Source organism: Panthera tigris, chromosome A1 (assembly GCF_018350195.1).
Source record: "Panthera tigris isolate Pti1 chromosome A1, P.tigris_Pti1_mat1.1, whole genome shotgun sequence".
In the NCBI taxonomy this organism is placed as follows: domain Eukaryota; kingdom Metazoa; phylum Chordata; class Mammalia; order Carnivora; family Felidae; genus Panthera; species Panthera tigris.
In genome coordinates, this window is record NC_056660.1 from 45437636 (window position 1) to 45725993 (window position 288358).

Consider the following 288358-nt stretch of genomic DNA (forward strand, 5'->3'; position numbering starts at 1 on the left):
AGAAGAGAGAAACGTTTATTTTCCTTTTGTCTTTTATATTTGAGAGCACTGGTCCACCTTTAATTCCGTGTGACTAGCTATCTATATTTTTTTAAGCTAAGATTGCAGTCCTTTGAGAACAATGTTGACAGCTTTGAGCTGACAAAGAATCATTATAATCAGTGCTGAAGATATGAAATCACAATGAGAAAGAATTCATGTTTACAGTAGCAGGGACCACACACTGTGATAGTTTGCATTAGAAACTCAGCAGGTGTAGTATGCAAAACTGAATCACAGTAGAGGATTTGAAGACCTTATGATATGAAAAGGTCATTTTTGTTCAACTACCTGTCTACTGTGTTAAAATAAAAATAAAATATTTCCATCAAATTCTGCAGAAGATAACAAATTGTGTACACATGAACTCAAAGCTTCCATGGCGTTTATGCAAAATTATATTAATTATCTGCCTTAATGTCAACATCATTTGAGTGCCAGATACAAAAGAAGTTGAATAAAAGCATTACAGATGACATTATACATGTGCAGGAAAGAAAAAAAAAGCAAATTAGAAATGGTAGATCTTAAAAATATCTAAGAAAACAGTAACAAGTGTTCAATTGTTAAGGGGTGGACTGAGCTGTAGAGATGAAGTTTTGACAAAGTAATAAAGACAGGGTGACACTGTATGTTTAAGGGATGACATTCACTGTAACCGCTGAACATAATGACATCATTTCAACTCTACTCTTCATATAGACCATGGGAAAGGTGGTTATATAAGGAAAGTTAGATTAGTTGTACCCAAAGAATTGTCAAGTAATGAATTTTCATTCTTATAACCTACTTGTTCATCTCTGTTTTGAATGTTTGACATCTCAGTAATATTTCCCTTCCTATCTTTCACTTAGTCATTCTTTGTTAGTGATTTATAAAACACCTGTTATATCAAGGCACTAGAGAATCACAGAGGTATAGAATATGCTTCCCTTTTTGAGGAACTGATGGAAGAGATGAACATATAAACATAACTACAATAATGTCATTAGACATATGGGAACCACAAAGAAGAAATCACTTAACCCTGCGTAAGCTGACAAGAATTCACAGAGGAGCTAGCATATGAGCTCAGAGTTTTTTTCTATGGGTACTTGCTTGCTGGGTAAATAAATGGGTCATTTCCTGCAGAGAAAACATTACATAAAATGCATAGAGAAATCAGTAAGCAGTTTTCTGAAACTGGCCTCCATAGTGTGAAAAATGGCTAAATGGAAACAGATGAATGGTGGCCATAATCCAGATGACTATATTCTGAGAAGTATAGGTTTTATCCTATTTAATGAAGAGTCATAGAAGGGTATTAAGCAGGGAAAAAATATTAACTGGTTTACATCTTTTAAAAGAATTTGAAGATTTTTCAGAGGAAACTAAAAACTGCAGTTAAGTCGCTAAAAACCTAATACTCTCATTTTCTCCACCATGAACATTTTCAGTCTTGAAAGTACTTTAAAGATACTCCTTTTAGGGTGCCTGGGTGGCTCAATCAGGATTGAGCATCTGACTCTTGATTTTGGCTCAGGTCATGATCCCAGGGTCGTGGAATCCAGCCCCACATAGGAGTCTATGCTGAGTGGAGAGGCTGCTTAAGATTCTCTCTCCCTCTGCTCCTCTCCCTACTCCTGTATGCTCTATGTCTCAAAAGAAAAGGTACTCTTTTTAAAGTTCAACTGCCTAACAATAACTTAAAAGTATTATTATGCTCTCAGTAATATATCTTGCATAAGAATTATCCAAGCCACGATAAAACCAATAGTGAAATTTCTAGTACTAGCCTTTTGGGAACAGTGGTAATATTCAGGTAATCAACATCCAGAAACCACCACCAGTGGGTAGCTTAGATGATCTGTAAGATACTTATCTCTTTAGTCATGTAGAAAAATGAAGAGGTGAAGTGGGATGATGGCCTTGAATTACTCCCGGGCCATTCTAATTCTCCACAGCACTGTCCCTAAAAGGTTACATTCCATCCTATAGTATTAGGCACTCAGAGATCTTTCACTGTCTTCCTTCTAGGACCTGTTGCTTTAAATCTTTAAGTTAAACTCCAAGCTTTGTTAACCATAATTATCAGGTAGATTCCCAAGTCCGTTTAAAGAGTCTCCACTGGCTAAATTATGTCTATACATGTTTGGAAGATTATTTTAGTACTGCTTTTGTATCATATATAATACAGTGATTTACCCTCTTCATTCATTAATGAGTCTGGATTCTCATTCTGACTACATTTCAGTAACTTACAATATTACTTAGATATCCAACACCACACTCTCTTCAACCTTGTCCATTGGATATCAGGTTATTTAGTCTCCTGGGCCAGGGCTGAATGTCCCTATTCAAGAATTTGGCATATATTACTTTTTTTCCAGATTAAAAAAATCTAATGAAAAATGGAAAATCTGAAAAATTTCACAACTTGGTTGGGAAATATTTAAGAACAAGAAAAAAATACAAACATGTCTAAGTAATAACATAATTATTAAGATTTTAGAGTTTTAATATTTTAGATGAAATTCATTAAAATATCAATGAAAATCACAAATTCATTCTTCAAGCTTCTCCTTTCTGATAGCTTTCAATTTGAAACAATTCCTCAATCTGTTTCCAAACTGTGACTTAGAGTCTTAATACATTTTGGTTTTTGAATGGTATTAATTTCAATCATCTCTTTTTATTTATGATAAATAAAAGTGAATTCAGTTTCATTTAATGAGAAATTAATATCTTAGTATATTCAAAACTCATATGAAGTTTTCATAAAGTGAAGTGCATTTTCTTATATTCAAACAGATTTTTAAAAACACAAGTATTCTGTGGTTTCATTCATACATGTTTTTATTCCTTCATTTAACATGCATAGATACTTATTCAGGAGTCAAAATCTCTATGGGTACTACCTGAGAAAAGTTCACTCTTTAGTGAAAGGAGATACAGATGAACACAAATAACTATAAAAAGACTTTACACATGAACACTAGAGTATTGTGGGAGCACAAAAATGGTTCCTTTATTCTTTACATTTCAGTAGAAAATAAAGACCTAAAAAGTAACTAGAAAATAAATCATCACACTTGTGGTAATGCCAAAAGGGAGAAACACAAAGTGTCAGGAAATCATTAAAAATGAGGGCCAATTAAATCACAACATAGCTTTTCATATAATCTCTCTCTTATTCAACTGTTGATGCTACTATGTGTCAAATACTACAATAGTGTAATACCTAACAGCCACTGGTCTAGGTGTTAATACACAATATCCCATTTATATCCCATTTCATTCCTACGTCAGATCTGAGGTAGCCATTACTGTCTCCATGTCACTCATGGTCAAATGGAAGATCAGAAAAATTAAACAATTTGTCAAAAGTCATATAACTATTGATATAAAAACAGAAATCTAAATCCAAAATTATCTGACTCCATAGCTCATTCTCCTCCCCCTGATTTTAAAGTGAGCAAAGCATACATCATTCTTCTATTTACAAATAGGGAAACAGATTTAGAGTAATTAATTTGTCCAACATAAATTAGAAGATAGATATTTGAAGCCAGGCTTTCTGACTTATCATTTAAAATACTTTCATTTCAAGTCATTGAGTCTACTGTTTTTGTGTATGTGCTGTTTGTTAGCATTTTAAGTAAATTAATGAGGTGAATACAAATTCATAGAACATTTTCTTAATGAATTTTTCTGAATGCAAAAATATGAAATTTCTTGGCATTTAATGTTTCTATCACAGAACTCTTTAAATTTTCTGCTCTAGACCTGTAGAATAAATGAATAAATCTAAGAGCAACTTCCCTTACTAACAAAACTGAATAATTAATAACCCACTGAATATCTATGACACTTCACAACTGAGACCATGATATCATGAAACCATGTTACAATAACTGATAAATTCTCAAACTCAGATTACTGGCTTTCATGAAGAACGAATGAAATTTTAACCTAGATTTAAAAACTGCGAATATGAGAAGTCATAGCCCAATAGAGTGAGAGTGAGGTGGGTATCCATATTAAGGATCAGCCTGGTGAGAAGCACCAAAGCCCAACAAGAGTGAAAGGGGTGTCCACAAGGGGGCATGGCCTGGGGTGTTGGTGCCTAAGTGTATCCTCAGAGCTAGATGACCCAAGTCAGAATCCAAGAACAGCGACAAGAATACGCATTGAAGAGATATGGTAGAATCTAAATAAATAATAACAGTAATTATTTTATTTTTTTTTATATTTTTTTTCAACGTTTTTTATTTATTTTTGGGACAGAGAGAGACATAGCATGAACGGGGAAGGGGCAGAGAGAGAGGGAGACACAGAATCGGAAACAGGCTCCAGGCTCCGAGCCATCAGCCCAGAGCCTGACGCGGGGCTCGAACTCACGGACCGCGAGATCGTGACCTGGCTGAAGTCGGACGCTTAACCGACTGCGCCACCCAGGCGCCCCAACAGTAATTATTTTAACCTTTGAATTAAAAAGGAACCAAGAATCCCCACTTAAATAAGTAGCTAAATAAATAAATAGAACATTTGCTGACAGATGTGATAATTACATAATTCAAAGTACTCCCTATACAACTCTTAGGAATTGCCAAAGGAAAAATAGTAACTTCACAGTGCGAGAAGCCTGGGAGACAGTACATTATTTGTGTGGGCAGAGTAAATATTACCAGTAATGGAAAAAAATAAAATCCTCCATCTGATAAAACGCAATGAGAAGAACCATTATATCACTTCTATGGTATTCTGCCAAACGCACATAACCAAGATCAAGCCACGCAGACACTAAAGACAGACCCACATTCGAAGGGCTTTCTAATCTGCCTGCAATCTTCAAAAGTGTTGAGGATATGAAAGTCAGTCGAAGACTGAACAACTTGCAAAATGAAGTAGACTAAAGAGATATGGCAATTAAGTGGGGCATGTGATTCTGGATTATATTAGGTTTCATTAGCTGTTAATAAATTACCACCAATTTAGTGGCCTAGAGCAACTGAATTTATTATCTTCTATAGGTCAGAATTCCAACACAGCCTCACCCCAGTTAAAATCAAGGTATTGGCACTGCTGCATCCCTTTCCGAAGGCTCTAAAGGAGGATCCGTTTCCACGCCCATTTAGCTTGTTGGCAGAATTCAGTTCCTTGTACACGGCCCCCTGCATCTTGGGACCTGCAACTGGACATGATCAAAGCCAAATCCTTCTCTTGCTGCCATCGATTAGTCTTTGACCACAGCTGGAAAAGGTTCTCTACTTGTAAGAATTTGTGTGATTAGTTTGGGCTCACCTGGATAATTCAGGTTAATCTTCTCAGCTTGTGGTCCCTAACCTTAATCACATTTTGCCATGTAAGGAAACCTATTCGCAGGTTTTGGCCATTAGGATTGAAAATCTTTGAAGATGTGCATGGTGGTGGGGCGGAGGGGAAGATTTCTGCCCACCACATGTGACTTCTTGTTCTAAAAGACATTAGTGGGTAACTTGGAAAATTAGAAACAGTTTTAATTTTTGAGCAAGTACCACTGATACTGTGTGACTTTGGGCAAATGTACAGCCATCTGAGGGACATACGCAGATAACCTGATCTTTGAAAAGGATAGGAGAGTACAGAAACCAGTTTTGCCTTAGGGCCATATTTCTGTAGTATGTGTTTAAGCAGCATGAGTTAGCTAAGCTGTTTGTCGACGCTAACTGCTTGCTTATATTTGTAGAACTTTTCGGATTCATTTTATTCAACTGTTGTGCAGTGATTTTATTGTTGAAAGGTAAGAATAACTAGAACCACTCATTCTTATCCCCTAACCTTACATTTCAGTTAAAATTCTATGTCTCAATCAGTGCAGTTTATATGATAAAATTGCATACAAAACTCCTGCATAAAGATATATTAAATCAGGAAAAAAGTTTTGGTTGCTTTCTTCTAGTTAATATTTTATTTAGTGTATCTACATGAGAGTATAGTAACTCCTTTAGTGTAGTCAGTCTTTGTTTTTGTTTTTGAAATTTGCTTTAGTTATTTACTTTGGAAATTCATTTACAGGCAAGAGCAGTTTAATCCCAATTTTCACTGTATTTTGCCTACCAAATTAGAAATCAGGTCAAAAACCCCAGAAGAATAAAGTAATTAACCTGAATACCACATTGAATCGGTTTTCCTAATATAGGTGCCCTGTAAATAATGCATGCTTTCTTTAAAATGATCAAACCAATAATGAATAAAGGAGAATATTTCCATTTATAGACCCATAAGTTGGCAGCTGTGGCTGTGACTGTTTCATGTATGAGGTGTGTGTGTGTACAGCAAAACTCACGGAAATACAATTATATGCTGATAAATACTATAAATGTTTAATTCCCGAACCTGGAGAGGCTTACTTACTGTTCATTGCTTCAAATCATTAACAAAGAGAAATTGAATAAAACATCTATTGTTATAAAAATGACTTGCTATTCACCAGGAAAAGATAAATGATTAGAACAATTTGCCTTCCATACTCTAATTTCAATCTAAATGTCTGCTTAAGTACAATGTAATATACAAATCATTCATTAATATTTTACATTTTGCCTATTTTAGCTTTTAAATATTTTACAAGATGTTTCTTTCTGAAAATAATAATTTCAAAAGCCATATTAAAATCACAGTAAAACAGAGTAAAAAGTAAACTTCAAGACATTAAATGATTTACTTGATGTTATATAGTCAATAAACAACTGAATTAATACAAGTTTTGAAGTTTTCAGAATTCCAACCCAGTCATTTTCCCACTAAATCATAAAATGATGAATAAAACCTGAATACAAAAGCTTTAACCAAACTTCTTATACAACCAGTAATTAAGTTAATTTTAAAAATGTATTTTCTTTTTAAGTATACAAATGTTTTATATAATTTTTTGCTAGCATGGTTTTTGACTATAGTATATTTTAAGTTTTTAAATAATTGGGCCCCTCATGTACTATGATTGAAATCATAAAGAATTATAAAATCACAAATTTTTAAAGAGGAGTGGATAACTTAGTTATATTTTTTGTTCATATTTTGTGATCACATTGTCAATTGGTAGCATTAAGGTAATTACATTGCTATTAAGAGAAAAAAGACCTTTGCTGGCTTTTTGGTCCTAGATAATGAGCTCATGTGTATTTACTTGTGCTGTATTTAATGACACTTTCATTTTGTATCACTCAGATGATTCTTATCATAAATGACATTCTCTAGTAGTAAGCAACAGAATTACTTCATTCTTTTGGGACACAAGTGCCTTAATGAATTAATATACTACTATCTTGGCTTACAAATTGATGGATCAAATAAATAACAAATTTAGCAAATATTTGTAAGACATAAACAAGTCATTTTCAAGGAAATAATTTCAGACTGTTACAATTCTGTTTTGCCATTTCTCCCTGGATATTTTACGATACAGAAGTAAGAGAATTAGAGGTAAAACTTGGGAAAAAAGGAGGGGGAATGAAAGAGGAACAATTTAAAATGGTTTGGTAGATATACACACAGAGAGAAACTGAGACGTGTAACAGAGTGATAGAGAAATAAATATGACTCAATGTGGACTCAATGTGGAAGAGGTATGACAGAGTGATAGGGAAACAAATATGACTCAATGTGGAAGGAAAGATCAGCCAAATATACAAAAGAACTGGGAAATGGCAAAAGAGATTGCAAAAAATATTTCTGGAGATTATGAATTGAAATACTTAAAAAAAAATTTTAATTTTTTTAACATTTATTTATTATTGAGAGACAGAGAGACACAGAGCGTGGGCAGGGGAGGGGTAGAGAAAGAGTGAGACACAGAATCTGAAATAGTCTCCAGGCTCTGAGCTGTCAGCACAGAGCCCGACATGGGGCTCGAACTCACAAACTGTGAGATCATGACCTGAGCTGAAGTTGGTCACCCAACCAACTGAGCCACCCAGGTGCCCCGAAATACTTAAAAACAATTTTAAGTATGGAGATAACCACTGGATTTTCTTTAAGATTAGAAGATTTCTTAACTGTTTTCCACCTCCCTGATTCATACTATTCCCAATTCACTGTGTGAAACAAACTGATGGATACTAATGGCAGAGTGGACCCTTTTTGGGTCAGTCACTCCCTAGTTTACACACACAATTCTGCTTTCGATGTCAAGTAGCGAGTTCAATATTTTGGCTGTATTTGTCCTTGAAGGTATAACAATTAATCACTATATAAATAGCAACAACAATAAATAAGAGAAAAAGAAAACATATGTTTTTATTTTTATGGAAATTATGTTGAGTGCTCTGGATTAATCAAAAAAAAGTTTTCTAAAGCAATTGGACTTGAATTAGGTGTAGACGAGCTAATTGTAAAAAATTGGAAGTTGCCGTAAATCGTCTCATTACAGTGCTTTGCAGGTATACTTAAGTTATTGCTTCACTTGAAATAAATGGAAACTGGAAATCTAAGGTGATGAATTATGGGTAACTTCTGTGCATGAAAGATGACAAGGAAATCCAATCAACAGACTTATAACTAAAATAAAATACCTCAGCCTTGGATTAAAGATAGACACAAGGATTAACATTCATGGTTTTAGTAAATATAAAATATATAAGTTGTTAATATATGATTTTTTGACATAACCAAAAATGTTGATGAAAGACCCAATACTGGCTCAATACTGGTTCTATTGATATAGCCATTAAAGGGTTTCTGTTGTTGTTGTTGTTTTATTATCTGGTGCCTGGGTCAATGGGAAACTTTGCAAAGACTGAGACAAGTAGACAACAAAATTTGGGGGGGAGGGTTGTATATTTTTAGCATTTTACAAATGACTCCTTCACCATTATTTGCAGTAAAAGGTTCATGAAGATAAATCTCTATCCTTACATTCAGAGTGTAACCATACGCCAACAACTTGGGCAACACCAGAAAGCTAGGTTCAAGCCTAGACTTAAGGAATCAAATCTGCATTTTAAAAAGACCCCCAGGTGATCTGTCTTCTGTTAAAGTTTGAAAAATACTGATCTAGAGTTTCTTGAGTGAGCATAAATAACTGATAGCATTTCAGTTATTAAAGGACAATTTTAAAAGATGTGAAGGCTAGATTGGGATAACGACTCTATGCAAACATAATTAATGCATGTTGTGTAAGTTGTATGAGACCACGGTGACTGATTCTACAGAAAAAGGTGAATTGTAAGGAAAAGAAATGATTTTCAGAGTTTGTCTGTGGGCTTACTATATATATATCTCTCTGAAAATCGTAATTGAGAGTAAATATTGATAAAGATATTAAGTTGTTGGTAATTTTCCTGCTTTTTGGAGCATTGATTTGAATATACAGTATGGTCACAATATAATATGTGCCTATTTATTTGTTGAAGTAATAGAAGTACAATTGCAATATTTATTTGCAACAGAAACATTAATATTTAAAGCCATTGTTTGCCTCTGTCTCCTGCTGATAACTGTTTTCCTTAAAAGCACTACAAAAGACATTCTGAACAGATGGTGGCTGGTTTTCTCTATCCTGCATCCCTTCACAACTGCCACTGAGCCTCACCATTCATTAATCTTCCATAGACTTCCAGTAGCACAGCAACTAAATTACACACATGCACACACTGAGGCCAGCATTTCTGTCAGGCTTAAAATTAAACTGAAGAGCACTGTGCCAAGTCTTTTAACCAAACTTCACTATAAAACAGTTTGAAAAATAAACATTTAACTTGGAGGCTGACCCAGGAATATCCAATCTTCAATGGGAAATTCTGGCTGGTCATTCCATCTTAGACATTCTCTACCGTGTGTATCGGAGATTTTAGAGTGGAATTAAATCCTTAAAACATCTGGTCTGAATTCACCTGGACTTGTAACTGTCTTAAAAATGAGCTATTTCTTTGATCTTTGAAATAAGAAAAAAAAATTACAAACGACATTTTCATCCAAATTATCAGTTGCTGATAAGAGCAAATAAAATAATACTACATATTTTTAAATTAGTCCAGACTACATATTTTGTAACAAATGAAGTGGGCTTATCAAATGTTCAAAACACTCTCTATTTCCTTATAAAGATAAATAATGTATACTTCCCAAGCACTGTTGTTTGGGGTAATTTTTTAAAAAGGTTTATTTATTTTGAGAGAGAGAAAGAGAGAGCGAGAGAGAGCGCTTATGTGGGGGAGGGGCACACAGAGAGAGGGAGACACAGAATCCTACACTAATAGTGCAGAGCCTGATGCGGGACTCCAGCTCATGAACTGCAAGGCCGTGACCTGAGCTGAAATCAAGAGTCGGTCCCTTAACCGACTGAGCCACCCAAGTGCCCCTTGGGTAATTTTCTTAAAAATACAATTTATTGTCAAGTTGGCTACCATACGGCATATACGGTGTGCTCTTGGTTTGGGGGGTAGATTCCCATGATTCATCGCTTACATACAACACCCAATGCTCATCCCAACAAGTGCCCTCCTCGATGCCCATCACATTCTCCCCTCCTCCCCCCATCAACCCTCAGTTTGTTCTCTGTATTTAAGTGTCTCTTATGGTTTGCTTCCTCCCTCTCTGTAACTATTATTTTCCCCTTCCCCTAACCCTAACCCTTGGGTAATTTTTTTAAAAATTTATGTAGTTTCAAATTTAGAGACAAGTTGTAAAGAGTAGTACAGAGTTTCTGCTCTTTATTCAGATTCACTTAAATGTTTACATTTTACTCCAATTGCCTTATTATTTCTTTGTATTTTTTAATATATGTGTTTTAATTTTTGATACTATTTGATTGGAATTTTGTTCCATAAGTTGGAACCGTGGTGTCCTATATCCCTAAGTTCTCCCGCATATATTTTCTAAGACCAAGGAAATTTTTTTACTTGACCATAATCATCAAAATTAGGAAATATAACATTAATACAATGCTTCGTCTAACTTTTACTCCACATTAAATATTATGTCCTCAGTTTGTGAAAATGATGTCCTTTAGAAGTGTATATTTCTGCTGATTTAAGATCAGATTCAGCATCTCACATTGCATTTATTGTCATGTGTCTGGTTTCGTTCACTCTGGAAGAGTTTCTCAGTTGTTCAACATTCATGACCTTGACACTCTTAAAGATTACAGGCAGTTATGTCACAGAATATCCCCCAATTTGGGTTTGTGTAATATCTCGTCATTCGGGTTATGAATTTGGGGGCAAGAATACCACATAAGTGACAAAGTGTCCTGAGTGTATCACATCCATGGACACATGGTGGTGATTTTTCCTATTAGTGATGATGTTAATAACTTTGATCACTTGGTTAAGGTTGTGTCCACCAATTTTCTTTGTTGAAATGTTAAGTTTTTTTTCTTTTTGTGATTAATTCCAGGCACCTTTTGAAACATACTTAAAATGTCATTGAAAAGAGTGAGCAAATTGCCATCATGTTTAAAAAACACCAACCTTTGATAATGATGTCCAGGGTACAGGCATTTTATTTACAAAAAGTATGCTCAACCATGCTAAAATATAAAAATCAAATACTATATATGTCAACATTTTTTTTGACTGTGAGCTTGTTTTAAAGTCAAATGACTTGAATTATGAAAGGGTATCAATAGTTTGAAATTAAATAAAACTTTCATATCATCTTATATTTTGGGACCACTTCTAAAAAACCATAATGCTTTTGACTTAAGGAAAAAAAAAAAAACAAGCCCTTAAATAAACAAATCTGTTGTCTTCTTAGAAAATAGAGTTTAAATATGAATCAGAGAAATTTTAACTATTTTAATTGTTAGGATCACACACAAATTTGAGATTTTAATTTAGAGCCAAAGTTATCTTTTCATTGCACCAGCTTTTGAAGAAAATTAGCATTAAGTATAATCTCATAATTATGGAGATTTCTACACTAGAGCTAAAAAGCTCAGGATATTATGTGTTGACATTCCTCCACTGCTCTTTATATACTTTGTTCAGTACATATTAACTGTAAATCTGTTGTTAAAATCATGTTAAATAGTTGTCTTATCAGGCATATGGCTTTAAATATTCAAAATATTATATTCTTCACATTAATCTAAGCATTATTTTCCTGTAGGAATGGATTTCATGGTTCTTAATAGAAAGGAGCAGGTAAATTAACATTTATTAAGTGTCTATTTAGCATCAGTCTCTGCGTTAAAGGCTTTGTATGTTACAAATATGTTTAAAGGTTACTTGTGGGAAATCATGAATACATTTGAAACTAAAGCAATAGGTGTGTTAGCTTCCACATAAGTTATTTTCTAAGCTGATTTTACTCTGTATGGTTATATGTTAGACAACTAGTGGGGGAAGCTCAAAAAAATCTACTAAGATAAGGAAGAGAATAGGTTGCTTTTAAGGAAAAAATAATTTTAAATCAGAGAGGAAGTGGTTATGAGTACAGCACAATATCTGCCCAGATATCAGACAGAGTCATGGCTATGTTTCAGGTAAGGATGCTCAGAAAAGGATGGATGAAAACGGAAAGAGCTATTTCACAGAAACCTTTTAGACACTGAGGATGTTAAGTACCTCAGCAGCCCTTATAGCAGCAAAAAGTGAAAATGAGGACATTTGCACAGGCTTGAACATTTTGGAAATGGGTTGTGGACAGCCAAGGAACAGATAATCATTAGCACTCTGGTGGTACCTTGAGAAAAAATGCCTCAACAGAATTCTTCAGTGCTCTCTGCAATGGTTAGCTCCATTCACTTAGTCCATAAAGATATTAGGGACACAATTACATGGCAGGCACTACTCTAGGCCCTGAAGTTACAGCATTGAAAACAACCTCTAAGAAGAGATAGTACGTTTTGATTATTTATTGCAAAGTTCAGAGTAGAACAACACTAAAGGCTGATTGTGCATTTATTGGATAAATAGCATGTGAACATGGTTTAATAACCCATGTGTCTGGCAGTAAGCTGATGGAGTAGGGAGCCGGCATTATCAAATATAAATTGTAAAAATCCGTAACCTAAAATTATTTGAGATTTACTGAATGCACATATATATATACACATCAATAGATACTGATTTTAAAAAAGGGTAGGCCATGTTTTGTGCATACTCAATTGGCAAAAATGCCATCCCTAAAATTTACAAACTAAAGATAAAAAAGCAAAAACTATAAATTGATCTTTCTATGGGATTTCCAACTTCATACTAAATGGCTCTATCTTGAGGCAAAGAACGCACATTCAACAGCAATATCATGTAATAGTTTAGAGTGTCACTCAGTGTATTAGGTTCCTATTGCTGCTGTAACAAACTGCCACAAACTTAGTGGCTCAAACTAATGCAAATTTATGATCTTATAGTTCTGGAATGGATCTCACTGGGCTAAAATCAAGGTATTGGCAAGGTTGTGTTCCTTTCTGGAAGCTCTAGGGACAATTCAATTTCTTTTCCAGCTTCTAGACCTGTGGTATTCTTTGTATTCTTTGACATGTGGTTCCCTTTCATCTTCAAAGTTGGCAATGGCCTGTTGAGTCTTTCTCTCACTGCATCACTTGGACCCTCTACTACCTCCCCTTTCACTTTTAAGAACCCTGTGATTACACTGGCCACACAGGATAATCACCCTCTCTCAAGATCTGGTGATTCCCAATCTTAATTGTACCTGCTCTTTTATTCCTTTTGCCATGAAACAAGTTCTGGGGATTAGGATGTGAACATCTTTGGATTGGAGTAGGGAACCATTGCTCCGCCTATCACACATACTTTGCTTAGTTGGAACAGAGAGACTTCTGATTTGCCAAGACACTCAGAATGAAAGCTTCATTCTGCCACTTAAAAAAAAAACAAATTATCTCCTCTTTTGTTGTTTTCTAAATTGATTACTTACATATCAATATTATAAAATTTTACAGTGTCTGTAGAGTTCCTTTCAGGATTCCCAGATTTTATTTTCCTTTGGAACAGAATTATGTTCAAATAAAGTAGAACCCTATGGAAAATTTTGCTTATCCCAACAAAAAATATCACAATTATGCATTAATAAATCCTGAGTCAATTGCAGGTTAATAGATGATATACAAATGTCATTCAAGCTGCTATATAACAGAATACCTTAGTTGGGAGAGCTTACTTTTCACTAATCTGGAGGCTGGGAAGTCAAAGCAAGGTGCCAGCAGATTCAGTATGTGATGAGGGTCCACTTCTGTTTCATAGACAGTCATAATTTTGCGGTGTCGTCACATGAAATAAAGTGTGTGGGTGCTCATGGGGTCTCTTTTATAAAAGCATGAATCCCATTCATGAGGGCTCCTCCTCATGAGCTAATCACCTCCCAAAGGACACACATCCAAATACTAACATTTTGGGAATTAGGTTTCTACACATGAATATGGTGGGTAGGGAGAGAGGGAGGAGTGCATTCCGTCTAAAGCAGCAAAGCATATTAAATATTTTCCTAAAACTGGAATGTTTCTATATTTATAACTAAGATGTTAAGTTGGATATTGCACAAAATATTAACTCCAAATATTGTAGTAAGTCCACAGTATATCCCATTATTTATTCAAATTCTTAGAAGCTGGGAGATGGGGCAAGGGAAATTGTCTATGATCTCTTGGTTACTGTGGTTCCTGCCTCGAGTTTCAACTAAAGAAGTGTAGTTTGAAAGTTTCATTCTGTATTTTATATATGTAATAAATATAAATATAAATATATATATAATTATTCTGTATTATTCATATGCACACATATACATATATACTTTACTGAAGATTGAGCAGGGAAGAATAACTAACATTAATATATATAATCTATCAGAACTCTTGGTTTATAGCATGTGTTTGATAACTACCCTTACAATGTATTAAAAATCTAAAAGATCATTACATTGATAAAGTAATGTGATTTTCAGTTGATCAGAAGATAGTATGCTACAATGATTGCCTTTGGAGAAAGACAGATCCGGTCTGACTTCCAAGCTCTGATTTTTACAGGTCCAAATGGCTGCGGCCCTTCCCATCCATAGTGTCCAACTGCCTTTTGGGAAACTCAGGCCCTGCTCAGGATATGTCCTTTGGTAGGTAGTTCTTGACAGCTGTAATGCATATATCCATGGCGCAATTGCCAATTAAATGACCCATATTGAGTGGTACAGCAGGCTGGCCTATGAGAATCACGGGCCACTGGAGTGTCTACCCCGACAGGTTCTGACTGATTGGAGTGATCTGCAGTAAGTTTTCCTCATGTGTAAAATGGGAATACCTAGGTTGTATGGGTTTTCTGAGGAATAAATCAAATGGCTCGTGAAAAATGACTAGCAAATACATAATTCCTGCTCTAAAGACTATCTCTTCTTTGTCAAAAGGTTGTGGGCACTGTTTTTTGTTCTTGCTCCCGAATAACCCGATAATACTGTTTTTCTTGTTGCAAACCATTCAACTCTGAACCCAATGTTTTATTCATCATTCTTGAAAAATACTTGAAATAATTTAAATTTTGCTGTTATCTATAAAGAGAGCAGTTGCAAATAGTATAAATAGTAGTTGTAAATAGTCTAAAATCATACAAACCTTTGGAGCCAGAAGGCAGATAGACTTGCTTTTTTTTAATGTTTATTTATTTATTTTTGAGAGAGAGAGAGAGTACGTGAGCAGGGAAGGGGCAGAGAGAGAAGGAGAGAATCCCAGGCAGGCTCCATGCTGTCAGCTCAGAGCTGAGTTGGGGTTTGATCTCATGAACCAGGAGATCATGACCTGAGCCAAAATAAAGAGCCTGCCACTTAACCGACTGTGCCATCCAGGAGCCCCCACAGAGAGACTGTTCATTGGGAACACTACTGTTATTGTTATTTATTTATTTTTTTATACACACCTACTGTGAAACTCGTGATTTGCCTACCCTGCCAACAGTTTCTGCTTACCTGACTAATGAAATTCCAAGAATCTCACAGATAAAGGCTGGGTCCAGATGGTTCAAAAGAATTCTTATGACAAATAGGCCTTTGGGATCCACAAACAGGACAATACACTCCCTAAAGTTATGAGATTCCTTCGGGGTTGTTCTTGACAGCTGCAATGCATGCATGCATAGGCTAAATACGAATTAAATGACCCATATTGAGTGGTACAGAAAGACTGAGAGAAAGATCACACCCACTGAGCTCTTTTGGCATCTTATATAGTAAAATATCTTTAATCTTACAAAATGCATTAGAATGTACCTAATAATATAACATAACTTTCAATGAAATTTTTTACCACAGTAAAGCGGGAATGATTCCTTTACCGTGACAAAATGGACTGGTCTAAAATAGTGATACTTTTTTATTTAAAATGATCTATCTGTTTATTATCATAAGTTTGACTCTTTGGGTCAATGACCTTCTTAGCATTATGAGTAATGAATTACATTGTTCATGTGTATGTTTATGATACAACAACACTTTGTATAGTTCTCTCAGTTTTTAAGCAGCTAAACTACAAGGCTAATTTTTAAGTGCTATTTTGAATATAATTTTAGAACCTTATTTTTAGTTTGTCAAGTTAACTACTAAAATTACAGTATTTTAGTATGTAGGCAGTTCAATGATAAAGACAGAAAGCACTGAAATTATACTTATCAATTCTAATTTAACAGCTATTAGTGTATTGTAGATGCAGGTACCCTATCAAGGAGAGTCTCAATTTATTGGAAGAAATGTAACAGTGGAGTTTACAGATTTAGGAAAGCTTAGATTGAGAATGTTGCAGAAAGAAGTAGCGGACACTTCTGCATGCTTGGATCTACTTTATGCATTTCATATGCTACCCTGCTTTAGGAACGACTTAATTGTTCTATCACCCAGAAAGTCATGGGTATTATTTAAAAGAATCATACAATATGACCAGAAGAAAAAAGAATATAAATGAAATGTTACCTCACATAGAGCATATTGATATTACTATTCCTAGTCAAAATATACACATATATATAAAGGGATAGGCAGAAAGGCGGCATGACTAAAACACATGCAGTAACTTCTTAACCTTTAAGATCTAGTTTCGGTATTCAATTGAGTGTTAGAAGAAAAAACCATAGGCTACAAACTTCAAGAAATTGAAAATCACATATTATAAAATTATACTGAAACCAAATGCCATTACCTATTTGACCAGAAATTAAAAGCAAGAGGCTAATTGTAAACAAGACTAAAATCTGTTTAATTGTGGAAAAACGAAGAAAATTTAAAAGGCAAGTCAGGAATGCTCACCACACTGATCACACTCCAGGAGCCCAATGATTATCACCATCAAGGCATTTTCAAACAGTGCACAGTAATGGAAAACATTGCAGGCAAGTGACAAACTGAGATCAAGCCTGTAAACAAATAGAAATACAACTTGAAGAAAAATGTGTTAGCAAAGGTTTTAATTATTCAAAAACCCTTAGAGGTGGTTAATCAAACCTAGAAAATATTACATTGTAAAGCACTAGCTGGAAAAATAAATAGAATAATTGGGAACTTATTATAGAACTTTTTGTCTATACCATCAACGTTAATGAAAATAATTACACTTTACTTAAGTAAATTTGCTTTGTAATATATTTACTTCTTAGCAATTGCTAAAAGAGGTGACTCGTTACATAGGGTTGCAAATTTAAATGAAACCTTCGAGGGGCTCCTGGGTGGCTTAGTTGGTTAAGGGTCTGATTTTGGTTCAGGTCATGATCTCAAGGTTTGTGAATTTGAGCCCTGTGTCAGGCTGTACGCTGACAGCTCAGAGCGTGGAGCCTGCTTTGGATTCTGTGTCTCCCTCTCTCTCTGTCCCTCACCCTCTATTGTTCTCTCTCTCTCAAAAATAAATCACATTAAAAGTTGTTTTAAATAAAAAAATAAATGAAACCTTCAAGTTTAAGATTGGAAAACAGCATGATGTGGGTTAAAATGCAAATGTGAATCTATATTAATATATAATTTGGAATGCAAATAAATAGAATTCTTTTAGCTTTAAATATAAAGAAGTATTTTAAGCTCAGAACTGAGATAATAAAATCTCATATGTGTGAGAAAGGGAGAAAGTTATTGCCCTCCTCCATCAATTTCTTTCATGCCTGTAGATCTTTTTAGAGAAATTTTTGTCTTTCTTGGAAATGAGCCAAATATATTTTGGAGAAGCAGTGTGGTGACTGATGTTGAAAAGTTATGCCCATCTTTCTTTCCCTTTTCACTTGTTTGCTATTTCCTTAATAAACCACTGTGTCCTGATTTTAAAAGATGGTTGGTATATAATGTTTTATTTAATATAGTACTGGAAGTCCCAGCCACAGAAGTTAGTGAACATAAAGAAATAAAGGGCATCCAATTGGTAAGGAAGAAGTAAAACTTTCATTATATGCAGATGACATGATACTAAATATAGAAAACCCTAAAGACTCCACCAAACAACTACTAGAACTGATAAATGAATTCGGTAAAATCGCAGGATACAAAATCAATCTGTTGCGTCCTTATACGCTAATAATGAAGCAGCAGAAAGTGAAATTAAGAAGACAATACCACTTGCAATTGCACCAAAAACAATAAAATATCTAGGAATAAATATAACCAAGGAGGTGAAAGACGCATTCTCTGAAAACTATAAAACACCAATAAGGGGCATCTGGGTGGCTTAGTTGGTGAGCGTCCAACTCTTGATTTTGGCTCAGGTTATGATCTCACAGTTTGTGGATTCAAGCCCCATGTTGGTTTCTGCCCCGACAGTGAGGAGCCTACTTGGGATTCTCTCTCTCCCTCTCTCTGTCCGTCTCCCACTTGTGTGTGCACATGCTCTCTCTCTCTCAAAATACATAAGTAAACTAAAAAAATAGAAAGAAAATACTGATGAAAGAAATTTAAGATGACTCAAAGAAATGGAAAGACCGTCCATGCTCATGAGTTATATGAACAAATACTGTCAAAATGTCTATACTACCCAAAGCAATCTACACAATGCAATTCTTATCAAAATACCAACCACATTTTTTTTTACAGAACTAGAACAAACAATCCTAAAATGGGTATGGAACCACAAAGACCCTAAGTAGCCAAAGAAATCTTGAAAAAGAAAAACAAAACTGGAGGTATCAATATTCCAGATTTCAAGTTATACTACAAACTGGTAGTAATTAAAACAGTATGGTACTGGCATAAAAATAGATAGATCAATGGGACAGAAGAAAAACTCAGAAATCAAGCCACAATTAAATGGTAAATTAGTCTTTAACAAATTAGGAATGAATATGCAATGGGAAAATGATAGTCTCTTCAACAAGTGGTGTTGGGAAAACTGGACAGCAATATGCAAAATAATGAAAATGGATGATTTCTTTCACCATAACAACAACAAAAAAAAAACTCAAAGTAGATTAAAGACCTGAAAGTAAGACCTGAAACCATAAAAATCCTTGAAGAAAGCACATGCAGTAATGTCTCTGACAGCAACCATAGCAACACTTTTCTAGATGTTTGTATTGAGGCAAGGGAAACAATAGCAAAAATAAACTATTGGGACTGCATCAAATAAAAAGCTTCTGCACAGTGAAGGAAACAATCAACAAAACTAAAAGGCAACATACTGGATGGAAAAAGATATTTGCAAATGACATTTCTGATAAAGGGTTAGTATCCAAAATATACAAAAAACTGATACAACTTGATACCCAAAAAAGGAAATAATCTAATTAAAAAATGGGCAGACGACATAAACGACATTTCTCCAAAGAAGACACACAGGGCCAACAGACACATGAAAAGATGCTTAATATCACTCATTATCAGGGAAATGAAAATAAAAATTACAATGAGATATCACCTCACATCTATCAGAATGGCTAGAATAAAAAACACAAGAAATGTGATGATGAAGATGTGGAGAAAAAGGAAACCTCTTGCACTGTTGGTGGGAATATAAATTGGTACACCCACTGTGGAAAACAATACACAAGTTCTTCAAAAAATTAAAAATAGAACTATTCTATGATCTAGGAATCACACTACTGGGTATTTACTCCAAAAATATAAAAATAGCTAATTCAAAAGGATACATACACCCCTATGTTTATTGCAGCATTATTTACAATAGCCAATGTATGGGAGCAACCCAACTTTCCACTGATAGATGGATAAAGAGGTTGTATACACATACAATGTAATATTATTCAGCCATAAAAAAGAATGAAATCTTGTCATGTGCAACAACATGGATAGAGCTAAAGGGTATAGTGCTAAGCAAAGCAAATCAGTCAGAGAAGACAAATATGATATGATCTCACTTACATGTGCACTTTAAGAAGCAAAACAAAGGAGAAAAATAGACAAACAAATGGAAATGCAGACTCTTAACAATAGAGAACAAATTGATGGTTACCAGAGGGGAGGTGGGTGGGGGAATGGGGGAAAGAAGGGATGGGGATTAGAGTATACTTACCGTGATGAAAATAAAATAAAATAAAATAAAATGAAAACAAATAAAAACATAAAAAAGATGATTGTACTTACAACTTGAGGGAACTGGAAGGTTATAAGAGAAGGGATCTATCTAAATGTTAAAGCTCTAGTTTCTGTGCAAGAAAGGGATAGTAGAACATTGGTAAATGATTATTCAGTTACTCAGTCTGCTCAGGGAAACATTGATGCTGATGCTCAGGTCAACTGTGAAGAGTTTATACAAAATGAAAGCAAAAGTAAGGACATTGTATAGAATGTGTTAAATTTCTTGCACACAATAATTTGCCTCTTCTTTGTAACTTGTATGTAAAAAGTTCCCTCTACTGTCAACAAATATGCATGTGTAGTAATGAGGATTTCAGTCATCCATTTTGCTTCCCATATCTTTTTTTTAAATAATTTTCCTTCTTTTGTTTTAAATTATTTTTTTTTCATTTTAATGTTTATTTTTTTGAGACAGATTGAGGACTAGTGAGGGAGGGGCAGAGAGAGAGGATGAGAGAGCAAATCCCAAGCAGGCTGCATGCTGTCAGTGCAGAGCCCAATGTAGGGCTCAGTCCCACAAACTGTGAGATCATGACCTGAGCCAAAATCAAGAGTCAGTGTTTAACTGACTGAACCACCCAGGTGCCCCTTTTTACATTTCTTTTAAGTTTATTTATTTATTTTGAGAGAGAGAACATGAGTGAGGGAGGGGAAGAGAGAGAAGGAGAGAGAGAGGGAGAGAGAGGGAGAGAGAGGGAGAGAGAGGGAGAGAGAGGGAGGGAGAGAGAGAGAGAGAGAGAGAGAGAGAGAGAGAGAGAGAGAATCCCCAGCAGGCTCCACACTGTCAGTGCAGAGCCCCATGTGGTACTGGAACCCATGAACCGTGAGATCATGACCTGAGCTGAAACCAAGAGTCAGACACTTATCCAACTGAGCTACCCAGGGGCCCCTTTCTTCCTGTATCTCACTGTCATTGTCCTGAAACGTTATTCTAGAAAACTAAAAGTAACATGTTTCATGTGGCTTACTCTGGATATTTCTAAACGTTTCTGCATGTCTAAACTTTAATGGAGTTGGTCAAGTGAGGGAACATCGGGTTATGCCTTTTTCTTTTAATTAGTTTTACTTAGGAACTATCAGCATGTTGTTGAAGTGTGGGCTTGTAACTGGGTAGACTATGGACAGTAGACAATATGTACTTAAAAGTACACTGGCAAAATGGCTGTATTATACTGGTTTGCATGTAGGATGTTTTTGAACTGCTGATCTTATACTAGAAATATTTTCAATAAGCTACTTGCTTTTAAAACATTGTTGAGCCACTTAAAAAAATCTGATTGTGACACAATTTGCCTCAAATATGTTTCAAGTTCCACATTTGTTGTCCAACAAAAAAATATAATTTACAACTCCCCCCAATTTTTACTGTAGCAAAATTTCTGGAATTTCTATTACATGCCTGACAATGTTGTAGACGTTAGAAACACTGAGAAGAACAAGGCAGATAGCAGCTCTGCCCTCATGAAGATTGTATTTCAAAGGGAAAGAAAACAATAGAAAGGAAATTAATAAATTGCTAAAAATATTTAAAGTGAAAATAAGTACTATGAAGACAAGTGAAGTAGGTTAAGTAATAAAGTAGGGTAACGTAAGAGACTCTGACATGCTAAAAATTGTCCAGTTTGGCCTAAACATAACTTTGGTTCTCATGACTGTTCTTCCTGTCCTTGATAATCCTGAATTGCCCAGTGAGTGTCTGCTAAGCCACAAGAATATTTCCTTCCTCTTTGAGGACCATCTTCAGATAGTTGTTTCCCAAACATGTGAAATTTTAGCTGACCACACATGCTAAAGCTCTATGATAATCCTGTCCATCTTCCCCAAGTTAAACCCCCCCTTTGAAATTGTTCTCATTCTACAGAATTCTAAATAAAGAATTATGCCTAACAACACAACTAAAAAGTAAATAGATAAATTAAAACAGGATTCTAAAACTATTCAAATAATCCAACTGAAGTCAGAAAATGGGAAACAGGAACAAAAATTGGACAACAAATGTAGAACTTGAAACATATTTGAGGCAAATTGTGTCACAGATTTTTTAAGTGGCTCAACAATGTTTTAAAAGCAAGTAGCTTATTGAAAATATTTCTAGTATAAGATCAGCAGTTCAAAAACATCCTACATGCAAACCAGTATAATACAGCCATTGTGCAAGTGTACTTCTAAGTGTATATTGTCTACTGTTCATAGAGAAAAATGGCAGTAAAATGGTAGACCTAAAAACAACCTTATAAGAACCTGAATTTTGTGTTATCATGTAAACACTTCAAATAAAAGGCAAATATTACCAGAAACAAGGATACCCAACTGCATGCTGTATACAAGAGGCACTTCAATTTAAAAGTTACACATAAGTTGAAAATAACTGGATAGAATAAATATATATACACTTTGCAAAAATTAAGGTTAGAAATACTGTAGTGGGTATATTATCAGAAAATATATTTCAAGATAAAATTAAGGAATCTACTCCTGAAATCATTATTTCACTATATGCTAACTAATTTGGATGTAAATTTTAAAAACTAAGCAATAAAAATAAAAATAAAAATAAATTATTACCAGAGATAAAAAGGAACATTTTATGAAAATAAAAGGATCAATTTATATGAGTGAGACTACAATTATGAATATATACGTGACTAAAAATAGAGCATGAAAACACATGAAGCAAAACCTCTTAAAATCTATAATTTCCCAATTACAACAGGATATTTTTAACACTCCTTTCTCAGCAACTGACAGAACAACTAGATAAAGAGTCAGTGAATACATAAATTATCTAAACCACACTATTAAGCACCATGTACTAACTGATATTTATGGAACACTGCTCAATAGCCAACAACTGCAAAATACAGATTATTTTCATGTTAATATGTGCACACGGTTCTTTCACCAACAAAACTATATGCTGAACCTTAAAATAAGTTGCAGTATATTAAGAATGATTGGTATCATACAGAGTATATTCTCTGACTGAAATGAAACTAAATTAGAAACCAAGTCAACAAGATACATAAAAACCCCACTCCAAAATTTTTTTGAAAAGTAAACAACACACCTCTAAATCATGCATAAGTTAAAAAAGAAATCATAGGTAAAATAAAAAATAAAAATTAAATTATAATAAATACAAGATATATCAAAATTAGAGAGCTGCAGCCAGAACAGTACCCAGAGGGAAATTTATAGCTTGAAGTGACAATATTAAAAACAAACAAGCAAAAAGATACAGAACACCTCAGCTCAATAATCTAACACTATCTTAAGCTAAAAACAAACAAACTAGAGTAGAAGTAAAGTAAGTAAACAAAATTAAAATATTTAAAAGCAGAATTCAGCAGAATATGAGAGATACAGAGAAAATTAAGAATGCCAAAAACTGGATCTTTAAGAAGATTAAAAAATTGATCAACTCCTGACTTGATTGATTAAAAATTAAAAAAAAAATAAAAAAAAAAATATGAATATTAAAAGAGGAGTTACTACCACAGATTTTAAAACATGAAAATGATAACACAATAGTGTTAACACTTAGCCATTTCACTACTAGGTATTTACTGAAGATAATTAAAAATGTATGTTCACACAATTATTTTACATAAGTTTAATAAGTGCTTTAAGTAGCTCAAAACTGAAGAACCAATGCCTATCCACAGGTGTATCCCTACAATAAAATACTACTTAGCAATACACACAATGAATAGCAATGTACAGAACAACATAGGTAAATCTTAATATCATTATGTCAAGTGAAAGAAGATAGACACAAAGAGTATTGCTCATACTATATAAGTCCATTAATGTAAAATTCTGTGAAAGACTAAGTAATCTAGAGTGACTAATAGCTTACTAATGGTTTCTTTGGGCCAGGAGTGCAGAGAGGAATGAATTACAAAGGAGCACAAGAAAACCTTTGAAGGTGATGAAAATATTCGTATCTTGACTATGGCAGTGGTTTGATGATTGTATACATGTGTATTCATAAAATTGTATACTTTAAATGGATATTTTTATATGTAATTTTTACCAAAATAAAATTAATAAAAGATGTAAGTTAGATGAATATAAATACAGTAAAACCTTGCATTGTGAGTAATTTGTTTTGCAAGTGTTCCACAAGACAAGCAAACATTTCTAATAAATTTTAACTGATAAATGAGCGATGTCTTGCAATATAAGCAGTAGGTAACACTGAATGTCGCATGATCACAACTGAGCCAATTGTTCTCTCTCTCTCTTTCTCTCTCTACGGGATTGTGGATGATCATCTCCCATGCTCAAATGCTCAGTCTCAGGCTACGGTGTTTGGCAGAAATCAGTGATTTTTCCGAACATTGGAAGGTGCCCACAACTGGCACCAGTGTATTTTTTGTCACTTCAAAGAACCTATGGACAGTCCTTTCCTTCATTCTAGGCCCCTTGCTTCATTCTAGGTCAGGCTCCAAGCACTTAGAGACCCTTTCCTCTGCTCCCTTATTGCCAGTTACATTCAATAGAGTATATGACAAGGGTTTATGAATACTGTACTGTAGTGAACATCTGTGTAATGTATACAATGGCCCCACGCTGAAAATGGTTGAAAATAAAGGCTGTAAGAAGGAAATGATTATGGTAGAAGTTAAAAAGAAAATCATTGAGAAGTATGAATGAGGTATGCGAGTGGCTTAAATTGCAAGATTTCATGATAAGTCTATATCTACAACTCATCTGCAGTGGAAAGAAAAGGTGGAGGAAACCCTCACTTCAAATGAGATTAGGGAGATGTGTCAAATGTGGGAAACAGTGCAAAATTTTGTAGAAAAGCACCACCCAAATAAGACTATAGCAGTGCAAGTGATGAATCTGTTTAACGACAATGCAATGTCACATTTCAGCGAAATCCTCAAAAGGAGGAAACAGCAAGTCATTGGATAGGTTCCTTGTTAAAGTGTCACGGAAAGAAGAAGATTCCATTGAGCCAATAGATAACGATTCCATTAGTGATAGTGAGAGTCATCCTACACAATAACCCTCCTCTCTCTTGTCTCTCTCACACCAGCTGTGAAGGTATTCAAAGGTACGTGCAGGTTAATTTTTCTTTACATTTTATATTTTCTTTATCTTTGTATATTACACTATTGTAATCATTCCTCTATGAATATTTTTAGGTTGTGGGATGAATCATCTGAGTTTCTACTATTTCTTATGGAAATTCACTGTGACATACAAGTGCTTTGGATTACAAGCATGTTTCTGGAATGAATTATACTTGTAAACCAGGGTTATCATAGAACATATTTAAGAAGATTGCCTAGAGAATGCCTAGACTCTGCCAGAAGTACCATAAATTAAGAGTAATTAACCAGAGGCTATGCATCACTTGGGTCAGGGAAGAGCAGGTAAGATATCTTTAGAGATGATAAGTCTAAAAGTTGTTGGTCAGTGGTACCATTTGCTGACACCTGAGAACTCAATGTCTACTACCCTTCTTTTCCCTTAAGAGGCCCCCTTTAGTGTTGTGCTCCTAGAATTTGTTAACTTTAAAAATAAATGTCAGTTATCTTACAAAGGAAGGAAGGAAGGAAGGAAGGAAGGAAGGAAGGAAGGAAGGAAGGAAGGAAGGAAGGGAGGAAGGAAGGAAGGAAGGAAGGAAAGAAGAGAAATGTACAAGTCTGAGAGAGAAAAAGCTCAGCTCTGATAATGTCCATCATATGGGGAACCAATGCCAGTTCACAAGAGTAAAAGTGAAAAAAATCCTTTACAGCTTTATTTTTTGACACCTTTCCTGGATGACTCAGAAGCTCATGAATCCAGCAAATGTCTGGAGAAAAGGGGAGAGCCTGGCAGCTACTAAAGAGAAGAATCTGGCAGCACATCCTCTTCCACATGTATGCTTCTTACCTAAAAGAGGCATGTGGTCAGAGAGACTCATTATGTGAACAAAGCGTAAGGAATTTGGGCTATGAAGCCAGCTGAACATTCAGAGGACTCCAATCCTGGCCACTGTCTGACTGAACTGTAGAAGAGGCTCTAAAGCACCAGGTGTGCGTCAAGTCATAGAACCATGAAAGTTGCTAATAAATTGTTTTAGATCTTTGTTTTCTTGTCTTAGAAGAAAAGAAGTTTGATAACTGGAACAGAATTTCTTACCAGGAAGAGGATTATTTCCATCATAACAACCTAAAATATGTAGCACTCTCTTTGGGACCTTGTCAAGAGCTTAGGCCTCAAGGTCCTCAAGAACGGTATTAGTTACAGATTGAAGGACAGTGAGGAAACTGTTATTGGAGTCTGGAAAAAAAAAAGGAATGCATATGTTATGTGGTGGTATAAAACTGGTAAGCTCTGGAAAATAGAAATATAACTAATGAGTTAATGGAGCTGGTCAAGGAAATTTTCAATCAATGTGTTAAAAGAGCCAATGGATTTGTTTCAGCAGTATATGATAAAGTATGGTTAAGAGAGAGATGAACTAAAGAAAAAGCTGCTCAGTTCCCAGTCAACCCTAGAGGAAACATTTCCAAATCAAAAGTTAGCAGGTTCAAAATTAAAACTGTTCCTCATTCCTATCCTGTCCTGAAAAACAAACTTCAACTTAAGAAATGACATCAGCCTGCAAAACCCTTTGTTAATACCTCAAAAAATTTTATGGCAACGCCTAAAGATTTGCAAAGTGAGACAAAACAGTGTTGAAGAACCTCAAGGACATCGTCCCGCAAAACCCTAATTCTTATCCCAATGTAAGGAAAGATCTGTCTTCAAAAAAGATTTCTAGCTATGGCTCCTGTCTAAGTGAGTAGATTAAAATGTAATACACAAGAGACCCAAGAAATGTTTAAGGAATGCAACTGGCTTGGTCTGAAAGTGACAGAAACAGTTTAACAATAACAGAGGTCCTTTAGGTCCTAGAACTTCTATAACCAGAAAATAGCATAAGAAAGCTACTCAACAGCAAACATGGTTACATTTTTATTGAAAAGGAATAAGGCTCAGAAGGTGGAGCCAAGAGCCCAGCAGGTGTATCAAAGAGCCACAGAGAACCATTTCGAGGAAACAAGGCTATGCCTTAATCAAGAAACCAGTGACACGGACATGGCAGGATTTCAGAAATGCTATGGACAAGTTAACAGCTGTGTGATCCTGTTGTTCTCCTTTTTGAATGGAAAGGTCTATTGAAGTTGTCTTACAGAAATCTTAAAATTGCATGATTCATGTAAAAAGCAAATAACTTAATTTCTCAGTTTTCAGGTTATGACGAGTCATTATCCAAGGACTTACACCTGAGGAACTACACCAGACCGTTTAACCCACACTTAGATCTATTTAGAGTATAAGTTTCCAGACTAGAATCTGAAGACATAATGGGTTGAGACTGGGGTATCATGAAAAGCTGAGTGCATTCTGAAAGTAGAAAGAATGTAAATAATCTGTGGACTCCAGGAAGTAGCTACAAATTCTTAACCATCTTAACCATTAAGAGGAAAACTATGGGCTGGGCTTATTTATGTTTAAGCCAATAGAACATGGTAAAGGTAATGAGGTGTCCATCCCTGGCTTATGTTTTTAAAAGGATAACTTATGCTCTTTCCTCTTGGCAGACAACTACCACGATGAACTACATTGAGATCTCTATATTCAGAAGACCAACTAGCCACATGGAAACAGGTTACGAACAACACCCTGAGCTATCAGACATGTGAATGGAGGTTTCCTGGAAGTTCCATCCAAGACACTAAAATTAAGAACTGAGGCCCTGGATGAATATTCCTAACCATTTGAATCACCCAGTTAGTCTCTAGGCATGGAAATGAGACAGAAAAAAACCTCATGTGCCTTTTCTGAATTCTGGACAAAAGTAATTTGTTTTCCTGTTAGGGAAAGAGTACATTTCTCCAAATGTCTAGCAGGCAAGAGAAAGCCAGTTCTATGTGAAAGTTATGGTATGACAGTGGGCAGATAGATCTCAGGACATAGGCAATAAAGATACATTTTGATTGGACTTTGGTCACCAAAGTCCAAGATGAACTTGATCTACAGAGATAAACCCTTGAAAATGTTTCAAGACCAAGTATTAATAAGAATATGTCAGGAAGACCCAAGTTGGACAAGTGAGAGGTGAAAAGTTATGAGGAGGCATGCACCTGAAGGAAATTGGCGATGTCACTCAACAGAACATTTTTCCATATCAGAATTTATTCATAACGTATCTTGTATCTTGCTTTCATGTTTTTAATTTCAAATAAATAATTTGCAAACATTTAGTTTGATGATGGTAGCCAAAATGTACTATGTCTATTTCTTGAAGGAAAGAAAAGGAAATCGCAGTCATATTTCTTCTAATTTTAATATTTTAGATTTTTAATGTAGGCAAAGATTTCATTTTAAAATGATCCTTTCTAATTGCCACATTAGAGACAAAAAACTTTAAAAGCTTGGTTTAAGACTCATTATGTCTAGCTCCAGTAGTCCACTTAATCATCACAACATGGTTAGATATTCTTTTTCACATTACAATTGCTCCTAAGCATTGGTAGTTTTTCATTCATTGATGATGGAAAGACATCACACTCATTTCTAGCATGTGAGTTTTCATGGAATTGTTAGCACTACACGTATTTTAATTAGGCATGTTTTCTCATGGGAAAACATGACAGAGAAATGCAAAATACTCACAAGAGTATATGGAGAATACACATGAAGGGTACAATATATAAATACAAAAAAGGGTTACAAGGGAGCAAAGGGATTTCTTAGTAATTGGTTTTCTAATAATCATAGAGGGAATTCTAGAGAAAAATGTATGAATTGCGTCATGAAGAAATGAATAGGCATGCTTTTCTAGGAATAGAGGCCGTTAAGTTCTGGAAAATAACCATAGCTATTCAGTACTGTTGGTGGAATTTCAGATAAATGTTTGCCTCTCTGGATAAATGGTTTGCAGTGTAATAGGAGTTGATGGAGTTTGTTGTTGTTGTTTTGTTGAAATCATACTTTCTTCCAGCCAAAGTTCTCCTATTTCCTGAAATCACTCAAAACATAGTATCATATGCAAAAATTGTCAAAATCTCTCTTTATTAAAAATAAATTGCTACATAATTTAAATATAAAATCACTATATCTTATTAACATCAAGTTAGGTGAAGATTACAATCAACTGGGGGAGAATGCATTCACATTTCTGCTCATACTTTCTACTTGCTTTTTCAAATACCCCTTCTACTTGAGTTAATTACAACATAGTTTGTCCTAGTCTCTGTCTTACCAGATGGAGATCACATGTACTGTATTTAATATTTTTCCTTAAAAATTCTGTTTTTTCTTTACTGAATTATTGTCCCTCCTTATATCTTACAGGTAAGATTTAGTTATCTTTTAGATAATTAAATTAGAATTTAAATGATTATTAGTGTTTTAATAAATAAATTGGTTAACACAACTTTTTTAAAATTTTTTATGATGCATATCTAAATTTAATTCAGATAAAAGATCCTTATAACATTCAATTTTATAAAAAATTATAACAAACAGATTTCTACATTGAGGCTCTTGACTTCATTTATTACTATGTCATGTGTTGTTTTATACCTTCATTAATTAATCATAGTATACAATACCTATAATTTATATTATTGGAGAACAGAACAAAGTATCAGCAAATTCAAAGATATATACCACTTTTAAAAATTTTGAACATTCCTAAGCCTTTATTTGCTATCTATGAATATATCTGATTGTATAGTTTAGGCTGTTTTTCAGGAAATGACTGTTCAGATAATGAACAATCATTTTTCTAATTGTCTCAAGAAGAGAAGCTTCCCATACTCTATGGTCTTTATTCCTCTAACGAATAGTGTATAAATAGAGTGAGGAAATTCTATCAAGTAGGCTAGAATAAGCTACAGAGATCCCATTATTTCTTAATTACAGTCCCTCTGAAAAGTACAATGGAATGAGAAAGCCAGGGAAGAAAAATGAGAGCCGACATCATTTTTACATGGACTTCCTTCTCTCAGAAAAATGTAGCATCTGAGAATGATTTTAAGCCACAGAAGATCAGAAAACTGGGCTATATAAGTTGTCCTTCCAGTTTGTAGAGAAGAGTGTACTATTTGGGGGATTCAGGTTAATAATGACAATGAAAATTTGTGTTAACCTTAAATAAGGAAATTAACTTGCATTCTTTGTGCAAAAACTTCAGCAATTTACAAATATGTATTATGAAAGGAGATGCTGTCTAAATACATTATTTTCTTACATATGTATATGATATTTTCTCCTACAACCTTACAATTGATCTCCAACCCTATTCAGTAGCAACAATCTCCACAAAGAATTCCACGAAGGTAGACTGGACTTATTTCTTCCCATGACAAACCACTTAAAAGGCATACATCTATATTTAAGAGTTATTTTCTATGTGAAGTAAATGCATATCTTCCTTTGCCTTCTACATATTTCTCCTACCTCCTGAAATCACAGCAAGTTTTAAGGCTTCTTCCATATTGTATATGTTTCAATATTGAAGACAACTATGATACCTGTTGCTTTCTAGGTGTAACATAGTCAATTCCTTTCACCACTCCCCAAGTGATATATATTTTGGTTACCTATACCATTCATAAATAAATGTATAGTCAATAAGTACTTGTTGCACAAAACAGAGAATGAACACCTATTCTGTGGGTTGGGGAGAAGGGAGAAGACAGGGAATCAGAAACACTACAAGTATTGCCAAACACCTTTAGCTTTGAAGAACACAGAACACAGATGTATACTCAGATCCTGCCCCTATACCATGCTGGCTTACCTCTCTATATAAACACAAGAAAGAATTTCAGGGGCACCTGGGTGGCTCAGTTGGTTGAGCATCCGACTTCAGCTCGGGTCATGATCTCACGGTCCGTGAGTTCAAGCCCCGCGTTGGGCTTTGTGTTGACAGCTCGGAGCCTGGAGCCTGTTTCAGATTCTGTGTCTCCCTCTCTTTCTCTCACCCTCCCCCGTTTATGCTCTGTCTCTGTCTCAAAAATAAATAAACACTAAAAAAATTATAAAAAAAGAAAGAATTTCAAATACTGTTCATGTAAGAAGATAGGGAATGCGTTCATGAGGAGTCTATTGAAGCATAGCAGTGATATCTCTTCTTTGCCCTATGAAGCTATGTTATGTTTATAGTCATTTAGATTTTTCAAAAGTCTTTTTCATACACCATTTAATTCATAGTAGAAAGATTCTAGAGCATCAGCATTCGATTCAGTCTTATTTTTTTAAGTATACACAGGTATATATCTCTATAGCAGTATGCATATACTATATTAACAAAGAACGTATTCACTTTTTTTTTTTCAACAGCAGTGTGAATAATCATATGTATTGAGATCCAGATGGTAGTTTAGAGAATTATCTGTTACTGTATGCGATCTCATTTTTAGGCACTTTTTTAAAAGAAGGCATTGAAGCATGACGCCCCCTTTTTCTGCCTTTGCTTTCTTTATGAGATATGTATGCAAAGAGTGCTTAACAGAGCAGTGGCTTGCTCACAGGGGAATAGGGAGTTTAATGAATCATACATACTTTATTTGAAAAATATCAATAACCATTCACTGGTCTATTCTTGCATAAACTGAATAAAAATCCTCATGTAAATGGTGCATAGCTTTTTTTATGAATCATGCTCTATTTTTTAGTACAATGCTAAATCATCTTAAAACGTGTAGTTTTACCTGCCAAGCCTAAGATAAATTTCCATCAGTGATTAAAGACTAGTTCCATTCCCTATAATCCCTGTCAATTATATGAATAGGCAGTAATGGAACACTTTATTTTCTTTGGTTATTAAAACACAAAATAGTAATGCAAATGCACTGTACAATGTCTCCTTACTAGATTGGCAGTGTAATTTATTTAATCAAATTCAGAAGTCAAAGACAGAGAAGTAGGAGTTAGTCTCTTAAAGCCTACATAGGACAAAATGTGTCCAGCTAAGAAATGCCCACAAAGGATCAGAATGCAAATTGTAAGTCATTCAGAGATCTCTCATCATAACAGTTGCACGTAATTTCTAGTGACTAACATTTCAATTTCATTTCTAAGGCTACAACTTTTTAATTTCTCCTTCAATATAGATCACTCACATTCATTCTGAAAAGAAAGTGGACCCTTAATCTATGGCTTATAAAGGCAACATTCATTTCAAAAGTTTTAAGTCACAAAGAATAGAAATGAGTCAGATTTGAATTCATGGTAAAAATGAAGTAAAATGAATATAGCAGTATCATAAATAGAAGAAATGGAGCCCCTCCCTTTTGAATGGGGCTATGAGGAAGAAGTCAGTGAATCAGGCTTTGATAAAGAAGTATAATGTTGCTGGCATTATCTCCATGATACTCATGACCAGTGCTTTGAGTGAAAATTTAATAAAATTAACACTACTTTCTTGATTTATTTTTTTTTCTTTTCTTCTTAATCTTCCCTTCAAGATTAAACTCATCAGCACTTGACAAAAACTGCAAATAACAGCCAGATGCAGGAGTTGGTTTTATCTTTTTATGCAAGTATGTGGTGCTAATTAGTGCAAATTGATTAAACTTTAATTGCCTGATCCATGGCTAATTAATATTTATAAGATGAATGAGCAGGAAAACCAGACATTTATTAAAACACTTTAATGATTTTTCATATGTTTTGACAAAGCAAAGCAAATAGATGTTATGAGTATGGATGTGCTAGACTAAGGGACTGTATCTGTTGCCGCCTACCTGTGAATGCCCTGAAAATGTACATTAACTTTTAAACACATAGGTTGTAAACTTATTTTTCTTTAGGTGTTTTTCAAATTATTTTCAAAGGTTGTTATTAGGTCAGTTCATCATATATGGCATCAAGTATTACAGTGATAAATATTACTAACCCATGTAAATTTTTATATTTTACTCTTAGTACATATTATGTAATAAAAATCCCCTAATGCAGTATAAAAATGTAGGCAATGAAATATATGTCAGTATTTCTGAGTTTTTAAAATTTTAATAATTTGCAAAAATAATTAGATATCAACTAGGAATATTGATTATTTGAATTTTTCAAATTAGATAGACCTGGCATGTTTCTACTTAATCATCCTGATGGCTAATGTCAAAATCCAGGATTTATTCCTAGCTTTGAAAACCTAATTTTACACAGCAATATTAACATATTAAATGTATATTATTTCAAAGTAGAATATAAATACTTATTTCTAAAATATTTTATTTCTATGTAGGACTCCTAAAAGAGCTTATATAATAATTTATAACAATAGAGGCTTATTCTACAGCGTAGATATTTTGGTTGTTATCTTGATAATATTTTGCAACTAATTCACACAACTCATGTTTTTAGTGAAAAGCTTTTTCCAAAGAAAAATATTTTGAAAAACTGATACAATTCTATATGTTCATTTACTATATCCTACATTTAAATTCTATGTTTAATTCTCTAGCACACCAAACCAGACAATAGTTCACATTTTCTTGCATATATATCTCTACACATTAAATAATTCTTATGAACTCAAATGTTTGGTAAAATGATATTTACTGTAGTCTTAGCAAAAATGATTCAATGATTTTCTAAGTTAAATAGTTTTAAAATACCAAGTATTTTTATATGTCATATCAATAACATAATTGTTACTTATTTTAAAATTAAGGTGTAATCAATTGTAATCTAAAAGTTAGCCCCCCCCCTTGTTTTTAGTTCCCCTATCCTAAAGTATTGCAGATTGTTTTAAAGTTATATTCCCAATTATGATGGTATTTTCATGTATTAACTTGGCAAGTCTACATTACACAGTTCCTCAATTAAATTCTGTTCTAAGTGTTGCTGTGAAGGTATTTTGTGGATGTGGTTAAAGGTGATAATCAGCTGATTAGCAATAAATTATACTCATAATTGCAAAGGAGATTGTCATGTAATCTGGGTGGACCTTATGCAATCAGTTGAGTAGCTTAAAGAACAGAGTTTAGTCTTGCAGGCTGAAGAAATTCCAGCAACTTCAAGTCCTATCTGAGAATTCTAACCAGACTTTCTTTCTTTTTTATATCCAAAAATTTCCAAAGTTACTTAATTTTTCCCCTATGTTCATCTGCTTCATTTAGTAAATTCCACATATGAGTGAAATAATGTGGTTTTTGTCTTTCTCTGACTGACTTATTTCATGTAGCATAATATTCTCTAGCTCCACCCATGTCATTGCAAATAGCAAGATTTCATTCTTCTTTTCTGGCTGAGTAGTATTCCACTGGATATATACATACCACCTCTTCTTTTTCATTCATCGGTCGAGGGACATTTGGGCTCTTTCTGGATATTGGCTATTGTTGATAATTCTGCTATATATATCGGGGTGCATGTGTTCCTTTGAATCAGTATTTGTGTGTAATGTGGATAAACATCTAGTAGTGCAATTGCTGGCCTATAGGGTAGTTCTATATTTAACTTTCTGAAGAACATTCATACTGTTTTCCGGAGTGGCATTCCCACCGACAGTGTAAGAGAGTTCCCCTTTCTCCGCATCTTCGCCAACATCTGTTGTTTTCCTGTTGTTAATTTTAGCCATTCTGACAGGTGTGAGGTGATAATTTCATTGCAGGTTTTGTATTTCCCTGATGATGAGTATTGTTGAGCTTGTCTTAGTGTGTCTGTGGGCCATATGGATGTCTTCTTTGGAAAAATGTCTATTCATATCTTCTTCTCATTTCTTCACTGAATTATTTGTATTTTGGGTGTTGAATTTGATAGGTTCTTTATAGATTTTGGATACAAACCCTTTACCAGATAAGTCAATTTCTGAACTTCTCCCATCCTTCCATTCCAAAGGTTTTCTTTTAGTTTTGTTGATTGTTTTCTTTACTGTGCAGAAACCTTGTATTTTGTTGAAGTCCCAATAGTTCATTCGCACTTTCATTTCCCTTGCCTCCAGAGATGTATCTAGTAAGAAGTTGTTATGGTTGATGTCCATCAAGATGGAAAATACTGAAGATCAGGCAACTTTATAGGAAAAAGGTAAGTTTGCTTCTGAAAATTTTAAATTTGACCTGCCTAGAGATTTTTAGCCTGATATTTCTTAAAATTTTTTTTAATGATTATTTATTTTTGAGAGAGAGACAGATACAGAGACGACAGAAAGACAGACAGCAGGAGCAGGGGCAGGCAGAGAAACAGAGAGACACAGAATCCGAAGCAGGCTTCAGGCTCTGACCTGTCAGCACAGAGTCTGATGCTGCGCTTGAACTCACGAGGCGTGAGATCATGACCAGAGCTGAAGTTGGACTCTCGACCAAGTGATCCACCCAGGTGACTCTCAACCAGATATTTCTAAAATAAAGTTCAGGAGCTCAAAAATAAGAGTTGTATTGGCACATAAACTTGAGGAACATAATGTTACAGATGGTAGCTTAAGATATGGCCATGACTATGATTCCCGTGGGGTAAGTATGTGTTAGGAAAATAAACAGACATAAGAATTCAAGATACCAGACCAGGTAAGACAATTCTTTTTTATCTGTTCAATAATTCTTCTACTACTTAGTTAATGAATTCACTCCTTTATTTATTCAAACTAATATTTAACATCTAACACATGCTAAGCTATGTGCTACACACCAAGTATAAGAGAGGAAAAATTTGCACATTTGATGCACTCATGGAAATTTTTCCTACATACATGTAAAAAAATCAACCTCTGAATGAAGAAAATAGAAATTTTTTATTTGTGAGTATTGCGAAAGCAGAATATTACTGTGGCCAGTTTTGAAAAACATTAACTTTATAGGACTAACTTTCATTTCCTACTCTAAGTAGAAGTAGCCTTTTACAAAAGGGTTTAACTTCCCTCCTTATGCGATAACAGAAAACAATTTACACACACACATACACACACACACACACACACACACACACACACACACACACACTCTGATCCTCAAAGATCGTCTTCATTAAAGACACTAAACTTGTAGCCTAGACTCAAAACTTTTTTTTAAGTTTATTTATTTATTTTGAGAGACAGAGAGAACAACCATGAGCAGGGGAGGGGCAGAGAGAGAGAGAGAGAGAGAGAGAGAGAGAGAGAAAGAAAGAAAGAAAGAAAGAAAGAAAGAAAGAAAGAAAGAAAGAAAGAAAGAAAGAAAGAAAACCCAAGAAGGTCCAAGCTGTCAGCACATGGAGCTGACCCAGGACTCAATCTCATGAAGCATGAAATCATGATCTGAGCTGCTATCAAAAGTTGGACGTTTAACTGACTGAATCACCCAGGCACCCCTCAGAACTTTTCTTAACCAGTAATAATAAGATTTCTATCTATGGTAGGTTGTTATATTAATGGCTTCCAGTGTATTGTGTGTAGATTTCACCCACATTGATTCTGGGCTTGGGCATGTAACTTGCTTTGATCAATGAGGTATTACAGTTGTGATACAATCAGAGACCTGACAAGTACTTGTGTAGTGGGCCTTGTGTCCTCGTCTTCCTGCTGGGAACTCTTCTGTCATAGTTAATAAAAAGGGGGGGGGGTGCTATGTCAGAAAATGAAAGAGAATGTATAGAAGCATATCCAAGGGATCTTCTCCAAGCTAGCAGAGGCCCACTGGACCATGAGCTGACCTGTTGGTGACCCACAGGATCATGAGCAAATAAGTCATCGTTGCTTCAAGCTGCTAAGTTAGTATTTTACACTGGAGCAGATCAGACCACATGCTGTGTGACAAAAGCAACATGCAATGCACACAAGAGGATTCCTTTGCTAGTTAACCAATATTTTGGGGGTGTTTCTTGTCTTGAGGGGTGCTAGGAAATAGCAGTTGAAAATGATTTCAAAACTACTAGAAGAATTCAGGTTATTTCCCTGATCAATCGTTAGGGATATTGACATTAGAAGCTTTTATCCCAGGAGTCAGTTATGACTTCTTGCTTTTCAGAGATTTAGGCTAGCTTTTTTTTTTCTTTTTTTTTTAATGTTTATTTATTTTTGAGACAGAGAGAGACAGAGCATGAACGGGGGAGGGCCAGAGAGAGAGGGAGACACAGAATCCGAAGCAGGCTCCAGGCTCTGAGCTGTCAGCACAGAGCCCAATGCGGGGCTCAAACTCACAGACCGCGAGATCATGACCTGAGCCAAAGTTGGACACTTAACCGACTGAGCCACCCAGGTGCCCCTAGGCTAGCTTTGATAAACTTCAAGTTTAAACTCTGGGCGAATCCAGAGTCAATAATACCAATTTGAAAATTGCATGCAGTTTGTACTTTCAGTGTGCTCCTTGAGATCTCCTCATTGTCCATATGTGCCACATTAGCTTGCCTCCATCTAGATGCAAAATCCAGTCCTTTTCTTTTTTATCTGCACAAAGTCCAATATTCCAATAATTTTCTGGTTTTAATATATTTAATAAATATCTAGTGATAATGGGTAAGGATTATACTTAAAGGAATAAAATCTTTATTTTATCAAGAATCAAGTCAGTTCCACCGCCTCATTGCATGTTTCCCCTCTTTTTCCCATTCTTTCTCTCTTTCTTTCTGGCAAGTGACAAACACCTCTCTTACTCTAATCCCCAAGGATCTCTCTTTCAATTGCCAAACACTTATAATCCTTTTATAAATATATTATCTTTATACAAGAAATCCAGTGACAGTTATTATTATGAACATTTTCTCTCTTATTTCATAAGCCCAGAAACTAGCTTGAAACTCTCCTTGCCACCTCAAACTAAAAATAGCTTTAGCTAGAGAAAGTTATCTAGCAAAGGAAAATAAATACAGAGACTTAGGCTGGGGTAAAGGCATGAATCCCAGGGGCCAGAGTCATAGATGCTAAAAGAAAAAAAAATGGAAAAAAAGAACAATCTGTGTTTATCACCCTCCTAGATATGAGCTACTTAAATGTATGAATATGGGTCTGCACTAGATAAAAATAAAATAGAATTCTGTCAACTCAGAAGCCTTTTTTGGCTCTATTCTTCTGGTTCATTTGTAGAAATCCCTAATCCTTCTATGTGTTTTTATTGGGACAATCAAGGCAAACAACATAGGGATGAATAATCCAGACTAGGCCAATCAGAGATTTCCCTGAGATAAGATATCCAGGCTGAGCTGACCAGATCTCCCTGTAACACTTCTCTAAAGCTAGCAAGTAAGATTGTCTCTTAATTTTAGAATATGAACCTACATCTGTAGCCTTGGGCTCTGGAGCCATCATTCACATTCCATGGAGATACTTAACTTTGGCAAGGAAGAATGAAGCCAGCATGCACAAAGAAGGAGAAATAAGGAAAAAACTGAAATTTACGACAGTGATAGATAAGGCATGTGTGTGTTGGGGCAGCAGGGGGATCATTATTTGCATATCTGGACTTCCCAAGTATGTGATCCAATGAAATGTGTCTTTTGTAAAGATTAGAATGAGTCTGGTTCTATAACGTACTAACAAAGGAGTACTGACTCTTTTAGCCATAAACAGTTCATTTTAATGAACTGAATCACAGAAAGAGTCTCTGGGCAAGGAAAAATAAATACAAAATGTATTCCTTCTGAGTGCAGTACCTAAGAAGTGGATTCCAAGTATATACGGAGCATTCCAATCCTAGAAGACATGACCTGATGACTTATGTAACACTAGTAGTTTGTAAATTCATATACACCTCAAGCCCGAATTTGCGTACCTTGGTGTTGCTTCCAATTCACACAGTATCAAGTAGGTTCACCTTCAATTAGAATTACAGTTTTCCATCAGGTTTTCTAGGAGCAAATTTAGGAAACGAAGCTGTGACATCAGGCTTGGGTTAATTCATATTTGAATGAAAAGTAAGAGCAATAACTTTGATAATTTTAGAAATCAGTATGTCTCTCTATTGATCCCTATCTGCAACTCATTTTTTCTTATTTTATAACACCTTATTTTCCTGTATCGACTGTCGACATTTACAGAAATAGCCATGTGAAATAGTCAGCATTTGCCGCACCAACAAACAACCCCAATTTTTCAGTGGCTTATGACAGCTAACATTTGTTTCTTGCTCATGTCACACTAGAACTGTGCTTTTTAGGAGGCTGGATCACTGCTGTTGTATTTGGCGGGGATCCACCAAGCTTGACTGGACTTGGCTGGATGTGGCTGTACTCTCCTGAGCTCTCTGGTCTTGGTTTGGCTTCATGTCTGGTCACGTTCCATTAGCCAAGACAATTCAGATGACCAAGCCCAATGGCAGTGAGTTAGCATTCTGTGCCTAGAGGTAAGGCACTGCAAAGTTCCATGGCAAAGAGTGTGAGTTCACTTCCAAAGAGGAAGAGAAACAATTGGAACAATAATCTAATTAATGACATAACTTGAAAGTTGTCAGGAACTGACATTTTGCATCCACTTTTACAGACCTAAGGGATATCAAGAGTTGGCAACTAGAGTTCTAAACACATTTTTGATACATATGGATAGAAAGAGCAAATGAATAGGGAGGTACCAAGGAAATATGAAATAACCATCTCATTTCAACTGGAATATGACCCCATGTTCTCCAAGAGTCCAGGATATTCCAGATTAGTCACTGAGAGGAAATCTTTAACTGTATTAATTTACCTATGTTTATAATCCTACACATGCTTATAATCTGTCTTTCCCCTTACACTCTTCAGTGTCTTAAACAAATCACTCTGCTCCCCTGCTATTCACTTAACACAACTGTCAAGTTCAGTACAGCAGTGAATTGTAAGCATAGTAAAATAAACATTTAGGAAAGCAGACATTTTAAAGTAGACAAGTTGCCCTCTGTGGAATCAGAACAGCCATTTTTGTTTTACTCAATTTTTTTAAGTGTGTTAAAATTATTTGGAAAGAACATCAAGAATATTTCAAAATTTTCACTTTTGAAAAAAAGCAAAAGTTCCTTTTAGGGATTTGAATAATTTTGAGCCTTATACAAACAGTATTACTCACTAAATTTTCTTTTCTTCTTCTAAACTCAGATTTACTTTTAAGTACCTGTAGGAAATGTCAAAATAGTCTTCAAGTTCGCTCAGATGAAACATGCAAATAAAGCCTTCCTTTTCTCTCCTGATCTTATATCCCAGCCCTACTTTATTCTTCTCTTTTCCATCATTGACTCCGACTTCAATGGAGAAGTTCATGGAGGATCAAACAATCCAGCTGTTGTTTTCAACTTTTGCTATTTTAATGTTTATTTTCCAAATCGTTCCCTATTTTTCTACTAAAAATATACTGCCAAATCATTATTTTTTTTGGAGCAACTCTAATGCTTTCTGTTGCTAGATATCTGATCCAAATCCAATATTTTTCTTGGCAGTTGGTGAACATAATAATAAGAGATTTTTTTCTTTCTACACTTAGAACTGGAGAAAAAAGACACAATTCAAAATTAAAACAAATTTGAATATTGAGGTAAATTCTCATCTTAACAGGAAAGCACAAACATTGCTCAAAGAGAGAACATGCTCAATGGAATTTCTATGCTCTTAATGTGTATTTGCCCTTAGTTTTCTAATTCTTAATGCATATTTTTGAATACATATTGTGAGTATAACATAGGTAATGATATGCTTTCTATAGCTTTTTTCCTTTAAAACAAAAAGTTGAGAAGAGATAATGATGAAAAGCAAAAGAAAATTTTTTGTTCCATTCTGCCATTTCAATCCTTAAACCCATTCTTAATGACTTCTAGTTTTATTGTTTTTCATGATTTTCATCATAATATTATACAATATTCTTATCTATTTATTAATTGATTTATCAACTTTATATCATATTTATGGCTTAAACAAGGGAAGATTTAGATCACTTAAACTATCCTCACCATCTTCTTCTAATTTCTAATAGAACTATTATTTTTTTTTATTTTTCTGAAATGTTGACTTTTTAAGACTTAAAAAAATATTTTTGTTCCTCCCAAAATAAAATCTCTTATCTCACTCAAGTTAAATATCTTCAGGATGGTTATAATCCTACCTGTCCTTCAATCTTTTCTTTCTTCTTCATTTTCCAACTCCTATTCACTAGCCATTTACATCTACATTTTCAAGACTGGTATTTTCAATTTATTTTTTATCCATAATCAACTATCAAGCTTTGTTTATAACAGTATGCCTAAAAAGGAAACATAAGATAATCTTATTTTTAAAGACTCTACTAGTTTCATTTTCAATGAACATGCCAATATACTGACATTCAACACTTGGGCATTTTTTCAGTTGAAGTATCTCTGCATTTAAAGCAACAGCTCTCATTGTTAACTACTAAAAACTCAAGAAGATAGGAAATATAGGACAATATTTTTGTCTGTAATTTTATTTTGAGATTAACTATATTGTCATTTCTTCATCACTGTTTTGTTATTGTTGTTGTTGTTGTTGTCATTTTAAGTAAGCTCCTTGGTGAGTGTGGAGCCCAATGTGGGGCCTGAACTCAGGACACTGAGATCAAGACCTGAGCTGAGATCAAGGGCCAGGCACTCAACCAATGAGTCACCCAGGTGCCCCTTGTCACTGTTTTAAACATAAAGCTACTTCACCTGAAAATTTTAGATGAAGTTGTTATTTTGGAGCCCAGTACTCATTAGCTGCTTTAAATCACAACCCCCGAAAATTAATGAATAGTTTTAGAGAATAACCTCCAAAACAAGCCAATAAAACATAAAGCCCTATTGCAAAATTAAGTTAGTTGAAATTGATAGAAAAAAAATTATCATATTTTCTACATGAATTTGGTGATTAATGTTTATGACAGATAATCTGACATTCCAAAAGGTAGTTTTCTGCCAAATTGGAAAGTTATATTTGACTCAAATATATATTCAAAGTTATATTTGATAACCCCAAATATAAATTGATTCTCCATATCAAAATACATTTCTGATAAGGAACACAAATATATAAGTAAAATATTAGAGAAAGAAATAATGTTTAGATTAACATATGAATTTTAGGCATTTATTTAGAACAGGAGAAGAAACAAATCTCTAAAGAAATTAAAAAGCAAAGATTTATTATTGGAAGTAAATGTTAAATAGTTATTTTAGCCACAAGTATGTATGATATGCAAGTAGTAATAAGACTCTTAAACCAGAGATTGATATTCAATCATTTGTTCCTTCAACAAATATTCACCCCAAAGATAAATAGTACTAATCTCTGTCCTCATGTACTTTATACTTAGTGAAGCAAGACAAATAACTATGAAATAATTAAGTAAAATATATAATATGTCAGATGGTGTGAAGCTTACAAAGGAAATAGAAAGCAAGGAAATGGTAGAGAGATTTGGAGAAAGGGGTTCACTTTGAATAAGGTAGTCAGAGAAGGTATTCATTGGGAAGAGACACTTGAAAAAAGCCCTTCATGAAATTAGACAGTGAATTAAGGCAGGTAAGGGAACTGCAATCAAGACAGAAGGAACAGCCAGTCTAAAGGCACTAAAGTAGACGCATGTCAAACCTGCTTAAAGAAAGACAAGATTGGGGTAGCTGGAATAAAACAAGGAGAATGGTCAAATGCATGTTGTGTCAGCTTGGGTCTTTCTCTCATTATTTCCCCAATATTTCTCACCATATTAATGTGGGCTATGCACAGTATAATCAAGAGCAATCTGAAAGTGCTGTAACAATTTGATTTTTACTCTAAACAAGATGAAAATTTTTTGGTAGTTTTGAGCAAAGCAGCAACCTGGTCTGCCTTGCATATTAAAGGTTTTGTTCTGGAAGCTCTACAGAGGATAGGTAACAGAGGGCAGGAGATAAACAGTGACACCAATTAGAACATCACTGCAGTAGTCAAGTTGAGAGATGTTGATAACTTGCATCAGAGGAGCAGTATTCAAGGTTGTGATAAATGGTTGGATTCTGTATATATTTTAAAGGGTGAGACAACATAATTTACGGATAGATTAAATATGGGGTGAAAAGGAAAACCCAAGGATGACTAGATTCATTGGTGCAGGCAACTGTAAGAACGGAGTTACCATTTCTTTAGATGTGGCATTTGTGGACAAGACCTCTTTCCCCTAATCTGGAAAGACAGATCAGGTGTTATATTTTGGTTGTGTTTAATATGGAGATATCTTCTAACAAAATGCATACCAAAAGCATGTAAGAAATTAGATACATAATTCTAGAGTTCAGAGAAGTAGTGTAGGCTGGGAACATCAGTGTATGGAGAATACTTAAGACTGTGGGACATAATGAGGTCACCAAGGAAATACATCTAAATAAAGGAAAGGAAAGCTCTGAGTCATGATATAAGTTCAAGGTCAGAGAAGAGTGGTTTGTAAAGAAGAATGAATGAGGACTGTGCTATATCTGGGAAGCCATAGGGGTGAAAAATGTATTAATGTTATCAACAATAGCCGAACTATGGAAAGAGTGCAAATGTCTATCGACTGATGAATGGGTAAAGAAGGTATGGTGTGTATATATATATATATATATATATATATATATATATATATATATATATATATACATACACAAACAGAATGTCAAATAGAATGAAATCTGACCATCTGTAATGCTGTTGGATGGAACTAGCATGTATTATGCTAAGCAAAATAAGTCAACCACAGAAAGACAAATATGATTTCACTCATACGTGGAATTTAAGAAACAAAACAGATGAACATATGGGAACGGGGGAAATGAGAGAAGAGAGGGAAACAAACCACAGGAGACTCTTAATAATAAAGAACAAACTGAAGGTTGATGGAAGGAGGTGGGTGGGAGATGGGCTAGTTGAATGTTGAGTATTAAGGATGGCACTTGTTGTGTTGAGTTCTGGGTGTTGTACATAAGTGATGAACCACTGAATTCTACTCCTGGAACCAATATTGCACTGTATGTTAAGTAAAATTTAAATTAAAAAAACAATGTATTAATGAAGAAGGAATCAACTCCCAAACACGGTTTGACTGATGGTCACTGATATAAATTTGACCACTGGGTTTAGCACCACCTTTGGTTACCAAGACAAGAGTATTTTCAGTTGAGTAGTTGAGACAAAAACTTGCTTGGAATGGGTTTAAAAACAAAATAAGACAAAGATTAGTTTGGGAAATTATAAACAATTTTTTGAGGACCTTTGTTATAAAGAAGATCAGAGAAATAAGATAGTAGCTGGGGGTAAGTGCAGGGTCAGGCTTTTGGTTTGGAGTTTAATTCTCTTTGGGAATTATCCAATAAAAAGGGAAAATGTACAATGACTCAGGATAGAGTTGAGAAGATTACTGGAGATATGTGCCCAGAAAAGTCAGAAGAGTGTGGAATTTGCTGCATCAGAGATACCTTCATGTGAAGAATACTATCAAACACACAGATGAAGAGTAACAGAGGGGTGCCTGGATGGCTCAGTCAGTTAAGCGTCTGAGAATTTTGATTTTCTGCTCAGGTCACGATCTCACAGTCCTGAGATAGAGCCCTCTGTAGGGCTCTGCGCCAGGGATTGAGCCTGCTTAAGATTCTCTCTTCCTCTCTCTTTCTGTCTCTCTCTCTCTCTCTCTCTCCCTCTCGCTCTCTCGCTCGCTCTTCCTCTCTCTTGCTCTCTCTCTCTCTCTCTCTCTCTCTGTTCAAGCAACAGAGCTTAACCTATGAAGGATCCAGAGCTCATCAGAGAATTGGGTGACTCTTCAGTTACCCAACATGGTTTAGGTTACTCCTTTACAGTACAGAGTGAGCATATAACAAAACCTCCTTTTTTATGTAACTTCTAGTTGAACTTCTTGTGGTCAGGTTAATATACTAAGAGATAGGTATATAATTAATGCAAGATGCTAGTGTGGTCCTCTTAACTGATCCTCTTTTAAGTTTATAAAACTCTATTTGAAAATGAATCTTTAAAAACTATTTTGTGTAGTTAAACATATCTCATGAAATACAATAAAAGGTTATAACCTGTGGCACTGTGAAAGTCATTACAGTGACATACTATGCCACGCTGTTATCATGAAGAGCAAGGAGCCTCCCATTCACTGATGGTCCACATTGTTGGACACTGGACAGGGAAATGAGTTTCGCACAAGCAAATCAGAGACAAATATTCCAAAGTGTGCATGTATGTGCACAGACATGTGCACTTATGCTATTGCATATATTAACATGCAGAAGGCAAAAGATTTTTCTCCCTGCCTTTTCTGTCTGTCATCTATAGTGAGGAGACATTCTAAAGATTGGAGCTTTCACAGAATTGCCAGAAGAATGAGGAAAATTTCATATTCCTTCCTTGTCATTGACTGAATGGAGGTTTCTCTCAGAATCAGGCAAATAGAGATTCTCTCTCTATGTGTGTGAATGAATTTGAATGCACACAGACATCAGACAAATTTCCTGAAATTGTAGAAGTTAGGGAGAGAATGCTGAGCAGTTTTTGGAATATAATCATTGCCTACATTAGGAAGTTTCCAGGAAAATTTTCTTACTAAATTACTTTAAGAACAAAAATCTAGCATGACAATTTAAGCAGGAGGACCTTGAGTTATTGGCAAAACAAGCCAGTGGTGCTTTAATTACACAATTCGCCTTTCTTCTTTTTCTGTTAATTCCCAGTTAAGCTCAGTATCTCCATTAAACACTCGTGGAGCTTTTATCTTGTGTCACACTCTGGAAATAGAGAGGTGAAAAGAGGAGATTGCTGTCCTTAAGTCATCTACATTTCAGTAAGGCAAGCGTGTAAGTAGACTCACACTGGGGGACGACTAGCAAAGTTGGGCAAAGTAGATGCTTAGAGTCAAGAGGAAACAGAAAAATAAGAAGTGTGATCTCTGAAACACTCACGATCCAAATGAAGATGCAAGTCTTACTTTGAGAAATGCCCCCCCAATCTTTTCCACTCCCCACTCCCCCAAAAAGCAAGCCAGTGGCGTAGTCAGGTATTACTGCAGAGAACACTGCATCAATTTCAGGCAGGGCCGGATGGCAGCAGGTGACAGTGTTTTTCCATTTCTCCCATGGATACCAGCCAAAGCTTCCGCAGTGGCTCTCCAAGGTGTTTCAGGTCTGGTGTCAATTCAACTCTGACCTCACCTCCTCTTCGGCCTCTTTCACTCTGCTCTCGCCACACTGGCTTCTTCCTGTGAGGTGTACCAAACAAGTTCCTTGGGTAGAGCCCTTGGCAATCTGCTCCTTCCTTCTGGAAGGCTCTTGTCTCACATTATCTAGATGACTCCCTTTCTTACCTGCTCCAAGGTTTTGCTCAAACACCTTCTCAAAAAGTCTTTTCTGACTAGCCTTCTTTAAATTGCAGTCTCTCCCCTACCACACTCTGAAACATCCTTACTCTGCTTGATTTACATTTTAACCTACTACATCATCTTTAATCTCTAAATGATTTAACCTACTGTGTTACTTTCTAAATTATGCTTGAACTTTACATGTTTACTCTCATTAGACTGTAAGCTCCGCAAGAATAGGGATTTCTGTTTTGCTTATATATTGGCGGTATGCCAAGCACATAGAACAGTGCCAAGCATATAACAGGACACAATATATATATATATATTTTTAATAAACACTCTAAAAACATTTCTTCTGCCTTCTGATGTTAGTTGGTGAGAAACTCGAGTTGCTCTTACGCATGTGACCAATGTTGTCATGAGGTGTTATTGTTTTCATCATGGTACATTTAAAGGTGTTGTAAACCATACAATACCCAGTAGGGTATTAGTAGGTTTAGCAATACCTAAACCTTAGCATACTGCTACCGAAAATATGTTTTTAATAGTGGTAACTAATGGTTACTCTGTTACAACAGTCAGTACAAAAGTACATTTAATATATTTACTATAAATATTTTCTCTCCCTGCATTAATTCATATCAGGTTGTAGGGAAGAGAAGTCAGGCAGGAGCCACAGTATAATTCATATATTGAGCACAGTTTTGAGTACCAAGTAGGTGCCAAGCACTATTTTGATGTAAGGAATAGAGTAGTGAGTAAAAAATACCTGTAAAGATCATGTTATCATGGCATTTACATTCTGGGGGTTCTGTGTTCTTTTGTGCTCTCGATTATTATAAAAGAGACTGTCGTGCCAATATTCAAGGACAGATCTGAGATCATGCATTTGGACAGCTATGTAAAAGACAATGCAGAGCAAAAGTACAAGGGGTGTGAGTAATAAGCAATATGGTGTTTAGTAAAAATTAAACAATGTTTTGAGCTCAGGATTTCCTTCCATACCTGCTATTCACATCAATACTAATCTCAGAACAGGACTTGAGCCTATAAGACAAAGGAAAGTAGAGACACCTGCTGGAGTGACAGGGTGAGGAAACAGGAAGGAGACGATGACAAAGACTGGCATTTCATCTAAGGTCACAGAGAGAAAACAATCAGCAATGTGAATAGACAAGAAAGTTCTGACTGCTAATCAAGCGCTTGAATAATTGGATATTTCTAGTCCTTTTATTATAAGATATAAAAGGGTAATAAAGAACAATTTAGTATTTGGAGTATTTAATTCAAAATTAGTAAGTGCTAATTGAAAATCCATTATTTTTAGCTACTAATAATTAATGCAATTATAAAGCGAGTTCAATCTCCATTACAACATATTTTTAAGGTAAAATACACTGGAAAGATAGTTTCCTCTTTCAAGAGATTAAATCTCTTATATATTAGAAAACAAATATTCGGGCTCCAAGAATCCCCATCATTTTGGATAGGTTGAATTTATTTATTTTCCAGGAGATGTAACAATTAGATAAGTCTATGAGGAATGGAGGAGGAGGCCCCTGAGGTCATGGTGGATGTGTTTTCTCAGTTTGCCCATGCTGTGCTAAAAAGCTGTTGTCTAAGGCAAAGGCAGCAGAAGAAAATGCATTACAAAAAAAAAAAAGAAAAAGAAAAAAAAAAGAGGGCTCCTGTGAATTTATGAGAAGTGCATCACAAAGACAAATATTTCAGCCATGCAATTCCATTCGGCCTTTTCAGCTGTGTGTCCATAGCAAGTCAACGGCTAAATTGAAAAATCAATTCCAATTTAAATTATTGGAATAAAGAACACCAGGAGTCAGAGATAAAATGGCTTTGTTCTCTGAGATCCTTTTTAATTGGAAAGTTATTTCTTCAGGGTATTCTAATGGTTCTGAGGGAAGATTGCAAAATAAAGTTGATCGGCTGGGGGAAGGTTAATAGCTAATGTGCTTTCCTCCTGCTCAGCAGCCTCCTGTCTTTATGACATCCCCCATCATATCTGGAAGGACTGAAGGTTCTAAATCATCTGATACATGCAAGGACTGTATTTTCTCTTAGTCTTTCAAAAATCATCCTGAGGCTTGAACCTTGGCAGAGTGTTATTGCTTTTTCTAGCCTTTCCAACTGGACTCACTTTTGCTAACAAATGTCACAGGACACATTTCTTCTTTCTTTTCCTTCTCTCATTCTTTCTTTCTTCTTTTTTAAAGTTTCCTGGTGTGGCTGTTTCTCTGACACTCAAGTGGCAATTAATGGGAATAAAAGATACCTGAAGAGGATACTAGCAAAAGCTGTTTCTTAATGATGGAAAAAGGAAGAAAAACTTTGCTGGCCTGTATTAGAGGAAAAAAATACATAGACTTAGTAGATGGAACAAAGGTACAAAGATAGGACAAAGGAAAAAATGTAGAATTTATGGAAAATGTTAATAAATATTATGAAAAAGCTAATGTTGATTATAGTGAGAAACCAAAAGTCATGTTTAGAAAGCTTCAGCCAAAAGTTCTAAAACTAAAGTTTAATTAAACATATAATAACCTTTGCTCTGCCTGTAGAAAATTGTTTGGGGCAGCTGTTGATTAAAAACCTTAAATGAGCATTTAATTTGAAATTAATAAAACAGTTATGGTATGTGTTAGGAAAAGTTACTGAGGTTTGCTTAGTATATTTAATTACTATAAAAGAGATAAATCTCGTTGCCATGTAATGAACTCAGAAGTGCAGATACAGTAAATATGTACTTACGTTCTTGTTATTAATGCATTAAATTTGTAAGAATATTTAGGAATTTAATTAGCATTTAATAAGATAGCTATAGCAAATTACACTAGTTAGACGTTAAATGTAAATTAATATTTTTAGTATCTAATTGATATTAACTAATTAATTACTGTTTATTACATGGTGGCTAGATTTATCTTTTATGGAGTTATTAAATCTCAATTAAAATGCTCTTTTAAGAGGGCACATTCAATTAAAAATAATATTCTCTAAGAATTTCATAACTTCCTTCTCCTCAGGACTTGGGGTACATAACTGCATAAAATCAAATAACCAAGGTGGTTTAGAAAGAAACCCAACTGGGATTATGCCTGAGTTGTTCAAGCAATTCCAGACCTGTCCCAAGTAAAGACTTATTTATTGAAAGTCATATTTTTTCCTATTAAAGTTATAAGCATATCTAGGCTTAGAAAGATCCCGACTCAAAACTCTCTCTCCACAGTTGATGATACTTGGTTCAGGAATTACTCTTTGAGAAAGGTGACTATGGGCTATTAAAATAAAAAATGCTATTTATTATTTGTTATTTCTCCCCTGGTGTGACTTAATATTTCAGATACAACATGGCAATTAATTGAGACCAAATTTTGCTAGAGGGAGGTTTAGTAAGATCATGAATTCACTAAGGGGACAATAATTAAATGTATTAGACTGCAAGAGAAAGAAAATGAAAGAGAAGGAAATACACAAGTTGAAATTTCATTTTTCCATTGAGGTCTCTGTCACTCCAGTCAATTCCTAAAATGTAGCCTGTGCTTAATAATAAATATCGTCTGAGTTTAATGTATTAAATCTGCCACATTGGACACCAAATACTTCCTATAGCTACTTTACAGTTATTCTGAAATCTAATCTGAGACCGTAGAGAGTGGAGGTTAACCATCTCCACAATGGAGTAGACTTGCCTCATTTCAAGCCCTGACTACCTCCTTCAAGGTATGTCTCCTTTAAAAAGTCGTATTACCACTACTATATATTGCAATTTTGTGCCTTAGTGTCTTCCATAATTACAGATGACAATGCCCATCTGAGGATTATCCTGAGTTAATAAATGTTAATTAAGTTAATAAATGTAAGACATTTTAGAACAACACCTAGCACCTAGCAAGAACTCAACAAATGCTTATTGCTTTTATAGTCTCCAATGTTAAAGTAATAGTGTGTGTTGTCTACATTTTAGAGCTGGGGAAGATACATGATGTCCTGGCACACTGAAAGCAATTGGAAAACAAATTAGCTTATTTTTATTTAGTTTTATCTCCTTAGATAATTAATCTTAGTCATCGTAAATATTTATCATTACCCACGAGTCATTTTTTGGCAAAGCTATAAGTATTATGTGATTTTAATCTTTTTTTATGAATCAATCCTTGAAAATCCTTTGCCAATTTTGTTCCCACAATTTTCAAGCGTAATGAAGATATTAAATAAAACCTATCTTACATTGATTCTTGCTTCACTCTACTAGATATCTAGCATCTCAGCTCAATAAATAGCCATTCATCATTATTTATTTATTTATTTTTTAGTCAGTCTTAGGTCTTGTGGCAATAATCTTACCTAAACTAAATGAAATTAATTTCAGTTAATATTGCCTAAAATAATTTCTGAAACACAAGTATTCCACTGCTTATAATGCTATATCATGTTTATCTCTAGTATGTGAAATTAGTTGATAAAATTTGTATTAAAAAATACTTGGTTTACATTATAATTTGATGTTTTATAGACATATATAAAGTATATGTGTACACACTCAATTTCTGTTGATAATTTTCTGAAATAATGAGCTTAAATGAGAAGAAACAGATTCTCATACTAGCCACCTTACACATACCATTTACATTATTTTAGCTTACTTTTACTGTTTTGTAAGAAAGGCTTTAACGCTACACTCTTAAAAAGAAAAAAAAAAAAACCTTCCAAATCTATTATGCTTTTAAATTCTACTCAATGAAACAACAAAATTCTTCTCTATTACTTGTGTTTGCTTTGCATTTTTCTTTTGCTTGGCACTTCATAGAGTTTTTTTTTTCCACTTGAAATAAGTCAAAAGGAATAAACTTTTAATGTAAAGCCATTAGCCAAAAATTTAAATTAAATGGATGATGCTCTCTTCTGTGAGCAATAGCAATGAAGATATTAATATACTCATGTTTAAAATAACAAAAAGCAGTGAAAACAAAGGATGGAAAAGACAAGTCCATGGAAGTGTGGTCTCTTGTTTCTTAGATTCTTCCTCAGTCTCAGCTGATTCAACCTTGGTCTTTAGATGTGTGAGACTAAGCTCTGTGGCAGGAAAGAACTAAAGGCGAAATGACAGGGCATTTGACAGATGCGCAGAAAAAATGATTTACTCAAGAGGAAAAAGAATAAAGATGAGAAGGGGGAAAAAAGCAAACATTTGATCAGAGAAGTTACTAGAGGGAAAAAAGAGGCGGGAAAATGGATACAGGATTACAAGAGTGCTTTGGATGTTGAGATGTGGGTTTGAAATTGACTGAAAGTCACAAGGGGAGGAAATTGATTTTCATCACTAATATTTTGAATGGATCAAACCAGAGTTTGACAGAAGAAAAACAGAACCAAAAACAATGAGCTTGTTGCTTTAAAAACCACCTAAAATGTCTGCAGGGAGCAGGGTTTGGTCGACAAGGAGAAACTGAAGTCACCAGTAATGACAAAAATGTCTGAAAGGGGACAAAATTGAATATCTAACTTAACATGGCTTCTTGACTACAAGGTGTTACTCTCATAGAACAGGAAGTAAACAGCCGTTCTTGTTTATTCAGCTCATAGGATAGACTGTCAATTTATTATTGGATGCATTCCTCAAGTCTGTTCATTCTGCTCTTGCCTTTTGTAGGTACCCATTCCCCTATTTCTATCCGTGTTCTATCCCTTACGTTTAATACGTGATATTGTTATAACTGCTTCAACCTCAAATTCTGCCAGTCTTCTAGATCTTCACCTTAGCTCTGCTGATTCAGTGCCCATCCAATGATATTCTCCAATTTTTACCCAATTCTTGGACTCCTTTCATGATAGCACATCCAAAGGAGATATAAAAACACTTTCATTCTGCCCTGATTGGCCAGCCACAAAAAGACTTCTGTATGCCATATGACACCAGAGGTGACAGAATTAGAGGAGGACAATGCTGGAGTAAAGCAATCCATGACACTATTCAATAAATACCTATCACAGGGTAACACACAATATCATTTTCATAACTGAAGATTAAGCTCTGAGAGGGCTATCAGAAATACATTTCATGAGGAGCTGCAGAATGCCCTTTCAAAGGTACCCGAAAACAACCACTGCCTCACTGCTTTCCCAGTGCCACCTACATGTCACAGATCGGTGTCTTCTACCAGTTCCGCATGACTAGAATGCAACATTCACTTTAGGGCCCATATTAACCCTTGGTGAAGATGCACCTTTTCTCTAGGCCCCATTCTCAGAACACGGACATAATTCTGGCTGATGGGAGAGCCGTCATCTAAGCCATCAAAGATGATGAGTCTATTAAACAGGTTTTTAAATCTAAGAAAATGCCAGTATCTGCTTTATATTTGAATGGACTTTCTAGTTGCTTACTCCGCGATTTCAACCAGGGTCCAAGGGATTCCAGAGGGACAGTATTACCCAGTGCAATGTGAAGTTGACGAGTATAGTCCAGAAAAATACACTATGGGAGTTGGATACAGCACCAGTTGCACATACCACAAAACTATGGGGGACAGATGAACATGACATATGGATAACATATCAGAGCTGCACCTTAGATACTGGGTTTGCTGTGAGGGTTGAGGGTAGGTACAAGATATCTGACGGTCAGGACTGAGCCCTATATCTAATAGTAGACCAACCGGGAACAGCAGGGCATGTGGGGAATGAATTTAAAGCTGCTAAAACTCTGCACTTCATACATTATGTCTTTCTAAGCATTTGGAGACACTGGGGAAAAGTATTCCCCTACCTCAAACCTTAGCACCCATGACAGTGTGAATAGATCATTCTCTAAAAGAAGACAATATAGAAAACCACTTTCCTTCTCAGAGAGATGCTAGCAGAATATAGAAAATGAGAAATCAGGTAAGGGAAGTTTAACTTGAAATGTAAGTTATGCCTTAAATACCTATTTACATAATTTAAGGGAAGATTATATTTGCACCCAATCCACCTACTTTATAACTCTTCAATGACCCAATGGTTGTGCAACTTGTCACTGTAAAAAGGCACTGGAAAACGAAGAATGTGGAGGATGAAATCTAGGTAGTATTTGCATCCCCAAGATTTGAAGCTTAGCCTGAGAACAATATACAGAGCATGGTGAAGAGCGGTGGTTCTGTTTCCTTGGGTGTTCCCTCTATTCTAAATTCTCATGCACTACTAATTATAGAACACATATTTGAATTGAGAATACTTGAGACAGAGGAAGAAAACAGTTTATTTATTTATTTTGAGAGAGAGAGACAGAGACAGAGAGAGGAAGAGCAATGGAGGGGGGAGAGAGAAAGGAAAAGAGAGAGAATCCCAAGCAGGTTCTTCAGTGCCAGCAGGGAGCTGGACACAGGGCTCAATCCCAGGAACTGTGTGATGATGACCCGGGCCACCCAAGCACCCAGGACAAAGGAAGAAAATAGAAAAGGGGTTTCTCTGAATTTTGTGCACAATAACGTACACTTCTACCCCAACATTTATGCAACTATTCATCTTATTGGACTGATCAATTTTTCTTGGAAACCAAGTCTCCAAGTAAACTTCAGTTGTGAGATACTGAGTAACACAAAGCGTCACATTGACTCTAACTAGGATAGTTATAAAATACAAAAATGCTTTCTATTGGGGTGCCCGCCCCACACCCTACTTCCCTTGTGACAACCACTAGTTTGTTCTCTGTATTTAAGGATCTGGTTTTTTTTTATTTGCCTCTTTTTTCTTAGGTACGATTATCTTTAATAATTTATATGTCAAAACTCTGCTAGGTCATTTCATCTTTTAATCCTTTCTAAAAAATGTAATGATAAATCTTTATTTAATATCTTCTTTATGATTTTTTTCTATACTTGACACATACATGCAATTTACCCATTAATATTAGTGAAATAATAATTTATGTGCATTCATTGATAGAATAAAATTCTTTGTATCATATTTTCAAATACAGGGTTATCACTTCTGGGGATATATTTGATCAGAGCAGAAAAGCAGTCTGATCAGTAACAGTTTGATTGATAATACATTGCAATTCATAATTGATATAATCTTAGATCTGTCAGCTCAACAAAAGGTCACTGAGAAATTTGATGGGGGCTAGAGCTTGGGATAAGTTGGAAATGATATTGCATCATGTAAAGAAGGAAGATACTGACACAAATCTACTAATTCATATTAAATTAAAAATATCTTGGAAAGCATAGTAATTAACAGCAAGTTCCTAGAACTTGACATTCTACACAAATGTCACTCCCCGGGGTATGACACAGGAATTAGAGTGTCCTTTCACTGTCAGACTGATATATACCACTGAAAGAGTGCTGGAGAAAAAGTCAGATCTTGGTGACATTTGGGATTTAAATAGTAGATTATCACATTTATTTCTGTTTCTGTCTTAGGAAAATAATTCTAAATCTTATGCTCTTCTGTATATTCCTTTGCATTAAAAAGAAATGAAAGTGTTGGAGAACAGCTGAAAGTGTTTTTACAAAGCTCCCTGGGAAATGAGGGGGAGTTAAAGTCGTATTTTTATCCTATTTGATCACAATATTTCATCCTCCGGGAAGGAAAAAAATTTCCCCCTGAAATACCACCAACATTGTCCCAATAAGCCTCCAACCTCTTTCCATTCTAAAACTATGTCCACTTGTATATAGAGAGACAGAGCATCAATCACCAGCTAGCCCCAGCAGTCACATCAAAAACCAGCCTAAAAGATGAAGTCTGGATCTGTTACAACTGGCTGTTAATACCTAAATTCCTAATGAGCATGATCAATGTTTATTATTCTCAATCCTCTTTCTCTCACACATACACTATTAGTGAAGAACTCTTGACCACACACACACACACACACACACACACACACACATAAATAAAACACCCCACACCCGTGTGTTTGAAACAAACATGTAGATAGGGAAACCATTGTTCTAAGATATTACATACACAAAATTTATTGTGCCTCACACACATATTTATACTGCTCACTGCCAAAACAAAGACTTCCCTATCTTAACTAAATTACAGTCCTTCATCCCATAATCCTTTGTGTATCTGTTTCTTTGACCCAAGCTCTCCACACTTGCGTCCCTCTTGCACACTCCTGCTATATTTCCTGAACTCTGGGTCCATGTTCTTCATACTCTTCCCCACTTTAAACTCTTCTCTGCACACTGCCATGTGTTAGCAAATAAAACTGGCTTCACCATATGCTTCTTACATGAAACTTTTCTTTGCATTTGGTCTGAAAGTGGCATTAATGTCATTTTTTTCCTATTCATTGTCCCAGACCACTAAGTCGCCATCAGTTTTGTGAAAATTCCTACTACTCTGAACTTTATTAGGCTCTTTCACAGTATCCCTTTTTTTGCTGTTATCATATAGGGGCCATGTTATTCACATATAATCCATTGGAGATAATTTTAATTGTTTTCTCTTACCCTCCATACCATCATGAAGGTCTTTCAGGGCCATAGTAAACAAACAGCCATCTGTCTGATCTCTCAGCTCCTTGCTTTCGTTGTCTCTAGGGACTTTACTTCCACTCCACCTGTTCACTGCTAAGGATTTATTCACCACTACAACTCATCAATACAGTCTATGTTCTCTTTACACTACCAGTCCTTATCCCTTTCCCTCACTCAATCTCTCTTTAATTGAGAAGCTAGCAGAAGGAAATTTTCCCCTTTTTACCGCCAATAATCTACAAAGCCACCTTCAGTCACACTAATTTTCTATACCTTCCATATTCTTCCCCCCAATGTAAAGAACTATCCTTCTTCCTAACAAAGGTGAGACCTTTCATATTTGTTCTGGATGCCAGAACTTCCTATCTCTTGAAGGTACTGTGTTATCTCTTCACTCTTCTATATTTTCAACTTCTCAGTTTTTATGGATCCTTCCCACTAGCATTTATACATCATCTTGTATATCCCACATAAAGCTCTTACCACTGCTCTACCTCTTTTAGAAGTCCAACCGTTGTTGACTATATACACTGCCTTCTCTTCTTCATCTCTCATGAATTCTTCAATAAGCTTTTATCTTGATTTTATTACCAACATTTCATTGAAACTGTTATGGCTGAAGTTCCTATAGATTTCTTTTTATGCTATGATCACTGAACAACATTTTTTATATCTAATTTTACATGACTACTCAGGAATATTCTATAGAGTTAATTCCTACTCTTTCTTGAAAATACTCTTTTCCTGACTTCCATGGTACATGATTCTTCTAATTTACCATTTGTCCTACCTTTGTCAGTCTCTTTCATTATTCATTTTCCTTTGCCAATTCTCTTAGAATTACTCGGGTTTGATCTCATGACTCTCTTCCTTCTTAGGATTAATAATATCCCAAGTGAGTTCTTTACTTCCCACATTTGGACGTTATCTATGTACCAGTGGTTCTACATATTATTTCCAGGCTAACTTTGGTTTTTGAACTTTGGACTCATACACATAGTGGACTACTTGGAATATTTTCTCATGCATCTCAGTTGATCATAAATAAAACTGAATTACTAACCTTCCACTTGAAATTTGTTGCCTCTGTGTGTTTATTTTTAATAATCTCAGAAAATGGCATTGTCATGTAATGTGTCGTAGCAAAAACCATGAGACAATTGAAACAACACTCTTTCTTCCCAATTCCACGTACCAAACCCTGTCAGTTCTACATTCAAAATGGTTTGCAACTCATCCCCTTTTTTCTGTTTCCTTTGCTACCACTTTGGGCCCACCTGAGATGATGTATTCCTTGATTATCACGAGAGCCTTCCAACTTCAATCTACATTTCTCTCTCAATGCTTCTAATCCATGCAACTATCTAATTAGCATAAAGATCTAGATATACATACGCAAGTACCATTTTACTTATATATAAAGTATGAGTGTACACTTTCTTACTTATATTGTATTATATATACATACATACATATACATATGTACATATGTATGTATGTATATATAATACAATTGTGTACTTATGAGTTTTCTCACTTAATATTAAAAAAAATATTGCCAATGCTTGGGACACCTTAAGATAGCTTTCAGTCCCTACACTCTCTCCTAACAGCGTAAAATAATCTTGCCTGTTGTATCCTTTACCATTTGTATATACAGTTATCCATCGCTATACATGAAATCCCTTTCCCCAAAAATAAAGTTTCAACACCTAAGGTTTGTAATTCCTGAAATAAAAACGAACAACTTCTAGATGCTCCCCACAATCGCATATTCTCTATTTCTGAGCAAAGAAATGTAAGCCAATGAGTGAGAGTGAGCAGTAAACAAAATAAAAATACACAATAAACCAAAATAATGGCTCAATAATTGGAAAGCCTTTCTCATACGTAAAGTTACACTTTAAGTCTTATTGAGCCTTACTTGCTTCTTGTTTCATCATTTATTGTATTACATTTATTTTTTTTTTAATTTTCACTTTTATTTATTTGACAGAGACAAAGCATTAGTTGGGGAGGGGCAGACAGAGAGGGAGACAAAATCCAAAGTAGGCTCTAGGCTCTGAGCTGTCAGCACAGAGTCTGACATGGGACTCGAACTCACTAATGGTGAGATCTTGACCTAAGCCAAAGTTGGATGCTCAAACCATTGAGTCACCCAGGGGTCCCTATTGTATTACATTTTAAAACAGAGAGTGAAAATGAGTTTCCTTCATGTCATTCATATCTAATATGGGATTAACATCAGTATCACCTTCATATTAATTTAAATTGTAAAAATGTTTTAGTTTTTTATCATAGTGGCAATTAAAGAAGTTGTACATAAAATAGCTTTAGAAAGAAGAGAGTGAATAAAATACACAATTAGAAATTTTCTGGGACAGTGATATGAATAAAAATGATGACAAAGCCTATATAGAGAACAAATATGGGATAACTACAGATTTCCTGTCCAATTCTTTACATATTGTGCATTTATATCCATTACTCAAATTCCTTCTTCTATTGGGATGATTTAACCTACTCCCCAATGATGAAATTGTTTGGGATCATCTCAAGTTATACTTGAAACCTAGAGGAGACTATAAATATCGATCTACACAATTTAGAAGCCAGTCAGAGCTTTTAATTTATGCCAATTTTATCCAATTCAGGATAATTGTGCATTATTAAGTCTTTACTAATCAAATGGGCTTTTAGTTTGGCCCAACAAGAAGGCCTTGGACAAAAAGAAGAGTCAGACCTGAAGTCCAGTTAGCATGTCATTCCCAACCCAAACCCCTGACTAAAGACTGAAATATATTTGCAATTTTTCATTCAGTAAGTAACTGCTGAAAACTCAATGAAATGAGCAGTCTCAGTTGCTGCCTACTACTAGGAAGACAGATTCGGGAATATAAACTCACACAAGCTAAGTGCCTGTTTTTACAAAACCCAAAACTTATTAGAGATTTTTTTTTTTAATTTTTAAACGTTTATTTATTTTTGAGAGACAGAGAGAAAGGAGCACGAGTGGCAGAGGGGCAGAGAGAGGAGATGCAGACTCTGAAGCAGGATCCAGGCTCTGAGCTGTCAGCACAGAGCTCAATGCGGGGCTCAAACCCACGAACTGTGAGATCATGATCTGGGCTGAAGTCAGATGCCTAACCAACTGAGCCACCCAGAAGCCCTTAGGGAAGTTTTTTCTTTCTACAGTATAATATTTCTACATTTCCTATAGTATATCATTTTCTTCTGCCTTTTCTCTTAGAATTACTCAGGTTTGATCCCATGAGTCTAACCTACTGTGTAGAATTTCTATAGTGTATCATTTACACTGCCCAAAATATATTTTAAAAATTACTGACGTTTTGAAGAAATGGGAAAATGTGATCTAAAGGCAAGAAAAAAAGCAGTAAAGAGAAATAATCCAAAGATGGCCTAGATATTAGATTTTGTAGAAAATATGTTAAATTATCTTTTTACTATATACAACAACATAAGGGAAAATTTGACAATAATTAATGAATAGCCAAGATTTTCAGCCTACAAATGGAACACGAAAGACAAACCAAATAGGAATTCTAGAAAAAAAGCAATGAAATATTTGAAATGAAATATTAACTAATGGACTTAACATTATGCAGAAAATAAAAACAAAACAAATGCCCCATGAACCTAAAATAGATGAAAGGAAATTATCTAATCTGAAGGATAGAGAGGAAATGTATTGAGAAAAAATGAACAGAACCTCACTGGGGCCTCACACAGTCTATAATGTATGTAATTGAAGTAACAGAAGGAGAAGAGAGGGACAAGAACAGAAAAAAAATAAAATCAGGATGAAAATGTCCTAAATTTCATGAAATTGTAAACTGATGACGCTCAGAGAACTCCAAGCCAGATAGGTACAAAGAAAACTATGCTTAGTATATTCTAATAAAACTTTTAAAAACCAAGGCTAACAAGAAAGTTTTCAAAGTAGTGATTGAGAAGAAGAAAATATCACACAATGAGGGAAAATATATAATAATATATTATACATTAAGTAGATTTAGTTGTTTATAAAATCCTTTTCATGAAGAAAACTCCAAAACTAGATTGTTAAACTTAAGAATTATATCAAACATTCAAAGAAGAATGTATCAATATCATAAGGTTTTCCCCCATAACATGCTGTATGAGACCACCATAATCTTAAGGCATATATATATAGTCACCTTTATGAACATAGAAGCAAAAATCTTTAAGAAAATATCAACAAATTGAATCTGAACCCAGCAATATATAAAAAGAATAATACTTGATGTTCTAGTGGGATTTATTCCAATATTAAAAGATTGGGTTATTTTTAAAAACCTAATCAGTATAAATCGTCATATTAACAAATAAGAAACCCATGTAATCATTTTAATAGATACATAAAAATAATTTTGATAAAATGCATTCATGATAGAAGTTCTCAGTAATCTCAGGATTATAAAGGATCTTCATCAATTTGATAAAGAGTATCTATAAAAACCTGGGGTATATGTCACAATTATGTAATATTGAATGTTCCTCTCCCAAGACTAAAAACACTAAAATAATGCTCTCTTAACTCTTCTATTCAATATTAAAATGAAGAGTCTATCCAAGGGTGTCTGGGGTGGCTCAGTTAAGCATCCAACTCTTGGTATCAACTTCTCGGCTCAGATCATGATCTCATGGTTTGTGACTTCGAGCCCCACATCAGGATCCATGCTGACATGTGGAGCCTGCTTAAGATTCCGTCTCTCTCTCTCTCTCTCTCTCTCTCTCTCTGCGCTCCATCCCCCCTACAAAATAAATAAACTTAAAAAAAAATAAAAATAAATAAAATGAAAAGGATCTATCCATTACAATAAGGCATAGAAGAGAAGTAAAAAGAATGAAAATTAGAAAGGGAGAAGTCAAACTTTCTCCCTTTGGAGATAACATGAATGCCTCCACAGAAAATTCTAAGAAATCTAAGAATAATTCTAAGAATTATTAATACTCATAAAAGTATTTAGCAACACTGTAAGACTCAAGATTACAAAATCCAGTTTTATACCATCAAAATGAAACATGCAAAAATTTAAAAATTATATAACAATTATATCAAAAATATAAAGAATTGGCAATAACTTAACAAAGGACATGTAAAAATTCTACAATGAAAACTATAATATTTTGTTGAGGGTAATTAAAGAAAGACTAAAAAACTGTAGATATATACCATATTCATGAATTAGAAAACTATATATTATTAAGAAATAAATTCTCCACCAATTAATATTTAATTCAATTTTATCTCAGTCTTCATCTGAGCAGACGTTTTTTGGAGAAATAGACCAGCTGATTATAAAATTTATATGCACTTCTAAGAACATAAAATAGAGCAATCTTTAATAAAATAGTAAAGCTTGGATATTACGTTGGCCATCTTACTATGACACTATAATAAGACTGTATAATACTGGCATAAAAATTGACTGGTAGATCATTGGAATTGAACTGAGAGTCCAGATATAGGATTATATTTCATTTTTACAAAGGAACCAAAGTAAAGAAACCCATTGGGAAAGTAAAGTGTTTTCTAAAGGTAGATCTATAACAACTAGATACCCTTATAACGAAGAAGAGAAGAAATAAAAGAGAAGAAAAATAAGGAGAAGAAAGACCAGCAGTGAGATAAGGAGGAGAAGGAAAAGAAGAAGAGGAGGAGGATAAGGAAGAAATAAATGTGAAAGAAGGAAGAGGGAGAGAGGTGGGGGAGGGGGAGAGGATGGGGACAGGGTGATACAGAGAGGAAGAAGTGAAGGGACATCTTTGATCTTTATTTAACACAATACACAAAAAATTTGAGATCAGCTCTAGATCTTGACTTATTTGCTTAAAGTTTATATATTTATTTTGAGAGAGAGACAGAGAGAGAAAGAGAGAGAGAACCCGAAGCAGGCCCCACGCTGTCAGCTCAGAGCCAAAGTGGGGCTCAATCCCACGAACTTTGAAAATATGACCAGAGCCGAAACCAAGAGTCAGATGCTTAACTGACTGAGCCACTCATGCACCCTTAGTCCTCGATTTAAAAGACAAAATAATAAAGAAACCATGAAAATATTTTGCTTACTTGGGGTACCCTAATCAAAAAAGAAACAGAATATAATAATCATTAAAGAAAGGAAAATAAATTAGGCTATATCAAATTAAAAGTTTCCATTCACAATAGCTAATAGGTAGAAGAAGCCCAACTATTCATCACCAGATTAAGGGGTAAATAAAATGTGGTATACACAATACAATGGAATATTAGTCATAGAAAAGATTGAAGTTGTGATACATGCAGAAACATGGATGAAACTCAAAAATATTATGTTAATAAGTAAAATAAGCCATACAGAGATAAATATATTACGTTATTCCTGAGGCACCTGGGTGGCTCAGTCAGTTGAGTATCCAACTTCGGCTCAGGTCATTATCTCATGGTTTGTGAGTTTGAGCCCCGCATCAGGCTCTATGCTGACAGCTCAGAGCCTGGAGCCTGCTTCGGATTCTGTCTCCCTCTCTCTGCTTCCCCCCCCCCCGCCCCCCTGCATCGCACTCTGTCTCTGTCTCTCTCAAAAATAAAAATTAAAAAAATATTCCATTATACCTTTTATATTAAATATCAGGAATAAATAAATCTGTAGAGTCCAAAAAGCATATTAGTGGTTGCTGGGAGCTGCGGAGGGTGAGGAAAAGGGGGTAACTGCTAAATGGGCATGGGGTTTTCTTGTGGAGTGATGAAAATGTTTTGGAACTAGATACAAACATAACATTGTGAATATACTGAATGCCACTGAATTGTACCCTCTAAAATGAATAATTTTATGTTATATAATCTTCATCTCAGTTAAAAAAGATGTAAAGAATTAAAAGTTTCTGCTCACCATGATTTTCGTCATTCAGAAAATCAAAACAGAATCACAGTCTGGAAAAAAAAATATTTGCCATATATATATATTTCTATCCTGGATATACAAAGAACTTCTACAACAATTATTATTATTATAAGAAGACAGATAACCCAATTAAAAAAAACTGGTAAGACATACGAACAGACACTTCAGAAAAGGAAATGTACAATGGTCAAAAACTGCATGAAGAAATGGTCAAAGGATTAGTTACCAGGAAATTGAAAATTCAAACGATGATGAGTTACTACAACATGTCAATAAGCACAGCGAGAATTTTTAAAAAAAGGAAAATGCCAAATGTTGGCAAGAACATGGAGTAATATAACTTTTCATACACTGTCGATAGGAGCAAAACTGAACTAATACTATATGCAATGACTGGTAGCATTGTTATTAAAAAAATAAATTATATTCCCTGTGGCTCATATATTGCACTCCTAGGTTTCTATTTAAGAAAATTAAATGCAGCACACATAAAAAATAAGCGAATGAACAAAAAACTACTTGACCAAGAGTGTTCATAGCAACTTTATTTATAATGCCCCCAAACTGAAAAGAGCCCTGATGCCTCTTTAGATAGGATGGATAACCAAATATAAGTATTTGCATATTCACACAATAGAATATGCCACCAAGCAGTAAAAATAACCAGTCTTCTAATACATACAGTAACATGGATGAATCTCCAAATGATGTACCACGTAAAAGGGAAAAAAGAATAAAAACTTTACCTAAAACAATATAGACCATAGGATTCCACTTATATGAATTTCCAGAGTAGGCACAACTAGTCTATGGCAAAAAAAAATCACAGCAATGGATGCCTCTCTGGAGGTGGAAGCAACTGGGAAGAGGTAAGAGGGAACTTTCTGGGGCAATAATAAGACTTTGTACCTAGAAGAGGTTTGGGTTACACAGGCTTATGCATTTGTTAAACCTTTTATTAACCTAAGAACTCAGAGAGAATGTAAATTGTCATAAACACTTTAAAATCCATATGTATTATTTCATATTATTGAAGAACTGTGTGTTCTACCAACTAATTAATTGCATCCCCAAATATGTAACCATAGTAAACAGGATATACGTATGAGTATATTCAAAGAGGGGCATCTGGGTGGCTTATTCAGTTAAGCGTTGGACTCTTGGTTTCCGCTCAGGTCATGATCTCACAGTTTCGTGAGTTCGAGCCCAGTGTTAGGCTCTGTGCTGGCAGCTCAGAGGTTGATTAGGATTCTCTGTCTCCTTCTCTCTCTGCCCTCCCCTGCTCATGCTCCCTCTCTCTCAAAATAAATAAATAATCTTAAAAAAAAAAGAATATTCAAAGAAGCATTGTTTACAATTGCCTGAAACTGGAAACAACCTAAATGGTCATCAGTAGTGGAATAGATAAATAGGTTGTGGCATACAGTGAAGTATATAACAATGTAAATGAATCCACTAGACCTCCACCCAACAATGTTGATGAGTCTTACAAATATAATTTTGAAAGGGAAAAGCAAGACACAAAATACAATTACAGTGTGATTCCATTTTTATGAGTTCTGAAAACAAGAAAAATAAACTATATTATTTGAAGATGCATTCATAAATTCTAAAATTATTCTAAAGAAAGCAAGAATATTAATGAACAACTCAACACATTCGTAGGAGGGGATTGAGAAACACTATAGATTGTGGGAAAGCTACTGAACTGCAAGTAATGTCTTAATTATTCACCTTCTTGATATTTACTTTGGATGGGTGTTATGTGTATAACATTTTAATCTGTAACACTCATTTTAAAGTGAAAATCTTTGGTTAAAACTCTTATCACATTCTTTTTTTTTTTAATTTTTTTTACATTTATTTATTTTTGAGAGACAGAGAGAGACAGAGCACAAGTTGGGGAGGGGCAGAGAGAGAGGGAGACACCGAATCTGAAGCGGGCTCCAGGCTCTGAGCCATCAGCACAGAACCTGACGTGGGGCTTGAACTCACGAACCGCAAGATCACGACCTGAGCCGAAGTCAGACACTTCACCGACTGAGCCACCCAGGCACCCCTCTTATCACATTCTTTCATTACTTCCACAAACTTGTATTATCTTACTGCCTAATGGAAATTAAATGGACACAATGTCAACATGTTTCTTTTAAAAAAAAAAGCATAATTAAAAAATAGCAACAAAGTTATACATGTAATATATATACATATATATATATAGGTTGACATATTCTCGTGATCTATATTAACTGCTAAAATACATATCACCATATTAACGTTAGAATAACACTTAAACAAAAAAAATCAAAACAATATGTTACTATTCAGTGTGCTAATCTGTAAGTCTTTTGTAAAAGAGATGAAAGATAGCTATTTTTGCTTTGTCAGCAAATTTGTTTCCTCAGGTTGTATACTGGTTACCACCTTGTTCAAAACCAGCTAATAATTTTTAACACACCTTTTTTTTAATGGTTGTCCGTTAAAGCTCGCTTTAATACTGGTTCATTTGCCTCGTTTTGTCTATATGTGTCAGATTAAGTACTTTTAACTGTTAAATGGAAGAAATCAAGTATAACTTTGAATGCTTGGTATTTCTGATGACAACACCAATACTAAGATTATAAAGGGGGCGGACTAGGGGAGTTTTCACCACTGTTGTTCTCTTTTCATAGGAAGAGGGCCAGCAGATAAACTACTTTCATATCTACTAGTTTGGCACTTCAATTCTATTCTTGAACTGATGGCTGTTTGACATTCCATGATGAATGGTATGTGGTCAGCTATTTCAGATTTTTCCGTTACTAGAATTACATTTCTAATGTAAGGATGGGTTATTATTAGCTAAAGCTTTTATTTCCTGGGATTAGGTAAAATGAAAAGGGTTATTTCTGTTGATACACCCCATTTCACATTGCAATGCAACTACTCAACTGAAAACGTCCTTAGATTTCTATTTGAATGGTCAAGAAATGGCTGATTATGTGCTATTGGCCTTTAAAGGGCCAGTGTCACTTGTAGTCAAAACAAAGTTATTCATTTAATAATTCTATAGTCTTAAGAGCTATTTAAATTTTCTTTCTCGAAATTTTTTTGTAATAGTACTCGAGGATTTCAAGATTTTTTTTTTAATTATGTGAAACAGAAACACTATATTATCTTTGGATAATGTCACATGAAATTTTATATTCATATGTAAAAACAATACTTGCTTATGATATTGGCTAGATGCATTTTTATTCATCATTTAGAAATCATCTATATTTAGAAATATTTATAAGCATCTGCCCTTATTCAGATGTATTAACTTATTCAATAGCATGCTGCTTGCCACTGAGAAAGGATACAATTGATGCAAAAAACACCAAGGGATTTTTCATAGGGGTAAAAATGTAGTAACATAGACTATGGTGAAGATGGTTTATGAGAATAATAGATATTCCTCTGTGGGTGAACAATGCTTTAGCTCTACAACTGCCATACTTAACACAGATAATTGGGCCCACATAATGCTAACACTATTAAAAATCATCACATGCCTCCTGTTGTAGACAGGGGCACAAATGGGGTAATGCTATTTTTCTTAGGTCTTTTTAATCTCTCCTTACTTTTTAATTTTTTTCATGTGTATTTATTTTGAGAGAGAGAGAGAGAGCGCACATGTGTGCATGCATAAGTGAGAGAGGAGCAGAAAGAGAGGAAGAGAGAGAATCCTAAGCAGGCTCCACACTGTCAGCACAGAGCCCGACGCAGGGCTCCATCTCACAAACCTTGAGATCATGACTTGAGCCAAAATCAAGAGTTGGATGCTTAATGGACTGAGCCACCCAAGCACCCCTCTCCTTACTTTTTAAATGAGATAATGTATAGATCCCACAATGCACAAATGTACTGGCCTTCTCCCTAGCTGATTATGTCCCCAATGACTATACCATTATCCAGCAATTTGCCTCAAGTACTGTTGAGTATTTACTGCCTCAAGTACTATAAAAGAGATCTTTTCCCCTATGATTACTACCCCACAACTTTATGGTATCAAAACTAAATAATCTAGTAAACTAAATAAATTATATGAAATTAAAACATACTGTTTTAAACTATGTCCAATATTGTTCTAACTATCTTTATTATATATTGTTATTTTAAGGCTCCTACTCTTCTCAGAGCTACTTTAGAAAGAGGAAGGACAATTTAAATGCAAAATGCCTTTTTTTTTCCAAAGAGGGTGTAAACCTATAAATGCATCATTGCACCCGTGGATGAATCTTTCATAAAAATGGAAAGTGAGTAATGAGGTGCATCTATCTCCCCAGTATGATTACTTACGAAATTCAATGGCAGGCACATTCCTCTATGATTAAATAATTCTTGACAGTTCTCTGCCAAATCTTTTTTTTTTTTTTAATTTACACTTGGGTTTTATTTGTGAATGTTTTTATACCAGATTCCATGCATTCAAACATTCCTCTTATCTGTCCCATGAATGAACTAAAATATTTGTCTTATCGCTTCTTACTATTTAGTTCCATAAATAATAACTAATTTGGAGGCTGACATTGCTCAAAAACCCTTGCTTATTTTGAAGTAGGTAGATGACATTGGATTTTTAACATCCCTACCCTAAAACCAATTTATCCTTTGAAATAACAACATTCTTAAAATGTGTATACGATATACCTAACATCTTGATACTTATTTATCTATGTAGATCCATCGATGCTCAAAAAGTTCATGGGGACGTTCTTTACTCTTGAGGCACAGACTGGGCATGGATAGAGCAGAGTGTCCACTAGGGAGAGCTGCCTTACAGCATACCACAGCTACCAAGCCTGCGACACTGGCTAGCTCTCCATCATCAGTAACAGTAATGGAAAATACAACAGTAGCTTTCCCAACCACATAAATTTAGTAATAGCATCTTCACAACACCCAGTATCATTATGTGATTATATTTGTGATTCACAGGTGTCTGGAACTACATAAATCATCAATTTTGGACTTCACTACCATTTCGGTATGGAATGAGCCATGTTCCAAACCATTTTTACTTTCCAATTCTCCAATCCTCTTTGGCGGTTTAAAAGTAACTTTATAATAATAATATCCTTGATTATTAGGAAAAATGCTATATTAATTGCGTTAAATATTGTAGAAAGTGGAGTCATTTAAAAAAAATAGATTTACAGAGAAAGGAATATTTTTAAAGGCAAAGCCCTGCCTTCAAATGTTAAGCATTTGTTGATGAAAAAGCAACTGCAAAACTACATGGCTTTAATTGTGGTACAAGTAAATAAACTCTACCACAAGAAAGGTGGGCATATCTTAAAGATTATCATATCACCCTTATATTCAGGATCGGCACTTTCAAATCACTGTGTCCATGTTAACAAGGAACAGAGAAAGTTCGTATTGGATTTTGTGCTGTAGGATCATTTTAAGCACAAGTTGTTTTATCTCAAAAGAGGAAGAACTAATCCAAATCGCTCAGTTTGACTAGGAAAATAAAATTATCCACCTAATATGCATAATGTAGACATACCTCGTAAGACTGGATGTGTTTAAAAGCATAGCATCACTGATTTTATCTTATCAAACCTTCTAAATTATAATATTCAAAAGTAGTACAACTTGAAATTACTTTGGCTTAATATATTTATACCATCGGCCTCACTTACATGTGTCTGTTGATTTGTGTGCAACATTCAATAGTCTTTTTCTCTTTTTCCTGTTCTCTGCTTTTACTTATTATCCTTCCACATCATTTAGCGTTGCTTCTAGCCTGACAATTTTTCTATTTTGCAATCGAGTTTAAAGAGAAATGTTATTAAATCAGGGAATTCCATAAATATTGGTTAAAAGATATAAATAGGCTGTCTTTGGTATTTGTCAACATAGAGTTCTTTCAATTAAAATATTTCCTGGCTACCACAGCGTGGAAGCTGCGGAAATTGGCTTCACATCCAGCTGGCTGATTCAGTAAGAAATCAGCTGGCCTCAATTTAGATTTCTTTTCTTTTAAAGCAGTGCCAAATTGAGGATTAGTACATTGTGGAGAGGGAGGCGGGCAGCTCCACCCCTGATCGGCCATTCTTCATTCCCTAGAATGGGCTTGCCTTCCTAGCCCCAGCTGTGCACTGAATTAATCTACACAGGGAGCTTCTCTATCTACACCATTTTCAACATCCTCATCAAGGTCCTGCATCACTTCTGACAAAAGTAAAATGTGGCTCTGCTGCCTTGATTCGGGAGACTTTACTCAGGCTTAAATATAAACAGCCATATGCGCGCGCGCGCGCACACACACACACACACACACACACACACACACACCCCAGAACTGTAATCGCATGTTACAAAGATAGTCAAGAGTTGACCCAAATCTTAGGAAACTTGTGTGAGAGGATAATAGACAAGAGCAGTTCTGCAGAACTGGTCTGTTGTGTCTGAACTGAATGAGTGTGATTTTACTCACCCAGAAATTGTTCTTCCAAATTAAGTGTGTAAGAGTAATTATGCTAGCAACTAGCCTGAGAAGGGGCACTTATTCTTTCTGTTGTCATGTGTGAATGTTTATGTTATTACTCCATCACTGCCCTCTTCTTACAGTAGCTTATACTCAAGTCACCCAGGCCAAAGCCTAGCACAGTAATATTGTCATGTTCTGCTTTGCAGCTTCACAGAGCCCATGGATGAACTAAGTGACTTTGTGGACTCATCTTATTTTTATACCAATAGGATGATCACATGAAGAAAACTTTCTTGTGGGTTATTGTTTCTATAAACTGTGACATTTTGTACAAAATTCTTAATCCCTATTTTGTAAATTTGTTAATGTTTATTTTTGAGAGAGAGACAGAGTGCTAGTGGGGGAGGGGCAGAGAGAGACAGGGAGACACAGAATCTGAAGCAGGCTCCAGGCTATAAGCTGTCACCACAGAGCCCAACGCGGGGCTCGAACTCACTAACCGTGAGAACTCATGAACCTGAGCCGAAGTCTGATGCTTAACTAACTGAGCCACCCAGGTGCCCCAGTCCTTATTTTTGAAGTATTATTGATGATAATGACTAAGAAAATTGTTACGACCTCACTCCAACTGTGAGCCCGCTAACCACCTTTGATTTAGTCTTGGTTTATATAATCCTCTATATGTAGACTTCGAAAGTACATCACTGTCTCTACCTTTATAAATATCCACAAAAGAAAGTATATTCATATGAATTAAGATTTTTAAAGAAAACTAAAGACAATACCAAAAGAATTTTAGCAGAGAGTATCTTTATTTCAGCTCATTTTCCTGATAGCTTAGGATTTACATTTTTTTAAATTTTTTAACGTTTATTCATTTTTTGAGAGACAGTGAGAGACCAAGCATGAATGGGGGAGGGGCAGAGAGAGAGAGAGGGAGACATGGAATCCGAAGCAGGCTCCAGGCTCTAGACCAAAAGCACAGACCCCGATGTGGGGCTCGAACTCACAAACCGTGAGATCATGACCTGAGCCGAAGTCGGACACAACCGACTGAGCCACCCAGGCACCCAAGGATTTACTTTTTAATTTGATTAAGTGAATAGAAAATATACATGTAGAGGAGCTCGCGATTAGCCATCCTATGAAGACCTATAGCAATCATACTAGTGGAATTAATATCCTAATAAAAACATATTAATATAAAAACTTAGCAAAGATGTTACTAATGAATATTTATAAGCATTTTCAGGCCTTGGACATATGCACCTGTAACTATGACTACATTTCATGTATTCCCTTAGTTCAATTTCTTGAAAACCACTGGTTCTTAAACCTCTTCCAGGGCCAAGGTCAACAGCTACTGCTCTTTACCAGCAAAGCTAAGTCACTGAAAGTTGTTTTAGCTTTCAGGTTTTCCTTTTGATTTCCATGAGTTTTGTAATAGTAGGCTTTAAAGTTATCAAACCTTCATCTATGAAAAATTTATCTAAGGTGGTTGAAAAAACAGGGGATCCACTTGCAAATGTCAGGTTATGTGTATTGACATAAAATAAGAATTACATAAAGAAATGAAAAGTACAATGTTAGTCACATTGTTGTTTTCTGCTTTTTCCTGGCTGAAATAGAAACTTCAAATAAAAGAATTGACTTGTAAATGTGAATGTCAACCCAGTTCACACAGAAAGCATATCTGCCTCCCCTCTTTTCAGAGGTGAATTTAAAAATCTGTATTATATTTGTGTTTGGAGAGACACAAAAACAATAGCAGGAAGAAAACAGGAAAATAAATGTATCTATGGATCAAAAAGCAATTTAGATAGCAATTGCTTCTGTGGAGATGAAATAGTTTCTGGTGCCAGACTAACAGTAGAAAAAAGTCATATGGATCCTTTGCCACTGTGGTGTTGTATGTGATCTCATAGGAAAACAGAGGGAAGTGCTTTTCATTTTTGGCCAGAGTGCCTGAAAATATACAAGGAATGAGGAGGAAAACAGGGTGACATCAATGGTCATAAAAATGTGACCTTCATATTGATAGAATAAGACAAATATAAAAGGTTTCCCCAGCACCTGGCATTTAAACATTAAAGGAAGTTGTAAGGACAGCCTACTGTTTTACAATGGGCCTAAGTATTATGGTGTGTTTCCAAAGATTCCTGATATTCACATTTTTGAGTCACTGAGAATTTGCTATATACCTCAGAGGAAAAAACCCTTACAAACTATACTGAACATGAGTCATTTATGCCACTTTGGGTAAAAACGTTGTGAATTTGTATTGGAGAACTATCTCTCCCATTGGTAACAGTCTGGTCCTTCTGCCAATCCAAGAGCCTACCCCTACCAGTAAGTCGTATTCAATAAACCAGTCTCTCTGCCTGGAACTGAAAGTTCCACATGAGGTTAAAAGACTGGAGATCCTGGGGCTGGTTTTACCTTAAAAGAAATGTCCCTCAGTTCCTGCTACGTGAATTTGAATTTGGGAACTATATAGCTGTCCTTGAGTTCAGTACATTTCAAACCTTTTCCCTCAGTTTTCCCTCCACTCACATTCATGACTTTCCCATAAGTTTTTTTTTTTCTGTTTACTTAAGTTATCCAGAGTTAACTTCTAATACCAAAGAACAAAATGTGACATAAAGTAGTTAGCTTTGTATGCATTGATAAAATTACAGTGACAACTTTATTAAAACAAAGAATAATGCACTAACTATACTATGAATTGAATGCATTTATTCTATTTGAATTCAGTACTCCAACCAAATTAACAACAACAACAACAACAACAACAATAAATGAAAAAGCTAGTGTGTCTCCTTTTTATGTGATCCCACTATGGGTTAACACTTACCTAACTATGTCCTCCTCATTTCCTAGACAGTTTGAACAGGGTTTTGCTGGAGAAATTAAGAACTAGTAGCTTTTGAGGAAAGATGCATTTATCTGGACACAGAATAGCCCTGAAAGACTTTTTTTATTGAAAGTGTCCATTATAATATTTTCTTTATACTGTATTTTAAATACAATACATTGTAAACATTGTTGGAGCTTGCTTAAGGAGAATAAAGGCATGCAACATACACGTATATATACATACGAACTTGTTTATATATACTTTCAAAAATAAAGTTTCTATAAGTTTAGTCATTCGGAACAGCGTTAGTTACTTAGGAGATTTAAAAAAAATTCACTTTTCCTTCTTTACCAACATGATTTTTGGGGGTGGGTAAAGAACAACATTCCCATATAAAAAATTTCATTTGATACCTCATCACGTGGTAGAAGGGCCACGTGACCAACTTCTTGCTTGTATAATGTTGGTGGAGGTTTTGATGGGGGCTTCCAAGATAGCTGCTAACAAAGCGATCTGACTCTGTTGTTAGGTACCTTTAGCCAATCTACTTCTTTTTGGTTGTTGTTGTAGATTTTAATCCTTATTATTGGCTGGAATATATATGTAATTCCTTGGTCTTTAGCAGTCATTTTACTTACAACCACAGATTGAGTATGAAAGCTTTAAAGCATGAAGTATACCAGGCTTCAAGCATGCTAGAGAGAAAAACAGACTGAAAGAGCCTAAAACATTCCTGAGGCTCATCCAGAAAAGCTTCTATATAACACCTTGGATTGTCCACCTCTGCACTTACTTTATGAAAGGAAAAAATAAAACAAAACAACAAAAATAAAACAAAACAACAACAAAAATAAAACAAAACCCTCTATCTTGTTTAAGTCATTATTTTTCAAATCTCGTATTTGTAGCTGAATTTTTCTAGGAGTCTATAGAGTCATGAACATGTTTTGTTCCTATTTAGTACTTTAGAATTAATTTCCCCTGAAATATCTTTTGATACAGCTCTTTAAAAAAATTTAGAGGGGTGCCTGGGTGGCTCAGTCGGTTAAGCGTCCAACTTCGGCTCAGGTCACGATCTCGCGGTCCGTGAGTTCGAGCCCCGCGTCAGGCTCTGGGCTGATGGCTCAGAGCCTGGAGCCTGTTTCCGATTCTGTGTCTCCCTCTCTCTCTGCCCCTCCCCCGTTCATGCTCTGTCTCTCTCTGTCTCAAAAATAAACGTTAAAAAAAAATTAAAAAAAAATTTAGATGTGTTTTTGGTAGCAATTGCTGTAGAATTGTATTTAAGAAGTTGGATTTCACATCAAACACTGCAGGTTTGTGTTCTAGATCTTTTACTGAGTAATTTTGCATTACACAATTTTTTTAATTTGGGGGTTTATTTGTTTTAAATGTTTATTTTTGAAAGAGACAGTGCATGCGTGAACACGGGAGGGGCAGAGAGAGAGGGGGACAGAGGATCTGAAGTGGGCTGAAGCAGGCTCTCTGAAGACAGCAGAGAGCATGATGCAGGACTCAAACTCAGAACTGTGAGATCATGACCTGAGCCGAAATTGGATGCTTAACTGACTGAGCCCGTACCCCCAAATTTTTAAAAAGTTTTTTAATTTACTTTTGAGGGAGAAAGAGAGACAGAGTACAAGGAAGGGAGGGACAGAGAGAGAGGGAGACACAGAACGTGAAGTAGGCTCCAGGCTCTGAGCTGTCAGCACAGCGCCTGATGCGGGGGTTGAACCCAAGAGCCCTGAGATCATGACCTGAGCCAAAGTCGGAGCTTAACTAACTGATCCACCCAGACGCCTCACCCTGATATTTTTAAACCTCAGTTTCCTCTTCTATAAATTGAAAAATAATATTTATAATATCTACACCAGAAAATTGTTCTGAGAATCAGAAGTGCTTCTCCCAGTGCCTGACAATTTTAAGTACTAAATGGACGATAGTTATTATAATAAATAATATGTATGCAAATGGTAGCACTGCCCCATAACATAGGAAATGACACTTCAACTTTTCAGAAAAAGATGCTAGATTGTATTTATCTAAAAGTGCTCCGCGGTCTAATCACTCTTGAACAATATTTACAACTGTTTAGACATAACTAGGTATGATCAATAGTTAACTGGCAAAAAATAAAAATTACATGAGAATCAAATTGATGATTTTGGCCCCTTCATAATGTTGCATCCTAATCAAGCGACAGGGAATAAAAACATACCACCTTCAAAATCATGAAAACCGAGAACTGTGTCTCTTTCAAACTTCGATCTGTTTCATCTCTCAATACCATATGTACCCACAAAAGCAAAGAATAATACGAATTGCAAATTGAGTAATAAAAATTATCATTCAGCTCTAAGAAAAAAATATCTGTATTTCCATACATTATATGTCTAAGGATTATTTCTTCTCAGATATGTACTTTTACGTTAGTTCTTTTCCTCACTTTTAATATACACACCCACTTATATCACTGGCAAATGAGATCTTTTAAAACTAAACCTTTTAAAGCTGTTTCTCAGCTACATTACTTACTTTCAGAACTTCCTATTCCTGGCTTTGAAGACATCAATCGTATATCCTCATTTATATACGATGGTCCTCACAACCATCATGGGCATCGCTTACCATATCAAGGTAATAAGGTCTTAGGAAAACAGGACTTCCTAATAGAATTTCAGATAGCCAGATAGGTGCACTATGACTTAAATATCATTTCCTGTGTAACTGCCATTTATATAAAATTAATAATTAATTAATTTGATATTGCTAAGGGGGCAAAATATTGCTTAGGAAAATTTGTTTGCTGTGTTTTATTTTATTATATCTAGAATGATTTGGAGCTACCATTTCAATTACAGTTCTCATTCCCCTTCTTGGGGTTGCTAGTAAACTAACTTTCTTAAACTCTCTAGCCACAAGTATCATGTTTTTCTTCTCCCCTGGATTCCGGAAAGATAGATATACCATTAAGAAGGCCAACAGTAACAGTGAAATTCCTGCTCCCTTTTTAAATCCACATCTACAGAAGTAAGAAATTATCAACATTAGAGAGTCAAACTCTGCAGTTCACAGTTACTCATATGTGAATCCTGCTACGGTGGGAGTATTCCAAAAGAGTCTAAAGTAAACAAAAATTTAGATTGGGATAGCAAAGGAAATGAAAATTCTACTTTGGGGAGAACAGGGAAAACAGGATTTAGTGCACCATATTAGTGTGAGATTTGTTTATTTAAATAGCTTATTATATTTGCATTTTGATGACTCTTATTTCCACACTCTGCTTTCCTAACACTTTCCCACAAATAAGAAAGTGTGTTTTTCTGCACCTCTACACTAATGATTCCTCACTCAGCAAGGCTTGCATTTATTAAAGCTTTTTATTGCCACTTTGCTTAAAGAGGTGTTTGAACTCTAGCAGGTAGGCAAATCCAGAGGGGAAATTCATTTGAAAGTATTCATAATGGAATACAAGAATGAAAAACAAAATTATTGCTGTGGACTACAATTTTTGGTCTCGTCAGATACATTAGATTTTTGCACTGTGACTCAAGAATATGAAATATATCTTCTCTTAGGTTCAAATATCTAGCAGCATGAGAAATGTCTTCTCATTTGTCATTATGTAAGCATAAAAATTAAATTGGAATTAGGACATGACCTATTGAGGATATAACAACATAGACTCATTATTTCTTTCTCTTCAATAAGAAAGTATTCTGAAGAAAATGCAGTGCTAGTACAAATCAATTCTATGTTTTCAATAAACGATTCAACCAATCTTGAAAAATACTATGTTTTCATAATTATTTCTTATTGAAAAGTATTTTCTTTTTATTTCCTATCATTTTCTTAATGAAACTTAGTGGAATAATATAAATAATAGTGGACATCCTCATATTTTGCTGAATATCTTCCTCTTGGAAACAGTTACACTTCCCTGTCTATGATGCCCTCATAGATGGACACATGTGTTTAGTTCTTCATAGGAATGGTGACAACTCAATTTTATTGTAAGGTGAGTCATGAATGTTCCAAAGTCTTTGAATTATCTAGACCAGAGAAGTCTTGAGCCTCAAAATTCCTTTTCTGGCTTGGCTTCTTTAGGTTTTAGCATTCAACCGTCATTTATTGCATGTCTCTTTTAAATGATAAAATGTTCTGGTACCCTGAACTGAAAGAAGCATGGATGAAACTCTGAAGGAACATACCTGAACCTGAACCTGAACCTGTTAGGTTACTACTAACCTGAACAAGAAGTGACAGTATTACATTTTCAGAAAGCAGAAAGTACAGAGTTCCTAGTTTGAGAGAGGATGCTTTGAAAGTCTTCAATGGGGACATTGTCAAGATGAGCAGGATATGGAAAAAAAAACACTCAGTTTAAGAATGTGCAGACAGAGAAGACTCAACTCACATTTATTTTTTGTTCAAGAAGTCGTGAGCTGTCTCTTTTTTAGCAATAAGGTAAGCTATGAGGTGATGATGAGGCAAAGCAGAAAATAAGTTTATGAACATGTTGTATGTTTTTCTAAGTCACTATTACAAAGTTCTGATTTTTATTTGTCTTATTTGTACTTCAGTCAATGTACGTTACGGTTAAGATCAGCTCAGGTGGTATTATAAAACCATTTTTCCATTTTATGAGAGAGGTTCTATTTCTCCTTGCTTTATCTAAGAGAGCAAAGGAATATTTTCCATTTAAATGGGCTTTCATCTGCTCAACGTCACTCATCATCATGGAAATACAAATCAAAACCACAATGAGGTATCACCTCACACCTGTCAGAAAGGCTAGTATCAAAAAGACAAGAAATAATAGGTGTTGGCAAGAATGCAGAGAAAAGGGAACCCTCATGATCTATTGGTGCGAATGTAAACTGGTGCAGCCACTGTGGCAAATGGTATGGAGGTTGCTCAAAAAATTAAAAACAGCATTACCATGTGAGCTATTAATTCCACTACTATTTACCAAATAAAATGAAAACACTAATTCAAAAAGATATATGCATGCCTATGTTTATTTCAACATTATTTAGAATAGCCAAGATATGGAAGCCACCCAAGTGTCCATCCAAAGATGAATAGATAAAGGAGATGTCACACACACACACACACACACACACACACACACACACACACACACTGGAGCATTGTTCAGCCATATAAATGAATGAGACTTTGCCACTTGCCACAACATGGTTTGACCTAGAGGATATTACGCTAAGTGAAATAAGTCAGGCAGAGAAAGACAAATACAATATGATTTCACTTACATGTAGAATCTAAAAAACAAAACAAACAAACAAAAAGCAGAAATAGACCCATAAATACAGAGAACAAAGTGATGCTTGCCAGAGAAGATGGCATAAGGAGATGAGCAAATGGGTGAAGGGGAGTGGCAGGTACAGGCTTCCAGTTATGGAATGAATAAGTCACAGGAATGAACGGTATAGTGCTGGGAATATAATCAGTGGTACTGTAATAGTGTTGTATGGTGACAGATGGCAGCTACACTTGTGAGGATAGCATGACCTATGGACTTGTTGAGTCACTATGTTGCACCCTTAAAACTAATGTATCATTATGTGTCAACTATACTTAAATTAAAAAAAATGAACTATTATCTTCTTATATTGTGTCAAGTATGGCACCCCTGGGTTGGAAAGCTCTTACTTCAGGATATTCTAATGCCTAAAATTTTGAAGCAGCAGTTGGAGTAATATTTAGTCAATGGCTGAATATCCCAAGTCCATACAGGATTTTATGTATCAATCTTATATAGACAGCTGTTCAAAAGTACAAAATACATGTGGAATTGCCCAGTAAAGACATGTTAATATAACCTAAGTCACTTTTCTGATTTAGAAAATCATGTAGCCATCTAAGTTCTTTGACATTTGAGATCGGAACCATCCAGAATTTCTATTTGAGTTCTTTTAGGCCCCTTGGGGAGTCAGAGTTGACTTTGCTTCATGGAGTAAAATGTATTTTCTGCTTTTACCTCCACACTGATTTCCCTGCACTTCAGTCCCAGTAGACAGCTTATATAAAACACACAAAAATGGCTAATACCTTTTATTCCACGAGGAGAGGAACTTCATCCCATCTCTACCCACCTCTACCTTGTCCTAGTGTCTTAATCTGGCTGATTTTATTCCCAGGCACCAAATGGTGAGCCTTATAACTATTTCTCCCATTTCAGGCTTCAGTTGCTACTGCAGCTTCTTAATATGTTCTTCTAAGCATTACCCTCAATATTTTAGGTCTCTGGTAACTCCTGGAAGATGCTATTCTGAATTCCAGTTCTCTCATTTAGTTGTAAGCATTTGCTCTCCATTACTTCCTATAAACATTCTCAATTTCTCTATTCTCCTGCTGACTCATCAAGGTGCTTTTCAAAGACTTAAATAAACATGAATCCTGCCTTCTCATCCCAGAAAGCAAGACTTGACATTCTCTAAGTTTCACTTAGGGCTTTCTTCTTTTGCAGAAACCTACCATATGCAGCATGGAATCATTTATACATATAGGCTTCTTCATCATAGAGGTAATGCTTATTTAAATTTGTATTCCCAACACCAGCACCATGTTGAACACTTAATAAATGTCCAGCAAATGCTTTCTGATCCACTGGAAGGAAGGGAGAAAGGAAGGCAGGCAGACAGGCAGGCACAGTGATCCTACTAAATTTTAGTAGAGGATAGTTATTTTCTGTTTTTCCAAAATGCCCTGTAGTCAATATATTTTTTTTTATTTTTTTTAATGTTTACTCATTTTTGAGAGACAGAGAGAGAGACAGAGTACAAACAGGGGTGGGACAGAGAGAGAGGGAGACACAGAATCCGAAGCAGGCTCCAGGCTCTGAACTGTCAGCACAGAGCCCCATGCGGGGCTCGAACTCACAAACCCTGAGATATGACCTGAGCCAAAGTTAGATCCTTAACTGACTGAGCCACCCAGGTGCCCCAAGTATATTCTTAATAGATAAATTTATATCCAACTTAGAAAACACAGCACATAACATATATCATATATGATAAATATATTTTATAATGATATTTTCAAGAAAAATTGAATGTTTTTAATGCATTCCATTCTATGGGATTCACCTAAGTTATTCTAAAAGCAAAGATAACTTCTTCACATCTGAGATTGGAATAAATACTGATGTTATCTGAATTTTCAGATTATTCTCTTATTATTTCCAGAATTGAAAATTAAAATATCAGAAAATGATTACTTTTCTTCCTTGGAAGAAAAAAAATGTTGAAAAGCCACTGAACATTATTTTTACTACTGTAATTAGTGAAAGGAATTTAGACCTATCACTTGACTTAGTGTTTGAAAATGTTTCTGGAAACACAGTTGTTATTTTTGTAGTGAAGATACAAAATTCAATTCATGAACTTGTTCTTTCCACACTATTACACTAGACGTGCCTGTTATTCTCTGGAAGGCTTGTCACTCTTAAGACTATTTAGAAACACTTTGTTTGAGGTCAAAGAAAGAGATTGCATTTTGATGATTGTTTTGCCTCCCGTGGCTCCTCCTCACTCCTGAAATATATTTCTTCCAACAAGGCCACAACCAAAAGGGCCATTTTCATGATGACTATAAGCATAAAACATCTGACGAAATAACCATTGGATTCGTCATATTTGTAAAGACAATAATTACAACTTTGGCATTAATTGCAGCCCATCACTGGCTTTTTCCTCCTGTCCTTGCCAATAGGCCCTAAATCCAGGCTTCAATTTCTTTTGCATTAACTCTGCCTCGAATATAATGATTACCATTTAACTCGGTGGTTACATAATCCTAGTGAAATTTTAATGTGGACATCTCGCATTAACTTTCTTTCCTTTACAACAACAAAAAAGGAAAAGGTGGCCCCTAAATAAATGAAACTCAATTTCACGGCACATTATCTCTCTCAATTCTTTCCTCACAGCTTTCATTTTCATTAAAATCACAGACAACCATAAATTAATAATTACTTCAGGTTGACTAAATGCAGGCCATACTATTTAGCTCTTGCTTTCCTACAGTGGCCCTTCTTGTTCATGCTGGAAAAATGTTAATTTAGATAATGTGGCTTGGCCCTTGTCTTATCATTCTGTTCTGCAGTTTCACTGATCTATAATAGTCTGTTCTTATTAGATAGTATTAACTTTATCTTTTGTTCAATCAAGCTTTACACTTTGCTTGGAAGAGAACTATTGCAAACTCTCAGTTGAAATGTGTCATTATCTACATATCTATTATATTTCAATTCTTCTGGAAATGCTTTTTGTATTTACTAACTTACTTGTGATTCCATGCATTCATAGATGCCTTGTCCATTAGCTTAACGTGTGAATTGGAGACACTTGAATACAGAAGAGAGAGAAACATACAAAATTCTAAACTTTCGTAATTATGAGAATTACAAATAAACTGTATTATTTTACATTTCAAAAGATTTAGGCAATATTTGTTTCATTTAAAGCAGCAGTAACTAAAAATTCAATCCAACCGCTTCTCTGTTTCTCTGGTATTCAAAAACTCTGATTAGCCTGAAGACAAGTTATTATATTGTTTACTTAAAACCCTACTTCCTTAGACAGCTTTTTAAGATATGCATCTATTTTTATAGAGGTTCCAGAGGGAAAGCAGCTACACAATTCCACTTTAGTACACTGAGAACAATAAAATACTGAAGCTGCCAGCTGAAATGGAAGTTAACAGTTTAGGCTCTGGCAATATTATTTTCGAGAATGCTTTCACTTTCTTAAGTTTAGGTAAAGCTAGTGGTTGAACTCAGTAGAATTCCCTCTATACTTTAGAGCTCATGCCACAGTGAATGGTGGTTTCAAAGAAGTTAAATAAGCTTACCAAGTTTAAACAAGTTTAAGTCAGGCTATTGCAAAAACAAAAACCCTTTGGTTAAAAATATATTCATAGTTCCCACTTTATTTCAAGTTTTGGGAACATTAAGCAATTAATTGGTTGAAGACGTGGTAGAGGGATCTTATCTTGAGCCAAAAGGATAAATTATTTACATCATCCAACACAAGATGGTGCTCCCGATGAAATCCTTAGATAAGCATTCCCACCTTCTGCCCTATGGGGAAAATATTTCTTCTTTCATTTGCATTACTATAAATCAAGTATTTTCATCATCTAACTTGGAAGCCACATACTGCATGATTGGAAGACATCATATTCCTTTCTGCTCAGTTATTGAATGATACAATTTTTAAAAACAAATTATTTTTCAAGGGATATACCACCACAATTGATCTGGAGACTAAAGACATTCAGTAAGTACATTTTGACTCCATTCAAGTTATGGCAATTTTAAAAATAATAGCCTGGGTTGACTTTCTTCAGTGTTAATCCACATATGTAATTGCCACCAAATTATCTAATTTGTACTGACTTTATTAAGTTATAGAGAAACATGGCATTTTCATTATTTGATTTTCCAATGAATATTTTCCTTAACTAATGATGAATCACATAAGCCATGTTTACTAATGATTATATCCTGAAAGTGTCCATGGGTATTGAAGGCATAATTTCCCTGAACCCCACAATCTAAAAAGTCCCAGAGGAGGCATTTGAAATGACTCAAACAATACAATAGTTTGAAATTGATCTGGGAATCTCATTTCCCTCTTTGTACCAAAGCTCAACTCTGTTTGCTATAAATATTATGATACTATTCTGCACGTATTAACACCAATCACTGCTGTAGCTAAAATATAACTTGCCTAATAATACAAATTAATTTTACAGGCATTGTACTTTTAACCCCTATATTCTGAAATTTATTTTTATACTGGGAGCCACAGAAGAATCTAAATGTATTCTGATTTTTAAACTATTAGTCTTTTGATGTATTTCAATGTTTAAAAATGAACTAAATATATAAGAATTTCATCATTAAAGACAACTAGATTAAAGGAATGAAGTGCTGGAATATTAATTTTTTTTGTCTTTTTAGTCTCAGGGTAAAGGTTTATGTGTACATAACCCCTCACCCAATGGAGAGATATCATATTCTCTAATCATTTCTTATTGAGTCTATTTCATAGTCATATATATTTTTATATTATAATATATGACACCCATGCACATCTTCAAATAAAGCAAGAGATGTTTGCTTTAAAGTGTTCATTTATTAATTGCTTATGTGAAATTGAATGAATAGACTCTTGTCTAGTAGTTTATATTTTCCTGATCCATCATGTAGCCTTTCTTGGTGTTCTGACAAGCTACTTACATTCTTTGAAACTCAATTATTTATTTGGTAAAATAAGGATCCAATTGCTTCATAGAATTATTTTTACAATTAAAGAATAAAATATTTTAAAGTACTTGGCAGAATAAAACCTATAAGCAATACTTACCCGTCCCTTTATTTTAATTTTCAAAATTATCAGCTAACTGGAATGTACTTTTTATTAAGGTTAAATAGCAGTTGATTACTTTTAAAATAGGTTACACACACACACTATATATATATATATATATATACACACACACACACACACACACATATGTGTATATATATACATATGTGTGTGTGTGTGTATATATATATACATATGTATATATATGTATGTATATATACATGTATATATTTTTTTTCAGTGCGGAACAGCTGTTTTTATTTTTTTCTAAATATTACCATAAGAGAGAAAATATTATGCTATAATGTAGAAATGTTAAGAAACATGACATAATGCCTGTCAGATTGTGGCTAATGTTAATACCTTTCAAGCTATATTAATGACTGTGAAGAACAGCAAGGGTTGAAGGACAGGAAGAGACTGGTTTGGCAAAATATCTGATCCCTTGAAACGAAAGAGTGAGTAAGTCTGTATTGGTCTTCAAGCAACTGAGGCCAGTGTCCTGGGAATGCTGCTGGAACCCTGATGCCAGTGACTGAGCTGGGAGTCATGATAAAAGTCCCCATATCCAAGGGAAAACTTCCACTAGAGCCATTTACTTACAATAGATCATAGAAACGTAGGCATGGAGTATGGGTAGACCATCAAACATAAACTGGAAAACTTATTTTCAGGACACTCCCCAAAATATGTTGAGATTGGTTTAAGAGAGTCCAAGTCTTCCTTCTATTCCCAAACTGACAAAGTAAGAGAAAATATATCTTAAAGAAGAATACATCCATACTGACTTTGAAAAATTAGTGCATAAATATTGAAGAAGTTGAAGGTTAGAAAATACATGGGTGCAAATATAGAGAGGAACAAAAGTGTAGGATACTTGAGCCCTAAACACATACAGGCTGAAATATGCCAAAGGTAGAAACACTGGAGGCAGATCGGGTCTTTAGTCAATTAGCAATGCCATTGCTTTTTGGGGGTTATAAATCAGAGAGCTGCATTTGGTGCTGCTAGGTGGGCCAGGCTCTCCTGCTTTGCCCAATTGTCCTAAACATTAGTGGGAGTGATATTTATAGTCAAACTATGCTTGGAGAAATAAAGGCAGGACCACGCCTTAGGTAGCCACTAATCCTCAAAAAGATAATCCACGTATATACATTAAAGACTATTGGCCCATATTAAAAATTCTCAAAATTTCAGGGAAACCAACCAACAACAATAATAGTTAACAAATATCAAAAAATTATGTGATAGGCACTATTCTATATCCTTATGCATTTTCTGAATTAATCTCTATAATAATTGATAATAAATATTGGTAGTTCCACTTTATTTTAACTGGTGAGGGATTTTCCCCTTAAAAGACTAAATAATAACCCTCACGTCATACAACTAAGAAGTGAGAGAGTTCATTGGTATCTGACCTAATTAATCTGCCCTCAGAGTGTGTGCTTCTAGCAGTCATGTATGACAGTGTACCAGAAGTCTGGATCAGTGCAGAATGATTCTGAAGGATGAAAAGATAGACAGCATGAGAGACCATTTATTCTCATATTTATCTTATAAAAGTTCCAAAAGAACTCCTACTATACAACCCAGGGATTGTACTCCTTGGTATTATCCAAAAGAGTTAAAACATGTCTACACAAACACCTGCACACAGATGTTTGCAGCAGTTTTATTTATCACTGCCAAAATTTGGAAGTAACCAAGATCTCCTTCAGTAAGTAAATGGATAAATAAACCATGGTATGTCTAGGCGATGGAATATAATTTGGTGCTAAAAAGAAATGAGTTATTGAGACAGGAAAAAACACGGAGGGAACTTCAATGCATATAATAAAGTGAAAGAAGGCAGTCTGAAAAAAGTCTATATATTGTATAATTCTAAGTATATAACATTCTGGAAAAAGCAAAATTATGGAGATAGGGAAAAGGTCAGTGGTTTGCAGGAGTTGTGGTAAGTGGAGGGAAGGATGAATAGGTGAAACACAGATTTTTTAAGACAGTGAAAATACTATGTAGGATACTACATTAGGGATATGTGTCATACATTTGTGCAAAGCCATAGGATATACAACACCAAGAGAGAACCCTAAGGTAAACTACCAACTTTGGTTAGTTATAATGTGTCAATGCAGGTGCATCAATTTTAACAAATGAACCACTATGGTGGGGGGATGCTGGTAATGGGGGGAGCTATGCATGCGTGAGGGAAGAGGTTACATAAAAATCTCTGTAACTGCTGTTCAATTTTGCTATGAACCTAAAACTGCTCTAAAATATTTTATAAATTACGAATAAAAAATAAAAAGTCCCAAAAATGGGATAAAAGAGAGTAGAAATAATCAAAGAAGTAATAGAAGAAAATAGTTGAGAGCTGAAAACATATGTCTTCAGATTGAAGGATGCACTAAATACTGTACAGGATTAGTAGAAATGGCACAAAACTGGACACAAATCATAATTTCAGCATCAGATGACAGAGTACATCCTAAAAGGTTGCAGAGTGAAAAAAATAAAAAAAAAAAAACCTTTACAAAAAATCAGGATTTTAAAAAGGCATTTGAGAGCTTTGTAAGAAATCATAATTTTAAACCACATTTTATTAATTACTTAAACTCCTATTCATATGTCAAAACAACAGAAAAAACAAATTAAGATATTTCAGATGAAAAAATAGTCAAGAAAAATTTTCCATACAACACCCTGTTTAAACATTATTATAATTCTGTCATGAACTCTCCAGATGATCTTAAGGTGAGTGGTGTTCAACACTGGAAAGGAGATTGATAGCAAAGTTCTCTTATTCAAAAGAAAGATATACTCATTATGTATACATTGATCAAAAAATAATTGTGTGTTATATAGCTCAAGACAAAGACTGAAAGACTATAAAAAAACATATTATGATATATATCCTCTAAACTACTAGAAAAAAAAAATTACAGGAAGAAAGAAAAAGATGAAAACTAAAAATCCCTGAAAGAAAATGAAGAGAAATGACACTAGAGCATGTCAAAAAACCCAAATTTATGAGTGATCCTAACAAATGAGATTAGCTCAATGCCTTTATTAACAGGCACAGATTATTTAACAATGCCAAGAGAAAATCTATGATGAGAAAATGAAAATCTTATGAGAAATAAAAGGAAAGCAATTTATATATAATAGCTCAACATTTTAATGTAATTGACCTAAAATATGTATATATATTAAGATATTTTTACAAATAGGAAATAATTTAGCACTGGTATTATCAGGCCAAATAGGATTCAAGTCAAAATTGGATGGATTGGGCATTTTTTTTTGTTTTGCTAAAATTTATATGTCATCAATATATATTCTAAAATACAAAAGAGGGAAATAAAGAGCAAAATGACAAATGTAGAACATAGTGAAAGATATGACAATTTCTTCTGCAACTGACTTATTAAATAACCAAATACTATGGTAAAACTAAGTATAGATATTAAGGTATAAATAACAAAATGATGTTGAACTAATATATCTACTGCACATTTTGAATGTATCAAAAGAAAACACATTTATTCAAAACATATGAAATTGTCACAGAAACTGAACTTTTATTACAAAAGAAAATCTCAATGACATAATTCTTAAAAGCATATTTTATAGGCTATACATCAGATGACAATTGAAGGAAATGAGACAAGAGTAAAGAGGGATACCATTTCTCTACTCCCCAAACCACATGTACAGACCATATTTTTTTAAGAAATTAAATAATTATTCAGTAACAATGAAATAAAAACTGAAATTATTAAATATGTTAAGTGTATTTACTAACAGTGATTCCTATATGTTTAAAAACCCTGTATTATGTCACTAAACTATTGCTTATAATATATTAAGATATAAATGTATTAATTTAAAGTTAAGATTGACTGAAAATAAAGGAATCCACATACACCTCTAAAACTTAGAAGAATAACAAGAAGCAAAAGCAATTATTAAAAATAGAGATAAAAACAAAAAGTAATGGAGCAGAAAATAATAAGGAAATAGGTTTCATGGATGTAATAAAAATCTGGTTCTTTGAAAAGATCAGTAAAATAGGCAAACTTTTGAAAAGGTAAATAAGAATTGTAACAAGAAGAAAAATAGCCTTAACATTAGAAAGAATGTGTAACAGAGGTTAAAACTTTAAGATAATACATTTTTATGCTAAAAACATTGGAATCTCTAAATAAAAATTACAAAGTAAGAATAATTCAGAGTTCATCAGAATAAAGAATTAATCCAAATACTTGCCACAGGCAGATGACTAAGTGAACATCACTTTAAGCAAACATTCTTTAAATGTTTATTCAAATTTCACCAGGGGAAGTGAAAAATCATTAAACACTTACCATACACCAGGTACTACTCTAAGCCCCTTACGTGGATAATCTCAATCAATCTTTACCAAAAATTTACAGGGTACCTAAACTTTATCTACTACCACATAGCTAGTGTGAGTGCACAAGGCCAGGTATAAACCTAAGCTGTCCAACTCCAATGCCCACACTTAGTTTCCATGCTATTCTGCCTTCTGTTAATAAAAGCATAAACCAGCTTCTTTAGGTGTTTGACTTGTAGGTAACAATCCCACAGTTCAGGGGCACCTGTGTGGCTCAGTTGGTTAAATTCCAACTTCCACTCAGGTCATGACCTCCCAGCTCATGAGTTCAAGCCCACATAGGGCTCTGTGCTGACAGCTCAGAGACTAGAGCCTGCTTTGGATTCTGTGTCTCCCTCTCTCTCTCTTCCCCTCCCCTGCTCATGCTCTGTCTCTCTCTCAAAAATAAACAAACATTAAAAAGATTTAAAAAAACAATAATCCCACAGTCCTTTTCTTTAAGTCTGACCAAAACCATACTATCATCAAGGCGTAAATAAGATATTTAAAATTTACTGAAACTTCTGTAAGCATGATGGAACAAGGGGTTTATGATGGAGAGAAATTTCCTCAGAGAATTCTGCAAGTGCTTCCTTTGGGATTGTAGTTTTGGTGTCTCTTGACTCCCTTGTCCTCTGCCGCACCTCACCTTTCTAGGAAGCTCCTCGTATCCTCTTATAGACTCCTTAAAATTTTACTTGAAAATCTCTCTGTGTATAGCAGAGAGCATTGTGGGTTTCTCAACATTTAACAATACTTAGATATCCTAATCTCCTCATTAATAATCTCTTAGAGCAGGGCAAAAGCCATCATACCAAAATTTAAAAGTTTGCTTGCCGTCCAAAAAACAATCACTCCTTGGGTGGCTCCACACTTCTTTGCACATATTGTGTGTATGACATGAATAATTTAAAACTAAGAAATGTATTACATGCACTGATTAGGAGTATAACAAATTTAAATTATATCAGTTGTATAAGGAGTCATTCTTGGAAAATGGAATTAATGGCACTATATCTAATTTTATGTTAGTAATGTTGTATCACCCTACAGAGATTATACCCCATCAGAAATCTCTCTGATTTGACTTTTAATCCTTCTCCGTGTCTTGGTCATAAAACAAGAGTAAAATAAGGACTTACAAACAAGGACAACTATAAATCTTCAACTGTGCATATCTGTATGTTAAAATATATTTTTAAACAATTTTTTCATTTATTTTGAGAAAGAGAGTGGGGGAGGCACACAAAGAAAGGGAGAGACAGAGTCCCAAGCAGACTCTGCGCGCTCAGCATGGAGCCCGAAACAGAGTTTGATCCCCACGAACAGTGTGATCATGACCTGAGCTTAACCCACTGACTCACCCAGGTTCCTCAATTAAAATATTTTTATTAAAACAACTTATTTTCCATAACCAAGAAATAGTAAAACATAAAAATTAAAAGTACAAAACCTAGAGACAGGCTGCTTAGTGTGAATCTTGACTCAGCCATCCATTGGCTATGGGACCAGAGAAGAGTTTCTTAACCCATCAGAGCTCCAACTTTTTCCTCTATAAAGGGATAACAATAGTCCAACCTCAAAGGAATGTTGTTGAGATTAATGTTGAGATAATATGTAATAGCACTTAAGCATTTAAAAAGAGGGAGCTACAATTATTTTTCTGCTTTTTAAATTCTGCTTATATGTATTCATATGTATGAAATACAGTGTTTCATTTTCTTTTCTATTGATTTTTTTTTTGTTTTCTAGAATTCTAAATTTATATTACCTTTAGAATGTTTTGTTTCCTATACTTTTTTATTTTTTTTATTTTTTTAATATATGAAATTTATTGTCAAATTGGTTTCCATACAACACCCAGTGCTCATCCCAAAAGATGCCCTCTTCAATGCCCATCACCTACCCTCCCCTCCCTCCCACCCACCATCAACTCTTGAGTTTTGGGTCACTTCATCCACAGTGAGAGTTTCGATGACCACTTTCTGTAGGTATTCTTACATTAAGGTGCCTCAGCACTCCCTATATCTTCAGCCCAAAACCAAAAGAATCTCCAATGTTTGAATAGATAAAAGCACATAGATGACACAGTCACCTCAAATTGAATATACCTAATACAAAAACATATCATCTTCTCAAAACCGTTTATCTTTTTTTCCCCTTTTTCCCTCTTGGGCACCTCTCCTCTCTTAATTATAACAGCCCAAAGTTTATTACTTAATTAGTGTCTGTCTCTATTCTATCTACAAAATATACTTAGGTGTTAAAGCCCCATAGATTCTGTCTCCCCTAATATTCCCCACATCTGTCTGCTTGATAATATGCTCTTGCCTAAACTCTTACAATCGTGCTCTATCCAGATTTGTTCCCTCCACTCTCTTTCTTTTCTGTCACATTTAACCTAAGAAATGATAATTTACCTTGATAAACCATGATGACCTCACTCTTCCTGTCAATGAACTACAGTGGGTATCACCTACCTGATGGATGGCAAACTCTCAACCTACACTTTTTCTACTTTTGCTATATCGCTACTCCACTGTGGCCCCGTACAACTTCAACATTTGCAGTTCCTTGAACAAATCTTTAGCTTTTCAACTTCCAGGTTCCATCTTCTTCTCAGCATTCAGGTTTCTAAAGAAATCCCCCCAGTATCATGTACCACCACTTCCGTAGGAAATATTCATGATAAAAACAGCAGATTTGGGGTATTTCCCCTCAATTCTTGTGGCATTTTATTTGCAACTATATGGCAAGTTTTCCCAAAATATCATGTGAAGCTTCATAGTACTTCAGAGAGGAATTTGAATAGTGAATCTATTTTGTAAGATTAGATTTTGTAAAACTACTAAAGCCTCTTGTAGGTTTTGGAAAATTACTAAACTCTGTACCTTTGTATTGTGGGGGGAAATGTAAATTTACTTCCTATAAAACACCATAAAAACTTATGAGACACCTGGGTGGCTCAGGAAGTTGAGCATCCAACTCTTTATTTCAGCTCAGGTCATGATCTCATCGTTCGTGACATTGAGTCCCACAACCAGCTCTGCGCTGACAACATGGCACTTCTTGGGATTCTCTCTCTCTCTCTCTCTCTCTCTCTTTCACTGTCTCTCTCAAAATAAATAAACTATAAAAAAACAGCATAACAGCATAAAAACTTAAAAGTATATACAACAGGACCAGGAATATAGTAAGTTCTCAATAAATATTCTCTTATTTAGCCACTAGTTATTAAAAATATTCTCCCAATTTCTTAATACACCCCACTAAAATTATAACTTTCTTGAGCACAAGTATTTCAATTTTACTGTCCCTATATGTCTCTTATCTTTGTAGTCTCTGTGCAGGTCCTTACAAAGAGTAAACATGTAATAAAATTTGTTAAATTCATTTGTTGAACAATTAACATAATAATTAATGTTACAAATTCAGAAGAATTCTTAAATATGTCTGTTTTTTTTTCACAAGAAATTAATTGAAATTAATTCATGACATGAGAGGATAGGAATGCCTGACCTGTCAGTTCTGAGGTTAACACTGCACATGAGAACCACTGCTCATGGAAAAGTGCAGGATTTTTCTTGACAACAATTCCAGGAAATATACTGCTATATAGATTGGGTTATATCCATCCAGAATAGTATTGAATGTCTGCTATATCCATTGCTATGTCCAAATTTAGATTATGAGTAATAGAGTCATACAAAGTTTACTAACAGGAAAAAGTAATTGTTTAGACAATGTTCCTCCTCATTGTATCAAAATATTTCACACATAGTTACCAAGTGAAGGTAGAATTAAAAAAGGTTTCGAAAGCATCTTTCAAAACGCTAAAATGCACCAGAAAAAATTTGCAATATGACTTTAATTTACTATTAGAAATCTTCTACATGGTATACATTGCATTATTCTACTTTTGTATTGTCTATTTGGTGTGGTGCTAGGTAGTTTTTGTGCTATGACACGTAATCGTATTTCAAGGAAATATTAGAATGTTATATAAGTATGAAGTAAGTGTAAGAATGGTCAAGTTGGGTAAATATGTTATTATATGGCACAATCATCTAATATGCTTTTATCACTGCTGTTTCTCCTATGAGGTTATGAGCTTATTTTTCATTCTAGAAAAGAAATTTTGAGAAGTCCAAGTTGAAAAAACATTACTTATGCCAGTTCAGTATTGAAATGATATTAGTGAGGAACGTGAGATACAGGTACAATGCCATCATTTCACTGACCAAAACCAGATAGCACAAATTAGTGAAACCCTAGTAATTGATTGCCTATTTCACACATTGTCCCTGCAAAGTGGGTATAAAATAACTTCAATGTATATTAGGTCTAAAGTAAGTAAAACCTATATTAGATTTTCTCATAATTCACTTCTCTACTATCCAAATATTTCAGATTCCCTTTTCCTTACTGAATCCCAGAAAATACATGTGGCAAATTATATACCAAAACTATAAACTGAAATATGGCATGATGAATAAATCACTAATGATAAAATATTTAGAATCAGTAAGAGTTTCACTGATGACCAAGATGGAATAAACTCATTACAGCCTATATTTCCTTGTCATTGCAATAAAACCTCTGGACAGAACACAAAGAGTGACTGCATTACTACGGATAGCAAATAAATAATATCAGATGATTTGGGAGGGAAGTCAAACTTGAAAAAGAAGGAAAATGCCTTGGCTTCACCTGTTTTTGCCCTCCTTCCTTTATCTCATGGCTTTTATCTGAGAGTATAAGAAGAAGAGGACAATAAAAATTGGAAGCAAATTTGTGTTTTACAAGGCAGAAGACAGGACAAAGGACCTCTGTTAGCCAGAGAATGGATTGGGAAGAAGATATTTTTTTTTTTATTTTTCTATTTCACCCCTGCCCTGAGAAAGCTCCAGTCATGAAGCTTCTCCACTGCCATGACAGGGTATCTAAAATCTGAGGAAAAACCCCTCCATCAACCCAGAGGAATCAAGAAATGGACCCCATGAGCCCAAAGTGTGTGGGGAGATTAATGTTGTTTTCTCTCTTTTCTCTCTTAGCTTTGTCTGAGACAGTGGCCACACTACTGCAAAATTGCACACCAGCACAAAAGGTTAAACCATGAGCTTACATGCCAGAAGACAGGGAAAAGCGATCATGGCAAGCCAAAAAGCGGCTGGAAAAAATGGGGAGGTAAGGGATGGAGAAAGGGATACCTAAAAACTGTATCTGAACTGACAAAAACCCAGGCTCACCCCAATCTGGCACTAACAGAATTGTCACCAATAAGCATGATAAAAGCTTGGAGAACTGAATTATTGTGGAGCCCAATAACAAAGTCCTACACAAATCCCTGAAAGAACAGGTACAAGGAAGCTCAAACAGCAGAGTACAGACTTTTCAACCTGAACTGACTTTGGAAGCACTGCCCATAGAAGGCAAATTAGAACTTTTGATCGAAACCTACTTGTGTCGATAGCCTGCTATAAAATAAGAGAAAAGACGGCACAGTAAATCTTCGAAGAATTTTAACAGGGATTAGATTTTTAAAACATGATACTAATAATGTCCAAGAAATCCAAAATCACTTGACATAGGAAGAACTGGGAAAATCTGCCCAACATTAGGAAAAAATTATAATAAAAATGTTAATCCCAAGGTGACTCAGATGTTGACATCATCGGCCAGACTTAAAGCAGTTCATCACCAAGTGCCATGAGCCAAAGTTGATCACTGTCAAAATTAATAGAAATTTTCAGCAGAGAAATTGAAAGTGTATTATAGAATCAGGTACAAAACTGAAACAAATATAATGGAAAAATACAACATATGAGATAAAAATTTCACTGCATTGCCTTAGTAGTAGATGTAGAAATGGAATAGAAGAGATTCATGAAGTTAAAGATAGACCAGTAGAAATTTTCCAATCTTAACAATAAAAGAAAATAAAAGATTGAAAATATAAGCAGAGCTCAGGCACCTATGGGACAATATCAGAATGTCTAATAATCATTTCATTAGTGTTTGAGAAAGAGAAGCCAAAGTGACTGATGCAGAAGGAGAAAATATCTGGAGAAATGATGGTTTGAAAACTGTCTCCCAATTTCAACAACAGTTTGATCCTTCTCTTCATTTCAGGTAAAAATCTGCTAGTCATCCAAAGTCCAGTCTTTCCTTAGGAATGGAACTCAAATATTGTATCTGGCTAAAATGAAAAAATCCTTAATCAGTTTCATTGGTACCAGATGTGACTATGTGCTCACCAATGGGATGTAAATAGACATGATTTGATTTACTTTTAGGTGATGTCCTTCAATAAAATGGCATGTGTTTCCTTTCTCCTTTTCTCTTTCTCTTTGCCTGAAATGTGAACCTTGTAGATCTATATTGAATGCTTACTGACATAAGGATTAAGACAATGTCTTGGGGGTGAGGGTGGGGGGTTGGAGAAAAGCCAACATATAGAAGAAAAATGGACTCCAACCACATGGACTGCTAATTGAAAGACTGTTACATGACTGAGAAAAAAAATGGTTTAAACTATTATCATTCAGTTGTTAGAAGAGCTGTATATTTATCCTAAGTTACATAAGATCTTAGCTCAATTACAATGCAAACATTATCAAAAAAGTCCCTTCCACATGTTTTCTATCACATTATTTACTTTATTATCTTCATAGGATCTATTAGCATCTCAATTATCTTTTTTAATATATGTATCCATAGATTATTTTCTCTGTATAGTACCTGGATTTTACCAAGCATATATGTATGGATTTCTTTTACTAATTTTAAAACATTGAAGACTGAATGAATCAGCATGATTTTAAGGTTTTCTTTCAATGGAATTAATCTATTCACTTGCTATAATATCAAATCCAAAGAAATGATGGACAATATCTGAACTTAAATAGTATTCATTTATTTTATTAATGACTTAATTAACGTAATACATTTTAAAACTGAAAACATTTTAAATGTTGAAATTTGTTAAAAATAAACACATGAGCCAAAAACCAAAAAGACACAATATTTAACTCTGAAAAAAAAGGGCTAAGTATTTGCATTTGCCATTTCTGCAAAGCTTAATGGACAACAGCTCATATTTTATTTAGTTTTCCAACAGATGGAAGAAAATTAGTGTCACTAAGTGAGAGGTGGGAGACATTCCAAAATTAACTAGAGAGAATATAAGCAGTTCATTCCATGCCTTTCCCAACTTAAAAAAAAAAAAGAAAAACAACAACCTGTATTTTATGAAACAGTAAGTTGTTAAAATGAACATAGCTTGGTGTAGATTAACAATCTGAGGAGTCAATTGTGAATGTTGAAAATTAATTGAGCTACTGGTTCTTTGAACTTCATTTCAATATTAGCTTTTTACTACCTTTTAAATTTTATTTTAAACTTAAAATCTATTAGGACAGTTATTTTAACTGCTTTTGTTATTCCTGATGCTTTCTTATTTGCCTTATTTTTTGTCTGTTTTTCAAAGGCAAATATGCATTAGTTTGCCTGAATTACCAGCTTTACATAAACAAATTGATCGCTAACTCTAAAACCACTATTTATCTCTTTCTCATAAAAGTGTAGAGGAATGCAAGTCTTTTAGAGCAATCCTATTTTATAAATAGCTTTGAATCCTTTCTCATGTACAAAATAATTCTTTAAAACTTGTATTTTAATTACTAGGACTAACAAAACAATAATGAGCCACTTCACATAAAAGCAGAACACCAATACATTGAGATACCCTATTTAGCACTAATAAAGTAACTGTTCATTCCCCAATTAGTACACTATATGGGATAATTCTCATGGGTGGAAGACAGAAGTCTACAGTGAATAATAGATAGTTGCCCCTATTATGACTTCATTGACTGCATGAAATAGAATACCAGACCATGTTGGAGCAACAAATAATGTTAGCTGTTTGTCATATGACAAGAAGTCCAAAGACTGGTGTCCAAAAACACCTAGTGAATTGTGTCAACCACATCCATACTTCTTTCTGTGTCACTTCTCTTAGTTGTGACATTTACTCTCATGTTTGTGTTCTCAAAGTGTAGTTTAAGCCATTGTAAAAACATGGTTGCTCAATATTCCAGACACCATGACAATATTTTAAGCAGAAAGGGAAGTATACAAGAAGAAGGGGCATTTTTTTTCTAGAAATATATGAAAGAACCAGTTCTGTCTTTAAGGAAAGTTGGGAAATGTAATTATTTGGCTGGTTACACTGCACAAAAAACAGCACTGAACTTTTATTTTTAATGAAGAAAATAGGAAAAAGGAAAATTGTATGTTATCTAGGCAACTATATGATGACTATACTTTATCAAATGTCTCTTCCCTGCAAAAAATGAGCCTGTAGAAAGACCAGATAATTTGGGAAACACACTCAGCCACTTATACAAGTCCTCTTCCTCTGAAATAAAATACTGAAAGTCAAAAACATACATTCTAGTACCCCATGCTTCTCCCATGTTTCACTGAATATGTAAAGATAGCTTCTATATTGCTCAGACAGCTACTTCCAGATCAAGAAATTTTAAATATTAAACACAAGTTTACCCGGGGCCCCTGGGTGACTCTGTCGGTTAAGCATCTGACGTCGGCTCAGGTCACGATCTCGCGGTTTGTGAGTCTGAGCCCCACGTTGGGCTCTGTGCTGACAGCTCAGAGCCTGGAGCCTGCTTCAGATTCTGTGTCTCCCTCTCTCTCTGCCCCTCCCCTGCTCGTATTCTGTCTCTCTCTCAAAAATAAAGATTAAAAATTAAAACAAAAACAAAAACAAACAAAAAACCCCACAAGTTTACCAGACCTGAGAACCTGTTTTAAAGCTACAGCAATTAAGACCGTTTGGTACTACACGAGGATAAACAAATAGACCAGTGTAACAGAATAAATAATGTAGAAGTAGATCCATATACTTATAGTCACTTGATTTAACTCAAAGGTGAAAATGTAATTAATGTTTTAAAGAAATGATGGACTTTTTAATAAATAGGACTCTGTTCTTTGAACATCCATACTGAAAAAAAAGTGAATCTTGACCGCTCATCACTCATGAAAGTCAATCAATCCCAGGTGGTTTATAGATTTGAACAGCAAAGGTAACACAATAAAGCAATAAAAAAAGTAGTAGACCTCCAAGGCCATTAGCTTAAAAATGATTTCTTTAAAAATATACAAAATGTGCTAATCATAAAGAAGCAAAAATTTATGCTACTAACTTCATTAATATTAAAAACCTTTATTCAAAGATACAAGCTTCAGAAGAGGAAAAAAATCCTTCAATTACATATATCTGACAGAACACTTATATCCGATATACAAATTAATCCTATAAATCAATAAGAAAAAGAAAGACATAATGAATTCAGTGAAGTTTCAGGATAAAAAGTCAACAGTTACCAACAGGATAAAAAATCAGTTGCATTTCTACACACTAACAACAAACTATCTGAAAAAGAAATTAAGAAAATAATCCCATTTGTAATAGCATCAAAAAGAATACAAAACTTAGGAATAAATTTTGAAGGAGGTGAAAGATCTCCACACTAAAAACGCTAAGAAATTTATGAAAGAAATTCAAGGACCCCAATAAGTACAAAGATATCTGTGTTTATAGTTTGGAAGAATCAATATTATTAAAAGTACATACTACCCAAAGCAAACTATAGATTCTATGGAATGATTATCAAAATTCCAATGGTATTTTTCACAAAAATAGACCACACAACCCTAAAATTTATATGAAACCATAAAAGACCCCAAGTAGCCAAAGCAATCCTAAGAAAAAACAAAGCTGGAGGCATTATGCATCCTGATTTCAAACTATATTTCAAAGCTATAGTAATCAAAAATAGTGTGGTACTGGCATGTAAACAGACACATAGACCAATAGAGTTGAACAGAAAGGCCAGAAATAAACCTACACATATATTGTCAACTAATCTCTGACAAGAGAGTCAAGAAAACACGATAAGGGAAGGACAGTCTCTTCAATAAATGGTGCTGGGAAAACTGGGTATTTCTAGCAAAAGAATAAAATTGTACTCTTGATTGTACCATATACAAACACCACTCAAAATGGATTAAAGATTTAAACATATGACCTGATAGAGTAAAACTCCTAGAGGAAAACATAGGAAAAGGCTTCTTGATGTTTATTTTAGCAATGTTGTTTTCTATATAATCCCAAAAGCTCAGGCAATGAAAAGCAAACAGCAAAAGTAAACAAGTGGGACTACATCAAACTAAAAAGTTTCTGCACAGCAAAGGAAATAACAAATGAAAAGGCAACCTCTGAAATGGGAGAAAATATCTGCAAACCATGCATCTGATACAGAGTTAATATCCAAAATATATAACAAATTCATACAACTCAACAGCAAAAAACAAATAACTCGGTTTAAAAATAGGCAAAGAGGGGCTCCTGGGTGCCTCAGTCAGTTAAGCATCTGACTTTGGCTCAGGTCATGACATCAGGTTCTGTGCTGACAGCTTGGAGCCTGGATCCTGCTTTGGATTCTGTGCCTCCCTCTCTCTCTCTGCCTCCCTCCTGACTCAGGCTCGCTCTCTGTCTCTCTCTCTCTCTCTCTCTCTCTCTCTTTCTCTCTCTCTCAAAAATAAACATTAAAAAAAAAGACAAGAGATACATGCTTGGAAAGAATGAAGGGAAAGGGAATGATTGTGTGCTATATATATACAGATCATACATGTGTACATATACACTGCATATATATATATATATATATATATATATACACATATATACATATATAAACATACACACATATACACACATATCTATGGTGAAGTATTGTTCAGCCAATGAAAAAAAATGAAATTCTGTCATTTGCAATAACATGGATGTGAACCTGGAAGGCATTATGTTAAGGAAGTAAGCCAGACAGAGAATGGCTACTATATGATCTCATTTATATGTGTAATGTAAATAAATTGAACTTACAGAAACAAGAGTAAAATAGGGGTTACCAGGGGCTGAAGGTTGGGGGAAATGGGATGATTTTAGTCTAAGGGTATAAACTTCCAATTATAAAAGGACTAATTTCTGGGAATATATTGTACATCAGGGTGATTATAGTTCAGAATAATGTATTTTATACTTGAAATTTGTTAAGAGAGTCACTCTTAAGTGTACTTAAGGTTCACTTTGTGATATAAACAGTGTGTTAACTAACTTGATTGTGGTAATAATTTCAAAATGTATATGTATATAAAACCATTACAATGTACATCTTAAATATATATAATTTTATTAGTCTATTATATGTTTATTCTCCATTTTACCTGGGGAAAAAAGAGAAAGAGAGGCATCACAACAGAATGTGTGCAAAAGGACTTGAACACACACTTCAAGAAGTGGTTATCTAAATGGTTATTAAATGAGGAAAAAGGTGCTTGTCTTTTTGTTGTTGTTGTCGTAGGGGAAATGAAAGTTGAAGCCAAAATGAAACACTACCATATAAATACTAGAACTTCTAAAAAGAAAGAGACAAAAAAATATATACGAAGTCTTGGAACGAATGTGTACCCACTATACGCCCATATATTGCCAATGGGTGTTAAAATTTGAAAACTACTTTAAAAACTGTTTGCTAATACCTATAAAAGCTGAGCAAATGCATACCTTATAACCAAGCAATTGAACTCTTAGGTATACAGCCCACAGAAATATGTGCATATGTTCAGTAAAAGAAACATACAGAATGTTCACAGCAGTTCTCTTCGTAATAGCCAGAAACTGGAAACAATCCAAATGTCCTTTAGCAGGTGAATGGATAACGCACAGTATTTTCACACAACTGAATACTATAAAACATGAAGATGAAATACGTTTTGCTAAAAATTCAAATATTCAATAACACAAAGAGCCAAATCAAGCACACATACTGAAACATCTCATTTAAGGAAGTTCAAAATCAGGCAAAAGTCATCAATGGTATTTAAGTCAGGATAGTGGCTAACATTTGGGAGGTATTGTCTAGGAAGGAGAATGAGAGAGACTTCTGTGGCACTAGTAATGTTCCATTTCTTGATCCAGCTACTGGATGTGCAATTCAACAAGCTGAAAACTTATAGTTTGTGCACGTTCCTATATATAATTTACTAAAAAATTCAAAGTCTAGACACATAATTGGTAAATATCTTCTTATTAAAATAAATTTAACAATCTGTAAGTTTGTAAAATAAAAAAAAATTTCTCAGCAAACTCTTTTTTCTCACACTTTAATACTCCCACCTCAAAAGCAATCTTTTTTAATAGTATGGTGTGAAAGACACCAATATCTTCATAGACATACGTGTGCATAGAGATTTGTATTGGAGATATTTTTACATCAATACTCACAAATCTACTTTGTTCAGTTTAACATCTATGTAAATTTCTATAGTATGGTTACAATTACCCATTTTTCATTTATAGATACTGAATTTGTTTCCTAGTCTGCTCATTTACACAAGGAGTCAAGTGTAGTTACATACATGTAGTTACAGGTACTTCTATAAAAGATTTTCTAGATTTGTAATAGATGAATATGTTTTACATATTGAAATGTGCTACCAAATTGTTCCCTGGATTATAAAGCATACATTTTATGGTATTAATTTAGATAATATTTCATAATACTTTCACTATAAAAAATTATCACATTAATGAGTGATAAAAATTTAAATACTGTTTACCCTTATAGAATTAACCCATTTATGGAAACAAAAGTTACTTAATCTATGAAAACAAAATCAGCCTCATTCAAAGATACCAAAGAAGAAAGTTAGGGTCATAAACTTCTAATCTTTAATGCAGTAATATATGGGGTTGTTAGCAAGGGATTCCCAAAATAAAATATGGTATTCTTGAGCAATGAATTTAGAAAGAATGAAAGTGTAAGAGAAAGTTAATAAAAATTAGTGCAAAATGTTGATTTCCTCGAGTGTCATTCCACAACTGATGTATTCTACATTCTTCCCTGAGAATATAAGTTCTCGTGTTTCCTGAAGAGAGTAAGCCTGCCAGAGACCACAGTCCTTCCCAGAGACACTTTCCACTTATATAGAACCTGACCCAAAGAAGACAATCTACAGTTAAAAGTGTTTTGTAAAAAGGTTCTCTCAGATGGGAATTATGGTATTAATGGATCTATTGCCTCTCAATTGGAGTTACCATCTAGACAAGAGAGTTAACCAACCAGTTGGTGTAATAGGAACAAACACCAAGATACATGGAGATGGATAAAAAAGAGAGAAAGTAGCCAAGTCTCTATAATGATGGAGAATCAGAGATGGACCCAAAGGGCACTGGCTTCTGAAAAAAACATTACTCTTTTCCTTGTTTAGCCACCTGGGTTGCTGACAGATTCTTAATATAATAGAGGTCATAGATAAAGTTCTAAGCAACACTATGTTTGCCTGAAATGGTTGTTTTCTTTACTTCTTCTTGTATCTTTATATTAAATCCCACTTATTAAGGCTAGCTATAAAGTAATACAGAGGTGAGTTCAGTAATATGTAAAGATTTCCTAGTTAAAGTATATGCTGTTGGTGATTAAATAGTTTCTGAAACAACTGAAAAGTAGTCACAGTGGTAAGAACGTTACTACTGGGAAAAATAATTGGAAAGTAATTTTAACCAAAAAATTGAACCCAGATAAGTTAAATTCCCTAATGAAGAAGGTGAACAATCTGTATGACACCTGTAAAATAGAAAGTAATGTTAGTCTTTCTCTAACACTTCAGGAAACATATTTTGTTGTTGTTGCATAGACAAAAGATACCAGCCTGCGGATAACAGAGTTTCAAGGAAAAAACGGATATGATGGTTACTCACATCACAGATTGAATGGGCAATAAACTGTCAATTAATGTCAAATAACCAATCTATTTTAATTGACATATTTTAACATATATTTTAATGGTGGAGTATTAGTTATATGCCAAAATTCTCACAATTCTTTTATAATGTTTATTTTTACATACACTTTTGAAATAGATTGTCTGTTTTTCAAGACATGCTACGCCATTTGTGATTGATACTGTATTAATTAGAAAGATAGATGGCTTCACAATACTGAAGTTTATTAAAATCTTCTATATTAAAGTCTCTCAGTAGAATTTTTAAAAGTTATCTTTAAATTGCACTTACACATTTCTTGTCATTTTTGTGTTTCTGAGATGTTATACATGTCTTTGCTGTGAATAGAAACTTTTCTTCACTTCTACATTTTATCTGATTTGGGACCTATATATGACTGCTTTTTAATTAGTCACCATATTTATTTCTCCTTCTGTCTGTCTGCCTTTGGTTAAAAGTATAAAAATCATTATCAACAAAATATTGCTTGCATCTTTAAATTTTTTATATTTCTTGTTATCCTTTGTAGACTAATTGTGTTGATTCCTACGTTCAGAACAATTTTAAATAATGATGACTGTGGTGGAGCCTCTGTCATGGTCTTGACTTCAGATGGAAGATTTCAAGCTGACTCTTCTTATGGGACATTTTGTGTTATGTTATAAAGGCAACAATCTAGTCTACTTTTAAGATTCACTAAATAATCACATATTGATCTTAAATTTTATCAAATGTCTTATCATCTACAGAAATTATCTTGTTCCTTTATCATATTGACATGTTAATTATATGTTGATAGATTTTCTAATTTTGAACTACACTTATGTTCTTGGTAAAAATCCTGTTTATTCATGTTAGCATTCCTTGGAATCTATTCATACATGTCTTCTAAAAGATTCTAGCTTATATATTTATAATTGAGACAAGCCTATTTTGTGTTGTTGTGATTGTTAGCTGTGGATGTCAATAGAATACTATGCTTATAAAAAAGTCTTTAGAGGGGCATCTGGGTGGCTCAGTCGGTTCAGCGTCCGACTTCAGCTCAGTTCATGATCTCGCAGTCCATGAGTTCAAGCCCCATGTGGGGCTCTGTGCTGACTGCTCAGAGACTGGAGCCTGCTTCAGATGCTGTGTCTCCCTCTCTCTCTGACCCTCCCCCATTCATGCTCTTTCTCTGTCTCAAAAATAAATAAATGTTAATAAAATGTTTTTTAAAAAGTCTTTAGAGAATTCTTTCCTCCTTCACTCTCTGTATATTTAAATTTTTTCAATATGAGGTTCTATTTTTTAAAGTTTACATGACTAATATACAAAAAGTTTGGGTTCTAATGTATTCTTTTAAGTTTTATTTATTTATTTTGAGAGAGACAGAGACTGCATGAGTGGGGGCGAGGGGAGGGGTAGAAAGAGGGAGGGAGAGAATCTCAAGCAGGCTCTGTACTGTCAGTGCCAGTGGGGCTCGAACCCACGAAACCATGAGATCATGACCTGAGCCAAAACTGAGAGTCGGACGTTTAACCGACTGAGCTACCCAGGCGCCCCAGTTCTACTGTACTTTTGTAGCAGGCTACTTTAAAATTTATCCATTTTTTTCTTGAGTAATAAATTTGCTCAGTTTTTTTTTAATTTCCTTTGAACCAAATTTAAAATTTATATTTTTTTCAAAATGCATCATGTATTTCATAGAACTCTTTATATTTACTTGGCTGAAGTTAAACAAAATGATCTCTTAAATCTAATGGTGATTAGTATATTTGTCAATAAATTATGAAATGACATCTGAATTTTTGATTATTAGTTATTTAGTTTTTCTAAAATATATATTTATTAATATTTTATGATAAAATGCACAATTCTCATTAGGTAACATCTAATAATTAGAAAGAGTCATTTCATTCAATGTCCTCATATTATAAAGAACAAATCCAGAAATCCAGAAATACTGGATGTATAAGTGATTTATCAAGAATTATATAACTGCTTATGTATATCCTTCAATCTTTGTCTAGAATTTTCCTCTATGGAGCAAATACAAAAGGACCCGTTACAAGACATATATGTTAGAAAAATGTATTGGATTCCTACTCTAGGACCCTTGTGGCTTTGGAGAAATTGCTTAACCTCTCTGTTCCTAATTTTTTCCACCTTTAAAACAAGGTAAATAATGTACCACCTGCCTTGTAGTGTTGTTGTTCCAGTGTTTGGTAAATAATCCATTTAAAAAATCCTTTTATTTTTGAAAAAAAAAAAAAGATGGATCACAATCCTGTGAGTTTTAAAACTACTCTGTATTTCATATAACTTTATTTTTTTTTGTGTTTAAACTTTACTGTCCTTGAGTTGACATTTATAATAAAATCCACATTTGGGTTTTAAAAAGTTCTAAGTAAGAGTTTTCACATCTAATGTAAAATACCAAGTATGCAACATACAAATATATATTACATTTATTTTACTTCGTGTATTTTAATCTACTACTTTATTATTGAAATCAGGCCTATCATTTGAGATTGTTTGTCAAGTATCCCTTATGAATATTCCGTTTTCTTTTCTCTTTAAAGTCTCTGTTTAAAAAAATAACTCTAGCCTTTTCCTGGTATTCTTTCCTTTGAACAAATGCTTTATCTCTGTTCCAGTCCAGTGTTCATTACCACATCAATAAGCCTGTTTGGTTTGCTTTCCATCTTAATATGACTGTTTATATATTTTTCTGTTGCTTTTGCTAACGATTCTGCTTTGCCAATTGTGCTGTTTGAAGTATACATGTCCTCCATCTGCTGTAACATTTTGTACCCATGTCCCAGCTGTACTAATTCTATTAATTGCATAGTATTTATTGAACTTTATTACCCAGAATTAATCTTATGTGTTAAAAGAAACCTGAATTACTTATGGACAAAATCGTTCTAGATTCAATATTTTGTTCTTAGAGTTCATTTATAAAATAAAACATTTGTGCTTTTAGTTTTCTTTGAATTGTGGCCCTTAAATGAATCTAATAAAATATTGGATCCACTCATCTTGCCACAAATGGGATTTTTTGTGTGTGAGAAAAATAAGCTATCCTTTCACTTTCTTTGAGAGCAGTGCATTGGTTATGATCTTGAAGTGTATCATATAGATTCTGGCAAAAGTATAGTCCAGAATCTATAGCTAAGAGCTTTACTTCACTATCTGCCTCTTAATAGATCTAATAGCATTAGACATATCATTAAACTTCCCTGAGCCTCCATTTTCTACTTTGTAAATTTTTAAACTGGCATTTTAAAACTCATGTAGAGTGGCTTAAATAATACTAACTTTAAATAGACTAGAATAGAGTAGCACGTATGCAACAAAATTATTGCACAGTGCCTGAAACTGTTTCTCCTTCCATAGAATAAAGTAAATAGACTAGAATGCACTGGGTCCCTTTCTCTTGTAATCCTCCCTGGTTCTGCTGTACATTTCACATTTTATAATATGAATACAATTATATTTTTCCTATCTATGCACTGTGTCTCCTGTCTTCCCAACACTTTGTTTTTCCAGAGCTCCTTCTTTGTAGTTATTTACACCTTTCAGTCACAAGTCCTTAGAGCCTAATTAATACTAAGGATAAAACTTTGACTGAAACAGACAGAATCTATGTTTCTGAGCCAGTCATAAAAAGCTAAGTCATTTATTTATTTACTACAAATGACGATTCTCATTGAACACAGAGCTTTGGCATTTGAAGCCAAAACTGGGTTTGAATTCTGGATCTATTTACTATTTCAGCATCCTTGGACCAATCATTTAAACTGTCTGAAATGTTTTTACTATCTCTGAAAAGAAATTAATACTTCTTTTTCTACCATCCAGATTCCTGAGAATCAACTACGATAATGCTCTGCATTTCGTACATTAAAAATGCCCAGAACCTATTAGTTATATTTATTTATATGGCATTATGAATTCCTTGTCAATTACCCTAAAAGCCAAGGAGCCTAGTCATGAAGACAGTCCCTCTCCTTTGAGGATGTTTGGAGAGAAAAATAACCTGGAATCCATGGCCACATTGTATATATGCTAGGGTAGTCAGAGAATGAGGCAGGAAAATTGTCCCTTGGGCAGGAAGATAAGAAGTGAGGCCCTACAGCTCCTGACCTCAAGTACCTTGTTTTTGCAGGCATCCAGCCAGGCTCCGGAGAGCTCCTACTCTAGAAGTAGGTAAATTAGCAGTTAGATTGTAAAGGGTGATTAGTGCTTAGTCTCTGATGCATTCAGCCAACTCAAGCTACTAAGACTTGTCTGGAAATTATTATAAGGCATTTTTTGGGAACTACTAGTTCATCAAGTTAAAGATAACAAAAACTCACATAATTTATCTAAACAAACGTCTATAGATACTGGGTCTCAACATCTCTCCTTTCCTTTCCCTTACTCAATTCTTGCTAGAAGTACGGGAAGTAAACTCATCCAGAACAGAAAGAAGCACAAGTCTAAGCCACAAGCATCACTGAAGCCTCAGGCATGCACAGTTGAACAAGATATTATTAACCTCGTGGAGCTGCAGCGTGCAGGTGTATGTCAGGTACCAACACAGGCCTGTAACAGTCTGGGGGCTATATGCAAGTACAGAGGTTTACCTTGTCTAACTTGAGCAAGATCTTAAGCGATCTTAATTCATTGAAAGTGTAATCCAGGGCTCACAGAATTAACAGTAGTCTAAAAACACACGGTTTAGAAAGTGACCATGAAAAGAACAGGCTGAAAAAATGAACCATAGCAAAGTCCACTTAAACTCTACTGGCTTCACAGAGAAAAGATGCCACAGTAATTATGGCATTTCAACATTGTCATGTTCTGTGCCAATCACTAGAGATTCAAATTTGCAGGAGATAGATTATAATAGATTGAACTTAAACTACCTAGGTGACCCCTGATGGGCCAGTAGGGGGATAGGGAAGCTATAATTCCTCCAGCTTTCAGACTGTGGGTGGTCACTGTCTCCTAACAGGACTGTACACAATTGAGGATTGCCTAGAAGAGAGACTTTTTTTGCTAATAAAAGGATCTAAGAATGATAAATTCCATTTCACGGACCTAAACCATGGTCTCTCATGATCCAATTGAAGCATTCTTATTCCAAGCAAAGGTTCTTAAATATGTTCTTAAAATCATGATCATTAAATCAACAAAACCAATAGAGCCATGTTACAAAACACAGTTATGCAGGAGTATATTTTGCCAGTACCATGGACAGGGGAATCGACAACTACCCAAGCAACTACCAAAGATGGTGTTCCGTGCCTTCCATATTGCACATAATGGGCATTCATCTTTCACTCAGCTATAGGCAACAAAAGAGATTTAAGGCAGCTCTTGGGTGACATGTTGCCTGTTTATAGATTCCTACCAGAAACCAAAATATCACTTAGTGGCGATCCACTTAAGAGCTGCTGACAGGCACGATTACCTACTTACCCAAAAGCAATTCACAGACCAACCCCTCCTTCTTTGCTGCTAGATCTTACCTTTTCATTTAGAAACTAAAAGTGTCAAAGACTCATATCCCCTGTCTCCCTCCTTCATCTAGGGGATGGACAAATGACTCAATAGATGCCACTAAAATTTCACAGTAAGTGATCTGGGTAGAATCTTGATTAAAGAAGAGGTATCCAAGGGGGAAAAAATCTTCTTTCTTTTTTGATATTATAATCTGAGGCTGTGGTACACAGATTTGTTATGAACGTTCAAGTACCTTAAGAAGATAGAGAAATTAATTTTAGAGAAGCTAACTCAGAAAGCCTTGAAATCACTTCTCTCTGGAATGATTGACATGTGAGAAAATCTGTCCAGTTTTAAGCCTTTGTAGATGAGTTTTACGTTACTTGCAACCAAAAGCATACTAACCGATAAGTAATTTGAGAATGGGAAGTAGGTTGTCACATTTAAGAGATCCTAAGAGAAGAACTGGCAGAGTAGAGGATACAGAACTGAGAACTTAACTATCATAGGCTGGAAAGTTGGCAGTCATCATGAAGCAGTAAGCATGTGATGAAACAGTTTCCTGATATACCATGGAATATTAACTAGCCCTGAATCTTTAATGTTATGGGAAATGACAAGACAATTCAGAATATTGGTATTTGTCATTTATTACTTGTGGCATTTCGTGAGGTCCTATAGAAAAGATAAACCTAGTCTAAAGTCAGCTGGTCTGGAAGAAAGCAAAGAGGGAAATATGGCCCTTCAATAGTGGTGGTTCCCATCTCTTCCCTTATCTTCCACCATTCTAGTGAATCTGAGCCTATTTAAAGGATTGAGATTTAGGCCAGTTTCACTTTGGCAATAGTGTCCCACCTATTTTCCACCTTACAACTGGACCCACTGGTATTCATAGCAATGATACCTTTCAAACTCTTGCTTATAGTAGAGAAACCATTTATGTGTGCCTTTTAGGGCTTTCTCAAAGTATCTGCATACTTTTTTCACTGAGAAAAAACACTGAATTTATTATACAAGTGCACCCTGGGTTTAATACAAATTAATCTATACACTGAGACCGCAGACTATATATCACATTTATAAAAATGTATGAGTTTAACAAAGAATTCAAACATAGGTACCAATAAAGAATAGAAGTTCAAGTAATAGTGTGCCTCATGACAAACATATGCTATATGAGACGATATACATTTACATCAAAAAATCAGGGGTGATTATTTACTACTTAAAGAATTTATCACTTACAATAGAGGTTGTACAACTTCCAAATGACTTCTAAATTTTGATGTGATTTCTAGAAATTTGATTTGCATGTAATTCATAACATACATATGGTTACAAAATAAGCTACTTTATTCTTTATTGTGTGTTATTCTTTAAGACAATAATCATTTAAACCAGAGATTGGAAAACTATGACCTTCAGAATAAATGCTTGTTTTGTAAATAAAGTTTACTGGAACACAGCCATGCCCATTTGTTTCAAACTGTCTAGGGCTACTCTGGGAGTGCAATGGCAGAGTTGAATGGCTGAGACAGACAGCATTTCTTGCAGGCCCCAAATAGTTACTATTTTAAAGAGACAAGACTTTAAGAAAAACTGTATGCCAATATGCCAACTCCTGCTCTGTTTTTTAAAGGAAATTGATACCTCTATTAAGATGTGAAAGTGGGTTTCTCTAGGGATCAACTAAAATCTGGACTTTAAGTTTTATTGATTCCAATCTAAAGACTAAAAACAAAAAACTTAAATTGTGATTTCAAAGGAATTGTAACAATTAGAGCTTTTAGCTTCATCTCCTCCCTAAGTGTAGTCTCCCTTCTTATTCTAAATGATTACAGCAATACATGTGGACATACCTGTGGCAGAATCAAGCCAGGTGCACACCAAGGCTAGTGTGGACAAGACAAGATTTCTCAGCCTCACCTACAGTTGGTTTAGGGCCATATGATTGGGTTCTGTCACTGGAGTAAACAGAACTGATCAATGCCCTGCCAGACCTATTCATAAAATGTCCCATGTAATCCTCTAGTCTCTCTCCCACTTACATGGCTGAAAGTTCAGGATGCTGAGATGACCCAGACACTAATGGAAGGATCCTCAAGTCACTCCCATTCACATGGGAGATAGAGAAGTCCCCTGTGAATGGAAGATGGCTGAAAGCTCAGGATTCTGACATGGCCCAGACACCTGAGGGTCTCTCAGGTCACTATAGGAGAGTCACCCAAAAGATCTTCACAATCTACCTTGGACTGTGGTGAAGGAAAAATGGATATTTTCACAGTAGGGAGCAAATAAAATGTGAAGTTATTTGTTGAAGCAACCGATATACATTATCTTGACTAATATAACACTACACAAAGGTTTTAATTAATTTTATAATCCTCTTTTTAAATTTGTAAATTAAATTGGTTATTCTCTTTCCATTTTCTGGTACCAATTCACTTCCAAGATGTTTGTGAATGTCTAAACACATGTGATCTCATTTCCATTTTTCTCTCTGTTTCCCACTTTTGCTGAACTTGATCTAATTTCCATTTTGCCATTAGAAGATTTTCTCTTTTCTTTCTACCATGATAAAGTTATGAAAAACAACCTGTTTTCCATAATTATTTGAGAATACCGCTCACACAACCTTTACCAAATGTTTTTAGAGGATGAATTCCATTATCATGAAACAAACACATACATTTTAAGCATTAGGCAAACCTCTGAAAAGTCTTTTAGTCTCTCCTACTTCCAGGAATTTCTCCCTGAAATATATTTCCCTCACCCATTTCCACCTGTTCCCTCATTTCCTCTTCTTTCTCTTTTATTCTCTGTTCCCCCAAGGAACTCCTTTTAACATTTTCTGCCAATGTGTTTTCTTATCCCAGTTTTAGTTCATTCAAGATCATACTCATACTCAAGTGCATCCATTAGGATGTGCTCATTAAAAAAAAAAAGTTATTCACTTGACAACACTTCTGTAAATACCACTTAAAATAACATCTTTTTCTTCTCACCCCGAGGACATCTCTCATCTTCAGAGCCCCACCTCCACACCTCTTCTACCCATCCCCCATGATCTGAAGAGAGTCTCCAAGGATATACTGATCTACATTTTTAAGAACATATTTTAGAACATTGGCCAGAAACATATGGTTAGTAAAATATGTGAGGTTTCCAGGTTTCCACATGTGAGAGATCCAGGCCTTGGGATCTCTGGTTACCATGTGATCCTTCAATGAGGCACTCATACAAAGATGCTGCTGTTCTTTCCAGCACATCTTACAGGTTCTACAGGCAGTTCAGTACCAGCTAATTCTTAAACCCAAGCTTATAAAGATCAAACTCTGCCATTGAATTTCTTATGTAATGGTTGAATTCAGATCCCTGAATTACTAAAAGGGAAACACAGACCACGTGTCTGTGGTAGTAAACATCTCAGATTACTTCTGTATTACATAAACACTGTGAGCTATATCTATTAGAAACAACAAGAAAAAAAAGTTCAGAAAAGAGACAATACAATGAAATTGGCAGAATAGTGATTTTTGCAGTCAAGGCTTACAAAACAAAAAGAAAGCTAAACTGAAATAAACCCAAGCCTTAGAACTATTTGTTAGAGTGCAGTGGGCGAAGGCGTGTGTAAAAAGTCCTGACAGAGCCATATTATAGTTCTCTATCGGATTCTTATGCAGGCTGGCATAAAGCTACCATTAATTGCTTGAGGGCTATATAACCCTTTTTTATTGAGTTTATTGAAAAGAGTGTTTGAGAAATGTCTATCCAACTCTGGTGAGCTGAGTAGGTTAAATAAAGCTTAAACAAAGCTTTTTCCATCTCAAGCATCCAAGTTACTCGGCATTTTCAGAATCACAGTGAGACCCCAGAGACAAAAGTCGACAAAACCAGGCCATAAAATCAGGAAGGCATTGAATGTTTGGATTCAGGACTAGACACAGGGAAAATGAAAAGAATGCCTTTAAAATGTGCACTCTCTGCAACAAAGCAAAACCAATTTACGAACATTTTTTTGAGACTGCAGAGGAGGGACATTGTGTTTTCAGAAAGTAAAACAAACCTAAAGTATGTGCAGATCCTTTATGTGTCCATGTTTTCTAGGGCTCCCCATACATATTTCTAACAAGTTGTTTACCTAAGTCTTAAATAATTTCGGGGTTCCTCTTTAATCATGTGGCCACATAAGAACATTGCTGGGACCCTTTCCAAAGCCTTGCTAATTAAGTATCTTTGTCAGTGAGAGACCCAGAAACTCCATCTTACTAACTTCGTACCAAATCTCCTTCTCTATTTCTTAAAGTTTCATTTTATTGACCAAGAATTCTCCTATCAAGAAGTGTGCAAAAAGTTAAATATTAAGTTTGAAGCAAGCATAAGTTTTTGTTCCATTTTTAGAAATTAATAATAAATATTTGATGCTGTCATTTCCAAATTCATCTTATATTTGGGTCAATATAAAACTTACACATACCTCATATTATATTCACTCTAAATATAACATTATGCATATCACTTCCTGAAATGATTGATTCAAATATTTTTATTCCAGATTTCCCTTTTTGTCTAGCTCTAACCCTCTATTTTCTTCCAATTTTGAAGCATAATATTATATATTATTCTAACTTACATCTCTATTTTTAAGATTATAATTTTCTGATCTGTATTAACAAGTTGATACTTTGTTAATTTCATAGATAATGTTATGTTTCAAAAGCAATCTTGGTAGCCACATGAACACCAAGTTATTCGTTATTTTTGAAATGTATCATGCTAAATTTTATAATGATTAGTTTTTCTTTCTTTTCTCATTCTCCCTTCTCATTTCATGGACTTGCAAATATGGGTTAGCTCCTCATCAATATGTAAAGTGAGTCTGAAACACTTATTTATACAAATATATTTTTCTTAACATCAGTCAAAAACAGTAAATGCACAATATCATGTACCCACATAAATTAATCAATACTTTTAAAAGCATTTTATTAAAAAAATATCTTAATTCTTAAAATTTTTAAAAATCAAGTCTTTAAAATTCTACTGTAAGATTAGGTAGATTTTCTCCTATATTTTCTTTCAGGTTTTTGTTGTTATTGTTGTTGTTATTTCATTTACCTTTGAATCAAATTGATACTTTAGTTAAAAATCAATCAAACAGGGGCACCTGGCTGTCTCAGTCAGTAGAGCATGCAACTCTTACTCTCAGTTTGTGAGTTCAAGCCCAATGTTAAGCATGGAGGCTACTTAAAAAAAAATCATTCAAATATTCCCATGTGGATCTATTTCTGGCTATATAGTCTGTTCCTTTCATCCTGAGTCAGCTTAGGTAAGTTTGTGGTTTTAGGAATTTGTACATTTTATCTAGTTATCTAATTTATTGGTGTATAAGTGTTTATAGTGTTCTCTTACAATCTTTTTATTACTGTAAGGTTATTGTAATGTTCCCACTTTCATTTCTAATTTTATTTATTGGTGATTTCCTCTATTTTCTTAGTCCATCTAAACATTTTTCAATTTTGTTGGTCTTTCTAAAGAATCAACTATTGGTTTCATTGATTCTATTGTTTTTCTAGTCTCTATTTTAGTTACCTCCACTCTAACCTAATTTTTTTTTAAATTTTCTTCCTTCTGCTAGCTTTGGATTAGGTCACTTCTTTTTCTCTCTCCTCAAAGTATAAAATTAGGTTACTGATTTAATTTTTTTAATGTAGGAATTTACAGTTTTCATTTTTTTTCTGAGCACTGCCTAAGTTTATTCTTCTTACAGTTTATTGAGCTTCTTGGATGTGGAGATTCATGTCTTTCATCACTTTAGGGGGGTCTGTTTGGTCATTATTTCTTCAAATATCCTGTCTGCTCCTTTTTTGCTTCATCTCCTTTGGTACCCCCATAATGTATATGTTCTGTTCACTTTTCTTCGTCCCTCTTTCTTTCTGCCCCTGACTCAATAACTTCAACTGTCCTATTTACAAGTTCATTCATTGACTCTTCTACCTGCTCAAATTTGCTGTTGGATGCCTCAAATAAATTTTTCATTTCAGATATTGTACTTTTCAGCTCCAGAATGTTACATGTTTATAATTTCTATCTCTTGACTGATATTCTAATTTTATTTACACATCATTTTCCTGATTTCTTATAGCTCTTTACTCATGAATTCCTTTAGCTATTGTAGCTATTCCTTGAGTTTTTAGCTATTTGAGTTGTTTTCAAGTTTTCACCTCCTAAGTATGATCTTCTTTATTTTCTGTTCATTTACTTTGTCCCTTAGAATGAGGAGTATTTCCTGTTTCTTTCTACATCTTGTGATTTATGTTTATTGAAAACTGGGCTTTTAAAAATTAAAATATATTAACTCTGGAATCAGATTCTCTGGCTTCCCCAGGTTCTGCTGCCTTTTCAGGTATTGACGACAATAGTAGTCTACCTGTCCAGTGACCTCAAACTATTCCCACAAAGACTTCACTACTTGCCATGTACAGCCACCAACATCTCTGATTCCCAGCTTGTATTCAACTAGTGTTTTGACACAGATATCCTTGAATGTTAGGAGCCAACAATAAAAAAGCAGCCAGCCTTTTTATATTGGCTCTGTTTGGTCACTCCTTCCATACTTAGCACTCCTTCCATACTTAGCAGTCAGCCCAAAGTGAAAGCTTGGGGTATTCTCAAATATTCTCTGAGTCTTGACCAGGGCATATGCATGGCTTTGTAAATGCCCCAATATAGATGCTGCTTTTGAGTGTTCTAATTTCCCCAAGAAACATCTCAGTTTAAGCTCAGTCAAGTCTCAGGTGCTCTATTGTTTGTTTTGACTATTATCTTTTCCTAACGCTTATGAAAACTGTTATGTAAGCTTGCAGTGTTTTTGAGTAATGCCCACCACTAGAGTTCCCAGTTAGGTGACAGAGAGACAAGTGCTTTACATCAGTTCTTCAGGCAGCCCCCAGACAGGTTTGAAGAGATGTACAAAATAATTTGCAAATAGCTCTGCTTTGCTCCCTCTGAAATAAGTGGGTTCCCCCCTGGAAATGCAGGCTGTTGTTTCAAAACAAAGACCTCCACAGCCATGGTGAATGGTGGACAAGGACAAGTAAAAACACCACAAAACTTTCCAATCTCCTTAAATTTACCTTTTTCTTGATTCAGCAGTTGCTTGGCTTGTGTAAACATCTTGACTGCTTTCCAAAGTTCTGACAAATTTGCTTTGGACAGTTTCTGTTTGTTTTTTCAATGTTTCCATGGGAGGAGGAGAGCTAGTAGCTGCCTTCCACAGTTTTACTGTCACTTCCTTTATGCCCATTCTTGAAGCGACTGTTTGAAGTCTTGTATTGAGAAGGATTGTAAGGCTAAGTCAAGTCAAGTGGGAGAAAATGTCAAGATCGAGTAGTTATGTCTGTTATAGCATATTAAAAAGAACATAACAGCAAACAGTCCACATAGCTACCAACTCCCGACAAGCCCAAATAATACTACATGATTTGGTCAACTACAGTCTAGAATAGGGCCATGATTACTGAATTATCACTCTCATACTGACTGGAAATATTCAAAACTATACCTGTACATGTACATTTTCATGAGGGAGCATGCTACTGACACAAAGATACCCATCTCTCCAAGGAGAGGATGCTCTTAACAGTGTGGTATGGTGAATCAAGAGGAAAACTTAGTATCAGATATACTTAGGTTCAAATTATGGATTTACTCTTTATTAGTGTGAATTTAAGCAATTGGTTGAACTCTTGGTTTAAGCAAGCTTATTTATAAAATGTTTCATTGAATTTGTTCTTAATTTTTTTCAACAGTTTGTTGAAAACAGCAAGCAAGATATCTGTGAACATGCTTCAATCTACTAATATTGGTGATTACTAGTAGGACAGCTAGAGTAACACCAGCCCCAGGCATAGGCTACTGAGAAGGTAAATAACAGGAGGTAGTGAAGTTGCTCATAACCAGGACAACAGTGCTCATCTATTTTGATTTACTCAAGAGGATCTCAGTTCATAACCATTAACCCAACATATAAATACTGTCCTCTTTCAATGTTAAAGTGTTCTGATTTGGATAAATTAGAAGGTTGTCCCAAGAATGATGTTATGGATATCATACCATAGTATATTGAGCTCCTAGAAAGGATTCCAACAATAATTTCCTAGTGGTTTACCAGAGAAGAAAAGATCAATACCTCTGTACTAGTGATTTCATTGGAAATATATTCCCTCTTCTTTATCTTGCCTTCCCTCTCTCATTTTCTTCTATGAGTTGCTTCCCACAACCACCATTCTTTTTTTTTCTTCCCTAGCAAGAGAAACTCAATTTTCAGTTGGGCACATTGTTGCCTAGAATAAAAGACAACAATTCCTAAATCTCTTGGAGTTTTGCCAACCAGATTACTATGTTCTGCACAATGGTATATAAGTGTTGGGTAGAATAACTAGTAAAGTTATTAAGCAAGATGATTCAAGTCAGAGGAACAAAAAAAAAAAAAGGTGGAAGGTTGCTTCCCACTTTGTCAGATCCACTCAATAATTTGCCTCTTGTGGTTTGTCTTGTAGACATGATGGTCAGAACTGGAGCAGACTCCTTGAGTCTTCAAGTGAATTTAGAGACAAGTACTATTCACTGGAATGGTGCACAACAGAGACACAGACCAGGCTTCCCGAAAGTACTGGATGGAGTCTTACCCACCTGTCCTGGACTACTTAGAATATCAAAGAGAGAAATAAATTCATGTGATGCTTAAGCAATTACTTTCTGGGTCTCCGTTACTCTCAGTCTATCACGATCCTAATTTACACAGAATTTGTTACATGGGCATGAAACATTGAAATACTGGAACGTGAAATATGCCCCTATTAAAGAATAAAATTCAACTGGATGAATTTGAAAGATCTTTTGGGCTTTATGTAGCAATTCATGAAGGAATAGCATCCAATCTAGCAATAGAAAGCAACTATGAAGAACCGTAGCTGGCAAGAGACTTCATAGGCAAAAGAAAACAGAACAGGGAAGTTATCCTGGGCATTTGCTGATTGGTTAAAGCAGGGTTATCTACTTTCCTTGTATGGAGCAAAGGGGTTCCAGGAGCAGAGTCAAGTACCTTGGGCTGAGGAGGCAAGTGCTGATTTGTTGATCTAGGTCTTCCTTCTCTGGGAGAGTTAAGCATAGAAGCTTCATTAAGTTTTGGTTTACTAACACGGGGCTGAGCATGAGTGTCTCCATTTGGGGCCTGATCTGGTTATTCTAACACCTCTGATAGTATAGGCTGGGAAACTGGCAACACTTATAATTCAATGCTAAAACATTTGGTCAAACTGCTGCCTGCCTTTCCTTGGAAAGCAGACAAAAGGCTGTCTGGAAAGCAGACTAAATGGCCTTAAGGGGAAGTGTGGGAAAATTAGAATGTTGTCTGTGCTGGCTGCTTTTTGCTTTCAACAAAGTTCCAGGATTGATGAACTCAGACTCGATCCAGCTTATCTGCAGGCAGAGATGTTAAGGCGCTCTCTCTCTGTGTGGCCTACAATCTAAATGCATTAAATTCGGAGCCTTTCAGGATTTAAAAAGAAAAAAAAAAACATAACTGCTCTATGTTCCAAACTAAAGCACTTACAAGTCTACTCTGAAGAAGCAGTTTTACCAGGAGATAAATCACTGGCCCCAAAGCATTTAAAAAGGCCTTCCATTAATAGTTCTCAGTCAGACAATGAGAGGCCAGCTAGCAGCAAAGATCAGATTAAGTATGTTGTCTTCCCACCCAAGTCTATTCTTTTAAGTGGTCTCAAGGTAGAATCAGGCTTAAAAACTACCAGATCTGGAAGCCAAAAGAAGCTATAAACCTTGATGGCAACTGTCTGTTACTGTTAAAACTTTAATACCTGAACCTGTATTGGAAGGAAATGGGCTTTAGAATCTTTGTAGTCTCCATGAAGAGATACCTTCCACTGCCTAGATCAGAAGAAGCCCAAGGTTATGATGGGGAAGGAATAACCCCTTCAGAAGGTGGGGTCTGGAACAAGGGACCAGAGAGTACAATGGCAGAAGAGTTTCTCCAAAAGGTAGAAGTTGAAGAAATAGATAATATACCACAGAATGTATTCTACCACCAGGCTAAGGGACTTCACTATTTTTAAGTATCAGGATTACAACATTTTCATGAGCTAATAATGCCAGTATTTTCTACTTTACGTTTGTTCTAAATAGAATTTTTATGTCATTCTTGCCGATCCTTCTCTTTTGGGTCTATAAGAGGAAGATAAGCTGTTTTTTTATCAACAAAGAGCTGCTAGATCTGATAAAGAATCAACAATCATCTAGAAACTGCACATTGAGCTAGATGCATGAATGGACAAGCTTCCTTGAAACCACCTGTGGCCATATGACTAAATTCCAGGTAACAAATTATAAATGAAAGGGCTTAGTACTTAAGTAAATTTCTTCAAAAATATGGAGCACTTTTTCCTTTTCTTATTCCATCCTTAATAACTGGGATGCAGATGTGATGGCTAAAGCTCCAGCAGATACCTTAGATCAGTGAGAACCATAACTAACAATGGCCAAGCAAAAAGGTAGCCGACAACAAGCGGTTGCTGTAACAGCTCTGTTTATATGAGATTTATTTTATTTGAAAAAAAATCAGCTTCTCTTCTGTTAAGTCACCATTAGTTAGTGGTTAGTGTTTGTTTTGTATGTTTACTGTGATCAACTTAATCCAATGAATTATTCTCTTACATGTATGAAAGTGAGACTGGATGTTAGGATAATTTTTATTGAATTTTCCCCCTGAGATTAAAACAATGAGGTGAGCTTTAGTTTGGAGCACAGAGCTGTTATTTTTTTTTTTCTTTTTAAATCCTGAAAGGCTCTGAATTTATATATACCCTAAGAAGCTACATTCCAAGCAGTTTAAGTGCAATGGCCTAATTCAAAGTGATTGTCTTGATCATTTCTACATGTTCTTACTGTTCTAAAGGTATTTATTTTACCCAATGGCAAATATATTGTTATTAGTGTACATGTTCAAAAAATTTTGTACTTGTCTTTTAGATTTCAAATATTTTAAGTGGATACTTAACCACATTGCCCTCATGCAAAACACAGTTGCCTATGTCTATTCTTTTCTTAGACTCTCAGAAACTTCCATATATGGTATTTCTACAAAGTTTTTATATTGCTATTTATTATGACAAATCATTCATAATGATTATTATAGGACCTCTACTTTGGATATTCAGTCTATCAAGGACATCATGAAGCTGTTGCCAATCTTGGAGCCTATAAAGAGGCCCAAGAAAGCAACACGGTACCTTAGGTCCTCCATAGAGATAGCTGCTGTACCTAGATTGGCCACAACTGCTCATATTTACTCCCAGTTTGTGATGTCAAGAGAAAAAAGAGCTTCAACTCTGAGGGACCAAATCTAAAAGGGATCTTCTCAGATATGCACCCCTTAGATCTGGCATCTGGGTGTTTGGATGCACTGGCCAGCCAGGAAATAAACATTGTCTACAGGTCCTAAATTCTGAAGTCATACCCTGGACCATGTGAGAGATGACCAGATGCTCCCACTCCCACTCCCCATGGTCAAAATCATTTCACATATCATCAGAAGCCCTTAGAAACCAGCTGTATGTCTTTGGTGGAGGAGAATGAGACACCCAGCCCCTGAAGGATTGAAGTTATATATGTTTGATGCAAACACTATGATCTCACCCAAAGATCCATAAGAAAAAAAAAATTTTCCCGAGATAATCACATTATGATGACAGTAGGGACAAAGCTCTTCCATCTATGGGAGCTCATGAGGTGAAAAATTCTATGATGACCTCCACTGCACTGGTGTCCGTGACAAGGGACTGTAGAAGTTGAGTCCCACTGGGACATTCCCATAGGATGTGCCACACAATTAGATGAGGTTGTGGAGAAACATGTGTGTATCATTGGAAAATGGCTCTCACAGGAGCACTGCACAGAATATACCAACATTACACAGAAAAGCACTGGATCCTGCTTAAATTTGACATCCATCCCCTCTCTCATATGACTGGACTACCCCATGTGTATTACTCCAGGCTGATGATGTCTATATCTGAGAAAGAGGAGTCAATTTCTGTCACTGTCAACTGTGAAACTGAGAAAGGTGATTTTGCTGATGAACCAAGGCTGTGACCCACATGAATAAAATCAGATTGGTACACAGCTTTGTTTTGTGTTTGGTGGGATAAAGAAGGGGAAATCTATAATGACCACATTATGATTATAGTTGACTAATAAGACCTATATTTTATTAAAGAAAAAAAAAAGCCTCCGTAAAAAGAGCTGCCTCACCCAAAGTTAAAAATCTCTTCCCTAAGGCCATCCTCATCGAGTGATTAATTAAAGTCGTGGTACAACGGCTTGGTCCGCTTCCTTAAATTTGGAATAATTCTGAAGGGCCATCACACCTCTCATTCCCTATGTGTGTTGTGCTGAGAGAGCCTGCATACACCACAGTTTACTTCTCCTACTGCCCAGTTCTGCTTTCCTTCCTCCTTCGTGTGCTTTTCAACCCAAGAACATTTCCCAATAAACTTCCTGAATGTGAATCTCTGGCTCTGAGTCTATCTTTGTGAAAATACTAAATTAGATATTACTTATATATTCAGATTAATGTAATTACATATCTTTGTCAAATTTATGACTACAGTATATACTTCCTGTATTAGGGAATGGGATTAGAATTTATCAGTTTAGCATTATGGAAATTTTAGTCATTGACATAAACCCTCAAGACTAGTACATAGAAAAGAACCAGAGAAGATCAAACTATCAGATTTATATTGTTGTATAACAAAGCACCCTACATTTATTGATTTTAAAGTGCAATCATTTTATTTATCATGATTCTATGGCTGGGCAGCCTTTCTGCAAACTCTTGTCATTATATTGAGTTGACAGGTCAGGTAGGATCTGAGCTCCAGGTAGGATGGCTGGACTTCTTTCTCCGCATAGCCTTGAGAAGGCTATATTGGTCTTTACATGGTGATCTCAGGAAAACATTCCAACAAGGTAACCCCCATGCAAAAGTGCTTATCAAAATAGATTTGGTTCACCTTTGGTGATGTCTCATTGGTCAGAGCAAGTAACATGGCCAAGGCCAGATTCAATGTGGAATGGGATTGCACAAGGGCACAGGTTCAGTGAGGTATGGTTGCTTATTCTCTCTCTCTCTCTCTCTCTCTCTCTCTCTCTCTCTCTCTCTCTCTGTCTCCGCCTGCCCGCCACTATGTGTGTGTGTGTGTGTGTGTGTGTGTGTGTGTGTGTGTGTGTGTGTACATGTTAACCTTTATACAGTGCTTATTATATGGCTTTGCTGGTTTTAAGTTATACAGACACATTCATTCACACACTCATTTGGTAGCCAAATATAATCTTAAGAAGTTGAAACTATTATTATCCCTGTTTTACTGATGTCTTCATCAATTTCTTAATTGAGGTATGTACAAGTAAGCAGCTTGCTTAAGGGCATAGAGCTAAGAAGAGGAGAAAATGGGATTTGAATCCTGGTGGTTTCACTCTAAAGATCATGTTCTCATCTATATGGCAATTTTCTACCTCTGTTCCACATCTTTATTTTTTCTCCACCGGGGATCGGGTGGGATGGGTAGTAGTGTACTGGTCAGTTGGAAGACGGAAGTAATTTTAGAGATTATCAAGCACTTCGCTTTATAGATAATTTGGGGGCCTAGAAATAGGAGACAACTTTCCTCAAAGCATGCAACTATTAAAACTAAAGTCCTTTACATTATGTGGCATAACCTTTCCATCTATGTCAGCATATTGTAAAAGGTTTGGAATATTCAATTTTTAAAACTACACTTGAGCCTGCATGGACTCAGCCTCTGCCAAATCATGAAAGGTAAAGATGGATTCCTTTCACCAAATTAAAGAGCAACAGGACTAGAGGATGCCCAATGTAGCATAAAAGATAAAAGGGATTTATGCTTTGTACTTTACACAGTTGGTAGTAAACATATGCAAGTCATTACTCCAGAAGGTTATATAGTCTGAAAATATAAATAGGTTCAGGAAAGGCTTAGATAAATTCATGAACTGAGTTTATAATGGGTTACCAAAAGGAAGTTAGGGATCACAGACTCCCCGAGGTTCGGCTGTGGAGGGCAACTAGCATGTTTTCCTGAAAAACATCAAAGAAACTATGCCGGATCCCTAGAGTTGATGTGACTCAGTATGACAGTTATATTCCCATATTCTTTCTATATGATCCCCAGTCCATGTAATGGTATTTATTTAAAGACATGGCTAGTCTTCATTCATTTATTGTACAAACATTTCAGAAAAATCACTCCTTTCCTCCTCCATCAACAAACGAACAATGCAATTTCTTTCACAGATGCTTTATAATATCATGGATGTTTATTTTCTCTTCTGTTTTCTGACTTCTTTCCACTATCCCATTTTTTATATCAAACTCTTTGCTCTCTTTCCTCTTTCAGCTCTCTTAAAATTGTTTCCTTTACCTCACTTTCATCTTTATTATTTTCCTCTTTCCAACCCTTTCATCTCTTTCTAGCCATTTACCTTCAACCCTCTCTTTAAACTTTATGCTACAGGAGATATATGTCAGTAATCTGTTTTTGACTAACCCTCATCCTTTATTATTATGAAATAAGAACATGATCCAGTCAAATCCCAAAGTGAATAAAAACAACCTTAGAAAAATTGTAAATATTATAATAAAATAAATACAGGAGAACAACAGCAAGCACATATGCCAATCCCCCACTAATACAAGCAGTTTCTATTGTGATACCATGAAAAATGCTCCAAAACAGTAGATCTAAAGTGGTCGTTACATTAAATGATGTTTGAAGTGAATCCTTGTAGAAAATGTTGGTTTTGTTTATTAAGAAAGAGACATTTGCATGATGAAATTTATCTAATAGTGTCTCTGCTACCAAATATGTAAATCAGTGAGAGACACTGGTTTTGCCTCAAAATTGCTGCTCTAGAGACAGTTTATTTTCTTTTCAAAATACATTAGTAATTTGAAGTGCCTATTAGACTAAAGTTACTTATTACGACTTTTAAAACAAAATCTATAATAATTTCTGAGATATTTAATTTCTCAAAAGTATACTAAAGGTCTATTTTCTATCTATGTTACCTTGTATCCTTTATGTGTGATACATCCAAAAATATTATGCAAAGAAAAGCAAATATTTGAAAAATTTGAGTCTGATTCAAAGTAGTCCAAACATACTTTACCATTTTACCATTTTGTTGAATTAAAATTCTAGTAATAAGCTATTAATAAGTTTATTTTCTCAGTAATTTTCTATTGCTACAATAAATGTTGTAATATATACTGGTGACACATACAAAAATCTTCTACATCTTGGTTTAAGTATGGTAATGATTGCTTTTTATGCATACACACTTTCATTTTTCTGGTACATATTTGCTATTTTAATAGGTATTACCATTATTTAATTATTCTGCAAACATTTAGTGCCTTATGTATTCTAAACTGCCCTTTCCTTCAATGGCTACATCACCTGGATATTCAATTCCAGTATCACAGCCACTGATGTCAACATTCTGTTTTACTAGTTCCATCAATTGCCTATAACTCCTCTTCAATCCTATCATAGAGGACATTCGGATTTCCCCTACCTTATTGTTCCATGCTTTGTCAAATTCAAAAAGAAAACACTCTCCTGCAACTGAGACACCGGCACGATACCTAAACTCTGTTAAATTAGAAGCATGATGTAGAAACGGTGCCGCCTGGAATCTATTCTATTGAGTATGCTGCCAGAGGAATCGAGCTTCCCCAGCAAAATGACAGTCCTAAGGAGCAGGGCACAGTGCCCAGCGTCGGCAATGCTGTCTGCGGGGTCTGTGACAAAAAAAAAACATGCAGTAGGGTTTCTGCTGAAGCCATTCTTCAATATAATTTATGTCTTTCTGATAGGGCAGCCTTCAAGTCTGATCTTCTGGCTCTGAAAGAGTTCGGTGAATTTTCTAATAAACTTTATTATATTATTTCCTTCTTATACTAGCTAAAATGGATTTTACTCCTTCAAGGTAAGGATTTTATCTAATAAACTGATCAATAACTTGAGTCCTTTAAGGATGGTATGAGTATTTTCTGGATATTTTTTCTCTTCAAAGGCTATAGTCTATCAACTATTCGTCTCAACTGCATCCTTATTCTACTTTTATACTCACTGTGTAAATCCAAACCATGAATCAATCTAAGCATCGGACTTCTCCACTCCAAAACCTGGGTTGATGAACATGGCCAAAAAAAACTCACTCAATCATTTGGAAGTGTTTATACTTACAAAGAAAAAAATAGCTGAAATATCCAAGTTATGTGGTTGTGTGGACAAAGCTAGTTGTCACAGATGTAGGTAGGTAGATATAGATGGATGGATAGCTAGATAACAGATAAGCTTTTTTTTAACACCCACTCCTGCCTCTGTGGGAGGATACGATAGAGGCTGGAAAGTACATTTCTCAGACTTGAATGCCCCTGGCATCCAGATGTGATTGAAATTTCACTGATCAAATACATTTGTTCAAATTGTTCTTAGGGAAGAGAGAATGTGAGGGAAGCAACTTTCCTTTGCTGGTGCATATTGTTTAGAAGATTTCCTAATGTGATGGTTTCCTGACTTAGAGGCGGCGGGAGCTTTCCCAATCACACTGAAGCAGTGACATTGCAAGAAATTGGAGCTATTTGTGGAGCCCATTCTTCTAGTCTCTCAAAAAATTCCAGGTTATAAAGTATTTATCTCTTCAAAGGGTACAGTGGTTTCTATAGTGTGGAACTGAACCCTACCCAATATCGTGTATTTGTGCGAAGTACAGTGTTCTGGAACCCTACGCATCTATTCATGTTTTCTTGGGGACTGGTGACAAAGATAATAATCCAGTTGGAGAAGTTCCACTCTTTATTTATTCTGATAATGCATTAGATTATTTTTTAAACAAACTGTCCTATTTTTAAAGGAAATAATAAAGTATAAAAATCACTGGCATTCTTGCGGTTAATTTTATGCAATTTGAATAATTATCTTAATTACCACATCAAGTCCCACTAAAGTGGCAGTAAAATTATTATTTAAAAAGCATAAATGTGCAAACTCAGAAAAGAACGGAGGAGACACAATCAAATAGTTAAGAGACTTCAATATTCTGGAAAATTGAGAGTGGGAAAGTACATGAATGAATGGCAACTGATTCTAACGAAGATAAGAACGCTGGTGTATAAGGAACAAGTTGCACCATGATTTACACTGCAGAATCCTGAGAGGCCCAGATGTTGCAGATAGCAGGTGTCTGTGAAAGTAGAGTGTAGGGACTGAATCAAACACAGGGAGGTGGGTCACAAATCTGAACAAACCTCCACCAGGTGTTCTCCCTTACTTTGAATAGCAAGATGACTACCTGGAAAAATTAATCCTGGGGAAAAAAATCCTGGGAAAAATTAATCAACGAAGCTTAGGTTATAGGAAAACCTGGCAGAGTCTAACCCAGGAGTGAGGTATGATATTGAAAACAAAGGTGCTGAGGGAAAGTATACTCTTCAAATAGTGAGATCTCTGCTTCCTATTCCCACTCCATCTCCAGAAAGCTAGATGCTGCATGCTAGACATATTATGCCAAGCAGGCAGGAGTCTAAGAATTCCACTTGGTGAAGTTGCCTGGTCCAGGGGAAGAGGCTGACAGATTTCCCAGTGAAATGCTCCACCTTTTGCTCTTCTGATGAAGCCCACCATTCAGCAATCTCACTCATACTTGATCTAGTACTCATCTGTTTAGTTCTATACTTGCTTACGAATCATCAGCCAAAGCTCATTGGACATTTGAAGAAAACCTCTAACATGAAAGACGATGACCAAAATAAACAAGAAACAAACTAATTAAGGACATAATGCAAGAAGAATAAAATCTTTACCAACTACTGAGATTTGAGAAAGATAAGAGATGTAAGTGTAAACAAGAAGAGGTTAGTATAAAAGGGAAAAAAAAAGCATGTGTTCAAGGAGAGACTCTTGGTAATTAGAGAATATAATCATAGTAAACCTTGAAAAATTCTATTGAAGTTTTAACAGAAAATTTGTGGGAGTTTCCCCCAAGATGATAAAAATAATTAAAAAAAAGAAAGTAAAAAGAAATACCTGAAACAGCTGAAAAATTGTTATCAGTGCACTGTTGTCAACAAAATGCAAAAAAAAAAAATTTCTGCAGCATAAGATTTCTAATTTGGAAAGCCTCACTAGTCAGACAAAATAATGAAAAAATGCATGTTAAGACATAGGATTGAAAAACATTACAGCAATGACAACAACAAAAGTTGAATCTAAAAGCTTCCATGATTAAGGAGTGGGTAGGTGGGATAAAAACAAACAAAACACTATAAATTTTCAGTAATCAAATCACATTAAACTCATTAATGACAATATGGCACTAAAAGATAATGAAAAATGCCATTGATTCATCTACACAGAATTGCCTCTAATAGAAACATTATCATTCAAATATGAGGTTAAAAATTATTTTCAAACCAGTGTGTTCTTAAAACAAGACTTCAAAATTCTAGTACACTCTTTTCAAGAAGCTTGGTAATGTATTTCTCTAAAACAAGAGGGAAACAAAGAAAGAGGAAACAAAGCCTCCAATCAAGACAGGCATTAGGATTTCCCGGTGAAAGAGATACCTGGACACACAGCTGACAAGCTCTAGCCAGCACACCTGGACAGCAACAGATGCCGAGAAGAACATCATATAGGGACAGACACACAAGAAAATAATAAATACCTTATGTGTTTTATCACATATAAAGGACTTTTTCAGTTATTTTGTATAACGTAGGGATGAATTATTCATGTTCCAGAATACCATCAAATTAGAAGATGAGGCACTTGTTAACTCCAGAAAACAAAATTCGGTGTATGGAAGTTCATTTATTAGTTGTGTATTCCATGACTCACGTGCAAACAATACTAGACAGTCATGAAAAGTAAGCACTGGATATTGATTTACCTCATTTTTAAAACATAATTGTACAATGCAGATGTGCAAGGGGTGGTATGTGAGTAGGTAGGGGAAGATAAGAGAGCTAAATCATCATCTGCTATGTTAGCAATTGGATAACCTTAAATTGAAAAATATATATAAAATAGCATTACAAATTCATTATTTGGAAATGTGGAGCTTAATATCTGAAAAAGCAAGTAGAAATGTTAAAAGTGATTTTCTTGGGGAGATGGAAACGGGGGAAGTGTGGGATTGTAGATTGCTGTTTTACTGCCTGCCTTTTGATGTGTGTGTGTGTGTGTGTGTGTGTGTGTGTGTATCTATGTGGATATTTGTAAGTATATATATATATTTACATATATACATATAACATATTATTACATATTTACACATATATATTTAATAAATATACAAGTAAATATATAGATAATAAAAAATATAGACAGTAAAAGACCATAAAAACATATTTAGGCAGATACTGTTATCCCCATTTTGCATAGGAGAGACTTGGAGAAGTCAAAACCTTAGCTAAATATTTGGCAAAGCCAGGATTTATACTCAAGCTTTCCTAAGTCTAGGGCCATTTACCCCTCCCACATTACACATACTCCTTCAAAATAATGAGTATCTCTTTCCCGATTTCCAGTTATAGGTTTGGAGTCCAAGTTGAAAGCATGCATATTTGCTTAGTGTTTTCTCAGGAACCTGAGCTAAGTCACACACACACACACACACACACACACACACACACCCCTCAGTTCTGTTCCTTGCGGAATATCCCACAAGGGGCTAAGAGAAGTGAGGAAAACTGGAGCCACACAGTGAAGGGAAGCTTTGTAGAGTGTTAGGCCTGTCTAGACGAGGCATGAGAGAGAAAATGGAAATATTTCACTTATATTGCTTTTAATTTCTAACTACTAAAGTGTCCAAATATGCTCATAAATGTGATTAATCCATTAATCCTGACTTAAATGTTTACACAATATCTACACTGATGTTTAAGTAGAACAAATATCATTGCACGGGTTTTTTGTTTGTTTTTATGCCAGAGGGAGGAAAATGTGTTAAAATAATTTCTCCACTATAACCCAAGGAAAATTCTCACTGAAAAATGTGATAGAGACAAATTAACATACTAATATCATTAACATATTAATATCAGAATGCAATTAATGTAATAATAAACAGCATGTATTAATGCAAATAGAACCATTTACAATTGTACTGTCAAATGCGTGTCTTGCTTCAAACAAGGAGTTTCTGAAACTCAGACATCTATTTTTAAAGCTAGCTTGTTTGTAACACACAAAAATACATATATGTACTATTTTCCAACATATCATTAGTAAAAAGGAATTATCTGCAAAACTTGTATGCTCGTGTCTGTGGCCACAAGTAATAAAAGGAGTGGGAAGGCGCATATAAACCAGAGAAACACATATCTCCATAATATTGTTTCTTGATCAGAACACACATGAAAATGCTCATGACTGAAAGATCTGATGGGCATTTTTCTTACCACATTTTTCATTTGCCCAGGCTAAAAAAAGAAAACGAAATCTTTAGAAGTGAAGCTTCCACAGTTCCCAAAGTTATGTGATTCTCTTTGGTTCCTGCTTTAGTCCCCAACTGCAAAGAACCCATCTTTTATTCACTTGTATGATTCTTCTCTGTAGTTCCTAACATCCTTTTAATGCATTTTCTCAGGGACCACAAGAATGACATTCCTCTTCGAATCTTTGTCATTGTTCTTTAAAGTCCCAGCTTTTGCCATAGCCTTTTGTAGAAAGAAGATTCCCTATCCCACAGCTACATTCCTTCGGTTCTGCTCATTATCACTTAGAGGCGGCCTCAGCTCCTCAGTATATTCATCTTTCTTTGGTCCAGATCAATAGATCATTTTAAATCAGTGCACTGAAGACTGAAAGACCACCTTTTATTGCAGGCTGGTAGTTCAGACGTAAGAGAGTGAATGATTTCTTGGGGTTTGTGGTCCATAATTATATTAACCTTGGTCCCACACCAAGCTATTTGAAACTTCTCACACCTCATTACCAGTCAATGCGTCCTTCTCTGTATAAGAATTGCATTGTTTGACTTTGAAAGACATGTTGTTAAAATCCCTTTACAGGTTGGTGATGTTTCTTTAGAAGAGTGGAACAAATTTCATGGTCAAAGTCAAAATTTTAGCACCCTTTTTATCACAAGGATATCTAACCCTGTGAATCCCGGAACAGTCTATATTGTTGCAAGAGAGTTGGAGAAAAAGAAAGAAGCAAATTGTTTTAACCATTACCATATTAATAATATGCTTTACACTTTAGCAAGTAACTCTATTATATATTTGTGTTCAGTGTTTTCTAAATTAAATGTATCACCGCAAGTTATAGAAAACAAACTAGTAATTATGATTGATTGATCTACTTTTAAATTATTTTGCAATCAATGACCTTAATCCTTCCTTGAGTTTAAAAAGAGAAATCGTTTGGGGAGTGGAAAGAACTTTTACTAATGTGAATGAAATGGTTCCTTCTGGGATATTTCCTTGAGACTGTACTGGACATCTTTGAAACAGATTGAGCAGTTATGAATCCAGCCTAACTAATTAAGGTCTCATTAAATAAACAAACAACAACAAACCATAGAAACCACATTATCTGTATTTTACTAAGCCTTATGAGGTAACCATCTTGTCTGTCACTTAAAAATAATATCGACGAGAGATTACATATTTGATTGCCATTGAATGATTAAACAGACTAAAGCCAAAAGTTCCTCTGTTTGCTCTAAGAGGGAAGCTGGAAGACAAAGGGGGAACTATATAAAGTCCCAACTGTTCCTTTTTATGAGAAAACGGTCAGACAAAGAATGGATGAGCAAAAGGGCAATTGTTTGTAGTGAGTATCACCCAGGGAATTCCTTTAAAACGTAGTGCATTCGCTCAGCATGAAAGATGGTGTTTGCTGTTTTACTAGATGGGGTTAATGATTTATCCTGGGGAGATGGGTGGAAAATGAAATCAATGTTGGGGTCAAAATTAGAACTCATACAGTTTGAAAACTTCTAGGTCATGAACTATCTTGAAAATATAAAAGGTATATACATACTTATACAAAGTTGGGGGAAAAGGACAAAAGTCTAATTAAACAAATTAATCATCTCCTAACTCAACATTTCACTAATTATCCCAATCATCTCCAGGTATCCAGTCTTCCTAAATTATAACAAAAATCTTAATTGTTAGAACAAAAGTTTTCTGACACATAAATACCATATAACAAAGTAAAGTGCCTCTGAAATCATCACTAAAATGGGTATTCTAATTCATAAAATTTTCTAATTAACCCAAGCAACATATGCGCTTTAATTTTCATATTAGAAATCACTGTAAAGTGTATCTGGCCAATTTCATTCCCAAGTAACCATAGTATATTGACACACGGATCTAGGCATCTGGTGGGATCCTGAGGATACCATACTGAACATAATTTTTCAAACTAGAGACCTACAAATTTAAAACATATATGCCTTTTAGTATATATTTGAGGCCATATATATATGGACATGTTTACTTCTGATAATGTCACCATCAATGATTTAATACCAGACAATATTGTAAATTTCCCAGTTCAATTCTGGATTAAATTTTCAGAATCTTTTCCTTCACAGATATTTTATGATGATCAGAATATATATATGAAATTGTCCTTTTGAAGCAATTCTCATCCCTTTCTATATTTAAACATTTTAATAAGCACTCTATCATGGTTTGTTTAGTACAACTGAGATGTCTACATGAGCACAAACATCTGCCTCCTGGGTCTTTAACTTATCTCTCCAGCTTATAGTATTATCGACGAGGAATAACTTTTTTTTTAAAGCATTTCTAATGCCTATTGTAGAATTTTCTAGCATCCATAATACTATACGTCTAACTTGTGTTGGTGTCAAATGATGTTCGAACTTGTTAAGATTTTTGAAATAGAATGACTTGTATGATAATAATCTTTTCGTTGTCTCTTATACAGTGGCATAAAGCATAGTTGTTTGCTATCTCAATGGTAAAGTAGCCTAGTATATAAATAGAACACTGTTAAACACTTTTTGAAATAAACAGAAACTTTGGGTGAAGTGTCCTAGGACCCTTGTTTACCACAGTGATTTGTAGAATTGTTCTTCATATGCTTATAGAATTTAGAAAACAAAAGAACAACTACAGTTACATATTGACTCACAGCAGCTGATAGATGATGCAGTACAATATTGTTTCTGAAGTATTATCTATTATTTAGTGGTTCTCACTAGTCAGATTGTTGAATTTAGCAAATAATTAATTGCAAGGACTTTCTGGGCGTACTCTGCCCTCTATGTGCCTTTCCAGTACTGAGAAGTATTACCATTTTCAGTGGCCCTTCCCCCTACATTTTCAGATGCAGCAGAGGGCTGTGGGAAGAGCACTGAACTAGGGAGTCAAGATACTTTAGTCCAGTCCCATCCTCTACCTACTAAAAACGAGCAAGTCTCCCAGCACCCTGAGGATCGGCATCCCCCTAGAGAAACAAGAATATTAAACTACATGAATTCTAAGGTACTTTCCCTTTATTTTCAGAGGGAAAATTTTTACATTAAATATATTTGTATGTAATTAAACAAATGTTTTGGGGCACCTGCGTGGCTCAGTCACTAGAGTGTCCGACTTCGGCTCAGCTCATGATTTCGCAGTCCGTGAGTTCAAGAGCCACGTCAGGCTCTGTGCTGACAGCTCAGAGCCTAGAGCCTGCTTTGGATTCTGTGTGTATCTCTCTCTCTGCCCATCCCCCCTCTGCTCTGTCTCTCTCTCTCTGTCAAAAATAAACAAACATTAAATAATTAAACAAATATTTAGTTTTGTAAACTGTCACTGTCTCACTTTTCATCATCTCCTCTTTTACCCTGAAGAAATAATTCATTTTTGTTATGTATGATAGTCTTTATTCATAAGCTCAGATGTGTAAGAAATGCAGTTTTTTACTGTTAATATTTCATTTTGACCCCAAATTCCCATTTATTTTGCTTTAAAGGAAAACTTCATTTCCATGACTCAAAGTCTTTCTATTTGTGCATTCTGAAGCCTTAGGCAATACCAGTTCTTGAGGGGGAGGTGTCAGCTATAGGCTCAAGGAAATTACCACCCAGATACCTTTGTCCTTTGTCCCCACTTCCTCTGCAGTTCCCGTGAGTTTCTGCAGATTTCATGTCTACCTGGGAGATGAAAACTTTTTATGAGCCTCTCTATGATTTTCTCTGCCTAGGAGATCATGCTCCCATTCCACTGGAGGGGGGGGTATGGGGGGGGGCAGTTTGCTGCATCTCTAGTGCTTCTTAACAGGCACTGGGTCTCTGAAGCTAAAAGAACCAAAGGAATCTGTCTTTCTCCCATCCCTCAGGCCCAGGAATATCATTTCCAGTCTGAGAAACCTAACTAGCTCTTTCATTGCATACCAAGAAACTGTCCTGCCAGAAAGTCCCGTCTCTCCTTAAATCCCTTCATATGTACTTCAAGTTCTACAGAAGAAGGATGTTTGACTAACTTTAGAATCTAAGTAAAGCACGTATGTTTAAAATTTAAAGAGAAGCCTTAAAAGAAAAGAACTATAACTTTAAACCAGTGGAGTAGAAAAAATAAATTTAAAAACCTCAACATTGAGTCCAAATAAGGCAAGGGAAAGAAAAGAGAAGCAAGAAAATGTAGGGCATGTAAAAAACACAAATAAAACACCAGACATAAATACAAATATATTGGCAATCATAATAAGTACAAAATACTGCACATCAATAATTAAAGTTAGATATTATCAGACTGGATCTCCAAAATTGCATTCAGCAACAAACTATTTACTAAAGACAATACCAGACTTTAAGACACAGAAAGGCTGAAAGTAAAAGCTTGGGAAATAGACGTGGGAATAAATTTATCAGTAGGTAGCTATTTTAGCTCTTTGCACCTGAGACATAGTAGACTTAGGCATATACATTACTGCAGTAATAAAGGAGTCATTGTATAATTAATGATTTCTAATTGGTAAGGAATCACAATAATTAAAATTTATATGGGCCTGATAATATGAAATTAAAATAAATAAAGCAAAAAATTTAACTCAGAAGAAATTAAAACTCTAGAATTGTAGTACAATATTGTTATACACCTTTTTCAGTACCAGATAATCACGTAAAAATCAGTTTTACAAGGTCCGGATATAACAATTAGCAAGATTGACATGTTAGAGAAACTATGATTTCTGCATATAGTAGTAACAAGAAAATTCACATTCTTTCCAAGCACATATGAATTATTTACAAAAAATTTAAAGACCATGCACAAGGTCAGAAAGTTTATACCAACAAACATCAAAGAATAAGTCTATGTGTGACTCCAATAACATTGAGTTATATATCAATAAAATTGCATCTATTGGAAATTTTAAGCATTCTAAATAAATCATGGTTTAAGAAATGAAAATGATAATCATCAAACATTTAAAAGAGAATGATTTTGAGACTACTTCAAATAAAATTTATCTTGTAGAGCTTAGCTAAAGTAGTACCTAGAGGAAAATTTATAGCATCAAATTCATGTTTCAGAAAGAATAGAGACAAAATTCATAGAGTAACTGGTTCAAGAAGTTAGAAAATGTCCAACATAGCAATCCCTTTGGAAAAAGGATACTGGAAAAAGGAAAGAAAGAATGGAGAAGACCATCAAACCAAAAGCTGGCTCTCTGGAAAAAAAGACCTTTTATAAGATTGGCCACAAAATAAACAATAAAACAATATGAGAAATATTTTTTTAAAGAGTCAACCACTCGGGGTCCTTAATTTTAACTGCTATGCACAGCTGTTTGAAAAAAAGGATGGGGAGGGATTAGGGTGGGGGTTTTGTATCTCACCCTCCTTACTGTCTAATGCCCTTTATGTGGTTCTCATGGATAGCTCTCCTCCAAGCAGTAACTTCAAGCCAAGATCTTTGCACCTTTCATAACATTAACCAAAATCATAGACTTTCAGATTCAGGAAGCAGAATAAACCCCAAGTAAGATATATAAAATAAATTTTTATTTATATATATTGAAGTGAAATTTCAATCTTTTGGTTCCACCTCCCTTTAGGGCTCCCTTAGAGCCCTTCACTGTATTTATTTTATTTGTCTGAAAACAAAGAGAATGATCATAATGGTATGGTGGGATATTTTAGAGCTAGATCTGGAAATTGTGGATATTATGTTCCTCACCTCCATTAGCCAAAATATATTATGTGTACTCAATCTACCAGCAAGAAGCCTGGAAAGAGGGCTGGTAACCATTAGGTAGTCTTTACCACAGTAGATAACATTACATGTAATAGAGAGGGGTTACATATCATTTGGAATATTATGAACCATTCACACTCAAACATTTGTAATCTTAAGAAGAAACGGGCATTTGTCTAGAAATATATACAGCATACAAACTGATGCTAGAAAAAAGAATGGCTAAAGAGTCAAGCCCAGATCTATCCATTGAAAAATTGAATCAGAAGTTAAAATTCTACCCGCATACAAGTATCGGCAGAGATTAATTTATGGATGATTTTTTGTAAAATAGAACACAGAAAAATTGCACAGAAAATTTAAAGGATAAACATGAAAACTTGCAAGTAATGTTAAGGGATTAGTATGACATTGATACCAACATTAACAAGGGAGAGTATAGAAAATAAAAATAATAAGACTCAAAATATAGGTATAAATATGTAAATAAATACTAATTCCATTACTCCAACAACGTAATTTTTTAAAATTGACAAATGCAAAAATGGTAGGCCTCAAAAATATAATATTAAGTAATTATAAATATAATTTTATCAACTTTATCAAAGTAATGATTAAAGAAAATGATTTCTGTAATTACCAAAAGAGTAAAAGCCATATACAATTGTATATATGTATGTATGTGTGTAAATATATATAAATATATATGCATATAATATACATATTTAATTTATATATATAATTTATATATATATTTACACATTGATATATATATATATATATTTACACACTGTTAATGCTAAAATCTTAGGGTTATTTTCTTTAAAATTGAGGTGAATGTCTACCTCATCATTTTTTAGTCAACTGTATTTGAAGTCCTAGGCAATGACACAAAGCAAGAAAAATATGACATGTAAAGACATATAAGGATATAGGGAAAAACAAAATAATAGAAAATATTGCAATACATAGCATATATATATGCTTATTATATATGCATATCTATGTTTGTATGTATGGTTTTTATGTGGCAAAGTGAGTTTGCAACTCTAGGGAAATGATGTACTATTCAATACATTGTACATCATTTATTGGCAACTCATATATAGAAAAAAATGTTAATGATACTCCTGTAAGAAACCATGTACAAATATAACTTCCTGCTAGAATGAATAAATAAAACATAGAAAAAGCTTAACAAGAAAAAATGCCTTTTATAGAATATCCACAAAAAGTGATTTTGCAAATAGCAGATGTAAGATTAAATAACAAGATATTTTAACAATACCTAGCAAAGTTGAAAATGCACATAAATTCCATTTTGAATTATATATTCTAGAGAACACTCACACATGTACAAGGAGACTTTACAAGAGAGTTGATTGAAGCATTTTTTTGGCAAAACTATCAAACAATTTAAAACGTCATTCAATGAGAGGATGGATGAATTGTTATTTAATCATTGGAATATTAATACAACACACTATTTCTACAAAAATCAGTATGATGACTCTCTAATACATTTTGTTAAATAAGAAAAATCAAGTTTCACATGATATAGCATGATACAATTATAGAAATTAAAAATATAAAAATTAATATGTGCTATATAGGGTATGTGATTTTATAGTAATAATTTAGCATATTAAAAGGAACAATGCTCATGTATTCAAGATATTTATTTTATGTTAGGAGTGGATGATGCCGAATAAAATGGAAAGGATCACTTTAAGGGCACCTCTAATACAGGTTTACCCTGCTATCCAAATGTTCGCTTTACACCACTTCCCTTTTACTAAAGACCCACACCACTATCTGTTTTCACTAACAAAAAGAAATCCAAAGAGGATTTTTTGCTTTTAGGAAACGGTAATTGCTTCTTCACTTACATCATTTCAGTTTATGAAGGTTTTCATAGGAATATTCTGATTCTGGATAGCAGGGGGAACCCGTATTTATTTCTTAGAAATCTAAATTTTGAAACAAAGGTGATAAAATGTTAATCTATCTGCTGAGCACATAAGGTGCCTCTGTGTTTGACATATGTGTTTGACATATTACATAATTAAAATATTTTAAAAGGTTTTTGTTTCCAAGTGTTTACAAGAAGAATGTTAAACCAGCTTTTCAAAGAGTTTTCAAGAATTATTAGACCATGAGAGTTATATTTGGTTCCTCAAATGTTCGTTGACCCAAATTAAATTACAAATGCCATTGCTTCAGCCTTCCATTCAACCATACTCTTTTAGTGTTCTAGTAATCAGCAGGTTAAAAGAAGACAAGCTCCTTCCTGCAACAAGTTTTCTCAGAGTTCCAACAAAATGTAACTTGTTATAAAACCCAAGCTGACAGGAAATGTGAACAAAGAACACTAAATTTATTTTAGGCACTGAGCATATGGGTCAATGCTTATTTGCATGACTGTCAACAAAACAATTCTCCTTTGTTGCTACTTATAACTTTCATGTATTCACTGCCTTTGAATCAAATTGAATCTACCCTTAGTCAATCACCTTTCTTCTTTATCATTATCAATTAATATTTTTAAGCCCTCTGAACTGTTTCACTTTGTATTGAATTTTCTGATAATGAGATACCAAATTGAGTCCTCAGTATGTTTTTAAAACTTGATATAGATCTCACTTGTCGATGTCTTCAAGAGCAGTTTGAGACTTGCTACTCTGCCTGGCTTCCTCAAGACTAATTCAAAGTGTGTCTGTGCTTAATTCACTCGATAGCTGATATGAGGGCAAGAGCTTCCATCCTGGATTGATTTAATATCCATCCTTAGGTTTACTTCATCAGCTCTAAGGATACTTTTACCCTACTATGCAAACAGTGAGGGGGAGGAAGGGATTTGGAGGCTGAACATTAGAACATTTGGGGGGAATTTCATGGCAATTAAGATTTATAGGTAATTTTATAAACTATTTCTGCGTGCAATTCCAAATGCCTAATGGATGATTTTCTCCTTTATTTCCTCTTCTGCATCCCATCAAGGACTACTGCTTACCATCTAGCTTATATTCTGCTCAGTATGTCCCCATCTTCTATTTCGGCTGAAGACATTGTAGCATTTTCAGAGACCTCATCCTGAACACAAGTTCTCAATGCTGTTTCTGGCTCTATTTTTGCACACATATATTTAGCCAAATGCCAAGGTATATAAAAACATTCTACCATCTAAAGTGAAGTTATATTTGATCTTGGACTGAATATAGAAAGTGCCTGGCACGTAGTAAGTACTCAGTTAAGGCCAGCTGTTGCTGAGAACATCATAAGGTCACTGACTTCTCCACAAGAGACAATTTCCAATTTTACTGTAAAGTAAATTCACATATAAATTGCTTATTGTGAGTTTCATTTTAGAAATATTTTAAAACGTATTTACTGCCTATAATGAATGATTCAAGAAATAAAAATAATAATTTTCAGAAGTTTGATTTAATGTTTTTGTGCTACACCATGCCCTAAGCTCATTCACCTTAGATCTCCATAAAGATAAACATTATTCTTGTGGCCAAAAGAATATCCCTTCAGTCTCACTTGAGAAGGCTTTCTATAGAAGGGTAAAGAGAATTAGGAAAACGCTCAAATATGGTCTCAAGGTGTTTGGAAGGCCACTTAAGGCTCACTACCAAGAACAAAAGCTAAGGGCTTCCATTATTGTATCTCCAATGGTGGGCAAACCATGACTACAAGTAACCTGCAATATCTCTTGGGCTTTGTATCACTTCTATTTTAAAATATATGTGACCTATTTTTCTGTCGGAATAGCAGTTAAAAACTTTAAAGTAGAAGAGGTATATATATATATATATATGTTTATAGGGAGGTAAGGACAGGTTTGTTGAGAACGTTTTGTGGCCAGTCTTGCAAACAGGAAACTTCAGTGAAACGTGAATGGCTTCCAAGGAGAGAAAAACAGTGGCAAAGGAAGTGAAAAAATTAACTGAGGAGTCAATTGGCAACTGAAATGAGACTGCACCAACATGGTATGTTTATATTAGTTGAAAAATTCCCAATGGGCAGAGGGTGTCTATCAATTTGGGTCCATGTATAGCCCCACATTTCCAAAAATTCTTTGGTGTTTTCCCATATTTATGCATATGTATGTATGTATGTATGTGTTTATGTGTGTATGTATATATATATATATATATATAATTTGAAAAGATAAAAGTAACATTACTCTCTACATGCTATAATTTTTATTTTGACTTTATTTTGTTTGTCCTTAAAAAACAATTTAATGTCTGCATTAATAGTGTACATAGTTTAATTTATTAAAATTATTTACTATCAATTTATTAAATAGTATTTAAGTTGGGGTTCCCTGATAAAATGCACAACACCTAGTTAAATTTGACTTTCAGGTAAACAAGGCATTACATTTTTAGTATAAGTATATACCAAATATTACATGGGACATACTTATGAGAAAACTATGAAAATATATTCTGTATGGGCCTCAAAACTGGTCTTAAATCTTTGGAAGTTATATGTATAAAAATTATATACATTATGGTTTAATTCCCAACTTACTGATTACTGCCAAAATGTAAGTAAAGTGGAGGCAGGAATTACTGTCTGTTTTGTCCAGTGCTATAGTCCAGCCTCCAGCATAAAGGAGGCATTCATGAATATTTATACAAATGAAATGAGGGAGATTGAAACTTTTTGTAGGAGTTTAAAGCCCATTGTATTGTTTTCTATAAATTATTTTTAATTTTTTTTAATGTTTATTTTTTGAGAAAGAGAGACAAAATGTGAGCGAGGGAGGTACATAGAGAGAGGAAGACACAGAATCTGAAGCAGGCTCCAGGCTCTGAGCTGTCAGCACAGAGAGCAACATGGGGCTCGAACTCATGAGAGCAACATGGGGCTCGAACTCATGGACCATGAGATCATGACCTGAGCTGAAGTCAGATGCTCAACCAACTCAGCCACCCAGTCGCCCCTATAAATTATTTTAAATGCCTTAAACACATGCTTCCTTCAAGAAAAAAAAATGAAACAATTCAGTATTTATTCAGAAGCAGGGAATCAAAAAAAAAATGACTATAGTCCCAAACACTTGAGTGTTTGACAATGCATTCTTAGGGAAGCAATCATTAATGAATAATTACAAAAGAAGGCAGCACTTAAGTATCTCATAGAATCATGAGAAACATGATGTACAAATTTAGAAAAAAGTATCTAATTCTGGTTGGAGGGCATGATGGGTACCAGAAACATTGGATTTCCAACAGGTCCTACAACAATGACAAATGCAATAGGTTCACGAGTTGAAGAATTTTTCAGCAGGCTGAAGAAAGGCATGAAATCTGGACAGTACAAGGGTTATTCACAGAATGGAGTGAGATCCCACTTCCCTGAGATAGGAGGTCGAAGACAGAGGTAGTGGTAGATGAGGTTGGAAGAAAGGGTGGGACCTGACAAAAAACATTACATTCTAATTAACCAATTACAAGTGTGAAGATAATTACTTGTCAGAAGAAAACATTGGCAGAAGGAATGAAATTCTATCTGTATTCATAAGGTGTTGCCAACGATAGGTAAAACAGTCACTCTAGCCATTGGAATAAGAGTAAATATTCTTAGTTATAAATTCATAGAAAAAGAAGAGTGGCAAATATAAGCTTTCATTAAGGAGGAGTGTCTTCCATTTTAGTGCCCTATTTTTGAATCATGTCCTAAATTCACACAGAAGTGATATCCTCACCATGATGCCTCAGTTGCTTGTGTTTTAGGGTAAGCTACTTGGGAAATGTTTCCCTCGGCAACAGAAGCTTAGGAAAAGTATATGGATTGATGTATTTAATTTGCATTCCACTTGTAACACAATATGGCCTTCTGTATTTTTTTGTTGTTTTTTTTTTTAAAGCACTGACAGTGTGGGACATAATATTACTTTGTGGTATAAAGGCTATTGACAGAGTATGGCAGATTTAACTCAGAATACCGCAGCTTTTGTTAAACCATGCTTCATACTTCACCTCGTTTTGATATACAGGATGGAAATAAAATTATATGTCAGCATTAGAGTTTTGCATTAAATTGTAGATTTTTTTTTTGCCCCCATCATATCTTCCTGCAAAGGGGACAGATTTGTAGAGGACAGCATTTTTCTCATTTGTGACATATCTGCACAAATACAATATATAATTTTCAGCAAGAATATTGTTCCATGTGAGGAAAAAAAATAATGCCCTGGGTTATTATTTCAACTCGCAAGTCTGGATGCTGTACTTTGATATTATTTATTTGAAGTTTATGTAGCATATATTACTTGAAATTTGAAAGCTGCTTTATTAATTCTAACAGTCAGAGCATTCTAAGCTAAGAAAAGCTGTCCTTCCACTTAGTTGAATGCTCAAGCACAAAATTATTAAAAAACATCATGTGCACAAAATGCAGCAGTAAGCTGATTTGTGTGCACAAGAGGGCTGTTTGTCCTCAAAAGTACATTCTTAAATAAGAAGGGAGTTGGAAAGAAAAGGCAAACAGCACCTTGAAGTAAAAGAACAGGAGCAGATGTCCTTTAGCTGTGTGTTTTATTGATTTATAAACACTCAGTCGGGCTCCCTCATCTCTGCAGAGTAATTTAGATATGGGAAAATATCTGTGAAATATATTGATTGTGTTATTGATTGAAAAGCCAATTGCTGTTGCACTCCTGTTTTACCATTTAAGTCCTGACACATTTTGACATATGAGCCAGCTGTGACTACTGCCTCGATTCTGCAATAAGATAATGTAAAAGCTGTCATAACCACTTCTCTGTCAGCCTTGAGGATTTACAGCAGGTTGGTGCTGCTATTTAGTTTCCTCTTTAACTACCTGAATAATGAGAATTTGTTAAGGCTTTTATTCTAGTGGGTCCGTGTTTGTTTGTATTGGGTGTGTCTAGGGCTGTACACAAACGCTTACTAGTTTTTGTTTCACATAGTGGACTGGTACTTGATGAATTAAAAAGAAATACATACGGAACCATTTTCACAGTATCTTCATACTGAATCTATGCACATGAAAACGACGTTATCTGTGCAAATAATTTTCTCTTTCTGTGGGAAAATTTGATTTCAGAACATGTTGCAGTAATTTTCACTTGTCGGGTTGGTTTCTACTCAGCAGCAAAGAGAAAGGATGGGGGGGGAATCCACTCCTTTCTATTTCCAGATTTGTTATTTATTTATTAATTGTATGAAAAATAAAGACAATTTACACAAAAATTACTCAATATCTTTGATTTGAAAAGAAAAGTAAGTTAGCTTCTAAACCCACCCATTAAAACTCATAAAAATTCATGTATCTCCACAAAGCACACTTTAAAAAAATCTGAATATTAGGACAGACCTCATTAAATGATTAACACTCTAAATACTGTTTCCTGCTTCTGGTCACATAATCATAATGCACAAGAAAAACTCCTCTAAATCACCCTTTTGGTGCATATAGTCAATATGGACCTTTTCCAAATAAGGCTGTTTAAATGTATACTATACATTATTAAAGCTGGTGTCCATAATATTCCCCTTATATTCTGATGCATCTTCTCGTTGTCACACAATCTCTCTGATTAATCACAAGCAGCATGATGGTTCGTTCTTTTCTAGTTTATTTAAAAGCACCCTTCAATTTATGTAAACCAATGAAACAGGTCCATTGTAAGGAGCAGTGCTGATGTAAATAGCTTGGGAACAATGCTCCGTATTATAAGGATGGGCAGTGGATGACTCCTCTGGGAAATGAAAATGTTCATTTAACAATATGAATGGCACACCATTCTGGCAAATGACTGACATATCAGCAGTGTTAAGCATTAGGCCTGTGATTGATTTGGATCCAACTTGGAAAAATCCAGCATTTCTTTCCAATGCACAGGCTTCCTATAATGTGGAATCTTTTAGAAGTATATCCCAGAGCCTCAATATCATCCTCCAAAGCAGATTTCACCTTCAAATGAAATTACAGGCAGTCTTTATGTAAATTAACAAAACATCAAATAGATTCTGATAAGGTAAAATCTTTAGTCCAAACACAAGACTGCTTTAGAATGTGACACCAGAGAAGCGGAGCAGAGAGGTGGACAAGGCAGGAGCGTGTATACTGCGCAGTACGCAGAACCACCCCATGAGGCTGGAGTAGCCAGCCATTCCTTCTCACTGCCTGCTGTCCTCTCTACCTGAGAGGCAGGATTGCAGTAAGATCCTTAAGGGGAAGCTGTGTCGGAAGTTTTTCTTGAGTCTTACTGAGCAAAATAATTGTCCCAGGAATGTGTTAAAAATGCAAATTCCTGGTACCCCTGTAGAGATTCCGGACTAGTAGGTCGAGAATAAAGCACAGGCATGGCGTTTCATTAAAAATACTTTTTTTTTTTTTAGTATAGTTGACTCACAATGTTACATTAGTTTCAGGTGTACAATATTGTGATTCAACAACTCTACATGTTATGCTCACCACAGGTGCAACCACCGTCTGTCACTGTGCATCGCTATGACAATACCATTCACTATATTCCCTACACTGTGCCTTTTATTCCCATGACTTACTCATTCCATAACTGGAAGCTTGTACCTCCCTCTCCCTTTCCCCTCCTCCTGTATTAGTAGAAACACAAATCGGTGCAGACACTGTGGAAAACAATATGGAGGTTCTTCAAAAAATTAAATATAGAACTATCATCTGATCCAAAATAAACTTTTAAATTTGAAATCATCTGACACTTATAGAAAATTCATAAAATTATAGAGTCCATTATTTCCCTTACTCTACCTCCTTCTTCCAGTGTTAACCTTTTGTATAAACCTAGCATAAATTTTAATATTAGGAAAGGTGCAATATTATTAACCAGTCTACAAACCTCATTTGAATTTCACCAATTTTTCCATCTATGTCTTTTTCTTGCGGGTTCTCACATTGCATTTAGTTATTTCTCCTAAGTTTCCTCCAGTCTGTAGGAGTCCCTCAGGCTCTGCTAGCATTTGATTTGCAAAGAAAATTATCAGAAGTACTCATTAGATGGTCACTAACGTTCATGAATCTGCTGCAAATATTAGCTGTCGATTGTTTTAAAGGGACCATAATAATTTTAAAACTAAGCTGAAATATAAAGTGTGTACAAAAATCTCCTTCGAGCCTCCGAGACTAGTCCGTCTTAGTACTTTCCCCCCCAAGATTGTTCGGTTTGTTTTGTAGTTGATTTCACATGCATTCAATACTGGCCCTGCAGTTCAACCAGTTGTCATTTCTTAGACCCTTGCTACTCAAAGTTTGGTCTACATCACCTGGGAACTTGTTACAAAGAAATACAGAATCTCAGACCCCACCCCAAGCCCCAGGCCTGCTAAATCAGAATCTAAATTTTAACTAGATTTGTAAGTGACCTGTCCAACCAATAATGTTTGAGAAGCACAGAATTTGGGCATCTCTGTCTATTATATGCAGAGGTTGAGAGGGGAAATCCCGGAGGTCTCTTCGCATCACTATTAATTTTGGAACGACCAATACCATTGCTTCTATGTACTGGCTACAGTTGTTCTCAGGTACTCATGAGTTTCCTCTGTTTCTTTTTCCCCTTTCTTACCCTTGATATAAATCCTACAATATATTTTTATCTGAGACCTGCTTTGTATTCCATATGCACATTACACTGAGTGGGCTGTAATTATGCTGGGCTGTATTCCACTGATGTTATGTTTCTGCAGTACAGACATATTTGATGCACTATTCTAACATTTCATGAGTTGGCTTATTCAGGTGGCTCATATAAAATAGATTTTGTACAAAACATTCTGTGTACTTTGCCTGTGTCTCAATGCTCCCGTCCTCTGTGCATCTCTCAAATTTATTGCCGACTTTCTGGATAAGCTTGGACAAGTAATTATCCTTCCTGCTTCTTATTTTCCAAGTATAAAATGGAGAGTCGAACATTGCTATGGAATGTTAGTTCTCAAGGGGATCGCAGATAGCAGTATGTTCACACCACAAAATTAGCTGGTAGAAAATTGAGATACAGTAAGGGTGTGACATGTAGAAGGTCAAAAGCCCATTACTAGGCAGAAATAAAATGTCAGCCTCCAGGTCTTCTAACCGTAGACCAGAGCTTTTCCTCAGGCCCTCTCTGCCAACATAATGCATCATCACTACCCTTTCCATATTTTCTCAGAGGAAGAGGGATTCCTCTTTCTTTCCAAGGCTTTGTCTTTGACTCTATATGAGGTTTGCACTCCTCCAACTTTGATTTCATCATGTTTTTCTTCTCTATCCACAAATATGTCAAGTACCGTTTTCTCATTTAATAACTGCCAATATCACAGTAGAAATATTTTCTGACACCTATCAGTCCTATTACTGCATTTTCCATTTGTTTCAAAATCACTTGACTATCTCTGCTTCCTCAATATCTAATTACTCTTCATGCCATCTTATTCTGGCTCTTCCTTAAATCAGTTACTGACACATCACTCATTGATAACTGACACATTTACGAATTCCAAGGACTTTGTTCACTCTTCATCCTTTTTCACCTCTCCAAAGTCACTGAATTGTTAACCACATCCTATTTCTCAAATCTGTGATCTCCTCAGATCTAGCATCCCTTTCTCCTTGGTTCTCTGATCTTTCCATCTGTCTCTCCCACTGGCTCATCATACCCTACCCGCTAAAATGCCATGATGCACCTGGCTACATTATATTCTTACTTGCACTACATTTCCAAGGTGGTTATCTCAGTTTGTGTCCCAGGTGTTGAATTATTCGTGTTTGGTTCTTTCACCCTTTTTGTCTGCTCAGTGAAAATGAGTTTGAGCCCTTCAGCTATTTTTCCTTAGTCATCTGGCAGAAGATGAGGTTTTGTCTCTGGAGGGCACTTGAGTGACATTTCAGTAGGAAAGGATTTTTCTTCCGGGTTCCAGTGCTCACTGGGAAGCTTCTGTGGCACAAAGGTCTCCTCCAGTGTCCAGTTTCTATAGTGCACTCAACTTTCCCAGGGCCAAGTGACTGCCGTGTGGGCTTTTTTTTTTTTTTTTTTTTTAAGCAACAGTTTCCTGCAGTGCATATACATTCTCCAGCACCAAGCTTCCACAGGGTCAATGTTCTCTGCAGTGTCCATCTTCTGTGATGCATGGCAGCCAGTAGCACCCGCTGGCCAGCAACTTCCCCCAGCAAACTTCTTAGGTATTTTTGGGTTGGGGTGTGAATAATGAGACATGTCCCTATGAACAGCTTTCCCCAGTATCCTCAAGGGAAGATTTGTGAAACATTCCACTGGTAAGGCACCACAGTGACTCATCTGCCACTCAGTGAGCCAGAGCCAGAGCTACGACTTCTCCAACAGGATTCTACTTTGAAGCCTGGAGGAAGTCTCCCTCAGGTACTCTAGCTCAGCTCCTATAACAAGTGGCTTCTCCTTATATCTGTTATTTCTGTATATTTTAGAATTCTCTTTATTTCTGTCTTGTCAATTCTTTATTACTATAAGCCCCTGTTGTAATAAATAACTCCTTATATCAAACTTCACCTATTCAAGTTACTGAGGGTCTCGTTCTCCCACTTGGTCCCAGAAATGATACAGCCTTCCCAATGTGAGATAACCTAGTTTCTCCAGAGAGCACTGCCTTTGGTAGTCTTAACTGCTACTATTCTATTAGAATGTAGAATCCTCATGAAGCAATAATGAAGTAAAGAAGAAGTGAGATATGGCTGGAAGGAGAACAAGGATGAGGGGTTTAACTAAGCTGGAGGCACCCATTGTTACCAAATGTTATCGTTTGATGGATCACATTGGGCCGTGTTTTGAGGGACTGTGTGAATTAACAGAAGCCTGTTTTGAGGAAGAAGAGAACATAATTTATTTACTGGTGGTCTTGATTTCCATTCATCACGGTCTTACCCCAACACTGCACTAAGTCTCCTCTACTTCCAGTTTGTGCATACAAAGATGCTAAGCAGACAGCTCCTGTGCCTCACACCATGGTCGCAAAAGAAGGGGTCTTAAGGCAAGAGGGAAAATGTGCAAGGTGTGGGCATAAGGTGTGATCTTGCACAAAGACAATCAGAGTCTATGTAGTATAGATCACAGCAGCGGTGGCTTGGACGGCAATGATGGTAAATAGCTGAGATTTCCCAGAAATGGATAAGAATGAGAATATTTGAGGAGGCATCTAGAACCTGGACATGGGATTTTATCCATGCCCATGACCCAAACCACATTCTACATGAAGGTGAATCTGAAGTCTCTTTCTCAGACATATTTTCCCTCCTGAGAACCAAGCTGTACTTCCAAATACTTAATCAGCATACATGGATGCAGACCTTGCAAGTTCCTCAAACTGGACATGTGCCGAGCTGAATTCAATTTAATATTTCCAAAACAGACTCTGCCTGATGTCCTCTCTCTTAGTAAAAAGAGTCAGCATTCATTTTTACACTCTACCAAGATAGAAGCTTTGATTCTCCCCTGGTCTTGTCCACTCTTTCACTGACTTAAACCTCATCGCCAACCAAACCTTTTTACATTTTTTTTAGAAATGTCTCCCAATTCTGGCTTCTATTCTTATCTTCACTGCAATGGTCTTATTCCAAGTCTGTCCTCATCATTCTCTCAAATTACTGCAGTGGTCTCCTGTCAGAGCCTCTCTCTAATCCCTTCACATGGTGATTATCTAAAAAATGATTCTGTTACTTCTCTACATTAAAATCACCCTTGGCTGTCCACTGGCTACAAAATAAAATACAAATTCCTGAGTTTAGCATACAAAGTCATTCACAGTATGCAACCAATTGTCCATTCCTATCACCACACCTTCTCCTTCCACTCATTCTCCCCTTTAGCCATGTTTTTCCCCCATAAACTAAGCTCCCATGAACATACCTATAGCATTCCAAAAACTTCCATGTTTCAGGACTTATGCAAATGTTTGTCCTACTGCTTAGAACAGGAAAAATCTCTATTTCTCATAAAAACCAGATCAAATGTCACCTCTTCAATAACTTTCCTAGATGTAGTTAACTGTTCTGTTCTCTGAGCTCCTATAGCACATCCCCTCTCCCTTCTATAAGTATTTATCATATTTTATTATAATTTATTTGTTTTTACACCTGTATTACCCACTATACTGTGATTTCCTCAAGTGCAGGGACCATGTATTATTCATTCTTGCATTCCCAGCACTCAGCATGGTACTTGTGCATAAACTGTCCAATAAATATGTGTTGAATGGAATTTAAATGAAATCATAGGTGTAAAAAAACGTACGTATGTATACTATTGTTATCAGCAAAGCAGCGTTTCACCATCGCATGATATACATACTTATAAAGATTCTGTGTTAATGCCATAGACACTTTGTCAACCATCCAAAAAGCAGCAGAGCTTTTTGCCAATGAGCAACAGCAGTGTATGTTGACAGTTTATTTCAGTACATTATATGGCACTCAACCAAAATTGAACAGCAAGAAAAGATGGAAAGAAAATGACTATTTTCTAGGCCTCCATCACTGCATGTAGGACTAAATGGATTTCATGATGTTCATGTGCCTTGGTTTGCATCAGCCTGGTGTGTAAATCACATTGATCGTCCTGAGTTGTTTGGCCCAGGACTGTCATTCTAAGGTCTACAGTCCTACAATGCTATATTACACTCTATTATTGTATACTACATCACAGCATACTGTATCTATTACAGTCACCTCCTGTAGAATTACCTTTTACAAAAGGATGGAACACACCCTAAATTATAATGGCCTCATCACTTGTACCAGCTTTAGTGGAAGAAGCCCTTTTAGCAACCATGTTATTACCTCTGGTATGATTAGAGGAAAGGTAGTAATTCATTCCAAGACTAAAATGCTTTCCTAGAAAAAAAATAAATCTAGATATTTTAAGATATTTAAGATTAGCTGTACAATTTACAGAACCATGTTCAGAAGCTTTCCCCTTAGAATTATATGCTTATATGTAGGGTGCTAGAGCTAAAGTTAACTCTCAGACTGATTTGTGGGCGAGGAGACTTGATTCTTCATTGAATCTTTACACTCTGTATACAGATACAAAATTACTATTTTTTTAGAACTTTCATATTTTCCTGGTCCAAGAATACATGTAAAATATGCCTGGCTACTTGGACCTAGTATCATGTACATACAGACTACAGAAGATTATTTCTGGTCTATCAGCAATAATGATGTTTCCTCATTCATTGGCTTATTTTTATATTGTAAATTAGGTAAACTCTGCAAATGCTCATTTTTCTTTCTTTGCTTTGGCTGGACAAAGCTTGGAGTGAAATTTGTGCACTGAATTTAGCAAGTACATAAGTCTTTATATACTGAATATTTTATACTAAACCTCATCCCAAATTCATCTTAATTTCCTACCCTTTTTGTTACTCTCCTTCTATTTTCACTTAATTTAATCTATTTTATCATGCCAACATACCTATTATTATAAAACTGGATTGATTCATTTTTAGGAACGAGGTGAGACATTAATAAATAAATGCAGAAATAAAACTATTCCTTCTAATGAATTACATAATTTTTACTTTTTGTCCCTGACTAACTATTTGCTGGGCTCCATCTATCAGCAGAACTACATAAAAGGAGCATCAAATATTCCACTACGCTGGTTCTTAATGTATCAGCCATGACCAGGGAAAATATTTCTTTACAATTTTCAGTCACTGTTCCTATGTTCCATCCCTGGGAATTATGGTTCAAGTCTAGCATGGGGCCCATTCAACTATATTTTTTGGACATCCTCACAGATGACTCTGACATACACCCCACTTTAAAAAATGAATAATTGGAGAAAATAGGATGAACCACCATTTTCCAGTTAAAAAGGAGATAGTGTAACTTGTGTATATATATTTATGACAGATAGGTGATACATAGATACATAGATAGGAATTTGTTTAACAAAATGAGGAGCGGTGAAAAGAAAACAACATAAAGGATGGAGAAAAATGTTAATTTAAATCACATACGGGGCTGTGGCAATTATTGCAGGGTAGAAGCAATGAGGCTTGTAGAGTAGTTTGGAAGATTTCCGAGAAATAATTACTTCTTCCCTCTACGTTCAGGACATCATGATAGGTCCAGTAAATATCATGTTTGAGCACTTCAGATGCTAGTATCATAGGAAGTACTTTGTAACCTGTACCTAATACCTACTTTCATCTTAGGATAATCCTTTGAGGTACGTATGATCTCTCTCTCTCTCTCTCTCTCTTTTTTTCTCACCAGCCAACTGACATCTATTTAGGTTGAACATTTGGCCACAGTCACACATGGGTCTGGAAGTGACAGGATCTAGATGTAAATCCATGTCTTCTTAGTCCCAAACCTGTGTTTGCGCCTACCACATTTTGTCTTCCTCCTTCAACGTATTTGGCTTTTTCCTGACAGAGTTCTGGACCATGCAAAACAAACCTACCTACCTTTCCTCACTTCAAATACCGCAGAAAATCACTTAAATATATATAAGAATTTGAAATGACTATATTTGAAGTTGGGAAAATTTAGGTAAACGCTGGTCTATGAATGAGGTCAGTAGCCATTAAGGTTTTTCGGGTTTAAATATTCTAAGATGTTATTTAAATAAACTAAATGGGTACTTTTTTTGAAATTAATGGAGCATATGCTCAGATTCATTTGAACCTAGATTCATTAACCCCTGCTCCACTGATTTTTATTCAATATTTCTAACAAGAGAGAATTAAGCCTTTGAAAGCAATGATGCATATAAGTTTATATTCCATACACTAAAAAGCTCCACTTCAGTTTGTTGTGGTTTTTCCAAATGTTCTTTCTTATATGGATTATGGTATTCATTTGGTCTCACAATTTTTGTGCCAATTAGGGGTGATTTATTTTATTTTGAAACATTTAACATGGAATACCATATATCTAGAATATTCAATGTCTTATGCATTTGGTGATAAAATTATAATCTTACCAAATGTGTAATATTTGCAATACTTTTAATTTTATAGTTAGCAGATATTTTTAAAATACAATATATAATTTGGTTTATTAAAGGTGCCAAATCAGTATGTTTATTATTTACATTCTTTTGCTTATTTTGAAACAAGTTGTACATTTATTTTGCAGTCATGAATAAACATGTTGATGATGTATACATTTTTAGTATTGTCTTAAAGCCAAAAAGAAAAATCTCAATCTTGTCAAGTCTTTAATGTTAAAGCTGAAACTGTGTGCACAGTGTACTTGAATTGAATAGGTCTCAGATTTTCAATTCTATTCAGCCAGCTTCCCTTGAACAATTGGGGCAATTTCATTGTCAAAATTGTGCTGCCTTTTAACAGGAAATCAACTGAGATTTGAATTCCATAATTTATGCTGGGTCTGTGAATTTTCTAGTTGTACTGGAAAGACTGTATAAAACCAGAGCAAGATAAGTCTGTTAAAAGGGAACATGATATAGACAAGGCTGATACTATAGGTAATCAGAGCAACTGGCTAACATGAGATGCCCTTGCAACTCCAGATACCTCATATCAAACATAAATATGGTAATGAATTTTGGACAAAGTCCTGTGGCTAGTACTTGTTAGTCAATTGGGTGGAGTATTTTATCAAATTTATTACTTTTAGAAAGTGTGTGTCTTGGCATCCAAACGTCTCTGTGAATCTCCCTTCTAATCTCAGATCATTAGTTAATAAAAATAGGTACAATTTTTTGAGTGCCCACCTTCAGCCAAACATTGCATTTTAAACACTCAACATATAGTCTATAATCTAATCTCTGTAAGTAAGTAAGTAAGTTGGTGTTTTGTTTTTTTTTTTTTCTCCTGTTACAGCAACGAGGAATCTAAGGCTCAGAGAGAGAAATCGACTTGGCTTAGGTTAAAGTCCTGGTAAATCATGATTCCAACTCAGGATTCAAATTCCAAAGCCCACACCCTTGATCTCTGCTATAATGCTTCTCTCCTTCTCTGCCTTCCAAACAGAATCCTTCCTTTGTCAATAGATATGTTAGAGACCAACACAGTACTATTCCTGCATCCTTCCTTCCATTGATTTTATTGACGAATCATTTTTAAGAATTTCAACTATTGCAAATAAATCTCTTCTGCAGTTTAGAACTAGTTCATCCATTCTTGTGTGTTCCATTAGCAGAAAAGTAGGTTTGTTTTGCAGTCCTGTGTTAAGATTACCTTGAAATATGAAAGATCTCTATTTCTCACACGGGTGTAGAAATCTATGGAAAAGGCAGTAATGTCATTTTGGCAGTGTATCATCCTGAATCAGAAACTAAAGCATGCAAACTGAAATTGATTTGTAACAGGTACCTTATTAGAAGCAAACATCAAGAAAACTAGAATCAATGTTGAAACAAAAATTTGTCTTGTAAGCAATCCTGAGTGAAATGTGTTGACACAGCATCACATTCTGTAGCCCCATTTTTGCATGCTTTTCAAAGCACAGCTATCTCAGGCTGAGGGAGATGAATAATTGACTGATCACTGCATAATTCAACATAGTGTTGTAAAAATTCAAGGTCTGGCAAATTTGAAGCTTTTCTTTTTTATTGAGACTGAGGTTAAAGTTTCAATCAACCTTGAAGAAACATTTAAATAGCACAAGGATATATGATTTATTAAAGTGCATATTATTCTTTCTTATATTCCCTCCTTCTTCATTAAGCTACCTCACATAATGCACATATAAAGTTAAAAGACTATCTATAAGGTTTAGTGGTGTTCCGCCTGTAGTGACTTCAAAAGCACTAGCATCATCAATGTCTAAATACACTTATCAAGCAAAGAAGCTCAAATAGGTTGCTTTCTATCTGTCCCATTATATTTCTTTTATTTTTTATATACAACTATTTGGTAAATTTAATACAGAAAAGGGCAAGCAAAATTCTTGTGAAATATGCTGACAACTTAATCTATTATAAAACTTACACACACACACACACAAACAATTAGAGTATAGAATGATTTTTCATTCAATCGATTTTCCTATAAAATTTTTTTATTATCTATTATGTTCCAGGCACTCTCTTCCAAACCACAATTCAAGTTAGAAGGAAAAACAAAACAAAACAAAAAAAGCAAACAAACAAACAAAAAAAACAGATGCTTTGTCAAGAATAAAATGATCAGCTTTGACAGAGTACTATGGGAAAAAAAAAGCTGTTTTTGTTCAACTAAGTGTGAGATACGTTGACAATTAGCATATTATTTTAAAATGCTATTGTTATATTTATTTTCAAACAATGTTTCAAAATTATATTTCCATTTAGTTTTTCTTAAAAAAAGATTCAGAAAAACATTTCTCCATTAATATACAATTGTTCCATATTAACATATAATCATTCCATATTAACATATAATAATTATTCCATTAAATGAATTGGCAATGTTATAGGTATTCTCAGAAAATTTTAAGCCATTATTAACCTTTGGATATGTCTACACATATAAAGAAAAGTTTTGTTTTGCATAAAATTTGTTTGGATACAGGAAGATTATTCTAATAAGTAAAAGCTATATTTAGCTGATGTATAGCTCTTTAAAATGTTTGTTTTTAAAATCATTCTCAATGTATATTTGGAGAAAACAGGATGAATGGCAAATAGTATGTGAAGAGGTGAGATTGATTTTGCATTACAAATAGCCTTCCTCATAAAATAAATACTTTAGTCTGGAGTGCATGTTAAGAATATTTAGTTCAATCCCATCTACTTGGATGGGATAGGGTGTTTAGCCTAATTCTACTAACATATAATCAGAATTCAATTATTGTGTAAGGCCTGACCCCTACAAGATATGATAGAAACAGGAAACATGGATGGTCTCCTTGAAAACCTGACACTTACTGGGGAGCAAAAATTAACTAATAAATGTAATGATTTAATATCTTTCCTTTCTAAATCTTAAATGAAGAAGAAGATGACATGAAGCCAAGGAAAAAGAATTTAAAAATAAATAAAATGGCCCAATAAATTGCCATGTTTTGGTGAAGTGATTTGTGAGACAAGACACTGCCACTAATAACTATGAATCTGTTAAAAACTGTCATCATGTAGTTAAGTCCTCAGTTGAAACACTCTTATTTGCCTACTGTAACTTAAACGCTAGAATTACTTTTCCAAGGTCTAAATCAGAAAGTCACATACTTGGGACACTGGTTTTCAACTTTTTTCGTAACACGGATTACCTGGAATCACATAAAACATTTTGTCCTGAAATTTACTTAGCAATTCTTTGGGCTGTCTAATGAACTACAAGAATTCTCATTACTGTTAGGTGCACAGGAGTGTATGCTGCATGGCACACACTGTTGATTTGATACCCTCTATGATGACAGTCTATGGTTCACCAGCTTGGTTAAACAGCACATCAGAAGCAGTGATGGGTGATCAATCTCATTCCCCATAGCATTGCTCCCCAAAGAGTCATTATTGAGAATAAAATGAGGAAAGGCTATCAGAGGGAATCATTGGATCTATAGCTTTAAAAAAAAAGTCTAAGAAAATAAATGAATAAGAGTCTTGGGAAAATGCATTTTTAAAACCTTGTTACAAAGAGACACAAAGGGACTGATTAATATCTTAGAAGTGGTAATTTTATTTTCATACTTACTAGTACATCTCAGTGTCAAATACTAAATAGCAGTGTATTATGCTGGGATATTTAGAGGAACTTCCATTTCATTACTATATTCATTCCCAAGAATCAGTTAAAAGAAGCATACAAGGAATCGGAACCTCAACCTTGTATCCAATTTTTGTTCTGTTGTTCTATATTGAAGGATGGAAATTAACAGCATAACTGGAATAAAAAGCCAATTCTAAAATCTAAAGTTACCTCTACAGTGATTTAGCTGAAACAATTCTAATTTCTGTCTTTGAGTTACACATATTGTCAATGTTTTTAAGCAAACCTAGTGAGGTACAGTAACTAGAACTAATTTTATTCTGCGTAAATATCCCTTGTAGGATCTTGATGATCTAACTGAGGCAGGGAACACTTAGTGGGGAATGTTGTAAACCAGAAAAAATGAAATGTTAATTATAATAACAACTGAAATTTCTTTAGTGCTTTGATGTTTTGGCACTTGCTAAATTTTTTTATAGAATATATCAGTTAATCCTCACAGTAATCTTGGAGTAGATTATATTATTTATATAGTCTATATATAAGGAAATGGAGGTATAGAAAAATTAAATAACTTGTCTAAGGTCATAATTTGTAAGTGTTGGAATATAATTTGAAACAAGAGAGCTTGACTTCAGTTATCACTTATTAGTTCCCAGATTACTTCTCTTAAAATATTGCTTCAAATTGTCTACAGGTTGCTTTTAATTCCAGGGACCAAATTTTCTGGATCTTACAGTGGGAAATAGTCTCTATTTGATAAATAAAATACAGAACTTAAAAAAATGATTTTAAATGCACTCATTGTTTTGGGGTTTTTTTGGGGGGGGGTGTTTTTGTTTTTGTTTGGTTTGTGTATCAGGTTTGTTATTCTCAACAACAAATTACAGAAAACCCTTATCAACGGTTTTTCAAATCATCTTCAACAGCTAGGAAATACTAGTGCCTCCCATAAAAGAAATACTCACAATGCTGGCTGTGGTGTTAAAATAATTGAATACCTAAAATGATACCATCTTTTCATATTACTATTATGCCAACCTCAGCATGTCATCTGGGCTTTTAGATTCCCAGGCCGCAAAAATCCCAGATAGCACATTCAGACATGATCATGTATAGTAAATAAAGACGAGCCTTTCCAAAGGATCTCCTGGAACTTCCTTAACATCTCTGGCCAGAATTTTGTAATATACCCACTTCTAAACAAGTTCCAAGCAAGGAGAATACAAATATCAAGATCACTTAGACCAAATATGATGCAGGTCTGGCTAGGAAGGATGAAAGCACCCTGGTCCAGGACCTGGCCACATCAAGACAGTATTCCTAAACTAAATTAGGCTACTCTACAAAGAATAAAGGGTGAAAGGTAGTAAATAGTTGCCATTTAGGCAAAAAAAAAAAAAAAGTGGCATGGGAATTAACAGATTGGATTCAAACAATTTGGACTCATACTGTAGTGTTATCCCCTATAAGCTATGTGATCTTGGAAAAATTTCTTACCCTTTATCTGACTATTTCCTTACCTGTAAAATAGAATTATACCACTAACTATATTCTGGAGTAATTCTGAGGTTCAAATGTGTTAAAATGTATATAGCTCTGAGAATCATGCCTAGCATAAGTGAGAACACCTGTGTTTATTATTACCAAATATACTTAAAAAGTGATATTATAAGGGTTTCTGGTTGAGCAAGTAAAGAGCTTAGAGGCCATCACTCCATCCTAACAACAACCAAAAAGCTGAACAAACTGAAAAATGAGTAACTCTCAGATCTGTCAGAGAAGTGAGGTCATAGGGTGAATAGCTCTCCCCCAAACTGGAGAGTCCAGGGTAAATACAAAGAACACAATTTACTGGATCAGAAATCCATAAGCAGAAACCTTCAAATGAACACATTCTGGGTATTTAAATATGAACTATAATTGACGAATTGCTGGTGGGTCAGTATAGACACATCAGAGGGTTTAAAACTCCAAAGGGATCCAGTAATAGGTCTTGGTGGGACTCACACACTTGTGAATTTTACCTTCAGAAGTTCAACCAGGTTCTCACACTGAGTATCAAAGAAAAGTCCCCTCTTGCTTCTGACAGGAGGAGGGGGGAAAAGGAACCATTTTGAAATAGAACTAAATTAATGGAAAAAAATATTTGTTCACGGGTAGGGAGACTTAAATTTGTTCCTTCCAACTTGATCTATAGATTTATTACAATATCAACCATTCTTAGCAAGCTATTTAGTGCATATTGAGAAACTGATTCTAATGTTTATGTGGAGAGGTGAAAGACCCAGAAAGGCCAACACAGTATGGAAGGAGGAGAATCAAGTTGGAAGACTTGCAAACCCAACTTCAAGACTTACATGGAGCTACAATAGTCAACACAGTGTGGTGTTAGCGAAATAAACAAACAGATTGGCAGACCAGAATACAGAGTCCCACAGAAATATAATCAGCTGATTTTCAACAAAGGAGCAAAGGAAACACAAGGGAGAAAGATTTTTTTTCCAATATAGTGGAACATTATAATCGAACATTCACATGCAAAAAACTGAATCTAGACACAGATCTTCACAAAAATTAACTCAAAATGAATCACAGACCTAAATGTAAAATGCAAAACTATAAAAACTCCCTAGGAGAGAACGTAAATGACCTTGGGTTTGATGATGACTTTTTAAATACAACACCAAAGGCATAATCCATGAAAGAAAGAATTGATAAGCTAGATTTCATTAAAATTAAAAACCTCTGCTCTCTGAAAGACACTGTTAAAAGAATGAAGACAAGCCACTGACTGCGACAAAATATTTGTAAAAAATAAAAAATAAAAAACATGTCTCATAAAAGACTATTATCCAAATTACAAAGAACCCTTAGAGTTCAACAGTAAGAGAACAAACAATCCAGTTAAAAAGTGGCTGAAAAACTGGAACAGACACCTCACCATAGAGATGTATTAGGTAGCAAATAAGCATATGAAAAAATGCCCAGTGTCATGTTATCATGAAACTGAAAATTAAAACAACAATGAAATACCACCACATATCTATTGGAATGGCCCAAATCCAAAACACTGACAACACCAAATGGTGCCATGGATGTGGAGAAACATATATTGCCAGGGGGAATGCAAAATGCTACAGCCACTTTGGAAGATAGTTTGGCAGTTTCTTATAGAACTAAACATGCTCTTAACATATGATCTGGCAATTACATTTGTATTTACATAAGCAAGTTGAAAACTATATTCCCCCCCCAAATTTACACATATTTATGGCAGCTTTATTCATAATTGCCAAAGTTGGAAACAACTAAGATGTCCTTCATCAGGGAATGGATAAATTGTGGTACATCCAGACGGCTGAATGTTATTCAGTGCTAAAACAAAACAAAACAAAACAAAACAAAAGCAGATCAAACCACTCCAACTACATAACACTGTGGAAAGGGCAATATTATGGAGACAGTAAAATGATCGGTGAGAAGAGGACTTTCGGGGCTGTACAACTACTCTGTAGGATACTATGATGGTAGATACATATCAATTTCCATTTGTGGCTATCCATAGAATGTACAACACCAAGAGTGACTCCTAATGTAAAGTATGAACTTTGGGTAATGATTTGTCAGTGTACATTCACTGCAACCTAAAACCACTCTAAAAAACATTCTGTTTATTACAGACGTACATCCTCAAATATATATTATATATGTTAAATAATGGCCTTTTGGATATCACTGCAATGTAGTATCAGGGCTTATTTTGAGATCCTTTGGGGGCTAATATGAATAAAATTTCATCACCAGAAGGCCATTATGAGCTATAATCAGATTCATTATCCTTTATAAATTTCATAATAACTTTAGAAACTATAATTTAGTTTGAATTACTAAAGTTGGTTGTGCAAGAAATGGACTGAAAATTTTTATTACATTTGCTTTAAATTAGATAGTCTCTAGTTATTTTCACTTGTTTGAAACACTAGGGAGGTGAATGAGCCAGGCCTGTGAAGTTTATATGATAGCAAGGTGACAGACGTGAAATAGCTAATTATGTAACTATTGAATTGCTTATCTGAGACATGCTATCAAAAAATACAGGATGCCGTCAGGGCTTAGAGTCAAGGGGCCAGATCTAGTCTCTGGAGTCAGGGCCCTGATACTTGGGTCAAGCCACCAAGGGTTAAGAAAAATTCACCAGGTGAAGGTACATTGGAGATTGATCCAGAAGTCAGCACGTATGAAGCCCTTCAGGGGAGATTAATGAAACCAACATCCTGAAGAAGCAGAGTCCTCACAACAAAAAAAGAGTGTTAAGAAACAACACTGTCGGACCAAATAAATGAGATCAGAGAGATACCTGTAGAGCACGGTGGGAAACTTGATTATTATCCTAAAAACAATTATCAATTTAGTAATTTGACCCATCCAACGTAGGATGATGATATTATAGCAGTTTTTTGAGGGATAAGAGTGACTTGAACTAACTTTTTGAAACAAGATATGGATAAATATGGATAAATACCTGTTGAAAGAAAAATCAACAGGATTTAATGATCATCCTTGGAATATCGATGTATAGTATGGAAAATTATACGTTCTATTCTCTTTGATAAGAAGAATTATGTTCTCACTGATGTTTGAGAACACTACAGGCTTCCATGTATGGCTGTGATGCCTTCACAAAACAGCATATCACCCCTCATATCTTTGCAGCCAGAACAGTATAACCACCTCACATCCATGTCATAAAGATCCACCAACATAGTACTTAGTGAACAAGAGTTTGCTACGCTGAGGAGAGCAAAGTTCTCAACTTTGGCTACTATGAAGCTTCAAAATTTCTAAGACATATGGATAATTAAACCATCTCTATATTATCAACATGTCTATCTAATTTAAAATGAATATTCGGGGCACCTGGCTGGCTCAGTCGGAAGCGCATGCAACTCGTGAGTTCAGGGTCATTAGTTTGAGCCCCATGTTGGGTGTAGAAGCTAATTAACTGAGTAAATAAAAAACTTAAAAAAAACTAGAGGGGATCCTGGGTGGCTCAGTCAGTTGAGCATCCAACTTCTCCTCAGGTCATGATCTCCTGGTTCATGAGTTGGATGGAGCCCCACATTGAGCTTGCTGCTGTCAGCACAGAGCCTGCTTGGATCCTCTCTCTCTCTCTCTCTCTCTCTCTCTCTCTCTCTCTCTCTCTCTCTCCCTCTCTCTCTCTCTCTCTCTTCCCCCCCACCCCGGTCGCTCTCTCTCAAAAATAAATAAACATTTAAAAAAAAAACCTAGGTAAGGGGCGCTTGGGTGGCTCAGTTGCTTGTGTCCGACTCTTGATTTCAACTCAGGTCACGATCTCATGGTTCATGAGACTGAGCCCCGCATCAGGCTCTGCGCTGACAGTATGGAGCCTGCTTGGGATTCTCTCTCTCTCCCGCTCTCTCTGCCTCTTCCCCGCTCATGCTTTCTCGCTCTTTCTCAAAAATAAATAAACTTTTCTTTAAAAATCCTTTAAAAAATAAAAATAAAATATTATGCCTTATCGTATAGCACCACTAACACTAACATTAAAGATTCTACCTGAGAATAAGTTTAAACAAAATGAAAGCAAATAATAAGGGTAATAGAATAATAAAACAATAATGAATATATAATAGAGAGGATCAAGACAGCCAAAAGCTAGTTCTTTTAAAAGTCTAATAAAATTGTGGCACCTGGGTGGCTCAGTTGGTTGAGCATCTGACTTTGGCTCAGGCCATGATCTTGAGGTTCAGAAGTTCAAGTCCCGCATCAGGCTCGCTGCTGTCAGCACAGAGCCTGCTTTAGATCCTCTGTCCCCCTCTCTCTCTGCCCTTTCCCTTGCTCATGCTCTCTCTCCCTCTCTTTCTCTATCTCAGAAATAAATAAACATTTAAAAGTCTAATAACATGGATTAACTTCTGGAAACTGATCAAGGAAAAAAAAGATACAAGGTACAAGGAAACAGTATTAATAATAAAAAGGAGCATATTCATTCAGATGCAGGAGAGATTAAACAATGCTTCTCAAAACAACGTGTTTACAAATAACTTGAAGACTGTATTAGTTCACTAGGGCTACATAACAAAATACTATAGACTGGGTTGCTTAAACAACAGAAATTCATTTTCTCACAGTTCTGGAGGCTTGAAGTCCTAGGTGAGGGCAGTTTGGGCTTCTCCTAAGGCCTCTCTCCATGGCTTATAGATGATCCCCTGCTTTCTGTGTCCTCCCATGGCCTTTCCTCTGCATTTCCTCTTCCTCTTCTTATAAGGATACTGGTTATATTTCATTAGAGCCCACCTGTATGACTTCATTTAACCTTAATTACTTCTTAAAGGTCCTATCACTAATTACAGTCACATTCTGAGGTATTGAGGCTTAGGACTTCCATATAGCAATTTGAGGGGCGGGGGACACAATTCAGCCCGCAACAGGGACTTCAGTAAGTAGGTTTGCAGTGGGACCCGAGGTTGAGCATCGCTAAAAAGCTCCCAGGTGATGCTAGTATCGCCTCTCTGCAGAGCGCATCTCAAATAGCAAGGTAATGAAAAGATGAAAATAAATATTTTTAAGAACTTTAAACTGATAAGTGAAAAACTTAGATGAAAGAAGAAATTCTTAGAAAAGTATAGATTAACAAATGATTCAAGGAAAAAAAAACCTAAATTGTCTTATAATCATGAAACATTTAAATTATTTTTTTTTCAACCGAGCAAAGCTTGGATCCATTCAGCTTTAGAGATGAGTAGTTGCAAACATGCAAGTGGAGGGAATTAGAAGCCTGCAGAAATATTTTATGGAAAGAGAGAGGTAGTATTCCCCAACTTGCTTTCTGAGGCTACTATGAACTTGTTACCATAACCATATGAGGACAGTATGAGAAAGAGAACCCACAATCTAATTTCATTCATGAAGATAGATGCTTAATCAAACACTAAAGCTAAATATTAGCCAAATGAACCCAACAATATAGGAAAGTGATAATATATCTTATCCCAGTTGAGTTCACTCCAGACACATTTGTTTTAACATGAGAAAATGTATATTAAAATAAGGCACATTAATTGACTAAAAAGAAAATCTTAATATGTTATCTCCCCGGTACAGACAAGTAATTTTGATAGAAGTAAAAATCCATCTATAAGACATGCTCTTAGAAAAGTAGGCACAGTACAGTGATTCAATGGGTTTAGGATAGGGCCTGAGAACTTTAATTCTTTCTCTTTTTTCAAAGTAACCTGGACACCCAACATGTGGCTCGAACTCATGACCCCAGGATCAAGAGTGAGATGCTCCACTGACTGAGCACTGGCACTCAAGAACTTACATTCTTAACTAATTCCCAGGTGGTGCTGATACTGCTGTTCAGGAGGCAACACGCTGAGACCTGCAGTCCATGGGTCAATAAGGCCTATGCTGCCATTTAATCCTCTCTGGCTTCAGCTAATGTTGAAAAACAGCAAAACTTCCCAATACTCTCAAATCCATAAAACTTAAAATGTGTACTAACAGATGTAAAGGTTGCAAGTAAAAGAGATAATTTTGTGTCATTTAAAATTAACAAAGATAGGGGTGCCTGGGTGGGTGGCTCAGTCAATTAAGCATCTGACTTCGGCTCAGGTCACGATCTCACGGTTCTTGAGTTCGAGCCCTGTATCAGTCACGCTCTGTGTTGGCTTGGTCTCCCTCTCTCTGCTCCTCCCCTGCTTTCTCTCTCTCAAAAATAAATAAACTTTCAAGTTAATAATGATATAATGTTCATTTCCTCAGTTGACACAGGCCTGCGTTACATTACAATAGGGCTGCTGTTAGTACAACCATTTCATGAGCCTAGAATGAAAAAGGGAAGTAACACTCATGTGTGCTTATGTGTGGAAACATACAAAACAGAAAACAAAAAAATGTCTTTCTCTCTCCCTCTCCCTCCCTCTCTCTCTCTCTCTCTCTCTCTCTCCCTATATATATATATATATATACATATATATATATATATATATAAAACAAAAAATATATGTGTGTATATCTATCTATATACATACATATATATGTGTATATATATACACATATATACATACATATATACACATATATATACATATATATACATATGTGTGTGTGTGTGTGTGTGTGTATATACACAGAAAGTTCCCAGGAGCTGGCTTACATGATATACTTTTAAATAGATTTCTGATAGCCTTCTTCCAGCTGCAGCCATGAGGTCTACCAATATTCCTGATACGATCTATGGAATTCATCTTCATCATGGAACTATGTACACTTTGCACTCATGATCCTAGTTGGATTTATTAGGGTGCAGAGCAGGCCAATCCAAATGACCATCTGAACACACTGCAATGTTATATTTAAAACCCTCCTTTCTTTCATCAGTGGTTCTCAGCCAGGGATGAGTTTGTCCCAGGGTACATTTAGCAATGTCTGGAGATATTTTTGGTTGTCATAACCCGGGAGGTGGGGGCAGGGAGTGGTATTGATATCTAGTGGACAGAAGTCTGGAATGCTGCTAAACATCCTCCTAAACTTCCGTCCTCCTCCTCCCGCTTTCTTTGTACCCCCAACTCTCTGTCTGTTTCTCTTCCTCTTCTTCCTACCTTCTCCTTCTTCCTCTCCCCCTCTCCCCTCACTCACCTTTATGGCAAATTTCATCTTAGGAGACTCCTCATGTCATCATGCAAATATACCTACCCTATCACTCCTCTAAATATTCCCAGCATGTCTAAACTGAGAACTTCTTTAAACATCTTGATGACATGGGTCATATTAGTTCAGACTACGGTTCCAAAAGCAAAGTCAAGGAAACTCTGTAGACTGACCAAGGTAACGCCACACAAGAATAGGCAAAGGCAGCAACTAATTTGATCCCTATAATTTCCAACTAAAGACTGCTTTAAACTTATGGTCACCTTTTCTGCTGGCTCTGTTCCAACAGGTTGTTTGAGTTTCTCCCTGGTGTTTGGTAATACCTTCACTTAGAAAGAAACATTTTTAAATACTATTTGATGTAGTGCCTTAAAAAGACTTTTATATGCGTATATTCATGATTATGCTATTGCATTTTAGACAAACATATACCAAGGGGGAATATTTCAAGGACAAAAGGTAGATTAAATAATATAGGAATAATGTAAGAGTAGACACTTCTGGCTAATTTCTAAATGATGTGATTAAGATCTCTAAATTCAGATAAACTGAAACTGCTTCTTTAATACAACTGTTTATAAGTATTCATATGACATGAATTAATAACGTTATTTTTAATATGCATCAATTATACACAGTCTTCATTTATCAGAAGGATTTTCTTAAAAAAAAAAAAAAACAGAGAAAAGAAAACCTTTCTGACTTTATTATGCAAAAGCCATCAGACATTGTCAAACTAAGACAATCATCTTGATTATTTTTGGTTGTTTGGAGGATAAGTAAAATCCACCCAGACTAGAAAGTAGCTCTTGGGAGGCAAGCAATTTGGTTTTGTAATGAGGTACGCTTTCTCAGAAGGTGATTACAATGGAGTCTGAGGGGATAGGGATGAAAGCCTTCATATATTATCTTTTATTTCTTAAAGTCTTTTATATCAGAAAGCTCGAGAAATGTGGTCAAATAGTCTTTGGGGGTTGAAGTATCCTCCAGTGAACTGCTTTGATACCAACATGGCTACACGCGTAGGACACAAACAGCCCTGCGTTTGCTCCTTCAGGCACTTTTTCACCACATGTACTTCACAGCTGGTGATACCAGTTGAGGTTGAATGGTCCAGTGAAGATCAGAGCTAAATTTTGCTCTGCTGTCCTTCTGTTACCTCCAGTACCCAATGAAAAGAGACATTACACCAGGTAATGCACGTGGAAATGTATCGGTATGTTTTCATAATGACAGAAGAATCTTCCAGCTATACTCACACTGCATATCTGGGTTTTTTTTTATTATTATTCAAAATATAGATGCAAAGACTAGCTTTAAATAAATGTTCCTCTTCATTTATGGATACATATTTTTCGATGAAAGAGTTACTAAATTCATAAGATTTGGGGGACGTTTTTCATAAATCAATATAAAAGACAACTCAAATTTCATTTCTTGAAAAATAAAAATACACACATAAGAATTTCACTAGTAGTTTGGGAAATAAGATTCTGTTTTGGTACACCCTTTACTAGACTTTTTTGACCACACTGTACCTTGCTACTTTTACAATTATCTTGCTACTTTTTCTAGATTAGAGAAACAGTGCAGCTGTCAATTTGAAAGTTAAATGGGATTCAAAATGGGGTTTTGGGGATGAAATTAAACAGAATGAATTATGTTCTAAAGTATGTTTTATAAAGTGTTATGATCAGCTGGTGAGGACAAATGAAAAAGTGGACTTCTTTCTCTAAGGAGAAAAGAAATTCATGAAGATATGTATAAGGGAAATTGTTGTTTGCAGTTGTCATAAATAAATATACTATGTTGGAGTAGGAATTTGTCTAATTAATAGAAATAGAATATTTATAACAAGACAATTCAAAACAGATGATCAGGAGAAAGACACTAGCTACTAAAGAGGAAGATGGCCAATGCTTTTCTTCTTGCAATTCAAAGAGTGAAATAAGTCCGTGGGATTCAATCAGGTGTACTCAGGGATATGGTCAAGACTGGACAGGGTAGGGGCTTCTCCTAATAGAGTAGGGACTGGGTCCTCTTTTCATGCTAATAGTAATGTAATGAAAATTTTACCTGCAAACTAGTCAGCAGAAATAACCAAGTCCAGATTGATAAGCTACTTAATACCTCCACTGTAGGTGAAACTATGGGACAGTTTAGCTGAGGTTTGTGGGCAAAGGGAGTTAAGTTTTATAGGGGTAAAAGATTTGGTCAAGGGATAAAAGGAATAACACTGAAAGTACAACTTCAAAACTTCTTGGGCATTACCCAGCTGTGCCATTCACTGAAGGGACTGCAAATAAGTACATGCAATAAATTAAACATTTGCAAATTTGTGTGGTCTCACCTATTCTATCTGATAATTGGTGCTGCCTAGGAGGAACAATTATGTTAAGAAAGCTCAGAATTTATCTCCTAGTGTTTTGTTTGTTTGTTTGCTGTTTTGGTATTAACTTAAGGAAACAGGCTCTTTTGCTGCCATTTTATTCATGCTTCTTCCCGCCAACTCGGCCAGTCAATGACATCAAAATAAAAATTATTTTCCTTATATATTCTTTAAGAATTGGACCATGTAATGAATAAAGACAAGATGTAAATTTTAGAAATTAAAAAAATTAACAAAAAATGTCGCTTACCATTTTCAAAGCTTTATCAGCTCTGAATTATGTATTTTATTTAGAAAAAACATTTTAAATCCTATTTACTTTATTGCCTTAGCAAGATTTTTATATAAGTTTATATAGTAATTATGTTATTACATTCTGAATTTACACAATAGAAAAACTGAATATCTCATGTTTATTTAGAAAAAAATATATAAAATTTCCCCTAACTTGTATTTGTGCAGACTACCTCAGAGAAGTTTAATACAGTTTTATTAACTATTATTATATCCTGAATGTATTTTAGTTATTCACTTTTAAACCGTGCTCTGCTTATACTGTAAACAAACATTATAAATAATATTAGCAAGATATGGAAGAACAAATGAATATTTTTAAATCATAGTATTTAAATCAATAATATTTTAAATCATAATTTTTAAAATCAATATACTTTATGATATTAACAATCTTAAAGAAAAACCCACCTATGATCATCTCACTAAACATAGAAGAGTATTTTACAAATTTCAGCAAGGGGTCCTGAGAAGAAAAACTCCCATCTAACTAGAAATGGCAGGAAAGTTCTGCAAATCAACAAGGAATACTCACGGAAACCCTATGGCTGACATCATATGTAATGGTGAAAGACGAGAAATGTTTTCCCCCTAAGATCATGAGCAAGTCAAGGATGTCCAGTCTCACCACTTCTATCCAACACAGTTCAAACCATTAACTCCCACTAACAGTTAAACTCCCAGCAAAGACTGCCACACTGCAAGCTTCCCATCACCTACTTTCTTCCCCCAGCTCCACAGTGGCCTTAAAAACCAGCAGTCTCAGAATAACAGCAGCTATGAAAAACAGCAGCCTGGCAGCCTTTGGAGGAGGAATAAGAAGTTTGGAGCTCCTTCCCAAAAACCCATGCCCAGAGGATTCTCATTATTTGCCCTGAAAGCTCCTAAAAGCCTCATTCACAGAGCTTGTCATTACTTCTGACTCAGTGAGGAAAACCCCATCCTCAGCGGGTGGGAAAAAAAAGAAAAAAAAAAAAAAAGCAGTGTCAGTTGTGTAACATTACTTCTGCCCAATGCAGTGATGCCAGCTGAGCAAGGAAAGAATGGACAAAAATAAATAAGTTAATACATGCATACATACATACATAGAAAGGAAAATCAGGGGAATAAAATGTTCATAGCAGACTGAGAAGTTGTCACATTTTGGATTGATCTAGAAGTTCCTGTGGTTGTATGGGGGATGTGTTTCAGGCCCAGGAAAGAGCTAAGAAGGCCTTGATTTTTCACTTCTAGCTGACGCCAAGGCTATGCACCAGCTGGAACTGAAGGCTGAGGCAAGTTGTGAACTATCAGAATGTGGAAGTTGTGCTTCAACACACACATAGTCCTTATGCAAAGAGTGGAAGACCTAGTGGTTTAAAGCATTTCAGGAAGGTCTAATCATAAGCTGACTGCTAAGCTACTAAGCAGTGACTTAAAAGCCACAGATGACAAATAATACAGATTTTGGAGAATTAGTCCAAGAATACCACTAAAATACAAGGGCAAAAACAAAGAGCAATAAAATCAAGTCTTGGGGAGCAGAGAGACTCTGACTCCAGTTTTGCTCAATTATGTTATTAAAAATGTCCAGTGTCTAATTTTCAACAAATAATGATGACACATGCAAAGAAACAGTAAAGTATGGCTCATAGTCAGGAAAATAGAATAGAAATTGTCCCTAAGGAAGCCTAGATGTTGGATTTACTAGACAAAGACTTTAGCTATTAAAAATATGTTTAAAAATGGAGGGAAGCCATATCTGAAGAATTAAATGTTTCACCAGATAGAGACTAGCGAATAAAAAGAGGCAGTCATTACAACAAGGGACCAAAGAGAAATTCTGGAATTAAAAGAGTATAATAACTTAAATGAAAAAAAAATTCACTGGAGGGGGCTAAGATCATATGTAAGGTGAGAGATAAAAGAATTACTGAACTTATAAAATAGGTCAATTAGATTTTCAAGTCTGGGGAACAGAAAGAGAGAAAAGAATTTTAAAAAAATAAAATAAACAAAGACCTGGCGGACACCATCAGAATACCAACACATACTTACTAGAAGTCCCATAAGAGGAGAGAAAGGGCAGAAGGAGTATTTGTAGAAATAATGGCTTCCAATGCTCCTAATATAATGACAAATATCCCAGAAGCTAAAGAAACTAGGGGTAGGATAAACTCAAATAAACTGACACCTTTGCCATGGTTCTCAAGTGAGAACAAAGTTTATTCCTCAGGAATAGAGCTTTCTGGGTGGTTGCACATGTTTGCAAGCTTCAGGCAGTATATTTATTCTTTTTAGAAAAAGTGCAGTTGACTCACATAGATGTCCCCTGGTTCTAGTGACTTTCTAAACTGCAAGCAAAAGCATCAGCAAAGAAGACTCTAATGGAACAGTGAAGGTGCTAGAAAAACAAGAGAAGTTTTATGGAAGCTGAAGAAAAGACAGCCCACAAGGTGGTAATACTCAAAGGCTTTAAGTGCAGGGAAACCTAGGAACCTGTCGAACTTTGTATTATGGAGAAATGTGGCCCTATTTACAGATGTGTTTGTAACAGAATTTTATGATGGCTATACAAAGTGCCAGAAATAATGAAATGTTCATTATTCTGCATGCACTAGACTTCTCTGGCAAAGATTTTGCCTGCATGTAATCTCATGATAGTTCAATTTCCATGAATTATATGGCTGGCCTAACTGGCTGTTAAAAACCTAGAAAATAAGCTAGCTGCTAGATGGTAATGGCATCACCTAGAATCAGTGTAAACACTTAAAAATCAGAAACACAAGGCTGAACAAAAAGGATCATCAAATGTAAAATTACTTGATAATTATTCATAATTTATACATTAAAAATTATGTTAGGTATAACAAGCTTTACTGTCAGAATTCTTTAGCTCTACCTAGAATATGTTGACTTTACCCTGAAACAGGTTGTTAAATTGAGCACAATTTATTGTCTGTGGAAGGTGCTAAAATTTTTTCAGTCCATGACATTTATGTGTACACTCTCCTCCCTACATAAACGTGTTAAACATAACCCAAAGTGTATTGCCAAATATAAAATTTCTGTTTTTCTCTATAGCTCTCCTGGGAGTAATGATATGTCTTCATTTCATTGACTCCTGTAGTGAAGAGCAAGACCGTGCACTGTGGATACGTCTGAATGAAAAGTTTGATAGTGGAAGTCTATTCTGTTTAGACGGTAAAAAATACTTCTTCATTTTTTTTTTTATTTTAGTTTTGCCCATCTGTACTAAGAGCACACTAACTCTGAACTTGGGACACATAAAATGTTTGCAGATATCAGATAGGAAACAAAAGGTCAAAAGGAAAATGTGTGTGTCATGTTTTGGTTCCTCAAGTGCCCTGTGCTGGCAACTTGCAGGAGCACCGGATATCCAACCCCCAGAGGACATGAGATCTTGTACAAGAAAATCCTACGGAAAAATGTGCAAAAGAGAAAAATCTGATAAATAAACTGCTCTTTCATTTGATTTGGTTTAATTTTTGTCTCTGGTTAGGAGACAAATATTATTTGAGGAGCTTACGATGCACAGTTTAGCTGACCAGACAAGGTATTAGCTTTCCATGACAATATTACTTACGTGTTAATGTTACTACAATACATGAAAAACTTCTGATTTCTTTTTTTTATTTTTTTAATGTTTATTTATTTTTGAGACAGAGAGAGACAGAGCACGAACAGGGGAGGGGCAGAGAGAGAGGGAGACACAGAATCTGAAACAGGCTCCAGGCTCTGAGCTGTCACCACAGAGCCCGACGCGGGGCTCAAACTCTCGGACCGTGAGATCATGACCTGAGCCGAAGTCGGACGCTTAACCAACCGAGCCACCCAGGCGCCCCAACAACTTCTGATTTCTAAGAAATGGGAAGTCACTATAGAATCTAAAAGTTTGTTTTCTTAAACATGCAAGTGCCTTAGTCTGTATTTCTACATTTGGAATAGTTTAGGTAAAAATAATTAGGCTCAGCCATAAATCTAATATCTGATCACTAATCTATTGCATACCTGTAAATGAAAGAACTATTTGCTGACTCTTGTTTTCCCTGAATCAAGTCTGTCAGAGAGATGTATTAGCTCATTCAGGCTACTCAAATGCTGTTAAAAAGACAAAACAACAACAACAACAAAAACTGCTAGATTAGTGCTGGGGGATTTTAGTCACTTTCTCTTCAACACAGACTACACTTTCCAAAGTACTCAGCTCAATCCATTCTCATGTGTAGTGAAATAAATGCCCTCCTTTCTTTGCACTATCAAAGATCCCCTGGTTCTCTCTAGCCTGCAACATTATCCTACACATCCAAATTCCTTAGTCTCACTGTGCTCTCCAGCTTATCTCTGGCTATCTCACTACCACCACCATTCCCTACCAGGTGCATTGTTCCCTGGTGTGTGGTGCTGTTTCACAACGTCTTGGCTCTTCACTGTGCTTTCTGATGTCCAGGAAGCCCTTCCCTGTCCTTTACTCCATCTCCATCAACCACTTATGAAATCTCCCAAGTAGACTTAGCGGTACTCTTTTGAGTATGTCTAGGACTTTTCTAAATGATGACATACACAGCAGACAGGAAGAAATGCCCCAAAATCTAGGTAACATTAGAATGCTAAGCCAGAGATCAGGAGAAAAAGACTGATCCCTAAAACATCACAGGCCCATATCTAAGAAAATGTCTTAGTGGTGATGACTGTGTTCAACTGTCCCTGATCCTTCCACTCTCTTTCCCCCGAAGAGAAGAGTTTCTATGCTGTCTCTTGGATATTTTGTGTTTCCCACTACAGACCCCAACCCAAACTTCCTTAGCTTTGTAGTCTTTCATGCACCAGACTTATGACTCTTCTGGAATCAATATTTATTTAAAGTTCTAACCTCATCGGTCTTGCCTTGTGTTAGCTGATTGCTAGCTAGTTAATACGAGGGAGTCCTTACTAACATGACTGGATATTTCTGGGTACAATGAGACAAACACCAACACAACCATGCCACAAAGTATTACCAGATGTGTTTTAATCAGGGTCCTTCACTTGATTGAAGTGCTTGTGGAGGTCACAGTCAAGTTAGGACTGGCTAGACCAGCATAGAGAAAACGTTCAGGAATAATTACACCTCCCAGCTGTGAGTCTCCCCCATTGTTGTGCCAGGGTAAGAGGTAGTATTGACATATGAGAGATATGAGTGAGTCCTATGAAAAGAAACACTGGAAAAATATAGGGACATTTAAGTTAGCCACTGCACAAGGAAAGTCTAAATGTCCTGAAAAATTATAGCCCTTCCCAACTTTGACAATATTCCTAAAATTTACATGACACTACCTGTAAGGAATCAGGAACCATAAAAAAGTTTTTCTAAACTCCAAAGAAGAAAATGCACATGTTGACCAACCACAAAGAAGACTGATAAATTTCTATTCTCTGTACTGTAAGCAGTTTACAAATATTGCCAAATGAGTCAGTAGACAAACAAAAAATGTAATATTAAGGTATGTTAAGCATACCTTGTTATTTTTATGTTGTATTTATGATTTTTAATTTGTAGTATTTATTTTGTTTCTTAGTCTAATGCTTAATTCTTAATTTTATATTCTTTTCCTTATAGTGGGGTCTTCAAATACTATAAGCTTCAGTACTCACAAAATGTGGAATTGCTCTTAAATATTAGTTGTATTATTATTATTATTTCAATGTTACTGCAGAGAACTTTTATATTTGATAAGGACTTTCTATAACCAATGTTTTCCTCAAAATAGTAACCAGGGCAATGAATTTCAGTCTTAATAATAAATTAATAAATGATTCATTTTCTGAATGAGAACAAATAAGAAAGAGGAAGTATTATATTTTTCCAACGAATTAACCAATCCTCTCGGAATCTTTTACCATCTGAATGACCTCTCCCACTTATGTAATAACCCTAGCAAAACTCTGGAACCCCTCTTGGCTTGAAAAAAGCAGCTCTTTACCTAATAAATTTAGGTAGAAGAGACCATCCCTGGGGATAAAGGTGGGGTGGGGTGGAATTTATTAGGGGCACACAGGATTCTGAAATTAAAAAGATTTCAAATTAAATTTTACAGTAAGATTTTAAACTAAAAGTTTCATTATAGTCAGGATGTGCTAGGTTGCATTACAATAACAATCAAACTTTGATACGTAGACACCTGAACAAAAACGTGTGTTTCTTGCCCATGCAAACTCGGTGGGAGGTCTGGTGTGCTACAAGGCTGCTCCCTTCTAGAAATAGCTGTTGGATCTTAGGGTGTTTCACCAGTGGCTCTGCAATTTCTACATGGTCTTGAGAAATAGCCAGCAGGGGAGGAGTAAGAGACATTTTATTTAAAATATGAAAAGATATAAGAGGCATCTCACACAAATATATCAAAGTATTGGAACTAAAATGCACATTTTCTACGTTCAAAATAATATATGTAATAAACATCTCTCATCCATTCATCCCATTCTTGACTCTCCACCTCCACGTCCCAGCTAACACTCATGAAGAGGTAAGACTCCGGTAAGAGATGGGTAGAGGTCTAATAAAGGGGGAATTTTAGAGGGAGATTAGATTGGGGTCTTTTGTATGCTTCACTTGATTCTTTAAAGGGCTGAAATCTAATCAGTTTGCTTTATATAAATCAAAATGTCACAGACCTCAAAATAGCCATGTCAAATTGTCATATACACATGAAAATAAAAGTTATTTACCTGCAACTTATTTTATAAAGTTTATTATAGCTATTCCACCCTCAAAAAGGTGAAGCATGACTTCTCATTCCTTAATCATGGGTTGCACATAATGACTTCTTCCAAAAGAGAACAGTATGGGAAGTGGGAGGCATGAAGAAGGGGTGTGGCTTTATAGTGGAGAAAACTTGACAAATGCAGTCTCACCCAGGTGACTACATGAACATCACCAGTGATACGGTATGCTGATAGTATGTACCCTTAATATGAAGTGATGAAAATGGCACTTTACCTCTTATGATCTTCCTTCCAACAACACCTAGAGTCTAATCATGAGAAAAATATCTGACAAATCCTAACTGAGGGATATACTACAAAATACCTGACCGGTAAATCTCAAAACTGTCAAGGTCATTAAAAACAAGAAAAGTCTAAGACGCTGTCACAACCAAGGGAGCCTAAGAAAACAAAAGGATTAAATTTATTTTGGCATATATGATAAGATCCTAGAATGGGCAAAGGACATTAAGCTAAAAACTAAAGAAATCTGAATGAAGTATGTGAATACTTTTGTGAATAATAATGTGTTGGTTCATTAATTATAATAAATGTACTATACTAATATAAGATGGTAGTAATAGAGAAGACAATGTAAGATACATGGAAACTCTCTGTTATTATCCGCACAATTTTTCTGTAAATCTAAAACTGTTCTTAAAGAGTTTATTTATTAAAAAACCATTAAACAAAATGTAAAGAAAATCAATCTCTAATCATGTTTGCAGATCTTCAATAAACTATTAATATAATGTCGGTCAAATTCTTTCTTTGTTTAGGTGAATTATATAGAAGAATTGTGAAGGGGTTACATTAAAAATGGTACTCAAGAGGCACCTGGATGGCTCAGTTGGTTGAGCATCTAACTCTTGATTTTGCCTCAGGTCATGATCTGATGGTTGTGAGATCAAGCCCAGCATTGGGCCCTGCACTGACAGCATGAAGCCTGCTTGGAATTCTCTTTTTCTCTATCTCTCTCTCTCTCTCTCTCTCTCTCTCTCTCAAAATAAATAAACTTAAAAAGTTTTATTATTTTATCATCCTATTTTTTATAGTTCTGCCCAAAATTGTATTATACACCCCTACTAACTTACAAAAAAAAAAAAAACTGATACACAGGTCAAAAAATAAAACTGTACAATTTACTTTATTGAAGGTCTCAATTATACCTCGAATAAAGACGTTGTAATTTTCTTACTAGAATGAATAATAAAAAGATCTTCTTTGGATTGATAATAAATTAGGTTAATTAAAACTGTACTTAACGTTCTAGCTATAAAATGACAAAGGCTTTAAAATAAAATAACAAAAGTATATATCTAGTGCATTATTGTTTCTTTTCAGTGTATTGAAGCTTTGGCCTTAATCCAAAAATATCACCTTTGTTAAACACAATTTCAACACTCTACTTTGGGAATTATCTTCAGAACCTCTCTCTGATTTTAGTATCTTTAGTTTCAGAGAATTTTCTCCTTGAGTAGTTAGGTTTAATTTTTAAAACCGTCAACATCTCCTTCAAAATAAAGTTTTGCAGTACGTTTGAGGACTTAAATAAATAATATAATTGACAAAAAAAAAGGCAGATGTGAGTATGTGTGTGTGTGTTACAATTACCTCAAGAGTTCTGGTTATTTTATGCAATTAGCTCATAAATGAAGAGAGGGGATTTCTTCCCAAGACAGCTTCTTTAAAATAAAACTATCAATTTTGCTATTTATATTATTAGCCATTTTTTATGTGCTCCTCACATAGATGTACTATTCTGGAAACATTCAGCCAAATTGATATACTGAAGTTCTAAAAACACAGAAGTTTCACATTCTGATAATTTCTACATTCCTGGTCATTTGTAAATAGATTGTGGTAAATTAATCTGGCCACAGTTTTGGACACATTCTCCATGATTGCATTTGTATTGACCTAAGCAAAAAATACTGATGAACCTTTAGAAAGTCATGACAAAATAAAAATGAAAAGACTGCTATGATAGATTTATAGGTAGAATCTTACTGATAGATCATGAAGACAGTTTTTGTTATAATTTAAAAAATTCAATAAGTGAAATAAAGAGAATCATTTCAATGTTTTTTCTTTAATGTTTATTTATTTTTGAGAGAAAGACAGAAAGAGTGAAAGCATGGCAGACAGAGAGAGGGAGACAGAATCAGAAGCAGACTCCAGGCTCTGAGCCGTCAGCACAGAGCCCAACGTGGGGCTCAAACTCGGGGCTCAAACTCGGGGCTCCAATTTACGGACCATGAGATCATGACCTGAGCTGAAGTCAGACACTCAACCGACTGAGCCACCCAGGCACCCCAAGAGTATCATTTCCAAAACAAAATGCTAAGTGTTAAAAAAAACAATGACAACACTATAGCTATCTTTACATTTTTTAAGCGGAGTTACTTAACATAATTGTTTAATCAAGAACAGATAAACTGTACATAATCTCTCACTCAGAGACTTCATCTAGTCTAAGCTGAAGGGACATGCCTGATGTAGTAAGGAACAATCACCAACAGGGAACATCACTGCTGTCCCAGAACCCTCTCAACTTCAACCACGCTGTTTGATTTCATGCATTCTTGAGATGATTGGTAACACTTGTTCTGAGTAGGATCTCTGATTTGTGTAAATCTGATTTGTGAATCCAATTCAGTATATTAGCTCAAGTTGAAAAAGAAACAAACCAAAGAGCCGAAAAAAAAAAAAAAAAAAGATTGAAGCCAGGAGAGGCAAAAAGATTTTTAAAATTATAGAAAATTGGGGCACTGGGATGGCTCAGATGGTTAAGCATCCAACTTCGGCTCAGGTCATGATCTCACTGTTCCTGGGTTCAAGCCCCACATTGGGCTCTGTGCTGACAGCGCAGAGCCTGGACCCTGTTTCAGACTCTATGTCTCCCTCTCTTCTTCCCCTCCCCCACTTGTGGTCTTTCTCTCTCAAAAACAAATAAACATTAAAAAAAATTTTAAATAAAAATTACAGAAAACAGTGTAAGGGATATCTGGAAAATGGTCTAAAACATTGCAAAAGGGAGTAGAGATAATGCAGCAATTAAATATTGGAAGAAATAACAGCTGATCATATTTCAAAATTGACAAAGTCCATCAAGCTACAGATCCCAGAAGTTCTATGAACACAAATCTCAACAAAACAAAGAAAATCATGCCTATAATGTTTGAAAAACAAAGACAAAGAAAATATTCTAAAAGCTAGAGAAAATGGATACATTGTCTTCAAAGTATCAACAGCAATGCTAACAGCTAAAATTCCCACAGAAATTAAGACATAGAAATGACATTTTTATTTTTATAATTTTTTTAATGTTTATATATTTTGTATGTGTGTGTGAGAGAGAGACAGAGATAGGGAGAGAGACAATCCCAGGAAGGTTCCAAGCTCCAGTGCAGAGCCCGATGGGGGGATGGAAGGGTGGCCTTGATCTCATGAACCGTGAGATCATGACCTGAGCTGAAATCAAGAGTCGGGACACTCAACAGACTGAACCACCCAGGTGCCTTTGAAATGACATTTTCACTGTGTGAAAATAAAATAACTGCCAATTGAGATTCTTATCTGCAGTAAAAAATATCCTTCCAAAAATGAAAGTCAAATTCATTCTAAGATAAACAACTAAAAAAATTTGTCAACTATAGACCTCGCTGCAAGTGATAGGAGTTCTTCAGGTAGAAGAGATATATTCTCAGGTCAAATAAGAACAGAAAATGAAAACAAAAATGATAAATTTATGAATATTTAATGAATATTTAAAGCACAAGCCCCTTGTCACCTAAAGTGTATGTGTAGAGCAGAGGTAGAATGATATCGAATACATTACTATATAGTTTTAAGCATGGAAGACAGATTCCATTATTGATTCAGAATAGTATAGAAAAGAAAGAAATGGAATATGAGGAAGTTCAAAGGATGACAGAACACTTTAATGTATCTAATAAATCAGCAAACAACGGAAATAGTAAGATTTGATTTAACAAACCTGGGAAATGGGAATTTGTTCTAGATTATTCTCTATGATTACAGGAGACATCAATCGGTTAGGAAGTTAGCTTCAGCAACATCAGGAAGTCACAGACCCAGAGTCATCCCAGTGCCAAAGTCCTCAATGTTCACCTTCTGTGTGTCTGCCCCTGAGCCACTGCAGAAAATCACCTCCAGTCCAGAAAATCACTCCACATGTATGTTGGTTTAATTTGTAATCATGAAAGCAGGTATTACTGCTTAACTTTTTAGTGATGTTTCCCACCTATTCAAAGAGCACCTGACACAGAATTGACACTGGAATATTATTACACAAAGAGTGATTATATAGATAGTGGGTATTCTATCCATATTCTCACCCCAAATGTGTTTTCCTCCTCATCTTCACCAATTTCCTCATTTTCCATAAGTCAACCTCCAAACCTGTCTACTGTTGTTTCCATCTTTGCCTTCTTTCCTTCTGATTTAATGCAAGTATTTCTTTCAAAGCTCAATCATCTCACTTGACCTACAGATCCTATTTCCTCATGCTTTCTTGTGGACTCACCTTCTTTTTGTTACATTCAAAATCAGAACTTTCCCCACCTTTAACAAATAATTTCCATTATTTTAGAAAAATGACCCAGTATCTCTAACACTTGAAAACAAGGTCCCATGATCTCCTCAGGGTCCACCAGCCACAACCTCATTCTGTGGTTATTCTTCATGAACACACTTCCAACAACCGTTACTTCATCCCCTTTCTTACCTGCATTCACACTTTACCCTCTCAAATCTGATTTCCTGCTTAACACTCAATGGAAACAGCTCTTTTCCTATTCAGCAATGTGCAAACTGTTGTCACATTCAAAAATACTATTTCTCTGTATCCTTGTCATTCAGAATCATTCTACCATTTGAAACAGATCATTATTCGCTTTTATATTCCATGAGCTCACTCTCTGCTATGTAACAGATCACTTTTCTTCTCCTCTACCTGTCCTCCAAATACTGATGTTCTTTTTGACTCCCTACTTACCTCTTACCATACCTTATCATAAAGCTCTATGCCAATGTCTTCCAAATAATTCCCTATTCCAGTTTTCTTCTTTGAGTTACAAAAGCTCATATCCACCTGGCTTCGTTTGACCTCTTCACTTGGAGAAAACATTTTCAAATGTAAAGTGTTCAAAATTAAATTATTTATTTCACAAAAGCTCCAAACTCCCCTCCCCATAGGAATTCCCAATTCCTCCTAGTCCAAGTCACTCCTACACTTCCCAGTAAATCAGCCTTTACTTCTCAGTAAACGGATACCACCTTCCACCTAATTGCTCAAGTCAAAAACCTGGGAGTCACTGTTCACTCTTTTCTTTTGTTTAGTCTTCTTATAAGATATTAGCATTTTCTATGAATTCTATCTCATTAATTATCTGCCATTGCTCTACTTTATGTTTCATCACCAGTTCCTAATTTAAGTTAATGTCACCCATTGTTTTTCCAGACTTACTGTTTCAGCCTTTGCCTGGCCTTCCCACTTTCACACATTTCCTCTTCCATTTCCTTCTCCAAAAAGAGTGATCTTTAAAGTCCTAAGTAGGATAATGTCATTTCCCTGCTGAAATGATATTCCAGTGTTCTTAGGATAAATTATAATTTTTAAATGCGTCTCAAAGTGTTATATGATCTTACTACAAATGATCTTTCCAGTCTCATCTTAAATATTTGCCACTGTCAATATCTAGGTACACCATTCTCCTTTAAGTACTTCTAATAAAAAAAAAAAGTCTTTCCCAATTCAGGACCATTGCACATGCTTTTCCTGCTTTCAAGAATATTGATATCCTTACTCTTCAATAGCTGACTTCTTCTCATCTTTCCATGTTTACCTTAACTGTCATCTCTTCAATGAAGCTTTGGCTAATTACCCTATAGAAAGATAACTTTAATTTGCATACAGGGCATTCAACTATAAAAAGGGAGGAGAGTAAAACCAGGAGGTACAAAGAATCCAGTACAAAAAGGAGTATTGCTTGATATACACTTATCCCTATTTGTGATTCTGGGGTTTTGTCCATTTTCTACATTAGAAAGTAGAGCGGGATCCACATTTTCCTTGTTCACGACTAATCACCAGCATTTGAATAATGCCTAAAATATACTAAGTATAGAGTAAATATGTGTTTCATGAATAAAATATAAAAGAAAGAATGAAAAGTGATTGAAGATTAATAAACATAAAAATCTCAGAAAATAAATGATGCTTTATTTTCTATAATGCAAATTAAATAAATATTTAAGTGTTTTTTTTTCTGTATCATGCAAAATATACATTCATATGAATACCTAGCTACTCTATCTGATCTTTATTTAGGGAGTTGTTGTGAGAATTTTGCCTGCATAATGGTTGAATAAAAATATAAAATAACAGAATTTATTATCCCATCAGTAACTTGTAGGAAAGATGCGGGTATGCATCTCTTTAGATCCCAAACAGAACACCAGGCCTAAGCACTCACATTTTTGCAAACACACACACGTGTGTGTGTGAGCGCATGTACACACACACACACACACACACACACACAAATGATAACATGATATATAGAAATGACCTGGAAGAGGAAGCAAATAATGGAGTAGCAGCGTTCACAATCTGTCACTGACACACAATTACCTCGGTTAAGCAAAACAAGAAAGACTTTTGTATAACACTGGCAAGAGCAAACAAAGATGGGTAATTGGTATTGGATGGCAGATGATTCACTGTAGACTCATGCAAGATATTGCACATTTAACTGAACAATGTAAATTATGTGTACATACTAATAGGTTCTAAATTAGCTGTAATTCCCAAAGAGAACATCCAGGTATTATTGTGAACAATTCAATGAAGATGTCAACTCAATGTTTAGTTGTGGGCAAAAAGGCAAGTAAGATGTTAGGTTGGGTTAAGATCATAGAAACATCATCATGGGAAACATTCTGTCAGTAAATAAACCAGTGATCACAGGCTACCTTGGGAAATGCATTCCCTTGAGATAATGCCATGTCAAATCCTCTGAAATTTCAAATTTCAATAAAGTTAATGTGTTGGATTTATGTCAGTTTTTAATTCTTAGGAAAATAAATAATTGGTTAAGAGGCATCATATTGTTTTACAAAACCATGATACAATGTGCACAGTTCCTTGATAATCTACTAGTGTCAGAAAAAAAACTTACTATATATGAGATCGGGTAGATAATAAAGTAAGGAATAACATTCCTAATATTCAGGGGGGAGGAAAGAAAATCAAATGATGAGGACAGTTGTTAAGCAAGATGGGAGTTTGATGAGGTTGGTATGAGGCAAACAAATCCAGTTTACTGTGTTATTTATCTTAAGATATCTTTCTTCAATTTTTTATAATTGTTTACTCATCCTGTCAAAAAATGTGAGCAAAAAACAGACTGTGAGGCTGTGCCTACATAATGCTAAAACAGCTAATGGAAAGCTAGAAAGCTCCCATAGTTCCTATATTTGCTTTAATTAGAGAAATTATAAAATCATATAATAATTATTTGCTTCTGGTTCATCTCTTCCACTCTACAGTGAGTTATTCAAAAGTGAGACAATATTCAATAACGTATGCCTATGACTCCAGCTTCTGGCATTTGGTGATCAATAAATGTTAGCTGGATGAATGAATTAATGAATGTGTTTACTTGCAAATGAATGAATTGGTTCATTTGCATACCACCAAGGAAAAACTGTCACTGCTTTCTGAGGTCTGAAATTATATTTCTCAGTGGGTAAATGAAATAGCTTGTAATCTAATAACTCTGTTATACAAATATTAAATACAAATATTAAATACAGAGTATTCTGATGACCAAATAAATTATTAAGCTCTATGCTTGTTTTACTTTTTGAACAGTATGTAATTTATTTGAGAGATTCAAACCATAGCTATGTATTGCACACCTACTCACACAGAGTTACAGATGCTGTGGATTGAATGAAAAGAACACACATGGCTCCGCCATCATGGATCTTAAAAGCAAGCTGGAAAGACTGAATAAATCATTCAAAATGGGATAACTCTTCCCAAAAGATAAATACAGGTTAATACACAAACATATAGCAAGATTTATCCTAGTTAAGGGTGTCAGTACACATTTCTCTTAAACTCAACATGATGAGGAACTCAAAGATGGGATATGAGATGACAGAAGAAGGCAGCCAAATGTCCTCACTTATGTGAGGAGACTGACACTTTTGCAGAGTTGGAAGTCTTTTAAGGGAAAAACCTTGAGAACAAATACGGGAGTAGTTACTCCTAAGGCAGAAAACAGGCAGCTTTCCGAACGTACACAGCCTTGTGGGCCACTTTGAGACTTCTGAACTTGATCTTTAGGGTAACAGGACATTGAATATTCTGGTAAGAGGAGCAACATGTTCCAATTCTTGTTTATGAGAAGATTACCTCATGCAGGATGGGTTTGGATGGGTGTGCCAAGAGTAATACAAATTAGGAGCTATTGAATTCACACAAAATAGAGTAAGAGACTTATTATGTATAATATAAAGTGCATAAAAATCATAATGGAATATAGGATGTATAAATTTTCAATGTCAAATATGTGGTAATTATCATGAAGAATACTGGAGCATTTAATTAATAAAGTAGTCTTTTGCACAGTAACAGGATAAAGTAGCACCTAAAACTGACCATTCCTTACATATCTAATACAGAGTTTTGCCATTTCCCTCTTGATTATCATTTTGCTTCTCTGTGAAGCTACCATTATACTGACTCCTCCATTGACTTAAACCACCCGTCAGTTCAGACAATCAGCTTATTGAAATTAGTGAAATTTTACTAACTGAAAATTTTACTTAATTGAATTAGTGAATTTTTCCCACTAATATGTCTCACTAAATTGATAAAAATTTGTTTAATTAAGTTGGTAAAAGCCAATTAGCTGTGTTGGCCTCCTGGTTTTTTTTTTTAATGCTTTGTTTTATTTCATTTTGACAAAGGCTTAAAATGGCAGTGCTATTATATCACAGGAAGTAAAAATGAGCATGTGAAATGTGTCCCTGTTCTTGGACACATGAACCAGAAAACATTGGGGCACCAACAAGCCCAGTTTTCCGTTCAGGTTGCATCTTTTTCTGCCATTCTTCTACACACTGATATTTTGTACCACTTCAATACCCTCAATTATGGTAATGGCTACCAGGAAAGCAAACTTATAGTAAGACATATCATTTGCTTTCCATTATAGATATGATAACAAATTTGCTTCATAGATAGAGGGAAGCATATTACTTTCTGAAAAGTAAGCATTGCCCTGTTCCCTTATGAATAAAAATATGCTGTAGTGGTAGGCTGCCAAGAGTTACACTATATTTCCTTAGGATTAGAGGTAACGTTTCATTTTTGATAATGTACTTGGAAAGATAAAATGCATCAGAAAACTCTATTCACTAAATTTATCATTCACACGGTTGGCCTATCATGGTTAGTCATATAATTCATAGACTGATTAAGTGCAAAGTGAATGAATCATATAACTAAATATTTTCAAGGCAGTGCATGAACGATAGAGTTAATCAATAATGTACCCAAACTCACTTTACTAGCTATTAGCACAGTATTCTTTATTTTGGCAAATGGTAGAAAATCTATATTTGAAGGTCATTCAGAATCAGAGGCCCAAGGCCAATCCTAGGCATAATTGTGGAGAAACAAAGTATTTCTTTACATGTCTCTAGCCTTTCTAGATTTTTTTTAAATCCTTTTAGCCCTTTTAACCTGACACTTAAATTTCTAGGACATAATTTTCAGAAACCAAGGGAAGTTTACTTTATTTCAGGAAAGTGCATGCCTTTCTTTTCCTTTTATAAAACTAATGATGGATATACTTTCTAAAACGCATTCGTTATTTAAAATTTTACAGAAGATTCATCATGAAGAGCACTCACTAAAACTGAAAAGTAGTTAAAAAACAATGAAAGGCTAAAGAGACTGTGAGGAAACCAATGTCAATATTGTCTTGCTCATAACCCTTATAGCACTATTAAGGCTTCATAGTCTTCTTCATTAATACCATTCTGTCTGGATTGCTTTGTCTGTCATTTAAATCAAAAGTCTTCTGAGATATAAAAATATCTTATTGTGCCTATTAAAAAATGCCAACTGTGCTGCCAGTTCTTGTAAATAAATAATCATGAATGTCTGAAGGAGACAGGCTCATCTAGTACTGCCATGCTTTTAAAGAGGAAAAAAAAAAAAAACAACCCTCAGACATTTATTTCAAACCATATACATCTTTTTACTCATTGGCATTTGGCCAATTTCCACATTTCTAGAGCAAGAGGTAATTTATATCTTAAACCTAAATAGGCAGAACAGGAAACAAACTGGAATAAAACAAACAAACAAAAAACAACCCCGTTCTTGCCATGTTCAGATAACAGCCATGTTCAAGAAATTGACTGTAGACACGGAGAAGTGCCTTCTAAGAGTCCTTGCAGATGTGATCCAAGGAGGAAAAGGTATCCCCTAGATGGAAATGCACCCAGCAACTATCACAGTTCAGCAATGTTAGTGAGTTTGCATTTACTCCAACCCCAAACGCTCCAAATTTACTAAGCTTACTGCTTTGACTGTTGAATGACCAGTCTCAGACCAAAACATGACCAATCTTAATTGTGACCTGTTTTATTATCTTGGAGGCTGTAAATAAGGTCAATTATAGATAAAATTGTGACATATGTAAACTTTGACTTGATGTCTTACCCAAGATCCTTGTATCACTTCATGATTTCCTAAAACCTCCATACTGGAGACCATACTGGTGTGCTCTTCCTTGTAGAGTTAAAAGAGATCAATAATACTCAATAATAATCATCTGAATATCCTGATGTTTATATCATTCATCTTTTAATATGATCTTTATTTTAATACTCAAATACACAATTATTAATGGTTATAGTACTGACACCATAATATTGGTCATTCTATACTTATATAATTTAATTTTAATAGACATTTCATAATATATTTTTTTGCTATATAAATAGTAGTGTGATGAACATCTTTGAGCATTTCGACTTATTCCTTAGGATACAGTCTGCAAATTAGAGTTATGAAATCAAAAGAATGAATATATCGAATGTATTTCCAAAACTTGTACACTTAGCATGTTGTATACAATAATTTAAATTGCTCTTTGAACTATATTATATTCCTACAAATGTAAATTATTACCATACCTTAGCTCAAATGAAAAACACAATTCATAAGAATTGTTGGTATGCTTCCAAATCAATGAACAACTATCTTGATGGAAATTCAACACATTTCATACTCACTTTAACTACATGCATAGAGAATGCTGAATTCATCTATCATAAGTCTCTGGTTACTGTGCATTACTAGGCCAGGGAACCAATAAATGCAATCAATATTAGGTGCGAGCTATGATGCCACTTTAAATGTGATTAAGTTATAAATTCTCCTATTCCTCAGACTATATTATCAAAATATTTATTCGGAATATATTCACTCAGAAATTTTGATTTAATTATTCTGAAATGGAAACATACATAAGTTTGAGTTTTTTTCAGAGGGATCCATGTGATTATATCTAGCAGCCACAGTTGAAGATTACTGCTTTAGATAAAGAAAGCTGTGTGTGTATGTATGTGTGTGGGCATGCACAGAAATATATGTGTAAAAGTAGAGGTTACAGCAAATAAGCACGTGTGACTGATAGGGACTGAGGATTCAGGGACCTTATACACAATTCTTGGCTGGAGCCCTAATTGATTTATCTAAGAAGAGTTATAATGGAACTGGAAATCTTCCAAAGAAAGGAAACAAAACTGATAATAGGAGTTCTGAGGACAGTATGTGGGTAATAGATACTGTTTGATTTCCAGGACTGGTTGCAGTATTTTTGCCTTATGGGAGTTAGTGGTGGCCAGTTACTAGAGAGTGTAAGAAAATATTCCCTGCTAAAAATCACTCTCATGTATTCCACAAATCTAAAACTTGTTTTGATCATGAAAGTGTTACATAAGATCAGTCAAATATCAGCATTATTTTAATCAAAATGACAGAAATAAAGCAAAAATCATAATAATTGAGATGACCATAAAGTCTATTTCAATTCTTAGTAAGTGGCAGAGGAATTTTGGACAGTCAGAAATAATTCTGAGTATGGATAATGGTAATCTGAAGAGCATGGGAAAAGAAAAGCTCAAAAAAGTAAAACAAAAGGATACAGTTCAAAAAATATTGCCCTCTGAAGTTTTGCTGAGGGTTCCTGGCAGCAATATCTGCTTTAAGTTAACATATTTGAAGGTAATAAAATTCAGCCTCAAGGGGTGTCTGGGTGGCTGTCAGTTAAGTGTCCAACTTCAGCTCAGGTCACGATCTCATAGTTCTTGAGTTCGAGCCCTGCATCGGGCTCTGCGCTGACAGCTCAGAGCCTGGAGCCTGCTTCGATTTTGTGTCTCCCTCTCTCTCTGCCACTCCCCTGCTCATTCTTTCTCCCTCTCTCTCTCTTTCTCTATCTCTGCCAAAAATAAACAAACATTAAAAAAAATTTTTTAAATAAAAAACAAAAAACTCAGCCTCAAATAATTTAGCCCATCCATTCTGTTTAGGTAAGCCTGGTGTTTATGATGTTTATTCTTTCAGCGGTACAGGGGGAGGGGTCTGGGCCATGTTCATCTCCCTCTTTAAAGTCAGTACACAAGAGTACGACATCAAACTACTAAGGTAGTAGGTACACAAGGTACAATACCAAGGGCAAATGATACTAAGAAAAGCTTGTATAATTTTCCTCTAGAGTTACTTTTTACTAATAGAAATATCAAAAGTTAATACCATATTCCTCCAGAACTTACTATATTAATAAAAATAAACATCTCTGCAAGTCCAAGCTCATGTGGAATCACTAAGCATATATACATGTCATTTATGTGTAGAGGATGGATGAGGTGGTCAATAGGAGTCAATGGAAAGGGGCCAAAAGAATCAAGTAACTCAATTTCAACAATGATCTATTTAAGACCATTTGAAATATAAGTAGCTATGGAAAATGCATTTATGATCATCAACTTTTATTCAATAGAACTTGCACTTAAAAATTATGCTTAATGAACCCAACATCTGTGAGTTAGAATCATGAATTTCTACTCCTTTTTTTTTCTGTTAAAAAAGCTATTCATGTGTAGTAAAGTGCAAGGCCTAATAGTATCTTATTCTTGATTCTGTGTAATGTTATGACTCAGATGCACATTGTGTGTGAACGATGACCCACATGATCCAGTCTTTCCCTTTATATTTCCCTGAACTGACTCCGATGAGCAACAGCTGATAAATTATACATCATATATGACCTGTCTCCTATGCAATATGCCTAGAATAAAAATACACAGCATCTCAAGTCAATGACTATTTTTGTTCTACTTTACTAATGTCCTACAAAGGGCTGGAAAAAATATTTCAAGTCCATAGCATGAATGGATGACACCATCAAAGCAAAGGGGAAAATGATATGCAGGGGAATTTCTGTTGTAAGAGCATCTAATTCCATGTTCAGCATAAGTTGCCTGATTTATTCAAATGATGTTGCTTCTATTTCACTTCATCTTTGTATGATAGGCTTAAAATATTCTTTTTGTTTGTAAATGAATCACAATTTATTGTATGCTGTTGGAGACATGTCTTTTACTTTATCATGGGCAATTTTATGATCATTTATGAGAATATATTAGGGAATATTTTAGAAATATTATATTTATGACATTAATAGTCTTAGTTCTGATTCACCATTAAGATATCAGAATGAACCACTGCTACTTATTGATACTCTAAATCAAGCATTGGCATTTTTTTTTCTGTAAAATATCAGATTTTTAGATTTGGGAGCTAAACAATCCCCAGAGCAGCTACTCAGTTCTGTCACTGGAGCATGAAAGCAGCCATAGATAATGCATAAACGAGTGTGTGTTTCAAAACAAAAATCTCTTGCTCACAAATAGAGGTGGTGAGCTGGATTTGACCCAAGGGCTGTCATTTATCATCTCCATGTTAGGGCAACTATTCTGTAAGTGGTGACTCAGTGACCCAGTGCGACTTCAGTTTGGTGGTTACCCTTCGTAGATAATACCATGGTGTTTGCTATCGCTGAGGAATAGATGGCTGGAGGATCATGCACTAACCATTATATGCCTTGGCCAGGAAGGGTCACATGTCCCTCTGCCGACAGCCCATTGACCAGAACTAATCACATGGTCTTATGTAATTGTAAAAGGGCTGGGAAATCTGGTAAGAGATGGAATGTTAACTGAGTATGCTGTCTCTGCCACACTCAAGAATTACACACAGTGATTAGTGGAGAGAAAAGTATAGTTATTAACAAAGCATAAGTTTTTAATGAAAGGCACAAGTTGGCCAAATAATTTTAAAGAAATGGATACTATATAATCTTTTTTGTCTTATGCTTTCAATAATATGGGCTATAGTAAGCCTTGCAGTGCTGAAGAATTGTTGAAAAATGAAGAAGATACACAAATAGGAAAAGGACATTTCTTTTATTTACAACTAAAAAAGCACTATTCAGAATAAATATTGAAGGAAAATAGCATTTGTAGAAACATTATTGTGATGAAACTTTACATCTAAAAGTTGAAGAAAGTCTAAATGCAGACCAAAGAACTGTGATGACAAACACCCACGTACAAAGTAGTGGTCGTCCTGACAACAGGCTGCTGGGAGAAAAAGAACAGTGCAAGATCTACTGAGGAAGAAATCAACACAACTAAAGAAGAGCTAGATCCAAAGCCCACCAAGGACAGAGAAAACCTCTACAAAGCTAAAGGTGCTTTTATTCATTCTTCAAAGATAAAGAATTTTAAATTAATATCTAAACTTAGACATATGTGATATATAATATATATTATACATAATGTGTGCTATGTATCTCTCCTGTTTATATTATCTTTTTAGTAAGATATATAGATGAAATAACTATAGATGCTATATACATAGTGCCATTTACTGCAATGAAATAATCTAGCTTCCAAATATTAAACATTAAGATATAGCACCATAAGTTTATTTTATATAATCCATATATCTCTTAAGCCATTTTCATTTTTAGAGCCAACAACAGGACCATAACTATCTTCCTTTCAATATTTTTAGACATACTTTCATAGAGTCCTGGGCACATGTCTGGTGACTTCCAGCCTTCATTTCTTTGGTTTTAATACACTCAAAAATGATATGGTGACTTATTCCCAAAGATCATTTTGCTTCCACTCCCAATTTTCTTTACTCATCATAATAGTGTCCAGAGTTGCAATTCCCCATATTGATTCCTCTACATTTTTCATGATGAAATATTTAATAAGGCAAGTCAAGAATTTATCAGATGTCCTGTTTTTAGCAGAATAAAATTTCTAACAGATGAAGTCCTCCATCATTACTAATACTGATACTGTTCCTGTTTTATGATATACATTAGGAAAGCATTTTGAATACTGTTTGTCTGACTTAGAAGCTTTAGAATTTTTATTTCTGCTTCTCACATCATTTATTCTCCCCCAAAAAGTTTCAACGGCAATTTCACTTTTCTCTTTGTGAATTTTCATTCAAGAATACATCTTTCTGATGTATGGTCGGTAGCAGAAAAAAAAATCAGCTTTGGAATCAGACAGGCCCAGGTCCACATCGTGGGTGGCTTTTGACAAGGTACATTAACTCTTTGAGTCAGTACTCTTTACCTAAAATTGAGTAATTTTGATCTAAAATCTTTACAAATTTATTTCAGTATTCATCTCCATTCACTTGGAGTTTGGCAACCTCTTTTTTTCAGTTGAAGAATCTATTATTAAAAGAAACATCTTAATCCTTTTAGATTCCTTCATTTTATAAAGTTTTGGGAGGTAACTTGTTATCAGTTTCTTTGGAGAAGCTGAATAAAAGGGAAAGACAATTGCTAAATTCTGTTTGGAGAATATAATAAAAGGTGCATGGTCCTAGTTTACAATCTAAGTAAAGCAACTTTACTTGCATTTTTAATTTTTTTAGAAAAAATTTTCTAAATATTTCTCTGAGTGCATGTCTCCATTATGTAACAACAATAAACAATGCAAAATTAGAAACATGGAATTTAACAACTACTCAAATAATGTGCTAAAATTTTCACATGTTACCCCTGGAAAATCACTCATGAGACTTCCACTGAAGACTACTAAAACCAACAGCAATTCAAAGTCAAATAGTCAGCAAATAACTTCTAAATTCCCTTCACAGGAAAGTATTATCCTCTATCTGTTGTTGCATAACTCTCAATAATGCTAAAGGTAGTTATTTGTATATTGCAAGTAAAGTAGGCCTTTTAGTGTTGGCTAATGCAGAGTGGAATGGCCATTAACCATTCATTTTTTGTGATGAAGGGATTGCATTTACACAACTTGCAGGATTTTTATTCGCTCATTTGTCAAGTTTACTTCTCTAAGGTTGTCACAATTTTTCTTGGTTATCATCATTGGAAAAGTTGCTTGTGGCATAAGTTCATTAAATGTAGTATGTCCAAATGAACCGTGTATAGTATAGACAGATGGAAATTCTATCAAGCAAGATTTATGCAAAAATATGGCTCTGTGCAATGGCAGGACACTGTGGATACTTGGCTATTATGTCCCTGGTTTCTCTCCAGAGTTATTGCCTTCCAGTATCTAAAATACTAACTTCCTAGCCTTGGAAAGGCTTAGAAGGACTTTATAAAAGTACAAAATATTCTTGATGTATTGGTTTTAAACTGTGAAGGGACTCAATGACTTTCAGAAATCTTTTTTTTTCCTTTACTGGATTATACTAATTAAGACCTCTAATATACAGGGTCCTCTCTACCTTCCTAAGTCTATACTTTTGTTTTGATTTTGTAGTTTTGCCTGTAGTATACCAGTCAAGTCCCGTGCAGATATTATTGTTTCTAGAACCGTTCAGTAAACAATAGTTCCACAGTTATTTACAAATGTAATCAGTTCTCTCTAAAGTAATATTAGTCATGGAATTTGAACATAAAAAGAGACTTCATTCTGTATAAAATAGAAAAAGAAGACCCTTTGTTGAGTGAAAATAAAGTCTATAGGAAGACAGTTTAAATGGAACTACAACAAAGAGAAGGAAAAACTGACTAGGTCAGCAAGACTTTAAATAAGCTGGGTAAATTTTCTATAAGTCTCTTTAATATTACCTAAGAAATATAGATTTTACTAGTGAAAATTATCTTAAAGAGTGGAGGGGGGAGTACTGCAAATTGCAGTAATAAGCAAACCTCAAATTATAATATAGATCAAGGATAGCAAATATTTATTTCTCACTCAATTAAAGTCCAAAATTGGGTTCCAATATTTGCAGCTGCCTCTTTTACACAGTGTTCCAGACATTCAGACTCTTCCCTTCTTATACCTCTGCCATCTTCAACTACTGAAAAGGGAGAAGAGAATTACCAGGAGGACTGCCAATGGGCAAGTCTCCAAAGACTGGGCTGGACCTGAAAGTGGTTCCTCACTCGGCCGATATCTATGGCTACAGATAGTAGTAACGCCACACCTACCTAGCCACAAAGATGTCTTTGAAATGCAATCTGGCTGTGTGCCCAAGAACAAAGGAAGGGATAGGATGATGGGCCACCAGACTCTGACACAACTACAATCAAACCAAAGAATCATACACCATCATACCATTGCAATCACACAAAAGAAAACCCTCATGAATCTGTTAAATCTTTTCTGACTCAACATGATAGCAACCCATATACAAATTCATGAGATTCTCTCACATGTTCATTTTAGGGTTATTTATTTTTTTAAATATAATTCATTGTCAAGTTAGCTAACATACTGTGTATACAGTGTGTGCTTGGCTTTGGGAGCAGAGTCTCATGATTCATCACTTAAATACATTAGGGTTACTTATTAACTGAGAAAAATGGAGACAATCTCAATTTTTTCTTGATACAGATAGACTTAAAAATACATTCATTATGTAGAAAATTAGGTAGCTACTAACAGAATGAAGTGAAGATGCATAGTTTGAACTTGACGTCCGTGATAAACTAATTAACTTGCAGCACTTAAAAAATGCAACTATGGAAAAAAAATTTGTTATAAATAAAACTGAGTGTATTTGTTAATATGTGAATATATGTAGAGAGCACAAAAGTCTAGACAAAGATGTGATAATCTGATGCTGAAGTTAGGGAAAGTGGGGGGCACAGACTTTTACTTTACAGTATTCTGTACTTTATCTTTTCTTAAAAAACATTTAATACTGGGGTGCCTGGATGGCTCAGTTAGTTAAGTGTCCAACTCATGATTTTGGCTCAGGTCATGATTTCATGGATCATGATATCAAGCCCCGTGTTGGGCTCTGTGCCGACAGTGCAGAGCTTGCTTGAGATTCTCTCTCTCCCTTCTCTCTCTGTCCCTCCCCGACTTGTGCTCGCTCTCTCTCTCTCTCTCTCTCTCTCTCTCAAAATAAACAAACATAAAAAGAAAAACATGAAAAACATCATCCTATATTACTTGTGTAATGACAAAAATAAAGAAAGAACTGATTACAAAAAGAATATCCAATACAGGGGAGGAGAAGTTGAATTTATTATCTCAATAATAAAATTTGAGAGTTTCATATAGGAATTGCCTGATTGGTCTCCCATCTGCAAGACGGAACTAATTAGTGTGGTTTCTCAGGTAACATGATGATGTAGAGAGATTTTCTTCTCTCTGAAATCTGGGCTCCATATCTCAAAAGCTTAGAGGGTAAAAGAGAACTCTGCTTGGGGAAAGTGCTACTTTCCAACACCGTCTTATGGAACAACTCCTTAAAATCACCTTAAAGTTAATTATGCCTACTCACTATTGAGTAAGTTGAAGCCCTAAGGTCACTTCAGCTGAACTAATATGTGTATTTATTAAACACTGCTTCCTAGGCACCTGCCCTGTCTCCTTCTACGGTAAGAATCAAAGTGTATGCACCTTTAGCAAAAACAAAAACAAAAACAAAAACAAAAACAAACAAACAAAAAACTCAGATGATTAACTCAGAGGCAAATCAGAGAATCTTTGGGACAGACAGCATTTAACAACATAGATTTGAAAGTTAATGAGAACCAGGCTTGACTGAATTCTCATGTCACCATGTGGATGCCTCAGTTATCTTGTCAGAATAATGGTACCATAGTTTTCTTCTCTTCAACCTTTGGACAATGGTATCTTCTACTTCAGAGGGGTGTTTGAGGAATGAATGAGGCAATGCTTTAAAAGCTTTTAGCAAAGTGCCAATCTGTGCTATGTTAGTATATCATTTTTGTTTTGGTGGCTGTTGCATCATGTGAATACGCTCTTAGAAGCTCTTAGAAGATAAGTAGCCTGAGCGGAGGGAGAAATGTGCTCCAGAGCTTTGCCTGCTGCCTAGAGACTATCACGCCTGCAGTTTTCCCTGCTACTGTCAGAGAAAAATCTACTGGAATCTTCAGCTTAAGTCCAGAGTTCTATAATTCCATAAACATTTGCTGAGCCGGTACTCTGGGCTAGGCACTTTGTGTCATGGGATTCAAAGATGAGTAAAGGTCTTTATAGATGAGTTTCTGCAGACCATTTAAATGCCTGGTAAAGGTCCTATGGGCTAGCAGAGCAGCAGCTTTGCAAAACAAGAAGCAATCAAAGATCTGTGTCTGGAGCTAAGAGCGCTCCACCTTTGATCTCACAGTGTAGCTGCCTTCTGCAATTGTCTACATTCCCTTTCTTAGTGCTCAGGGGTGCAGGTGGGAGCACTGCTGTATAGAACTGATTCTCTCAAACTTGCACACACGTGCGCACACACACACAATCTCTCTCTCTCTCTCTCTCTCTCTCTCTCTCTCTCTCTCTTTCTCTCTCTCTCTTTCTCCAGCCTTCACAGGCTATACAGTGTGACTCATGCACTATATGTCTGTTGTGCTATGGGCATAATGAATGATGAAATGTCTTTTAGGGGGTCTGAGCAATATAGATGATCTCTTCCCATCACCGTAATTGTATTGCAAGCGAACTCAGAAATGAACAATAAGAGCCCCATGGTCTGGTGTTTTTGTTATTTTTATTTTTTCACCATTTATATTAACTTGTGAATTTATGTATTTGGTTGCTCTGATTCATGGAGGAAAAGCAAAAAAAAAAAAAAAACAAGACAAATGTAGAATCATTTTGATTGCATGTGATGAAAACATTGAAAAGCGACAGATATTCAATATTCAGGTCAGTTGAGATGTTAGTGTGACTGGCATATCAAAATCTAATCTTAATTAAAGCCTTGGAACAATTAAGCAGTATTGAGAAGAAAGTAAAACAAGGGAATAAGCAGTCTTCCTAAGAATCAAATAATTTTTCAAATGCATTGTGTCTGACTACCTGTACATATAAATGCAAAAAAGGTAAGGTTATGGCATGTGAGAGTAAGATCTTACATTTCATGAATATGGGGAAACTTGGCATGAGTCCAGAAATGGGGAAGTATTTATTGTGCAGTTTTGTCTTCCTCTTTTATAATTAATTCACAATTAGACGGGTAATTATAATTCAGAAACGGGCAAAATACATTCAATGGTTTTAACCATTGATAGATTTGTAAACAAAAGCAGCTGGACTGGAATTTCTTCAAGGAAATATTTACATGCCAACAGTTTATCAAACTGAACGTCTGCTGATAAATCTACACATGGGCATTATGTTAATGATAGTGCAACAATGATTCATCCAGTGCCGCCTACTTAGCTTCACAAGGCACCAGATGTAAAAGAATAGAATCCAGGAGCAAAAGGGGAAAAGGTCTCTGTGCTTTTAATCCTTCAGCACCTTTCAGAGGGAACTGCCATCAATTTGGCCATCACCCCTCATTCCTTAAGCTACTTTATATTACATCATTTCTTAAAGAGAAATTAAAAGAAACCAGGACAAAAGGTGATTAATTCCAAACCATAGGACTTCAGTGGTCCAGAATACCAAAAAAAAAAAAAAAAAAAAAAAAAAAAAGAAAGAAAGAAAGAAAAAGGAAGAAAGAAAGAAAGAAAGAAAGAAAGAGAAAGAAAGAAAGAAAACAAAACAAAACCAAAAACACTTTGTTCTAAATCCCCAATAAACTATGCCTTTGTTTTAACAAGCTGGCCATGCAAATGACTATGGAGTATCCTGGTGTAACAATCTCAACATTTCAATGCTCTTCGATATTTTTCTTTTTTTTACCAAGTGGCTGAGAGGATTGATGTCAAGTGATCTTCCTCCCCCCGCCATAAGGAAGAGTGAGGTTGGGACTGAAAAGCTGCCAGGAGAGGAAAGATGTTTTCAGGAAAATAAGAGATAGAAGTGGTGTTACTAATAATACACATAGAAATGGAGCAGCATGATAAAATGGAAACAATAAAAATCCAGTTTATAAAGACACATGGCTTAAATCTTTCCTTTCTGGATTCCTAATATGTGTGGCATCTTGGATGATTTACTCAACGCTCCTGAACCTCCACATGGTCAGCTCTGAAAGACTAATATTCATGCCTCCTACCAGATTTTTCGAGTCAGAGTACCAGTCACTGAGCTAAGTGTGTTTTGTTTCACCTTCATATTCATCTCTAACAATATCATTTTCTCCAATTAACTGATAAGGAAAGTAGGCCCCATAGAATTCCCTAATGTGCTCAATTCACAAATCTAATAAATGACAGACCGATGACTTGAAACTAGCCCATGCACTTGACACTATTCTGTGCCAGCGAAGTTCATTCTCAAAAGGAAAACCCCAAAACCTGGTTACTATAATCAAAAACCAGTGCTGACTTTGGATTATACATGCAACATTCACTTGAATAAATGAGCAAGAAGCCTATAGAATCTCATACTTTCATAAGTTGGAGAGGAGACTGGTTCCAGAGCTTGGAGAAAATCTGAACTAAAAAAATGATGGTTATATATCCTATGATCAAAAAACAGAGGATAACAATGAAAGACAGAACGCCATTTTTAAATAGGAACTTCTGGAATTAATGAAGAAAAACAACTTGTTTAGTATATCTATAAAGAAGGCTTTCAGCAGCAAATACTAAGAAGAACAAAAGACTATAAAGCTAGTTCAAAATAAAGATACTTATTGTATAAGAAACAAACAATACAGTTTTGGCTCAGTAGCTCTGGATGTCCGTCATGGCCAATACTTTGTTCCTCCTTCTCTGTTGTGGATTTCTGGTGTGTTAGATTTTTTGACCTAATGACTTTTGCCTTATGATTGCAATATGGCTACTGTACCTCCCCCCCCAAAAAAAAGGAAACAAGGGGTGCAAGGCACAATATTTTCTTCTCATAAATATTCATCCTGTTCATTTGGATAAGGAGCCACAGGAAACATATTTCTCCTGTCTCATTGATCAGAAATGTCACATGCCTAAAGTCTGGCTACAAGGAATGGCATTCCCAGAACAGATTATTTCCTGGGTATAATGATGGAGCTGGCTAAGAACCTTGTCCTCCATAAGACTAAAGGATTTTTACTCAACACCTATTTAAATTCACTTTCTATGAGCAGAAAATGAGGAGTTGGGATGGCTGCTTAATAGCCAATAAGCGGCGTGTGCCGCACATAGTAAATATGCATCTAAAGCATCTATCCACAAAAGGTTCTTTTAATGAAATAAAAAATATATATATAAATGATGTCTAAGAGGTGTATTTCAAGCCCTGCAAAAAATACTAGGCATATTTAATTTCAAAGCTAAAACATTAACCAAAGGGTGGTAATTCTGTATCATCAGCTTCAAATAAATCAATGACAGTAATAATTAGAGATGGTATGAATCCTTCATTTTCTTTGTGAATTGTTCATAGTTGTAATTCAATAGAGAAAAAATAAGAAACAACAATAATAATAACTTTTTATTAGTCATGCTAAAGTAGCAAACCAGTGGCATGGATAATTGAAAATAGTGGATTATATGCATAATGATTAACTACTTAGGTTATTTGCCTTACCAGGGATCATTTTACATTCCCAAAGCATATTATCACATATTTATTTGAGGAAGTAATCACTAAGCATCTTGGGTGGAAAGTTCTATAAATCTAGGTCAGGGAATTTTCCACAGTTAAAATATAATGACAATATAAAATTCACTATAAAGATAAAGGTGAATTTTTATTATCAAAAAGTGTCTTGGCTGAGCAATGTTAACAAATGCAGTTTTGGAATGATAGTAGAGAACTTTCAAGAAGCTGGAAAAAATTGGGAATATATAACTCCACCTGTTATCTGACTTAAATTTAGAAAGGCAATTTCTTAGTCTAGCTTCCTAAGGGTTCAGACTACTTTTTCCAAATTATGCTCTGTTATAAAGTTTGAGGGGCTCAGTACTTTTTGGAATAGCATCCTGAGCACATAGATTTCAAGTCAAAAGTATAGGCATGCTAATACTGAGGGCACTGTTGCTATCACTGCCGTTTCATTTTATGTGCCTTCTCTTAGACTTACAACTATGCTTAACAGTTGTGGTAGTGGCATTTCATGTCTAATTAAGTCCCTTTAGTAGATTACATCTCGGTCTTCTGCTGTTGTTTTTTTTTTTTTTGCTGTTGTTGTTGTTGTTTTTAATGGTAGATGTAGCTCTTATTTCCTAGTCCAGTTAGTATTGTCTGTATTATACTGCACATTTGATGGGACTGAAACTATCTTCTCAGCCATGTCTTCCAGTCACTTAATTGAAGTGCATTCACAAATAAACATGAGAATCTTAATACAAACTGCTTCCATATCTCATTCTTTTAGCTAGAATTCAGTGGTAAGCATTGCTTTTTGTGCATTATCCTCCTTTTAAATAGTCCTGTTTATGAACTGCAACTTGGACGAATGTACACAAGAAATAAACCAAAAAGCCAAAGTGGCAACACTGATGTCATGCGTTTTAAATATAAGAAAGTGGGCTGGATTTTTTTTTCCCTCCTATTCTCTGTCATTTGAATTTCTGCCACTCTGAGATAGATAGTTGGCCAAGTAGTTGCACAAGAATACACATGAGGCACATATTTGGTCTATCAGGAAATTGGCCATAATAATTTATCACTTAAACCCAGACACTTTAGAGATAAAAAAAGGGGCATTATTAATAAATAGTCTAAGAAATCAGGCAAAATCTGGGACTTCTCTGGCCACAACAGAACATACAACACTCTAAATTTAAGTAACTGAAACACTTGGTTCTTCTATACTCGTTAGCTGGATTCCTTTTTATACAGTTTAGAAAGCAAAACAGAATTGAAAAAATAAAGTCTCATAAATTAACTTCTCAGTAAAAATCCATAGAGATCACACCATGCAATCATGTGAAATGAAAGGGAAATTAAAAGGAGATGGGGATTTTTACAACATGGTACAGAAAACAGAAAGTGAGGGAAAAACACAAGCCTTTAAATAGGATAACTTCACACAGCAGCACAAATGCAAGAAGAAAGGCCTCTTAAAGTGTCCCTTGGCACCAATGTTCTTATTTGCCAGAGGGCAGTTTGCCTTGGCCAAATGCTTTCTGATTTCAGTAAATCTACCTCCTGAACAATTTATGCAAGGATTTAAAGAAAAGGTTTAGGAAGAAAATTACTTTGAACAGATCAAGAAATAAATCAGTTCAAACACACAGTTTTGTTTCATCTGTGATTTATGGAGAAGAGTAAAATAGTATTCTATTTGGTAAACTCCACCTAATAAAATACAATACTTAATCTAGGAAATAAATTGTTTGTGGTTGTAAGGAAATAACTAGATGGCCTTAACAACAACTAATTTCAAAAGTATATTATGATTGCTCATTTCAAAGGGCATAAGACAGCTAAAGTCTGTTGTAAAATGTTTCATAAGAATAAAGTAAGATTGGCCTCCTAATGTATACCTCACTGCTCATGTCTGAATATCCCTCAGTATTCTCCTATTCCAGAATATTTGTAGAATTTATGATACCCAATCTGCCTATGATTCTCTCTCTGAATATGGTATAGGGGAGACTTAAACACCACAATCCCTGGTCATTGTCTTTTTCCCTCCCCAAAGCTATTAGGATCCTCAGCTTGCAAGTTAATCAGTCTTTGGATTTGTATGTCCAGCCCTATACTGGATTCAGCAAAGGCAATAAAAAGCAAAATATAGTATTCTGTTTTCAAGCCTTTTACTCTCAACTTGAGATAACAAAAATAGTATAAGTGAAACACTGGAAGTTTGGTGAAGGGCTTAACTGTGGAAATTGTCCTGTGGTTCTAAGAAAGGTGTTGTGAAGCGTTAACTTGACTGAAGACTGGAAAGGCACGCAAGGCAGCCCAAGGAAATAAACAAGAAAAGAAGATTATTTCCAATAACTTTGTACCGCTTAGGAGGGAAAGAGCAGGAAAACCGAGAATCTCTTTTGACCAGGGTGAAGGCTGCATATTTTTTTAAGTTTATTTATTTATTATTTTCAGAGAGAGAGCACGAGTTGGGTGGAGGTAGAGAAAGAAGGAGAGACCATTCCAAGCAGACTCTGCACTGACAGCAGAGCTGATGCAGGGCTTGAACTCAGAACTATGAGATCATGACCTGAGCCTAGAGCAAGAGTCAGACGCTTAACCGACTGAGGCACCCAGATGCCCCAAAGGGTGCATATTGATGAAAGATGACTTAAAAAGGAAAAAAAAAATTGGTAGGTGTAATAGTTAATTGTATGTGTCAACTTGACTGGACTCTGGGTGCCCAGATTAAATATTATTTCTGGGTTTGTTGTGAGGGTGTTTCCAGATGAGATTAGCATTTGAATCTGTCGTCTGGGTACAGAAGCTTGCCCTCTCCAATATGAGTAGGTGTCATCCAATCCACTGATGGCTTTCACAAAGAACAAAGAAGTAGAAGAAGGTGGAATTCCTCTTCCTGCCTGACTACATGAACTGACAGAGCAATCTTACCCTTCCCTTGCATTATGCTATCAGGGACCTATGCTATCAGTGCTTCTCATTCTCGGGGCTTCAACTTGAACTAGAACTCATACCACTAGTTTTCCTGGGTCTCAAGCACAGCAATACTCCATCACAAAATGGAAAATGATATACACGTGATTGAGCTTGAGCAAGTTCAAGGTACAAGTAAGTTACCTGAAGAAGTGACCCAAATGCCCATATTTTCTACTCCTGCCATACTACCTTCCCTCTCCCACCCTACATCTATGGCCTCATGGGGAGTTCCCTATAATCAACTGACAGAGAAAGAAAAGACCCTGACCTGGTTTACAGATGGTTCTGAATAACATGTAGGCACCACCCAAAAGTGGACAGCTCTAGACCCTCTCTGGGACATCTTCCACTGGGCAGAACTAGGGCGGCGCACCTCGTTGTTCACTTTTCTTGGAAAGAAAAAAGACAAGATATGTGATGATATACTGATTCACTGGCTATGACCAATGATTTGGCTGAATGGTCAGGGATGTGGGAGAAATATCATTGGAAAACTGGTGACAAAGAAATTTGGGGAAGAGGTATGTGGATAGACCTTTCTGAGTGGGCAAAAAACATGAAGATATTTGTGTCCCATGTGAATGCTCATCAAAAGGAGGACTTAAGAAGCAAGAGTACTGATGATCCATTCTTTGGATACCAGTCATCCTTTCCTCTGGCTATCTATGTCATTGCCTGATGGGCTCATGAATAACGTGGCCATGGTGGCAAGGATGGAGGTTATGTATGGATTTGGCAACATGGACTTCCACTCATCAGGGTCAACCTAGGTAGAGCCACCAGTGAGAGCCCAATCTACAAGCAGCAGAGACCAACATGAATTCCCTAATGTGACACCACTCTCAGTCAGTGACCTTGGGGCAGGTTGATTATATTGGACTTCCATCATGGAAAAGATAGCATTTTGTTCTTACTGAAACAGACACTTACTTTGGATATGGATTTCCCTTCCCTATATGCAATGCTTCTGCCAAAATTACCACCACTGGACCTAGAGAAGGAACTCACATCAAGGCAAACATATGTAGCAATGGGCCAAACTCATGGAATTTACGAGTTTTATCATATTCTCCATCATCCTAAAGCATCTGGTTTGATAGACACTGTCATTATGTTTTAACAACTCAGTTACAATGCCAGCTTGGTAGCAAAACCTTGCATGTCTGGGGCCAGGATTTCCAGAAGTCTGAATATCTGAATCAGTACATCTACTATATGGTACTGTTTCTCCCACAGTTAGGATCCATAGGTCCAGAAATCAAGGGATGAAAATGGGAGGGGCACCACTCACTATTACTTCTAGAAACCCACCACCAAAACTTTTGCTTCCTGTTCACATGACATTACGCTCTGCTGGCCTAGAGGTCTCAGTTTCAAAGGGAAGAATATTTCCACCAGGGGATAAAACAGTGATTCCCGTGATTCCACTGAACTAGAAGACTCCATTAAACAAGCTATGTTGGGCTCCTTATGCTTTTGAATCCAAAGGGTAAGAACAGAGTCACTGTGCTGGTGAAAGTGATTGATCCTAGCTACCATGGGGAAATTGGACCATCATTCCGTCACAGAGGTAAAGAAGAGTACGTTGGGAATATAGGAGATCCCTTAGGGTATCACTTGGTAGTTCTGACTATTTACATAAGAAAGCACCCTAAAATTAAGTATCTTAAAAACTTATTTTTCTGACATTTTCATCAACTTATAAATATATAACCTTGTTTTATGTGTACTTCTGTTTAAAGATATCTGATTTAATATGTACTGTTGATTTATGAACATCGAACTCACAGACAACAGTACCATATCTTACTGAATGAAGCTTATCTAACACATGTATTTTTTCTGTAAAGCAAATCATAGACTCCTTGCTCTTAGAAATATTGGACAGAACTTCAGCACTAAGCTTGGGGGCCATTTTAAACAGCAAAGTCACCAATAAAAGCATAAAACTAAGAAAAACATGGCATTAAATTGACCATGAAAAGGACACTTGTTTACACTGGTAGAGATGAAACAAGAAGGCAGTGTTGCCTTGTTCAATCTAGTTGAGAACACATGAACTGGGTAACTCGGATTTTTCACCATTCTCTGCATTTACACAAATGGTGAAAAGGCACAGGAGTATTGATTTGGAGGTTATAAGTTTTATTGACTAGGTAAACTGACAAGAACAGAATTCATGAATAATAAGGATAGGCAATGTGTACGTATGTATGTATGTATGCATATGTATACATATTACCTTCTTTAAAAGATTCATATTTTTTGCCCCGATATTATGAAATTTCAAGAGTATATGCTTTGGTATGGATTTTTTCAATTAATTGTGCTGGGCTCCCTTCTGATACAATCTATCTAAATAATCCCATCTTTTTTTATTTTGTAAAATTTTCTTGCTAATTTTCTTTGGCATGTTCTCTATTGTCATTCTTAAACTCCTATTAATGGCTTATAAGCCTTCCTGTATTGATCTCTAATGTATTCTCATTTCTCTCAGATTTTTCTTTTTTTTTTTTTAATATGAAATGTATTGTCAAATTGGGTTCCATACAACATCCAGTGCTCATCCCAGCAGGTGCTCTCCTCAACGCCCATCAACCACTTTCCTCTCCCTCCCACCCCCCATCAACCCTCAGTTTATTCTCAGTTCTTAAGAGTCTCTTCTGGTTTGCCTCCCTCCCTCTGTAACTTTTTTTTTTCCTTTTTCCCTCCCCCCATGGTCTTCTGTTAAGTTTCTCAGGATCCACCTAAGAGTGAAAACATATGGTATCTGTCTTTTTCTGTATGACTTATTTCACTTAGCATAACACTCTCCAGTTCCATCCACGTTGCTACAAAAGGCCATATTTCATTCTTTCTCATTGCCAAGTAGTATTCCATTGTATATATAAACCACAACTTCCTTATCCATTCGTCAGTTGATGGACATTTAGGCTCTTTCCATAATTTGGCTATTGCTGAAAGTGTTGTTATAAACATTGGGGTACAAGTGCCCCTATGCATCAGCACTCCTGTATCCCTTGGGTAAATTCCTAGCAGTGCTATTGCTGGGTCATAGGGTAGATCTATTTTTAATTTTTTGTTCTCTCAGATTTTTCATATCTTTGTTCTTTTGTCCCAATTTTCTTTAGCGCTCTCAACTTCCTCTCCTATAATATCATTGAAAAATTTACCAGTAGAACTTCTAAATTTTTACTTCTAAGAGCTTGTTTTTTATTTTCTAAATTTTTGTGTTTTATAGTATCTTATTTCTATTTTGTGAATGACTATTGTACTTTATCTCTGTGAGGATATACATCCTGATTTCTCTGAATCTTTCCTTTCCCTGTGTTTCCTGAAAAGTTATTTTTGCTTTGTGTGTTTTGTTACTTTGTTTTATTCTGTTTTTCATGATGGGGAGTCTTTCTTAAGTTTTGAATAGGATGACTAATGATGGGCTATCATTTTAGAAGTAAAAATGAATCATCAAGGAGTATGCCTGGTAGGGATTTGTATACTGGTCAAACTCACTGCAGGGTAAGAGTATGAAGATTGAATTGCTTCACTGAGGGGCTTTCAAATATCTGTCTTTATAGACTTTTTACTCTTAGACTAGCAAGTTTCCCACAGAGGAGCATTTCAGTCTCTTTCTTGAGGTCTTATGTTTAATTGCCAGTATTGTGGAAACTTAGTAGGAGAAAAGAACTAGGTCACATTGTTTTATGTTAAAGGATGATTACTCCTTCAAACATAAATCCAATCTTCTACAAGGATGGGGGAGGAGTTATTTAATTGATTTGAGGGCATGCAATGTATGTGAATGTCTAGCCTTTCTTTTTATAGAATATTATCTATGCTTGACCCTGAAACTAAAGAACACCTAATAAAAGAATAAGCTCAGCCAACATCAGACCCAAGACAAATATAGCCACTAGAGCTATGGGCCTTACTGCTCCCAGGATCTCCTGCCAGCCCTTTACCTCTGGGACTCCATGATCTCTTTCCCTGAAGATGCAGGCCTTGTCTCTACAAATCTGAAGATATCTGATAGAATTTTCTATTCTTTAAATTTTTTAAATGTTTATTTATTTTTGAGAGAGAGAGAGACAGAATGTGAGCAGGGGAGGGGCAGAGAGAAAGGGAGACACAGAATCCACAACAAGCTCCAGTCTCAGAGCTGTCAGCACAGAGCCCGACGAGGGCCTCAAACTCATGAATCCTGAGATCATGACCTGAGCCAGTCAGATGCTCAACAGACTGAGCCACCCAGACACCCCATCTGATAGCACTTTCTTAGCAAAACGAAACTTTGAAAATTCATCTCCTTTCTGTCTTAGAACTAGCAAAACCCCATGAATAATGCCTCAGAAGGGATTCTGGTAAGAGTTTTGTTTCTCTTGGGTGTGATGACACTACTACATTTAAAAACAAAACAAAGTCTTGTGATACAACATTCTTTCTGAACAACAACAAGAACAACAAAAAAAGTTCCTTGGAGTTCTGGAATTCTGCGACTACTAATTGTTTTGGTTGTGAATGGCTGCTTGTAATGCAAGGACCTACCTTCCAGCTTCCTCTGCTCAACTAAATCGGGTACCATTTGCTCATCTATTTTCCATACTCCATACTCCACTATTATCCCTACTACAGTTTCTTCATCATTGTGAGTTACATTTTTATTAAGTTAGTATAATTTTGAGGAGATTTAGAAGGAGCAGAGTTGACTTCTACTTTTAGTCAAGATGGATTAATAGAGACTTGATTTTTTCCCACCTGAAACACCGAAAAAAAAAAAAAAAGAAAAAGAAAAAAAGAAAAGGAAAGGAAAAAGAAAAGAAAAGGAAAGGAAATACATTAAACAGTGGTTTTTAAGACACAGGACATAAAGAAATAAAGAACAGTAATAGCTGAGAGATAGTTAAAAAAAAAAAAAAAAAAAAGCAAGGTGAGCCTTACATTTGAGAGAGCTTCCAAGTTGTGGCATATGGAAAAAAGGGACACAGTTTCAGTTAGCAAAACATGAGTTGAGGAATACCGGGAAACCAAAGTCGCTAGAGTACAGAGAGGAAAGAGTTGCACAGAGAGAGAACTCTGGAGATCCAGAGAAGACTCTTCCAATTTCACCTGAGTACTGATCACATATACATGTGAGAAAACTATCTAATGTTGGGAAAAGAACCATCTGAAAAGATGAGAGGAACAGTGCTTTCCAGTCACACGGGACTACGAAAAATGCCTGTTTTGACCAACTAGATTGGAAAATCTCATAACTCACAGGACATTGGTTGGAGCACCCAAAAGGGTGTGACATGAGTGGTAACAATTGATCCTAAAAAATGAGCAGTGCTATGGTACTACCTAATAAATCTTAAAAGCAAAACCTAAAAGGATCAGATTGTTTCCAAGTAACTTAACTGCATCCCAGGGAAAAGTTAAAGAACTTTACAATAATATAAAAATATCAAGGATGTGCCAAGCTAAAATTCATAATATCAAACAATCAATAAAATGTTACCAGGCATGCAAAGAGGTGGGAAAATACGACCTAAATGAGGAAAAAGATCAACCCATCAAAACCAACTCAAAACCGACACAGGTGTTAGAATTAGCAGACACTGACATTGAAAATATGTATTCCATATGTTTGAAAGTTAAGTTCAGATATGCAATGTATATTTTTAAATAAGCATGAAAAAGAGAGGGTGAGAGAGCCAAACAGAACTTCTAGAATTGAAAACTATAACGTGTAAGATGCAAATTACATTAGGTGGAATTAATGGCAGATTAGACATTATGGAAGAAGATTAGTAAATTGGAATTAATGCACAATGGACTTGAAGATAGCAATATTCAAAATTAAACAGAGAGAAGAGATATCTTTTTAAAAATGGAATAGTCAATAAGCTGTTTGACAACTTCGAGAGATTTGAAATGTATAATTAGAACTCCTAAAGAATATTACAGAAGAATAGAAAAAATATATAGAAATAATGACCCCAAATGTTTCAAATTTGATGAAAACTATAAACCCAAAAGCCCAAGTACACACACAGACACACACACCCAAAAAAACAAAGAAAATTCCACTGTGGAACATTATCATCAAATTGCTCAAGATCAGTGATAAATAGAACATCTTTAAGGCCAGGGGGATAGGGGAAATACACTATAAACAGGACAAAGATAAAGATGTTAGCAGATTTTTTGTTAGAAACAGTTTAAGTAAAAGACAGATGTTAGCATATTTGAAGTATTTTTTTTAAGAAAAGAAAAGGCAATCTACGATTCTATATCCAGGGAAAATTTCTTTCTAAAATGAAGGCATATAGAAGCTGAAAGGATTGTTCACCAGGAGTCCCAACATGACAGGAAATGTAAAATAAAGTTCTTACAGAGTAAAATGATACCAAATGGAAATATATAACTGCATAACAAAGAAGAGCACAGGATATGGTAACAGCTTAGTTTATTTTGTAGCAATTACACCTCAAATAAGCTAATTTTTAAATTACAGTGAGATATTGCTATATCAATTGCAATGGCTAACAAAAAAATATTAGACTATCTCAAAGACTAGAAAAGATGTAGAGCAACTAGAAACCTCCTTCACTGCTGGCTGGAGTCACCACTGGTGCAGCCACTTTGGAAAAAAAGTTTGGAAGTTTCTTTTGAAGCTAACCATGTACTTAAAATGTGTCCCAGCAGCCACACTTTTAAGTATTTACCTAAAGGAAATGTAAACTTATGTCAACTCCAAAAACCTGTATACAAAAATGTCTTAACAGTTTTACTTATAATCGTCAAAAACTAGAAACAACCCAATGTCTTTCAACTTGTAAATGGATAAACTGAAAAACTTCTCCACAGAAAAAGGAAAAAAAAATACTGATATACTAAACAACATGGATGAATCACAAATGCATTATGCAAGACTGAAGAGGCCATACTGAGAAGGTTGCAAATTGTATGACTCCATTGACTTTGGAAAAGGCGATGGTATAAAAATAGAAAACAGATCAGTGGTTGGAGGGAGAGACTGACTCCAAAATTCAGCACGAGGTCATTTTGGGAAGTGATGGACCTGTTCTGTATCCTGATTGTGGTAAAGTTTACATACTTGTATTCTTTCTCAAAACTCAAAGAAGTATACTCCAACTATACTATATGTTTCAATTATACTATATGTACATTTTAAGCAAAACTGAAATGCAATTAAAAATATGTTTAGCCAGAAATAAATATTGTGTGGTCCTATCAGACAATTTTCCTAATGTATACTATCACATGAAGAGTGATTAGATCATGTAATTGAATGTATACTATCAATTCCTAATTTCTGTGTATAACATCTAATGGAATGAAATAGAAATGAGGAACCAAGATAGGCTAGGATTAGTTGTAGCAGGTAGATGTTATGCCCTTAGCTTATAGATATAAAAACTGCATCTTATTTACTCAGAACAGACAGCTTGTCTGTGGAATAAATACTCAGAGTTTAAATTCAGTTCCACAGTACCATATCATCTCCTAAGTCAGCTAATTTATACCGGCATGTCTTACATAGTGGTTAGGAGACTAAACTTTGAAGCCAGACTGCCTGGTTCTGAATTCCAACTTGACTACTTGTGAGTTCAGGGTACCTTTACCTCACTGTATCTCATTGCTCTCATCTATAAAATGGGGATGATAATTGTTTCTCCCTCATAGGCTTATTTGAGAATCAAATGAGCTTAATACTTATAAGCACTTAGAAGAGTTCCTGGCATAAAATAAGTGTTCAATATATCTCAATTATTTATTTTATGGCCACTAATTTTAGCAAATAATTTTCAGAAAGGCACATGTTCTGACTTTTATTGTTTGAGGCCAAGGCAGAGTTATAACTATATCCAAGACGCATCACTCTGTAGATTTGTATGAAAGTGAATTTACTCACTGCACCAGTAAAAGATGGTTGCAAGTAAGTTGCATTTACACTGTAAAAAAATGTGAGTTTCGGTCTCAGTATACTTTTTATACGGATGAGGAAATGATATTGATTGTGTAAAGAGAGGTGCTGTCTATTCGATTCACAAATTCTCTTTGTTAAATTGATTTTCGTCATTTTGGTCATTCTTTAAAACCCAAACTACATTTACAAACTACGTTTCTCTTTTACTTCTTTTTGTTGTTGTTTCCCAGACAGTAAATGAGCCAAACTAAAGTTTCCAATGGCAACATTTGCTCCTTTATCACAGAACCAGGATCTTAGGGCTAGCAGTAAAAGCTTTATAAGCTGACTAATAGAGGGGAGAAGAGAAATCCAAAGGGTTAGAATAGGAGCATTCTGCCTTCATTTCACACCATGACTCTAAAGGAAGAATGGAACCACAAGAATTCCCCGTTAAACTAGGGGTCAAACAGTTATGCCAATCACATTCATTGTGTTCCGCAAAGCTAGGTTTTGTCCGTGTTCACAAGTGTAGATTTCCCTTATGCTAATCAGCCCATACGATCTAACTGGCCGATTTTCTATTCCTGACAATTACATTGTGATCAGTAGCATCTGTGTTACAGAGAACTGAAACCAATCCAGTACAAGCCAAATATCAGGAAACTTCTATTATTATATTTACTGAATTTAATCTTCTTCATGCTATTGATGACATTATTATTGTTGTTCTAGTTCATGTTATGGTTGTTTTGGAGAGCTCAACTATAAAACTACTGGAAGATGTTTCAGGTGGGAAGTAATAACGTGATAATCAGGCTGTCACCAAGCTGGTTTATCCTGCCGGACACTGCAGTCTTGTATTGCCCTTCTAAGTGATATGCATCATTTAAAAACTGTTCAGAATTCAGTAGAACTAATTAGTTAGAACACACAGCCCAGAAATATGAGTAAACATTTTACGTAGTTGAGTAGGTAAGCAAGTCATGGTATTGCTAGGAAAATTGATTCTCAAAGCTGAAAGTGATCTTGCTGAAAAGGCCTGCAAAGAATACATAAATATAGGGACTTCATGTAACCTAATAGTTCTACAAAGTAAACTGAGTGTTAAACTTTGTGTTTTCTTTTCTTGAAGAACAAGTGAGATGTGCAATAGAAATCGTGCCTTCACCCTGATATTAAATGATTAGTAGCAGTTTGAGTTAATTTTCCCTGTTTTATTACTAACTCTCCAGCAGGGAAAAAACAAAACACACACACACACACACACACACACACACACACACACACACACAATCCTGACAATTTACAAAACTTAGTGGCATTTTAATGATTTTTATCAGGGTGGAACTGAGGATTAAAAGTTTTCATAAGTGGCATATGAATTTCTTATAAAGTCTTATGTTCATCCTCTCCTTCTTGACAAGAGAAAAATTTAAAGTAAACAAAAAATTTTAAAAGAGTGAATTACTAATTTCTCATGAACCTCTGGGGGAGGAGGGAGGATAATTCATTCCCTTGCCTGTCCTCAATTCTCCTCCATTTTAAAATGGAGTTTCATTTGTCCAGGAGTTTCATATAGCAAACAATTTCTGCCTTTGAGGAAAAAGGACATTGTCACTGGTGTGCGGAAATGCAGCTTCAATAGGTCCATGCTCACAAGAGAAGCTCAAATGACTGTGGTTAGTCTCGACTGGGGTCAGCACAACATCTGCTTTCCCATGTAATCATGCATCTAATTTCCTTGCCTTTGAGGATCATAGTAAATGGAATTTGAAAAAAAAAAAGTGGGTGGAATAATTTGACATTAGTTTTATTTGGATTGAATCCAAATAAATAGGAAGTGTGAAATAGTTGGAGCTTTTCAAGTAATTGATAAGATGTGATGACTCTCAAAGATACAGAATTCATACATAAGAAAAAAGTAAATTGTATATCAACACAAATCCACATTTTTGGCCAAACTCGTTTCAGTCCCAATTTTCCAAGAATAAAAAGTAAAATAATCTAGTGCCAGATCGCCAGTGATGAAAAAGTCAGGATATCTAAATATAGGTATTCAAAATTTGACAGAAGATTTGACAGTTGAGCATGTGGAAAGGCAAATAGCAAAAATTTCGTATTCAAATATGCAGATGTTTAAGTAAGGAAGTGATTTTTGCAAAATAGTAGCACTTAACCTGGAAATGAGTACTCTGTATAATACTGTCATGTGTGAATCACAACTCTTAGACACAGATAGTATAGAAAATCAGAACAAGGGTTTGTCAAACTGGACTTCTATAAGTTCTGGAGCCCATGGCATGCTCTCAGAGGTTTGTTAGCTTGTAACATTTATTTCTAAAGTAGTTTGTATTAATTTTAGAATAAAAGTTAAGAATAACAAATACTTAATGAGAATGGAGTGTGAAAGACATTTTCTAAGTGACTAACACATATTAACTCTTCTAACAGTCACATAAGTCTATGAGTTAGCTATTATTTTTATCTTCATTCTATGGATAAGGAGACTGAAGTGCAAAAAAGAGTAAATATATCAGGCCACAAGTTATTTGCAAATAAAGCTGGAACATTATAAAAATGATTATATGTGTATTCTGGGTTTTCTGGTTCAACAAGCACTTAATATTCTAATACTGCAATACAATTATAATGTCCAAGTTGCCACTTTGGTTTGCACTAATTTTGATGCCACACCCTTCCACCTGGATTGGCTCATAGAAATGAGAAAGAACGGAGGGAGACTTAATACATGATGCTTTAGTAAACTATGTTTCTGTGCTAAATAAATGTCACATCACTATAGAACATTCTGCGCAAGATTTCATAGTAGTTCAAAAAAGAGATAGTAGTGAGAAATTGTGTCATCACCAAATAACAGTCTTGGCATGTCAAATATAAAATAGCCTGAGTATACAGTTATTACCACAGTCGCTCTGTTAGTAATAATTTAGTTTCAACACAATGTCACCAACCATAATATAATATGAAGTTAGAGTTTACTGGGTTTGGAGTTTGCTTTATTTAATGTATAAATTTGTTTGGTTCTTAGGGTTATAAGTAAAAGATACATATCCATTTGTATCTGTATATACTAAAGTAACTATATTAAAAATAATTTAAGGGGCGCCTGGGTGGCGCAGTCGGTTAAGTGTCCGACTTCAGCCAGGTCACGATCTCGCAGTCCGTGAGTTCGAGCCCCGCGTCAGGCTCTGGGCTGATGGCTCGGAGCCTGGAGCCTGTTTCCGATTCTGTGTCTCCCTCTCTCTCTGCCCCTCCCCCGTTCATGCTCTGTCTCTCTCTGTCCCAAAAATAAATAAAAAACGTTGAAAAAAAAATTTAAAAATAATTTAAAATGATAATGGGGTCTGATCAAATTGCTTGTGCTTTAAAACATTATTCACATTTGTGAAATATTGACCTAAACTGCCCTATTTGATATTAATATTTTTCTTTTTCTTTTTTTAGAGAGTGCGTGTGTGCAAGAGGGGAGAGGGGCAGAGGTGGGGGCAGCGAGAGAGACAGAGGGACACAGAGGGAGAGAGAGGGAAAGAGAGAATCTTAAGCAGGCTCCATGCTCAGCACAGAGCCTGTTGTGAGGCTCAATTCCATGACCCTGGGATCATGACCTGAGCCAAAATCAAGAGTTGGATACTCAACTGACTAAACCACCAGGTGCCCCTGATATTAATATTTTTCTAATAACCATATATTTAATATCATTCTCTGGTTCTTTCATATATATATATGGGCTTGGGATTTCTGTTTTATATATATATACATATATATATCTGTATATATATGTATATATATATATGAAAGAACAAGGGAATGATATTAATTATATGGTTATATATATATGTGTGTATATATATATATATATATATATATATACATATATATATAAAGTAGCCAGGTATAATGGAAAGATTTTGGGAGAATGATTATGGAGTAAGACAAACAACTTTATTACTCAATCCTCCACTTGCTAGCTCTGTGACTTCAGGCATGTTACCTAAACTTCATGTCTTTATATCTTCATTTTTGTTAGAGGCCTAATGATATCTTACAAGGTTGTTTATGAATTATATAATGTATCTGACAGTAAAACATGTCTTAAAATAGTACCCCTCAAAGAGTCTTAATATTTTCCTTCTTTAATTAACTTCTTTTTATCTGGATATTCACCTTTTTGGAAGCAGAAACAACAGCTTTCACTTCGGATTCATTCAAAAAACCTAGCACAGAAGGAATTTCTTGTCAATAAGGTTAACTACCTTCCATTCCACGGATTTAAAAACCTACCCTGTATACATTGTTTTTTAAGGTCCCTCATCAATTCAAGGATGGTAATCAAATCCTGGAAGTCTCTGGGTATATTAGTTAGAGACTAATATTATTAGTCTTATTAGATTCTCTGGAGAAACAGAACCATATTGTGTGTGTGTGTGTGTGTGTGTGTGTGTGTGTGTGTGTGTGTAGAAAATAAAGAACTGACTCACATGATTATGCAGGCTGACAAGTCCCAAGATCTGCATTCAAAATCTGGAGACTCAGGATAGCAGATGGTGAGTCTTAAGGCCTAAGAACCAGAAGAGCACATGTTAGCATTTGGTTCAAATTCTAGCCAGCTCAAGACCTGGAAAGAGTCAATGTTTCAGTTCAAGTCTGAAGACATAAAAACACCAATATCTCAGCCCACGTTAGTCAGGCAGAAGGTGTTTCCTTTTACTTTGCAAAAGGGTTGGGCTTTCTGTTTTATTCAGGCCTTCAACTGTATGGATGAAGCCCACTCACCTTTAGAGAGCAATTTGTTTACTCAGATTACGAATTCAAACATTGATCTCATCGCAAACATCCTCACAGACACAACCAGAATCATGTGTGGCCAAATATCTGGGTACTTCTTGGTCCAGTAAAGTTGATCCATAAGAGTTACCTATTACAGTGGACCATCAGTCTTGAGGCATGTTGCCAATCATCATACTAAAGTCATCTGGCTGGATCCAGAGAAAAAGTATCTTTCTATTCATCAAAAAAGTTAAATTCACTTCAGGCTATAACCTTCCCACTTCTCAATAGAATCCCATGAGGTCTGGGAGGCCTGTCAACCAGTCAAGTATCAAGGTGAATCCTTTCACAATCTTGTAGCCATCTGTGTCTATCATATCCAATATCCGTTTTTCTTTACTCTTGACCAAAAATGTAAGACCCTCTTTTTTTCCATCTGTCTCTTCCCATCCCTCCATTCTCCTATTTCTATCTACCTCACCAACTTTCTACTGAATTCACTACGACCACTCATCCATATTTACCTGGTCTCCTCCTACTTCATTGGTCATACATTTATTAGGTTCAGCTTCTTTGTCCAAATCATGAATCAGGGTCGGTACCAACTTGGCTTTCTTCTTATCACATAATTTCTACACAGTTTCTCTGATTAATCTCCTTCACTCTCATGGCTTTTTTTGTGGCCAATATCCTAAAGTTTCTTAAACTTGTATATCTAGCCCAGACTTTTCTTCTGTGATTCCCAAGGGTATATACAACCTTTAAATGATTATCTCCAGTTCACTACCTTGTGATAGTCTGACACTTCACCACCAAACTGAACTACTTCTCTCCTTTGCCTGACCAACAAAGATGCCATTTCTCTTATTTTCTAGCTGCAGCAAAATAGAACTACACAGCTTTTTTATTTTAAAATTAAAGGAATTTATGCAAAAATTTTACTAATTTCATGGAATTTCCCCCATGGCAAACGAGCACAGTGAGAGAAGCAAATCTTTCCCTGAATGATGGGCAATTGCTAAGTGATGCCTTGGCTGCCCTCAGTGCTGTTGTTTCATCATTATCTCTTCTTGTCTCTTTCTTCTGTGCTTTATCAGCTCAGAAACAAGGCAGGAAACATGGCACTAAAGAGAAATTCTGGAGGATATGCCCCAGGACCACATTAGCCACGATTTCAATAAGTAATCAATCAATTGTTGAAATGTAGTTGACAGTATTACCCAACAGTTTAAATTTCAATATTTAAGGTCAAAGATTGGCAAACTCTAAAATCAATGCTGTATCTGTACCTGTATAAATGCCAATGACTTACAAAACCAAAGCCAAAATTGTAGATTATAAAAAAAATTATATGGTATCAGGACATATTTAGTAACACCATAAAATCCAGACATGTTTAGAAAAGTCATTTCTTTTACTATTTGCTTTGCTTCTTTATTAGAATGTGCTAACTTCTACCCAATGAGTTGCCATCTGACAATCTGTTTTCTCAAATTATGGTGATGGATACCTGCATTCGATTCATCTGGGGTATGTGGTAGATGGTTCAGATTAGCTTACATACTACACACTAGAAGTGAGAGCAACTTTCCCAAGTCTCCCTTTCCTCTGGCTTCCATGTAGGAACTATCTTCTACCCATGAGAGTTTGTAAAGAGCCAACACATGAAGTAAAGGCCCTGTTTTTTCTACTTTCCCTATTTGTGCTACATGTAGGATTATGGATTTTCCTAGTTGCAGCTGTAGGAGATCCTTCTGCCTCTTTCACAGTGTTTTAGTGCGAACAGGGAAGGTGTGTGCCATCCATTCTGCTGTCATGTACTATGGCAGAGACTGCCTAATTCCCTTACATCCTGATCAAGGTAGGCAATGACGTTTCCTTTATGACCCAGTTCAGTGGTCATTTTGGAAGTCAAAACGGAAGTCAAACCTGGAATCTGGTATGCAAACCCTCCCAATATTTTGTAAACATCTGATTGCCTCCTTTCTATCTCTGTCTTCTGAAACTACTTGTTTTTTTTTTTATCTGCAACCTAATGGACACAGAAGTTTTGTTTTGTTTTGTTTTGTTTTGTTTTATTATTGTTACCCCAGGAATCTTCATTTGAAACTATCTTCCTAGGACATCAGGTACACCGTGAAATTTGACAACCTCTGTTAGGTCAAACATTTGGCGGGGGGGGGGGGGGGGGTAAAACTGTAAAAGGATCACCACTATGAACTAATAAGCCAGGCAATGAGCTTCAGTTTAAATTGACTCCTATTAAGCAGCCTCTTATTACCTGCATTGTCCAGAGCTCTCCTTCTGGTAAGTTCTTTATAAATAGATCACCATGTTGTATGTCCTGTTATTTCACTAATTTGGCTATGTCACAAACTCAGTGGCAGTCATTTATATAGACCAGTACATAATAGGACCTAACACAAGAGATCTTCCCAAGAGACAAACTTTATGTTGAACAGTCATGGTCTACAACAGTAACATTCTCTCCCCTAGGAAATTTGAATGTGAGACAAGAAGCAGACATTTGACTTGTATAGATGCAGAGAGCCCACAGAAAGAATGCTTTGGTATCTCTGAAGCCTCAGAAGTCATGACTTAAAAGATAAATCAGCCAATAACAACTGTACTGCAGTAATAAATCCAGAGGCAGAACACAGCTGAAACACAACGAACCAGAATATAAAGATAACGAGCAAAGAACACCAGTTATATGGTGAGAAAGCCCATTAATGCTAATTGCTATAGAGGTGCTGTGTTCTGCACTATGTTCTAGATCCTGAGACTTAGCTCGACAACATGGTAAAAAATTTCTAGATTTTTTTCAGTTTATTTATTTATTTTGAGAGGCAGGGAGAGAAAGAGAGAGAGAACTTGAGTAGGGGAGGGGCAGAGAGAGAGGGAGAGAGAGAGAATCCCTGAGATGAACTGAGATGAAATCCCTTATGACCTGAGATGAAATCAAGAGTCAGATGTTTAAACGACTGAGCCACCCAGGCGCCCCTCTAGGTTTTTGTTGTTGTTGTTGGTGGTGGTTGTTGTTGTTACGTAGTGGATGCTGTGGTATGCCAACCATGTCCCCTGCTTCAAGATTCATTCCTCCAGCTGCTGAACTTATCAACTGTTAACATTTCTTATCTGAGTACTTCTTCAATCTTGGTCTCAGCTAAATAGAGCCACCTCGTCTGAGGTCATGTCCCCTTCCTGGAAACAATCCACATCTAATGACTACTCCATGTAGGGGTGTAAGCCCCAGCCTTCACTGACTTTTTGTTGTACATCTCTGCAGAGTCATCCCATCTCTCATGGGACTGGCTGAGGCCCTTCTAATGGCAACAGTGAACCTCAACTTCTTCCTTTACCCATTCCTGTTGTCTTCACTCTCTCCCAGTTGTTGATCCAAAGAGCACATCCCAATAAATATCTGCATGCAAATTTCTATCCCAGAGTCTACTTCTTGGAGAACTCAACCATTGATAGATTTCTTCCCATGGAGTGTCCAACTGAAATAATCTAAGTAAGTATATCTCTGACTGTCCAAATTAAAAAAAAAACTCCAAAAAACTATGTTTAAACAAAAATTATTTTTAAGTCTTAACCACGTAAATATTTGAAGTATTTAAATTGCTGCAATCTGACTGACTTCCTCACAGTGTACTAGAATTATTTGCTGGAATGTCTTGAGTTTCTAGAATGATTACCCTAGAAAAATATTTCCTTCTCTTACAAATATGTTTATTGTTGTATCTAAGTTTCCCTCATTAACTTACCCATAAAATTGACTAAAATTAAGTAGGTCAGTCATAAGTTTCTATCTTATAATAAAGCTCCTATCTTATAATAAATTCCCAAGGAAACCAAGACTTTCAAAATTAAATACTTCTGTTTTACTAAATGTAACTAGGAATATGCTCATAAAAGACTTTATCGTACTTTACTTTCTTCATGTATAAAAAATTGATATTTCAGAATCTGTGAAAAAAGTTCTAACAGTTGTTGGTTCTTCTTCTGAACATAAAAATTGAGGAAAGCAAGCATGAAATAAGTATTCAACATAACAACTGAACATCAGTGAACATACTTTTAATAGATGTTTCCTAATATCGATCTAAGTTTGTTCAACAGCCAAGAAAATAATGTATCTGGTAGAGACTCATCTACAGATACAACTACTCATTGGACAAAATACAAATCAGAACAGCTAAAAAAATCAATTGGATGTGAATTAAGAATCTTTCAAAGTAAAATGTGAATTTAGGTTGCATATTATGCCAACAAATCTGGAATATTCTTTGTTGAGATTGCACGCTCTCCAAAGCCTTTAATGTATATCTTCTTAGGAAATACTATGGTTCTCTTTAGGAACCCACTGTTATAAGAAATTCAAGTAGAACATCTGCTGATATGTATGCAAGATTTAATTATAGAGACCAGGGATACACATACTCAAATCCATACTAGTACCTCTACCTGATTAGCCTTCAAATATGTACACAAACTTTCAAATATAGCTAGCTCTGATAAAGTTTAGCTCACTTAATCATAAACATAAACTGATTTCTTCACATGGCTGCATTAAAATGTCAGCGTTTGGATAGCCAAAAGCAATTAAAACAATTTGAGTATTTATACTGTGCCCAAAAGAGTGATACAAAAGTACCCCAAATCCACCTTCCCGGTATTTCCACTTCTCGATATTGCCCTTAAACTGCATCTGCTTTTTTTTTCTTCCCTCATTCTAAGCCACCAAAAACCCTCCCCATAACTCTACTGTATCATTCATTCTCTTATCCTTTTCCTTCTTACACTCTCTGGCCTAGTTCATTATGCATTTACCCTCCTCTCCCACTTTACACTCTGTCTTCCTCTTCCTCCTTTTCTTTGTATCTCCTCTTCCTCATCATTTCTTCATCTATATCTTTGTCTTCATCTTTTGTTTTTTCAACTTTACCAGTTACCTGGATTCTATAAAAAAATGGAGAATCCAGGAAGGAACACTTGTTTCTCCACAGAAATGCTGGTCAGTGAGAAGAGATTTCACATATTTCCTGTTAGTATCATTTCTTTCATCCTAGTCACATACAACCGCAAAGGAATTAAAAATCTGTCTGCATTCGAATTCAGAGACACTTAGTAAATAAAAATACTCAAAATTTCCTCAGCTCTGTCCTCAACTGTAAAATGGGAACATGATGACAGATTACGTAATTCACAAAAACATGTGATAAAATGAGATAGTATGTGTCAATAAGCCACAAAAAATATTAACCTAAAATATTACTTATCTGATGAAACTTTCACCAAAAATTATACTGGTGATGATCTGCCATTCTTCTTTTTCCGCTAAAAATACTACAGTATAGCTATAATAAAGGACACCTCCGTCTCACACTCAGTCCAAATAATTTAGGTAGATTTGAACCCTCTCTAACCTAAGGATGACCATGAGACGCAAGTTAATCACAGCAGCACTTCCACTTAGCCAATTTCAGGCATGAACAAATTAACAAATTTAAACCAAAAAAGTCCAGAACTATTTTGCTTTTTAAGTAACACTAACTATTCTAATAATTATTTTTAAAAATAGAAATTATTTCTTACCCAAACAAACAGGTAAGAAATGAGGAGGGTATTATATTTCATACACTCAGAAAAATGGGCTAATGCAAGCATTGTATCACTAACATGTTTTTCAATGTAGCTCTTAGGGCACCATTCATAAGTGGAAAAAGAATAGAAAGGATCATTATGAATGAGAGATTTCAATGGCCTAGACCTAGAAGTAGCATATGTATCTCCATCCACAGTCCACTGGCTAGAGTTCACTCTCATGTTCTTTCTTAGAAACTGTCGACCTAGAAAAACTTATCCATGACTACATTACACGATGGAAAGAAGAGAATGATTCTTTGGTGAAAAACAAATTTGCCATGATATTTACACTGTTGATGAAGAAAAGTTCTACTTCTCTACCTAAATTGAACCCAGGGACATGGAGAACTAAACTGCTAGAAGGAATTTTTGCATGGATCTTAGAAAAGGAGGAAAACAGAAGAAATCCTAATCATGTCATTGAGGCCCTGAATCAAAGTACAAAAGAGGCAAAAATAACCCTAAATGTGAAAAATACTTCTCTTTTTTGGTCTAAGAATGTTTGACCTAGGATTTCTGTCAAGAGTTAGTTAAGGGTCATGGCTATTTTAACCCAATGGTTAAAACCATTGACTGTTCAAATCCTAATCCTCTTGTCTTTGACATTTACTAGCTGTGTGAGTGTTGGGAAAATTGTTAATCATTTTGAGCCCCTCTTCCTTAAATTGGGTTATACGCATCAAATTCTCAGGAGAGTGCTCAACATTTAATGAGTAAGTGTGCAATAAATATTAGCTACATTTATTATTATAATAATTATTATTTCTATTCATTCTAAAGTACATGACTTAGCTTTTCTTATTTCTTCTATAGTCTTTAGAGGGACATAAAATACACTGTTAGGAATTCAGAAGGGAAAGAAACTGACAAAGTCTATACTTATATCTTTTTATTCTTCCCAGTACCATATACCCTCCAGTTACCTTTTTACCTCTTTTTGTTTTATGCCTCCTGTATCTATATCACTGTTGCTTATTAGCCCTGACACATACTACCTTCCACTGAGCCATCCCGACCAAGGGGCTCAGCCCTATATTCCTGCGCCCCTAAAGAATATTTCTGCGGATGCTTCACTAAAATGCACTGTTGCTCTCACTGGGTCTCACAACCATTTTAATACATAAAATAAAGGGTTATATTAGATGATGAAAAATGTTTTAGGACTAATTTAGTCCATAATTTAATAATATTTTAGCAAACATTTATTAATCAATTAATCAATTAATAAATTAATTAATCAATTATTAGAAATCACTCACAAGAGCTGGGATCTATGACATGACAAAAGAAGACAGAACTCACGGCCTTGAGGGACTCACGTTCAAAGAAAATAAGTCAAAGAATTAAAAAACATGATAAATCATTTTTAGATGTAATAATGGAAGCCAGAGGCTTGTGACAAACCCAAGAAGGGCTGTGGCCTTTGTTGGTTAAGTGAGTAGGAAGGATCTTCAAGAATTGCTTCCTGAGAAGTTGGCACCTGACTTGATTCATAACTAGGATTACAAGGAGAAAACAAGACAAAGAGCAGACAGGGAGGTGGTTTAGCCATACTGGACAGTATAAGTGAAGCCTTAGTGGAAAAAAATGATACACTTTGGGGAGAAAATTTCAAAGATTCTGACATATACAGTACCAGACAAGCAGGGTGGATATGAGAGATATGCAAGAGAGCAAAATTAAAGGCAGTATGGCTAAAACCTGTTCAGATGATTAAACACAGGAGCCATCAGGGGCAGAAAAAGAAAGAAAATCTGATAAAGAAGAAGGATAGGAAGGGACTGAATAACTGGAGGCTCACTTCATGACAGACCTCAAAGCGTAACTATTTAAATTTATCTTTCCTGAGAAATCTTAGCTTCTGGCCAAGATGGAATAATAGGAATTGGATTTACCCTTCAGCCCCAAATGACTAGATAACAGACAAAATATATGCAAGAAAGTTTTGAAGACACTGGCCATCTGGCAATAAGACAGTGATCTCTAAGAGACAGAAAATAAATAAGAGAATCCTTAAGATTGCTAAGGCTTACTACATGGAGAGAGATTGTAGTATGAGGCCCAAGGAGAAAAAACAGGCACAGCCTGTAGGACTTTGAGACTTAGAAGAGGGAGTTCAGAGTGTAGGGAGAACAAGGTGACCTGAGTTCATAGAACAGAGTACTAGCAAAGGAAGAGCTGCACAGAGAGAGAACTTAGAATACATATAGAGGAGTTCTTTTGAGTGTTCAGTAAAGTCTTGATCAACACCTATGTGAGAGGATACTATGGAAGGTTGGCAAAGAAACACCCACAAGAATAAGAGGGAATAGTATCTGAGACTCACCAGGTTGGGAATAGTGCCTATTACCAACAGTAAGGCTCGGAAACCTATAATTCAAGTGCTATTGGACAAGTACTCAAAGAGTCTTGCTTCAATAGTGGGAAATAATTAACCACTGAGTAAACACTATTCTGACCCCACCTAGTAAAACTTAAATCAGGATCTGAAAGAATCAAACTATTTCTAAGTGACTTAATAGCTTCTGTGCAAGAAAGATTTAACATACCAGGCCTGACTGCTATCCTTTGAAAGGTGTGCATACAAGGTTGGCATTGGCTGGTATCTGTGAATTTGGGTTTGGGGACAGTTCCCACCATTAACTGATAAGAGCAACTTGCTGTGCCTAAACTGACTGAACAAATAATATGATTTATACCGAACATCTTCTCTCTTTCTGGCACTCTGAAATCTGTGTACTTGACAAACTGGGGGTGTTTCCCTGATTGGCAATATTTCATACGTGTCACAACTCATTGCTGGGGGCCTTAAATGCATCCTGTGTGATTCCACTCTGGAAGGATTCTCAGAAGCTTGGGCCTTATTTCCCTCAGACTTTGTCCCATGTGCTTTTATTCTTTGCTGATTTTTTAAAATCCTTTCTTTATAGTAAATCAGTCTTGAAAGTATGACTCTGTGCTGAGACCATGTGTTTTCCTAGATAATCATTGAAACTTGGCCTGGTCTTACGGACCCCCAACACAGCACCTAAACAAAAAACTCAAGGATACCCATAAGACTTTAAAGTATACAAAATCTAATAGGGTAAAATCTAAAGTGACTGCCAGATAATAATAAACTACTAGGCAAACAATAAAGCAGAAAAACTTAAGATATAAGGAAGAAAGAAAAAATCAATTAAAAATCACCCAGAACGGATAGATGTTAGAATCAGAGGACAGGGAATTAAGACAATTAGTGTAAGTGTATTGCATACACTAAAATATAATAAATATATTAAGACATGGAATATATTTATAAAAGACAAAAATAAATATTCTGGAAAATGACACACAAATGTCTGAGATAAAATATCACTGGATAGAATTAAGAGAAGATTAGAAATTACAGAAGAAAAAACATGAGCAGTAGGACTTTAAACAGTCAAAATATATGAACCCTGGAGTGCGTGGAAGAAAGAGAAAAGGTTAAAGAGAAAAACATTATAAGAAATAATGCCTCCAAATTTTTCAAACCTAATGAAAACTATACACCAAAGGATCCAAGAATCTCAGCAAACTTCAAACATAAGAAATATGAAGAAAACTACACAAAGGTATATTATCAAATTTCACACAACATGTAATAAAGGAAAAACCTTAATAGCGTACAGAGGAAAAAGCTCCATTACAGAGGAATACATGTAAGAAATTCCACAGATTTCCTTTCAGAAACAATGTAAATGAGGAGACAATGGAGCAACAAAATCAAAGTACATTTAAAAAAACTATCAATCCAGAATTTTATGTTTATGTAAATTTTCCTCAAAAATTGAAAGCAATAAAGGCTTTTGAGAAATTAAAAGCTGAATGAATTCATCATCAAATTCTCACTAAAAGAAATGCTAAAGGAAGTTTTTTAGGTGGAGGAGAAATGATACCAGATAAGAAACATTTGCCAAAGGAATGAAGATAATAGCAAATGGTAATGATGTGAGAAAATATAAGACATTTTCTCATTACATTACTTTAAAATAAATTGACTGCTCTAACAAAAATAAGAACAATTCAGTATTGCGGTTTATAACATAAATAGTAATAAAATATACGGCAACAATGGCAAAAAGACCAATAAGTAAGGAGTGGAACAATACTTTTGTAATATTCTGATATTTTACATAAAATGTTATAATAACACTTTAAGTTAGATTTTAGTAAGTTAAGATGTATAGCATAAGCCATAAATAACCAATAAAAAAGAATTATAACCTAATATGTTAGGGAAAAGAGATAAAATTCTAAGACTACTAAATGAACAATGACAACAAAAAAGCATAAAAATCCACAATAACAAATGGACAAATGGAAAACAAGTAGCAGTTTTAGATTTAAACCTAATCACATCAAAAATCCCACTAAATGTAAATAAACAAAGTAATCCAATCAAAAGACATAGAATGATCACAGGATATTAAAAAAAAAAAAAAAAAAAAGCAAGGCCCACTACAGGTTGTTTGGAATATTTGTAAACTAAATTACACAATTATATGTAACCCATTGGTTAAAACGAAATCAAAAGGTAAATTAGAAAGAAATTTTAACTGAATCAAAATGAAACCACAAGATAAATCACTAAGACAATACATGGGGTCAATTTATATTCTCAAATCAGTGGCCTCAGCTTTCACCCTAAAAAATTAGAAAAAGGTTAGCTAAAAGTAAGCAGAAGAAATAAAAGTAAATACCAATTAGCAAATTTATTGACTTCATTATCACATCATTTCCTTTACTATAATGTTTAAATCTGATTTTCAAGTAACACATGTGAAACCTAAAACTTCCTTAAAACAGTGTATTAGAAAAAGCAAAAAACAAAAAACACACCTATAAAATTGCATATACTTGATTCCAGCAATTCCATTATTGGTCATTCATGCTATGGAAATGATCTTAATGGATTAAACTATTGTACAAAAATGTTTACTACCACAATATTTATAATAGCAAAACTTGGAAACTATCTGACTATCCATATAATGGGAGAACGATTAAATAATCTTTGTGTATCAACTCAATAGGATGTGATGCAGCCTTTACAAATCATGATTGGAAAGTCTGATAGTTGGAATTCTTATTAATAATCATAATTACAACTATTTTCCCCTTCCCTTCTCCCATGGACAGAGAGGGAGGGAGGCAAAGCACAAGAGACTCTTAAATACAGAGAACAAACTGAGAGTGGATGGGGGTGGGGGGAGAGGGGAAAATGGATGATGGGCATTGAGGAGGGCACTTGGTGGGATGAGCACTGGGTGTATGTAAGCCAATTTGACAATAAATTATATTAATTTTTTTAAATAATCATAATTAGAATTAGTTCAACATAGCACTAGAAAAAGAATGATCACAAAGACTTCGAATATCCTATCTTTTCCATCTAACCACCACAACTTTGCCCATGCACATGCCATAGCTTGCCATAAATGAAATAATGTACAAACACAACTGAATGTGAATATACAGATTCTGGTAAGCATTGAAAGTGAAAAGCCACATGGTGAGATTTAGGATTTTCTTCTGAATGTGTAAATTCCTATTGTTTTTTGGACAATAATTTCACTTTAAATGAAGAACAGTACTACACTTTTCCCAATTCATCAGGGGTTTAAGTGACTTGAATGATTACCCTTGAGCAGTCATCATGGCAGTACCTACACTATAGCAGAAAAATCTGAGAACTGTGGTATTTATCCATTGATGATTCAACATCCTGACCATCCCTTCTCAACCTTCCCAATAATCACTGTATAAAAATCATATAGATAATTGAAACAGATTTTTTCCCTTCAATAATCGTTTCAACTCTCAGCTCACTTTGCTGTTTAAAATCTGTTTCAGTAATATTCCTTCAACTTTAATTACATATGAACCACCTGGGGATCTTGTTAGAAGGCAGACTTTGGTTTGGTAGATTAGGATGGGGCCCGAGAGTCTTCATTTATAACGAGTTCCCAGGTGATGCCAATGCTGCTGGTCCAAAGACCATACCTGAGTGACAAATCACTTGGGACTTGAGTAATTTACTTATCTGGTGACTCTTGATCATTCATATACTCATATATGTGTGTAAACGGACACACAAATATTTTAATTGTTACGTCAGTTTTAACCATCACCATCAAGGAAGTTTTGGAAAGATACCTACTGCTTCTAAATTCTTTCTAAATGAAGGAAAGAAAGGTGGGGTGGGGGGAGAGAAAAAAGAGACAGACAATGAAAAAAAGAAGGAAGGAAAGAAGAGAGAAAAAGGGAGAGAGGGAAAGAGAAAAACTGTTGAGTTAGTTGATGCTTGAAGGAAGCTTAAGTTGAACAATGATAAAAACAAAATCTGGTTGTAAGTGCTTATAAAGCATCAATAAACTCCAGTAACTCTTGCTGATGGAAAAAAAAAATACATGTTCATTTCTCAAATTACGAAACTCTGAAAAGAAATAAAGGAGAAAGTAAATCCTTGTAATACAATCAAGAAGACATAACATTTGCATATACATGTATATATTATGTTAAATAAATGTCTTTTAATATGAAAAGATACAAATTAACACTGTATATCATTGGTTATTTTTGTAGAATTGCAATCAACATACCATATTTGTATCTTTGCCTTTTACTTTTATAACAGCATATATGTTCCCTGATGTCCAAGACTGTGCCTTTGATGTTTTATATTATTCTAACAGTACCAATTAACATTGTTAAGCATTTATTGTATTCTAGAAATTACACTAAGAACTTTACAGATATTATTACAGATATTATATCATTAATATCCTTATAACAAGAATAAGTAAAAACTACTGTTAATTGATTACAAATACAAATCGTATTTCAGGAGTCTGAAAATTAAGTTTTAAGTAGGGGGTTTTCATTTCTGGTAACATCAGTTTGATACACTGAATGAAACCCAAAAATTCTGGATTAAATATTTAAAAAACATGGAGGTGCCATTCCGAGGCCAGAAAAAGAGAAGTGCAACAGAAATGTAGGCACAAGCAAAAGGACTTTAGCTTAAGCCATCTGTAAATCCATGGCGATGGAGCTTCAGTTTAAATGGTCATGATTATGGGGCACAGAAAATAAAGTCAGACTGGAGAATTTCACATGAAGCTAGGACTCAAAATGGCTATACCCGGCTATACTTTTTTTTTTTTCCCCAGTCACATTCACCAATTTATTTATTCACATTCTCTACTCCCAGCAAAGGGGCAGAGAACTGAAATAATCATACAGCTCAGTTCAACGTTCATTATTCTTTTTGGTTTTTGTTTGTTATTTGTGGGGGGGGGGGGTTGCAAGGTTATTTTTTTTAATTCTAGTTAGTTAATATATAGTGTAATATTGGTTTCAAGAGTAGAATTTAGTGATTCATCACTTACATATAACAGCATTTGTATTTATATATATATTTATATATTAGGGGTATTATTGAAGAGATAATGGCTTGGAATTTTCTAAATTAAAGAAACACACCTCCTCAACTATTTCATATGCTGGTTAGTTCCCAAACATAATAAAAATAAGTCCATACTTATACACATTGTATTCACGCTGCAAAGCATCGGAGACAGGTTAAAGGTATTAAAAGCATCCAGAGAGATAGACAAAAATGTCTACCAAAAAAAAAAAAAGTTTAAACTACCTTTCCATGATAGAAGTCAGTGGAACCTACAAATTGCTAATACAAAATTACTAGACAAAACTATTCTTCCCCCCAACCCCAAGAAGACTGTCAAATAAAGATATTTTAAAGCTACCAAAAAGTAAATGTTGATTCTCCCAGTCAAGAATTGCCTGGTGAAATCTGGAACTGGTTTTGCCCCGGAAAGTGGGTTAGGAGAGACAGAACAAGAAGCCGGCCTCCCCAGATCGGTCGGCAGCGGTTTTAACAAGCAAGTGAACTTACTTTAGGAGGCTTATCTCGCCCAGCAGCAAGATGAGTAGATCTCTGAACCTGCCGGCCAACATCCTAAAAGTTTATCTGGAGGCCTAAAGGTTTCCTCCAGCATGGCACCCTCCGGGTCACAACACTCTGGTCTCTCAAGGCTGCGTCGCGGAGAATCGCCCCCCTCGTATAACGGTGGGCGGAGCATGCTCTCCAAAGGCAGGGAACGAACGAGGAGCTTGCGCTTGCCTGGAACCGGGCGGGTCAACTGGAGGTTGTGCTCTCTCTGGGTGACCTCCTCCAACACTCCAGCCAAGGCGACCGACTGGCGGTTACAATCTTACACACCCCGATATGCCCTGAGCAGTCAGTAAGGGGCTTTATTAGCACGGAGGTGGCTCATTGGGTGCTATCTGCCTGCATTGGAGGCGGCTGCAACCGCCGTAATAGAAATACATGCCAGAGAAAACACAGATTGAGACAATGAGTAACAACTTTTTTCCCACTAAGAACCCTAGGATCTGCATCACTGATTTAGTAGGTTTCCTACCTAGGCTTGGGGTTGGGGCATTCAGGGCATTTACTTGTGTCCTCTGCAATTTAGTAAAGATGATACATTCGACTCATCGGGTGTGAACACACCTCATTCTGTTTGGATAACAGCACAGGTTACTTCTTGCGACGCCTGGTCATTATTAACGAGGGCTGATGTATTTTGGAGGACAGCTGTTTTCATCACAGACATTTCGGGGTTTAGTAAGGACAGGCTCTGTTGGCTGTCATTTATGTTTTGCTGGGTGAATTTTGGGTGCTATAATATCCCCTAGGCCAATAGAGGGAAAAGAGATCGTGGCCAAATTAGTGTATCAGTGGGAAACAGAGTGTAGCATCCTGATCTTGAAGAGAGGGAGGCTGGCAGCTTTAGGGATTTGACCTGGGTGTGCACAGCATAAATGTAGGCCAGGGCAGGCAGTGCTGTCAGGCCTGAGGAGACGGACTACGGGTGGGATACGCCAGACCAGGACCCCCGTCTTCTCCCGTCTTTCAATGGTGCGTGTTTCATTTCAGTTCTAGTGTATTTCAACAGGCCTGGCTTGCGGCAGGACAACAGGATCCCAGGGGAGATTAAGTAGTTCCCCCTCACCCAGGGGTTTGAAGTAACTCACCCATCCCCAGGGGACATTCCACCACAAATTCTGGTAGACAATTCTTCCCAGGCATGATGAGACTTGGTATTCTCAGCAGCACAGTACCTTGGTCCATGTTACCATGGGGTCATGGCTGTTTCCTATGACTTCCAGACCTTTACATGTTGGGTGCCTCAGCAGGGTTCCCCAATCTCTCCTATGGGGTAACAAGTCCTACTGGTTGATCATTCAAATTGAGAACATAAGACCCCAAGAATTAGACAGCAGTAACTGACAGACAAGATGGGTTCCCTCATGTCAAGGGTGAGAAACTAAAATTTTGATCAGATCAAATGAGCTTGAGGAACAAAAACCAGTCAGCACAGCCTGGGGTGACAAACCTGCATAGAACTCAGCAAAATTCACACAAAGACCCCTGCAACACATCCTGTCATGCTCTTCAGTGGCTGCCACATCATGAAACTGCTACCACAAGGGGTGAGCTGCATCCTGCTTGCCACTCTGATCCTAAAGCTTGCAGTTTGGGACTTGAGTCTGGCCAATGTCCATAAAGGGCCCAGAATTTGCAGGATTTGCCTATTTAACCCGGAGCTTAAAACTTCCCCTTTGGAGAGTTCTTTCAGTTTGTAGCCAAAAGTCAGGTCTCCCCAGTTTGCAAATTACATGGCACTAAAACTTTTCCTTGCCTCTGACTAAATCCTTGCATTCAGGATTTTTTTTGTTGTTATTGGCAAAATGTATTAAAACCTAGGATAGTACCTCAGTCCACCTAGCCAAGATGGTTTTACTTGTTAGTAATTCAATCTGCTGCTTTAATATTCCATTCTTCCTTTCTACCAACCCTGCTTCTTTTGGGTTATGAGGGCTATAGACCTTCCATTCAGTGTCATGTTCTTTTGCTCAATCTTGCACATCAGAACCTTTAAAGTGTGACTCAGTCAATGTCTATTCGACAAAGGTATTCACACATGGTGCTCAGTTTCTCTAATCCCCTACTGGTGACAGCCTGGCTTGCGAGGCAACAAGGGAAACCTTCTATTAGGCCAGATGTGGTGTCCACAAAAACCAAGGCATAGTTTTGAACCATCACTTGAAGTGAGGGGGCCAATATAATCAAGTTGCCAATCCCTCACCAGTTGGGCATTCTGGTGGATGGCCCTAGACTCCTTTAGGAGTTGCCTTGGGTGTTTAGAACATACATGGGCATGCTGCTAAGGCATTAAACAAATCCCTGTATTTCAAGGGCACTCTGACATCCTCGACAATACCCCATCCCACACGAGTGCTGTGGTGACCACTTTTCTATGCATCCAATCTGTTATATCTACTGAGGGGTCACTTGCTAGGTAGGGCTCGTACCCAGGCTAGGGTGTCAGCTTCTTGGTCAGCAAGGAGTGATAGCACTTTTTGAGCTGAGGTGTGGAAAACAGAACTGCCTCAGGCTCTTGCAGATGAAGCCAAATGTCTTTTCATATATCCCGACTGAACAAGGGCTAATTCATGGTCATTCACTCCTCGACTTCCCATTGTCCAAAGCCATAGGCCTAATCTCTTGAGAGCAGCTCGACTGAGGGTGCAAAGGGTTAATGGCCAGGGTTCATGAGTGATCACCAGCCAAACTATTCAGAGTTCAGCCCCCTGTCTGCTGTGGTTCGTTCCTGTTTCCATCCAGATGGTGTCAGTGTTGGGCTGAATAGTGAGTACAATCCTTGTGGATGGGTTGCCCCAGTTACACCCATCTGTAGGCATCAGCGGAAATTTCCCCCACTCTCTCTCTTTAGGCCACAGGAACCCCAGGGATAGGAGCGTTTGGAAAATCCATATACTCTACAGGGCCTAGTAGCACCCGCAATTCTGTGTGTGTGTGTGTGTGTGTGTGTGTGCACATGTGTATGCTACCGGTGATGTTTCTCTGGAAAACCCTGGACAGAGATAGTGAGAGACATTAGTGGTTGTAGCTATGAAAAGATAGCATGAGGGATCCTTGTGATTAAAGTATTCTGTATCTTAACTGTGGTAATGTTCTATACTTGTGATAAAATTGTATAGAATTACACACATGCACACACAAATGACTGTATGTAAATCCGGTTAAATCTGAATAAAGTTGATAGATGATATTGTCTATTTCCTGGTTTTGATACTATACTCTCTTCATGAAAATATTATCCTTAGGGAAAACGGGTGACGAGTACATGGGATGTGTCTTTGCTATTTTTTATAACTGCATTTAGGCTATAATCGTCTCCAAAAATTTTTAAAGTAATTTTTCAAAAAAAATATAAAATGGATACCATGTTCCAGGGTAAGATGCAAAGTTATTATGAGAACTTGCAAAGCTCTTTGAAATCTAATTCTGTTACCTCAGCTGTCCATCCATCTCCAGATTACAAAACACGTTTAAGTTATGGGGTAAAAAATTGATGTAAGAAGATAGCTGTTGGTGAGGGCTCTGCATTATTTCAGGTCCAAGATTATCCCAAGTCACCCAAGAGAGGTGACACATGTCTGTCTCTCATCTGAAGTCTAGGAAAGAAACTACAGTGGGACCACTCAGAGGACCTGATATTTGTCCATTAACGGTTATTGGACACAAAGGGCCAGTGTCTATCTCAGGCTTGAATTTCACATGGTAGAAATGTGTGTTTGGCTTACTGCTCTGACAAAGGTACAGAGAGAGTTTGCTGCTTTCAGGGCACTGTTCCAACATTCCTGGAGTTGTTTGGGGAAAAAGAATACCTAGGTGTTTACTATGAACAAAAGATGCAAGAATGGGCAGAAGATAGCTGGGCATAACACTGAAAACTCAGTAGTTAAAGGACTCCTGGCTTGCCAAAATACATGTGCATTTGGCTGCATCAAGGAAAATGCAGGAAAATCCCTAGGGATGGGGCCGTGTCCCTTAAACTCTCAGATAGTCAGTGGTAAATACTTGTCAAATCTAGATGCTAAATTATCTTTCATTTTAGACTGTTAAGAATTTTGTACATCCTTCCCCATGCCCCTGACCTTCCTTCCTTAAAAATACTTCATGCTTTTAAATCATTTGCCGGTTTACTCTTTGATCAGATTCTCCATTCTTGCTCAGTTCTGTTCTAAATTGCAGAAAACTCCATTTCCCAAGAACTTGCCCGTCTTCATATGGGCCCTGGTATCTAATGATTGTTGTTTCACAGTGGCTATTGGTGGGAAAAGAAAATCACACATAAAGCAGAAAGTAAAAAGCACCAATATCTATTAATGGAAGGAGCTAAAAACCATTCACCATACATAAATCCAGGCATATGACAGCCCAATAGATTTAAATGAAAGATCAAGCTCAATGCGAGCCACTTTTTCTTTGTAAATGTAATAAGGTGAGTTAGTAAGAAAAGGGCTGACTAGTATCAACATCTCCTCCTCCCAGCTCCCACACTTGGGATAGAAGCCAACAATACTATTTAAAACAAATAAATTTTAGTAATTTCTAATAAGTTCAGTCTTTGTTTGAAAATATCACATTGAAATACATTCTTGGATGTGGATACATGCAATAAATAGAAAGTAGAGATTCATAGCACTGGAGATGTATCAATCAACTTATCTTTATCTGTTGCCTAATGTAGTAGACAACACTCACAATTAGCATTGTTGAAAAAGCAGCCAAGAACTGGAGACAGGGTTCAAAACAAGTAGCAAGATAGCTTAAGACACTGGATGAATTACCAAAAAATATTTACTGTCTTTCTGGAGCTAACTTTACTTACAGCATTGGATTCCATTTTGGTTTGTCTACTGTGTTTTTTGTTTTCGTTTTTTTTTTTTTTTTAATTTTCCTTAATGTTTATTCATTTTTGAGAAACAGGGAGAGACAGAGGGTGAGTGGGGGCAGGGCAGAGAGAGAGGGAGACATAGAATCCGAAGCAGGCTCCAGGCTCTGAGCTGTCAGCACAGAGCCCAATGTGGGGCTCAAACCCACGAACTGTGAGATAATAACCTGAGCCAACGTCGGATGCTTAACCGAATGAGCCACCCAGGAGTACCATATCTATCATGTCTTTTTAAAACATGATACACGTTACATCCTCTCACACACTATACACTTCCCCATCTGCAATGTAATTGTCTTAAATATTTTCTTTTCCTACATCTAGAATCACACCAAAGTGTGTTACAATTTTTGCTTCCACAGACCTGGAGGCCCTCCAAAGAGAAGGGGTTAGAGCTGTTTCTTGAAGGCTGGATCTCAGGCATGAAAACCTGAGCATTTTCTCCAAATGGCATGGACTGAGGAGAATGTCTGGACTGAGGACATTCAGATGGAGGAAGCCTCAATAATAATTGAAATAGAATTTTTACTTCACTGTGCAGCTTTGTGGTCAGATTAATCGATAATTTTATTTAGAAAAAAAAATGTGACTTCTATTGTACCTTACTGGGATTGCAAATTCATATTCAGAATTAAGTTCATAATGCTAACGCTACTTTTAAAAATATGTGTTAAATACTTTACAGATTTTATGTAATTTGAATGATTTCATAGAACATTTGGTTGGTTCCTGTAGCGTCTGTATAGCTTATAATGCCCTCCACCCATCCCCAACTATGTCCCTGTCCCCACAGAAGGCTTACTAGTCATTTTCTATACTGTGATATTTACCACCCTCTCAGACAGTGGTTCTCAACCTTAAGAACTTAAAAATACTGAGAGAATCACCCGAGGAACTTAAAACTACTGATGTCTTAGCACCAACCCACAGAGATTCAAACTTAATTAGACAAAGTATTTCTAAAATTCCCTAGGTGCATCTAATGTACTGCCAAGATACCTTACTTGCATGTGCTCTGACTTGAGGCAATCAAAATTCTCAGGGAATCTGACTTAGGATAAGAGAAAGAAAAGGGTTGGCTCACTTCGGTGGGTTAGGTCTTATGCTCCTGAATAACAGGAGGAGTCAAGAAGTGAACTAGAGAAACAAAATATGTCCGCAATGAGAAGAAGAAGAATACAGTCACTAGGAGAAGCACAGGGGTGAAAGGAGTAGAGGAACCCTGCAGGAATCAATTTTTGTTACTCCAACCAAAGGAGTCCTGATTCGATGGTTCAGTTCAAAACCTCCCGCTCATTAACCTATAAATACAAATGATGCTGCCACTACAAATGTCACTCATTGCCCAATGGACTCATTTGGCATTTAAACATTTATGCTCTGTGTTTGAATCAATGCAGGCCATTTTACCCAAGATATATAGATGCTAGGTCATAAAAATTGGATATTATAACTAATACTCAAAAGTCCCAACATAGTAGGAATTTGTTGTTGATAATAACTTATTTTGTGATTAAACAGGCTACTTACCTTAAAAATAAAGTTGGCGAGCATTGGTAAGACAAGTAATCTGATTGAAATAAATGAAACATAACATGAAAAGAATACCTGGTATCATATTTTACCTAGAGGAAAATGCATCCATCCCTTTTCTCAATCCCTACACAAAATGTTGTTTGACTCACAAAACATGAGTTATTCTCTAGATGAATGTGTAAGTCGGGTCACTGTCACCACTTCGAGGGAAGGTGTCTAAGTCGGAACCCTCTTAATACCTGTTCCATGTCCACAACACATTAGAAGAGGCTCAATGAATCTTTTCTTGCTGAAAGTAAAATTTCCTATTCTAAAAAAATTACAAGCTCCTCTGGGACAACAGCTGAGTTTTTCACTTCAGTCATTACATCTAGCACAGTGCTTTGTGCAGAATAGAGACTTTATTAATGAATCTGTTTAAATGAATAGATGAGGATCAGTTCAGCTTTTATATACCACTTGTACATATTAAAGATAAATTTTAGCACCAAGCCTACACATGAGGAAAAGTGATAGTTTTTACAATGCCATTTACAATAACGTTTGAATTTGATTAACATCTCGACTTCCCATATTGTAAAAGTGCAATCCACACACCTTTTATTTGTAATTTACTGTCTTCTAGTAATAGTTTTTGTTCAAATTGTAAATTTGCTAGTCCCAATGAGAACACATGGGAAAAACCTTAAATCATTACCCAATTCCACTGACATCCAAAGACTGTTTGATGCTCTAGTACAAGTCTTACTGGCACAAACATATGAAGACAGAAGACAAAAATGTGTTTGCAATGGTCACATAAACATTTTAAGCTTTTATTAGGGAAAAATCATGTTTTGTTAATTCAGTGAAATGATTTCTTTTGACAGAAAAAAATCCATTTTCCATTCTCCCATTCTCTTGGGAATGTTTAGAATATTAACAGAGATAGTAACCCAATATTTCTTCAAATGCAGCATTTTGGATTGATGAAAATGTGTATATATTATTAAACGATATTGGAACTTCAAAGTTTTTAAAGACATTTTTTTCCAATGATAGAGATCGAAAGCAAAACACTAAGTTAGAGTTACAAACCTACACTCTCATAGATACGGGAATAATATATTTTGTTCCATCACCATGTCTACTTTACATTATTCAGCACAAAGCTTTGTGAAATAAGAATCATGGGAATATAAGAATATAAAGGAAAAGGGTACAAATAACAGCTTCATAAACTGAGAAATGTACATAAATAAATCATGTATATGTGGGCAGTTTGCTTAGCTGGCAAGAAACAAAATATGGAAAATCTGCTTGTTAAACAATAACTACAGAGTGTGCTTTTATGATGTTTTTCACCACAGTAATTCATATTAGAGATAGAAGCAGTTGCATGTTAAATAAAATCATTGAGCATTGTTCCCCTCGCATTGCAAAGAGCTGACTTATGTTGTTTTTAGATGCCTCCCATTAGAAAGTAAATATTCCTTCAATGCTATGCATTTCACAAAATTTAATAAAGACGAACTGTAAATAAAGTCACAGGGAGATTTCAGACAGTTTTATTAGGAGATTGTTGAAAAGAAAAAAGAAAATTAAATACAATAACAGTAAACGTGGTTCTCACATTGAAACCAGGCTCAAAGAACTAGGCTACCATAGAAAAATTTCCAATTCTTGCATTATGATGTAAAAACAGATTTTTGTACAGATTTTGTACAACAAAATTCGTAATAACCTTTTATCATTTTTAGAAAACTTTAAATATATAGATAAAAATAGACAATTTTCATAGGTCCTACATGAAGATGAGTATGTTCTGTTCCAAGGGCTTGCATAGAGCGCAAATGTGGTTATAATATAGAACAACTAGACATTAATATTTTTAGGATTACAAAAGCATGGAAACCATAAAATGGGCACAATTTTACTTGTTTATACGAAAAAAAACCCAAAACAAACAAATTTCAAACCAACCTGTATAACTAAAAAAGGAAAAAAAAAACCCTTAAGTTACAGACTTAAAATAACATTTCATGAATTGTAATATTTACAACATGTTAGTAAGATTTTCTCTTAACATATAGCTGTAGCTTCTTTCTTTAATCCTTGCTAAAATTCCTTTTATATCAAACCAAACACTAAAGCATTCTCAAAGGTCTTGAAAGTATGCATTTTAAAACTATTTAACCTACTTAACAGGTGACTCTATGCAAGGAGCAGAGCAATGGCTGATTCTACTACTTAGGTTCAGTTGTAGGCTTTTTAAAAAATCTTTTAAAAAATGTATGATTCAAAAGCTTGCCACAAGTCCCTCCAATTGTAAGTGTTGTAATCCTTTAAAGACTGCATCCAGGGAAAAGCAAGAAATACAGACAACAAGGAATAGAATCTCTTGTGCTCAAACAACAAAAGATGGTTATGGAAGAACTATGCATAGGAAACCAAGTTTCTACAAAGCATTTACTAACAGTATTTTAAATAAAAATATTGCTCCCTTTCAAGCAAGCTAAAATAGGAACTGTATACATAACTTTATTATTGTATTAAAAAATGGACTCAGCTGGTTAATAGTGAACTACACAAAAGAAATATGTCCCAGTATTGCAAGGAAGACCTAAAAACTATAGAAGCTTAGTGCCAGAGTATCTACGGTGTTAATTTTTCTTCACCGAATAATTAATACCGAATTGGAACTATCTTTAAACATTTTTAAGCTAGTTTTCTTGGACATTTAGGATTTTGCTATTTATGGTAATAAATAATGTTATGATCATAAAATCTTAAGATGACAGCAAAATCATAAAATGTACAGTGACTGTACTGATTCATAATATCAGTCTTTAAAGGTGTAACTCCAGATTAGTAAAAACAAAGAGAAGGTAACTTCAGTGGGTAATAAGCACTGTTTGCAGCTTTACTTCCAGTTATCTGCACAAAAGTGAAAACACATACTGTAACTTTCAAAAAGACAGTGAAAATAACACATAGGCACCCTTCCCTCTGACCAGGGGGGGGAAGCACAACACATTTTAACTTTATCACTCAGCGCTACATGGTATTGGACTGATACATCAAGGGTTTGTTAGGTTTTGTTTTTCAGCAACATTAACATAATATGACATTAACATATAAAAATATTTCTGGTGTTTTGATTTACTGTTCAGCCACAATCCATTCTCAATAGTGCAGTTTGGGGCACTAACTAGGGTTCAATATACAAATAAAAGTGGCTGACACAGAGTTCTGATGTCACCAGATGCTTAAGATCTCATTCATTAATACTGTGACTCCAGACAAATATTTACATGCCTGCATGCGTTAAAACCAGAAAGATGTCTTTCTGACTAACAGGGTGACAAAACATATTTTCTAAAATTCTCATTTTCCTAAACTCTAGTATACTACTGCATACATAATACCTTCCTTGTATGTGTTATGTTTATATACTGTACATGTGACCAACAGTTTGAATAAGAAGCATCATTATTATTTTAAATTCTATATACCACTACCAGTTTGGAATGAAAACATGTTACATTTTTTTTTTTTTAAGAAAAAAGACCTTCAGTGAAACCTTTTGGCTTATATTCAATGCTTCTTTTCAGATATGCAAAATGTTATTTCACTGGGTTGTTGTCAACATCCATTTGTTGGTCTTTTGGAATATGTGAAAAAAATCTTCAGGAGAAAACCCACAATTAGTTTAAAATCAAATGTAATAGAATATTACTCTTTGATTTATTGATTTTTTTGTGTTTTTTTTTGTGTTTTTTTTGGTTTTTTTTTTTGGTTTTTTTTTTTTTTTGTTTTTTTTTTTTTAGGAATCCTCTATGCCCCCTACAAGTTCATTTCCAAGTGTTCTTGCTGGTTTCTGGAGGACATAATTCTGTAAGTCTGGGTGACCACTGCTACAAGAGTCTCTTGATGTGCTCAGATACAGAATTTTCAGAGGAAGAAAATGGTTCATTCCATTAAAAAAAAACAAAGCTAGGTCTTATTCAGACCTGTCTTTAACTCAGTATACAAGTGTCCAGCAGCAAAGTTGCAGTTATTAACTGTAAGAAGTTGATACTTGTACATTTACAAACATTCTCAGGTCTCTGGTATGAACCACAGGTGAAAATCAATGGAGGAAACTTTGTAGAATACTTAAACTTTTAAAGAACATTAATACACAAAATTGAGGAAGTTCCCGTAAAAGGACTTTATTTTTTCTGAACTTTCAAATGACGAATGTCTGCAAAGTTCTTTACTATAACATGGAATTTCTTCAACAGGAAAGATTCAGTACATGACAGTAGTTTTCAAATACAGTCTTCCATCTAAAAATGAACAATAAAAAATAATTAATTACATGACATTTGGGAGACAAATGTGAATATAATAACTAAGTAGGCTGCTATAAAATTTGTGTATCTTATTCTATCTTCATTTGTTTAGGAAGTAACATTTTTTCACATATTCTCAATGTTAATTTCGAAATTACATGGAGTTTATGTGATCAAAAAGAATACAGAGTTTCTCATAAATATATATTTGCTATTTTGATATCAGTTCCAGAGCACTCAGAAAATAAATAAGAGTGTGTGTGTGTGTGTGTGTGTGTGTGTGTGTGTGTTACTCATATGCAAAGCTAGTTGATTTCTGTTGAATGACAATTACTTCCTCCAAGCTTGCAGAAACAAAGCCTCTCTGAATGCACTCAGGTGTATCTCCATCAAGAAAAACTAAGCTCCCATCATACTCCTTAGCAGTGTTGTTAAATATACCATGTAATGTAACAATTGTGCACATTTGTTGCTATTTATATGAAAGCCACCTAGGTTATTTCATCACTATCAATGAGCTATATAGTCTTTCCTCCTTGAAATGAAATTAACCAAATAATTAAATGGTAAGATGGAAATACATTACTCAACTTTTACCAACTGAGAAACTCACAGTCATGAGGAAAAAGAAAAGCAAGTCAAATATTGGACACATTCAATAAACACATTTGAATGAAGCAAAATAAGAAACGGGAAATTAAAAATCCAGAGGAAAAAAAAAACAAAATGTAAACTCATTTCTCAACTGTAACACCCTCTAAACTGCCAACATTGTGGTGTGGACTAAACTTTGGATGTATAGTGAAACCTTGGATTGCGAGTGACCTGTTCTGCAAGTGTTCTACATGACCAGCAAACATTTCTAATAAATTTTAACTTGATAAATGAGTGATGTCTTACAATACCAGTAGTATGTGACACTGAACGTTACATGATCACAAATGAGGCAAAGGTTCTTGAAATTCGCTTTGATATACGAGTGCTTTGGATTACAAGTATGTTTCCGAAATGAATAACGTTCACAAACCAAAGTTTTACTGTATTTATAGAAAATATATCTAAATTCCAAGTTTTAAGACCTACAGTAGAAGGGAATCTGAAAATTTTCCAAGCATTTTTAAAAATGCATATTGCCATGTAAATGTTTGCAAAATGACTGATAACTTCAAAAGCTGAAATATAAGGAAACAGAAATCACCTACACTAAATCCAGCAAATAGAAATATATAGTCCAAATATTTGCAGATCCTCATCTTTAACACTAAGCTAATTGCATTCTCTCACATGACCTGTAGTAGACATAGTAATCAGTAAGGAACTTAAAACCAATGTTAGTTTTTTACTTAGAAATATTGGTGTGCCCAAATTTCTACAGCCCTACTATGTTTTATTTTAGCCTAAATTGTCAGTTGTACCTCTCAGATGTCACAGACTCTGTTTTGTTCATTGATACATCCCAATAACCTGGCACATGTTCAATAAACATGTGTTTGAATGAATGAATGAATCAGAGACAGGTTTTGTGAGATTTACACAAAATAGATATTGAAATAAATAAATCACATAAATATAAATACATATTTAACTTATTACACTGTTATCATTTAAAATCCACCATTTGCCTGGCTCAGTCGGTTAAGCGTCTGACTTCGGCTCAGGTCATGATCTTGCGGTCCATGAGTTCCAGCCCCGCGTCGGGCTCTGGGCTGACAGCTCAGAGCCCAGAGCCTGTTTCGGATCCTGTGTCTCCCTCTCTCTCTGACCCTCCCCCGTTCAAGCTCTGTCTCTCTCTGTCTCAAAAATAAATAAACGTTAAAAAAAATGTTTAAAAAAATAAATAAATAAAATAAAATCCACCATTTGCCTTCAGCAACATGCAAAAGAATGTCCGTGAGATTACTCTCATACTGGCTATTTTTTTGTTGTTGTTATTTATCTATTATTTATTTATTTATTTATTTATTTAGAGTAAGAGAGAGAGAGCATGTGTGCGCGCTCACACCCAAGCAAGCCAGGGAGGGGCAGAGAGAGAGGGAAAGTGAATCCCAAGCAGGTCCCATGCTGTCAGCACTGAGTCCAAAGTGGGGTTCAATCCCACAAACCATGAGATCATGACCTGAACCAAAATCAAGAGTTGACACATAAACTGACTGAGTCACCCAGGTACCGCCCCCCACACCCCATACTTGCTAATTTCTAATACGGTGTATCAAGTATTGGCTGCCTCTGTAAAATCAATCCAGTTAAACTTTAATAATAATATTTACTTGGAAGTCTCTAAATAATCAATCAATAATCATGTATCAGCAAACTTTAATATATGAAACATATAATAATGACAATGACTGTCTGTTCCCCATAAGTAGTATACACATTTGGATATATGATATAATCTGAGATTCACCAATGCAAATATATTATTAATCCAACTGAACACTATTTTTGAACAATGACTTAAAGGCATACAAAACTATGCTGGATAATCCTCCTAGATATGCTGTCTAAAAACATTTTACCTCCTGGCCTGTAATGATAATCTTTCATTAATACTAAATATTACTATAACTCAGAAGTAGCTATTACACTATTACAGCAAATATAGAAATTTCCTAAATCAAATATTAATCAAATACCAATATCAAAACCATAACATTTTGATGAAAATTTCTTTCTAAGTAAGGATATGACAGTACTATATTAACAGATTATAAAATATTTATTGTTTTTGCATGGAACATGGTGTGATTTCTTCTGTTTGCTTGGCTCGATTACAGCCACCTCTGAGACAAAACTAATTTTCTCACTTACATCATACATAAATATACCATCTATATACACATTATATATATATATGCAACTTTCTAGTTTCAGTTTAGCAGGAGTTTCTAATAATTACTTTGTAAATAATCTGAATAAACTTGGTATTATAAAATAAGCTAAAATTTCAGCCTTTCATATACTTAGTACAATGTGGCTAACAATTGGACACTTTTATTTTTTTTTAAGTTTTTTTATTTACTATTGAGAAACAGAGAGAGACAGAGCATGAGCATGGGAGGGGCAGAGACAGGAGACACAGAATCCGAAGCAGGCTCCAGGTTCTGAGCTGTCAGCACAGAGCCTGATGCAGGGCTCGAACTCACAAACTGTGAGATCATGACCTGAGTCGAAGTCGGACACTTAACTGACTGAGCCACCCAGGCGCCCCACAACTGGACCTTTTTAAAGATAACTTTGATCCTAATGATTTTTTACTACATAAAGCAACATACATTTTATAAAAATCTAGCAATAGAGGATTCAGAAGCAACCTAAAAAACAGAGTACTAATATTTTTACCAAAGTTTCTAATTCTTAGCCTTTAATTACTTTATCCCTACTTTCTCCTTTTAGCTATCTCATCATTTCTGCTATGTAGTCAATTATGTTGAGAGTATCGTTCTCATTCTTACTTTAAGGAAACACAAAACAAAACAAACAAAAAAACACAATGTTTCCCAGCATTCCAGCATTAGATATTTGGACAAGAGACATTCTCAACTTCCTCCGAATTCAAATATCTAGTATTTTCCTCTCTAATCTTATCTGTTACCATTCTCTCCTCACTCCATGACCGTGACTCTCCTGTGCATTCTATGACACACCAAGCTCTGTGCTGTGTTGGAGTATTTAGTCCTGTTCTTCCTTTCAGAAACCTAGAAGATAAGTACTTCCTCCTTCCCTGATTCCCTTCCTGCTCTCTTCTATGGAACTTCTCTAAACACAGAGCTCCTATTTATTCTCCAGTACAAACATCCTAGGAATTAAATCCATAATACTTGACTCACTTGGAAGTTGCATTTGGGAGCCTACTACATGGTGAGATCCACACAAGCAGCAGCCCATCAGTATTACTCCCATCAGTATTAGAATGATAGTGTTCAGCATGATGCTTGCCTTAAAAGTTTAAAGCAATCCCACATGTTAAACTTTTGGGGAAATGAATCAATATATTAACATAACAAAAATAATTATCTTTGGCATGCTAGAAATTTATTTCTTATTTTTTTATCTTTTTAAAGTAGATTCCATGCCCCATGTGGGGCTTGAACATATGACTCCAGGATCAAGAGGTGTATGCTTTATCAACTGAGTCAGCCAGGTGCCCCCAGGATAAAAATTTTAAAGTCTATCTGAAACCAAATTTTATTTATTTTTATTTTTTGAAACTTTCTTTTCAATTTTATTTATTTATTTTGAGAGAGAGAGCACGGACACAAGATGAGGAGGGGCAGAGAGAGAGAGAGAGAGAGAGAGAGAATCCCAAGCAGGCTCCACGCCGTCAGCACAGAGCCTGATGCAGGGCTTGATCCAAAGGACTGTGAGATCATAACCTGAGCTGAGATCAAGAGTTGGGCACTTAACTGACTGAGCCACCCAGGCACCTCTGAAATTAATTTTAAAATTAAACTATATTCATTTAAAAGTATAAAAGAAATAATTATTTTGTAAGCATCTTTACCATAGATCATATACGAAATACATTTATAAAAATTATATCCATTATATTTATGTGCTCAGTATCTGATCTACTATAATTCCATTTTTAATAAATGACTCCTTGCATTTTTGACTAATGTTCCTAACAGATGGACAAATGCATCAAGCATTAAAGATGCCAGCTATAAAACAGACCCCACCTGCCACAGTTAAGGCAGTTTCATGATTAAATAATACGTAGGCCTCAGAGATTATCTGCCTTAGAATTAACTGGAAGCAGATATACACCAGGCAAAGACAGACCCTGAAGAGTAACTCACTCTCCTTTTGCCTGCAAAGCTTAACTTTCAAATCAGTTCTACTTTATGATTTTGTCACATTTATTGAAACATACTTACAGATAATTCAAAGTCTGTAAGGAAAAAAAAAGTTTTAACTAATTTTATATTGTTCCAGAGAAGTTAAACTGGTCTGCAATCCACAGCAAACAGCCCCACGTGTTATGTACCCAGAGAGCTAACAACAGGCCTCTGAATTATGGGACCACAGGTCTATCTCAGGCTTTTGATAACAAACCACCTGAGTGAAAGTAGAATGGTGAGGGTGCTAGGAAAGATATATGGGCCCATAATTCAAACTGACTATGTTTTTATGTTATATAATAATGGTTTCAATACTTCCCTTCCTTGAGTCTTGAAACAGCACACAAAGCCATGGGGCCATAGAGAAGGCCCTACAAAAACGAGCTACCGAATGAAGGTCATTATGATTGCTGGAGTACTTCCACAGCTAAGACTTTGTTATGCAGAGGTGTGTGGTTTGATCTGCAAACTCAGAGGTCTAATTTATATATTTTGTTTTAAGGGCTGCCCTTTGTGCATTCTACTCACCTTCTAACTAGATAACCTCACACCTATCCACCCTTTCTCATATTGTATTTATCTATTTCTACACGTGGTGACCACGGAAAGATAGTTTTCTGTTTCTTCCTGATGCTGCGCCAGGTTTACCAAACAACTATTCCTTGATATCTCGAATGGATGAGAGCTTTTCTTTAAGATCACCTAAATTAGCAATAAAGGAAATGATTATTATTAGCATAGTTAATATTTTCTGAGCACTTGTGTTCAAGGCACTTACAGATTTTAACTCTAAACTTCCCAACAACTGAACATAATAGGTCTTCTCAGTGCCTTTTAAAAGTAGGCTACTAAGCTTGAAAAACTTAAGTCTCTTGCACATTTTCACAGAGCTTGCAAGTAGTGATTTGATATTTGTGTGAATCCAAATTTCACATCCATTCCACTATGTCGCTTCCCTTTAATAAGCAATTGGACCCTCACTGGAGGAAATACAATGTCTCTGACTTGTAGAGGTAAGAGATTGAATCTCAGTACCATCAGCCTTCCTGCCTTGTGGATCTATTCCTCGTTGTATTCCCCAAGACAGGGTCTTTCTTTTGGTGTGCAGAATTTCAACTGAATAAATTGAAACAAGAACTAGAATTCTGATGGTTTGATTTAAAAAAAAATCCTCCTTTAACACTATGATTATTTGCTTTTGCATGGGAGTTTGATATGACAGAAAAATCATCAAGCTACACTTTGTGCATGGGAGTACTTAATTAAAAAGTCTGTTCTAATTAAGAGCATTGGGGAGTAGGGAGTGAATGAAACGATTTAAATTACAAATTCCTAATAGTTCCAAAGTTCATTGTGATTTGATGCTTACAGCTATAATTTGGTGTGTAAGAAATTATCTACATCACAGAATAGTTTACTGCAGGTGTAAAGTTTTGTATGATATTTATCGTTACAATGAAGATTTAGCTCTATAGATAATGAGTTAAATTTTTAAAAATTCCTTGTAAAAATGGGTCTCAGGTTTTAATAGTAAAGTTGAAGCCATCAGATCAGATCATTAAGCAGATAGTATATACCATTAAATGTATTATTTGCTGTGGTTGAGGAAGAAATAGGGAATCTGTCACAAAATTTCCAATTTTGGTTTGTTTTGTGTTCATGTATTAATTTTACTGTCTTGATATAATGTTTTTGCAGGTATTATTATATGTAGTTATTGGAAATATCTAATACATATAGACAGACATAGAATTTCGCTTTATTTCTACATATATTCTAAAGTTAGAGTATCGAATAGCTTGATCATTTATTTTTAAAACTAACAAAACTTGTTCAATAACAATGACATTATATAATAAGATTTTATACTAGAAGATAGCATACAAGTTGGAACAATTTCAAATTGCTTAGTTGGGTGACACCAGAAATCCAATTCTTTCATTGTATGAAAAAGGGAGTCTGCTAGTGAAAGGTATTGTATAACGTGCAAATAGATATATATTCTAGTTTTGAATAGAACTCCCTTGCAAATATCCACAAGGATCTCTTACATGTTTTTTTTGCACAAAGGGCTTAATAAATTACATTTCCTGTTAGGAAGTAGCTTTATTAAAAATGGCATCTATTTTTTTCAAAACTTATATCCAGACACCTGTAATCTAACAAAATTTGCTGCTTTCACAAAACAGTTGTATGTACACATATCTCACTACTCCAGAGCTGAGGAAAATATTAACATGACAGAGGCAAACATATAAGATCATGTATCCAGAAACTTTAATATTTACTTAAAGACTATTAGGTTAATATTAGCCCTGAGCCTCTCTCAACATCATGTCTTAATCATACAAAGTAAGAGAAACCAAAACAAGTGATGAAAACAAATGTTAATGATTCATGTGATATTTGATAAGACAACGAGAGGAAGTCAAAATAAAAGCAAACAAACAGGAACAGATGGGAAGGATCTTTGTCAAGTCATAACCCCTCTTCTAAAACCCCCAAAGGAAGAAGCTAATTAAAGAAAATATTGTTTCTTGCTTTTTTTTATAACTTTATATTTAGAGTAAGAACATTCTGCGACTGCTAAAGCAAAGAAGCAGAGACACAAAGTCTACATTTACATGAGAAATATTTTAAGAGAGATTGATGCTCAGCAGAGGCCCTTTTATGAGAGGATTCTGAGTAAATATCATTTCTTCTCATGAAATGCAGTTAACTAACGGTCCAAGAAATTTCCAGAAGTTATATTGAAGGTTGTATTCAAATATAATTAAAGAGTAAAAACTGAAAAATTTACATCAGATTTTGAATTTTATGTAACTCGGGGTTATGGCTGCATAACGTAAGGCCCACAGAGTTGGGTCAAAGTGAGAGAGAACTAGACCCCAGATCCTTTTGGAATGCTTTCTGCATAAGTACCTAGTGCTATTCTAGAGAGTGGGCATGGGCTGTGTATACAAGAGCACTGCAACAAGTGTATTCTGTCTATACAAGCCAGATATACTAGTACAAGCTGTAGGTAATATGCTACCTAAAGAAACAATATGGCCCAGCTCATTAGAAATCAGAGCAGATAATATCATGTTTATTACTAGGCTAGTATGAAGTAAAGCTCTTGATTGTAGTTAATAGTGATGACAAGGGGCGCCTGTGTGGCTCAGTTGGTTAAGCTTCTGGATTCGGCTCAGGTCATGATCTCAAGAGTTCCTGAGTTCCAGCCCCACACTGGGCTCTCTGCTCTCAGTGTGGAGCCCGTTTTGGAACCTCTTCCTCCCTTTCTCTATGCCCTTTCTCTTTCTCTCTCCCCCTCTCTCAAAAATAAACAAACATTTTAAAAAATGACAAAAAAGTACAATCAAAAACTGCTTTTATATATTTCTCAGTTTCCTTCAAAGAAGAAAGTAAATGACAGACCGCAGTCTAGTTTAAAACATGTTCTTAGAAGATCATCTAAAGCTATAATATATAGATTGAAAGGTAACTAAGCTTTAGTCAAAGATAATAAAAGGGGAACTCTGTCCATTCCTTGTGAAGGAATTTTGTATCAGACTTTAGGTAAGCACAAGAATCAAGGAGGGACCCAAACTTTGGCAATTCAACAACTTGAAGCAGGTAGAACTGGACTGTAGGTTTTGTGTGGCTAGAAAGGATCATCATTGGGCAAGCTGGTCTACTCACAACATCCTTTCTAAATAGGATGCTAAATAGACAAACCAGTAATGAAAGCTGGGCTGAAAATATGCAGGGAAGGCATCTGAAGATCTACAGATAACTATGGTTAATCTCCGCTGGCTTGAAGTTATTTAGTCAACTCCAGCCCTAGGCAAAATACTTTCCCAAATGGCTAGATCAGCTTAAAATATTTCATTTCCTCTGAGAAGTGACATTCTTGCTGTCTGTATCTTAAAGAATAGGCTCTGCCTGAATTTTAGGCTCAGTGATGATGTTGATGCTCTCTGTGGACAAAGAAGAATTTGTTATCAGAGATTAAGATAATGCTGCTTTACTGGATGCTAAAGGTCTTTTATTCTGCAACTCAAGAATCTTCCCCAGTTGGGGTAGAAATCTGGACCCTGTGGTTCCATTAACTGATATCTATGTAGGAGCTCAATGTTCTTAAAACCATACCTCCATGACCACAACTAAACAAAATTGATTAAAAAATCATCATCATCAATTGTCTGCTGCTTATCTATGCAACAGGGAACAGGCCATTCTGTACTTAATGTTAAGAAATCATCCCTCTGACAAAATGTTTTAACCATGAATAATCAGCCTATACTCATGGAGAGGGTTTGGATCCCATATATTGTATTACTAGAACCTAAGTGTTGTTACAACTGCGAGTCATAGGATTCAAACTTGTCCCCTCAAGTTGCTTTTACTATGCCAACACTTAAAAAGCTTCGCTATCCTAGGGGCACTCGGGTGGCTCAAATAGTTATGTGTCAGACCCCTGATTTTGGCTCAGGTCAAGATCGTAGAGTTCGTGAGTTCAAGCCTCATGGTCCATGGGTTCAAGCCTTATGTCGGCCTCTGTGCTGACAGTGTGGGGACTGCTTGGGGTTCTCTCTCTCCCTCCCTCTCACTCTCGCACCCTTTCTCTTTCTTTCAAAATAAATAAGCAAACTTTTTCTAAAAAAATTTTTAAAAAAGCTTCACTATCCTAGAGAAATTGATTAAACTCTGGCTATAATATCCTTAATAACAGATAACATACCATATGATGTTGTGTATTTCTAGTAACTTGAACATTGCCTGGAATCTGGAGAGAACTATCAAATTAAGATCACAAAATGAGGGGAAAATCATATGCCCCTGAATGCATACCTTGAGAAAAATACAGTCTCATGTGGGTGGTATATTGGCTTAGAATATATAAGCTGAGCCTACTCATGAGGAACTATCAGATGAAAATGATAAACATTCTATTAAGACTGTATTCTTCCAAATGTCAATTTTATAAATTTTTTAAAGTCCAAGGAAGAGCTCAAGATCAAGGAGACTAAAGAGGAAATAACAACTAAATAGAATATGTGATACTAATTTGGATTCAGTAATGCTGTAAAAATGCTATAAAGGACATGACTGGGTCAAAGCACAAAATTAGAATTTCAACATCAGATCAAATAAGAGTAATGTGTCAATGAAGTATTCACTGAGATGATAATTATACTGTGTTTATGTATAAGAGAACACCCTTATTTTTAGTAAATACTTCCTATGTATGGGTAAATATAGCAGGTAAAGGGCCACGATGTTTACAATTTATTCTCAAATCCTTCAGAAAATACTATACAAATAGAAATAATTATAAAGCACATGAGACAAAGTATCAACAATAGATGAATCTTGGTAAAGGACATACGAGAGTTTTAATAGTTTTTTAAAATTTTTCTGAAAGTATGGTTTCCTTTCAAATACAAGTTAAATAAATAAAATAGTTTGTCTAAATGATACAAAGTTTTAATACTTCACTGATACCAGCTATTTGTTAATAACTCATTGAGGATATACACTCTCCACTATCCACATATACTATTTCACTGATTATGTAGAGAGTATTCTCATAGTAAATATTTTCTGCTTAACAACTAGGCTTTTGAGAAATCCTATTCAAGTATTAGATAGTAAGACGACACTTAGTGATTTTGTTAATAGAGTTCCCCCAAACACCAGATTCAGTTTCATGAAACCTACTGGACTGAGGGTGTGGACATAAGCTGGATTCTGGTCTATTGGTCCATTATGTTTTAATTGTAAATTTACAATTGTGAAGTTTATGAAGTCTGCTTAACTGTATTACCTGTTAGGATTATGCATGCTAATGTGCATTTGTTGGTATAAGGAAAGTACTGTTCTGATTAGCTGTGTTTGAAACAGTTTATTTTTTTAAAGTTTATGAAAAACAAAAAAAAAGGAGAACACAAACATCTTTAAAGTTTTGTTTCTGTAAACAAAGAAAAATTATATTGCTGGTAGGTCTACTTTGGTAAAGTATTTGTGTGTGTGTGTGTGTGTGTGTGTGTGTGTGTGTTCTAATTAAGCATTCATTAGTAAGAAGTGGGAAACCATCACAGTGGTTAATGTACCAGCAAGTGAGAATGGGGTGCTTTGTACTTAGGTTACCTTGTCCTGATTTGGAAGGTGAGACCTCCCAACTTCAGCAAAGTAAAGCACAGTAAAAATCTCTCATTACTTTCTCCATTCTTCTATTCATTTCTGGAATAAAGACTAAGACACAGGTATGTAAGGAAATAATCATTTGAGGGCATATCTGAACCTGAAGGATGAGTGGATAAATTATCTACTATGCTTAATTAAAACAGAAAGTAGGAAAAAAAGTGATTTTATTTGATAAAATAAGATATTGAAGGAAAGGGAAATGGGTCTTTTAAACCAATCATTTGTATCCTTCAGAATTGCAAGACACAGTCAAAACCCTCAGTGAATAAACTGTTTTCAGAATAAACTTACGTGTTATCTCTGGGGGAAAAAAGGTGACAGAAGAACAGCGCTTGCAGACCCTAGTGAGTTTAAGTTTGGAGGGAAAAATCATCTTTCTTTTAGAAGTTTAACAGTTACTATTTTTTCCCATTTTCTCTAGCATGACTAAATAAGCTATTTTAATAAAGTTATATTTGTTTAGGGAAGCACCTGTAAGTGAATTAAGCTCTAAATCTCTAGAGCTTTATTTAACACATTTATACAATCTGAACCAAAATATGGGTCTAGTGCTAAACTTGACAAATGACAACCTTACATGACAAAGTCTCAAATTTTTTAAATAAATATGAGAACTATTTTAATGAAAGAAATGACACTTTTGTGGAGAACAGCTTTTCTTTATATCTTATCTAATAGAATTATCAACTGTTATTTAGACAGTAGGTGGGTAAGAACAGTAACATGTTATACAAGAATTATTAAATAATGTAAACCTTAAAGGCACTAAATTTCAAAATTAACCCACAAAAGATCAACCCAGAGAAGTGTAAAATTATATTAAAGAGACAGACTAACAAACAGACAAGAAAATGTGTTGACAGAATGATCATACCTAAAGAAAGAATGTGAAAATCGATAAGAGTGTTTGTCTAGAAATGTAGCCTAGAGAAAGCAGTTAATCTGGCAAGTTTTACAAATGCTCATGAAAGCACCTACCAGGGATAAAGTTCCCTTTAAAGATTGAGGTACACATCTGATCTACCTTTAGATATGTTTTTGTGTCCATAAAATATTTGATTATATAATACTCCTTGTTCCAATCCCAATCTTGCCAGATAATGCGACAATCTTATTTTCTGCATGCATAGTCACTTTGATAGGAATCTATTAAGATGGCCAATAATGCATCCTGCCTCCTAATATTCTCATACTTGTGTGGTCCCTGTCTCCTTTAAGTGTGGGCTCTACCTAGGGACTTGCTTCTGATGAAGAGAATATGGCAAAAGTAAAGGAAAGTCACTTCCAAGATTAGGTCATAAAAACCGACTTTCTTCCTGCTGGCAGGCTCTCTCTCTTTCTCTCTCTGGATCTTTTCACTTGCTCGATCTACTGAAGCAGGTTGCTGTGTACTGAATTGCTCTATGGAAAATCCTTGTGGCAAAGAGCTGATGGTGGCCTCTGGCCAATAGCCAACAAGGGAACCGAGGCCCTCGATCCAACACTCTTGAAGACAGGAGGCATGCCAACAGCCATGTGAGAAAGCTTGGAAGTGGATCCTGCCTTAGTTGAGTCTAGAGAAAACTGCAGCCCCTTCCAACATCTTATTGTAGCCTGGGAGAGACCTCAAAGCAGATGACCCAACTAAGCTATTCCCAAATTCTCTTGAGATAATAAATGTTGTAAACCACGAGGTTTAGAAATAATATGCTGTGCCACAGTGCATAATTAATACTCCTTGCTTTACAAGGAAAATGTGCTGGTCAATGTCACAAATAAATACTTTGGTTCTGTGACTTACAGTGTTTTAGTATAGTACCTCAGTTTGCTTTCTTCTGGAACACAGAAAAGATTGATAACCCAACTCTGGGTCATTTTGAATTCACCAGGCCAAATGCCACTTTGTGAGTTCTCTTGGAAGGTTGCCTATACTTCAGAGAAATAGCAGAACCAACCTGCATGTTTGCCAGTACAATATTGTCTTAAAACACCAAACTAATTTTTAAAAAACTCTGACTTGCTACTAATGAAATGGATTATTCTATACCGCAGAATATTTTTACATCTTTAGAGGATTTGTTTAGCCTTTTAAAACTCAATATTGTATATATGTATATCCATATCCATATATATATATAAATACACATTAAATATGTATATCCTCTGTTAAGTAGAAGTAACTTTACTTATATTACCTTAGGGCAATTTGATTTACTGGGAATGAAAAATAGGTTTTCCTTAAAGATTGATGATCTTATTTCATGATGTATGGTGGCCTCAGAAATAAAAATGATAATTGTCAATAGTCTAATTCTTGTAACAAACTTGTCTCAGAATAATAGTCATTGTATCAAATAGTTGACCCAATGTGACAGAACCAACCATCCCAGGAAATTGTAAAGCTCCATACTGCTGAAGCTATTACCATTTAACGAATTACCAAAAAAGAAAAAGGACCAAAAGAAACAAAAAAGATTCTAGATCTCTCTATTAAAGGCACTTGGAAAGATACGAGATTGAAGAAGAAACCAGACAACCTTTTTAATGTCCCTCCAAACTTTTGATTCAGTAGTGGTGATGGGCTAAGTTCAATTTTGATTAAACCTGGTATCTTGCAATATTCGAAACTGTTGTTTATCATACTGCATGCTTCCCAAGGAAACAGACATAATTCTTTTTGCAAACTGATCAGGAAATATCAACAAAACCAGCCACAAACAATGACAAATGTAAGCCACTAAATGCTTTCTAAAGTGGAAAACAATGAGAAAACAAACAAAAACGACAAAATGTGCTATCACAAAAATATGCAATGCTAATAGATAACTTTACATTTTATGAATTGCCTCTGTCTCTAGACACAAAGAATTTCAGGACACATTTGAGCACTCTGGACTGACTTACAATTTATGTTTAAGTTCCAATTTGTTCTCAGCATATATTAAATTCCATGAGATTGTCAAATTTCTTTAATTCGATTTCAAAAAATAAACACAAAAAAGTCTACAAATAAACATTTAAAGTATAATGTAATAAATGTGCATATATTTAAGAAGAAGATAAATGCTGATATATGTATATTTCATGCCTAGTGTCAAATTCTGCCCTGGGTCATGGTAACACAGGCCACTAGTTCCATCACAATTAATAGCTTGTGGCTGTGGCCACTGTCAGTATTTCCTTATTTTCCCATCACTACCAATTGTGACATGAATAAAATTAACTTATATGTCACCATGTAGATCATTATATCTTGAATTAAGGTTAGACTTCTAGAAGCATTATGAGTTTAAGGAACTCATCTAGGCTTATGTCAAAACTGCTTTATAGTAAAATCTTTATTTTCCCATCAGAGAAACTATAGGTTATTTTTTTAGGGCTAATTCACAGTTACACTTAGATAATACCAAATTGCTCAGCCAAAAATGCCTAATTTTATCTTAATATCCTTGATTAATTTCCATTGGGCAAACCTCAGTTCTACCTCTTTTTAAGGAAACCTATTTGTAAGCCTTAAGGATATTAACTTGTAAGACTTGATTAATAAATACTGTCTGTTTTCCCACCGTAATAGCATTTTGGTGTCTGTATGAAGAGCTCATTTTAACAGCTCTCTTTAACAGGTTGGTTTTTTGCTACTTCAGTGGTCGGATGAGAATTCTTTCAATGCTTCAACTCTAACCAGACACTTGATGACTTTATTACCAAATGCTTTACGTATTGAAAACTCATGATGCTCCTAAAGCTTAAAAATATACTGCAGGACAAGTATTATTTTGGTGTAACACACACTTGGTTTTGATAATCCAAAACACTCTTACATGAACATTTTTTTACTTACTTACCAAGTCCAAAGAATAAGTGTAATTTTTACTTTTCCCTTCATCAAAATAAGAATGTATTATACTGTTCAAATGATTGCAAAGAATATGTATGCATCAGAGGGAAAGCTAACAATGAGAGTAAATTATTGTTGCTTTTTTGTTTATGACTCTATTCAATGTAGTTTGATTACTTGAAAGGACTGATATCCAACATATTGCCATATGAAACAATATCATGAAAAATACATGTCTCTTAATGCAAGAGTTGAATTGACAGTTTGTCATAGGTAAAATCTGCAGAATCAACAAAGATGCAAAATAAATAAGTCAAAATATGAGTTATCTAATATACCACTACGTATTTTTAGCATTCTCTATTCTAATTTTATGTACGTAATCTAGCACTGTAATTTTTTTGGTCCCAGTTTTATTACATTCACTATAATGGACAAAATTCAACGCTGAGTAATCCATCCTTTCTGACTGCCATTAAAAAAAAAAAAAAGAAAGCTACTTTATGTTTTCTCTATTAAAAAAAAACTATTAGGTCATTCATTACAAATAAGGATGGTAGAGAAATGTATTAACTCAGTCATTTGAGCATTCTTTCCTTCCTAATGTTGCATTTGTTACTCTTTATAGTAACCTTTTCTTGGAGAGGTGGCTTGACACTCTAAAAGAATGACAATATCAAGATTAAGCAAAGAGATTCTACATTTTCAACATAAGGCTTTAATGGTGTCCAAAGCTGTATCTCTTGTCTGGTCCTCATGTTCAAACTACCTCATACCCACGCTCCAGCTTCACATTCACCTGGATGCTTACTTTACAACTCTATCTAAATGCCCCCAATGACCTGGATCTCTTTCCCTGACTACCTACTTCGAATTACAATCAAAAAGAATGAAATCTTGCCATTTGCAACTACGTGGATGAAACTGGCGGGTATTATGCTAAGTGAAATTAGTCAGAGAAAGACAAAAATCATATGACTTTACTCATGTGTGGACTTTAAGAGACAAAACAGATGAACATAAGGGAAGGGAAGCGAAAATAATATAAAAACACGGAGGGGGACAAAACAAAAGGGACTCATAAATATGAATTACCAACCGCTGTTTCTGAAGTCATATGTTGTTTTCCCCTTGTCCTTCACTGCTCACTTCCTCTTATTCCTTGCACAACACCAGAACTCGAATTCTCATTACCTGACTTCTGAGTTCATTACATTCTTCTTTATTCTTATTCTAGACCAACACTTCCCATGCAATGTTTATATTGGACTTAGGACTTAATATGTTAATTTCAGGTATAAAACAAAGGGGACCAGATTTTTTCATATTATTGTGCAGTAATAATACCAATGAAGTGCTTAACGAGAAAATTTATTTTCTTTTTCATTTATATTTTATTTATTTCAGATATAAAACAAGGGGGACCAGGTGCAAAACAAAGGAAAACAGATAAATATGCCTAAATATTATTTCGGTATCTGTTTAACGCCATACTCAGAAGCAAGCATAATATTTATGTATCTCCCATTTGAGAAAATTACATAAAATATGTCAATAATATGGCTACTCAGAAGATTTAGACTTACATATGTAGACTTAAATGAATCGTTACCAATCACCAATTGGAATTAATTGGTTTGTTTATGTTCTGCAAGTACTTTTGTTTACATTTCAGAAGCACTAGATCAAAGCCGTACTTCTTTAGAAGAGAATGATAGATCTTTTATATCTTAAGGGAAAAACAATAACATTTTCTAAATTTCAGGTTCAATCTGTTAAATTAATTTTAGGCCTTGAATACAGCTTCCCAAAAGTGTACTAGTGAGTCCTTATAAACAACAAAGTTAAAAATAAGTCCTATTGGAAAAACTTCAAAGTATGACTACCTAGAATGTTTATAGAGTATGTTAGTTTTTAGATACAGAGGCATACACGTGGGTATATGATTTGACTATATTTTGATTTGTTAAAGTGATTCCTGGTTTCCTATACAAATTTAATGTGTAAATATTTCATATTTCTATATAACTAAAATTTGATTTTATTCCTACCACCTCTGAGCAATACCTGGACACCCACAGCTTTATCAAAAAGTATTAACTCAATGCATATTTTACTAGAATTATTCATGTATCTCTATATCTCACTAGGTCAACTATCTAGAAACGATATCATATGTTTTCATTTTTTAAATAGCCCCAGCACTTGGTGTATAAGCATTTGTTAAAGTGAATTGGTTACAACAGATAGATTTACCAAGAATTAGTTACCAGAGACAGTTGGCCAAAGTTCATTCCGTGAAATATTATTTTTAATTCAATAAAAAGGTTTTGTAATCAGATGATTTTAGGAAATGCTAATTTGACTTTTAAGTGAAATATATCAACTTTAACATAGGACTTTTAGAGTCTTTAGAGTATTAAAAATGAACTTCGAAAATTCAAGAAGATATATATTTTTAAATGACATTCATTTTTCACAGATGGCCATTTTTAAGCTTTGTTTTCCCAAACTGTTCATGAGATGATTCTCAGAAGAAGACATTGATATCAGTCTAGAAGCCATGTTGGAGAAGCATGTTCATCTATGGTTTTTCCATTCCATACTGCAGTGAAGATTTCATAGCAGTTGCAGTGGTCAGAAGGGTTTTAAGAAGAGACAGGAGGTGACACGTATTTATTTTAAAGGGATGAGAATAGAAGTTCTAAGGTTTCATTAAGATTTAAATTTGTGATCTTGGAGTCTCCGTAACTTTCCTTGTTTGTATTCTGTATTTATTTACTGATTAGCCTAACCATATGAAAATGTGTACCTCCAGTTACTGGTTAGAGAGGGAGAAGACAAAAACCACAGTAGAGAAGAAACTGAAATTAAAATTAGCACAAAAAATGATTTAAAAATGTCTAGTTTTATATATTCATATGTTTGTCACATTGCTAACTCATTTCATTCAGAAATCATACATGCTGCAATAGTTAAAAACAATAATCAAAGTCATTGATTTCAAGGCTCAGTAATCTAAACTGTCATTGATCCATTAAATGTTGCTAAAATTGCATGTATACTTGGTTCCTAATATTACACCCTGAAAGTGTTAAAATATAAAAGCTTCGGAAGAATGACATAAAATTTCACCACTTTGTTGGCTATAAAATTTAACATTAAAAAAATAATTGGAAGTGTTTTTGTATTTCCTTTGTTTTGTAAAAACAACTTGCAAAAGGAGCCTATTGAGTTGTGATAATTCACAGCCTTTCTAGGTGAATTGCTGGGTTTAAAGAAATGTCTGTGTTCCAATTTTCTCACAAAGGAATAGAATCATATATTGAAATACCTTTCAAAGCAAGGCAACCAAGAACTGCGTTTGAGATCAAAATGGACAATTACACCAACTAAATATTTAATCATTAACTTAGAAATCAATTCATATGTGACTTAACAAAAACAAAACACAAAAATCTAGCTATACTACTGAAACTTAAGTCTATAAACATCCTAAAAATATTGACCTAATTTCGGTATGTTTATTTATAACCACTCAACCATTAATTATCATAACATTTTTGCTATGTAGATAAATGCTATCAATATTTTTGGAATTAGTTGAGACTTTATCATGGATGTGATATTATGAGATGAGAGAATGTGGAAACTAAGCTAAAGCCTGTTCCCAGCTTTGTATCAAAATGAGATTTGATCACCTGTTAACATGAGAGCTCATATTCTTTAGTGTCTTTACACTTTTGGATGGATAGTCTGTTGGGGATTGAGCCACCCCATTGAGTCTGTTGGGGACTGTTGATGATTTGACACGGGTAACTTTTCGAAAGCCAGTGCAATCAATCAATTCAGTGCAATGGATTCACTGCCTTCATTTGCTATATTAGTAGGTGTAACAAAAAGCAATAAGCCACTAGTTAAATTTTGCATGCATTTTAAATCTTTTTTTTAAGTGTATTTAAGAGTGAGAGAGAGAGAGAGAGAGAGAGAGAGAGCACATGAGTGTGAGCAGGGGAGGAACAGAGAGAGAGGGAGAGACAGAATCCCAAGCAGGCTCCATGCTGTCAGCACAGAGCCCCATGCAGGGCTCAAAATAAGGAACCAAACTGTGAGATCATGACCAAAGGTGAAATCAAGAGTCAAAGGCTCAAAGGACTGAGCCACCCAGGCACCCCTTGTCTGCATTTTAAAATCTCATTGTAGGACTTCTACAAATAGTGGAATAATACGACATGTAGAAATAGTTTTTTAGGGCCCTAGTTTGATTCTGCTACTGGTAACCCTTGGAAAGTTAGTGCAAATATATCACAAATCTCAACTATATCCCATTCAGGAAAAATAAGAATTATAAGAAATTCATTCCAAAAGATACATCATAATCATATAAATGCCATGCCATTAACGTTTTTCTTTTTATATACCATGTTTACTTCACTCTTTTCACTTATTGAGTCTTGGAGATATATTAACCAGAATTGTATTTCTTAGTGAAATATAGCCTATGAGCTATAGTATATAATTCATCAACCTTTTACATTGAAGTACCTTTTGCAATTCTTGAAATGTTTCTCATTCTAATAATTTAAGTAGTATAATTAGAATTTACAAAATAAATAATTGGGCATTTCTAATCCTTTGCAAATATCATACCAATTAAGTGCCCAACACAATGGGATTAATCTGAATTGCAAAAATTTGAAGAAACGTGGGGAAGTGGGCCTCAAAATTCTATCTCAAAAGTATGTCGGAAATCAAAGCAGCTAGCGGAAGTCATTGCACTCAATCTAAAAAGCTTGGAGAGCTGTTCTCTTTACTTGAGACTTTTTTTTTAAGCTTATTTATTTTAACAGAGAGCACATGCATGTGAGCAGGGGAGGGGCAGAGAGAGAGGAAGAGAGAGTATCCCTTGATCCTCACATACCAAACCCTGAGATCATGACCCGAGCCAAAATCAAGAGTCAGATGCTTAACCAACTATGCCACCCAGGAACCCCTCTTTACTTGTGACTTAAATGCTATTTTTAATTTTGTTTATGTGTTGACATAACCTGACATACTATGATTTTTTTTGGATTGAGAGAACTTTTCTCTATTATCAAAGACCATAAATAAATATTTATCTTATTCAGACTTCCACAGCATTTTAAAAAATCTATACTTTTACATAAAGTTCCCTCAGGAAAGAAATATGGTAGTACTGAGTTTATGGTCCCGCTTCGGCAACAGTTGACTAGAACCCAGAACCATCTGTTGGGTTTTGCAGAGGAATATACTTTCTGTTCCCATTGTCTTACATCTAATCTTCTTCTCATTTGTGAATTTTTTCTCCATTCCTAACAGTTTATCTAGAGATAATGGCTCACTGAGACATTTCATTTAACATTGCTGGATAATTTATAAAAAGCAGTCAAAAGACTATGATAACTTGAAAGAAAATAGACCTAGAACTATATTAATCAGTAAAAGTCATTAAGAAAAAATAAAGACATTGAAATTATAATGATAAGTAAATATCATTTCATCATGAAAATCAAATAATTAGCTCTTAATCTGTTAATATGGGAATTTCATAAGTTAATATAACACCATAGTATGGAATCAAAGTTAAACACACCAAACCTGATTATGTATGGGAATAATTTATGGTCTAAAATCTCCCCATCCAGTGCTCTTTCTCCCAGGGAGAAATAAATAAAGAGTGAGAGTCAGATCCAATAATTTGTAGCCATCATTCATGGTTTTATAGGTGTAATTAGTAAGCTTAAGTGGAGATTTACTATCTCTCGAGTATGATTATATATGAATTAGAAGAGTCTGAAGTTGCTCCACACTATATGAAAGTACAAACCATATTAAGAGAAATTTGCCAAAATATAATAAAAAATTAAGACACTCTAACACTTCCATCTTAAATGAGTCAAGAATAACTAGTTTATCTTTTATTTGATTTGCAAAGAGATAAATAATCATACTGAATATGTGGCTGCAAATAAATGTCCCCAAACCGTATTATTTAAATTGACATAAATATTGAAATTCACACTCTGTCATGAATTTTTTAAATGCCTTGGAAAATCTGGTAAATATAATTTGCATTTTCCAGCTTAAAACATGCTAAAAGAAATAGCATGTGTCACATCTGGGAAAAAAATCATTGGCTTAAAACAATTTTAAGATCCAAATCATGTTTATTTTTTTACCAAAATGAATACTATTGCAGGTATTATTACATTAAATTTGTACATAATTGTGAAAATAGCAAAGTCTTTTAGCATTTAGCCTCTACCAAGCACGTTCTAAGTTCCTTACATACATTAATTCACTTAATTCCATAACAACTCTGTGAGGTAGATATTATGATCATTGTCTATGTTTTACATATTAGAATGCCAAAAATCAAAACGTTTAATTTACACACTCAGTGTTATACAGATAATAAACATCAGTGTGGTGATTTGAACCCAGGCAGTCTGAATCCAGAAACCATGTATCCATAATGTACCATGGACACATGACGTGTATGTGTAGCATGTGTTATGATATCAATAATAGAACAGGTCTTAGCAGTTAAAGTGAGTTACCAGGGTCACAACATTATTGAATGGTAGTTTTGACAGTAGATTATGACTCTCATTCTACCACTGCTCTCCTAAAACGAAATCATCTAAATGTTAAATTTTAATCCTTAGAAATTAGTTATTTATAAATAAATTCTTAGAGTTAATGCTAGGGAAAATCTGTTTGGGCATTTCTTTTGTAACTGATTACTGATTATTTTTGTAACCTGGTGGATTTCCTTTTTCTTTTTATATTTGGGAAAACTTCATGAGAAACTGCAAAACACGAGAGCAGATGCAGGCCTAAGAAATGTCCATTGCCTAATAAAAATGCCTTTTTACCTCCCTAAAGATGATCCTGGAGGAAACCAAAGTCAATTTAACTGATTTTATCTCATTACTAAACTTTACGTGGAAAGAACCATATATTTGCATTTTGAATCTTAATCCTTATAAATTTATGCCACCCTCATTATCTGGCTTAACATTTAGCCACTCATAGCCACTTCATAAATTATCATGAGATAAAAAGATTGATGTCACGTAGGAGCAAGGCATATGGAGTCAAAAGGACTCAGATGTCCTGGTTCACATTTTGATTCCAAGCAATCCACTTTATGTTCATGGGCCTCAGTTTTCTCAAATATAAACTGGGCTTGTAGTAAGAGAAACAAAAATAATGTATGTGAGAAAGCTGTGGCCACCCAGGTGCCCCTCGCCTGCATTTTAAAATCTCATTGTAAGACTACAAAGCAAACATTGAATTGCCTTAGACAATGTTGACTGATGTTCTTCTTTGGAATATTCTGTATCACGGTTGCTTCAAAAAGGATAAATATCATTAACGAATCAGCAATTTCCCTTCCCTTATGTATTTTTACCTTCTGGGCTCTCTCCCCCCACACTCTTCCTGAGCTCTCGTGAATATGTGCTCGTTGGCACTTGATGAGAGTTTGAATTTCATCCCTTCCAAGGCACCTCTCTTGGTCTTTGCTATGATCTCAGCTTGTGAGAGAAGAAACCCTTGCTGCAAATCCCGATCAGTCAGATTTAGAATAAAGTTGGAACTGTGGAGCTTCTGTCAGGAAATACTGTCAGTCTAGCAGTTGTTAATAATCGCAAGTGGATTTTAATGGACTAATTTCTTTGAACCAGTTAAAATATTTTCAAGCAATGAACCATTTCCCAAACAATGAAACAGACTGATTTTTCTCATATATAAGAGAAAAATCTCGCCCACTATTTCAGCCATAAAAATAATATTACCATTGAAAGAAATGATTGGGCCTTTGTAAACCTTACTTTTAAAACCAAAGAGCTATATTCATTTATTCATTTACAAAATGCTTTGCCACCTTTCAGAAAGTGAAATTGGACTTCCTTTTTAAGTGTCACTGTTGTTAAAATGATACTGGATGTGAAAAAATGTGTTTGTTTTTCAGCTGTTGTAAGTCTAAAGAGATTTTTCGAATACTTCAATTATAAAAACATTTAAAACATACAAACTTGTGCAATTTTTATTTTAATGAAGATGAGAAGTTCATTAAAGAAGATAAATATTTCATTAGATGTTAAATAAAACAAAGAGATTTTTTGGCTTCTCTCAGCACAAAATTCCTTTGAAAGATTAATTAATACATGCAAATTATGCAAATTAGACCCATGCAAATATTTTATGAAGACAATTAAGGGAACCATTAATTACTGCTTTTTTTGCTTCAGTGAGATTCATTCATTTAATTTTAATTTCACTTTAACTGTTTTGATGTATAATCTTGCAGCTAAGAACTTTATCTTTCCTGGCGGGTCACTTAAACTTATAAATTTCATCAAGTGAGTGCACAGAAATCTGTAAAGATATTCTCTAGACTATGTTTAGTATCAAGAGAAATTTCTGACACAATGCACTCCCAGAAACAGGGAAACTGGAAGGGAATGTGAGCTCATTCTTGGACAAGGTTCAACTGCTGGAAAAGCAATTAATTTGCTTTGGCTGTGCTAATATAGGGGAATTAGAAAGTGTGACACAAGACAAATAGAAATAATTAGTTCTCCAAAATGATGTTCTCATTAATATGGTTCGAACAGTCGAAATAAAAAACATTATTGTGGCATGTCTGCATTCTGTCCCTAACCATGGGAGGTGGAATAATGCACCATAAGCATTTTTACATTTATAGTCTAAATGATGATGTTTTATTTTTTTAAAGAAGAATTTATAGCAAAGGGTGTTATATATCTTGAATATGTAAACATACACATGCTATCAAAATTGACGACATACTTTCCATCACCAGGTGTTTATGTACCAATTTTTTATTTTGTGCATACAAATCCCGTAATTCAGTGAATAGACTTTAAAGTGAGGGTTCTTTTCTGTAACTTAAATATTTTCAGATAACTTTTATAACTCCTGGATTATAAATAACATTTTTCAGAAAATAAAAATCTATTTATGTTCCACCTCAAAGAAATTACTGTGAATATTTATTAAAGGTTCTTTTAGAACTGGGCTACTTTTACTGTGGAAGGGTAGATACAAAGAGAGGAAGCAGGCTATGTGAATATGAACCACTGGAATTAGTCCTCATTTATTTCTAAATGGTAACCTTCTTCAGCTTTAGTAGACTTTATATACACTTTCTCTTGTAACAATTGTCAATGAGCAAGTTAATTGGATAGAATGGTCATCAACTCTTTCCTTTGGTAAAAGGACTGAAAGCAAGAACTTATGTTAAATAAATTTTTCTTAAATCTGAAGATGAGAATATTCTGTCTAAAAAATAAGATATTAATGGAATGTATTGATCATAAAGAAAACCCAATTTCTTCCACTGTCTAGTATTCATAATAATAAAAAGTATCATTAATAAAAATGTATACAATATTAAACAGACAGAGGCAGAGGCTTATTTTTCTACCTATCCTCTGACATTTCTCTCATTCCTACAGCCACTCACTGTTGGTACAGAACTACGAAAAGTTATAAGTGGACACACATCATCATCGACATTTGTTGAGCTCTTTACTATTAAATAAAAATAGTAAACCCACAGATCTTAAAATTAAAGTTTCTTTCTTACAAAGATAACCTCATTTCATTCATCCTGAAATTCATAAATTCCGTACTTTCTATCGCTTAGTCCACACAGATGTATGTTATGCCTTCTAAATTAGGATCATTTGTGAATTTCATTGATATACTCTGTTTAACCACTGTTCCACATCACTAATTATGATGTTAAGTCAAAATGGATCTAGCATTGATCTTTTGGGCTCCCTGCTAATATCTTTCTCAATTTCCATTTATCACTGTTCTTTGATTATGGTCTTCAGACAGTATTCAAGGCAAGCCACAAACACATTCATGAAAAAGCCAATTTAACTCAACTGTACTATGCTAACCAAACACTATATTTTCTGTAAATAATTGGTCTGTTTCAATATTCAATTACAATTTAGTTGTAAAATGTCCTTTTTTTAACCCTCTTTAAATCTCCAATTCTAATTAATTATTCCTGATATTCCCTATATCCCCTGAATTCTCATAGAAGCTACCATCTATCATACTACATTTACCAGGAAAAATTATGTCAACTATATTACAAACCAAGTCCAATCATTTTGCTTTAATTTAATCTGCATAATATTTGGGCAATGGAGTAAGATTTGAAATCACAAAACAAACACAGTTCAACACAAACATAATAATTAGAATCATGCTTTTACCCATAAGAACGAAGAGTTTAGAAAACTAGGTCTATGGAAATAATATGTTGAAAATCCTTTTATGTAAGTAATAATTATAATGAACTATATCTTATTACTATTTTCAGCAACTTCATACTTAACTGCCCACTATGTCTCATTTCATGTATAGTTAGTTTAAATTATTTAAGAAGCCATTACCAACAAAAACCGATAAAAGGCTTTCAGCATTTGGTGTTTAAACATAGCCCCCTGTGTTCAAAAACAAGATTTACTTTTTATACTTCTTAAAAGAATAAAAATGCTTCTACTGAAATTATAAGAAAACATTATCCTAAAATTTTATAAAATATCCCAATTCATGAATATCTCTGACACTTCCTATTTAATAACAACAACTCTGTCGAGTTAAATGAGTAGTTAACAATGACCTATGATAACTATGGAACAATAGTCTGTTTATTGGTTACAGCCTGCAATCAATATCAACTTTTGTTCAACTTAATCAATGCTGTCTCAAATTGATTAGCTGCATTGAAATGCTGCCAAACACCAGAAACCAGTGCCAAGAGACTAGAAGTAAATTTATTATTGTTTTCTTTTGTTCATAGTAATATAATTCTAATATTTATTTTTTAAGATCAAGAAAAATAGATAGAGGCAATCCTGATAGTGATTACATTATTTGTAAGTGCCTCAACAATAGTCAATATGCCATGCGAGCAGCAGAGTTTTGATGAACTTTCTCTTTTTCCCCCCTTTTTCTTTTCATTCTTTTCTTTTTTCTTTTGTTTTCTTTTCTTCCTTCCTCCCTTCCTTCCTTCCTTCCTTCCCTTTCCTTTCTTTTCCTTTCCTTTTTCCTTCCCTTCCCTTCATTCTTCTTTCTTTTTATGAAACCTTCCTCTGCCCTCTTTTAAGTTAAATAAAAACATCTTTAAATATGAAAAATTAGATTCCAAGAGCAATAATATTCTTATAAATTTCTACAAACACTCTACTGTGGGACCAAATCATTATATTATAAAGAACAATTTTCTGAAAAAAGAAAAGTAAATTACATAACAGAGTAATAATAGCTTCAGTGTTTAACAGCTAGTTGCTAGGCACTGTAAATATGTTAAATCATAATAATAAAATTTAATGTTAACAGTTAAGACTTAACTGTATGCATACCCTTGCCCAGTATATGCTGAATGCTTTACATAGATTATTTTATTTAATCCTTCTGAGCATCCCTCTGAGGTTAAGCAATTACTAAAGGAAAAAACAAAATAGTGAGGCAGAGATTTGAATCTCATTCTCACTCCTAGCATTTCCTAATCGCTAGTTCTGTAGAGGTGCCTAGAAAGCCTGCACTCCTAAGTTAAACTTAAGGGTCTTTTCTTTAAGTATTAAAAATAGAAATGTGCATAAGAAAATTATATGAAATTAAATTTAAACAATACTTCCAAAAAGATTTTAGAAGTCCTAAGTTTAAGTAACTTTCAGTTAGGACGATTAGAGGGCAAAAGTCTTGGAATACCATTTAGTAACTCTGTTCAAACACATACAGCAAAAGGAAATGAACAGGTTCTCCAAATGTCTTATATTCAATCACAACTGGATTTGTGTCTGATTTTAAATTGATCTTAAGCTCATTGCATGCTATGTGGCAGGGATGTAGATAAATCTTTTATCTAAATATGATTAATTTCTTAGTATCTTATATCGCCTCTTTGCTTTCTTCACTTAGAGTGAGTTTTCCCCAGGGTGTCTGGAAGTGTCTATAAACATGGTATAGGCATAATGATGGATTAAAACTTAAAAAGCTGGAAAATAAACTTTTTTTTTCCTAATCTTGTATCATTCTCTAGTAGCTGTCAGTAGACTATTTTGAACTTCTTAAGCCGTTAGCAGACAATGTGCTAACTATTCAAATTGGGTCACAGGACTGCAAGTGTTATCCTGGAAGAGAGAGAAGTGAGTTCAGACAGCAAGACATGGAGGATAGAACAAGGACTTTGGGGTCATAAACATGGATTCACATGTTTGTGACCTCACTAATTCATAGTGCAAATGTGAGAATGTTAATTAGCCACTATGAACTTTAGTTATCTCACCTCTAATGTTTACTTATTTATTTTGAGAGAGGGGGACAGTGTGAGTGAGGGAGGGGCAGAGAGAGAGGGACAGAGCTCCACATGGGGGTCTATCTCAGGAATCCTGAGATCATGACTGGAGCCAAAATCAAGACTGGGACACTTACTGACTGAGCCTCCGAGGCACCCCACTTATCTCATCTTTAAATTAGAATATATAGAAAGACTCAATAAATATCAGCTTCCATCCACGTCATGATTTTAATAAGCAAATACTTCCATTTACTATATAATATCCCTAAGTCTAAATGAAAGAACATGCATTACTAGGAAATTCATTGAGTGTTAAAACATTTGATTCAATTAAAAAAATTTTGATAAAAGATACAATTTCCACTCATAAGAAAGATATGCATTATGATGCTTTGTAACTGTAAGTTGCTAAACAAATAATAATAATCATCACATATTTTAAAAGAGCAACAAAAGCACATTTTAGCAATCCTAACCTAAAACAATCAGGATGTGAAAAGCAACTGTACTGAGTTATATTCCCAACTCTGATTAACTCATGTTATAACCTGTAACAAGTATGTGCTCTCCCTAAGTCTCACTCTCCTTGTCTGCAAAATGAAGAGATTTAATTGATCTTTAAAGTCCGTTGCTAGAGCTAAGGCAATAAGCTCATGTAAATGTGCTTGGCATATCAGCCTTATTCCATAAATATTTGTTGAATAAATAAATAATTTTTAAATTATCTTCAAATATCTAGGAAGCAGAAAGGAGATTTTTTTTAATTGGAAAAAAAAAAAGATTGTTAATATGAAGGCCGGTCTTTTATGTCCTTTTATTGGAAGAATATTTGGTTTGCTATGATCTGAGATCAGTCAAAAAAAAAAAAAAGAATAAAAAGCCAAACAGTTCTGATTATGGCCATTGGATGTAAATAAAAGAGATGTACTTTCAGGTGAAGTCAAGATTTTGCAAGCATGAATTGAAGATATTCTAAGACATCAGAGGAACGACGGTCCACATTTCCATTGATTTTACCAATTCATTTTTGGTTTACAAAGACAGGTTTTCTTAAATAAAAGAAGCCAAAGCTATTTGGAAAGTGAACCTTTCAGACTCTGGGAATGTATAAAATACCCAGGTAAAACAGCACTAATCCGTGATTCTAGAATGTTATAGTTTGTGTCTATATATTGATAACCTAAATAATTTATGGAGAAGATTTAATCATGTAAAATTATAAGGAGCATAAGGTTAATGTATAGTAAACAAAAGATAAAAGTATTATTTTAAAAATGTGACTATAGCATGTTAAATTAAATATAAATTTAAAATGAAAAAAAATGAGTGTAAGTGAATCTTCACAGAATCCAAATCTTCAGTCAAGTGTGCAAATAAGAAATAACATTACACATACAAGAAGCACAAACATACATACATACATACATACATACATACATACAAGAAGCATAAACACATCTTGTTAACTCAGCTATCAGGTATGAAAATTAATTCTGCCAGAATCTGTAATTCTGACTTTCCTAGTTTGAATTATACTATCCTTCATTTCCTCGCATCAGTCTCTCCAACCAATGTCTGAAAAATGTCAGACATAATAGACATATTATAGACATGTCAGAATAATAAGGACCCATCTACAAAATCAAACAGGTCCTAAGTCATCAGTGGTTGATACATTCCTTCACGATATAGCAAACATTCAACACTGTGAACATGGCACAAACATCTGATATACTCAGATATATATGTCAAGCATACAGGCACTAGGGGCACATTAGTCACCAAAATAGGCATTGTTCACATTCTGTTCAGCTACCTTCCAGAGAGGAAGAAGACCTTGAAGGAGGAACTACAAATGCACAGCAGGTTATTGTGGAGAAGAGAAAAGTAGGATAAGAATCTCAAAGAAGAGAAACTAGACGCCGGGGCCAGGGAGGTGCTGCAGGGGCGGTGGTGGAGTCTGGGCAGGATTCCTGGAAGCTGCCACTTCCATAATGAGACTTCAAGGATAGGTAAGTAAACGCAAAGAGGAAGGAAACATGTCCCTGATAGGTGAAGAAAGATTCGGGACTTTCAGGAAATCGAAAGAACATGGGAGGATTCGAGGACGAGGGGAAAGAGTTGTATCCAGTTTGGTGGGTGAGGGAGGGAAATGTGTGCTCTGCTCTTCCCTTACTATAAACTAAGGAGGATTCTGCATCAGACAGGCGAGGGCTTGGGTTCCCTAGGGAAGGAACACTGGATGGAGACAGGTTGGCAAGGGGTCACAATCCTTCAGGTTTTGGGTACTGGACCTTGAGGCCTCTGTCAGAACTTGGGGCAAATAAAAGTTGGATATTACCTGGAGCACTTAAGAGGTGTCTGAATGGGGCTGGAGAGATATATTTTATCAATTGTCAAAACACGTATGTTAAACCATTTAAGTGGGTGCCATTGCCTATAAAGAGAGATTAAAAAGAATTTAGCTGGAGAAAGCCATCATATTATAGATTTGGCTGCACACAGTGTGGGGATGGGTGGGGGCAGAAAGGGTTTTGGTGGATATTTATTAACTAGTCCAAAAAAGTGTTCCGTAAGTATTTATATGAACTTTGTCTACTCTGTATATTCAAAAGATCTTACAAAAAGCTTTAAAGTAAGATAAAATTTTCCAACACAAATCATGACATATAAATCTGTAAGACTCAAGGCATGAGAGTTAATCACCATATAATTCAGCTCCTGAAACAAGTTGTTTTTTTAAATTTTTTGATGTTCATTCTCTATCCATAATATCTCCACTAAACTCATGAATTTTGAGTTGCTTACGAGAAACACCAGCAATGAAGAATTTATCCCTGTGTAGCATGAGATGATTTACTTTACATATCAAAAGTAAGTAAATTACTTAGGGTCTCTTTGCTCAGGAATATCTTCCAAACATCTTTCTGGTTTCCTCCTCCCCTCTCGTTTATAGTTTTACAGAAATGGTGGTACTAAATGCCAATGAGGCAATATTTAGTCTAATCCGAGGTGCTTATTTGGAGGTAATTACCTGGCACTTGAGCGGTATTTAAGTGCCCAACTGCTAGGTGACTAACTCTTGGGCCAAGCATGGCATTTCTTTATTGCCAGAATGTTAAAAATAAATACATGAGAAGCATAGAGAAATGTGGGTTTCCTTTGTCTTTCCTAATTAAGTTGAGTTTATTTTGGAACAGAGAATAATTTCACTTATGGTTGAACCAGGAGCAAGAAAGAATACAAAGAGTATTATAACACCTGGGCTTGGGGACACCAAGAAAGAGAAAGGCAAATGGAGAAAGAGACTAAGTTCGTGTCATTCTTATATTGTGAAGCAGCAAGTGCTCACGGGCCCCCCAAATGCATGACACAGACCATTTCACAAACTAGCAATGGATTCCAATTCTTTCTTTGCATTTCCTGTCGTGCTTAGACTCAGAATTTAACTCAATGTTTTTTTATATTTGATTTCTTCTGTTCACAGTTCATTTTGTTCTTTGTTCCTACCATATTAATCTAGTCTAAGGTGTTTTTTTTTGTTTGTTTTTGTTTTTTAAAAAAGCTTCAAAGGGCTAAATGAGCTTATTTAGTGGGATTAGAGTAGCAAAAGATGATCTCTTTGCTCTGCCTGGTATTATAAATATCTTGGGTGGTACAACGCTGTTGAAATACCTTTTTAGCAATTAAAATATAAAAATACAGATTCATCTATAATTTTTTATTACATTTGAGAAAAAATCATATTATCTAATTAAAACCATGAATATTAGGTGTTTTGTTGAAAATGAATTGTGCTTTTGAACAGTATAATAAAACTATTAAATCTAAGGATAAGTATGATAAAAGTAGGGTATTATTGATTATTCACATTAGAATTCAGGAACACATATTTTTAATTGACCAGCTGAATGAATGAATGAGATGATTAAGATTTTATATTACAACTAAAGCAAAGCATTAAATAACTCCATAATCATTTATATTTGGCTTTATATTACTATGTATAATTGTCCTTCAAGTGTTTTATTGCCTTAATTATAAAGTTGTTTGAGCAGGTTTTCTTTGTTACTCAACTGAGAGCATTCTGGATAGCAAAAAGAAGGCAATTTATAATTTAAAATTTACTCAGAATAAGCAAATCACAATAGAAATTGAAAGTAGTCAATACTTCAACCTTATACAGCAAGACTTTATCCATATTAAAGTGTATATTTGAATATATGTGAATTTTACAAATTCAAATTAATAGAATTATAGCCTAATTGATGACCAAAATATTACTTGTAGAAAATTCCTGGAATAAACATTATGTCAACCACGCAAAATGTTTAATCACTGCCTAATTGCTTCTTAACATTGAAAACATATCTTCCATTAATGTGCAGGAATATATTCTATCATTTTTCTTGGATTGAGTTTGACAACTTTGAGGATTCTTTAGATACCAGATAATTTATATATCACATCTTCCTGGAGACTCATGTGCTTTCTCAGACCACTTTGTCCATTAGCTAAGTTAGGACATGAGTGGTCTGTGAACACACAAATTAGGGCTGATATTTACATTGACCTTATTGAAGTTATCATTCCTGATAAAGAGGACTGGCTTTGATATTACTCATTGGTTAATATGTGTATGCAATTTTTAAGAGAGCTGCAACAGAAATCTTATGATTTTAATAAGATTATATGCATATACACGCACATAATTTTGCTGATATCCATAATGCTCTAAAAAATAAGACTTTCTTAAATGTACAATTGCATTAATCTTATATATACAAGGAGATGTCTTGCAATAACATATGGTTCGATCCTCAGGATTTAAAATAATAATTATCATGGTTTTTGGTAAAACAAACATAGGCCAAAATATTCTTCAGGAATGCTTCTTCAAGTTTCTGATTTTTACTTACTGCATATCTGATACTTTACAAAAGTATATTTCCTTTACTCTAAACCGAAAATGGCACATTCGTAGCTGATTAAGTAGCACAATTAATGTCACACAATATCCCCAAAATGATTGAGTTTAAAATGCAAAATAAAAGCAATTGGGAGGATTATAGCAGTTAATCATTTTAGGCTTCCCTTTGAAGAACCATCTTCATTTAAAATAGAAAACAAATATTCTTTTTACTGTTTAGTATTCATGTTGTTAGACTGAGTTTATTGCCTAGAATAGATGTTAGACTATAAATGTTACCTTCAGATTTTGTTCTTTCCTAATAGTGTGGTCTCGGCAATATACATATTTAGCTCTTCTGAGTGTTTAATACAACTCCCTTTAGTATTCTATATATGATTTTGCTCAGCATATTTGTGTTATTAAAATGTATATAATGGCATACAGAACATTCAGGAAATCCACAGAGGACTAAACAATCTTATTTATTGTTAACATTCAACCAGTCTATTTTGCATGTACCTTGCCGTATCTGTCACAAAAAAGAGAAGGAGAAATTTTCAAATTTAAGAACTACCTATTTGATTAACCCATGCTTTTATTCACAGAGTATAGAACTTATAAGCCTTTCCTGCATGAGATTGGCTTCAAGCATTCAATAAAATACATTTACTATGTCCAAGATTAAATCATACATTGTTTAAAATTAATTATTCCTTTTTAATTGCATTGTATAAACAGAAATGACCTGTTAATTTAAAGAAAATCTATCAGCACAAAATGAATTCACTCATATAAACAAGCAAGATGAACTTGACCTTGTTTGAACTTGTTTTGATGTGGCCCAGATGGTAGGCTACATGCTTGAATAGCAGGCTAAAGCTGAGGAAAAACTCATATAGCAAGATCTAGATTTATAGCCTTTTGCAAATTCCTACCTTGTATTGTCCTCTCAGCATCTGTTCTGCTGCCACTGCGGTCAGCCTCTATCTCTGGGGTCAGAGAGTCTAAAAGCACAGAAAGGTAAGAGTGACACATATTTCATTTGATTCTATTGTCCTTTAAAAAAAGAGCAACCTGTTACTTTGGTGCTGAATTAAAATTACATAAATCTGTGTCATCTTGTAACGGTTGAACAAAGACCATAACCGTAAGAATCATCGAAATATTTGAATAGATAAATAAGTACCGCAAAATTGTTCATAACACGGGATAGGGAGTGGGAAGTGCTCAGATTAATATTTTAGCCTATTTCAGTAGAGACAGGTTTGGTTAAACAGAAAAGCAAGGTCAGGTCCCAGATACTGAAGTTAAGTAACAAGACAGTGAAGGCACCTATGAAATAAAGCATTTCTCCAACACATGTGACTACTTCCCACCAGGGTCTCAGCTACAAGCACAGTTTACGGAAGCACTAGACATAGAAAAATATGAAACCACAAACACAGGTTTAACTTGTCTTTTGAGCACTAAAAATTACAGTTAGTTAGCCATGCATAAAGATGCACCCTCTTACCATTTAAGACCCTGAGACTGTCTGTAGAAGCTGCCTGCTTTAGTGTTTGTTCTGCTTGCTCACGCCGTTTGGTCTCAAATTCAAGTGCTTCCTGTAATTTTCTCTTTGCCTTCTTCTCCTTCTTTAGCCTCTTTTGAACTATGGCTAGAAAATAGTGTATATTATATTTAAAAATTTTTTTTGCAATGTTCAAAGTTACAAATGATCTATGTTTTTCATCTATGTATGTATGTGTGTGTATGTGTGTGTGTATATATATTTTCCCCCCTGCTGGGCTGAGTCTACTTATGCAGAGAAAGTTCAAAAAATTCCACCTTGTTCTAAACTAAATCCCAGTGAATATCCAAGGAGGCCAATTTTTATGTAGCTTTGTACTATTATATTATGAAGATACCTTTATTGTCATCAGTTGGGACAGATTTAAGGAGAAATTAATGTTAGTAATTATTTATATACACTGATAAAGGAAGCCTGATTAAATTCTGTGGATTAGTCTCTGCCCTTGAATCAGAATAGTCAGAGTAGTTAGAATAATGCCAACCTTTATAAGCATGCCTCCTTTATGAAGGACCATTTTTTGGACAGCAAATGGAGCATTTCCCCTATAGTTGTTTGCAAAACAGTTAAGAATTTTTCCTTGAAATTTAAAAAGATGCAATAAATATTATTGCATATAGTGAGCTAAATACTCTTAATTATTAACATATAAGCAGTCTTTTGGGGAGATGAAGCTATTATAATTTGCTCAGAGATATCAATAATTTCTTTAAAGCAAATTTATATGCACTATACCATATTTTAAGCAAATTATATTTTATTCTGCCGAAATCTGGTGGAGAATAAAACCTCACTATAATGATAATAATGTGCTACTGCTGACAATAATGTAGTATTTATATAAAAAAGGAGATTACGATACAAAAAGTTAATTATGATACATCTTCTCCTACTGGACAATTTAAATATCAATAAATGGGAACAGATAAACGATGTTCATAAAGTGTATGTTAACTATACTTTCAGTACGATAATTGTTTCAGCTTTTACAATTTACATAAGGTAGGCAGTCAGCATATGGGGGCATGCAAATGTTTTTCTTTAGAATATATATACATATATATGTATATATATATTTTTTGCTGGTTGATAAACATTGTGGATGTGAATATGACAGAATCAGTATGAGAAAATCCTTCTGGTAGAATTAATCATAAGGAGTAGTCATTCCAAGTTTGCTTTTTGATTTCTTACTGCAGATTAAAGAATAACATTATTATTTAATACAGTGTTTAGTGTGAAAGTGGGGTGCCTGGGTGGCACAGTCGGTCGTGTCTGACTTCGGCTCACGTCATGACCTCATGGTTTGTGAGTTCGAGCCCCACTTCGGGCTCTGTACTGACAGCTTGGAGCCTGCTTCGGATTCTGTGTGTGTGTGTCTCTCTCTGTCTGACACTCCCCTGCTAGCACTCTGTCTCTGTCTCTGTCTCAAAAATAAATAAACATTAAAAAAATAATTTAAAAAATTGTGTGAAAACCATATTAACAAAATCATTTGTCTACTATATCCCTTTCCGAAGATGGGAAATTTCTGAATTTCTGAACAGTAATTTCTGAATTATTTATTTAGATTGTATATTTCCATGGCACTAAAAGCTCAATACCCAGTGCCTTGCCATTGACTGCTTACTGTTTTCTCCTCTGTGATTGAACCAAACGATATCGCCATGTTCTCTCTTCAGCGTAGTACACTGCTTCAACAGATACATTTACAATAGATAAACATTGATAGATATTACCTTTAATTTATTGTTCACAATTAATTAAATGGGAGGTTCATGAGGTGATCTGTGAAATGTTTTGCCCTCTAGTGGTTAAAGAAAAAAATCAAGATAAAGCCTCCAACAGATTTGAACCAATAAAATTCTGAAGTTCTCTCAAGTAACCAAAAGATTACTTTAGGAATTCAAGGATCTACCTTTAAGTCTTGTCAAAAAAAAAAAAAAAAAAAAAAAGAAGAAGAAGAAGAAGAAGAAAAAAGAAAAAAAATTCTCCAGGTGAGAACAAAATCAAGACATGGTTATCTCATGGAAGATTAACTCTTTGACCAATCTTCATTATGCACATAGAACACATCCCATTATCAATGTTTATCATGTCCTGATTACTTTAGTACCTAAATCTATATGAAACCACATTATCTAGAAGTGTGCTGTACACGTGCAGTGATGGCTTCCCAAATCAGCCTCATCCCAGGAACCCACTAGATATTGCTTCATAGTAACAAATGAAAACAACCTACTAAGTCCTGCTGGTTTGAAAGACAAAACAGAAACAATGATTTTCAAATAATGGTGTCAAACATATAGAAGGAGAATACATGGAATATTTATATTGTAAACTTATTAAATGAGAGAAAAGTTGCTCTCCCTCTGGCGTAGTTAAGATAATGTTATAGTTGAGGCAAAGGGAAAGTTGGTTATAAAAAAATATTCTTAATCTCACAAATAATATAAACACCCACATATGAATGACCTTCAAAATTATCTGTACATGTGCTGTAAAGTGTGTTAGAAGAAGGAATTCATAAATTGATAATATTATTATTTTTACCCAATAAAAATTCATATTGGTTTATACATTAATGTGTACTTGACCTTGTTGGATGAAAACGAGCCATTCAGAGAGAAAATTATACAAACACTCAACTTTGGTCATTTGTTCAGATATTCATCAGTCTTCAATTTCAGTTGATAAATATCTTACTAAATCTTCTTCGCTTGAATAGTCAGTATTTCCTATTTTAGCTTTGTGACTTAACTCTTAAGTTTTCAAACGGCAATGGTAAATAAATACAAAATTTTTCTTCATGGCTGTCATCAGAGCTCATTCTTATCTTACTTGTTAAGCTCTATGAGCAATAAAAATTATGTGATTAATGATAAAATATATTTCAATTCCCTGAGGTATGAACAGAAGAGAAACCGTGTACTCTGGGGAAGAAAAAAAATACAATGAGCCCAGGATTCAAATCCTGCTGTGAACTTCAGCGATAGTAAATTAACAAAAAAGCTATATCGTCTCACAGTAAATCACCAAACAGAAGTTTGTTCTGTTAAATATTGTATATAAAGTATTAGACTTATTTGGAAGTTTAAAAATACCTCTATTCTTTTGTTCCATAGCCAACTGCTTCTCAAGTGTTTCCCTTAATTCTCTTTCCCTTAAAAAATCCATCTTCAGCTCTGTTTTTTCCAGTTGGACTTGTTTTTCTTGAGCTCTGGCATTATCTATGGCAACTTTCAAGAGCCCCTGTACAAAGAAGGCATTCAGAATTGAAATATTTTGGTGCATAGCACATTTCATTCGTTACTAAAAGCATCTTTAAAAAAGAACCAGCTTATCAAATTCTTTCATTCTTGTACATTCACTCTGCATTCTCTAGGACAAGTACTGTAACTAAAGCACCAAACTTCTAAAACTAATTAAATTGTATTAGGAAGACAAATGTTTTTGCCATGCAGGTTCAATTGCTTCTAATTAGAATATCCAGATCTAAAGCTAAATGCGGGCAGCACATAAGCATGCTAAAAAATAAGAACTGAGAAATGATGATCCAACGTGGTTTACGCAGTCCCAAGTGATCCTAGCAGTGCCCACCTATCTCTTGGAGCTCCTTCTCCACCATTCCCTATTGAGATTATACTGGACACAGTGCTTACCTTTGGTTTCTGCACCAGGGATTTGCTCTTTCTGTTCTCTTCCTGAATGCTTTTCCTCCCACTTTTTGCGTGGCTTATGCCCTCACTTCATCTCACCCCTGTGTAGTTGCCAGTCAAGAAAGGCCTTTCCTCATCACCCTATCTGGATTGGCCTTCCAACCCATCTCGTTATTCTCTCCTTAGAACTCTTCATATCATTTATTATTATGTAATATTGTCATGTATGTGTTCGTTTACTGCTTTATGCCGTGTCTCTTCCACTAAAATGTAAACTCTCTGAAGCAGGGACATTTTCTTTCACTTAGTACTATGTTCCTAGGGCCCAGAGAGTGCCTACTATACAGGAGATTCCAAAAATTTGATGAATAGAAATTATAATACTAGTATATTTTTCTTGACATATAAAATACACGCAAGGGATCCAAAACCCAGTGTTTAATAGTGCATTGTTTTTAAAAAGTCATTTAAAATGGTTATAATAAATTGAGAATAACTTTTAGGGGACTATTTGACCGTATAACTCAAGAGTATATGGTAAACTATACAACTGAAAATGGAATCTCATATATACATATACGCATATACATAAGAGATATATAAGTTGATTTACTCTTTGATAATTAAAAATTTAGTCATATTCTGAGATTCTTGAAAATGAGATTATGAAAACATATTAAAAAGTATTCTGCATGTGTTCTCTCCCAATATCCTTTAGAAAATTATTAGTAAACATTAGAGCTAAAATTTCTATGCTTATCACCTAGGCAATTAAAAAATGCCTTTTTGAAGTAGAAGATATTTTTGTCTTGGTCTGTGAACACCAGCGACTAAAATTTTCAACTGAAATTATAAATGAAATAGAAGTTGGTTCTATTTTGTACATCTGATCTAGGATATGACCCCTCTTGCAAGAGACAACATAAGCAGTCTGAATCTGGAATTTCAATTCTGGTTTGACTTGTTAGCCCAATAGATTAGCTCATCAACCCTCAGATCAGCTCACCAACATAGCATTATCATAAGCCATTTCATTCTCATTTCAAGCACATATAAATTATTTCATGTCTGTTATACCTGATCCTGAATTTCCTGGTATAATTCTTGTGATATGAAACAAGCTGGAGGGTTTCTACATGGCTGTTTGCCCCTCCCTACTCTTTTGTTTTTAACAATAAAACATAGCTGCTAAGGAAACTGCCATCTTAACTCAATTCAGCAACATTCCTGTGTATGTTTCTTCTTCATCAGGAACAAACAATTAGTAACAAATGAAAGAGATCATTACATCAAGTGCCCTTTTAGATCACCCCAATTAAAACTTTAGTTTAGCTGTATTTTAATTCTAAGATACCAAATTCTAATTTTCTGCTCTGATTGCTCTTGTTGACTTATCTTTGAAAGATGTACTCTCTGTGCAATGTCTAGAGATTATTTAGCAAGATGCCAATGTTGGCACCACTTAATGTGTTGATTGGTTGTATTATCAGTAGCTGTTTAAAATAAATTACTATTAAACTATTATTGTCCTTGGCTGACAAAACACAATATTTTGGTGTTCTTTAAATATGAAACAATCATTATGAATAAACATGTTGAATAATCTTAAACTGTAACTCTAATTTGTGTAATTTTATATTAATATTTGTTGTAATGTATGAAGTTGCTAAGAGCATTTATGTTTACTGTTTTCTTTTGTTACAGTTGCCGCTAATGTCCCTAATGGTAATACATTACCTATTCCTGCTGATTATGTCTGAAAAATACTAGCTTTAAGATCCAATACCCTCCAGGGACTACTTACAAGCTATATAAAATTAAGTTTCATTTTTAGACTTTAAATCAGTGCGTATCAGTAGGAGTCCAGTGTGAACAAAAATCTGTGCTAGAGCCAAACTGGTACATATGCAAAAATATGTTATTGCTTGTGACAGCTTTGCTGCAAAAAAATACAGAAAACCGATTAAATTTCAGTGCAGCAGGGGGCTGGGAAAGCAATAGCAAGTAGTGTTCACAACATCTACAAATCATTAGGACACCATTTTAACCATCAGTGATAATAGTACTTTCAGATTTGTGTAACTTCTGTAAATTTTCCAGGTAGATCATATGCAAAGGTCACACTAAATGCTGAGTCTCACGTGGACATGTAGTATTGAGCAAAATTCTGTGATGACAATTCTGTGATGATGAATTACAGCAAAACACACAAGGTTTAAAACATGAATTTTTCTCCAGGAGGAGGTCAGTTATGATGTTGGACAATGACAATTCTAAAGAAATGCATTTCAAGTTTACTCTATGGCACAGCAATTATAAGAGACAATGGTTGTTTGGCCTCAAATTTCTTTCTCACGAGGCATGACTGTTGTCATATACATACATATTTTGTCTTCTAGAATGATCTTGTGAATTCAATTATTTTAATCATTTTTCAGAGAATGAGTCTTATACATTTCTTTTCAGAAGGGCATTGTAATTGATCTAGCATTTTTTCAACTATTTTTATAACCTAAAAGTACAAATATCTGCTTGTATAAGAGAACCTACAGTAATACTGATAGGAAGGAAACATTTCTTAATCTACTATTTAGATCCTAGAGAAAAGCTTCCTTCACCATATTTGTTTTTTATACAAAAATTGTTTCAGAATCAGATGGTATCAGAATCAAAGTTCTTTGAGTGTAACTGGAATTAATGTGACAAAATTCCGCTCAATAATGCATTGCCTCTAATGAGAGTAAACATCCTAGTTGAAGGGGATTTTAGTGATTGCCCATTCTAATTAAAGCTTTTTGAAGTTGAAAAAAAAAAAAAAAAAAAAAAAACAAGGTCCAGATAAAACAGATGATTTGTCTAAAATCCCAAACTGGTAAATTGACTATGCTTAGATCAGAACTCTCAAGCTTATTTAAACCTTTTTTTTTTTTCCTTTTAGCGTTTCTTTCCAGGATGAGAAAGAGGAGTGTCCTTAGAAACCAGGAAATTTTGTACACAAATATATAAAAGAACAGTGCCAACCAATACATTTTCACAGAAGCTCTTATAACAAGAGATACAACTATACTTAGTTTAACATGGTTACTGTTCTCCAAAGTCAGTCAATAACAGACACTCCCTCAAAAGCACTTCCAGGTATAAAACCCATCTTGTGATTATTTGATCATGTATGGCAATGTGGCAACATGGGCTCTGTTATTATCCTACCTATGTTTAAATCCAGACTCCCATCACTAGAATATGGCCTTGATCAAAAAACTTGTCTGCCTCCATTTACTCATCTGTAACATGGAGCTAATAATGAGATCCACTGTGTGGGATTATAAAGATGATTCAATGTAATATCATATAGAGTTCGCATAGTGATGAACTGTGGACATGGTGATTTATAGTAAGAAAGATATATTTGGTCTTCATCTCAATCCTGGCACAGAGGTCCTACAATGGGTGGAATTTCCTAAGTGAAAAGAGCAAAAAGGTGAAAAGGGTGTGTTTTGTTATTCACAATAAGCCCTTCTCAACTACACCAGAGTTCATTTTAACCAGGTGACTTTTGGAAAGCCCTAAGGATTTAGGCTGGTTGACAGGGGAACTAACTCTGTGATTAGAGGGATGGAACTTTCAGCCACACCCCCCTGATCTGTGGGAGGACAGAGGGGCTATAAGTTGAATTAATCGAGAATGTGGGTGATTTAATCAATCACACCAATATAATGGAAACTCTATGAAAACTCAACAGAGTTCAAAAAGTGCTCAAAGAGCTTCTAGGTTGGTCAACATCTGGAGGTACTGGGGAGGTGGTGTGCTCAGAGAAGGCATGAGAGCTCGGCACCCCTTCCCACATACCATGCCTTATGGTCTTCCATCTGACTGTACCTGAGTTATGTCCCTTGATAGCAAACTGGTAATCTAGTAAGGAAGATGTTTTCCTGAGATCTGTGAACTGCTCTAGCTAATTAATTGAAACCAAGATGGGGGTGATGGGAACCTCTGATCGTAGCTGCTTGGTCAGTAGCATGGGATATAACCTGGGCTTGCAATTTTCATCTGGCATTTGGGGAGGGGGCAATCTTGTGGAACTGAACTCTTAACCTGTGGGATGTGATGCTATCCCAGGTAGATAATTGAGTTAAATTGTAGGGTCTCCAGCCAGTGCTGCAGAATTGCTTGATGTGGAAAAAACTATCCGACTTTTGGTGAGCAAGTGTCGGAGGTGAAGTGATGTTGTAGTAGGATATTGAGAGCAGAAGACAAACACAGGAGTATTTTTTTTCTATATAATGACACATTAAGATTGTTCAGTAACTGTTAGTTTTTACTAGTATCATTATTATTATTGTGGTGGTGGTACACAATGTAAATTAGTAAGTACGGTATATAGTCCAGACCTTTAAGAGATAATGCTATTCTCTTGAGCACAGTAAACTGTGTTTAGAATACTGGATATATTTCACTGTTGGTTTTTTTTTTTTTTTTTGGTTTTGTTTTGTTTTAATGAGCTCTCTCCATGAATTGGTAATGAGAACAAAAAGAAAACTTCTATAAACATAATTAAACATAAAAAGATATAATGTAACACCAATATATCTGATCTCAGTCTACCCATGTTTTGAAGCCAATGTCCTATTTTGTGTACCTTTTTGAAAGTTTCCTCCTAATTATTTTTATCTGTTATAATTAAAATGACATATTAAAAATGCAAATAAAAACTATTAACTTTTAAAATGTATAAAATATAATAGGATTGGCTGTGGCATTGAAATGTAAAGACTAGAAGATACATTATCAGTGTTTTGGCCTTAGTAGTAAGTCAGATTCTTCTTCCTCTTCTTTTGTCAAACACAAATTAGAGAATACTTTTTAAGTCCCATAGTTGGATTATTTTATTTATTAGGCCATAGTGATGCCATCTGGGACTGCCATTTATTGTGGTTTTAACAACCCTTTTAGCTCTTCTTTGTTTATATTAATTCCTCCATATAGGCAAATCATAGTGAACCAAACTCCCATCACATATCACCTTATGGCATCTATCTTCAATGCTATCCTTACCCCTAACTAAATATCACATTCTCTACCTTATTTTACCTTTGTTTTTAATTTACCTATTCTTATTTGAATATTTGTAAGTCATTTTAAGTTATTTTTATAATAAGATAAACAATGTAAATTATTTGTTCCCAATCCTCTGTACAAATAGGTTGTAGCTATGCTTTACAGCATGAAAGCTTGGATTGAGAATAATGAGTAAAATTCTCCTTTAAGTGTGTTAATTGGGTAGCCCACGTTCGAAGGTGTCACATTCAGTAAATTGACACTAAAATTCTATTTCCTCACTTAAATTCTCATAGGGAGTTCTCCATGGACATGTTTGAATAAGGAAGCCATAATAAAATATTGCCACATAGAGAAAGACAAAATCCACATAAAATAATTATTTTTTATAAAAGCAAAATCTGGAATGAATCCGTATCACTCAAGTGAAATTACTATCATTTATGGAAGATACACATATTTAGTATACAGAGTACATTTAAAAATACTAGTGTATAGTATTTTTCTACAGGTCCTCTTTTAAAGCAAAAAAAAAAAATTTATGAAAATTCAATTTGGATATGTCATGTAATGGACATCTGTACTAACCATTACAAATCTGAAAATTGAGATTTATCAAATATAGAATATCATGATATGAAATTATTTAATATTAGAAAACAAAATCTTAAACACATTATTTTGAAGGGTTTTTGGTCATTAATTGTAAGAAAAATAGACTTCTATACATTAAATTTAAATACAACCCAATGTCTTAAGTTTAATTAAAATAGTAAATATACATAATAAACTTTAATTTCACACATGGGATTGTATGATTTGAAACATGTAAACATTTTTAACTCCATTTTTTCCATTGCCATCCTGATAAAATATCTCCAAAAGAAATATGGAGCTTTAAACTTACCACACAAAAAGCATGTTACCATTTTGAAATAGAAAGCAGAGAACCCCATTATATATAATTGAAATTGCAGAGGAAATTGAGGTAGGCAGAATGTAATTACCCAAATTAGAATTTGGACAGCAAACACATTTATACTGTATGCCCAATAAGCCAGGGTCATGACTGCTTAAACATTCTATACCATTCCTAGGATATTACTATAACTCAATAAATGTGGCAATAATAAAGGAACTAGCATTCGCAACTTTTTGCAAAATGATGTGAAACCATTATTGAACATAAATCCAGTATATATGTGTGTATATGCATGTGTACATGTGTTTATACATGTATGTGTGTGCGTGTGTATATATTGCATATGCGTGTGTATTCCTATGCATGGAACTCAGTAATATTTTTAATTTTTATTTTACCTTATGTACATATATGTGAATGCACTGAAGTGGACAAGTATAATTTATTTTCAACAAAATATTCTTACTGTAGGTGTTCTGACTTTGACAGACCCAGATCCCCATGACTGGGGACTAACGATAAACAATTTAGCTTGCCTTGACTATTGTCCCACCATCAACTCTTGCTAAAATATGTCCTCAAGGTTGACTGGAAGGTCAGAAAGAGAGTATATTAAATCTAGAGATACCTTCAATAACATATATGTCTAAAATCTGTACATTTTAAAAATGGGGTTTTCTCTTCATTCTTGTTTTTTGGAAGAAATAATTACAGTTTGAGGTGATGCAGATACATTTCTAGTCTGGGAAACCTGGTGTGGGATAGGTGGAGAAATATTCCCAAGCCAGCAGTATGTGACTTAGAGATTTGGTATTCACACACAATGCAAGAGCCCATGTGTGAACCCATTCTTGAGATGAGCAAGCTGGTTTATACTGATGATACCCAGAAATGTTTTCTCTGCTGAAACTGAAATTAAATGACCACTTTGCTCCTTAAACACATTTTAGTTAATGAAGATACATATAACTGGATGGAGAATTTTAAGTAAACCCTTAGCTTTTTCTTTGCTTCATATGGAGTTGTAAACATAACAAAATTAATTATTCCCTTATTTTCAGAGTGTAAACTCAGAAATGTTGAGGGATATTTTCTGAAATCATTTAATTTAACAAAAGAAAAATTCATTAAAAACTCCACCTCATTAAAAAAAACAATAATATGGGTCAAATTTAGAAAAAAAAATCTTATGTTTATTTAAAAATATAATCAATTATTTGGCCTTGATTAAGTTTAGGCTAGATTGATGATTTATTTCAATTACTGAGATATAAAACCTAAAGTTGAATACAGTTCTGGAGACTCTAATTACATTAGTATTAAAAATGCCACATTAATAGATGAGAAGATATGTTACATTAAAGGCCTTCTGTTATGTCCTTGGAGAGGTAAATAAAATTAATTACATTTCTACTGGGAGAAAGTTTAATATGGTAGGAAATGTGTACAGAAAAATATCACTAAGAATCAAGTACTAGCATAAAAAATTTAAAAAAGAAAACAGAACAAAAGTAACAGCACAGTATCTTCAAGCACATTCTTACTATTAGCTACTCCAAATATGGAGAAATAAAGGGCAAAAATCTCCATCTGGGGTCCACATGATCGCTTCATGTGTGGGCAAGAAAATTATGCTTTCTTGTATCCCAAACACTCTTATTATTTTGGCTCCATGCTCTATGTTATTGTTAACTGTAAGTATTTTTGATTCATAATGTACTGTACGTAAAATATACATCCTGGGGACTACATAGGAAATCCGTGCAAAGTTTTGTATAGCTTTTTGAAGTCTGTTCTTTGAAGAAACCCTATTAACTGAAACAAATTTATTTATGAAAGAAGGGATTTTTTGGATTCTTTTATATTAGACATATTTTAAGTGACTAAACATATCATTTCCTCACTGGAAGGCCAACAGTTTAAAAATAACCAAATATTTATTAGAACTGGTGTGCCGTCGTTTAGTAAATCAGACAAACTTAAACAGTTAGATTCCTCCCATCAGTTGGCAATAAGGAGAGCATTGAGGCAGAATGATTTTTCAAATGCCCAGGTCATTTTCACTGAAGCTTTTATTAAGGCTGCGTATACATATTTCTAAACCAGTTTGAGTAGTGTAGCAAGTTTAAAATCTTCAACTGCTGGAAAAAGTTCAATGTCATGATTCAGGCAATCTCATGAGTGGCTTAAGCTGGAATAGTATGAATTTGGGAAAAATTCACAGCTTGAGTCTTCCCTGTTCCTTTCTTCCAGGTTACAAAAAGGCCTACCTGTATGTTAGTCAGCAGGGTCTCTATGGAAGACAATCCATCAGGAAACAGAAAAGGAGGCGGAAAACCTGGAGGTAGTGGTTGTCCATGCCCAGTTAGAGAAAGTTTGTCAAGGCTGTCTCTTGCGGTTGGTGTGGAAAGCGGGGTCTCATCTGTATGTGATTGAAACAAAAATATAGAACAAGTTACGCTTGTCTGTTTTTATTAGACCTCAGTAATGGCTTCCCTAGTGGTTTCCAGAACATTTATTGCAAATTGGTTCCTGCTATCAGGAGAAAATGCTTTCTGCTGAATTTTCTTTAATGAAAAAGCTGTGGAGATACAACAAGATAACATTAATGAGTAACTTTATAAGCCTTTTAAATGCAGTCTCTAATGAGACTGAGTTTACAGTGCCATAGAATCTTTTTAAAACAAATATTATCTCACATATAGTTGTGATAATATACTCAGGCTGACTTTATGGGCACCTTCCCAATTATCTCATTTTAGTTTGTTCTGTTTGGATTGACAATAGAATATTTCTAGAGCTTCATATAAAAGAAATGCTTTGTATATTAGTATGTGTGTTGCTCAATTAACCCTTCCTTTATATCAATGATTTGTTCAAATATATTCTTAAGGAATCTACAAAAGGACGTACAATTAAAATTTGTCATTTTACGACTAAAAAGAAAAACCGGAATCAAATATATTCCGAAATTATAAATGAATTATTCAGTATCATTAAAACTAAAGGGCTAATTCTATTGACCCTGAACACTTTTTACCTTCTGATTGAAAAACTAGCCCTTTATACATGAAAAAGGAGTCTAAAGAAAGGATAATGAAACACAACGTCCATAACAATATTTAGAAAATCAAATATAAAACCCTCTAAGATAAATTAATCTTTACTTTATTTATTGAATATTCTTCAAAATTTTAAGCAACTCAGAGTAATGTCTCGATGTGGATTCCTTTTACTCTCACGGTGAAATCTTCTCATTCAGCTCTTTATTATTTAAACATTTTTTTTTACAGTTTCATTTCAGACACCAACGTTATGGCTTATTTTAGTTTATTATATCACAGAGAAAATTTTATTCATGGCAGGATTCTCAATTTTATAAATATTTTCATATTTCACCCCAGGAAAATTAATCAGAGCAATGTATTTGCACAGTCCTGATAGGATCTCTCAATTTTGCAAGTGGCTAAAAACTTCAGCACACTTGCCTTTATGCTTATAATTTGATTCCACTGTTCTCGATCATTCCTTTATTTTCCATTACAACACCTAACCACACAACACGTTTTCCAATTACCTCTCTCTGGGGCAGAAATATGGAAGTAGGCACCTCTCTGTCTCTAACTAATGTCAGAACAAGTTAAGTTCATCTCCCTCACCTTTCCACATTTCTAGTTAACAGGCCAAAAGGGAAGAGAAGTTGGGGAGGAGAGTATCGGACACAGGCTTTCTTTCTATTAACTGCCTCTCTTCTCACACTACACTCACTCCCTCTGCGGTTTCTCCTTTCACTCCCTTCTCTGTTGACTTACTGACAGGCGATCTGAGGCCGCAGGTTCTAGAAGAAGAAACGGAGTTAAGCAGCTAAAGTAGGACTCTCTGTGTTATTTTTTTTTATCACCCTTGTCACTGGGGGTTGAAGAAAGACTGCCGTGCAGGGGTAGGGCTACTGCATGGCTAATGTGATCAAGATGATCTTGGACACCCTTTACCTAGCTGTCATAAATTACTCCTCCAGACCAAGGCTGCTAGCGTTTTCTCATAATAGCTCCAAAAAGGCGCTTGTTAAACATCTATGTGCATGTGAAATTGTTTAAGAATGGAGAGCAATATTTTTCGATCAGCATCACCTTCGCTGTCACATGCTAAAGAAAATGTGGCTTAATAGATCATGGGGATAATAATTGCTTGTCTCTTGAAGAGAGGCATAGAACCAGATGACCACCTGAATTTGCTTTCAGCTTTAGAGACTGATTCCACAATTCTTTAAAGATCGTCTAAGAAAAAAGCACGATATGAATGTACACACACACACACACACACACACACACATACATACACACACATTTGAGTATAAGTTCCATCATTCCCATGACTATTTGATGTAACTTCAATACATTTATGCTTGACTATGTTTGGCTGTTGTGCAAATTAGTTAATAAAATCACTCATGACACACATATTTACATAGCTAACACTTACTTAACATAAACAATGTGCTAGACACTGAGGACAGAAGGCTTAAAAACACAATCTACAAACCTCAAGTAGCTTAACCTGGACTGGAGTGACTGATCCCAATTGTTAGTAGCCAATTCTTATAGTTAGTGAAATATTTTGTCCCCCAACATTATTTCATTAGCTACTCTATTTTTCCCGATATAGGATTCAAATTGTTCTGTGTGTGTGTGTGTGTGTGTGTGTGTGTGCGTGCGTGTGTGTGTGTGATCTATTTTTCTGCAGTTGCTTCAGTGGAATCCTCATGCTCATCTTGGTCCTCACGGTTTCAACTATCATTTGGTATAGACTTGCATGATTGGGTTCATTCATTAGTCATTTTATATAGGAGAGATATTACATAAGGCCACTCTAAATATGAAGCTAAGAAACAGTAAAATTTAGAGCACAGTTGACAAGTAAAGAAATTAAAATAAAGGGTGATTCTTAAGATCAATATATATTTTTGAAAAGAAGACACACTAATCAAAGATCAAACATACAAAACAAAAATATTCCTTTGGGCTTCAAGACCCTACTAAAAAGTTGTCATCTTGTGGCAATTAACATCATAGAAAGTCTCATTGAGTCTCCTTACAAAGATGGTAAAATTGGGAATATAGTTCTTCCTTTTGAAATAAAAATGACCTTTGATATCCTAAATGCTCTAAGAAGATTAAAGCAAATGTTTGAGAGTCCAGACAACATGGAAAAGAGTTTTAACATTACCTAATCTCCACTGACTTCAAACAGTGAACAATGATGAAGCACAAATTCACAAAACACCTTATTCCAAATTGATATATCTGCACATACTTTTTTAAGTTTTGTTTGTAAAAGAAAGTTTGTCAGATGGCATGCTCTTTGGATTATCACAACATTTGACAATGTAATCTGTCTTCTGTTCTTGAATATTTTGCTTTCAAATAATTTTAAACTTATGAAGGGTTACAAGAATTGGACAAAGAATTCCTAGATACTCCTGGGGTGGGTTGCATGGTAGTCCCCTAAAATATACATCCATGCCTAATCCCCGGAACCTCGGAATGGTAGCTTGCTTGGAAAGAGGATTTTTACAGATGTGATTAAGTTAAACATCTTGAGGTGAGGACATCATCTGGGTTTAGGATGGATGCTGAATCCAATGACAAGTGTCATTATAAGAGAAAAGCAGAGGGAGACTTGACAGAGACAGGAGAGATCCACAGTCAAGAGGAAGAGGCAGAGTGGAGAGGGAGACGGAGATCAGAATTTCCCAGCCATAGTAAATGCATGATGCTGACAGACACCAAAAGCTACAAGAAGTAACGAATGGATTCTCCTTTATAGTCTCTTGCACGGGGTGGGGCTTATGCCTGCAAATACTTTGATTTTAGACCTCTGGCTTCCAGAACTCCAGAAAGAAAATTAATTTTTGTTGTTTTAAGCCGTCAAGATTGTGGCAATTTGTTAAATCAGCCCTAGAAAATGAATCAACTCCTTACTCAAATTCACCAATTGTTTGTATTTTGCCATGTTTACTTTGAAATTATTTCTCTGCTCTCTCCCTCTCTTCTTCTGTGTGTATGTTTACATATGTTTGAACCATCTTCCCTTTTAATCCTAAAACATCAATGCACATTTCGTAAGTATAAGGACACACTCTTACCTGACCACAGTAAGTATAAAATCAGCAAGAATAACACACAGAGAATACTATTGTTTAATCAAGAGTTTCTATCCCGATTTCATTATTTGTAGGATATTTTACTGTAAAGAGTTAAATAATTAATACATCTTATAATGTACTTGACAAATACTTGGGGAATATTTTCTCTGGGTTTGTGGTTATATACTAGCCACTAAGATGGCCTCTGGTGATTCCTCCCTCCTGTTACTCACATCCTTTCTAGAACCTTCCCCCTTAATCTGAGTCAGATCTAACAAACAGAGAAAAACAAATGTGTTAGTCTGTCACTTCCAAGATTTGGTTATAAAAACTTATAGTTTCCATTTTCCTCTCTCTCTTTCTATTATATTTCTTGCCCTGGAAAAAACCAGCTGTCCTGTCATGAGACAACCCTGTGGAGGTACACATGACAAGGAACTGAGGCCTGCCAGAAACCATGTGAGTTGGCTTGAAAGCAGATTCCCCCTGCCCGGTTGAACCTTTACATGAGGCTATAACACAAGCTGACAGCAGAGCTGAAACCTCATGAGAGACCTTAAACCAGAAGCACCTAGCTAAGTTGCATCCAAATCCCGATCCACAGAAATTGAGATTTTAAATGTGTCATGGTTTAAGCCACTAATTGTTGGTACAATTTGTTACACGGCTATTGATAACTAGAATAGGACCTCACATTTTGAATACTTTGGATTATGTATAGAAAATGACTTAGTGTCCAAGGTGTATCAACCACTTTGGACATGTAACAACTTCTTCAGGCTTCGATTTTCTCAAATTAATATATATATATATATATATTTCAACCTATATATATACTGAATGAAACAAACTCTAGTGTCATGCAAATGTAAAATTTCACATTCTCTATTATCTCTTATAAAAATTCTTAAAAATTAGTTGAGTGGATGGGGCACGTGGGTGGCTCAGTCGGTTAAGCGTCGGACTTCAGCTCAGGTCGTGATCTCACAGTTCATGAGTTCGAGCCCCGCATCGGGCTGACAGCTCAGAGCATGGAGCCTGCTTTGGATTCTGTGTCTTCCTCTCTCCCTGCCCTCCCCCATTCATACTCTGTCTCTCTCTGTCTCAAATAAATATTAAAAAATTAAAAAAATAGTTGAGTGGACATTCCACCCATATTTACTGGAGATTTCACCTATATTGACTGAAAAAGAATTGAATCACATAAACACAAAATTCCAAAGCAAGTTATTAATTATATAGGTTTACAAACTCCATTTTACAAGGATTCTTAAATTTCCTGGCTTCATTTTATCAAATTAGAAAAAGTTCAACCATTTATAAGACAGGCACTCCCTACACCTGGGATGGAAAATTAGATGCAGGGAAGGGTATGTCCTCCTAAGAATAAAGTAAGCACTTTTGAAAGCCACACTAACTAGGGTACAATTTTTTAAGTACTCCATATCCATAGGGGACCAGTAGTTATGCCAGTTCTCAAAGGAGTTCTTGTTATTTTTAAATTCCTAAAAAAGAGTGGTTTATAACTTTCTTGTATTTTAATTCAGTTGCAGGGAACCACAGTGGTTTTCTAAAGGAAAATAGAACTGCACATAATACAATGTCATAAATGATTTCATCTGTTAACCAGAAAAATACTGATTAACATTTTAATAATTATATAATAAGTATAATGACAGTTATAACAACATACAATCAATTAGGATCAACTAGGATATAATGGACAAGATAAATAGAAAGCAGAGATGGAAGATAAGAAAACGTTTATAAATCCAAAATCAATGAAGTATGAAAAAATGATATTTCATTCTGCTCATCATTTCATCTCATGATTTTCCTTGTATTTTAAGTCACATATCAATAAATGACTATCAGTAAGATTGATGCCTCTGTAAGACAGCTTTTTTTTCCATCCAATCTTATCACACGTAACAATTTAGCAGGATATCCTAAGGAACAATGTTGTTTAAAAAAATAATGGGCCTCTACTTTTAAAATGTTTTCTTTCCTGTTAATAAAATCTACTCAGTTGTTATTTTCATAACTAATCCCTTTGGGTTTGAATTATATATTCTCTTTCAAGTTCTTGTGTGTGTGTGTGTGTGTGTGTGTGTGTGTGTGTCTTTTTGTATCTGATGTCTTTTATTACATCATAAATTCCAAGTACAAAAATATTCACTTTTAGAAAACCATACGTTCCAAGGGAATTCACATTTATTCATCTTGATGTAAGTAGATAGCAACACTATTAAAATAAAAAAGTCTCTCTATTTAATGTTTACAAGTGATCTGGGATTTTGTATGAAAATATTATATTTTTATACTGGAAAAGTGAAAAAAATGTTGACAAAAATTCTAGAGAATATGATAATCTCTATGAATATTTATTTATCAAAATATGAATGTTTCTTTGCCCCTTTTTGTTACATTTCTATCACAATTATATAGAAAGTTACATTTATTGGTGGTTTTTTTTAAACTCATCGGCCACATCATTCAACTGGAGTATGGGCACGAATAATCTAAAATACCAAGGGTTGGTATTTAAAAGGTTTATTTGAAACTTATATTCAGGCATCAGACACAGTCATTTAAGTTGAGTTCAATCATAATCTCAATCCTAGTTCACTCCTACTGTAGGACGCTTGGTTTAATTTGGCAATGGAAACTAATAATAAAGTAGAATACTGTGATCCGGAGTGTAATCTTCAATTAGAAATGGTCATGTAAACGTTTTTCTTTCTATTTTCATCTTCTCATAAAATAACAGATTACAAAATATCACATCAAATTTTATTTGCATGACTTTCATGTATCTATTTCAAGTCTTATAAAATATCCAGGGGTATGATAGAGTAAAGCTATTTTCCCGTATTTAATTTTAAGCCCACTTCTCAAAATCTGGATGCAGCTATGGTAAAATGAAGAGCAAACCAGGCTAGATTCGGAAAGTGTGAGTTCAAGCCCTGGCTCTAGCAAGTAATAGCAAATAGTGGAGAAAAAAATCCATCTCTTATATTCTATGAGATTCATTTATTTACTAAAAAGATGATTACAAACTCAAAGGATTATAGTTTAAATCCAAGTAGATTATGTATATGAAAGTGCTTTGTAAAATATAAAATGCTAATAATAAACTCTCAATAATTAACAAATCACTAAATGTATTCTACATTTCCTTTGGTAAACTTGGCTTCAATGTGCCATGGAGAGAATCTTGCTCTTGTACCATAAGCACGAGACTTCTCTACTATTTCTCTCGAATGAGGCTCGTGATGATGAAGTATTACGTTGATAATAAAATTCTTACTATATGTTATTTTGGTTGCCTTATACAAACTAACCCTGAAGTAGTTCAGCGAACAGTTAAAATTAACTATGATAGAAATAACTTGAGAAAGGGCAAAAGGATATGAACTAGTTTATCAACTTCTCTTCTGGCAGCAGGACCTAGAGGAAATGGGTAAGGTGACTTACACAGAACGAAAACAGTACAGATTCTGGAGAAATCGACTGTCAGAAACATAAAAACACTTACGAGTTTCCTTGGAACAGTATCTGGATTTTGAGTTTGGGTGAATGAAGGGAAGGATTTAATATGGAAAGGACATCATTGTAAGTGCGTGTTTGGCAGCATGCTGGAGGTGCGCTAAAATATACACCAAACTCACAGTTCTGCCTAATCTGATGCACTTTAAACTATGTATTGCACATATATGCAATTATCACCTGTATCAGTGGTTCTTACCTCTTGTGTAGTTTACCTTTGAGATGCTGATGGAAATCAGGGATCACTCCTTAAAGGTAAAAATAGAACATAGAATCTCAGCTCCCTAACACAGAGTAAGCCCTTATTAGTATCTGTCGAAGGAATATGTGAATGAGAGGAGTTGAGGCTAAAGCTGGAGCAGTAAAAAGTGCAGAAATGAGAAGGATGTAAGTCTCTTGCACACCCTGAGGTTATATCACACCCATGATAGTAAAACTAAAAATACCTTCTATTGGAAAACCACTCTATTGATTACAAGACAACTGCATAGACATTATCTTGCGTGAGGAGGAAGCTGTAGAAAGAAGATTTTAAAAATGCATGCAGTTATAATCTCAATAAGGTTATGGTGCCAAAGGATTGATTCAAATGGCACCCAGTGGTTATTAAGAAAGGGGAGAGATAATATTTAGATGATACAAGTACAGAAAGGGTGAAGAAAATAAAATCTTCATGGCAAGGTATATTAGAAACGAGCACTGAATATTGGGAAAGAATTAAACAGGAGGAGGTCAAGTGGTTCTATAAGGAAACCATGCAGGTTGACTGTTCAAGGAAAACCGGCATCCTGAGGGTCCTGAAGAAACTTTTATTTTTAAAGGGAAACCCTATTTTCTACCATTATGCTTAAAATACAGTCTTTAATTTCTGGCTATTCTACATTTATATTTCAAAAATCTATGTATGAAGGAAACTCTAAATCAAGCTATAGATTAATAATTCCAGACAGAGACTTGACGGCAAACTCCTCACCGTCTTTCGCACCTGAGACAATGAAACTATACACTCTGATATCTGTGTGTACATTTTTTTTTCCTGCCACAGCTTCACAGCTTGGGATTTCTTGGCATGCGCGCGTGTGCACCCACACGCGCGCATGCGCGCGCGCGCGCACACACACACACACACACACACACACACACACACGCACACACACACATTTACCTTTTAAACACTTCGGGTGCTTTTACCCCTGCTTGTTTGTTAAAGACATAAGTCCTAGTGTTTATGAAAGAGCTGGCACAGCTATGCTGAAAAGATCCACTTCATTGACCTTTCTGTCTCTTCCGTGACCCTGTAGGTTTAACCTCACTGCTGATACTGCAAGTGAATATGGGAAAACATTTATTGAAAGCTGCATAACACACACGGTTATATTTCCTCGGTTGATGTTTTGCATATCTGCACAGTAGGGCCATTAAGGGTTCTAAGAGCACAACGGAAACAATCATAGCGTTTGTTTTTAGATGACTGACTCAGGACATGTACACCAGGCTTTATATAGAAACTGTTTTTGTTTTATTAAGGGACTGTTTGCCTGTTAGTGATAACATCATT

General features: G+C 35.0%; 1 protein-coding gene and 1 long non-coding RNA gene across 3 annotated transcripts in view; both read right to left on the minus strand.

Moving 5' to 3' along the window:
* Positions 1-17234: 17234 nt before the first annotated feature.
* On the minus strand, positions 17235-223131 carry LOC122231017. Its single transcript, XR_006208125.1, has 4 exons — positions 222978-223131; positions 209095-209174; positions 39186-39261; positions 17235-17348 (listed from the first exon to the last, which is right to left on the minus strand). It is a non-coding gene; the product is annotated as an uncharacterized LOC122231017 (long non-coding RNA).
* Positions 223132-233617: 10486 nt separating this feature from the next.
* DACH1 (dachshund family transcription factor 1) overlaps positions 233618-288358 on the minus strand; it is a 429592-nt gene continuing 374851 nt past the window's right edge. For both annotated transcript variants that reach the window (XM_042977988.1, XM_007099181.3), the window contains 5 exons: positions 279377-279528; positions 270575-270722; positions 267414-267557; positions 266836-266904; positions 233618-233759 (listed from right to left, as the gene is read on the minus strand). In XM_042977988.1, the coding sequence (XP_042833922.1) occupies positions 233722-233759; positions 266836-266904; positions 267414-267557; positions 270575-270722; positions 279377-279528 (551 nt within the window). In that variant the 3' untranslated portion in view covers positions 233618-233721. The remainder of the gene's footprint in view (positions 233760-266835; positions 266905-267413; positions 267558-270574; positions 270723-279376; positions 279529-288358) is intronic.